General features: G+C 38.4%; 3 protein-coding genes, 1 long non-coding RNA gene, 1 other non-coding gene and 2 pseudogenes across 29 annotated transcripts; 2 read left to right on the forward strand and 5 right to left on the reverse strand.

Moving 5' to 3' along the window:
• Positions 1–428: 428 nt before the first annotated feature.
• LOC131424004 (uncharacterized) lies at positions 429–59586 on the forward strand. 2 transcript variants are annotated; one of them, XR_009226347.1, is made up of 6 exons: positions 429–1796; positions 2297–2376; positions 6159–6244; positions 16155–16244; positions 23026–23110; positions 23471–23588. It is a non-coding gene; the product is annotated as an uncharacterized LOC131424004 (long non-coding RNA). The 2 variants fall into 2 exon arrangements; XR_009226346.1 differs by lacking the exons at positions 23026–23110; positions 23471–23588 and adding an exon at positions 57389–59586 and having other exon boundaries at positions 432–1796.
• On the reverse strand, positions 3409–3481 carry Trnas-cga (transfer RNA serine (anticodon CGA)). Its single transcript has one exon. It is a non-coding gene; the product is annotated as a tRNA-Ser (tRNA).
• Positions 18135–22145, reverse strand: LOC124089951 (cAMP-regulated phosphoprotein 19-like; annotated as a pseudogene).
• LOC131424003 (zinc finger protein 790-like) lies at positions 19055–23083 on the reverse strand (annotated as a pseudogene).
• On the reverse strand, positions 45181–52847 carry LOC124089934 (zinc finger protein 420-like). Its single transcript, XM_046440191.2, has one exon. The coding sequence runs from the start codon at positions 52845–52847 to the stop codon at positions 48921–48923; it is 3927 nt and encodes a 1308-aa protein (XP_046296147.1). The 3' UTR covers positions 45181–48920.
• A 23696-nt stretch (positions 59587–83282) lies between the features above and the next one.
• Positions 83283–183958, forward strand: LOC124089937 (zinc finger protein 420). 13 transcript variants are annotated; one of them, XM_046440203.2, is made up of 5 exons: positions 123040–123120; positions 124508–124558; positions 132889–132977; positions 135001–135127; positions 148831–152020. In XM_046440203.2, exons 3-5 carry the CDS (start codon positions 132969–132971, stop codon positions 150759–150761), a joined length of 2067 nt encoding a protein of 688 aa, XP_046296159.1. In that variant the 5' UTR covers positions 123040–123120; positions 124508–124558; positions 132889–132968; the 3' UTR covers positions 150762–152020. The 13 variants fall into 13 exon arrangements, 9 of the variants coding, with proteins under 9 accessions (XP_046296162.1, XP_046296163.1, XP_046296164.1 ...); XM_046440204.2 differs by lacking the exon at positions 123040–123120 and adding an exon at positions 123143–123310; XM_046440202.2 differs by lacking the exon at positions 132889–132977 and having other exon boundaries at positions 122990–123120.
• A 3413-nt stretch (positions 183959–187371) lies between these two features.
• Znf585a (zinc finger protein 585A) lies at positions 187372–207145 on the reverse strand. 12 transcript variants are annotated; one of them, XM_046440194.2, is made up of 6 exons: positions 206991–207145; positions 204359–204573; positions 193237–193275; positions 192602–192728; positions 192045–192137; positions 187372–190239 (listed from the first exon to the last, which is right to left on the reverse strand). In XM_046440194.2, exons 2-6 carry the CDS (start codon positions 204428–204430, stop codon positions 187898–187900), a joined length of 2673 nt encoding a protein of 890 aa, XP_046296150.1. In that variant the 5' UTR covers positions 204431–204573; positions 206991–207145; the 3' UTR covers positions 187372–187897. The 12 variants fall into 12 exon arrangements, with proteins under 12 accessions (XP_046296150.1, XP_046296153.1, XP_046296149.1 ...); XM_046440197.2 differs by lacking the exon at positions 206991–207145 and adding an exon at positions 206541–206960 and having other exon boundaries at positions 192606–192745; XM_046440193.2 differs by lacking the exon at positions 206991–207145 and adding an exon at positions 206647–206958.
• Between the last annotated feature and the right edge of the window lie 59365 nt (positions 207146–266510).

A 266510-nucleotide genomic window follows, 5' to 3' on the forward strand; every position in this document is an offset into this window, starting at 1 on the left:
CCCCACAGGGGACATTGGGACAGACACACAGGCAGGCAGGCAGGCAGACAGACACACACACACACACACACACACTCACGGCTGTGAAGCAGGTATCACCCCCAGCCCCGGCCCTGGAAACGTTCAGCAACCTGGTTACCGTGGCGACCGCGTCCTAGTCGTAGATCTATCTGAAAGAAAGCCAGACCCTGCCCCGCAGCCTTTTGCAGTTTTTCCAGTTACGGACTACATTTCCTTGAAGGCATCATAATAAGATGTAACCTTTTTTGTGTGAGATTTTCTAGAAGTTCTGGGGAGCCAGCTGAGTAAGACCGCTCAGATGGGATTCCAGCCCGGTGTCCATTCTGGACCTCACCACCAGGCCTGGAATCACCCAGATCCTGCTTGTATCCCGCTGTAGACCACGTTTCCCGAAGGCCTTTGCGTCGCTGCGACATTCCATACACGAATGCCCTTTTGTCTTGACGCAAAGATCCGGTGTGTCCAGGTCGTGGGAACCGGAATCCTCCCTAAGACCCGCGCCCTGTGTTAGGGTTGGAGCACGAGACAGCTCCCGTAGAATGCGGGGGAAAAGCGGAGTGCTGTCAGCGGCTCGATGCTGACAGCAAAGAGGAGAACGCTGGCTCTGGAGGACATTTCTTCTAGATCTGATTGCTCCAGACGACTTCCAGGAAGTCGGCTTTGCCGGGGTGGCATATCGGTGTCTCCCTCCGCCAGGAAACAGACACCGTCACTTTAGTTCCGAGATCAGCGAGGTCCTGTTGGTACTAGGTGTGTTCCACCGCTCTGAAATTGATGGGTGTGGCCGCTGGAGAGACCTCGGGCGCGATCCGCACCGTTATCTTGGCAAACCGGAGCCAGTCGGAGGAGGGAAGGGTATAGCTTGTAGTGTTTTAAAGCTGGATGCATGTGTGCGCGTGCTTGTAGGACCGCTTGGGAGTCTAATGTTCGTGGCCGCTGGTTTCCTCTCCATCTCTCTAATGTCCCTTCGTGTAAAAGGGAGGAGTTCTCTCAGCTGAGAATTGCTTCATTACAGCTGCCACAGTTCTTTCACTTTACAGAGAACGAGGCTCTTTTGAAGAATGTCTTTTAATGTGGATTTAACCCCTGAAAGCATCAAAGGAAGATGCTAGTGTGGTAGTAGGAGCAAATGTGACTCCATTTTGTTTTATGACTTCATCCTGTAAAACAACCATGCCAAGTAGAAGAGTCATGACTGGGGCAAGTTGTTCTTTTTCTTTTGCTATAGAAACCTTTAAGAACACGGAACTACCTAATGGGGCATTGTTTCTGTAACTAGGGTAACGGGGTTCTGTTTCTGTAACTGGGGTGTCTGGGCTAACTGTGGTTAGGCTTCCCTCCACTTGACTGCACTGTCCCGCTTCTGTAACCTGGCTGGCTTGCATTGACTAGACCCCCTGAACATCTCTTTTGCGTTTTCAGGCTTTTAAGGAGTGCCCTTTCAATTGTTCGAGTCTGATCAGGGGAACAGCTTTATGTTCTGGTCAGCTGCCACCTGTGCGCTTCAATAAAGGCTTGATTCGATTATACGTGAGTGGTCTGGAAGTCAGTTTATGAAACCCTGGGAGGAAGCTTTAACTATAACATCTGGGGGCTCCCCCGGGATCCATTTCTTCCCTACCGTCACGCCAAATTTGCCTCCAAAGACGGGCCTTTGGACCTCGACCCCAGAGTAGAGGGGAGCTCCTGAGAGACATTCCTCAGCCTCACTCTGAGGAGGACTCCAATCCATCCTAGGACGCTCTGAAAAGCCTCCTGCTGGCCTGTCAGTTCTGGTGAGTCAACTCTTCTGTGGGGGAAAAGGTCAGATTGGATGCAGTCCACCTTCCCTGGGACAGGACGAGACGTTGTCACTGTCTCCCTGGAGGTTTCCCTGTGTGACCTCATCTGTCTGTATCTGGGGCCCACTGGAGGCCTCCCTGGGAGGCCTCATCTCTCTGGGGGCAGGACTAGACTTCTGGAAGTCAGTTTATGAAGCCCTGGGACAAAGCTTTAACTATAACATTAGTAGATGTCCCATTCCACCTTGAGAGCCCTTTGGGGTGGGGAGGACAGCTTTCTTGCCTGAGGTTGGGTAGAGATGGTTATCCTAAATAGTTTTGTGGACTCTGAGGAAGATTGAGTTTCCTTTGGTTGTTTTTTCTTTATTCTGCTTTTTCTAAGAGAGGTACACAGGGAGGACTTACACATTTGAAAGTCGTTATTTTAAAAAATATTTTTTAGTTGTAGATAAACATAATATCTTTATTTTTATTTATTTTTTATGGTGCTGAAGATCGAAACCATTTCCTCACATGTGCTTGACAAGTGCACTAACATTGAGCTGCAACCCCAGCCCTGAAAGTCTTGCATAAAGTAAGTTAACATTTTCTTTCTTCCCTCAAATTTCATTCTTTTCAAGGCATTTTCTGTGCCCTACAACATCTTCCTGAGGAGGAACCAGCCAGCCAGTGATACTATAGTTATGCTTTCTAGCCACACTAGACTTCTCCTTTCTACCCAGTTACATATCAATCCTTTCTGAGCCAAGATTTTGATAAAAATAATTATACTTCTGGAGGGAACTTTGAAGACCTTTTAATTTTAACTTTATTAAAATTTCAAGCAGAATAGAAAGTATAAATCTTAATGTTTCTAACAGTATAGCTATACAGTATAGCTATAATTAAGAACATAACTTCTATCAATCTTTACCCATTTTCTTCCTATAATAGTATGAAAATACTGTTATGTCAACTAACAGTAGTTTCATACTATCATATAACCAGTCCATATTCAAATTTCCCTAGTTTCATAGATAGGTTTTTACAGTTGCTCCAGGTAAGTTCCACACATTGCATTTTGTTGCCAAACTTTAAACCTTGTTTAATCCATGTCAGTTTCCTCCTGTTTTTTGCTTTTGTCTTCATATAATTGGTGCTACTGATTTGTACAAAACCTGTATCATTTGACCTGTAAACTATTCCACATCTTACTTTTGCATAATAGATTCCTTGTAGTGTATAAATTTGTTACCACATCCCCTGTATTTCTGCAAAAGTGTAGCTAGATCTAGATTCAGATCAGGTTTTATGTAAATCACCTTTTTAGGCAAAAATAGTTCATGGTTGGTACCTGTTGCATCACATCATGAGGTTCTGAAAAGTGTGGTCTCCCACTTCTGGTGATGTTATACCCATTAGTATTTATGTGCTATCTGCATAATGTTCCCTTTATAAAATTTCCTCTCCTCTTTCTCCTAAAACATGCATTCTCAAAGGAGGAAAAAAGTGAGTATTGCCCATGAAGGGCCTGGTTAAGTTGTCCTATGTGAGCTTCCAGGAGTAGCTGGAATTAAGAGATTTGCACCACCACACTCAGCTCTTCTATATATTTGTTTTGTTTTTTTGGTGGTGCTGGGGATTGAACCCAGGGCCTTGTACATTCGAGGCAAGCACTCTACCAACTGAGCTATATCCCCAGCCCTCTTATGTACATTTTAAATCATGATTTTCATCTTTTCCTCAACTTTTTTCTTTTGATTTGTAAAATGAAGCTCATTTGATCCTGAAAGTTACCCTTTTCAATATAAGTTTCGAATCCCCCCCCCAATTTGTCATGTGTCTGTATGTTTTTGTATCCCATGCAATTTTTAAATGTAGTAAAATTTATCCATATAATTTTAAGTCATAGAAAGGTTTTTTTCCCCTCTGGAGTTAAGAAGAACACAGCGAGTTTTTCCTTCTAGCACTTTTATGATTTTGTTTTATAGTATTTAGAGCTCTTATTTATTTGCAGCTAATCTTAGTATGTGGTATAAAACATAGATCTGATTTTACCTTTTTTACTAACATTTATTAAATAGTCCATCTTACACAGAGATAAGAGATTTTTATTATATTCCACTATCCTGTATATCTATTTATATGCCAAGATCTAGCATTTCAATGACGTGGACTTTATAATTTTTTAAAAAAAATCTCGGTTCTAATTTTTTTTCCAGGTATTTTCTGGCTATTCTTACTTTTTAACTTTCTTGCTCATTGAATTTAAATTTAATGTTTCTGGGTCCATACTTCTTGATGCTTTATTTGCATCTCTATCCTATATCAAATATCTTATCCACTTGTAGGGAATTTACATCTTTATATTAATTTTAGCACATGTATTCTCAGTGAGGATGTTATTACCTTCAATGGATGAAAATTGGTCATGGGAGTCAAAATCTTACTATAATGGCTTCTCACTCTTCAAACTACATTGTACCCAAGAAAATCTTGTTCCTTATTATTTACTTTTTCATTAGCTTTTCTTGGGTATCACTCAAGCAACATTGAGTTCAAGAAAGATGCATATGCAAGATCAATATTTCAAAAAAAAAATCAGTCCTACAAAACTATGGCAAAAAAAGTGACTATAATTTGAGGACTTTCACTTGTTCAGTATTTTTTTGTTGTTTCTTGGTAGTTGTAGATGGACAATATGTCTTTATATCATTTGTTTAGTTTTATGCAGTGCAAGGATCAAACCCTCACACATGCTGGGCAAATGCTCTGCCACTGAGCTATAGCCCCAGCCCACTTGTTCACTCTTGAAGTCATACTTCTGTTTTTTTCAATTAATTTTTTTTGTATGTGGTGCTGGGGATTGAACCTAGAGCTTTGTGCATACAAGATAAGCACTCTACCAACTGACCTATATCCTCAGCCCTTGAAGTCAAACTTCTAAAGGTGGCCTGCTGTGTGTACTTTCACTGTCTTGTGAATCTTGTTCATATTTAACCCTCAATGCTTTTGTAACCTGAGCTTGGAGAATTAAATAAAAATAGTTTTATTATTTTATAAAAAATATTTTATTATTTTATAAAAGTTATTCAACCTGTTGAATAAAAAATTCTGAAAGGAAAGACTTTATGCAAAGGATCATTGCTATAAGGGAAGGAAACTGCTATAATTGGGAGCATACTACAACCATAAGATCTGCAACCATCTCAAAGTTCAGGCAAAAGGAATTTTCTTTTATGGGAAAGAGCAAACAGGCAAAAAAGAACTGATATAGGGGAGTGGGAAGGGTGTAGACAGTGGAGTTGGAGATGTTGTCGGCAGTCATTTGGGCTTGAGTCACTGTTCAGGGGGTTGTTACCATGCTGAGGGGCTGGAGAACACATTGAGGTCCTAAGAGGGTGGCTTTTCTGGGAAGGGCATGAAAGCTGGGTAAAATACTTCCACCTCATACCTTGCTTATGCATCTTTTCCATTTGGTAGTTCCTGAGTTTCAGGTAAACATAAGTAAAGTACCTTCCTGATAATAAATAAAATTGTAGGAGGCCATAATATTGGACTAGGATCCTTCACTAGACCTTAGCATATATATCAAAATGGAATCAATCATGCTGAGGTTCCTTGCCACCAAATCAAAAACAAGTTGTCATCTAATCTTCAGAGAAATCAGGAGAGACAAACCAGTTTCTGAAACAGGCCAGGTTCAATTGGTATAATAACGAATTTTCCTCTACTTTAATCCTTAAATCATTTAATCCTTGTAAAAAAGTAACCTAAAGTGGGCTGGAGTTGTAAGTCAGTGGTAGAGTGCTTGCCTTACATGTGTGAGGCACATTGGGTTCAATTCCCAATACCACATAAAAATAAATAATGGTATTATGTCCATCTACAATTAAAAAAAAAGTGGCCTGAAGTAATCTGATGTTAATCAGTAATTTTTCTATTGTTCTCTTTCCCTGTTCCCACTTTACAAGGACTTTGAAATGACAAATCTGTTTGATGTGCTTTGTTTCCACTTTTTACAGCCCTTATCTATAAAAGTAAGCTCTGTGTTTGGGGATGTCAGTCAGTGGTAGGGTATTTGCCTATTATGCACAAGACTCTGGATGTGGGATTTCCTGGACATGCTCTTTCCTATGCTACTGTAGAGTGAAGGTACACTAGGAAAGTAGCACCTTTAGCGTCCTGTTTGACATCATGGAATTAAGGAAAATTCTATCCTGAATCTCTTCTGCTCTAGCTGGTTTTCATTGGATTTGTGGGAGGGCTGAGATTTTTCCAAATTCCCTCAAAGAGGGAAAGTTTAAGTAGTTCCGAGTCACTCATTTTGTGAGCTTTGAGGCAAGTCTGATCTCATGGCTTCTTTTATTTCTCCAGCACTGGCAACTTTGGATTCTGCACATTTCCAGGAGAGAAACTCAGAGAAAAGATGTGTACTGACAATTTAAAAAACTATGCCACATGTGAGTCATTATTCCTTCTTTCCTTCTTGAAGGACAATCATTTCATTGTGTGATGTGAATATTGGACTTTTGTATCCCAAAATTTTCTGCCTTTTTTGGTTCCCTAAGAGAACTGGTCCCAAACATTTCCTATTCCAATAAGTGATACTAGGAAAAAACCACTGACTTCTCTAAACATTTTCCCTCTGTCCATTGTTTAGATGTTCATTCATCGGATCGTTTTACATTTTCACATGCATAGTCTCTTACTAGGAGCCCTGAGGGAGCAGAAATAAGTCCTCTTTTTTTTTTTTTTTTAACAGGGTGGTGGGCAGGGATTGAACTCAGGGAACGCTCAACTACTGAGTCACATCCCCAGCCCAATTTTTATATTTTTTATTAGAGCCAGGGTCTCTCTGAGTTACTTAGTGCATCACCCCCGTTGCTGAGGCTGGCTTTGAACTCGCTATCCTCCTGTCTCAGCCTCCCAAGTTGCTGGGATTATAGGTGTGTGTCACCAAGCCCGGCTGAAATACCTCCTCTTAAGAGCAGTCTTAGTACCATGGTTTGATGAGTTAGAGATGAATTGTTAAGAGGGACATATAGTAAACCTTGATCTTCTCTACATAGTTTTTCCAGTTGGAAATGACAGCATTTCTCTTTGGATGTTCTGTCAGTGTGTGACAAGATTTTCTGTGAAACTTTAAAAATTGGGTGGGAACGGAGTCCTGTGAAGAAAGAGATCTTGACCCTTGTGTTCCTGTTGTTATTGTAACAACAATAAATTTGTCTAAAAAAAACAAAAAAAAAAAAAAGAAAGAAAGAAATTACTGGACCCAGTGGCTCACACCTATAATCCAAGCTACTCTAGAGGCAGGAGGATCACAAGTTCAAGACCATCCTCTATAACTTAGTAAGATCCTGATTCAAAAAAATAAAAAGAGCTAGGGATATAGCTCAGTGGTAAAGCACCCCTGGGTTCAATCCCCAGTACCAAAAAAAGAAAAACAAGAAGTTTATTTTTATACTTCTGGAGGTCAGAAGTCTGTAATGGGTCGGATAGGGCTTCAGTCAGGGTATCAGCCAAGCTGTGTTTTTTCTGGATGTTCTAGAGGTGAATCTGTTTCCTTATGTTTTCTAGGATCTAGAGAATGCCCACAGTCTTTGGCTTGTGGCTTCCTTGCATTCTCAAAGTCAAGAATCATATCATTTTGACTTGTATGTTTATAACAAGGTCTCCTCCTCTGACTTCCCTGTTTTTTCAGTCATTTATAAATACCCTTGTGATTACATTAGGCCCAGCCAAGTAATCTAGGATAATTTCCCATATCTCTGGATCCTTAATCACACCTGACAAGTCCCTTTTGTCATGTAAGGTAATGTAGTTACAGGTTCAAGGGAATAGGATGTGGACATGGGGGGCGGGGATTATTCTACTTATCATCATACTAATCTCACCCAGGAACCAATGAGTGAAGACGGTTTTCAGTGAGGTTTGCCTTGGAGATGGCCAGAATGTGCCAGTCCAGAGCTTTTAAATTTAAATTTTTATTTTGAATAACTTCAATTAAAAAAAGGATTTCATAAGGTTATTTACAATGCTGAATGTACAATTATGAATGTATGTCTTTTTGACAACAGGGTACCATTCTTGAGCAGCAATACAATTTTTAAAATATAAAGATGTAGTATTATTTCTCATATAAAGTTATTTTAAAAAACCAAGGTCTTAAGGAATTCACAAATCATAACAGGAAGTAACTATTTTATTAATTTCATGTGCACATAATTACCAAATTTTAATACATTAAAAATATGTGTAAATGCCCATAGACTGTACAAAAATTAACACCCCACTTTGTTGAAAGTTACCAAATACTTCCCACCATAAATATACAAAAACCTATTTTCAGATGTCAAAATTACATGCATGAAATATTAAAATGGTTTCTAAAGCCTGCATTTTGCTCTTCATGGACCAGAATTTCTTAAGTTATTTTCAAATTCTATTAGTCTAGAGACCTGGCAAAAATTGTTTGGAAAGAGTCTATCAATTTTGTTTATCTTTTTGTTTAAAAGGAGAAGAGAAGGGAAGACTTATTTTCATAAAGAATTAATTGTTGGGCTGCAGTTGTGGCTCAGTGCTAGAGCACTTGCCTAGCACGTGTAAGGCACTGGGTTCAATCTTCATTACTACATAAAAGTAAATAAATAAAAGTATTGTGTCCATCTATAATTAAAACAAAAAAGATTTTATTATTGTTTATTAGAATGAGAAAGTTTAATATTCTGTCTGATTGCATTCAATTTTTCATGTCCGCATTTCCCCTTTTTTACTTCCAGACCTTTCTGATTAATTGAATTGTCCTATTATACACAGAAGGTTTGTCTGTAGCAATACGAGTACTTGAGAATCATGTTGCTACTACAGTTTAGGCACATATATTCCTTAAGTGACCAATAATATTAATATTATCAGCCATAGCCTATTGTCTATTGTGTCTTACCACCTCCTTCCATGACCTCTTCCATCCTTTCTCATTTCACCTCAAAATTGTTACCATATTTTCACAAATAAAGAATGAATTTTTTGTTCTAGTGGCCGGTGACTTTCAGTAATATGTCTGTCAACTTCTCTCGGGAGGAATGGGAATGCCTGGACCTTGCCCACAGGGATAAGGATAGGACATTAGAGAACTATAGCAATTTAACCTCACTCAGTAAGCTCTTCTTATATAATAATCAGAATTTGTCCCCATATAATTTCTGCCTCCTTCATTGTGAATTTCTAATTTCCATTTCCAAGGAAAATTTCAGTTTGTAGAGGTAGAAATGGAGTAGTTCACTGTGTACTTTTGTGTTTATCATCCTTTGGATCATGATACCTTCCTCTGTCACTGTCTCTTCATTGTTGGCCAATGAACCTGATTTGATTCTAGAACTCCTGTAGAATCACCATGTTCCATTTCTTTTCTTTTAAGCTGTATCATCCCTAAGCCAAATGTGCCTTCCTTCTTGGAGCAAGGGAAGGAGCCTTGGATGGTGGTAAGAATCAAAACAGGAAGACAGTGCTCAGGGAAATGAAGGTTGGTCACCGCAAATCATCTGTTGCTGGTAGTATTATGGTTGGTCTGTGAAGTAGCAGCTCTTTGAGATGTTTGTGTGAAACTCTCATGAAAGGCCCGAGGAAAGAAGGCCTGACACCTGGGAAGAGCAGGTACATTATATCAGTGTGGAGATATATATATATATATCCCACTCTTCTCTCCTATTTCCTCTTTTGTTTTAAAAAGGAAAACTACCTTTGGTCTCTCTCAGGGGAAATCATTCTATTTATTTTTTGAATTGTTTTTTCTCCTAGATGTTCTTTTATATTTAAACTTGGACAAGTATCTCCAACTAGGTCTATTGAGAATTTCCTGTGTTCTTAGATTAGGATGGTCAGGATAATCTGTCAGGGGAGGTAATCTTTGAACTGGGACCAAAATAAAGTTAGCCATGAAAAAAAATCAAGGAAATAGATTCTGGTAGAGGAAGCAGAAGCACAAAGTCCCAGAGATAGATTGAACTTTGCTTATTTAAGGATTAGTAAGAAAGCCAGGGAAATTAGAGCAGAGACAGTGAGAGTGGAAAGGAGAGGTGAGGTAACCAAAATAGATAGAGATTTGATCTTATAGGACCTTTTAGGCCACTGCAAGTAATGAAATTTTATTCTGTATATGGAAACCAGCCCCTGACTTGTTTTGTGCAGATGTAAGGGATCTTTGTTTAAAGATCCTGAGGTACTGGGGTTGTAGCTTAGTGGTAGAGCACTTGCCTAGCACATGTGAGGCACTGGATTCAATCCTCAGCACCACATAAAAATAAATAAAAAATAAAGGTATTATGTCCATCTAGTACTAAAAATATTTTTTTAAATGGAAGCGGGGGGGGCGGGGCTGGTTTGTAGCTCAGTGATGGAGTGCCTGCCTTGCACTACGTAAAACAAACAAAGGTATTGTGTCCATCTACAACTAAAAATATATTTTTAAAAAATAATGAAAGCAGGACTGGGATTGTGGCTCAGTGTCAGGGTGCTTGCCTTGTATGTGTGAGGCACTGGGTTTGATCCTCAGCACCACATAAAAATAAAGAGATAAATAAAAGTATTGTATCCATCTAAAAAACTAAATAATAATAATAATAGCAGGAAGACCATTAGAGGACTAGTTCAGAATTTCACATTGGAGGTAGTGGCTTGGAATGGGGTTTAATAGATGAGAATTGGTGATATTTTAAAAATAGAATAAATACTTTTAAAGTCAAGTACTTTGAAGGTTGGAAATAGAGTCATCAGTGTTAAGAACCTGGCAGAAGAAAGTCAAGTTGTGTATTTGAGATGCTCATTAGATATCCATATGGAGAAACTAGATAAGCATTTGGAAGCCTTCAGGTGGTGGGGATAGTCAGGACCAATAAGAAATATGGGATTAATCTTGTATCATGGAACCGGATGTGATTATGGAGGACTTGATTTAGACTGAAGGCAAGGCAAAGTGCAAGGACTAAACCATAGGCATTTCACATTCAGTCAAGAAGAGGAGACTAGTCTAGCAAAGGAGACTGAATAGCTTGTTATCAAGGAATGTAGTGTACCAGGAACCAGTGACAAACAAAAGGAGGGATTTGAGTTGGGTGTGGTGGTGCATGCCTGTAATTCCAGCGATTCAGAAGGCTAACGCAGGAGGATTGCAAGTTTGAGCCCAACCTCAGCAACTTAGTGAGACCCTGTCTCAAAAAAAGAAAAAGGCTAGGGATGTGGCTTAGTGATTAAGTACCCCTGGGTTTAGTCCCTGGTACAGAAAAAAGGGGGTGGGGAATTTGGTTAATGAGAGATTCTGCCAATTGGTCAAGTAAGATGAAGGCTGAGAATTAGCTATTGGATTTGGCAAGACAAAAGGATATTGGTAACCCTGACAAGTAGGTTTGGAAATGAGAGGAACAAAAACCTGATTGTAGAGGATTAAAAAGAGAGAAGAAATGAGCCAACATTGGGACAGTGAATTAGTTCACCAGGCAGTGTTAAGGCCTTTTTGAGGAGCTCTCAAAGATATAAATAGAGTTTAAAAATGTTTTAGAATTGCCAGATATGGTGGCACACACCTATAATCCAGGTTAATCAGGAGGCTGAGGCAGGAGGATCACAAGGTTAAGGCCAGCCTTGGCAACTCAACGAGAGTGTCTCAAAAAATAAAAAGTACTTGGGGTGTAGTTCAGTGGTAGGGCACCCCTGGGTTCAATCCCCAGTAACACACCCAAAGATTAATATCTATGTCCAAATAGATATCATATTGAAACTTCCATAGTAGATCATGTAACAAAAAGTGGTACTAGTATAGATGTTATTGAGAAGCAATCTAACTTGAATTGAGCATCAATCATAAAGTATTTATTTATTTATTATTTATTTTTTAGTTGTAGACAGACACAATACCTTTATTTTATTTATTTTTATGTGGATTGAACCCAGTGCCTCACACATGCTAGGCAAATGCTCTACCACTGAGCCACAACCCCAGCCCTCAATTATAAAATCTGAAAAGACATTCAGTGTCAGTTTGAAATGAATAAACATTAGGATTGGAGTAAAGCTTGTGGTAAAAGCATGTGAAATAGAAGTCTTCACACGGTGTGGGGAAGAGGTGTTTTTATAAATGTTAGTGATTGTTAGGGTAATTGGTTAAAATAAGTTGGCAAATGAAATTATGATGGGGGAGAGAATAAATTTATTACTTGTATTTGGAGTTGCATCATGCTTTTTCACTTCTAAAGCCAACTGATTACTTCTATCCTTTGAAAGGTGAGAAAGCCGTGTTGTTCTATGTGAAGGAATGATATGGCAGTTCTTTTGCATACTTTCTTGGTAAATAGAGCTTTTTGTTGTTGTTGTTTTAAATATATTTTTAGTTGTCAAAGGGCCTTTATTTTATTTTATTTTTTTAATCTATCTATCTATTTAATTGTGGTGCTGAGGTTTGAACCCAGGGCCTCACACATGCCAGGCATGTGTGAATTACACCACTGAGTAGCCATTGAATTACACCCCCATCCCTAAATTCACATTCTAGTGTTTTATTTAAACTCTATTTACAGTATATAGGTTCTAGAATAATTTTTGGGTTAAGTGATAGATGTAATAGTGGTAGGAGATGTAGAAATACAAGAGCATTTTCTTGTGTGAATGATGTTTGTTATTATTACTGTGACTTTTTTCCTCATTGTGTTGTGGTTCATATATACAAGGAATTCAGGGCTATAATTGTATATTAAGTCCTCTTAGAATAGTGGTAAAATTAGTACATAAGTGCTGGAGGTGTAGCTCAGTGGCAGAACACTTGCCTAGCATGTGCACCGCCCTTCGTTCAATCTATATTAGACCACCCAAAAAAATAAAATTTAGATCATGAAAATAATACTATAATTCTCCACCTAGGTAAATAGTTGGTAGTAAGGATAAGTTAGTTAGGCTTTCCAATACTTGCTTTGCTATTAAAGGAAATAACGTCTAGTCTTCAAGCTAATAGTATAGTTTGGCTATAGATTTGTTCAGAGTTTGAATTTGCAAGACAAAATAATATTGAAGATGTGAAGTCAGAGATGATTTTTTTTTTGTACTGGGGATTGAACCCAGGGATGCTTTACCACTGAGCTGCCTCCCTAGACCTTTTTTTTGGGGGGTAGGGGGTACCAGGAATTTAACCCAGGGGCACTTCACCACTATGCCATATCTGCAGCCATTTTTATTTTTTTATTTTTGAGTAAGGGTCTCACTAAATTGTTTAGAGCCTTGCTTACTAAGTTGCTAAGGCTGGCCTCAAACTTTGGATCATCCTACCTCAGCCTCCCAAGTTGCTGGGATTACAGATGTGCACCACTATGCCCAGCCCTGAGAACTTTTTAAATTTTTATTTTGAGCTAGGGTCTCACTGAGTTCCTGAGGCTGGCCTGAAACTTTTGATTCTCCTGCCACACCCTCCTGAGTAACTGGGATTACAAGCATTTGCCATTGTGCCTGGCCTATAGGTGACTATTAGGGCTCTATCGCCTATAAAACTTAAAGGCATTTGGATAATAACATCTGCAATTACTAGTGTTATTACAGGTGAATAAGTCTGTTGGATGTAAACAAATAGACTTTGTTACACTTATTCCACTTAGGAATACTCTGAAATGGATAGGCTGTATACTTTGCATGCATTTAAAATAATAGTAATTCATGTTATGTCATAACTCCTAATTTTTGTAATAGCAGCTGCAAGAACTATAAACCCAGCATTTGAGGGTTTAAAGTTATAAACACGCATCTACATTTGCTTTTTTTTAAAAAAATATAGTTGTAGGTAGACAGAATGCCTTTATTTTTTATTTTTATGTGGTGCTGAAGATTGAACCCAGTGCCTCATGCATGCTAGGCAAGTGCTCTGCCACTGAGCTACAGCCCCAGCCCCTACATATGCTTTTGGTAATGAAAAGTAGAGGCCATAATGGACCATTATTATGCTTGCTAGAATATGAGTTTGGCAGTTTTTTAATTCAGTACAGTTTATTGAAAATTTAGTGAGACTTCAAGTTTTGAATGTAGATTAATGATACAAGCAGTATAAAGAGCCAGTCAAGGGCTGGGGTTATGACTCAGTGGTAGAGCGCTTGCCTAGCACATGTGAGGCACTGGGTTCCATCTTCAGCACAACATAAAAATAAATAAATAAAACCAAGGTGTTTTTTTTTTTTTTTCTTTAAAGCCAGTCAATATAGAGAACAGGAAATAAAACCCTGCATTTAATTGTTCTGTTTAGTTTCCACTTCAGGAAATTATTTACTGATAATAATAATAATAAATTGTTAAGATAATTGTTAGGAATCATTATACCCTGATAATTATTTCCTGATGGGATTAGTATTGCTTTAAAAGAATATAGAATAACTGGGCATAGTGGTGCACACCTGTAAGCCCAGTGATTTGAGAGGCAGAGGCAGGAGGATTGCAAGTTCAAGTCCAGCCTCAGCAATTTAGCAAGGCCCTAAGCAACTTAGCTAGACCCTGTCTCAAAATAAAAAGGACTAGGGATTGTCTCAGTGTTTAAGTGCCCCTGGGTTTAATCCCCAGTACAAAAAATAAAAAGAGAGAAGGAAAGAAGGCATTCATGGCAGCTGGGGTAGCATGTGGAAATTCTAACTGGCAAAGAAGAAAGAATTTGATATATTCCAGGATCTTACATCAGGCCAATAAGAGTAGAGTATCATTCTTGAATTACAGTAGTGGCTCAGAATGAAGTAAAATGTATTCAAGAACTGGATCATGCAGCAACCTTTAAGACTTTTAAAAAGTATATATTTGTAGTTATAGGTAGACATAATACCTTAATTTTGTAATACCTTTATTTTTTATACCTTTATTTTATGTATTTATCTTTATATGGTACTGAGGATTGAACCCATAGCCTCACACATGCTAGACAAGTGCTCTACTACTGAGCCACAACCCCAGCCCCAACCTTTAAGACTTGAATAGGAGTTTGGATTTTATTCTAAGTTAATGTATAAATCATTGAAACATTATGAGTAGTACTCTCAAATTTTGTTTTATATCAGAAGCATCTGAGGAGATTGATGAATACAGGTACATTTGCATTTTTAAGTTGTTCACAAGTATTAAATATCAACAACATTCAAAAAAATGGTACTAAGCACTAGAGACAAAGCAATGGATGCAACAAAGTCCTTGCTTTAATTAAGCATTGGAGAGAAAAGCAGTAGACCAACTTTAAAAATAGTCTATTAGTGGAAAATACAGTAGAGCTGCAATTACGTATTGGACATTTTCATAACGTGACTTTTGAGCAGACAACTGAAATGAGGGGATAACAAATATAGATAGGGACTGGGTTGTGGCTCAGCAGTAGAGTGATCACCTAGCATGTGTGAGGTCCTGGGTTCAACCCTCAGTACCACATAAAAATAAATAAACAAAATAAATGTATTGTGTACAAATAAAAAATAAATATTAAAAAAAAAGAAATATAGATATTTGGGGGTTGAGGTTATAGCTTTGTTGAAGAGCACTTGCCTCGCACAGGTGAGGCACTGGGTTTGATCCTCAGCACCACATAAAAATGAATAAGCATGATGGGAGAGGAGGGGAGGGGGAAGGGGGGAAAGGAAGGGCAGCAGAATAAAATAGACATTATTATTGCTGTATGTATATGGGTGACTGTATGACCAATGTGATTCTGCAACCTGTACAATCAGAAAAATAAGAAATTATACCCCATTTGATTAAAAAAATGAATAAGCAAATAAAGATTTTTTAAAAAAAGAAATACAGATATATGGAAGAAGAACATTCCAAAAAGATAAGTAAGGTAATGATTTCCCCTCGCTTAGGATGGTTTCTCCATGTGCATGTATTGGTGACTACTTACCTGAACATTAAGGAAGACCCTTCTTTTTCCAGTTGTTGGGATTGCAGACATGTACCACCACACCTGGCCAGTTCTTTCTTTTCCTATGAAATATATATTTATGCTTTTAGCCTAATTCTATATCATACTAGGGGTCTTTCATATCTCAATTTATCATTTTCCCATTTTATATTGTTTTAGACCTACAAAAATTTGACTTCTTTGTTTCTGCAGGGTTTTTGAGTCATAGTTATTTTTGTTTTTGTGATACTGGAGATTGAACTCAGTGCTTTGTCCATGCTAGGCAAATGTTATATAAATGAACTCCATCCCCAACCCTCTTTCTTTCCTATTCCCTCTTCCTTTTCATTCCTCTTCCTTTTTTTTTTTTTTGGTTTGTTGTTTTTGGTTTGTTTGTTTTTTGAAAATTTGAGACAAGGTGTCTCTAAGTTGCCCAGGATGACCTTTAACTTGCAATCTTTCTCCCTCAGCCTTTCCAGTTGCTGGGATTACAGGTGTGCACCACCCTGCCTAACTTCAAGTCAATAGTTATTGGTATCCCCATTCTACGGTTATAAAAGGTACCAGCCATGTTTTCTTGTCATACTTGTGAAGTTTCTTTTTTGTATTTTTATTGTTATATGAGGTCTCTTGATTTGTCAGAAATTTAGTCTGATTTACACTACCAGGAATAAATTTAATTTTACTTTTTTTTCCCCCCAAAGGTTACTTAGTCCTTCTTTTCCAAAATGGTTTCAGTACAGTGACTCTTGCAAAGAAAGGTGGTTAGGGCAGAATGAGGGTAGTTTGTCATCTGTGAGGTATACTAGAAAATTATCAGTGTTCAGAATACATAGAGGATAATGGAGAAGCCCAACTGATGCGTTAAAGGGTATCCAGAAATTCACTGTGAAGATTAAACACTGGTAATGCACAATTACCCCAAACTTGAGAAGGCAGTTTGGGCCTAAGGAAAAAGGAATGAATTATACTTTTCTATAAATGTATGACCCGAACCAGTGATGGGGTCAGCAATTCATCAGATAACCTCTAAATGATATTTTTCTCAGTGTACATATCACTTTGGAAAAGAAATCTAGGGGCTGGGGTTGCAGCTCAGAAATAGGGCACTTTCCTTAAATGTGTGAGGCACTGGGTTCGATCCTCAGCACCACATAAAAATAAATAAAAATGAAGATATTATGTCCATCTACAACTAAAAAAATATTAAAAAAAAATTAAAAATAAAATAAAGGTATTGTGTCTGTGTTACAATTAAAAAAATATTGGAAAAAAAAAAAGAAAAGAAATGTAGCCAGGCATGAAGACATACACCTGTAATTTCAGTTGAGATGCTGAGGCAGAAGAATCACAAGTTCAAGACCAACTTGAACTGGGCATTAAGCAAGATCCTACCTCAAAATAAAATTGAAAAAAGAAATGAAGATGTATCTCAGAGGTAAAATGCTCCTGGGTTCAATCCCCAGAATGACAAGCACACAGCATCAATGAAAATGGCCAGTTTATCATAATAAAGTTATATAACAATAAATTACTTTCCCCATAGTTATAAAATTCCACCTGTTAAAGATAGGAGTTATTAAAGTACTAAACGTGTGCACTAGAGCGATTGCCTAGCATGTGCGAGGTCCTGGGTTCAACCCTCAGCACCACATAAAAATAAATAAATTATTTTACTTTTTTTCCCCCAAAGGTTATTTAGTCCTTCTTTTTCTAGAACAGTGACTCTTGCAAAGAAAGGTGGTTAGGGTAGAATGAGGGTGGTAATTCTAAAAGGGAGAAGAACTGCACTTAGGGACTGGGGTTGTGACTCAGTGGTAGAGCTCTACAGCATGTGTAAGGCACTGAGTTCAGTCCTAAGCACCACATAAAAATAAAATGAATAAAATAAAGGTATTATGTCCATATACAACCAAAAATATTTTTAAAAAATCTGTACTTAGAAGAAACTGAGTAAGTAAAAACTAAAAGTACATTTTCATTCAGAATTCTCATCCATCCAGATAAAAGGTTTGTAAGCATATTATAAGCATAATATATTTTAATCATATATTATTCTTTCATTAACTACTGGGTTCAGCTATTGTTTTATTCATGTATCTTCCTGAATGAAATTTTTGAATTTGTTGTTCCGAAGCTATTGTCATCTAATTATAAGAATTACATCAACATAAACTGGCAAATTTGCTGTAGAATTGTTTTGTTCCTTGAGGGTGTAACTATACAATTATATAGTCTCACATGATTTTTAATTATAATTTTTTGAGGTTTTTGTTTTGAAAGGTTGTGCAAAACTACTGTATTTATAAAAATGGCACAAAAGAGAATTCAACAGTCAATGCACATGCATACTTCATTCACATCTTCAACAATGAAAGGTATTTAACACTACAAAACTAAATAAGAATACTAGCTTCAATGGCAGCTGTTAAGCACTGGAGTCACGTAAGTTACACCAGAATGGGCAAATATTGCCCAAATAAAATTCTGTTGTTAAAGCTGAAACAGGTTTAAGGCCATTCAAGTTCAAGCACAGTTATACAAATCTTTCAAAGCCCCTCGTATTTTCATTTGAATTTGTGATCTTTCTTCAAACTTGTGGTCTTAAACTTCTGTTTGACAAAATCCAGAAGGAAAATACAGAAGAAATCAATACAGAGGTTACATTAAATAAGAGTAACATACACAGCTATAATTAAGATAAGCGAGGAAGGCAAAACATTAAAATTGTAAAATTTGCTTATTACTTGTGGGAACCTTTATTAGGAGTTAAGTAATATATACAGATACTTTCAAGTAGATTACTTATGTTGCTCTAACATGTCCTTTTCATCAATGCACTGTTAAAACTAATCAAAACCTCTACACATGTATATTCCAGTACATACTATGGCTACCTGCAAAACCGCCAGTCTCATTTAAATGGCTTAGTGAATGAAAGGAATAAAAGGTGGATAAGTAACATATGAGGAGACATAATGGGAATTAGAAAATTCATGCAGGTCAGCTCTTTTAATCAGCCAGCCAGCTTACTAGCAACAAGGGATGGTTTCCGTTGAGGAAGGTCCTGGGGAGTAGGAATATGGTCACCAGTGACCTCTTTCTTATCCGGGCCTGCAGGGGAAGTTGCTTGTTCTTCGTCTTTGCTTTTGCATGTTGCAATCCCCAGAATCAAAATATTTTTGCCCTTTCTGCAATCGTTTCCTTAAAAAATCTGAACCTCCAGGCTTTTGTCCCAGGTGAGGATACCTTGCTTTTAATTTTGCTTCTTCAGCTTTATCTGGATTAGTCACTTTATCTTCTTCCATTTCCTTCTGCTCCTCTGCCGGGGCAGCCTCTGGGACTTCGGTGGACATAGTGCTCCCTCTGCCCAGCCGCACTCCTCTGGCTCTGTGACAACCGAACACTTCCTCTTTCCTTCAAAGGTCCTTGTTTTTTGCCTTTGGGGGCTGTTTAAAAAAAATCATTTAATAATATTTCCTAGAAAATAAGTCCTCTTCCTATAAAAATCACACTTTATATATTTTAAAAATACCCTTAAGAGTATAGGTACATCCCTTTCTTTATCATAATGATAAAGACAGAGGCATTACCAAATCTGGTAATAGTTTTCTTCAGAGAAACAGGTATTTTTGTGTGTTTGTTTTTTGTTTAATCTGGTACTGGCGATTCAACCCAGGACTTTGTGTATGCTAGGCAAGTATCCTACCCAGCTATATCCCAGCCCTCAGAGAAATGCTTTGGATAAATCTTTATTGTTCCTCATTCCATGATTTGGTCTTTATTTTTTTAAAAAACATATTCATCCACTCATTTGGGGCACTTGATTTGTGGTGCTGGGAATTCATTCCCAAACCTTACACATGGTAAGCCTGTGCTCTGTCACTGAGTAACATCTCCAGCACAGATGCTTTTTTCTTCTTCAAGCTTGCTGAGTAATCATTATTTAATTCAACAAATCCTTTGAGATCTTACAATATTGTAGGCATTATTGAAACTGCAAGAGTGGTGACAAGACACAGACTGCCATCTGTCTTCCTGGTTGCTTACATGGAACAATTTCTACTAAGAACTGTTTTGGTCTCATTCATAAAAATTGAAATACAGAGGTCTAATTAACATTCACATTTAAATAGTCAGCAATTTCACCTTTTGTTCTTTAATCTAAGAATTGTTTATATAAGTAATACTAAATTTCCAAGAGGTCAGAATTCATTTGGCTCTCCATTTGCTGAATTTTAACTATGATGAAAAAAATAAATGATATGACATTTGGTTTTAGAAACTATTGGGACAAATTACATCCAAATGCCTTTGTTTCTCCACCTTTGGTACTGAGGATTGAAGTCAGGGGAACTTTACCACTGAGCTACATCCCCAGCCCTTTTTTATTTTATTTTGAGACAGGTTCTCACTAAGTTGCTCAGGGGTCTCACTAATTTGCTGAGGTGCCCTTGAATTTATAATCAGCCTTTTGAGTCACTGGGATTACACGTGTGTGCCAACAAACCTGGCTACCAAATGCTTTTTTTTTGGCAGGGGCGGTACTGGGGATTGAACCCAGTGGTATTTAACCACGGGGCCACATCTCCAACCCTTTTTTTGTATTTTATTTAGAGACAGGGTCTTACTGAGTTGCAAAGCGCCTTGCCGAGTTGCTGGGGCTGGATTTCAATTCACAGTCCTGCTTTGGCCTCCCAAGTCGCTGGGATTATAGGCACACACCACCATGCCTGGCCCAAGTGCTTTTTTAAACAACTATTGAACACTCAACAATTCCACACACACTAAAACCAGTAAGTAAGAATTTTTTTTATAGTCCAGGTCCTTTGAAACAGCATATGAAATTAACAGTGGTCAAGGCTTTCTAACTTTCATTATAATCTACTGGTTTCCATTCAGAATTAATGTTATGATAAGACATACAGATAGCATATTTGTCATCATTATGCCCTTATAGTCCTGCACTCGGTAGAAATGGCAATACTAACACTAATGATGGTCATTAAGTTATCAAGTCTCAAAATCATCCAACCCTTGTAATCTAATGACTAAGCAAACAGATCAACTGAAATTACTTTCCAACAAATATAGAGGCAGGATGTATTGAAACCAAGACATGCAAAGTAAGTTAAATGACATAGTTTAAGGCTTTTCCAAACTGATTATATAAACAGCCTCTGTATGAGATTTTTGGAAATGCAATAAGATTCTGGTAGTGATGGAATATTTCCCACATGAATTAAATATAAATTCTTTATAAAAGATATAAAATTATCTCTTTAGAAAATGATCCAAAATCAGGCTGGGGTTGTGGCTCAGCCATAGAGTGCTCGTCTAGCACGTGCGAGGCCCTGGGTTTGATCCTCAGCACCACATAAAAATAAACAAAGGTATTGTGTAAAACTAAAAAATAAATATTAAAAAAAAAGAAAATGATCAAAATCAATTCTCTCCCAGTGATTCAGGAGGCTGAGGCAGAAGGCAAGTTTGAAGCCAGTCTTAGCAACTTAGTGAAATCCTATCTCAAAATTAAAAAAAAAAAAAAGGACTAAAGATAGCTCAATGGCAAAGTATCCCTATTCAATCCCCAGTACAACAAAAAAGGGAAAAAAAGGAATCCATACTCTGATGTCATTCATAGCATTTAACCATGATGTTCCATAATTGATGATGAGCAGATTTTTTTCCTAAATTATCATAGATTGCATGGTGTATTCTTTGATGGGTCCACTGTGTGACCTGTCAAAAGGTCAATATTATACTTCTAGTGTTTCTCTAAAGAAGGAACTAACAGACTGAATTAATTTTTTATGAATAAAGTCTTTTTTATGTTTTAATCTGGGAAAATCTTGTCTCTAAATCTTCATATTCATAGGATTTCTTAAAGGTGTAAATATTCTGGTGTTGAGCAAAATTTAAGACTAAAGGTGTTCCCATAGTCTGTCCATTTATAATGATTCTCACAATTGTGAATTTTCAGCTCTGTAAAGAATGAATGGTGACCAAAGGCCTGGTCAGTTTTCTTACATTCATAGGGTTCTGCATCCGTATGTATTTTCCTATGTTGAGTGAGCTGTGAGCCCCAGATAAAAGGATTTCCCACATTTTTCACTTTTATAAGGTTTCTCACCAGTATGCATTCTCTGATGTTGAATAAGTTGTGAGCCCGAGAAAGGCTTTCTCACATTCTTCACATTCATGTGGTCTCTTTCCAGTAAGGATTTTCTGATGTCAGTTCTGAATCATGAAAAAAAGGTCTTTTTACATTCCTTGCATTCATAATTTCTCTCACTGTATGTTTTCTGATGTCCATTAAACTTGAGCCATGAAGAAAGGTCTTTCACATTCCTAACATTCATGGAGTTTCCTCTCAACATGACTTTTCTCATGGTGAGCAAGATGTGAAGCCCAAATAAAAGTCTTCCCATATCACTTACATTTATAAGGTTTCCTACCAGTATGAACTGTAGGGCTTCCTCCCAACATGAACATACTGGTGTTGGGCTAGATTCGCACTATGAATAAAGGCTTTTCCCATTCTTTACATTTATGTGATTTCTCATCAGTATGAATTGTCTGATGTTGAGTTAGGTGTGAGCCACAAGTAAAAGGTTTCCTGCACTCCCTACATTCATAAGGTTTTTCACCAGTGTGAATCCTGGGATGTTTAATGAGATGTGATCTTTGACTAATTGTCTTTCTACAGTGAGTACATTCATAGGGCTTTTCACCTATATGAATTCTGTGATGTCGGGTAAGGTCTGAACCACAACTGAAGGCCTTCCCATATTCTTTACATTTAAAAGATCTCTCCCCAGTATGAATTCTGTTATGACCAGTAAAATTTGAGTTCATTCATTTTCTCACCAGTGTGTAGTATCTGCTGTTAAGTTCTGAATCAGAAAGAAGTGTCTTCCCAGGGGCTAGGGATGTAGCTCAGTTGGTAGAGTGCTTGCCTCACATGCACAAGGCCCAGGATTCAATCCCCAGCACCACACACACGCACACACACACACACACACACAAAAGGATTTTATTGTACATCTTAGTTTTATACATTTCATATATGCTTTTAAAGCTTTACTTAACAGTTCAGTGGTTTTCAGGCACAGAACTTAGGATATTGGAGCAAGTCTTTTCCTGGCATATAATGGACATTAACCATGATAGTGGATAGTTTCCTTTTGACCTAGCTGCTTTCTTGATTGAATTTTATTAGAGCAAACAGCTTTAAGACATGTGATAATGCTAAATGGAAACAATGAGATTGAAAATGTTTATAACCTATATTTTCTTAAAGTCTTTAAGATATAAATGATTACTTTTCTCCTAAACTAGGATCATTCAGTGAAAATAATATTGTCCACAAACTATTTGGAACAACTGCCTAAGAACCCACTGTCTTCAGGCCTCACAGAATGAGGTAATGGTTTGATAGATTTCTGTTTGGTATCCCTGGAAAGTGCCTTACTCATATCATAAGCATCCTCATCGGGCTCCCCATTGCTGGCTGAATAGTACTCTAACAACTGTCCTGTACACACTGTAGGCCACTGCTTGTACATGTTGACTGCAACTTGATTATACTCTTACAAAGAGATCAACCAAAAAAAAATCCACTTCTTCTTTCTGAAATATCCTCTAATAACTCTAAGTTTAGCAGCCAAACCAAGGTGTTGAAATTCAGGGGCATCAGACAGAGCTGTGACATGCCCATGCCATTCTGCCCTGGCTACTGAGCCTTCTGCTTTACCCATAATGTAACCCATTAATTCTCCACCAGGTGCCTCTGCAATGATGAAATACTCTGGCCACTGAACACTGTACTGTAAGTAAAAGGAATCCCACTGTCATATATAAATTAAAATAAAAAAAAGGAATCCCATAGGTTTCTGTAAGAGGTTCCAAGTTAATGTTGAAATGAAAATGGTTGTCACAGATGAAGGTTGAGGGCATGGTCCTTTCACCACGGCCACCATCCCAGAAAGCCAGCTTATCTCCTCTTCACAGAATTTCTTACCAGTATAAATTAACTGATGTTGAGCATGGTGAGAGGCAGAACGGAAGGTTTTTTTCACAGTCTTTAAATTCATTCTCTCCTATATTGAGTGTCTGGTGTTAAGTAAAACCTGTGTGCTGGTTCATAGTTGGCATTTTTTCATAAGTCAGTATCACCTGCTGGAAATACTCTTCCTGATTTTCCTTTTGTACTTGAAAGTGACCGTTGCCTTCCCATCACCTAGAACACAAACCTTTGATGCTGTGGTTTCTATAAATCTGCATTATCTCCCATGGGATAATGCTCTTTCAAAAAAGTTAGTTTTTGATAATAACTTCTTGGTCTGACACCTGGTCTGTGTGGCTGGAAGACAAGAAGGTAAACACACACTATTTTACTGTCCAAAAGAAAATTAGATGTCCAGTATAAATATAGAAAGTAAATCCCAAGTTTCACAAGAAGAAAATGATTTTTAAAGTTCACAGATTCTGTGCAATATGAAAAAAAGGCAAGAAATAAGTCAAACTTTTAAAGTGCTAATAAAAGTTTAAAAAAAAGTTTAGTCAGATGATGAGAGACAAAGTTTTGTTTTGGCCATATTCATCTGAGGAGTTTGATAAATGATTCTCTGGGGCTGAGGTTGTGGCTCAGGAGTAGAGCTGAGCACCATATAAACATAAATAAATAAATGTATTAACAACTAAAAAATAAATATTAAAATTTTTTTAAAAAAATGATTGTCTGCATACCTCTTCAATAACAGAATAACAAACTAAAGACTTAAGATTGTGTTTCACTTAGTATAGTATAATGAATTCTTAGCATATGTTAGTTGTTGGAAAATAATTATAGAATAAACACATTATAAGACAAAAAGAGAATGAAAGGTACATAGGATGGAGTAGGGGATGCTAGAGACAAAGTAGCACAAATGGAATAATCTAATCATATGATCTATCTTACAGTTTAATCCCTTGCATCTCTATGTAAATTATTATGCATGGTGCTTCCACAAGATAATAGCATTTCCAGGTGCTTAAGCAGTCAAAGAAATATATGAAGGAAGGAATGTGATTAGATCTTCTTATTCTCCATTTGCCATTCTACATGTAAATATTTAACCTTGATCATTTCTTCTACTCTGTATAGCCAAATCATTTTTTGTCATATAATCCCAACCAAAGTGCTTTATTTATTCTTTATACCATGGTATTGCTTATCCGTTTTATAGTAGCTTTGGTTGTTTTATGCTTTCAAACCTCTTCTGAGATCTTCTATTTCCCTTCTAGTCAAGGCCAAGGAAAGTATTTCAGAAAATAGCTACAAATCCACAAGTAATGTGTGAGACACTATGATGAACATCTTATATAATTCTAAGTTTAAAAATGGGAAGGTTGGGAAATAACATCATCAGTTTAACATATGGAAAGCATATAGTCCAGAATCACCACTCTACCAGGAACTCCATGACACACGGGGTATGTTATATTTACATTGATTGAGTTGGTTTTGGGTGATATTTCAGATAGGAAAATAACTTGAGAAATCTGCCAAAGCAGTATGAATCTGGCAGGAGCTAGAAATTAAGTAGAAGTCTTACTATTTTGAGACTTAATTTTTCTTATGTATTTAGGATTCAGTAAAAGCATCATTTGGTTGTGCTATAATTTTTTTCTTCAGAACTTGGGAATTTTTCCTGGAAACAGAATTTCTTAGGAACTGAGCAAGGATTCAAGCAAAAACCAGATGAGTTAAAAGGCAGTTCAGTCGCAAGATATGAGCAGTATAAATTAACCACAGCAGAAAGATAACAGTCCTCAGTTTGAGACTATTTTAGTTTACTGATGTCACCTTTTGGTGATGGGAAAATTAGTGACCTTGACAGAACTTTTGTTTATTTTCTTATTTTTTAAAAATATTTTTTTTAGTTGTAATACCTTTGTTTATTTTTATGTCGTGCTGGGGATTGAACCCGGTGCTTCATGCATGCTAGACAAGCACTCTACCACTGGCCCCTTTTGTTTATTCTCTATATGATTATCAGAGGTTTGTTGAGGAAATTGGGAATAATACACTATTTCTATGAAGCACCTGGAACAGAATAAGTGCTGACTCTAACCCACATCCCATGTGTGAGGTGGGAATGGAGTTCCTCTTGGTGTAATGGGCTGGCTGCAGGGGAAAAGCTAAGAAAGAGTAGCAGAAAGTAAAAAGCAGGGGTGGGACAGGCTAGCCGATCTTAGGAATCGAGCTTCCAAACTAAAAAGAGCAAAATGGAGCCCGCACTTGCTTTATTTATATCAGGGAATACCAAAGGTTTTCCATGGAATGATCTTTGCCAAATAAGGTAGGAGGTGGGCTGTCCAGTTCCCAATGGGTTATGCCCAACTCTGGAGCTACAAGAAGGGTCTTCCCAGAAGACCCGCGATATAGGTCATGTGCCTTGGGCCATCAGATAGTTACCAAGGATAAACCTAAATCTCCATGGCTCCATACCAAGAGAAGACCCTCAAGTAATTCAAGGCTGGGTCCCTGCACTGAACAGCTAATAAGCAATCATCATCATCATTAGAGAAGTAAATGGAGAATCTAGGGAACTGGACAAACCAGAGCTTGTCTCTTCTGAGGTTGCATTACCCTGGTTGTCTTCTGTTAGCTTTAACCTCTCTTCTGCCTCTTCTTCCTTACTGGCCAGAAATTGTTAACACCTATTATTCTGATTTCAACCATGCAGTCTATTGGGTCTTTTCTTACTGTAGAACCTATTATGCAGATTTGTGGCCATGCTCTTGTCATAGGAAAGAATAAAATTTTCTTAATATTATATACTCTTTGTTAACTCTTCTAAACTAAAATGAAATTTAAAAATCAGCTAGAAGAATGTCAGCTAAAAGCATGAATTAATGAATGCAGGAAATACATAGGAAGGAAAAAGTAGGTAATATAGGAAAACTTCAAGAGGTAGTAGATACAATAAAAACAAAACCACAATTTGTTTGAGAATGAAGAAATTAACAAAAATATAAATGAAAAAGTGAAACTTGACCCAAACCATTCATAAAATAATTACCACTAGAAAAAAGAGGAACATTTACCTTTTTGTAACACAAGGGGAAAATCTAGAGCAAAGAAATAGAGAGGTAACTGGAGTAAAGAGAAAATTCTCTTGCAAAAGGCTTTGTGTGTAGATTTCAGGCCTTTATCAGAGATTTTTGGCCAGTGAAGTGATATTCAAGCTGGATATTTCAGAGGTGTTGCTGCCTCATCAAGCAGCTGAGCTGTTATCTACAGTGATGGCTGTCTGATGCCTCTTCAGCCCACACTCACCTGGGCAAGGTCCTCTTACTTCATTCTTCAAAACCATCCAGGAATCTTGGCCTTTTCCTAATAAGAACACATCTGGCTGATAAATGTATAGTCCTTCCCAGAAGATAAAATATTAAAAATGACCACATGAATAAAATTTCCATCTGGAACCTTGGTTATTACAAAAGAAAGATAATGACAGGACAAGAAAAAAGGCACGAAGGATGAGGAAGATGGGTCACCAAGAATGATGAGGACTGCTAATAAAATACAAACCAGAGCTGGGCTTGTGGCTCAGTGGTAGAGTGCTTGCCTAGCATATGTGATGTGAGGCACTGGGTTTGATTCTCAGCACTACATATAAATAAATAAAATTCCTTCAATAACTAAAAATATTTTTTTTAAAAAACCCCAAAAACCATATTCCCAGAAACAGAAGTCAGAAATGTCCCTAGATATTTAAAGATAATCAAAAAATTGAGAGTAATAGAAAGCAGGAATTTCTAGGTTCAAATTCTGAATCTTACCCAGTGAGATGAGGTGGCGTAGTTCTACTCCAATGTTACGTGTCTATACAAATCCCTCTGTCCTTGACACTAGGCACTCCCACTCCTGAAAAAAATTCATTCACATTCTTGAACATCATCAACGGCTAAAAGCACAAATAGAAATATTAATGGTGAAATCTGATGAAACATTTTAGATGGAAAGTGGAAAAGGGCACTCCAGGCAACTGGACATACTAGGAACAAAAAAGTGGAGTTGGCAGCCTGTGGTTTGGGAGGAAATGATATATTAGTGTGACTGCAGCTGAGTGCTTTCAGGCTCTCAAAACTCCTATTGCTCAGTCACAAGTTCCTGTGACCTTCATGTAAAACACAAGGCACTAGGATGGCAGCCCAGAGTAGTACACATGCATCATAGGAGTCCTTTGTGATGTCACTGAGAGGTTGCAGCGTGGCTGCAATCATTAACTCCAGATTTATAACATGAAGAAAGTTGGGGCTTTTGTGGGCTGTTCATTTCCTTGTGCTGTGTAAGCTTTTAGTTGAATTTTCCATCCTTTTAAATTGGAAGAATGCTTTGTAGGTATGCTCCTTCACTGCTCTTTTCTATGGACAATGTGTAGGGACTTTGGTGGTTAAACAGCTAACAATTGGTACATATTTTCTTGATATTTATGTCTCTCTGATTTCCTGGCAACATGTCAGATTTCTTTGAATTCTCTAACTAAAAGTATCAGAAAGTGTCTTATACTGAAATGAATGCCAGCCAATGCTTTAGATAATGTGGGGTTGGGGTTGGGGTTGTGGCTCAGTGGTAGAGCACTTGCCTAGCATATGTGAGTCATAAAAATAAATAAGGTGCTGTGCCCATCTAAAACTAAAAAAAACTTTAAAAAAACACTGAAGAAAAAATCAAAGACACTAGAAGATGGAAAAGTCCCATGATCATGAACCAACAGAATTAGGTATAAACTTAAAGGAAATAAAGTCAGCCTACAAAAGAGATATCTGCATACCTATTTTTATTGTGGCAATATTTACAGTAGCCAAGTTACGGAATCAGCTTAGGTGCCTGTTAACAGATGAATGAATAAAGAAATTATGGTGTGTATGTATGTATATATATATATATATATATATATGTGTGTGTGTGTGTATATATATATACACACACACACACACACACACACACACATATATATATATACATATATTTACAGGAAAACTATAGAACTGAAGGTAATCAAGTAAGCAAAATGTCAGATGTAGAAATGAAGTGTATCATGTTTTCTTTCATATGTGGTAACTAAAAGATTAAAAAAAACATGAACTGAAAATAGAAGAGGGACTATTAGCACAGGGGAACGAATAAACACAAGAGAAGGTAGTGTGGAGGGTATATCCAATGAAAACACAATATATATGTGCATAGAAATGTCACGGAAACCCATTAATTTGAACCATTATAATGAGTTAATGTTTATGATGATGATGGTGATAATAATAATAAATATAGCTCTGTATATTTAAGGAATATAAAGTGGGAGAAAAAATAGATGGTGGATATATTAAACAGGGATCAGATAATGAAAAGTCACAAAAAATAGGCTCTCAAGTTTGGGCTTCTTCTCAGAAGTAATGAGAAATCATTCTGCATTTTTAAAGTCAGGTTAATAATGTTTCCAAAGAGATAACATTGGTGTAAGAGGAAAGACTATACTCAGTTTGAGGGGTTTGTCAAAATTTCATTTGTAAGGCATGTAGTATGAGCTGGGCCAAGGAAAATTTCAGTGTCATAATAGAACTTCATGTACTTTGCAAGAAAAGCGAGGAGCTGGACAACAAACTGGACTGAAATATACTTCTATTTCGAAAGCAGAGAGGACTTGAGAAAGAACCTGTGTGGATGCCATAGTAAGGTTACAGAGAAAACAAGAAATATTTATTGCCATAAAGAGTTGCCATTTCTGTAAAGAGGAATGGTATAAAAAGAGGTAGTAAGGGCTGGGGCTGGGGCTCAGCAGTAGCGCACTTGCCTGGCATGTGTGAGGCACTGGATTTGACTCTTAGACCTTTATTTTATTTATTTATATGTGGTGCTATCAACAACTAAAAAAATATTTAAAAAATAGGTAGTAAAAGGAGACATGGAGACATGAGGGCAAGTCAAGGTGATTAAAGAAATAGTGAACAATTCAATGGTTATCAGTGTATTTATAAAAATATGCAAACATTCAAGTTAATTTCATGCATGCTAGGCAAGCGCTCTACCACTGAGCCACAACCACAGCCCTGATTTCTCCTTTTTATTTTATTTACATGATTCATTACATTAATTGATTTGGGGATGTTGAGGCAAACTTGCGTTCCTGGGATATATCTGACACTGTATCATGTTAGATAAGTCATTTCATATGTTATAGGGTTTGGTTTGCTTGAGTATTTTGTTGAGAATTTTTGCACCCTTATTCTTACAAGATATACTTACAGGAAAATTATAGAACTGAGTCATTGAGTGCTTATCCTCAGCATCACATAAAGTTCTGGTATGTAGGTAGTCTTATTAACTGGCTCAGCCTTTGTGGAAAACTAACAGTAGCTGCTTATGAAGATTCATATACTGTATGACCCATCAGTTGCTCTCCTAGGAATATACCCAGCAGAAATGCATGAAGCCTTGTAACATCACTATTTATGAGAGCCTAGAGAAGGAAACAATGTCTATCAGAGTAAAATGACCAGGCACAGTGGTGCACACTTGTAATCCCAGCCGCTTGAGAGGTTGAGGCAGGAGGATCTTGAGTTCAAAGCCAGCCTCAGCAAAAGCAAGTTGCTAAGCAACTCAGTGAGACTCTGTCTCTAAATAAAATATAAAATAGGCCTGGAGATGTGGTTTAGTAGTCAAGTGTCCCTGGTACACCCCCCCCCCCACACCGAAAAAAGTAAAATGGACACATACAAGTGGTGTATTCATGCACTGGAACACTATTTAATACAAATGAACTTTCTGCATACAATATGGATAGCTCTTAAAAACATGATATTGAACAAAAGAACCAACACAGTTGGGTACTCACAGTGTATGATTCCTTATACAGATCAGTTCAAAAAGAGACAAAGCTGATGTATGGTGGTTACTTTGGTGGAGCTACTGGTTGAACAAAAACTCCAAAGGGACTTCTAGGTTGCAGGTATTACTGGACCTGGGTACTTATATTGCTGTTCCCTTTGTGTTCTTTCACTTAAGTCATACAGTTCTAATTCTAATGGTTGTTTGATTGCATTATCATGTACAGACTTGCCTATAAACACGGTAAACTCTAATAAAATTTACTTGGGAAGAAATATATAATAGGCAAATAAACAAAGATAAGCAGGGGTTATAATATTGAAGATGCTAAATACCATAGCCTACAGTTCACAATAACAGCAATTATAAGTATATGCCTATTAACAAAGCTACAACTTTCCCGCCGAGGCTGTAGTTCAGTGGTAGATACCTTGCCTGGCTTGCACAAGGCCCTAAGTTAGATAGAGACATCAACACCACAAAAACAAAGAACAACAAATACAAATTTAAAAAGCTGCACTTCTCCTAAAGCAAAAATTACAGGTTATGTAAGAAATAAAATTTTCAGGCTGGAGCAGAAATGGAAGAAAGTGATAGACTATAGATGGGAGTTAGAAGAATTCTAGAATGAGAGAAAAAAATAGGCAAAAAATATAGCACACTTATATCCCCAGCGATTCTGGAGGATGAGACAGGAGGATTTTAAGTTTGATGCTAGCTTGGGCAACTTAGCAAGCAAGACCCTGCCTCATAAAACAGAAAACTCCCAAAGAACTCCTAAGTACCAACAATGTAGCTCAGCAGTAGAGTGCCCTTGGGTTCAATCTCCAGTACTGGCCCCTACATAAAAAGAAACAATTTCATTAATCAGAGAATTTTAATACACAATCTAATATAAATCAGGTACAAAATAATAAATAACTACAGACTGGCTTTATATTATATCACAACGAAAAAGTCAATTCCAAAAGTAAAAAAATGTCACAGTGCGGCAGAATCATATTGCCTACGTCCTTTATCTGAAGTGGTCATTGATTTCCCCTCCTGTCACAGGGTCAAGACTCCTTTCCAGTACTGAGGCTAAGGCACTATACCAGTATATTAGTTTTCAACTGCTACTGCAACAGGTGTCTATAAATGTGGTGGTGCCTTAGGCTAAAAGCAAGGTGGTCTTGGCAGGACCATGTTCCTCGATGCTCTAGGAAGAATTTGTTTCCTTATGTTTGCCAACTTTTTGGAGGTCACCAATATTGCTTGATTTGTGGCCCAGTTCCTCTGTGAAGCCAGCAGAGTTACATCTCTGACTATTTTTCTGTGGTCACACCTTCCTCTGACTATAAAGTCATCCAGGAAAGATTCATTGACCTATACAATCATATTGGGCCCAATTAGTTAATCTAGGATATTTCCCCATTCAAGGCTCCTACTCCATCTGCAAAGTCCTTTTGCCATATGAGGTAACATATTAGGAATTAGGAAGGGGACATCTTTGGCAGGGCCATAATTCTGCCAGCTCTGAGGCTGGGCTCAGCACAGAAAGCTTGCACCAGACATGTTAAAAAGGCAAGAAGGGCAAGGTTAAGGAGTACAGCAACTGTCTATTTTAGTACAATAGTCTTTGGGGTTTGGGGGGCTGTTATAGCCAATAGGTAGAGTAAGGAGTCAGGTAACTTTATGTTTTTCATGGATGGAGAAGATTCTTGCTAAAGTGGCTTAGTAAGATTCTTATTGAAGTGAAGTTGACAGGCTAAGGAAGAAACCTAGCTAATAAAGAAGGCTCAGAGGAGCCTGATTAGAGTTTGGTTTAGGGAGTCCTTGTCAATTGAGAATCATGGAAAGCTCTGATGAGCAGTTTCATTGAAGCAGTTTTGGTTTGGTCAGTTGTCTGTACCATTGGACTGTGGTCAGGCTGTACTTACTGGACTCTACTTCTCAGAGGCCTCTAGGCCCAATTCCCCCTCCTTGAGCCTCTTCTGAGGACTGGATGGTCTTTTCCAAAGAAATTGGGGAACAACTTCAGGACTTTGTGAGACCAGGTTTGACTCGTTTGGACTTGAATGGAGTGGAGCTGATTCGGTCATAGGAGGCTTAATGAGAGGTGCCTATGGACTCTGCAGTTGTGACTGGTTGTGAGGTTGTGTGTGTGTGTCCTGTTGTGTTTAGGTTTGGGGTGCCTGCGATGTTTGTGTCTCCTTGGTGTGAGTGAGTTTCTAACTTTTTGTCCTTATTGCGACTGACTGTAGAAGTGGGGCACCTTGGTCGCTCCAGCAATAGATCTGTCAGCTCAGGGAGAGTTCTGGACAGAATCTGTCAATGTCTCTGCTTTTATCTGATGCCCAAATTAAGTAGCACACCATAGACTTCTTTGACTAAACTCCGAATGTGCGGGGCTGTCAGAACTGAGCCAGGGTGACCTCTGAAATGGTATGGTGGCCCCACAAAAGAACCTATTGTTTCCTTCTGCAGCTCTGCCCTGCTTGGATAGAAGCCTCCTTCTTGGATAGAGAGGAATCATGGCTGTTGAACATCCACAAAACATCTGCAAGGTAGCTTGTCATTTCCTCTTGTTTCCTGAAGTCACTTACATGACTTCCTTTCCTTCTCTTGAAAGTTGTTCCACATCCAGTGACCTGATTCCTCCAGTTTCCTTTTTGAGAAACTATGATGGTAACAGACCCCAATCCTTGATTCCCACCACTTGATTTTCCCTTATGAATTTCTCAACTAGTTTTATAAATTAGTTGTAGATGGGCACAATATTTTATTTATTTATCTTTATGTGGTGCTGAGGATCGAACCCAGGGCTTCTTATGTGCTAGTCAAGTTCTTTACCATTGAGCTACAACCCCAGCCCTATCAGCTAGTTTTAATTTTTCTTTGAGTTGTCTTTTTATTTAAAAAGTATTTTCTGTCTTGTTAAAAAATTAAAATTAATATGACTAAGTAATTTCAAAAGTACAAACATCCCCAGTGAAGATAACCTGAATTCCCTATTGAGACCAGTGCTAATTTTTTGACATTTCCTTCCCAGTATATTTTATGTGCATGCATAAATTATAATTTTTTAATCTTTTTCTTTTTGGGTGCTTGATATGAAGCCCATATTTTCATTCATGCTTGGAAAGTGCTTTAATGCTAAGCTAAACACCAGCTCTAATATATAATTTTTAAAACTTGAATTCATGTAGCATTTTACATGTAGCACATTCTACCTTTTCACATAGAATCATATTCAATTATTTTTCCACTTAGCCTAATTTCAGAAATACTTTTAGAGAGGCATAATATTTATTTGGATACTTTTGGTTTATTTTCTTCAAAATTAGATCTAGAAATGGCTTAAAACAACCATTGGTGTATATAGTTTAACAAATAATTATAAAACACACATGTAAGGGCTATAGTGTTCAAGAAATAGAGCTGAAAATGCCCCTAATTTACTCTCCTACAGAACCACAAACAATAAGTTTAAATTAATGATAATCATATGACCATTTCTTTGCTTTCTTTCTTTTTTTTTTTTTTTTTTTGGTTACCAGGGATTGAACCCAGGGCACTTAACCTCTGAGCCACATCTGTAGTCTTTTTTATTTAATGTATTTAAAAATTTTGAGACAGGGTCTCACTAAGTTGCTTAGGATTTTGCTAAGTTGTTAAGGCTGGCCCCAAACTTGTAATCTTCCTGCCATAGCCTTCTGAGTCTCTGGGATAACAGAACTGCATCACATCTAGTTTCTTAGCCTTTTATTAGAGCTTTGGTACTTATCAATACATGAAGTCCCAAACCATACAGATTTATTTTTCGTCTATTCTACAAGTAGACATGTCTATTGTACAAGTATATATTTTTTGTGTCTTTGTTTATAACACATTAAAATTATACTTCATTTTTTCCATTGCCTTATATGTGCTATCCTATATATTTAAAATAAACTATAGTGTAATTTACTTTTCTTTTCTCCTTTTACTGAATATGTGACTTCCCCTTTTTAGCTATTAACAAGTCATGTGATTATGAACCTTTTGGCACATATTTTGGATACACCAGTGCGTACATCTACATACTTAGGATATAACTAGGATTAAATTATTGATAGGGTTTGTGGGCCTTTGATTTTACCAGGCAATGCTAAACACTTCTCTTACAATATTGTGTAAGTTTCTACTTGTATCAACAGTTTACAGGGAGTCCTTTTGCTCCATATATATGTTAGTTCTTGGCCTTGTTATACTTTTCTATTTTTTGCCAATTTTGTGTCTAATATTTTCATATTTAACTTATATTTCCTTTATTATTAGTGCAGTTGAATACCAGTTCTTGGATATTAGAAAGTCCTCTTTTCTAAAATGCTTGTGGAAATATTTTGCCAGATTTTAGGTGGGTTGTTTTTCTGTAATATGCAGTAGTTAATATAAATATATGTAGATACATACATACGTGTATAACTTCTGTATATTAGTCATTTGATAGTTATACATATGACAAATTTTTTCCCACTCTGGCTCAGTTTTTCACTTTTTGTTCCTTCCTTCCTTCCTCCCTTCCTTCCTTTCCATTGAATCCAAGGCCTACTGCATGTTTATTACTACCATGAGCTATATCTCCAGTCCTATTTTTGTTATTTTAAATTGAGACAGGGTCTTCTTACATTGTCCACGCAGTACTTGAACTTGGGATTTTCCACGTAGCTGGGATTTTTCAGGTATGTGCCACTGCACTCAGCCCAGTTTTTATTCTTTATATCATTTTGTTGAAATTCTGGATTTGGATGTAATAAAGTCTTTTCCTATGATTAATACTTAAGAAATGTCCTTGTACCTTGAGATACTGAGATTTTCTTCTGTATTCTCTTCTAAAAGTCTTCTAGTTATTAACATTTAGGTCATTATACTATCTGAACTAATTTTTTTAGGGGAGGATTCTGTTTTATTCTTTTCCCCACATGGCAATTCAGTTGTTTCAGAATCATTTATCAGAAAGTATATCTTTTCTTCACTTGTATGCATTACCACTTTAGCAAAGAATCAAGTGATCATTGTTTCCAAGTTTGTTTTCAATTTTATATTCTGTGCCATTCATTATTTATCTCTCCTTCAGTAATAAAGCATACTATCTTTTTCACTGTCAATTTATATTTGGAGAAAGTTCTTTCACCTTTTTTTTTGTTGTTGTTGTTGTTTGTTTGTTTTTAACCAGGGATTGCACTCAACCACTGAACCACATCCCCAGCCATTTTTTGCATTTTATTTAGCAACAGGGTTCCACTGAGTTGTTTAGGGCCTTGCTAGGTTGCTGAGGCTGGCTTTGAACTTGCAGTCCTCCTGCCTCAGCCTCCCAAACTGCTGGGATTACAGGCATGTACCCCCCAAGCCCAGCTCTTTTTACCTCTTGTTCCTCAACAATGTCTTAGCTATTTTGTTTTCCTTCAGATAGTTATCAGTTAACATCATAATTTTAACCTGAGTATTTGATAATAAATAACTATGCTAATTTTCCCTTCTTTTGCTCCTTCTCTTCCTCTTTTTCCTCCTTCAAGAAAAGCAGATTTAATAAACTAAAATGACTATGCTAACTTGAACTCAGCAAAGTTGTAAGAAAAAAGTCTTGAAAATTCACCTGCTGATGATGTCCCCACAAAGTGTGAGTTTCATTTTCATGCACCATGTTCTTTCCCCAGAATGCTGAAGTTCAGTTTGGAATTGAGCAGAAACATAGCATACAGTTTTTCTCAGTTCAGTCCTAAGTGTTGGACTTTTGAGGCAACAGGTTGCTGGTGAAAATACCAGGGGAAATACAAAAATGTGGGTGAATAGTTCTTTGAATATTGCCTCCTTCTACTTCTATCTTTTCCACATCTTTATGTATGATTTTGAAAATTTTCTCATGTTCTTAGCCTCCTCAAATACACTTTGGAAAGTGGAAGATGTGAACAAATTAGTTATAGATTTAGATACAGATGTAGATATTTGTTGTCTGATATTTTGTGTTTTAATAACATTTGGTCTAAGTCCATTCTGTGTGGTATCTTTTCCCATTCTCCCTTATTACACTTTTTTTATACTCTTTTCTCCCCTTCCACCCCTTACCCCCACCATGTTCTATTACTTTCTGCCTATACAGATTTGCCATCTATTCCTAATAACATTTTAATTCAAATTTTGAATTCACTGTAAAAATAAACAAATCAGATTATTTAATCATTGTAGTTTAAATAGTTTGAAATATGGTATAAAGACCTAGGGCTCTATTATCAGAAAAAAGTTTCTTCTGATCTCACCTATACACCTGAGAACTTTTTAACCTGTGAATGAGAGAATACTTTTTTCTCAGTGTTGTTGATATTGAAATAACATGTATGTATAGAACACTTGATGCATACCAGGTATTTGATAACTACTATCTCCCTTTCTTCATTACTGCCTCTTTGTGAGACTGCTATAGAACTTAAAGTATATAGCATTTAACTAGATGCATTTTGTTTTCCCTAAAGTATCTTACAGTAAAACCAGGATGATGTCTTTCAGTTATATTATACATAGCTTTACAATCCATTTGCAAAGTTTTCCTATTTACTAGGAATCTAATTCTCATTTACCTACTATGATTCTAATATAATATACTCAAAATGACTTATTTTCTTTTCCCTTACTTGGCACTGCCTTCTACATGATATATCATTAAAATAATTTGCATTAAACATTTGAATTTTTTGCAGTTCTTTGATTTATGTCTTGTTGCTTCTACCTAATACTATGTTTAGGTGTTTTTTTAAAAACTCTTTCAATAACAGATCAAATGGAATTTCTTTTCTGAAGATTGCTGTAGTCTTTGTTTCTTTCATTACAACAAAATATCTCTATTATAAATATTTTGGAAAACATAGAGAAATATAAGGAAAAACCAATAGTCCTCTATAACCCTATATATTAGAGATAGGTCACCATATGATTCTAATATGCTGTTACATGTGAGAACTAATGACTTGAGCTTATGTGAGGTGATAAGAGAAATATTAAGGTTTGGAATGGTTTCAACATTTAGAATTTTAAAGACTATTGATTCTAATGTGCAATCAGGAATGAAAATCACTGGCCTTAGACAAATCATGATTCGTTTTCTTGAGCTGAACATAATAGCTGTGAAAGAAAATCAATAGTTTTGTAACAAGGAAGTAACAAAAAGTGTAGTTTGGGAAAGGTAATCAACAATATCTGACACACTTGTGTTCTTGCTAGCAATTAACATTATGAAAATATCATTGGTCATTTTAGTGGCTTTGGAAGAAAGAAAACTAAAGGATATGGTACATACACACCATATTTAATCAGTCTTTTTTTTTCTTTTCAGAAGCTGTCTTTGGGCTTTGTAAACCTTGCATTTTTTTTAATCTGAATTTTTATTTGATATTCTTTTATTGAGAAACTGAGTTTAAGTGGGTTTTCTTTTTCTCCTTTTTAGGCATTTAATTCTGTTAATTATTTTTTTATTTGGCAGTTTCCCTGGGTTCAGTCTTTGATATGTTGGTTTCTTTTTACTCCATTTCTGGGTGATCTGTATTTCTTTTATAATTTATATTTAATGTGAGAATCATTTAGAAATATGTTTGAAAGAAAACTGGCATAGAACTGATCACACAGGCACACCAAGGACTGAGGCAGAAAGCAGATGTATTGTCAGGCACCCGACAGGCTGGTCTGCCCAGAGAGAGCAGCCAGCTGGAAAGAGCAGCAGCAGTCCCCTTGAGCATTACTTTTTATAGGCCAGGATCATGACTGGGTTTAGTCCTTGTGACTGGCATAGCAAGCATCACCTGATTTCACAGAAGGCAAGTTTCTATTTCTTGGGAACAGAGATGGGCAAGTCTTTATCTTTCAAGGAGAATAAGAATAGTATTCATAAAGTCGGGGTGGGGAAAGGAAGATGGCTGTAGTCATGCCAACAGTGTTTTATTTGGGATACTTACATTTTTAACTTTAAACTTGCATGAGTTTTAAGTAGACTGTTAAGTATACTTAACAGTATACCTCTTACTCATATTACCCATTGTTGTATTTTCACCAAATGGCCTTATCACTGCTGCCTGCATCTCTTCTTTTTCTTTTTATGTATATATTTTGCCCCCTTTACCACCTCAGTGTGTTATTTTCTAAGAATAAGTGTACACGTGACCATGGTAGGTTATTAATATAAGAAACTTTAACAAAGAAAACATTTGGCATTTGTTTTTTTGGAGATTGGTTAACTTCACTTAGCATTATCTTCTCCAACACCATCCATTTACCTGGAAATGCCATGATTTTATTCTTTTTTATTGTTGTGTAAAATTCCATTGTGTATATATGCCACATTTTTTTTTTAATCCATTTACCTACTGAATGGCATCTAGGTTGGCTCCACAGTGTAGCTGTTGTGAATTGTGCTGCTATAAACATTGATGTGGCTGTATCCCTGTAGTATGCTGATTTTAACTGCTTTGGGTATAGACTGGGTCAAATGGTGGTTCTATTCCCAGATTTCCAAGGAATCTCCATACTGCTTTCTATAATAGCTACACCAATTTGCAGTCCTACCAGCAATGTATGAGTGTATGTTTTCCCCCACATCCTCGTCAACACTTATTGTTGTTTGTCTTCATAATAGCTGCCATTCTGACTGGAGTGAGATGATATCTTAGAGTAGTTTTGATTTGCATTTCTCTAATTGCTAGAGATGATGAACATTTTTTCATATATTTGTTGGTTGATTGTATGTCCTCTTCTGAGAAGTGTCTGTTCAGGTCCCTGGCCCATTTATTGATTGGGTTATTTGGGTTTTTTTGGTGCTTAGCTTTTTTAGTTCTTTATATCCTAGAGATTAGTGCTCTATCTGATGTGTGAGGGATAAAAATTAGCTCCCAGGATGTAGGCTCTTCAATAAAATAGAAGACACTGAAGGCATTTCTCTTATCTTTGATCACTTTTACATTTTTGAAGAGGATAAACTGACATTTTGTAAAATGTCCCTTCATTTGGATTTGTTTTTTGATTCCCATGCTTACTTTCAGGTTATGAATTCTGTGGCAGGACTACTACAAAAGTGATAGTGTGTCCTCAGTGCTTTCCATCAGAAGAGACATGACATTGACTTTGTCCCATTATTTGGAGATGTTAACTTTCATAATTGATTAAGGTGATGTCTGTCATATTTCATCACTATAAAATTAGTAATTGTATGTAATTGATAGATATTTTGTGAGGAGATGGTTTGAAAATAGAAATAATTTCTCACTAAACTTTCACCCACTAGTTTTGACATCCATTTATATTGAAAGATCTACATTAGTATGATGTTTTCAAAGTAGAAGTTTCTTTGTTTTTTAAAACCTCCATTATATTGTCAATATTAACTAGTTGGCATTATAATACAAAGAAGAGCTTTCCCTTCTTCCCTATTTATTTGTTCATTTACTAATATCAGTATGAATTCACAGATTTTTATTCACTGGGTTATAATCTATTATTTTTATTTTCATACTCTGATATCCCTAGATTTGGCCAGTGAGAGCCTATTAAGGCTCCTGTGTCCTTTAATTTCTATTATTTGAACATCCTTACCTCCTAGCATGCCAATATGTTCAGTTCAAAGTACTAATCTCTTTGCTCTAACTTGGAATAATCTGTGTCCCTAGAAAGCAGTTTCCTTATAATGAAGTATATTTAGAAACCAAGATATGGCTAATAGGACTATAGCTTTCATTTTAATCTTTACCTGTTCCATCTTTATATCTTCCTTCACCAGTAGATAAAAACCTGGCTCCAGTTATCATTATCTTTACCAATTTGTTCAATTCTATAATATACAAGAATGTAGTTTTTGAGTGCTAATCTGTACTATAGTAAAAACCAAAATACTGAGTAAATCTCACTATTTATTTATGCTTCTCTATTTTTAGACAAGGTGCCTAGCTAAGATACATTTGAATTTACTTCAATAATTTTTTCCCAAGGAAGTTATGATATTAGTTTACGTTTGACTATTTTTATTCCTTCATTATTATTCATTTGATTGCATAAGTTCGTAAATCATTAACATGGTTCTTAAAAGTTGAAACTACACAAAAAGCAATTTTACTATGCTCCCAAACCCTTATTTTGGTGTGTGTTATGGGGAGAATTGTGTCTCCCAAAATTCATATGTTGAAGGATTAAACCCCAGTACTTCAGAGTGTGACTGTATTTGGAAAACAGGGTGGTTATGTTAAAGAGATGGTGATGTTAAAATGAGGCCATTGGTATGAACCTTCATCCAGCCTGACTGGTACCGTTACAAGAGGAAATTTGGACACACAGAAATACACCAGGGATACTCACATTCAGAGGAAAGACTGTATGGGCATGCAGAAAGAAAATACCCCTCTGCAAGCCAAGGGAAGCCTCAGCGTCTAGGGTTTTCAATAGTGTCCGTTTCATCTGGGTTCCAACCAAATGTCCCAGTTTCACATTAGGAAATTTATATTTGAGGTAAGCAACATTCTTTCTTCAAATATATTTTCAACTACTTTTTTTCTCAGACCTTCTGGGACTCTGATATGGATGTTAGAGCTTGTAATTGTCCCTAAAGTGCAAAGGCTTCATTTAAATTTTTTTTCAATTTATTTTTCATATCTAGAATGGGTAATTTGTGTTGATGTGTATTTACCATTTCTGTATTTACCATGGAGCACAACTTCTCAAACTTCTGGCTGTACATAGTGCAGAGATATTTCTGAATAAAGTATCCCTCTCTGAATTTGTTTCTTTTCTTAGTTCTCTTAAGTGTCTTTAATTTTCATATTTATTATTTAATGGATGCATTGTGAGGGTAGCCCAGGACCTTTATTGTGCTAGGTAAGCACTCTATTACTGAGCCACACTCAGCCTGTGAATAAATATTCTATCTCCCCACTTGCCCCTCCTCCATCTTGATATGTTGTTCAGGGTATCCTGGAACTCCTGGGCTTAAGCAGTCCTCTGTCATACCCTCCTGTGGGTGTGGGCCTACTGAGCACACCTGTGTTTCAGCTTCCAGTTCAAAAGAATGGTAGAAATGGATGTTATTCCTAGGACTAACATGAATTTCCTTCAAACAAGCTAATGTGGATACTACTGCTGCTGAATGCCCAACCAGCAAAAGCTAAACAGAAGAGTGATGTTAGTGATGTTGCCATTACTATCCATGATTGAGGAACTTACTGGCTGTCCACCCCCCCCCCCCTTTTTTCCTTCCTTTTAACCTTTTGTAGTACTGAGGATTGAGCCAGGGTGCTTCACCACTGATCTACGTCCACAACCCTTTTCATTTTGAGACAAGTTCTAGCTAAGTTGCCAAGACTGGTCTCTTTGAGTTGTAGTCCTCTTGCCTCAGCCTCCCAAGTTCGTGGAATTATGGCATGCAGCATCCCTGTGCCTGGTCTTAGTCATTGTTTCTTCTCTCTCTTTTTTTTTTGGTACTGGGGATTAAGCCCAGGGGCCCTTTACCACTAAGTTACACCCCCCCCCCTTTTTTGAGACAGGGTCTTCCTAAATTGCTTAGGCCCTCAATTAGTTGCTGATCAATTTGAACTTTTTCAAGGAGGGAGATACCAGGGATTGAACTCAGTGGCACACGAACACTGAGCCATATCCCCAACCCCATTTTGTATTTTTAATCAGAGACAGGGTCTCACTGAGTTACTTAGCTGTTGCAATCTTACAACAAAAACACTCAGGGTAACTCCAAGGAACTGGACTGCATGAAATAATCATACATGAGACAGAGACACCTTTTTCCTTGGGGTCCTGTGATGATTCCTTTGACCTTAAGGGTCTGCAGAAAGAGAGTGAGTGTGCTGAACCCTTTTATTGAGAAGCCACCCAAATGAAGCAAGGGATCAAGTTTCAGGAGGTTGAGTCTAACTTTGTGATGTCTGCTGTCAGCAGGTTGACTGACATCTAGGAAGGCCACGCACAAAGGCAAAGCAAGAGCGGGGGATTCACAAAGGGCAATTCCATGGAACATTTTATCCCAAACAGGGCAAAGGGGTAATATCACAAAGGAACAGGTGAGCATACTCAATCCAAGGGATGACACGCCTGCATCTGAAGACATGTCCTCAAACTTCAGGGACAGAGGCAATGTCCAGGTTACTATGAGATGTAGTGACAGTCAGAGCCTCTCCGCTCAGGGAAGGAGAATGCGAAATCATTCAGACTGGCTGCCCACACTTAGCACCTTACTTTGGCTGAGGCTGGCTTTGAACTTGTAATCCTCCTGCCTCAGCCTCCAGAGCCACTGGGATTACAGGTGTGCATCACCACATTGGTGTTTCTATGGAAATTATTTTTTTAATATTTATTTTTTTAGGTGTAGATGGATACAACACAATGCCTTTATTTTTATGTGGTGTGAGGATCGAATCCGGGTCCTTCCCGTGCTAGGCAAGCACTCTACCACTGAGCCACAATGCCAGCCCCTATGGAAATTATTTTAAAGCAACATAAACACAAGAATGGATCCATTTCAATAACATGTACTTATCTCACCATGCATCCCAGTAACCAAAAATAGCTAGTTTAATTGTAGACTTATAGTGCCATCAGAAAACAGATGGTTTGGGGCTGGGGATGTGGCTCAAGCGGTAGCGTGCTCACCTGGCATGCGTGCGGCCCCGGTTTGATCCTCAGCACCACATACAAACAAAGATGTGTGTCCGCCGAAAACTAAAAAATAAATATTAAAAAATTCTCTCTCTCTTAAAAAAAAAAGAAAACAGATGGTTTAAACTACAGTATAGTATGCTGTTGTTTATTCAAAAATAGGTGGGTTTGAGAAACAAAGGAGGGAATAGGTCTTATTATTACATCTCATCAGGCAAGTCCTCTTTGTCAGCCAGTAATGTTTGCTTTTCATTCCCATACCTTTGAACTTTGCTATTTTTGACATCTTAGTTTCTTCCACTAAGGGATAGGATGATTCCAATGACCTTGTTATAGAATCTGTCCTTTAGGCAAAGGAAAGATGTCAAGTATGTGTGACACCTACAGAATGTCACCTTAATTGTCAAAAAGGAAGCAGGAATATGTTAGGAACATAGAGGCATCCTTTGGGATGCTTCTGCCATTTCCATGTCCACTAATAAACATTAATGGATGCATACAGCACCTCAGAGTGGCAAAGTGAATAATTCAGACTCTTTGGTAATTCAAGTTTATGCAAACCTAACTGGTAAATATTCCAGCTGAATGTACCATGAAATATCAATGGTAGAATAGGTAGGAGGCATATGGTTGTTCACTGTAATATTCTTTCAGTTTGTCTCGCTAAAATTTCATAATAAATCCTTTAACAAAGAGGAGGAGGAGGGAATATAATTTTGAGATGCTAGCTTAATACAGGGAATATGTGTGAATCTTTTCTTTGCTCCTACTATGGAGTATTTTAATACATTTTTGGACGTTAGCCCATTTGACTGGTATGAAGTGGTATCTCAGTGTAGTTTTGCTTTTTTTTTTTTTCAAAGTACAGCTTTATAGTTTTACACAGTAGTTAGGTTCATCCTAACAACTTTATACATGCATGGAAATCAATTTTAGTTCATGATCTTCTCCTTTTCCCTCCTGTCTTCTATCCCTCTCCCATTCCTCTACTCTATTAGATTTCTTTTTCACTAGTCTATCAATGTATATTTGGTTCTTTTTTTTAAAACAAGCTCTGCCAAGTTTTATTAAAGAAAAATTTTGCATGTTTTACCTTTCACCAGTCTTCTGGCATGCTTCTAATGATATCAGAGTCACCTGGACCAATGATAGACAGCATGCACTCTGTAGTATTTTACGCATGTTGTGCCCAATTCAATATTATAGCCACTGTAGTGATGGTCACCAATTTTGGCCAATATGGCACAGTACTCTATTTCAGATTTCCTCAAAGCTGGATAGTTATTGGCAAGGAGGGCAATTTCACTTTGCCCTGTGTGATCATCTTCGGAGTCTGCTGTACCCCAGCACATACTTTCCACTTTCCATAACAAGTTGGAGCTTTATTAACTCCAGAGACTTTTTTTGTCTTCTTTGGGGCCACCATCTTACTGCCTTAGATGTGGACTACGCCCAACCAAGAGTAGCTGTCAAGATAGCTGGAGAGCTGGAAAGCTATATTTGGTTCTTTTTAATTTTTTTTAATTTGTTCTTTTTAGTTATACATGACAGTAGAGTGTATTATGACATATTATACTTTCATGGAGTATAACTAACCATTCTTGTGATTGTACATGATGGGAAGTTACTTACACTGGTCATGTGTTCATACATGTACATACGAAAATTATGTCGGACTCATTCCAGTATTTCCTATTCCCATTCCCCCTCCCTTCCTTCATTTCCCTTTATCTAATTCAGTGAACTTCTGTATTTGGTTCTTTATGTTATCTAGCCTTCCCTTCCCCTTTTCTTTATTTCACTCTAGCTTATGAGAGAAAACAATCAACCTTTGAGTCTTTGAGTTTGGCTAATTCCACTTATCATGATATCGTCCATTTCTAACTTACTGGTAAATGACATGATTTCATTCTTTTTCATGCCTGAGTAGAACTCCATTGTATACACATATACAACAATTTCTTAATCTGTTAATTTATTGATGGCATCTGGGTTGATTACATAATTTAGCTATTGTGAACTGCACTGCTGTAAGCACTGATGTGGATGTATTATGCTGATTTTAGATCTTTTGGGAAAATTCAAGGGAGTGGGACAGCTGAGTCATATGATGGTTCCATTCCTAGTTTTTTGAGCAATCTCCATACTGCTTTCAAGAGTGGTTGTACTAGTCTGCAGCCCCACAAATAAAGTACGAATATACCTTTCCCCTATGACCTTGCCAGCATTTATTATTATTCGTATTCTTAATCATGGCCGCTCATACTAGAGGGAAATGAAATCTTAGTGTAGTTTTGATCTACATGTCTCTACTTGCTAGATATATTGACCATTTTTTCATATATTTGTTAGCTATTTGTGTTTCTTCTTTTGAGAAGTTTGTTTAGTTCTCTTGCCCACTTATTGATTTGGTTATAGGTTTTTCTTTTTTGATGTTAAGCTTTTTGAGTTATTTCTCAAATATTCTGGATATTTATCCCCTATTGGATGTAGCTGGTCAATATTTTCTCCCATTATGTAGGCTCTCTCTTCATGCTTTTAATCATTTCCTTTGCTGTGCAAAAGCATTTTGGTTTGATGGCATCCTTCTTATTGATTCTTAGTTTTATTTCTTGCATTTTGGGGGTGTCTTGCATTTTCCTTATGAGCAAGATGAAACAACTTTTTAAAAGTTTTTTAAAAAACTTAACCCTGATATTCCATAATGATGATGAATCAGTAAATCCTTTCCTAAATTAATATAGATTGCATTGTGAATTTTCTGTAGATGGGTGAATTCTATACCATTTCAGAATGCCTTCCATATTATACTTTGGTGTTTCTCAAAAGGATGAATTAATGAACTTCAATGTTATATTGTTATAAATAAAACTATTCCTAAGTTTTTATGATAATAGATAAAACTGAGCTTAAAGAAAACATTCTCTAAATCTTCATATTCATTATACTTTTCAATAGTGTAAATATTATGCTGTTGAGCAAACATTGAGTCATGATTAAAGGTGTTCGCAAAGTGTCCATTCATAGTGGTTCTCACCATGGTGAATTTTCTGCTTAGTAAAATATGAAGTGTAACTAAAGATGTGGTTACTTTTCTTCTCTTCATAGGGTTATGCATCAGTATGGATTTTTTCTGTCACAGAAATGGTGGAGTCCTAGATACAGATTTCCCATACTCTTCACATTCATGTGGGTCTCTTTCTGGTATGGGAAATGATGTTAATTAAGTTCTGAGTCATGAAAAAAAAGCTCTTTGCACATTCGTTGCATTCATAGATTTTCTTACCAGTATGAGTTTCCTAGTGATGATGAAAATTTGAGCCATAAAAAAAGGTCTTTCCACATTCCTTACATTTATGGAGTAAATTTTCTCATGTTGAGCAAAATACAAAGCCCAAATGAAAATCTTCCCAGCTGGGCATGGTGGTGCATGCCTGTAATCCCATCAACTCAGGAGGCTGAGGCAGGAGGATGAGTTCAAAGCCAGCCTCAGCAAGGGCAAGACTGTAAGCAACTCAGTGAGACCCTGTCTCTAAATAAAATACAAAATAGGGCTGGGCATGTGGCTCAGTGTTTGTGAGTGCGCTTGAGTTCAATCTCTGATACTACCTCCAAAAAATGTCTTGTGCCTAGATGGGTTACAAGTCAATGTATCCTATGTGGCAAAAGTTATTGTACTGATGATCTCTTGCAGAGGGCACTCACACCAGCATATTTCGGTATTGTTAAGGAAGAGAATATAAGAATGAGAAGGAAAAATTCATGAGAGAAAAAAACATGTAAAGTTATGCTCATGATAAGTACTATGAAATTCAATGGAAAAACATGGGATATATACTTTATCTAATTTATGATTATGTTGGGATATGTGCATGTCTGCTCAGTAATTAAAATTGTAACATTTGCTAAATCTATACAAGTTGTTTGGAAACAGTATACTCTAAGATGTCATAGAAATCTTGTTTGAATCATGTCAAAAAGTATAAAAAATATAAAATTTACATAAACAGTGTCCTTAGTTCAGAGAAATGACAGGTGGATTATAGTCATATAAAATGTAACAAACTTGCATACAAAGTCAGTAGGAAAATTCCAACTATTAACATAAACTCATTGGGGCGGGGAGCTGGGTGTTGAACCCAGGAGTACTTAACCACTGAGCCACATCCCCAGCCCTCTTTCTATATTTTATTAGAGACAGGGTCTTGCTGAGTTGTTAAGTGCCTCGCTAAGTTGCTGAGACTGGCTTTGAATTCATTATCCTGCTTTGGTCTCCTGAGCCCCTGGGATTACAGCCATGCACCATTGTGCAGGCCTAACCTAAACTAATTTTTAATGGCCTGTCTCTCAAGCTGGCATATGAAGAACACATTTCATTTCTCCCATGGATTCAACATAGTTCAAAATGAAAGGAGAAAAAACAAACAAACAAACTCCGTATGTAACTTAAAACCCTGATTCAACTTAAACAGTCCATACTAATTAAAACCATACACTATTGTTTAAACAAAACTTATAGAATTGTATCACCTCAAAATTTAGTTTCTTTTCCTGTTTTTTTGGTTGTTTGTTTTGTTTTGGTAGCAGGTATTGAATTCTTGTGTGGGTGTTGCATTCTTAACCACTAAGCCACATCTGCATCTTACGTATTTTAAGAAAGGGTCTCACTAAGTTGCTGAGGCTGTTCTCTAACTTAGGGTCCTCTTGCTTTAGCCTCCTAAGTCACTGATATTACAGGCACACACTACCACAGCCAACTTTAGTATTTATTCCCAAGAGTAAAAATTTTTATTAAGTCACTGATACACACAATATATATTTAACTTTTTTACATTCTTTTTAGGTTTTGCATTTTTTGCAGTATTCTACACCACTTCAATTGAATCAAGCTTTTAATAGTATTTACATATATTTCCCCTACATGGGGAATTTTTACAGGGCTTCGAATCTGTAAAACCTGAAAACTTTCTTGTGTTTTTCACATTTACAGGGCTTTGTGCATTGTTATATATGGGCCAAATCAGGAGATTTGCACCTTTTTCTAGTCATGGTCCCTGACTATATTTTGTTCTTTCACATATATGAACAAAACCAAGATGACTAGAGACATTCCACACATCTTTCATTGATATGAGTTTTTTCCACCATTCAATCTCAAATTTTCTAGAAACTTTGTGTGGTAATGAAGCATTTACACATTCTATATTTTGAGTTATTGTCTAGTGTGAATTTTTTCATGCTTGTGAAAAGTATTGCAATGACTAAAAGCTTTCCTACATTGTTTACTTATATAGGAATACTCTACACTGAGAGTTTGTGTTGTCTGTGTTTTGTGAAGGAACTGTGATCTCAGATGTCTTTCCCACATTGATCACATATGTAGAGGTCTTCTGTAGTAAGTAATTTCATTAAAAATGGAATATATGAGCATTTTATCACCTTGTATCCATTCTTGATGTTACTCTAAAGCGTCCTTTCATTCCTCTGAATGTTATCTGGAAACAACTGAGGGACTCCCATATTCCTGACATTCATATCATTTGTATCTGGTATGAGCTCTGAAAGGAACATTAACACGTGAATGACCAATGAGGACTTCTCCAAACAAATTACTTTGACCAGCTTTTTACTCAAGGAAGTTTTCTTGTTTACCATAGAATCTATAGTACTACTGAATATTTTTCTACGTTTTGATTACCTATTTATGTTCAGAGTCTGTGTTCCATTTGATTTCTATAGAGGCCAGGTTCCTGAAGGTTTCCCACATTACATCTCTGTAGAGCTTCTTTTGGAAAGGATCCAGCAAAGCCCACTCCTCTACAGAAAAGCTCAGAGCGACATCCTCAAAGGTAACTGATTTCATTTCTGGATTCCAGGGTCCCTCAGCCTTCTCTCTACAGTTCCTCCAGGTAGTGGAGGACATAGACTGACAGAGGTTGAGCCACATAGTTCTCTCATCAGCTGAGGGAATGTCCCTAGAATGAAGGTGCCACAAAGCACCAGTATGAATTTTCTGATGTTGAGTTAGGTGTGACCCAAGAGTAAATGCTTTCCTACAGTCCTTACATTCATATGGTTTTGCACCATTATGAATTCTCTGATGTTTAATGAGATGTGATCTTTGACTAAAGGTCTTTCTGCATTCACTACATCCATAGGGCTTTTCTCCAGTATGAATTCTATAATGTCGAGTAAGGTCTGATCCACAGCTGAAGGCCTTCCCACATTCTTTACATTCATAGGATTTTTCACCAGTATGAACTCGCTTGTGGACACTAAGTTGTGAATGAAATCTAAAGGCTTTCCCACATTCCTTACATTTTAATGGTTTCTCCCCACTATGAATTCTCCTGTGACAAGTAAGACCTGATCTCAAACTAAAAGTCTTGCCGCATTCTTTACACTCATATGTTTTCTTACCAGTGTGAAAAGTTTGACATTGAGTAAGTTCCAAGTCAAGAAGAAAGGTTTTCCCACATCCTTTTTCTTCATGTAACATTTCACCACTGTGAACGACCTGATGCTGATTATGGTCTGAGGCAGAACTGAAGACCTTTCTACATTCCTTCCATTGACACAATTTCTCATTAGTATGAATTTTCAGATGTTGAGTTAGGTGTGCACGACGAGTAAAATCTTTCCCACACTGCTTACATTCATAAGGTTTTTCACCAGTGTGAATTCTCCGATGGTTATTAAGATGTGATTGCTGACTAAAGGCCTTTTTGCATTCACTGCATTCATAGGGCTTTTCACCAGTGTGAACTCTCTGGTGACGAGAAAGTTCTGAGCCACAACTGAAGGCCTTCCCACATTCCTTACATTTTAAAGGTTTCTCTCTAACATGAATTCTTTTGTGACCACGGAGACTTGAATGCAAATTAAAAGTCTTGCCACATTCTTTACATTCATATATTTTCTTCCCACTATGAACAGTTTGATGCTGAGGAAGTTCTGAATCAGGAAGAAAGGTCTTCCCACATTCCTTTTCTTCACAGAATTTCTTGGCATTGTGAATTAACGGATGTTGAGTTTGGTCTGAGGGAGCACTAAAGGATTTTCCATATTCCTCAAATTCATGTGATTTCTTACCAGTATGAATTTTTTGATGTTGAGTTAGGTGTGACTCAAGAGTAAATGCTTTCCTACAGTCCTTACATTCATATGGTTTTGCACCATTGTGAATTCTTTGATGTTTAATGAGATGTGATCTTTGACTAAAGGCTTTTCCACAGTGAGTACATTCATAGGGCTTTTCGCCTGTATGAATTCTGTGATGACGAATAAGATCTGAGCCAGAGCTAAAGGCCTTCCCACATTCTTTACATTCATAGGATTTCTCACCAGTATGAACTCGCTTGTGGACGCTAAGTTGTGAATGAAATCTAAAGGCTTTCCCACATTCCTTACATTTTAATGGTTTCTCCCCACTATGAATTCTCCTGTGACAAGACAGACCTGATCTCAAACTAAAAGTCTTGCCACATTCTTTACATTCATATGTTTTCTTATCAGTGTGAAAAGTCTGACATTGAGTAAATTCCAAGTCAGGAAGAAAGGTTTTCCCACATTCTTTTTCTTCGTATAATTTTTCACCAGTGTGAACTACCCGATGCTGTTTGTGATCTAAGGCAGAACTACAGACCTTTCCACATTTCTTCCATTGATACAATTTCTCATTAGTATGAATTTTCTGATGTCGAGTTAGGTGTGAGCCACGAGTAAAAGCTTTCCCACACTCCTGGCATTCATAAGGTTTTTCACCAGTGTGAATTCTCTGATGGTTAATAAGATGTGAATGCTGACTAAAGGACTTTCTGCATTCTTTACATTGATAGGGCTTTTCACCAGTATGAATTCTTTGATGGCGAGTAAGGTCTGAGCCACACGTGAAGGCCTTTCTACAGTCATTACACTCATAAGGTTTTTCACCAGTATGAATCCTCTGATGTCTAGTAAGGTCTGACCCATAACCAAAGGCCTTCCCACAATCCTTACACTTTAAATCTTTCTCCACAGTATGAATTTTGTTGTGACTACTAAGACTTGCACATGACCTAAAACACTTGCCACATTCTTTACATGTATACGTTTTCCTATCATGATGTATCTGAGATTGAATAAGTTCCAAGTCAGGAACAAACATCTTCTGAGATTCCTTATCATCACAGAATTTCTCACCAGTGTGAATTAACTGATGTTGACCATGTTTTGTACCAGAACTAATGGCTTTTTTATGAAAGTCTTTACATTCATGGGATTTCTCACATTTATGAATGTTCTGATGTTGAGTTAAGTGTGAAATACGAGCAAAATTTTTCCCACACTCTTTACATTCAAAAGGTTTTCCACTCATGTGAATTCTCTGATGGCTAATAAGATGTGATCGCTGACTAAAGGCCTTTCTGCATTCATGACATTCATAGGGCTTTTCACCAGTATGAATTCTCCAGTGTCGAGTAAGGTCTGAGCCACAACTAAAGGCCTTCCCACATTCTTTACATTTATATGATTTCTCACCAGTATGAATTCGTTTATGGATACTAAGTTGTGAGTGAAACCTGAAGGCCTTCCCACATTCCTTACATTTTAAAGGCTTCTCCCCACTATGAATTCTCTTGTGACCACTGAGACTGGAACGTAAACTAAAAGTTTTGCCACATTCTTTACATTCATATTTTTTCTTATCATTGTGAATAGTCTGATATTGAGTAACAGCTGAATCAGAAAGAGAGAACTTCCCACATTCCTTGTCCTCACATAGTTTCTCACTAGTGTGAATTAACTGATGTTGACGATGATCTGAGCGAGAACTAAAGGATTTCCCACATTCCTTACACTGAAGTGATTTCTCACCAATATGAACTTTCTGATGTTGACTTAGGTGTGAGCCACAAGTAAAAGTTTTCCCACATTCCTTACATTCATAAGGTTTTTCGCCAGTGTGAATTCTATGATGTTTAATAAGATGGGATGGCTGGCTAAAGGCCTTTCTGCACTCATTACATTTGTAGGGTTTTTCACCAGTATGAATCCTCTGATGTCGAGTGAGGTCTGAGCCACAAGTAAAGGCCTTTCTACAATCATTACATTCATAGGGCTTTTCACCAGTATGAATTCTCTGATGTCGAATAAGTCCTGAGCCACAACTAAATGCCTTCCCACATTCCTTACATCCATAAGACTTTTCACCAGTATGAATTCGCTTATGAAAACTAAGATGTGAATGACATCTAAATGCCTTTTCACATTCTTTACACTTAAAAGTTTTTTCCCCAGTATGAATTCTCTTATGACCAGTAAGGCTTGATTGCAAACTAAAAGCCTGGCCACATTCTTCACATTCATATGTTTTCTTACCAGTATGAACTGTCTGAAATTCTGAATCAGGAATAAATGTCTTCCCAAGATCCTTATCTTCACAGAATTTCTCATCAGTGTGAACTGTCTCATGTTGAGTGTGGTCTGAGGCAGAAATGAAGGCTTTCTCACATCCTTTAAGTTCATTCAGTCTCTCTCCTGTATTGAGTCTCTGATGTCGAGTAAAAGCCATGTGTGGGTTCACAGTAAGCATTTTTTCCTCCTGATTTTTCTGTTTTGTTTGAAACTGACTTTTGCCTTCCATATCACAACTATAACATAATCATCCAAGGTTGCAGATCAACACATTTCCATTTTTTTTTTTATTAACTTCTTGGTTTGAGTTCTGGAATGTATGTCTGCAAGATAAGAAGGTAAATAGTTTTATTCTACAAAAGAGATTAATATTCCAAAGTAGACATAGAAATAAAAACTGAAATTAAAGCACAAAGAATTCCCAAATTTTGAACCATCTGAAAAAAGGTAAATAAAAAAATGTAAAAGAAGAAATAAAACTGGAAGCATTTGATGAGACAGGAAGTTTTGTTTATATTCATCTGAGAAGTTCAATAAAAAATGATCATACAGCTGGGTATGGTGGCACATGTCTGTAATCCCAGTGACTCAGGAGGCTGAGTCATAAGGATTACAAGTTTGAGGCTACCCTCAGCAATTTAGTGAGGCTCTCAGCAACTTAATGCGAAAATTTTAAAAAAATATATTAAAGGTCTTAGAATGTAGCTCTGTGGTAATCCAATACCTATTACCTCCTCAACCGTCCCCAAAAAAAGGAAAAAAAATGTCCAGCTACCACATCAATAACAGAAAAATAAGTTAAAGATTTAAAATTGTGGTTAATTCAGTGTGATATAATCAAACTTTAGGAACCATTAGGCATTAAAAATTGTGGAATAAATAAACTTACAAGAAAAACAGCACAGTTAGGTTAGATGAAAGGTATTAAAAAATCTAGGGGCCAGGAAACACAGACGGGATAATCAGGGTAATAAACACGTGACTTATCTCATGTCTTTTGTATCTGTAGGGAAATGATTACACATACTCCTTGACATTCTTTACAAATAGCCAACAAAAGCATACCCAGCCTAGAGTGATGAAAGACAAATATGAAGGAATGTGATCATATCTTCTCATTTTTTAAATTTGTTTTTTCACATGTAAATATTTAACCTTGCTCATTTCCTTCACTGTATATCAAGTCGTTTTTGTCATACAGTCCTAACCAAAGTGCATTTGTTTACTTAGGTATTCTTAATGTTATATATTGCTCACCCATTGTAATAGCATTAACTGTTTGGTGCTTTTAATTCCTTTACCCTGATTTCCTTTTTTTTAAAAAAATATTTCTTTAGTTTTTGATGGATTTTTTATTATTTTTTTATTTTTTATTTTTTTGTGGTGCTAAGGATCAAACCCAGGGCCTTGCACGTACTAGGCGAGTGCTCTACCACTGAGCTACAATCCCAGCCCCTCCTCTGATTTTCTTTTGCTCTTCTAACCAAGGCTAATGAAAGTATCTGAGAAAACAGCTTTAAATTGAAGGTACTTTGTAAGGCACTATGATCAATATTTTGTATAATTCCAAATTTTAAAAAAGGAAATAATACAGTATCCGTTGAGTATATCAGAAGCAATCCAGTCCAGAGTTACAAGTATACCAGGCACTTAATAACACAGGGTATGCTGTATTTGTATCAATGAAGATAATTGTAGATGACAGTTCAGATAGAAAAATAGTTCAATAAATCTGTCAAAGGAACATGAGTCTGGCAAGAGTTAGGAATACGTAGAAGTCTTAATCTTCTGTGATTCATTTTTCATCTGTACTTAGGATTCAGTAAAAATGTCATCCATTTGTGGTATAAATATTTCTTAAGAGAACAGAATTTCTTGGAAACTAAGCAAGAACTTGAGCAACAGAATGAGGCAAAAGACAGTTCAGTTATAAGGTATGAGCAGTAACTCCAGGGGAAAGATAACAAACCACAGTTTCAACTACTTTTGTTTACTGAAATTATCTTTGGTGATGAGAAAATTACTGAGCTTTACAGAATTTTTATTTTCCTGTATGTTAAATAAGAATAAAATCTCTTTTTTTATCAGAGTTCTGTTGATATAGTAGGAAATAATGCACTATTTCTATAAATCACCTGAAAACAGAATAAATGCTTAACAACTAATAAATGATGATCATTATCAATATAGAAAAAAATGAGAATATGGGGAACTAGACTAGCCAGGACTTCTCTTTTTGATGGTGAGTTCTCCTGTCTTTTAGTCTTAACCTCTATTCTGCCACTTCCTGGTTATTAAGATAAAAAAACCCTTTTAGCCTATTATCCTGATTTTCAACAACCACATTTTTTTTTTTTTTTTGGTACTGGGGATTGAACTCAGGGACACTTGGCCACTTAGCCACATCCCCAGCCCTATTTTGCATTTTATTTAGAGACATGGTCTCACTGAGTTGCTTAGTGCCTTACTAAATTGCTGAGGCTGGCTTTGAACTCGTGATCCTCCTGCCTCAGCCTTCTGAACAGATGGGATTACAGGCACTACTACGCCCGGCTAGCTCTTTCTTAATGTAGAGTCTATCATGCAGAAATACATAGCCATGTTCCAGTTAAATAAAATTTAAAAAAAAGTTCTTAACCCATTAATTCCCAAGTTTTTAATTCTATGAATGTTTCAATGAATTTGACATGTGCATTAAAATAGGTTAGAAGTCATAATCTAGTTATTACATATTATATTCACATAACTATCATTTAACTATTATAATAATGCCTTTATTGCTTTATAACTTTATTAAATATTATGTAACTGCATTAAATATTATATACTATATTTTAGGTTTGTATGCATGTGCAACATCTGGGCCAATGGGCCAATGTATTATATACTCTGTTAATTCTTCTAAACCTAAAATAAAATTAGAAAATCAGTGAATGTTAGTTCAAAGAATAAATTAACTGATGAAGAAAATGTACAAGCAAGTAAAGAACATAAAATAAGAAAAATTCAAGAGATAGTAGGTAAAATTAGAACTAAGGCCACAAAACTAAAGGGCAAAGAAATTTGTAAATAAATTTTTAAAAAGATAGGAAAGAACTTGATCCCAATAATCCACAATATGATGTCACTGGAGGAAAAGTATAGCATCCATCTAACCTTTGTAATAAGAGGGGAAAACAAAAGTATAGAAATGGAGAGGTATCTGAAGTAAAGAGAAAGTTCTCTTGGAAAAGGGTTTATGTATGGATTTCAAGTCTTTATCAGAGATATTTTGTCAGGACGTAATACTCAAGCTGGATATTCTAGGGGTGCTAGTGCCTCATTAAGCAGCTGAGCTATTATCTATGATGGCTGCCTGATGATGCTTACTCACACTCACCTGGTTAAGACCCTCTTAATTCATTCCTCGAACAATCCTGAGTTCTTGCTTTTTCCTGAATAAATAGAACATGTCTGGCTGATAAAGCACAGTCCAAACCAGCAGATTAAAAAAAAAAAAAAAAAAAGACCACATGGCTAAAAGTTCCAAATCTCCAGCTGGTACTTTGGTTAATCACAATTCTAACAAAAATGATAGAGGATTTCTGAACCTTGGCAACTGCTTGCTTTACAAAACAAACCATTTCCCCAGAAAAAAGGTCAAAAAAGCCCTGTAAATATTTAAAAACAATCCACAGTAATAGCAGGAATATCTTTTTTTCTTTTTCTTTCTTTTTTTAAATTTTTTGGTGCTGTGTATTGAACCCAGGGCCTTGTGCATGCAAGGCAACCATTCTACCAACTGAGCTATTTCCCCAGCCCTATAGCAAGAATTTCTAAGTTCAAATTCTGAATCTTCCCCAGTGAGATGAGGTGGCTCTAGTTCTCCAACATCACATGTCTGTAAATATCCCTGTTTTTCAGGCCCATTCATTACCCTTCCACTAGGAGAAATCCACAGCCACATTCCTGAACATCACAACTGCTAAAAGCACAAACAAAAATATTAATGGTGAAATCTGATGCAATATTTTTGATGGAAAGGGAAAAGGTAGAAAAGTGCACTATAGGGAACTGGACATACAAGGAACAAAAAAGTAGAGTTGGCAGCCTGTGGTATGGGAGAAAATTATATATTAGTGTGACTGAAGCCAAGAGCTTTCATGATGTCAAAACTCCTATTGCTCAGTCACAACATCCAGTGACCTTCATATAATACAAGGCACTAGGATGGTAGCCTAGAGTATTATATGTCATAGGAGTCCTTTGTGATGTCACTGAGAGACTGCATCAGGCTGCAATCACTACCTCCAGATTTTTAATATGAAGAAAGCTGGGGTTTTTGTGGGCTGTTCACTTTCCTTGTGTTTTATGTAAACTACTTTTAGTTGAATTCCATTGGTTTAAATAGGAAGAACGCTTTACAGGTATGCTTCCTAACTGAATACTATTTCCTGTGGACAACGTGTAAGGTCTCGGGCTCTCTGCTAAGTAGATAACAATCGGCACAGGTTTTGTTAATACTGCTAGTTTCTCTCAGATTTCCTGGCAAGATCCCAGATCTCTATGAATTCTCTGTCTTGTCATACTTCTGACTAAAAGCCATATGTTGAAATGAATACCAACTAATGCTGAATTCCATTTTAACTAATTGAAATATCCCATTTATGGAGTAAATTAAAAATTTCATGTGCCTTCACTGTAACCACTTGGTTCCTCCTTCTAAAGCTGCAGTTTTATGATAAAGGTGTCTTCTATTCTCTTTTTAAAAATTAATTTCTTCTCTTTCAGTGCTCTGTCAGAAAATTTGGATCCAGTAGATACTGAATGCCCTGTCAGGCAATCTGGGAATACTGGTTGGAAAAAAAAAAAGAGGGACATCTAGGGAAGGCATGGGACTGTCTGACAACCATCATTTACCACCTTGGAATGAATCAGGTAATTAGTTTAAGGACCTGTGATAAAAATGTTCATATGCTTTGAAATAAATGATTACATTTTGGAAACAATTTGAGTCAAATGGGTTATGACTTTAAATTCCAAGAGTTGACCAATCCTCCTCTGGATTATTCTCTTGGTAAAGCAGCCATGAGAACAGAGCTAGAGGAAAAGAATGGAGAAATGAGAAAGGCCATTTTCTTCCTTGCAGGAAGGTTAGAGGAAGTCTGGGAAAATCCTGGCCCTATTCCAACTAGAGAGATTTTACTTAAGCACTATGGAGTTTCAATCTAATTAAAATTGCCAAAATCATTACATCAATCTAGGTATGAGATAACATCATTTTAATTTTTTGCAAGTGTTCTCTACAATTATACAAACCCAAGATCATCTCAAGGGCAACTGAATTTTCCAATTGGGAGTGCACTGTACCTGCCCACAGCAGTCCTATATACTTCCATGACAGTAACTTTTATTTCCTCCATGTCCAACAAAGTTTATTGCACCTACCAACTGATTTTCATCCAAAACATCCAAGAGGGGCCATAAATCTAAAGGTAAGATAGGCCACAATAAACTTTACCAGGATGAATGACATTTAGAGACATGACTGATATACACAGCCCAAGTAGTCTTTACTGGGGCATAAACAGACATGTGTACAAGTCTTGGCTCAACTGGACTGTCAATTCTCATTAACCTCCAAGTCCTGACACTCTCTTCTTTCTCTGCTTTCTGCCCACATCCTTGCAACCTTTTAAGACAACATATGTCTTAGAGAAAATGAGAACATGATTCTGATATTCATTCCCACTCTAAAATGAAAACAACAAAAATACCAAATAAACAATATTATGTTTGGGCAATTTGTGTGTATATGTGTATGTATGTGTTTACTTAAAAATATGGAATAATCGAACCTATATAAAATTAAATAGAATAGCTTTACAAGTCTCCATGTCTGTTCCCTCAGACTCATCAAAGGTCACTTCATGTCTAGATCAATCTTTACTCTCAAGCAGTCTGTTAAGGGCAGTTATCCTCATTTAAAAGATTAGGCAATTGGTAACTTGCTCAAATTCACTATTAAGAAATAGTTTAGGGGGCTGGGGTTATGGCTTAGTGGTAAAGTGCTCACCTACCATGCGTGAGGCATTGGGTGCGATTATCAGCACCACATAAAAATATTGTGTCCACCTACAACTGAAAAATAAACATCAAAAAAATAGTTTAGGGTTGTTGAACCCAAAGCTTGAATTTCAGAATTTCTAATTTATAAAATGGTGAAAGATGACCCAAGTAGTGCCCTTACGGAAGTAGACTCCATTCTCTGTTAAGTCTGTGTTTTGCTGATACTGAAGAAGAGTGAGGCACTGGATAACAAACTCTGGAATGAAATATATTTGTGTCTGGAAAGCAGATGGGATTTGAGAGACGTATGATATCCTTTAAAGGAGTAACTAATTCTGTTTCTGCCAGTCCTCCTGGAAACTGTGTGGAAAAAAACAAGGAGAATGTTTTAGATGCCACAGTCATACTACAAAGAAAATCAAGAAATATTCATTGCCATGAGGAGAAGGCCAGACCCTGAATGGAAGTTTATGTGAGCAAAACTGATATAAAAAAGAGGTACTAAAAGGAGGCATATAGATATAATGGCAATTCAGCTAGTAAAACAGCTGGCTATATTTTTAATAGCTTTATTGGGGTACAATTCCATACTACATAATTAGCCCATTAAGAGTGAACAATTCAATGGTTCTTAGTGTATTTTTATATATGTGCAACCATCCTAAGTCAATTTCAGAATATTGTCATCAATGCAAAAAGAAAACCTATACCTTTTTTAGCTATTATTCCTCCTGTTACCCACCTAAACTTAAATAATGAATTATCTAGCTTTTTTTCTCTATTGATAACCACCCCATAGCTTTTAACACAAATGGAATCAATACATGGACTCATGAGTGGTTTCTTTCTTTTCTTTTCTTTTTAGAGAGAGAGAGAGAGAGAGAGAGAGAGAGAGAGAGAATTTTTTAATATTTATTTTTTAGTTTTCGGCGGACATAACATCTTTTTTTTTTGTATGTGGTGCTGAGGATCGAACCCGGGCCGCACGCATGCCAGGCGAGCGCGCTACCGCTTGAGCCACATCCCCAGCCCCATGAGTGGTTTCTTTGATTTATCATGTTTTCAAGGTTCATCCAAGTTGTAGCACATCTAAATATAACTTTCTACTAATAATATTCCTGCACAGATAGACCATATTGTTTACCCATTGCTCCAGTAATGGACATTTGAGCCATTTCTAACCTTTGACTATTATGAAAAATGTGGCTATGAGCTTTATAGACAAATCACTGTGTACCTATTTTGGAATTTTCACAATGTAAATTAAGTTTTTTTGTTAAATTTATTCTAAAGTACTTTTTTTGGAGTATATTACTGGGTCAATTTCATTTGTTGATTGTTTGCTGCACATGTACAAAGACACAATTAATCCTATATCCTCAAGCTTAGCTGAACTCAGTTCTATTTATTTTAAATAATATTTTTATACCTTTATTTTATTTATTTTCATGTGATGCTGAGGATTGAACCCAGAACCTTGCATGTGCTAGGCAAGCGCTCTACCTCTGAGCCACAACCCCAGCCCCTATTTTTTTTCTCTTGTATATGTGTCTTGATTTTTTAGGATTTTCTATGTAATGTCATCTGGAAATGGAGATGATTTTTATGTGTATTCCAACCTTGATTCCTTTCTTTCTTTTTCTTGTCTACATGCTCTGGCTGAAACCTCCATAATGTTGAATAGAAGTAGCAAAAGTGGATATCCTTGTCTTGTCTCCCTGATCTTAGGGGGAAAACACTAGGCTTGCAGCATTATGATGTTAGGCATATACCTAGATGTTTTGTGTCATGTTCAGGAAATTCCCTTTTATTCCTAGTTTATAGAATGTTTTTATTATGAAAGGGTATTGGCTTTTGTTAAATGCCTTTTTTCTGTCTATTGAGAAGATTGTGTGATTTTTTTATTATTATTATATTAATAAGATGCATTACATTAATTGATTTGAGGTTAAACCAACCTTCCATTCCTGGGATATGTCTGACAATGTCATGTTGTATAATTCATTTTGTTACTGGATTTGGTTTGCTAGTACATTTAAAGACTTCTGCACCCTTATTCTTAAGAGTTATACTTTGACTCATTTTGGTATTTAGGTAGTACTGGACCCTAAAATAAGCAGGGAGCTTGACTATATTCTTCAATAACAACAGAGAAGACACTAGATGAACTCAGAGGCAGTAGCAGAAGTCCTCCTGAATCCACTTAGGTTCTGAATGGCAAATAAGAGCTGGCAATTTTAAAGGGCCAGGCTACAATGAAACTGTCTTCTAAATTTGGGCAGAAAAACCTAAAAAAAAAAAAAAATCTATCATTGCCCAGTTCACTCTTTCAGAGAATGTATTAGTAACATTATTGCAAGATACATATTTTTTTCATACTGGGAATTGAACTCAGAGGTATTCAACCACTAAGCCACATCCCCAGCCCTATTTTGTATTTTATGTAGACAGACTCACTTTGTTGCTTAATGCCTCACTGAATTCATGATCTTCCTGTCTCAGCCTCCTGAGCTGCTGGGATTTCAGGTGTATGCCACCGTGCCTGGCTACAGGAAAATTTTTTACATTAAAAAAAAAAAACAATTACATACAATTAGAAGTACTGTTTATAAAGATATTCAAAAGTCTGAAAATGTGTTAACATTCTCACAAAAAATAGTAGATCAAAATTATCACCCACCAGTCCAACATGAATAAATAATAAATGATGATCTCACAGATCTAAAGATGGACTACATAATCAAATACATAATCCCAGAAAAGGTGACAAAGCCATGGCTAGACTATAGGTGGGAGTTAGTAGAATGTGGGAGCTACCCTGCCCATGGACTAAGCATCCTTTCTCAGCCTTGAGTAATGGGGATGTTTGATCTGGCATCGCAAGCCACGCACTGTGCGAAACAAGTGGTCTCCACTTAAATTTGGCAAAGAAGTTTGCTCTAGCCCTGGACTTGGGCATTACCCAATGGGATTGGACATCCCCCATTTGAAACCCTATCCCCTGCCTTATTTGGTGAGGAACATTCCATTGAAGCTCCTTTGTGTGTCCCCCTATAAAATAGATTCCGGGTGCACACTCTCTTGCCTTCCAGCATGGAAGAGGACCCTTGAGGTCACAGAGCAGTCCCACCCTTGATCTGAGAAACTCATGTCCATGTGTTGCATGATCTCTTTGCCATTTTCTTAGACTAATGTTCAGCCAACTCTTTTGAACCCAGATCATCTTGTCAGCATGGGCAGCTGGCAAGAGTGAATTCAAAAATAAAAGAGAAAATAGGCAACATATTCTTCCTTTGTTCCTTTCTGCAAATAATACACTACAAGGAGTACAAAGGTTGAAAAATATCATAGACATATAGGTAGTGAATGCAGCAAAATCTAACAAGAAAAGGGATTTTTTAAAAAAAGCAAAATCAGAGCACATCCAATGTACACATAAATAAGCAGACACACTAAAGATGAAATCAAAATTAAGGTACCAAGCATAAACCTATAATCCCAGCCATTCTGAAGGCTGAGGTAGGAGAATCGTAAGTTTGAGGCCAGCCTAGGCAACTTAGTGAGATCCTGACTCAAAAAATACAAAGGTCTGGGGATGTAGTTCAGTGGTAGAGGGTTCCTGGTTTCCATCCCTAACACGCGCACACACACACACACACAGATTTTTTTAAAAAAGGAACAAAGAAATTAAGAGGCAATATCTAATATTCTTTTTTAACATACTACCAATATCTACATTAACTACTACAAATAATATCATGAAAGTCAATGAAGACAAATGAATGAAGGAATTTATCACATTCATAGATGAGAGTTTCCTCTAAACATAGTAGTTGAGGATAGGTAAGATATATCATAATAAAAATAATGTTCAGGTGGCTAGGTTATACCATACAAGGCAGGGCTGGGGTATAGTTCAGTGGTAGAGTGCATGCCTAGATGGGAGTTTGATTCCCAGGCACAGCACACACACATAAAAGACACAAAAAAGACACAAAAAAACCTGACAGCAGGATTGATTTCTTTCCTTTTTCTTTTTTCTTTTTTTTTTTAAACAGGAATTGAACCCAGATATGCTTTACACTGAGCCCTATCCCTAGTCCTTTATTTTGAGACATTATCTCCTTAAGTTTCTTAGGGCCTTGCTAAGTTGCTGAGGCTGGTTTTGAACTTGGATCCTCCTGCCTCAGCCTCCCAAGTCACAGGGATGTGCCATCACACCCAGAAGGGAAAAATAATGAGATATTTAAAAGCAGTTTCCATTCATGAGAACAGGGTAAGTGAAAATGCAAACCACTGCCTCAGAGGTATCTGCATACACAGAAGTGACAAAGGACTCACATTCAGATTACATAAAAAATGCCTAAGAAACAACAATAAAAAGACAAACTCCTCAAAATTGGGCTAAGGATTTGGCCTGGCCTTGCCCAAAGGAAGATGTCCACATGGCCAACAGACATCAAAATAAAGACATTCCACTTCACTAGTCATCAGGAAAACCACAATGCCTTACCATTACCCCACCATATTTTACTGTCTGACGACACCATGTATTAAGAAGAAGGTAGGTGGAGCAGCTGGAACTTGTAAAAATTGTTAATGAGTCTCATAACTTTTTCAGCCATTGTGGAAAACTCAACAGTAACTGCTTATGTAGACTCACATTCTCTGACACACCAACTGCTCCCCTAATATATTACCAAACAACCATATGAAGACAAAGCAGCAAGTTCAAGAAGGCTCATAGCATCACTATTCATGATAGCCCAAAGAAACAATCCAAATGTCTGTCAAGAATAAAATGGACACATACAAGTGATATATTCATGTACTGAAATATTATTTAGCAATGAGGATAACCTGAAATATTTCTACAAACAGTAATCTGGATGGTTCTCACAAACATAAAGTTGAGCAAAAGAACCAACATAACAGGGTACATATATTTCATGATTCCAGTTCAAACAGAGACAGCTGATGTATGGTGGTTACGTTGAGGGAACTATAGGTTGCAGAGAAGCTCCAAAGGGGCTTAGGTTTCAGGTAATGTTTTTATTACTGGACCTGGGTACTTTCCCTTGTGGTCCTTCATTTAAGCCATACAGTTGTGATTGTATTGGTTGTTTGATTGCATTATCATGTAAGACTTGTCTATACACATGATAAACTCTAATAAAATTTGGGGGGGAGAAATATAAATATAAATATATATATATATATATATATATATATATATATAGCATAAGCAGGAGTTATGATCTTAAAGATGCTAAATCTGTAGCCTCCAATTCACAAAAAATATATAATAAACATAATGTCTATATATCAATTAACAAAGCTACACATTTCAGACTGAAGTTGTAGCTGATTGCTTTTCTCCCATGCACAGCACCCTAAGCTGGATACTCAGCGTTACAAAATCAAGCAAGCAAGCCAAAAAAAACCCAAACTTTCCTAAAGCATAAGTTACAGGTAAGTTTCGTCAGTCATACAGGATTTTAATACACATCTCAATCCATTACAAACAAGTGCAAAACTATTAAGTAATTACAGACTGAGTATATATTAGATCACGACAAGAAACATCATTAAATGCCAAATTTCAAAAATCACAACACAGCAAATTTATTGCCTAGAAGTACTTGGAAGATGGTGAATTAGAAGAAGGGCGCACTTTCCAGTCTCTCTGTGGCTTGAGGTTTAAATATTGAGAATACTGCTTCTCAGCAAGGTGGGTGATAGACAGAATTCACTGGATTTCAACAGTGGACAGTAAAATTATCATAGCAACTCAGAAATTCAGAATCACTGAACACAGAAAATGAAGTTTTAGAGATGTGCTAGCTTTGGCAACTATGTCTGTTCACTGCAGAAAAGAGGGGTAACACAGGCAGAAAAAGAAAAAAGCACTCTGAATATATCTGCCATGAGAGCTCCTGTGGAACAGACAGGGAGGCTGATCTTAATTGACCCAAGACAGTATGCAAGCTGATTGAAAAGTACTCTGAATCTCTTGGCTGGCAAGCAGAACTGAGGTGTGAGTCATTCTGAAGACACCTCATGGCAACTCTTGGCAACGGCAGGGGGGCAGTTCATAATAATGTTGCCAGCCTATCCCAGCAAACGTCTGCCATGGAGTCCAGAGTGTGCCCAGTGTGATTGATACAGGCACAGAAAGGACTGTGCCCAGGGGAATCCAGACTGGGATTACTGAGGGGAGAGAGGCTGGTGTTTCCTTTGCTGATAGCCACTCATTCAGAATGGGGTAAGGTCAGAAATTGGTCAGGCAGGCCATGTTTACCCTCTAGGTCTGTTCCTGGGAAGTTCACATCCATGACAGTGGAATAGGGTTTAGATCCCTCACTATGCACCTCAGAAGGTCCCTGAGACCCAGACATCCAGACATTGGCATCTTCCCAGTAACAGGGGGTGGGATCTAATCTCTGGAGTAAATACCACCCTACAAAGTTCCAAAGGATGTTCCAAACTAAATCCCAGCAGCTGGAATTTTTCATTTAGAAATCTGCATTAGCCCTGCTCTGGGAGCACACTGACACAGTCCAGAAAAAACTCCAATTGTCAGTACTCCTAGTATGTCCCATCTTATGCTGTGAGACAAGAAGCTGAGAGCTACTACAGCCAGCTTTGGTCCAGGCCACACCAGCTGGAAGTTTGGTGAGAAACACAACAAGTCAGATTTAATAACACCCAGTCCTTGAAATAGGGATACAGACCCCAAAAAGAAACAGCAAGAAGGGCACAACAGCATACACAGTGAACATCTGTCCTTGTCAACAGTTTTGACCACAGCAGAAACAAGTCCTTCATTTTTCATTAAGAATTATATTCTGGGGGCTGGGATTGTGGCTCAGCGGTAGAGCACTCACCTAGCATGGTGAAACCCTGGGTTAGATCCTCAGCACCACAAATAAATAAATAAATAAATAAAGATATTAAATTAAAAAAAAAAAGAATTATATTCTGGGCTGGGAGCTTAGTTGTAGAGTGCTTGCCTAGCATGTGTGAGGCACTGGGTTCAATCCTCAATAAAGGTATTGTGTCCATCTACAACTAAAAAGAAAAAAGAATTATATTCCTATTTTTTCTTTTTTAAAATTCTGTGTGTGTTCTTGCTGTATTGATTGGTTTTCATATAATTTTATTTTATCATTTTTCGTTTGTTATTTTGACTTTGGAATGATAGGGGGTTTTTTTTAGTGGGTTTGTTTTGATTTTCTTTTAAGTGTTCTTACCTTTGTTTTTGTTTCTCTTGTTACTTTTTCCTTTTCTTCCCTAATAGTCAAATTGTATTGTTTCCTCTTTTTCTGTTTTAGCTATCAGCTGTTCTCTGACTTCCCCTCTGTTCACTTTTTAAATATTTCAAACTTTCTCTTGTTTTCCTATTTCATTTTCTTTTCACTTAAGGAACCATAATTTTACTATGTTTTAGAACTATTTAGTATATATAATTCCGGCCTCCCACCCCTCATGGTGTTGTTGTATTAATACTGTGGACGGCATAGTTCACACCTGCTATTTAATGCCACATCTAGTTGTGACTGCTTACTGTTGTGGACAATCCTAAATGCTAACCTCCACCATAACCTTTTGTTTGGAAGTTAGTTTTAGAGATATTATAGTAGACACCCAACATTTATTTTAACTGGATAACGGTTACTCTGTTACTGCTATTGCTTGCTTCCCTTTGTGCTAAGAGGGCTGGAAGTAATTGGGACATTACAAGTTCATAGGGTAGAGACCCTGCTGCTGAGCTACACCCACATCTCAGCCAAGTGACAATGAATCTTACTCCATGTACGAACTAGCCTCATTTAAGCTCCAATAATACATTAACACATAGGATAAGGGAGACAAAAACCCCACTTAATGACCAAGCCCCCATGTAGGAAGAGCTAGAGGGGGACCTCAAGTCCCACTCCTAGACAACTACTCATACAACAAAACAGAATTCCCAAAATGATAGCTAAGAGGAACCCAGAGTATTGCAGCGGTTCTACAGCAGCAAACTGACCAACTTTGGAGGTTGAAATCAACACTCAGAGTATAAGGAGCTTAGGTGCTGAAGTTAAAATATACCAAAAACACAGGACTTATTACCAAAAAAGACAAATACACATCAAAGGATGCAGGAATTCTTATCTACAGCAAGTTGAAGACCTCTGAAAACATAAGACCACAGGCAAATAAGTATGCCCCCCAAACTTTAAAATCCTCTAACAAAGGAACCTGCAGAAACGAAGTAGATGAAATTCAAAAGACACTATAAAAATTGATTATTAAAATGTTCGATGAGCTAAAAGAAGATCTAAGGAATGATTTAAGAGAGCAAATGAGATGAAAAACCTTTTTTATCTTTTTTCCATATTTTTATTGGTACATTTTATGACTGTACATAATGGTGGGATTCATTGTTACATATTATATGTGTACACAATGTAAAAATATGATTTGCTGGTAGCATTCACCAGTATTTCTTCATTCCCTTCCTGCCTCTCTTCCCTTGCTTCTTACCTCTACTTACTGATCTCCCTTTGGTGTGAAGACCATGTTGGTACAGAATTAATAAAAAGAAAACAATCAGAATTCCTGGAAATAAGACACAGTGATAAAACAAAAAATTCATTTGAAAGTATCACCAACAAACTGTACTATGTAGAAAACAGAACTTCAGACATTGAAAACAGTATATGAATTTGAACACTTGATATTGAATAAAGGAAAAAAATAAAAATCACTATTAGAATATACAAAGAACTCTGGGAAAAACATCAAGAGATAATACTTACATGTAATTGGGATAGAAGAGAGGATAAAGATACTATTTAATGGCATTAAGAATCTTCTCTAGAGTAAAATTATGGCATTTTCCAGTAAATGGTTGGAGTTGGAGAATATCATGTTAAGCAAAATAGCCAATCCCACAAAACCAAAGGCTGAATGTTTTCTCTACTATGCAGATGTTAATTCACAATAAGGCAGGGGGCACTAGGGAAGAATAACATTACCTTAGATAGGCCGAGAGAAGTGATGGAATGTGGGCATAGGAAAGATAGTAGAATGAAACAAACATTATTACTGTATGTATATATGTGACTACATGATCAATATGATTCTGCAATATGTACACTCAGAAAAATGAGAAATTATATCCCATCTATGTATGATATAACAAAGTGCATAAATGCACTCTACTATTATGTATAACTAATTAAAACAATTTAAATTTTTTGAAAAAATAATCTTTGTGAAACAACACATTTTTTTCCAAACTATAAAAATGAGATGGACATCTACATAGAACCCTGGATAGACAAGATCAAAAAAGAACTTCTCCAAGACACATCACAATCAAAATGCCTAACACAGAGAATAGGAAAAGAATATTAAAAGCTGTAAGTAAAAAACATCAGTTCACATTTAGAGGTAAATTTGTGCATCTGTAGGCATGAATTCCTCTTCCTCTGTTAAGGCTTACTTTTGACTTCTCAACTCAGACTGTAAAATAAAGGATGACTTGGAATGAGATATTCAAAGTTCTGAAAGAAAACAATTGCCAGCAAAGCCATCTTTCAAAAGTGAAGAAGAAATAAAAACTTTTCATGATAAAGTAAACCAAAAGAGGGTTGGGGTGTGGCTCAGTGGTATAGCACTTGCCTCACATGCATGGGACACTGGGTTCAATCCTCAGCACCACTTAAATAAAATTAAGGTATCATGTCCATCTCTAACTAAAAAAAAAAAAAAAAAGAATTCACAACCACTAAAAGAGCACTAAAAAAAGTAGTTAAAGGTATACTACACACAGAAGAACTCAAAACATGCCCAAAGCTCCCAAATAAATGTTCTCTAGAAGAGCAATCAAATAAATGAAATTAAGACTGAATTAAACATAAAAGACAAATAATATGATACAACATAACAAACACTTATCCATAATAACACTGATTGAGATGGGCACAAGTGGCACATTCCTGTAATCCCAGTGATGTGGGAAGCTGAGATAGGAGAATCACAAGTTCAAGGCCAGCCTCAGCAACTTAGATTCTGCCTCAAAATAAAAAATAAAAAGGAATAGAGATGTGGTTCAGTGATAATGCACCTTTGGGTTCCATCCCTAGTACCAAAATAACACCAACAACACTGAATGTAAATTTCTCAACTCTCTAATTAAAAGACATAGATTAAACATTCCTTATATATAAACAGATATGAAAAATTGTGCTCTATATGTGTATTGTAATGCATTCCACTGTTGTTGAGTATTTTTTAAAAATAATAAAATCAATTAAAAAAAAGACATAGATACATGGAATGGATTAAAAAACAAGATCCAACTATATGCTGTTTAGACTCATTGGCAAAAACATCCATAGGCTTAAAGTAAAAGAATGAAAAAAGAAATGTCATGCAAATACAGTTTGAAAACAAGCAGGAATACCTATTATATCTGAAAAAAAAAAAACACAGATTTTTAAGCAAAAATTAATCAGAACAGACAAAGGAGGTCATTAATACTGAGAAAGAGAACAATCCAACAAGAAGATATAATGATAGTAAATATTTATGCCTCAAATGTTGGTGCACCTGATGATATGAAACACTCATTGACACTAAATTCCAGATAGAACCTGATACAGTAATACTGAGTGATTTCAACATACCCCTCTCACCAATAGATAGGTCCTCCAGTCATAAAATTAATAAAGATAATTCTGACATAAATAGTACTAAAATAAAATGGGCCTAGCAGACATCTATAAAATATTTCATCCAAAAACAGCTGAATTCACAATCTTCTAAGCATGGGATCTTTTCCAACATAGACCATGTTCTAGATCACAATGTAAGTCTTAGCAGATACAATAAACAAACTGATACAATGCATTTCAACAGATCATAATGGAATGAATTAGAAATCAACAACAAGAATTATAGAAACCACATAAACACACAGAGATTGAATAATGCTCTTTTAAATCAGAAATGGACCGTAGAAAAATGTACAGGAAAATTTTAAAATTCCTAGAACCAAATGAGAATAGTGATACAACATACCAAAATCTCTGGGGTACTAGAAGGCAATTCTAAGAGGAAAGCTTACAGTAGTAAATGCCTATATTAAAAAGAAAGATTCCCAAATAATCAATCTAATGTCACATCTCAAGCCCTAAGAAAAGCAGGAAAAAACTAATTCCAAAACTAGTAGTAAGACAGAAAACAATTAAGATCTGAGTTAAAATTAATGAAATTGTCAGTGGGAGGGGAAATCAATGAAACAAAAAAGTTGGTTCTTTGAAAAAATAAAGATTAACAGGGCTGGGGATGTGCCTCAAGCGGTAGCGTGCTCGCCTGGCATGCGTGTGGCCCAGGTTCAATCCTCAGCACCACATACAAACAAACATGTTGTGTCTGCCGAAAAACTAAAAAATAAATATTAAAATTCTCTCTCTCTTAAAAAAAAAAAAAGATTAACAAGCCCTTAGCCAAACTAGGCAAAAGAGAGAAAATTAACAAAATTAGAGATGAAAAAGGAGATATTACCACAGATATTGCTGAAATCCAGAAGATCATAAGAAACTATTTTGAAAACTCATATTTCAATAAATTGGAAAATCTAGATATTGACAAATTTATAAAAACTTATGATGTAACCAAAGTGAACCCAAAGGATATAGAAAACCTATACAGATCAACATCAAATCAACAGGATTATAGTAGTAATTAAAAAGTCTCCCAAAACGGTTGGGGCTGGGGCTCAGTGCTAGAGCACTTGCCTCACAGGTATGAGGCACTGAGTTCGATCCTCAACACCACATAAAAAAAATAAATAAATAAAAACAAAGGTATTGTGTACAACTAAATATTTTTTTTTATTAAAAAAAAAAAAAAACTCTTCCAACAAAATAAAGTCAAGGACCAGGAATATTCTCACCTGAATTCTACCAGATCTTTTTTTTTTTTTAATATTTTATTTACATTTTAGTTTTAGGCAGACACAACATCTTTGTTTATATATGGTGCTGAGGATCGAACCCATGCCACACCCATGCTAGGGGAGCTACTGCTTGAGCCACATCCCCAGCCCCCTACCAGATCTTTTAAGGAGAACTGATACCAATCCTCTTGAAATTGTCCCATGAAATAAAAAGTGGGTGAACAGACCCAAAGTCATTCAATGAAGCTAATAACATCCTAACAACAAAACTAGATAAAGACACAATAAAGAAAGAAAACTAAGACAGGCCTGGGTTGTGGCTCAGTGGTAGAGTGCTTGACTAGCATGTGTGAAGTACTGGGTTCAATCCTCAGCACTGAATATAAATAAAATAAAGGTTCATTGACAACTAAAAAAAAAACATTAAAAAAAAAACAAGACCAATATGCCTGATGAACATAGATGCAAAAATCCTTAATAAAACATTAGCATGTCCAAAAACACATTAAGAAGGTTATATACCATGGTCAAGTTGGTTTCGTTCTATGGATTCAAGGTTTAATATATGTAAATGAATACATGTAATTCATCACTCAAATAGAATTAAGAATAAAGTTATATGATTATTGAATCGATGAATAAAAAGCCTTTGACAAAATCCAGCACCTATTCATATTAAAAACACTGAAGAGGGGGACTGGGGATATAGCTCAGTTAGTAGAGTGCTTACCTTACCTTGCATGCACAAGGCCCTGGGTTCAATCCCCAGCACCACCAAAATAATAATTCTAATAATAATAGAAGTAAAAAATAAAGAAAAAACACTGAATTTTTTAAAAAAAATACTGAAGAAACGAGGTGTAGAAGGAATGTACATAAACAGCCCAAAGGCTATATACACAGACAAACCCATAGTCAACAAACATCATTTTGAACAGAGAAAAACTGAAAGTAGGATTGGGGTTGTGGATCAGTGGTAGAGGGCTTGCCTAGCATGCATGAGGCACTAGGTTCGATCCTCGCACCACATAAAAATAAATAAATAAAATAAAGGTATTTTGTCTATCTACAACTAAGAATAATATTTTAAAAATCCTGACAGCATTTCCTCCAAAATCAGGACCACGATGAGGATGTCTGTTCTCACCACTCCTATTCAAAATATTTCTTGAAACTTTAGCCAGAACAACCAGGCAAGAGAAGGAAATAAAAGGGACAAAAACAAGAAAAGAAGCCAAACTACTCCTCTTTGCTGATACTATTTAGAAGACCCAAAAAATCCCAGAAGACTTCTAGAGCTAATAATCAATTTAAACACAGTTGCAAGATATAAGATCAACACCCAAAAATTAGTCCTCCCATATTCTAATAATTAGAAAGAAATAAAGAAAACTATTCTATTCACAACAGAATTTTTAAAACCTTTGGAATAAATCCAACTGAGGTTGTAAAGACCTCTAGAATGAAAATTATAAAACACTGAATATAGAAATTAAAAAAGACTTAGAGTATGGAAAGACTACCATTCATAAACAGGCAGAATTAATATAATCAAAATGGTATTTTTCACAAAACTAGTAAAAAAGAAACTAGTAAAAAACTATTTTTACTAGTTTTTTTAACTAGTTTTTTTTTTTACTAGTTTTGCGAAAAATACCATTGGTATTTTGATAGAAATTGCACTGAATCCATAAATTGCTTTTGGTAATAATGCCATTTTGATTATATTAAAAATATAATATAATAAGTAAAAAAAAACTAGTAAAAAACTATTTTTACTAGTTTTACTATTTTTTTTACTAGTTTTGTGAAAAATACCATTGGTATTTTGATAGAAATTGCATTGAATCCATAAATTGCTTTTGGTAATATGGCCATTTTGATTATATTAAAAATATAATATGGAAAAATAAAAGAGCAAGACAAACCAAAGCCATGATGACCAACAAGAGTGAGGATACAGGATCTGGGGTTGTGGCTCAATGGCAGAGCACTTGCCTAGCATGTGTGAGACACTGGGTTCGATCCTCAGCACCACATATAAATAAATAAAAAATAAAGGTATATCAACAACTAAAAAATATTTTTTAAGAAAGTGAGGATACAGGTATCACAACACCTGATCTTAAAATGTACTACATGCCTATAGTCATAAAATCAGCATGGTATTGAATTAAAACCATATATGAATACCAACATAATAAACTAGAAGACATAGAGACAAATACACATAAACATAGTCATCTGATCCTTGCCAGGTGCCAAAAGCATAAGCTGCAGAAAAAGATAGCCTGTTTCACAAATGGTACTGTAAAAATTGGATAGCCATATGTAGAAGCATGAAACTAGATTCTATCATGAAAAATCAACCCAAAGAGGATCAGAAACCTGAAACAATGAAACTCCTGGAAGAAAATATATGAACAACATTCCAACATACTGGCATAGGCACTGACTTCCTCAGACCCCTAAAGCTCAAGAAGTTATCAGTGGAATAGTATTACATTAAAAAGCTTCTGCAAAATGAAGGAAATAATTAAGAATGTGAAGAGATCTTACAGAATGGAGGAAAATCATTGTCAGGTAGTCATCTGATGGGATTAATAGCCAGAATACATACAGAACTCAAAATACTTACCACTAAGAATACTAAATGGATAAATGGGTGATATATCTAAAGAGAACTCAACAGAAATACAAATGGCCAACAGGTATAGGAAAATATGTTCAACATCCTTAGCAATCAAGGAGATGTATATCAAAACTACACTGAGATTTCATTTCACCCTAGTCAGAATGGCAATCATCAAGAATACAAACAACAGTAATTGCAGACAGGAATGTAGGGAACAAGCTAAACTTATACATTGTTGGTGGGACTAAAATCAGTACAACCAATTTGGAAAACAGTATAGACTAGGAATAAACTGACTAGGAATGACTAGGAATAGAATCACCATATGACACAGCTTCCCCATTCCTTGGTATTTATCTAAAAGATCTAAAATCAGCATACTATAGAGATACCTACAAAGCAATGTGTATAGCAGCACAATCCACAATAGACAAGTTATGAAACCAGCCTAAGTGCCCATCAATAGATGAATGGATAAAGAAAATGTGGTGTATATAAACAATGGCATTCTACTTAGCCATAAAGAAGAGTGAAATGGGGAGGGGGGCTGGGGTTGTGGCTCAGCAGTAGAGCGCTCGCCTAGCACATTCGAGGCTCTGGGTTAGATCCTTAACACCACATAAAAATAAATAAAATAAAGGTATTGTGTCCAACTACAACTAAAAAAATAAAAATTAAAAAAAAAGAGTGAAATTACGTCCTTTGCTAGTAAATCAATGGAACTGGAAAATATCATGCTAAGTGACATATGTCAGACTTAGAAAGTCAAGTGTTGAATGTTTTCTGTCATGTGGAAGCTAGTGGAGAAAAAAGGAATTTTTTAAAAGTGTGGGGAATAGAAGGGAAAGCAGTGGAGAATTAGTAGGAGACCAAGTAAGGGAGAAAGGAAGGCAAAGGGGAAGAACTGGGGAATAATACTGACCAAATTATGCTATATGTATACATGAATGTATCACAGTTCATTCTAATTTTATATGTAACTATAACTCACCAATTAACAAACAGGGCTGGGGCTGGTGCTCAGTGATATAGAGCTCGTCTAACGTGTGAGGCCCTAGGTTCAATCCACAGCACCACATAAAAATAAATAAATAAAAGATATTGTGCCCAAATACAATTGAAAAAGAAAAATATTTTATATTTTATATTATTTATATATATATATATATATATATATATATATATATATATATATATGGAGAAGACCAATAGAGTATAGGAAGGGGAAAGAGAGAAGAGGATAGTACTGGAGATTGAGAAAATTATGTTACATGTATTTAGGGATATGTCAAAATGAATCCCACTATTAGATAACTCAATGTATTAAAAATAAAAATTTTATAAAGTATCCTAAAATAAAAGGATTTTGTGCATGTCCTTTTCCTGAAGTCTTCAACATTATCAACAGAGATTGAGCTTACCTTATGTCACAGGGATTAAGACTCCCCAGTACTGAGGCTAAGATACTACATCAATGTATTAGTTATTAACTATTACTCTAACAAATTACTACAAGTGTGGTGCCTTAAAATAAAACACTACATTATAATAAAAAATGCTGAGATGGGTCTTTCTAGGATGAAATCAAGGTTCAGTGGGGAGTGTTGTGTTCCTTTCTGGAGACTCTACAAGTGAACTTATTTCCTTGTAATGGACTTTCCACCTCCAGGGGCCATCATCATCATCATGGCCCCCTTCCTCCTTCTGGCAAGCAAAATTAAATCTCCAGTAGTTACATACATCTCTCTGACCATTCTTCTGTGGTAACCACCTCCTTCTGTCCCTAAACTCAACCTTGAAAGATGCATTAATTTTAAGGGCTGTAATGGCTTGGATTTGGAATGTGTCCCCAAAATGCAGCAGTGTTCAGAGCTGGTGCTTTGGAGAAGTGATTGGATCATGAGACTCTCACCTTCATCAATGGATTAACCTAGTGATGGATTCATAGCTGAATGAACTATAGGGAGATGACAGAAACTAGGAGGTGGGTTCTAGTGAAAGGACGTGGGAACTGTATATTGTCCTTGGCTCCTATTTCTGTCACATTCTTTAATGCTGCCAAAAGGTAAGCAGCTTTGCTCATCCACACCTTCTCCACTATTATGTGCTGTATCCCACACAGGCCCAGAATCAATGGATCCAGATGACAGTGGACTGAAACCTCTCAACCATGAAACAAATCTTCCCTCCTTTAAGTTTTTACTCCTCAGGTATTTTGACAGTGATGAAAAGCAAGCACAAGGACACATGCAATTATATTGCAATCAATTAGACAATATAGGATAATCTCAAGGTTCTTAACCTAATCCATTCTACAAAGTTCCTTTTGCTATATGAGGTAACATTCACAGCTTATACGGATTAGGAAGTGGATATATTCAGGGCCATAATTCTACCCCAATGACTCTTAAGGCTTCCATCCTCAGACTTCCAATGTTGGGAATACTAAAGAAACCAACCCTCACTACTCCAATATTACCTCTCCAAAACTAGAAATGGGGCAGATGGCCTAGTTGTTCTTTATGACTTTTGGACCCTTCTTCTTTCACCTTTCCCAAAATCTCTAGTTTTGAATTTCACGCCAGGAGATTATATGTTAACTAGTCACACCTGACGGTGGCTCATATGTATGAAACACAGGCTCTTTCCCTTTATTTTCTGAGATTTTGGACTTAAGGTTCACTTTGTGCTACACTTTTAGACTTTTTTATATTCTTGAAATTTTGGGGTGGTCACCCAAAGGAGCCTGGTTTACTCACGCCGGCCCGTACTTCTCCCCTCTTGTGGCTCATTCCCAACAGCATACTGACAAGTTGTTCTCCCACCTTCTGCAGTTGCTGCTCCATTTCTCTGCTCTTAAATACAGAGAAACTCCTGGAATATGTCGTCTATACTGTCTCTGATTCCTCTTGCCTCCTCCTACTTTGCCCGCCCTCTTCAATCCAGTTACCTTCCAGCACAGAAAAAGCAGTCCACGCTTTCAGGAATGCCTATGTCTTTTACTAAACCGGCCGAGGCTGCTGCCACCACGTTTACACACCTGATCACTCATAAACTCAGAACCCTGTACATACAGTCATATTTAAATTGTCCATAAATGTCCCACAGTTCCTGTCACCATCGAGGGCACGGAATCACTCCCCGATGGCTCGGGGGCGTCACTCCCACGTCTGGCTCTGGTACCAATCTGACACCCCCTGCCCAGGCTCCCTCCCGCAGTGCTCGCTCAGGCAGGCGCACACAAGCCCAATTTACTCCAGGCGCCCTTGCTGGCAAAGCCCCTCACTCCCCAAATCCCCGGACTCCGCCGGTGTCATTCCGCTTCCGGGTGTCGCACTCACCTACCCGAATGCGAGGTCCCCTGGAATCCTGGAACGTTCCGCGCGGACTCTCGTGCGATCCGTCTGCGGTCCCCAAAGGTGCGGAGCGTGCACTGGCGGTTGCGCGGCCGTGGTGCACCCTAGGAAGTGTAGTCCCGAGAGGGCCTCAGTTCGCCGGCCTTGGCTTTGAATCCCTTCCCTTCTCTCCGGAAAGATCGAGGCCCAGCACCGTCTAGGTGTTTGGGTAAGAGCTTCAAAGAGTTATGGACTTCGGTTAGAAGGCTTTAACTGAGCTCTCCGTGCCACCGCTGCTCTGCAAACCTGCGCCCAGCCCCGGGAACGAGGACGGTCACGCAAGGCCTCTTCGCCCTGGAAGTAGAATTGGATTTAACTGCTGGGAAACGTAGTCCAGAGCCGGACAAGCCACAGAAACGCCTCTGGATCCGTGGGTCACTGACAAATGTGGTGTGGCTGGAAGGTCCGGTCTCGGCCCCGCAGTGTGAATACCTTACCACACCAGCCCCGAGTCTGGCACACGATGAAGAGGAAAGAGGGCTATTGGGATGGGTGCATTGCCCCAAGGGGATCCCCTGCCTGAAAATCCTAGAGAACTCCTGAATTGTAGCTCTTACCCAAACACCTAGACGGTGCTGGGCCTCGATCTTTCCGGAGAGAAGGGAAGGGATTCAAAGCCAAGGCCGGCGAACTGAGGCCCTCTCGGGACTACACTTCCTAGGGTGCACCACGGCCGCGCAACCGCCAGTGCACTGCCATCCCCAAACAAATATTTAACTTAGCCCCGTCATCCAATTGCCTTAAATTGTTTCAAGTTAATGTTCGTGATTACTTTTATTTTATAAGCATTGTTCATGCTATTCTTTTTGCTTAAGTTAATACATGCCAGCTTTGCTCACTGCTTCCTTTCCTGCATTACATTTGGATTTATATCTAAACTGTTGGACAGAGGATAAATTTCTTTCTGTACTTGCAGATTCACCAAATAATCAAGTCTTTCTTTCTAAAAAAAAATTTTGTTGTGAAATAAAAAATATTTGGAAAAGGTTCATTAAAGGTGTAAATGCAGTATAACTCCACCCAAACAAATAAGTCGGGCACTGTTAGTATCTCAAGAAGCTCAGCTGAATACTATACTGACATGTAGGGTATTAATATCTCTACTTGGGATGGGGTTCTAGCTCAGTGGTAGAGCTCTTGCCTAGCATGTGGGAGGAACTGGGTTCAATTCTCAGCACGCATATGAGTAAAAAATACAATAAAAATCCATTGACAAATTGTGTGTGTGTGTGTGTGTGTCTCGCTGGGGATCCAACATAGGGCCTTGTGCATACAAGGCAAACACTCTACCAACTGAGCTATATCCCCAGCCCCTATATATATATATATTTTTTTTTTTTTAATTTAAACTTGTCAGTTTTTATCTGTTTGAAATTTACATAACTGCCATCAAATTGTGCAGGAGGATTACAAGGTTGAGGCCAGCCTCAGCAACTTTGCAATACCCTAACCAACTTAGAGAGATGCTGTCCTAAATAAAAAGGGCTGGAAATGCAGCTCAGTGGTAAAGTGCCCTTGGTTCAAACCCCACTACAAACGGGTAGGGCAAGCCCAGGGAAATCCACAATTGTACACTTTCAAGACTCCTTTTCCAATGGAGCCATATGTGATATTAATGAGTTATGGCAACAATTTTGAGATTCTATTAACCAGGGAAGTGCTCAAGATTTTTGCTAGAGGCCTGTCACCTAGGCAATGCCTGCCTGATGCATACCAGAATATCAGATTCCCAGAAGGAAAGCAGATGTGCAGCATGAAACATATTATTTGCACAAATAGATCAGGCATAGTGAGCCACTTTCTTCAGTTCAGATGGTGGGAACCCTTCAGAAATCTAAGTCCTAGATACAAGAGAGGGACTAACCTTGTAAGCAGTCTTTCTTTTTTTAAAATAGTTTTCAGTTGTTGTTGGACACAATACCTTCATTTATTTATTTTTATGTGGTGCTGAGGATAGAATCCAGGGCCTTGCATGTGCTAAACCCCAGCCTCAGCCCTGTAAGCAGTCTTTCTAAGGTTGAGTTGTCACAGGTTGATTGTGTTAACTTTTCTGCACGTGACTGTACTATAAAAGATGCCTGGTTTTCAAAAATAACAACCATAAATTACAAAGCATATGAAAAAAGGAGCAAAATTAAGACATAAATGCAACAGAGCTTGACTCAGATATCATCCAGAGATTGGAAATTAAAATAACGGTGATTAATATTTTACTTATTTAGTACCAGGGATTGAACCCAAGGGCGCTTAACCACTGAATCACATCTCCAACCCTTTTTATTTTTTATTTTGAGATGGGACCTCACTAGGTTGCTTACAGCCTAACTAAGTTGCTGAGGCTGGCTTCAAACTTGGGAGCCTCCTGCCTCAACCTCCTGAGCCACTGGGATTACAGGCAGGTGCCACTAATATTTTAAAAGCTCTAATGCAGTGTTTTTAACCAGGGGTGATTTTTCCCTCCAGGAGACATTGCTACTATCTGGAGAAGTTCAATTGGCATCTAGAGGGTAGAGGCCAGGGATGCTACTAAAAACACTACAAGCACAAGGATAACCTTCCACAATGAAGAATTGTGAATAGTGTTAAGCAGGAGAAACCATTAATAATGACGGCAGTGTTATTAGAAAGGGATAGTCAGATTGATTAGTAGAACAGAATAGAATCCAGAAAATAGATCTACACAAATACAACCATTTGGTTTTAAACAAAGATGCAAAACAATTTAAGGAAGAAAGGGTGTTCTTTTCAACAAATAATGTTGGAACAACTGATCACCCATATGTGCATGATAATTGGAAATGAAGATGTAAAATATAACCCTGAATCTTTTTAACAATGGAATCATAGAAAATGGAATATAATGAAACATAAGCCTCAGTGTGAATGACTAAGAACTTTAAAAGACTGCAGTTCTATGAAGGGCAGAATGCACATATAAGCTGTGAAAATTAGGAGGAGACATGGGTGAGGAGGGGAATGAGTGTAATCAGAGATACTAGGGAGGGCTGAGGTGGGAGGATCCACAAGTTCAAAGCAGCTTAGAAAACTTGGTGAGACCCTGTCTCAAAATTTAAAAAAAAAGGAGGGGGGGGGGCTATGGATGTTGCTCAGTGCTATAGCATCTTTGGGTTTAATTTGCAGTACTTAAAACAAAATGGAGATGAATATAGTCCTTTAAGAGCTGCTTAAATAAAAGATGGCATTGAGAGAGGAAGAATTATAACAAAAATATTCACATTAACTAAAAAAGTGCAGGGTGTATAATGAAATCGACTCTTTTACATTTCTTCTACCTACCACCCTCTCTTCTTGTTTGAAGAACTGAAAGATTTCATCTACTTTGATAATATGATAGCCTATCTGTGAAAAAGGCTCGAATTTTAATTCAATTACCATCTCAAAACTGACATTTAGTCTTGATATTTAAGAATAGTACCATATAAATGGGCAAAGCAAAAGTAAACAACTGTTGTGTCCGTAACAACTAAAACACTCAGGGTCACTCCAGGTGAACTGGGATGCATGAAATGATTACACAAGAGATACCTTTTTCTTTGGGTCCTGTGAGGGCTCCTCTGACCTTAAGGGTACGCAGAAAGAGAAAGAGAGAGCACATGCTGAACCCTTTTATTGAGGGGGAGCCATTCAAATGAGGCAAGGGGTCAGGTTTCAGGGGGTTGAGTCTAGCTTTGTGAAGTCGGCTGTCAGCTGGTTGACTGACATCTAGGAAGGCCACATCCAAAGGCAGAGAAAGAGCAGGGGACACACAAGGGTGGTTCCATGGAACATTCTATCCCAAACAGGGCAAAGGAATCGTATTACAAAAGAATAGATGAGTGTAGCTCAACCCCAGGGGTGACACGCCTTCTACTTCCTGGGCTAGGACTAAGCCCAAGTCACCATGAAATGTACTGATTGGTCACAGCCTCTTGCTTCGGGACTGGAAGACATGGGTCTTTCAAAGTGGCTCCCCATAAACAATCTTTCATATGCAATCGTATAGCAAAGGGCTGCAGACTATCAAAAGCTTGCATCTCAAAACTGTATCTCTTATCCCTGTAATGTTTCCAAATATTATGGAAAGGAGGGTCTGGGACTATGGCTCACTTACCTGGCATGAGGTTCTAGGTTGCATGAGGATCTAGGTTCAATTCTCAGCACTGCATATAAATAAATAAAATAAATAAAGGTCTATCAACAACTTAAAAATATATTTATTAAAAAATATTATGGGAAGGAGACACAATGTTACTTTCAAATTTTGAATTATACAGAGTCCTAATCATACCAAATGTGGCTGTGCAGCTGTTGCTCTCCATCATTACATTTCTGTACATATTTTAATTGTGGCTAATGCTGCTGGTTGAATTAAAACAATCATCTCTGAATATTTATTCTACCAATTTCTCCTAAAAAAAGAGAAGAAAAATGCCTATGGCAAGGATCCTGGACATAAACTATAACAGGAATCCTGTCCAAAAATCATACTGACTGAGGCATTGGCCTGTGCTTACAATCCCAGCTAGTCAGGAGGCTGAGGCAGGAGAATCACACACTAGTAGCCATCCTAGGCAATTTAGCCAGACCCTATCTCAAAATAATTATTTAATAAGAGTCATAATGATTTTGAAATTTATTCCAGAACAAATTTATGAAATTTTACATAAAAATACCCTGGATTGTTTATTATTATCAATCATGTAGTTTCCCCCCTTGAAGTAGATGCTCAAGGAAGTACACATTCAGAATTTGAAAAGGAAAAAGGAAATGAGACTTAGAGGCTTCGTATTTCTCCAGTCGCAATGTCATCCACCCATGCAGTGATGCACATTCAGAAGATCTCACAAACACACACACAAATACACACCCTATCTCCTACCCCCAATATTACTCTCCACCATCACAAAGCACTTTTCCTATACACATCCTTGTTACCCTCTCGCAGTTGTTGTTTTTTGTTTGTTTTGTTTTTTAATTCCACTTGTTATAGAGAGACCGCTCAGAAAACAAAGACGGAATTTGAAACAAATTAAAGAGCTTCATTACCTGGCCAGGGACACTTCTGCTATGCTCAAATGGCCTTCTAACAGAAGCGCGCCAGGCTGTCTGCGGTTCCAGTATTTAAGGAGGAAACCCACATACTGTGGAATCTGCGAATTGCAAGCAAGCAAGGTACAAGAGCTGAGAAAAGCAATTAGTGGAGCAGTCAACAACCGCACCTGGGTTCGAGCACAGCTGTGGGTGTACATCCTGGGTTCGAGTGTACTTTGTGGGGTACAAAGTACAGAAGGCAATATATATTGTTTTGAATTTAGCAGAAAACAGCTTTCATTTTGTTTTCTCAACAAAAACAAGGTGGAGTCGAGACTAGCTCCCACTACGGTCTAGCACACTGGGGCCTTCCTTTGCCCATTCTCCGGTACAGGACCAGGCTAGAGGCTTCCTCTTGGTCAGCCTCCCCAGCAGAAGCTCACGTCCCACATTGGAGGTCACTCTCCCAGCTCGTGGGCGCCCTCCACTACTGCCTGCTTTAAGAACCTCTGCGCGCTGCCGGGTTGAAGCGTATTCCAAACTGCGGCCCCGCAATGCCAGTGTGGTCACAAAGGCCAAGCTCGCAACTCCGGATCTGGAAGGCACAGACCACTCCGGTTACGCCCATCCCACCCCCCACCCCCCAGCTGCGAAACGTTTGTCCTCATTTCCTGGGAGGCTCTGCGGCACAGTATGTCTACAGGTGAGTGAGTGGTCGAAGCCCGGGGCACGGAGGTACTTAGACTGGGCTGTGTCAAACAAAAATTTCACTAGACTTATTAAACAGACATGGAAGACGTGGTTAAAGGAGTATTGCAGGGCTGGGGGTGTGGTTCGGCGGTAGAGCGCTCGCCTGGGTTCAATCCTCAACACCACACGAAACTAAATAAAGGGGATCTGGGTGGTGGCTCAGTGGCGGAGCGCTTGCCTAGCACAGCTGAGGCACTGAGTTTGATTCTCCAGCACCACGTAAAAAAAATAAATGAATAAAATACAGTTATAAAAATATTTTTTTTTAAAAAAAAAAAGGTATTGTGTCCATATACAACTAAAAAAAAAAAAAAAGTATCGTAGGGCCAGGGTTGTGACAAAGCGTAGAGCACTTGCCTAGTATGAGCAGGGCACTGAATTCGATTCTCAGCACCGCATAAAAATAAAGGTCCACCAATAACTAAAAAGTATATATAATAATTTTAAAATATTACTATAGTCAATGTGGAATACAATAGTCGCTGGGAATTTATAGCGCGCGGGTAGGGTGAGAGGTTAGTGGATGGTAAAGCACTAGGGGAAACTTTAAAGGGTTGTGAGGATTCTGGTATAAAGTGGCTTGGGGAGACTCTTTCTGGAATGAGGTTCACACGGAGGAGGCCTAGGCAAAAACATTGCTCCGAGGAGTCTGATCAAACTTTGCTCTAGGGGAGTCCTTGTCAGCTCAAGGATTTTAGAAGGCTATGAGCAGCTTGGTTGGAGGCAGTTTGGGCCTCTTTGGTTAGCCATACCATTGGAGGCATCTGAGCATGCCTTCTATCGCTTTGTGGACTACACTTCCCAGAGGCCTCTAGGTCCAGTCCTCCCTCTCGCGAGAACTAGTTCTGAGAACTGGGCGGGATTTTCTGACCGGTTTGGGAGACAGCTTCAGGGCTTTGTGAGGGCTGGGTTCGACCCGTTCCGGCCAGAGTGAAGCGGAATTGAGTGGAACGTAGGGGGCGTAGGTGAGGCGGCTGCGAGCCGGGCGTCTCTGAACCCCTGGCCTGTGAAGCTTAGTGGATGGGGAGCCGTGAAGGGGAGACTGTGAGGAGCGTGCGAATGATTCTTATTGAGTTTTCCCAGTGGGCGTGTGTCTGTGGGGTCGTGTACGGACCTGTGAGGAAAGGGAGGAAGACTTGATTAGCGATTATGATCGCGCGTGTATGAGTGGAGTTTAATTGTGTGATCACTTGTTTTATTATGGTTAGCGAGTGTGAGGTTCCTTGAGCGTGTGTCCGCTTGGGAGACGTGTGTTTATGACGTTTCCCAAACTGTGAGTGGGGTGTGTGTAGGATGCTCTGAGATTTATTTTTCGCTTTCCTCCATGTGTGTTTGTGATATTGTTGTTGTAGGGTGCGTGTGAATTCGTTGCTGTCACTGTGTCCCCTAGGTGTATGGTACTGAAAGTGTGAGGTTCCTGTGGACCCCGCGGTTGTGACTGTGTCCGTCTCCGTGGTGTGTGATTGTTCGCGGCCGATAGCATTAGTTTTGGGTACCTCTGACGTGTGTTCCCTTGGTGTGTGTTTTTATAACTATGTGTCCTTATCGCCAGTGTGTAAGTGGGGCGTCTTTATGCCTTTGTGACTCCAGCCAGATTTGTCCGTTCAGAGACAGATTCTGCCCGGAATTGCAGTGACCCTGATTTTCTCTGATGCTCCAAATTTCTCTGTCCAAACTGTATGTCGGGACAGTCGGGGCTGACCTAGACTGACCTCTGAAATGGCCCGTCTGACCCCCAGAAGAGCCTGGTGTTTCCTGACTCCTTTTTTTCCTTCCCCAGCTCTGCGGTGCTTAGATAGAGGACTCCAGAGAGGAATTGAGAATGGCTGTGGAACATCCACAAGGCATCTGAAAGGTAGCTTGTCGTTTCCTGTTTCTCTTGAAAATTCTTGCCTATCAGGTAACATGGTTCCTATAGTTTTCTCTTTGAAAAACTGGTGGCTCCATACTCCAACCTGTGCTCCCCACCACTTAATTTTCCGATTTTCAGGTTGTTTTAATTCTACTTTATAATGTATTTTTAAAAATAATGTTTTTCTATAATTATAAAAGCAAAATATGATTATTTGAAATATTTTCAAAAGTACAGGCATCACCAATGAAGAAAACTTAAATTCCTACTAAAATCAATGATTTTTAAATATGTCCTTGCAGTACATTTTATGGGTGTGTATAAAATACAATGTTTTAATTTTTTTTTGTGGTTTTGTTTTGTGTGTGTGTATTTGAAGTCTTTTAGGATCAAACTCATGGCCTCATTCAGTGTGAGACAGGCCTAAAATAAAGTTTTGGAAAACTTGAATTTACACATTTACCATGCGGCACATCCTATCTTTTCACATGGAATCATATTCAACTACTTTTCCACTTAGCTTAATTTCAAAAAACACTTTGAGATGCATAATACTTATGTGAATGCTTGCATTTTATTTTCTTCTAAATTATACACAGAAATGGCATAAAACACCTGTGGGTATAGTTTAATAAATAATTATAAAGATACATTTAAGTAGTGCTGAGATTAAGAAATAGAATACAGTCATCACTGAAAAAAACCCTCATTTGTCCCATGTATAATCATAAACAACATTATGTTCCAATACTGATAATCACTGTGATCATTTCTTTGCCTTTCATTAGAACTTTAGTACTTATATATGATTTCCCATACCATATTGGTTTGGCTTTCTAGATGTGTATAAACAGAAAATTTTAGTATTTTTTCATAAAAAGTTAAAAAGAAACCACAACTCATTTTAATGTTGCTGAATATATACTGTACCAATTATAAGCATATTATAATTGATTTATCTGTACGAATTCTGATTTTTGACTCTTACAAGTAATGGAACTGAATCTTTTCTGCATTTATGCTTCTCTTCTTTTTTTAATTTTTTTTTACAATTAAGAAGTACAGCATGCCTTTATTTTTTTATGTGGTGCTGAAGATCAAACCCAGTGCCTCACACATGCTAGGCAAGTGCTCTGCCACTGAGCTACAGCCCCAGCCCTGTGCTTCCCTTCTTATAGCCTATATACCTAGGATTAAATTGCTGATGGATAGGATTGGTGTATCTTCATTTTTGCTAAGCAGTACCAAAGTGTTTTTTCATAATACTGTGCAGCAGTTTAAAGGGATTCCTTTTGTTCCATATCTATTCCAGCTCTTGGTATTGTCTTACTTTTCAATTTTTCTCAAATTGCAATGTGTCTAATGTTATCACATTTAATTTATATTTCTTTCATTATTAGTGAAATTCAGTACCAGTTCTTGGGCATTAGAACATTCTCTTTATCTAAAAATTTTGACAAATTGTTGGCTCCATTCGCCAACCTCTGCTCCCCACCACTTAATTTTCCAATTGTTTTAATTCTACTTTATACAGTATTTTAAAAATATTTTTTAGTTACAATTTATTTATTTTTTAAAATTTATTTTTATGAGGTGCTGAGGATTAAACCCAGGGCTTTACACGTGCTAAGGCAAGCACTCTACTGCTGAGCCACAACTCCAGCCCCTATATTATTTTTTTAAAATAATGTTTTTCTATAATTATAAAAGCAAAAATGTGATTATTTGAAATATTTTTAAAAGTACAGACATCTCCAATAGAGAAAACTTAAATTCCCATGGTTTTTTAATATGTCCTTGCCAATACATTTTATGTGCAGGTAAAAATATACTTCTAAAGTGCTCCTTCAAATATTTTGTCAGTTTTTTAACTTTTTATTTTTTAATTTTCATCCATTTTTTTTTATTATTATTATTAAATTGTTATTATTATCAATAATAGTAGTAGTACTAGTAATAGGAATTGAACCCCGGGCTGCTTTATGACCAAGCTACATCTCTGACCCTTTTTACTTTATTTTGAGATAGGGTCTAGCTAAGTTACTCTAAAGGTAGCCTTGGACTTGGGATCCTTCTACCTCAGCCTTCTGAGTAGCTGGGAATTACAGGTGTAAACCACCACTATGCCCCACTTTGCCAGTTATTAATCTCTGATATAACAGTATGTGTGTGGGGGAAGACTCATATATATATTCTGCTAGCCTTTTGTCAGTTATATATGTAATAAATATTTTATCCTGTTTGGGTCTTTTTCACTCTTTGTTCTCTTTGGTTGAAGTTCTGAGTTTTGATAGAAAGAAGTCTCTTCCTATGATTAGTGCTTTAGAAATTTTCTTCTACCTTGAAATAATGAAGATTTTCTGCGTTCTCTTCTAAAAGCTTTCTATTTTTTTGTTTTAACATTTAGGACTTTACAATACCTGTAATTAATTTCTATAGGGAAGGACTCATTTCATCTTTCCCACAGTAGGGGAATTCAGTTGCTCCAGTATCATATATTTAAAAGTGTATCTTTTCTGCAGTGATATGAATGCCAGTTTAGTAATAAATTAGGTAACTGTATAGATCTATGTCTATCTTTCAATTCTATATTCTGTCCCATTGATTTGTTTGTCTCTCCTTGCAGTAATACCATACTACCCTATTCATTGTAATTTTATATTTGGAATAAGTCCTCTCACCTTTTTTCCTCAGCAATATCTTGGCCACTTGAATTTCCATATAAATTTTTGAATTGTCCTGGTTCCACCAACATCTCTTGGGATTTTGATTGTATTGTATTTGTGTGTGTGTGTGTGTGTGTGTGTGTATGGGCAGAATTTGATGGGTAGAAATTTGAGAATTCATCCAGTAATATAAACCTCTAAGTTAATCAGGGTCTTAATGTTTTTTAACAAGGTCTGGCTTATCTTCTATAAATAGTTCTAGATAATGAAGCATCATTTTGTATAGCTTTTGTATAGTTGGTCAGGATTTTGAACACTTCAGGTAATGATCAATCATAGAAAATTTACCTGTGGTTTTTTTTCTTTGTTTTTTATTTATTTCTTACATACATGACAATAGTGGAGTGCATTACATTCATAATTATCCATTCACAGCATAATTTTTCGTAACTCTCCATATAGAACCTGTGCTTTTTTATAATAAGGAACTATGACAAGTTTCCCTTCTTTTAATACTCTTCCTCTCTCTTTCCTTCCATCTTCTTCAAGAAAAGCAAAAATAATAGAAAAATTGAAATGACCATTTACTAACTTGAACAGTTAGTTTATAAGAGAAAAGTCTTGGAAATTCACTTGCTGATGTGCCATAGAACATGAATTCCATTCACACGCACATGTTCTTTCCCAAGACCAATAACTTTAGTTTGCAGTTAAGCAGAACCATGACATTCAGTTTTCCTCAATTCATTCATGAGCTTCAAAGTATTGGACTTGGAGGCAACAAACAGGTTACTGGTAGTAGTACCTGGGATAAGATAAAACTCTGGGTAAAAGTTCTTTTTGTAAAAAAAAAAAATAGTTTTAGTAATACATAGGCACAGTACCTTTATTTTATTTGTTTACTTTAATGTGGAGCTGATGATCGAACCATGTGCTTCACATGTGCAAGGCAAGCACTCTGCCACTGAGCTACAACTCCAGCCTGATAAAAGTTCTTTTACATGTTATCCTGACATTCCTGCTTTTATTTTCCTTTTTAAAAGGCATTTAATTCTGTTATGCTTTTATTTCAATTTCCCTGTGTTTGATTTTTGATATATATTCGTCTCCTTTTTAGTTTGTTTCAAGGAAGTTTGTATTTCCATTTAGGTGTAGATGTAACATGAGAATTATAATTATATAGGAGTGCATTTTGTCTTGGTCACTTTTAAATTTTGATTAAATTTCAAACTTGCATAAGTTGTAAGACCTGGTATTAAGTATTCCTTTGTTACTCATATTCACCCATAGTTACATTTTGGCCTGCGGGCATTATCACTCCTGGCATATGCACTCTCTTATTCTTTCTCTCTCTCTTCTACACACGCACACACACATACACACACACACACACGCAGGCACACACAGGCACACGCACATGCACATACATGCACACATGGAAAACACAAGTTTTATCTGAACCATTTGGCATTATCACTCCTGCATATGCACTCTCTTATTCTTTCTCTGTCTCTTCACACACACACACACACGTAGGCACACGCATACGCACACACATGCACACATGGAAAACACAAGTTTTATCTGAACCATTTGGCATTATCACTCCTGCATATGCACTCTCTTATTCTTTCTCTCTTCTACACACATACACACACACACGCACACACACACACATGCAAAACACAAGTTTTATCTGAACCATTTGAGAGTAAATGTAAACCATTTGTCCCTTTTACCCTTTACCACCTCAGTTTATAATTATTTAAGAACAAGAATATTCACTTAAATAACCACAGGGAAGTTACCAAGCTAATTTTAATATTCATATGATACTGTTATCTAATCCACAATTTATATTTAAATGTTTTTACTCATCCACATAGTATCCTTTACAGGACATTACTCTCTCTACTACACACTCCAGGATCCAGTCTGTGATCACATATTCAATTTACTTATCATGTCTCTCTAATCTTCTTTAATTTGGAAGAGTTGTTCTCTCTTTCCTAGTCATTTATGACCTTGACATTTTTGAAAGGGATAATCTAGTTGTTCTGTAGAATACCCCTTCATTTGGGTTTGTCCTATGATTATTCATGCTTACATTCAGGTCATGGATTATTTGGCAGGACTGTCTGTCACAAATGTGATACTTTATTCTCAGCACATCACATTAAAAGATACAAGATGTCGACTTCTCCCATTTTTGAAGATGTTAACTTTGATAACTGATTAAGGTGGTATCTACCATATTTCTTCACTGTAATACTATTATTTGTTTTTAATTCATAGGTAATATGTGGGAAGATGCTTTGAAAATATAGAAATAACTTTTCACTAAATTTTCACCCACCCACATCCATTTGTAATTATTGTCATCCATTTAACATCCATTTGTAATTATTGTCTAAATCTATTTTACTAATGATGTTTTCAAAATGGAAGGTTATTTTTTTTTAAATCTCTAATATTTTGTCCATATTAACTATTTGGCATTTTACTATAAAGATGAGCTTTCCCTTCTCCCCTACTTATTTGTTAATTTGTTTATGTCAGTGTGAATTCATAGATTTTTATTCACTTAGTTATATCTGTTACTATTTATTTTCATGCTCAAATTTTCCTAGATTTGGTCATGGGAACCCACTGAGGCTCCTGTGCCCTTTTAACTTGTCTCCATGAATTCTTTGAGCATTTCTTTAACTCCTGGCATGCCAAGATGTTCCAAGATCATTTTTAAAATTTTTTTTTGTAATTGTAGATGGACAGAATGCCTTTATTATTATTTTTTTTTATGTGGTGCTGAGGATCAAACCCAGTGCCTCATGCATGCTAGGCAAGCACTCTGCCATTGAGCTACAGCCTGAGCCCCCCCTCCAAGATCATTTCTAAATACTACTCTCTATTTCCAGCTTGGAATGAACTTTTTATTTAAAGAGCTATTTCCTTGCAATGAAGAATATTCAGAAACCAAGATCTGGGTAATAATAGGACTATAGCATCCATTCTAGTCTTTACCTTTTCTACTTTTGTATCTCTCTTCTCCTGGAGTTGAAATCATGGCTGTGATTATCCTCATTATCTTTACCAATTTGTTCAATTCTAGAATATACAAAAGTATAGTTTTAGAATACTGACCCATAGTACAGTAAAAATAAAAACCAAGATATTAAGTAGAGCTCACTATTTGTTTATACTTCTGTGTCTTCCAACAAGGTATATAGCTAAGAGACAGTGTTCAAATTTATTTGGATGCATTTTTTCCCCCAGGGTAGTTGTGATATTTATTAGAAATACATTTAGGTTCCTTTGTTACCATTTGTATTGTTTGACTTTATATGGCTGGTTTCTTGTATGAATATGTAAGACATTAACAGTGTTGTGAATGTTAAAACTACACAAAAAAGTACAGTTAGGGCTGGTGTTGTGGCCCAGTGGCAGAGTGCTTGCCTAGCATGTGTGAGGCACTGAGTTTGATTCTCAGCACTACATTTTTAAAAATAAATAAATAAATAAAGGTGCTATATCCATCTATAACTAAAAATATTTTTTAAAAAAGTAAAGCAGTATCACTCTGCTCCCACAACCCTTGTTTTTGTGAAATATATTGGATGAACTGTTTCTAGAAATTCATATATTGAAGAATTAAATCCCAGTACTTCAGAATGTGACTATATTTGAAAACAGGACTTTTAAAGAAATGATTACATTAAAATGAGGCCACTGGATGAACCTTCATCCAATCTGATTGGTATCATTATAAGAAAGGAAATTTGGATTCACAGACATCAGGGATGCTCACATACAGAGGAAAGACCATGTGAGCACACAGCACAAAAGTGCCCATCTAGAAGCCAAGGAGAGAGACCTCAGAAGAACCTAAATCTGTCAACACTTTGATCTTAGAATTCTATTTCCAGAATTCTGAGTAAATTTCTCTTATTTGGGCCATCCAGTTTGCATTATTTTGTTATGGCAGCCCTAACAGAAAAAACTAATACAGTAAGTTATTTTCTGTTTGATCATCATGTGTACTTGTCTCCCTGTATTATGCTGAGATTGGACCCTTAGTATAGAAACAGAATGATTCCGGTGGATCTTGCAGAGAATGAGCATGTATTTTGAAAATTCTAAGTAATGTTATCATTGGGTTTCCAATCAGAGGGAAACTATTCTGTATTAGACGTTGGGTTGCAAAGTAATTTAGGAGTTTTAAGTATCAGTTTCATCTGGATCCCAGTCATATCCACAATTCAAAGTATCATTCACTCCCCTGCAACCTTCATGCTAAAAGTATGGCAAAATTGTGAATTTGACTATCATCACAATTCAGCTACGAAGACAAATTTTCATTGATTTTTCAGCAGTATCAGCTCGCTTGACTACAGAAAATAAGAGTTTCATTAGGATTTTCATAGGAATACTCTGTTCATCAAACTTTGACTTCTGAGCTTCTCAGTTTCTCTTTATAAGTGCTCAAGTTAGATAAAAATGAAACTGTCTTACACATGGTCCTTTTAAAGTCATTGTCACTGCCATAACTCTCAAGTATAGTAACTATTTGGTTCTCATGCTACTTCATTACAATCAACCATAGCTTGATTCATTGTAATGTCACTTCATACTATGGGTAACTAGTATCCCAAATCCTACTGGCATTGTACCCAAGCCAGAAGTTAGTAAAAAGGATGGAATAGCGGAGTGCAGCAAAGATTCAATTCATGTCTAAAGGGCATGAACAATCTAATTCCAGAATCCCATCTTTACAGGCCTGTCTCCTGAGATCACTTCAAGTACTAATTTTTTTGTAGTTAACATCTAATCAAACACAGAAATTTGAACCTAGGGTGCTAAACTTAAAGCACTCTCAACTCTACACTTGCATGACCCAGAAAGTGAGTGCCTCAAACTTGGCACTCTGAGTCCCTCCTTTTAAGAAAACCCACATTTTCAGGGTCATAAGCGTAGGGATGGCATTTTCGAGTAAGTGCCTTCTTAAAATGAAGCACTGTACATTCCTCCCTTATATGATATAAGTCCTGTCTCTGCTGTGGTTCTGCTCCAATGGAACTTGCTGGAAATATGCTTTCTAAAATTTTGCCAGAAATTTACCCTCTAGGATAAAGAGATTTCTTACCAGAAACATTTGCTAGCAAAACCATCAGAAGAAGCTTCTGGGGTGCTGCTGTCATCATGAAGTTTAAAGTAATGAAACATTGCTGATACCTGAAAGCTCTCTGCCTGCTCAAACCAATTAATCTCTTTCATTTCCCACTGAGGTGTAACTGTGAAGCTGAATTTTGCAAAAACCATTCCTCTGTAATTTTAAAAATTTTCATCAACTTTATATGACTTCTGAAAGAATATTTTAGTTTTGCCTGTTTTTAAACTATATATAAAGTGAATCACACTATCCATTTGTTACCTTTAGTTATTAATTAATTCATGTTGAATAATTTAGATATATCTTGCTAATTTTCTCTGCCATGTTACTTCATTTCATAAACTTTATAACTATATATTAGTGTATTTTTTTCAATATTTTTGTTATAGATGGACACAATACCTTTATTTTATTTATTTGTTTTTATGTGGTGCTGAGGATGGAACCCAGTGTCTCACACATACTAGGTGAGCACTCTACCACTGAGCCACAACCCCAGCCCTATATTAGTGTATTTTATACAATATATTTTTAATGGACAATTATGTTTCTAGCTTTTTGCTTTTATGATCTGAACATTCTAGGACATGTTTTCTCCTAGCAGAGGAATTACTGGGACCATAGGGAAATGCATGTTCACCTAGAAAATAGTAAACTCTTTCAAAGTGGTTGTATGAGTTTCTACTTCCAATAGTATATGTTTGCCCATTGATTGCTCTACACCTTTGCAAACATTTGGAATCACTGAACTTTTTATCTAGTACACTTAGTAATATCTCATTTTGGTTGTAACTTGCATTATCAATGAAAATGAACATCTTTTCCTATGCATTATCTTTTGGCTTCTTTTCTCTCGTCTTTTTTTTTTAAAACTTATTTACATTCAAGTCACATATGATTATAAGTAAACATTTATAAGTGTACAATCCAGTGGCATTATTTAGTGTATTTATAATATGCAACAATCTGTTCTCTGGTTTTAAAAGTTTTTCATAAGTCCATGAAAATACCCTGTAACCATATGAAGCACAAAACTTTTTTTTTTTTTTTTGGTACCAGAGATTGAACCCAGGGGCACTTAACCATTGAGCCATATCCCTAGCACTTTTTAAAAAATATTTAGCTATAGGTGGACACAATATCTTTATTTATGTGGTACTGAGAATCGAACCCAGTAAGAACCGAACCCAGTCCCTCATGCATGCTAGACGAGCGCTCTACCTCTGAGCCCCAACCCCAGCACTTTTTTGTATTTAATTTAGAGAGAGGGTTTTACTGAGTTGCTTAGGGCCTCATTAAGTTGCTGAAGCTGGCTTTGAACTTATGATTCTCCCTGCCTCAACCTCCTGAGCCTTTGGGATTACAAGCATGGGCTCAAAACTTTTAACCTTAATGAATTTAAAGTATGTAATTTTTTTCTTTGCTTTTGCTTTTGGTGTCAAATCTCAGTCTATTGCCAAATCCTGGGTCATGAAGATTGATAAATCCTTTTATTTTCTTGAGAAGAGTTTTATGATTTAATTCTTTCTAGGTTATTAATCCATTTTGAATTCATATAGGAGTCTGACTTCATTCTCTTGCATGTGTTTATCCCAGGTGTCCCAGCTCCATTTGGTGAAGATTTTCTTCCCTGTTGAATAAATCTGTTATCCTTATTGGAAAACATAGAAGTTTGGGTTTATTTTTGGATTCTTAGATTTATTATTTTTTGGTCTATATGTCTATCTTTTTAAAAATATTTTTTAGTTGTTGATGGACCTTTATTTTATTTATTTATATGTGTTGCTGAGAATCGAACCCAGTGCCTCACACATGCTAGGCAAGCACTCTACAACTAAGCCACAACCCCAGCCCCGATATGTCTATCTTTTTTTTTTTTTCGAAATTTTTAATACTTATTTTTTAGTTTTCAGTGGACCCAACATCTTTATTTTATGTGGTGCTGAGGATTGAACTCAGTGACCCCCACATGCCAGGCGAGCACGCCACCACTTGAGCCACATCCCCAGCCCCCTATATTGTTTATCTTTATTTTAGTACCATACTGTTTTGATTACTATAGCTTTATGGAAGTGAGTTTTAAAATTTTAAGATTTTTTTTTAAATATTGTGTTACTACTTAGAACTCTTTACAGTTCTTCGTGAATTCAAATGTTGCCTTTTGCGTTTCTCCAAAGGCCATTGAAAATACGTCCTATTTTTAGAGAAATTTCCTTTTTTTGTGTGGTGCTGAGTATTGAACCCCGGGCCTTGTGCATGCAAGGCAAGCACCCTACCAGCTGAGCTATATCCCCAACCCAGGAAATTTCCTTACCTTTCAATGATTTGTTTTGATTCCCACTTTATATGTTCATTTTCTAAGAATGCATTTTTGTGCTTAATATTCCTTTCATGTTGTCCTAGTCTTGTATCATATGAAATAATTCTCACATCCCTGTGTGGATATTAATGGTAGATCCTTTTCTTTCCTTATGTAGTCTCCCTTCTGGGAGTTCCCCAATTGTTTCGTTTAATTTCTTTAATGTTATAGGCTTTCCTCAAATATCTGATGATATTTGCCTCTTTTTGTTTTGTATTTCTTGGGGCTTGGGAAGTATATATCTAATGTATACAGTCTGTTTCACTGTGACAATACCTAAAATCTACTCAGCAAAATCCAAAATACAATACAATATTATAACTGTTGTCCTCATGTTGTACATTACATCTCTGGAGTTATTCATCTTATCCACAACTTTGTGTTCTTTGACTTACATCTTCCTATTCCTCTCTCCACAATTCCTGGTAAACCATGGTGGGCTTCTACATTTTCATTCATTTGTAGAATGGTTCTGTAATTCTGTGTATTCTACTTTTAAAATTTTAGAATACACATATAAGTGATATTATGCGGTGTTTTTCTTTGGTCACGTAGCATGTTCTTTAGGTTTGTCCATGTTGTAGCAACAAATGATAGGATCTCTTCCATTTTCAAGGTTTATATATTCTATGTATTCATAATATATGGAGTATCAATGTATTTTTTAATATACATGTATATATATGAAATATTTTTTATTCATCAATTTTTTGGCCCCTTAGATTTCTGTATCTTGGCTGATGTGAATAATGCTGCAGTAATTTGGGGGTGCAAATAGAGTGGATACTAAGAAGCTGATAGCGCTTTTTATATGTTGATTAGTAAATTTTCATAGGTACTTACTTAATGTCCCCATTTCTTAAGCCTTTCTGGGCTTCTGTGACATAAAATATCCCCTTCTTGTTTTTTCTTTGTTTTACCTTCCTTAGGTTTGTTAAGTTAGTCATTATTTATCTTTATGCTTTCTAGCTTCAAATCGTTTGTGCATAGTTTCCACTTTAATTCCCTTTGACTTGGTGGATTTGTACCTTCATAAAAATATCTTTCAGTGAAGTTTTATAAAGTAAAGGAATAAGTACATGTGGTCTGCCTACCCTTTCTCAGAGAAAACATGTCTTCTTTTTACAGAAATCTTATTTTTAGAAATTTACTTTTAAGGATAAATTTTAAAAATCATTTAATTAGACACTTAATAAATTTTGCATGTGCCAAGGTTAAAACAGACATTTTTGCCTTCATGAATCTCAGCTTTATTATAACAGACAGACATTAAGGAAACATTCAAATAGGAAAATCTCAATTGTAGGGTACAAATGTGTAATTATCCATTACAAAAACAGAACACAAAGGTAGGGGAGGAAGATCCAAAGAAGTAATGGCAGGGTGTCATATTTAAGACATTTCAGGAAATATCTTGATTAGGTTATGCCATTCAACAGAGACCTGTATGACCACCAGAACTTGCAAGGCCAAGAGAGGATGGGGGAAACATTTTAGGCAGATGAAATCATGGTGGGTGGGCTTCTACATTTTCATTCATTTGTAGATCTGAGACCAGTGTAGCTATAGCTTATTGTTAGGAGGAGGACAATATCCCATTGAAGAGGCAGGCAGGAGGACTCAGAATTTCTAAGACCAAGTTAAGGAATGTAGGTGTTATTCTAAGGACAGTGGGAAACCACTGAAACATTTTGAACAGAATAGTTCCAAGCTAAAATTCATTCTGGCTGCTAAGAGTGGAAAACTGAAAATGTAGCCAGCTAGATAAAATGATGTTTTAGAGTACAAGTAAAAGATGATTGTGGCTTGGATTAGCTGCAGACAGTCGATTTAAAGAACAATTTCAAACAATATTTAATCCTGGTCTTAATAAGACCAATGTATGAGCATTGCAGGAAGAGACCAGTTTTGGAATGTTTTCACCTTTTGGGGCTTGAGTAGAACCTAATGTCTTCAAATCTGTTTCCTTTTCTAGTATCTAATATTATGGCAAGTAAATCTTACAAAATAATAGTTACCAAACACTATGTAGTGACTTCAAAACATTCAATAATTGTCAGAGTCACCTGTTTCTTCTTTGTAATCTTCTAATCATTCCGCACTCTTACATTCTTTTCTCTTCTCTTTAACTTTAAAATGAGATTCTCAGTTACTCTGCTATACCTTTGCTGTGTCTCTCTTTTTTTCTCCAAAAGTTAACTTCTTGGGGCTGGGGATGTGGCTCAAGCGGTAACACGCTTGCCTGGCATGCGCGGGGCGCTGGGTTTGATCCTCAGCACCACATAAAAATAAAGTAAAGATGTTGTGTCCACCAAAAACTGAAAAATAAATATTAAAACATTTTCTCTCTCTCTCTCTCTAAAAAAAAAAAAAAAAGTTTAACTTCTTAAATTTCCAAGACAAACATTGCTTTCATCAAATTACACAAACAAACCACAGAGGAATCATCCTCCTCTATTGCTCATTCCATATTCATTTGGCACATTACTCAGCAGTTTTCATCTGGCATCTGCCTCATCTAGAGTACCTTTCTACTTCCCTCAGTTTATTTGAAAATTATGTTTGTTACTTAACCATCTATCCCTGATTTTCATTTTCTTTATTTCTTTTTTTTCTTTTTGGTACCAGGAATTGAACCCAGGGGTACTTAACCACAACTCCAGTCCTTTTTTTAAATATTTTATTTAGAGACAGGGTCTCACTAAGTTGCTTAGGGCCTCTCTTAGTTGTTGAGGCTGACCTTGAACTCATGATCCTCCTGCCCCAGGCTCCTCCCAAGTTGCTGGGATTAAAGGCATGTGCCCAACTTATCCCTGATTTCCCCCCATGTGTGTTATTATGTTTTTTTATGGACACATAAAATGCCTTTATTTTTATGTGGTGCTGAGGGGTCCCTCCCATGCTAGGCGAGCGCTCTACCGCTGAGCCACAATCCCAGACTCATGTGTATTATTTAACGATGCAAACAACCCTAAAATATATATCATAATTACGCTAATTTTTAAGTATATATTACACTAGATCATCCTCCAAAAATAGTAGGATGGGGTAGTACATCTGTTTATTTATCAGTCTTCCCAAATGTGCAGGGAATTTTTATCCTTATTTTTTATACTGAAATAGTGGAACAACTCACTTAATTTGTTTTCCTAAATACCTCCTTTACTTTTCAATGTGATTTTTTCTCATTCTGCTTTCCTGATGTATCTCACATTGCCCAATAATATTTAAGAACTGCATAAGCTGCCTAGTTAAGTCTTTCATATTTACTATAAAATTTTCATTTCTCCCAAAACATCAAAAAGTGAATGTTTGCTTTTATATTTTCTTTCAGACTGTCAATCAAGGTTGAGAACAAGAAATTATTTCTGAAAGAGGATATGTATGGAATAGAATCATCCTGATGGGAGATAATGGAAAAACTTACAAAATACAGCATTGAGTATTCAAGTTTCAGAGGTGATTGGGATTATAAAAGCCAGTTTGAGAGAAAACAGGGATCTCAGGAAGGACATTTCAGTCATATGATTTTTACTCCTGAAGACATGCCCACTTTCAGTAACCAGCATCAGACCATTCACACTGATGAGAAACTCCTTGAATGTAAGGAATGTGGGAAAGATTTTAGTTTCGTATCAGTCCTTATACGACATCAGCGAATTCACACTGGTGAAAAACCTTATGAATGTAAAGAGTGTGGCAAGGCCTTTGGTAGTGGTGCAAATCTTGCATATCATCAAAGAATTCACACTGGTGAGAAGCCTTATGAGTGTAAGGAATGTGGAAAGGCCTTTGGTAGCGGCTCAAACCTTACTCACCACCAAAGAATTCATACCGGTGAGAAACCGTATGAATGTAAGGAGTGTGGGAAAGCCTTTAGTTTTGGATCGGGCCTTATTCGACATCAAATCATTCACAGTGGTGAAAAGCCTTATGAGTGTAAAGAATGTGGGAAGTCCTTTAGTTTCGAATCAGCCCTCACTCGACATCACAGAATTCACACAGGTGAGAAACCTTATGAATGTAAGGATTGTGGGAAAGCCTTTGGCAGTGGTTCAAACCTTACTCAGCATCAGAGAATCCATACTGGGGAGAAACCTTATGAATGTAAAGCATGTGGAATGGCATTTAGTAGTGGTTCTGCACTCACACGGCATCAGAGGATTCATACAGGTGAGAAACCATACATATGTAATGAGTGTGGGAAGGCCTTTAGTTTTGGATCAGCCCTTACTCGACATCAAAGAATTCACACTGGTGAGAAACCTTATGTATGTAAGGAATGTGGAAAGGCTTTTAATAGTGGCTCAGATCTCACTCAACACCAGAGAATCCACACTGGTGAGAAACCCTATGAGTGTAAAGAATGTGAGAAAGCTTTTAGAAGTGGTTCAAAACTTATTCAGCATCAAAGAATGCATACGGGGGAGAAGCCCTATGAATGTAAGGAATGTGGCAAAGCCTTCAGTAGTGGTTCAGATCTTACTCAACATCAGCGAATTCATACTGGTGAGAAACCATATGAATGTAAAGCATGTGGGAAGGCTTTTGGTAGTGGCTCAAAACTTATTCAACACCAGCTAATTCATACTGGGGAAAAACCTTATGAATGTAAAGAATGTGGAAAGTCCTTTGGTAGTGGCTCAGCTCTTAATAGACACCAAAGAATACATACTGGTGAGAAACCTTATGCATGTAAGGAATGTGGGAAGGCTTTCCGTAGTGGCTCCAGCCTTTGTCAACACCAGAGAATTCACACTGGTGAGAAACCTTATAAATATAAGAATTATGGGAACGCTTTTGGGAAGGGTTCAGAGTTCCAACAACATGAGAAAAGTCATAATGGTGAGAAGTTCTGTGAATTAGGAATTCTATGAATTGAGGGCTAGGGATGTGTGAACACTTACTAAGCATGTGTGAAGTCCTGGGTTTAATCCCCAGCACAAAGGAAATTCTATGAACTGAAACTAAGTGGTAAAGTAAGGAATTTCAGCATATGACAAAAGAAAATTCATACTGGTGAAAATCTCTACAAATGTAATTAAGGCATAAATGCCTCCCACATGCTTAATAGGTCAGTAAGCCTAAGATAAATCATAGTGGGGAAAATCACTGGATAAAATAAATATTTGAAGATCTTTATCTATATTCATTCTTTATAACTGTCAAAAAATTCATACTTGTGAATATTAAAATTTTTTTTAATATTGTATTTTTACATTATTTTAAATATTGAAAAATTTTACTTTTGGTTTAACTCTATTACTTTTAAAACTAAATGTAATTATGCTATGCTGTATCCAACCTTTAATATTCTTTGTATGTAAGTATATTGTTAATAAATTATTGTATTTTTAAGTATTCACTTGTCTTTATCAAACCACTGTTTTGTCAAATATTGACATTTTTACCATTATAAACATTTACCTTGATGTTCCCTTTTGAATGTGTTTGCATTATTTGTTTATCATTCATTTCAGAGATAATGTATGGATCTCTTCTGCTTGTAAAAGATTTATACATCTCTTTATATAAAGATTTTTACTTCTCTTTGACCATCATTTCTGATCTCAGTTCTTCCCTGATGTTAGTCAACTTATAGATTCTTTTTTATATCCATACATGATATAATTTTTGTCTAGGTGAGCATGATTAGAGTCCTTCAGAGGCTTTTTGTATGGATTTTATAATTGTGCCTAACACATAATAAATATTTGGTTAATATTAGCAATAATAATTGTTATACTCTCAAGCTATATTATTGTTTGTGGAAAAGCTTTTGACCATGTACCATATGTTAAGCAACAACAAATACATCATAATGGAGAAAAATGTTCATGTAAATTAATATAGGAGAGTTTGATCACCATGTATTCCTTTTTGAATAAAAATAATTCACCCTAAAGAAAAATATGAGATTATAAAGTATTAGAGGACAAAAGCAACATAAAATTAATACTAGGATGGAAATAAAAATTTAACTATGGTAGTCCTTCCATAAAAAAATCTGAATACTATTTCAGTGCCAATCTGCATCAATCTTTAGTTAAAAATAATACCAAGATAAAATTGCATTTTTGTTTGAAATAAATGTTAGCAAAATCAGTGAGGACCTGCCAGATCTTACACTGAGGAAATTTTATAGCTCTAAGCCCATCACTGTTTGAATATGAAACAGATTATGAGTAAAGAAACTAACCATAAAAATTCAAGAAGTTGGAAAAAGAATAGCAATGAAAACACCAAGGATAATGAAAAGTAAAAGTGAAGAAAAAATATAGTAAAGAAAAAAATAAATGAGATTAATTATCACAATGTGTTGCTTTTGGGGGGGGAAACAAGAATATAATTGCAGATAATATAAAAGTATGCTGGTTGCAGTGGCACTTGCCTATAATCCCAACAACTTGGGAGGCAGAGGCAGGAGGATAACAAGTTCACAAATATCTTTCTCAAAGTCAGCCTCAGCAATTCAGCCAGGCCCTAAACAACTTAGAGGAAAACAAAGGGGGCAGAGGGCTGGAGATGTGACTCAGTGGTTAAGCACCCCTGGGTTTAATCTCTGCTACAAAAAAAAAAAAGAAATATAAAAATGTGTGTATTATATGTATATATGTATATATATATAAGTATACAACAGTATATATGATATGTACTATTAGTATGTTGTATAATATTAGTATCTTATATACATACTAATAGTATTTATATTATATATATATACATACTAATAGTGTGTATATATGTATATGTATGTATATATATATATGGTAAATGAAGTTAGATGAAGAACATTATGAAAGAGGAAAGGGTATGGTTCCAGGTTTAGAGATTTTATGGGTTATATATTATTATTACATGTAACTTTCAATGCCATATATTGTAAGACATGTCATTTTTATTATATTCTCAATATTTTAAAGCTGCAGATTGGTGCTGAAGTTGTGGCTCAGTTATAGGGTGCTTGCTTAGCATGTGTAAGGCACTGGGTTCAATTCTCAGCACTGCACATAAATAAATAATATAAAGGTCCATTGATAACTGAAAAATATTTTTTTAAACTGTGCTGATTAATCTGTAATACATAATACATTTAATCCCAATTTCAGAGATCTTAAAAAATTGGATAAAAGTAAATTTTAGAACTGATAAACCATGTTTCATTTTCTTTATATTTCAAATTTTGTTGCTATAAGAGCATGTAATTGACTTTTAATTTTCAATCTCTGAATATGTATTATTATCTCTACTCATATTCTTAACCATTATTCTTCTATATTTATTTGAAGGAGAGACATTCATTTCATTTGCTGTTTCACAAATATCTTTCTCTTGGGCTGGAGTTGTAGCTCAGTGGCAGAGCGCTTGCCTAGCATGTGTGAGGCACTGAGTTCAATCCTCAGCACCACATAAAAATAAAAACAAAGGCATGCTATCCATCTACAACTACTAAAAAGTCTAAAAAAATTTTATCTTGATTTTCTTCACACTTTCAATTGTTTTTATTTACTTTATTCTAAGTTCACAAGTACATTTCATTATTAATTCGTTTTTTGTTTTTATTGTGTTTTCTTGAATGCTTAGGTATAGTCCTTTGCAGTCTCAAATTGCAAGCACTTTAGGTGAAAGATTTTCTTTGAATATTGCTAGAGCCCCTAAATTTTATTAACATCTAGATAATTCTTGTTTTAATTTTGAATTCTTTTTTATTCACTGGTTACCTGTGTGTGTGTGTGTGTGTGTTTTCAATTTTTCAAAAATTTGCTCTGAATAAGATTTAGCCAATGGAGTTATGTGTGAACTATAAAAAGACTATTAACAAGTTAAATCATTAACACCCTTTGCAACCAAAGTTTGGCTATATATATATATATATATATATATATATATATATATATATGCATATTATGTAAAGTAATATATATTCTCTGTAATACAGAGTTCTAGGAAATTGTTTCATATGTAGCTTGTCAACATTACATAGTCTCTGGTTATTTCATTCTGAAAAATGTGAAGTATACTTTTTCAAGGACTCCTGTGAAAGAGAGGTTTTTACTTTTGATATATTTTTCACTACTTAAGCTTAAAATTCATTTGTAATGATGTTGAATTCCAATTTTTCTAATGTTAAGTTGAAAAAAAATCCTGCTTTGATTTAATCATGATCTGAATAATGATGATTGCATGCAGACACCTACTTCAGATCTATTGCTTAGGACTGGAACAGATCATCTGCTTCCTACATGCCGGAATAACACTCAAATCTTTGCCTTTAAATTATTCTGCTCTTCATTTTATTCTACCTGATTGCACAACTATTCTTGTTGGGTGTCCTGGATTCTAGCTCCTATTATACAGAAGCACCCTAAAATGATCATCATGATTTTGTCTGAGGTAGTGTTTAAGTTCTCTGATGACTCTAAATCTGCAGAAGAACTAACCGAACAAAAAAATTACATATATGATTACATACACAAATTACATATACTTATACAACTATATATATAGGAAAAGTGGTAAATTTTACTACAGGAAAGATTTCTGCCAATTAAAAATAGCATAGAGCTTTTCAGCCAGAACCACAGTCTTACAGTAGTTCACCAAAATGAACACACAGGGAAAGAGGAGAAGAACCAGATATATGTTCTCTAGACCTTTTAGAAAACATGGAGTTATTCCTTTGGCCACATATATGGGCACCTACAAGCAAGGTGACATCATAGACATTAAGGGAATGAATACTGTTCAAAAAGGAACGCCCCACAAACGCTACCATGGCAAAACTAGGAGTTTACAGTATTAACCAGCATACGTTGGCACTGTTGTAAACAGCAAGTTAAGGACAATATTCTTGCCAAGAGAATTATTGTGTATATTGAGCATATAAAGTACTCTTAAAGAGCCAAGACAGCTTCCTGAAACGCATGAAGGAAAATGATCAGAAAAAGAAGGAAGCTAAAAAGAAAGGTGCCTGGGTTCAGCTGAATCACCAGTCTGTTCCACACAAGAGAAGCCCAGTTTGTGAGAAAATGGAAAGGAGCCTAAACTGCTGGAACTTTCCCTATGACTCCAAGGCCCCTGAACTGTTAAAAAAAAAAAGGTAAAAAACCAAAAATATGAAACATTGATATTAATTTATAATCCATTAAAATGATATTAATTTATAATCAGTTAAAATGACCAATAACTTGATGGGGAAGGAGAAAAATTCTTAGTAACAGATATACCTTTTAAATATTTTTAATAATTGATTTGTTTCCCTTATAACATAGGACAAATGAAATGACAATGAAAATTGTTTTCCTGTCTTGTTTCATCAAAAGGGTTTTGTTTTTGTTTTTTGTTTCCAGGGATTGAACCCAGAGGTACTTAAGCACTGAGCCATATCCCCAGACCTTTGTATTTTTTGTTTTGAGACAGGGTCTTGCTAAATTGCTTAGGGCTTCACAAAATTGCTGAAGCTGGTTTTGAACTTGGAATCCTCCTGCCTCAGCATGCCAAGTTGTTGGGATTACAGGCATGCACCATCACACCCACCAAGGCTATCTTTTTTAAAACAAATTTTCCTCTTAAAAAAAAAAAATTAGTGCTGGGCACAGTGGTACATACCTGTAATCCCAGTGGCTTGGGAAGCTGAGGCAGGAGGATCGTGAGTTCAAAGCCAGCCTCAGCAATGGTGAGGTGCTTAGCTACTCAATGAGACCCTGTCTCTAAATAAAAAAGAGGGCTTGTGGCTCAGTGGTTGAGTACCCCTGAGTTCAATCCTTGGTACCAAAAACCAAAGGATATCATTTTCTTCTCTACCCATTCTTGACTTTGGAACACCTTTTAGACATATTTTAAATATTTGGGATGCCTTTTGTTTATTGTTTTCCTTATAGTTTTCATATATTTGATGTCTCTGAGTTCTGTGACAACATTGTGAACCCTACTTCCGATGGACTATTTTGGCATGCGCCAGCAGCCATTATCCTACTTTTTTCTTTCTTGAAGAATATTGTTCTTTTTCAAAATCTCTGTAGTGTTCTCTGGTTTCTTCTTAAATGTGGCCTGTTCTACTGTAAACATTACATACAGTATTGTTTCATTTTTGCTGAGAAAATGTTTTAGGGACTTTAACAAAGTATTGTTTCAGGAGGCATTATTATTCTGTTTTATTAGAAATCTGTGTCACAGACTAATCTCCCTCCTTTGAATTGCAGAGTTTTATGTGTTGTTTTTCTGTGTCTACTAGTACCTATACAAGAAGTTATGAATAAGTTTTGACAGATGACATGGCCTACTAAAATTCCTAGTATTTTTCACATAATTGAGATAGATTCTATAATATTATATGAAGGTCTTTCTTAAAATTTTTCTTTTCCCCTAAAATAAAATATAATTCAAAATGTGAAAAAAAAATTCCCAGAATAAAAAAAGGAAGTCTAGAATTTTATAACTTTCTTTGTCTGCAAATACAGGCAATCTTATATCTCATTTTACATTAAATATATTGGAAATTATTATACTTTTCTATTGTTGACTTAGTACCTCCAGAAAATGTTATAATTTAATAATTTATTAATTTATACCCACTAAGCATTAGATGGAAATTTGAGAACCCAAATCTTGATGTCTAGTATTCTTTCCATTATAGTATACTGTTTATACAGTTAGTCTCAGAAAACATTGGAACAGGAAATTATACCTTTGTGTAAGGATGGAACTGAGGACAAGAAGACTATAATTTGTATCTAAATTTAGAGAGATAACAGAATTTCTCTGTCTGGATTTTAGCCCAAAAAGATGCATTAGGGGGACATAGTTCTTTTCTTAGAAATTAACATAGAACAACTTTAAGGGGAGTAATGTGGAGGCTAGGAGTCAACCTTGAGATGACTCTGATCACAATTTAATTCCTTTTGAATTTATTGTTCCACGGAAAAACTTTGGGTTACTCAGAAGAAAGAAGGAGTAATAGAGGAAGGAGCTTCTGGGTAGCCACTTACAAACAGGTTCAGGTCCCTGGAGTCCAACCTTCTATCACTACAGGAATCTGAGGGGCCAGGCTTAGTCAAAGAATGGGATTTGTGCGTTCTCCAATCCACATTGGGTGTTGAGGGGGGATTTGTAGATGGGGAAAATGAACAGGGTTGGAGCAGGGGAAAGGATGGTCATTTGAATCAGTAATTAGTTCTGTTCACTGTGGTGCCAGCAACCTTGCCTTGACTCTGCCCTTTTGAATTCCAGGGAGGAATGTGTATCTCTTGTCATGGAAAGCCACAACTCAGGCAAGGTGATTCATCCCCTCTCCTTCCTGAAATATGTTGTTTTCCCGGGACATATGAACATTTGTTTTCATGATCCTGACCTTTCTTGGGCAGGAAAGTCCTACCCAGAACCTCCTAAACATTTTTGCCCATTCCAGTCACACAGCCCAGGGCTCTCCCTTTTAATCTTCCATCTAATTGTTAAAAAAAAAAAAAAGTTATTCTTTCTATTAAACTCCTTGGTTTATGTGGGGCCAGGAATCTTGATAGGACCCCAAATCCTACATGGTGGTTCTGACCTAATTGAAAATTGATGAGACAGAGCTCAGTACTTAGGCGAGAGCTCATTAGGGAAAGCCATGAATACTAATTAGTCTGTTTTCTGTTGCTAAAATAAGTCTCAAGTCTGGATAATATATGAAGAAAGGAGGCTTATTTAACTTACTTTTGGAGGCTGAAAAGTTCAACATTAGGGATCCTCATTGTTCTGCCTCTAGTGAGGGTCTCCCTGGCTGCATCACAACATGGAGATGGCATCATGATGGGAGCATGTCTGAGAGGGAGTTAGCAGTCACACCGTAAGTTAGGAAGCAAGAGTGATTCAAGGTCCAGGCCTGCTCTTTATATAACAGCTAATTCTCATGGTATCTAGACCCATGAAAGCTAGAATTCTTGTAATCCCAAGCCCTTTTTACTTTTTATTTTGAGACAAAGTCTTGGTAAGTTGTTCAGGGTCTTGCTTATTTGATGAGGCTGGCCCCAAACTTAAATCCCTCTGCCTCAGCCTCCCCAGTTGATGGAATTACAGATGTGCACTACCACGCCCAGCAAGAACTGGAATTCTTGACAGAAAGTATGAATCCATCGATGAAGTTGATGCCCATGGCTTATTTAACTCCCCAAATCCTTACCTCATAAAGGTTCTACCACCTCACCACCACCATAATGGGGACCAGGCTTCCAGTACACAAATCTCAAGGGGTTATATTCATCTACATAACAACCAAAGCACCATGCTATTCTCCATTGAGTAAGATTTCCCAGGAAGAGAAGATAGAAGATGGTGTTGATAGGGTCCTTTTTGCGAAACTGTCACCATCTTTCATTAGTTTTTCTTTAAGCAAAGATGAAATTTACATTTGATGGTGAATGGTTACAAGAAGGATCTGCTTAAGGCTTATGTTGTGGGGAATCATATGAGAATTCAGGCCACTCATTTTTATGATGTGCATGCTTCACCTGGAAATGCTGTTTAAAGACTTGTCACAAGAAGAGATAAATACATTAAAGTATGCCGTAAAAATGAACCAAGATTGGGGCTAGGACTGGGGCTCAGTGGTAGAGCGCTTGCCTAGCATATGTGAGGCACTGGGTTTGATCCTCAGCACCATATATGAATAAAATAAAGGTCCATCAACATCTAAAAAAATGTGTAAAATGAACCAAGATCTTCTAAAACCTCAGTTCTATGCAGATTTGCTATGATGAAGATAAATTCATTTTCATCAGACATTATATGTTGGAATATCAATGAAATATCATAAAAAGCAATGTTTTCCCCTCACTCATTCAGCCCGTCTCTCCAAGGCAGTTTCTCCCAGATTTCCAATTATTCTGTTATCGATGAAACAAATATAGCTGTTACCCGTTGATCTCCCCAGTTTAGTGATGGCTTGTCCATACCCTACCCCAGCCACATTCCCAACAAACTCAAAGCTCTGAAATTTATTTTAAATTAGTATTTTACACTCAATATTACTGTCTGAAAATGGAAAACTAACTCAGAGTAGCCAGTGAACTTAACAATAGTAACAACTGGGGAATCAGAACTATTAGGTATTAAGATAAACCTATAATAATTAAAAGTGTAGCCTGCAGTAGAAACATAATACATTACTAGAATTACTTAAAACTCCAGCTATAGACCCAAATAAATAAGGAAAGGTTATAAATGATGATAAAAGTATTTTCACACACGCACACACCTTGTCATGTTACCAGACAGACCTAGAACTTCTGGGCTCAAGGGATCCTCCTTCCTCAACCTCCACAGTAGCTGGGACTACAGACCCACAGCACTACACCCAATTAAATAAGGCATTTTGGATTATTTAATGTGATTTTAAAATGTTACAAATCTTGAGGTTTAGATTTATTATTTCATATTTATTTATGTGTTACATAAAGATTTTCCAGGAAATATTTTTAGCAGCCGTAATAAGGTAAAAATAAAACAAACTTTCATCTATATTTATTCTAAAAGTGTGAAAGCATCATCCACAGTTATCTCAATAATTCAAAGTGAACTGGCTAGGGGCATAGCTTGGTGGTACAGTGCTTGCCTCACATGTGTAAGGCCTTGTGTTTCAGCCCCAGTAACACCACCAAAAAATAAAAGGAAAACTTACAGATTTATAGTGTATAGGACTTCAGGCTACAACCTTAATAATGACATTAAAATCAGAAATGGAGAGATTGACATCATGTGGCTCCTTATGTGATATTGTAAGATAGACAAAATATGTCCCAAAAATATTTAGCCTGAATTCAAATATAGGGAAATAATTTAAAATATATGTAGAAGGACATTCTGGGGACTAAAAATATGGAATTGTGAAATATAAAGCTATAAAGTATAAAAAGAGACTAATGAGATAGATAACTAAATGTAGCATATGATTTTTGTATCTTGGATTTTAAAAGCTTTGAGAAAAATTTAAATATGTACATATATTAGATCATAATATTGTGCAATTGTTATATCTCCTAACTACATTTATTCTGTCATGGTCATCTTAGAGAACATCCAGTTCATAGGACATGTGTGCTATAACAGTACTCTCTGCAACTTTCTCAAATGGTCATTACACACACACATACACACACACACAGAAATAGCAAGAAAAAAGAGAAAATTTGTAATAGGAAATGTATTAAAAATGATAAGTCTAGGTGAAGGGTATATATGTTTATTGTATTATTCCTGTAATTTCCCTATGCTTGACATTTCTAAAAACTTTTAGGAAAATAAATGTATAGCATAAATCAATAGTTGAAACTTTGTAATTCAGGTAGTTACAGACAGATAATGAATCAAAGGAATTAAATGAAAAACTTAAATGTAGACCTAGCAGTTCAGAAATTAATTCATACAGTAAACATGATATTTAATATTAATCTGCAAAATATAGATTATCCATTAAATGCCCTTGTGTAATTGGGCACTCAAGGAAGAGATTTAAAAACTTAATTCCTAATACACAGTCTAAAGAAAAATTAAATGCAAATGAAACAGAAGTTTAGAGAATTAAGAAATGAAACAAAAGTTTAGAGAATACATTGAGGAAAAATAGTGTAAATTGTAGGAATATATCTATTTTTGCTTGGCAAAATTATAAAGGAAACACTATTGAAAGTCAAAATATAAATCCCAGAATGGGAAAAATTTTTTTCCCCACAATTTTTATCACAAAACAGTCTTATTACCTACAAAAAGAGTAATATAAATCATTAAAAACAAAGACAAATAATGACCTACTAGAATATGGGAAAATATATCACAGAAGGAAAACTGCAAGAACTATGAATATATCTTTTATCCTCTTTTGCAATAATATGTGTAATTTAAAAATGTGGTCTCCACACATAAGATTGGCAAGATGAGGACATCTGGTGTCTAATCTTTTAGACATGTTGTAGGCAAATGCGTTCCTAAACATGTTGCTTATGGGTGGCTGAACTGGTATAAGCTAAAGTAAGGAAATAGAGAAATACCTATCAAAATTGAAAATTTCTCCAGGTTTTATGGAGGAATTTATGCAATAGACATTACTAGACATATCCCCAAATATGTAATTTGTGGTACTACTGTTATAGCAATGGACTAGGTAAAGTGATTCAATTATAATAATGAATTGGTTCAATAAATTTTGATACATTTATGTAAGGAAAAATATGCACCAAATTAAAAGAATGATTTATCTTCAAATATGAAACATTTCTTTCATGAAAATAAGAAATATTTTAAGTAATAGGTAGAATAAACTAACGTTTTTGTTTAAAATATATTCATCTGGGGAAATGAACTCAGGCACAGAGATGAACAAATATCCTTTGTGGTAGAAGGTTTTTCCACATTCATTGCATTCACAGAGTTTCTCTCCAGAATGAATTTTCTCTATCTGGCCCAAAGCTTTCCAACATTCCTTATGTTCATAGGGGTTTTCTCTTGAATATTTTTGTGGTGTGCAATGAGTTTTGACATGTGACTGAAAACTTTCCCACATTCTTTACATTCAAAAGGTTTTTCTCCTGCATGAATTTTATTGTAAATTGAGGTTTCTTTTCAGGCTAACTTACAACACTTATAAAGTTTCTCTGTGGTATAAATACTCAAGATGTCTACTGAGGTCCAGCTCCTCTGTGGAGCCTTTCCTACACTGAGCACAACTAAAGGGGACTACTATAATAGAGGATGACCTGCGGCAGGATTTGCCAGCTTTATTATATTTGTGATGTTTCTCTGTTACATTATTTTCCCCAGGATAAAGTAAGTCTAAAGTGTATTTCACACTTGTTCCAAAAGAGTCACATGTATAGAAGCATTTCCTTATAAAATTAATGTCTGAAGTCACAAAAGACATTTTTCCAACATTTAAAAACTCACTGCCTTTTTCCTCTAACATAGTTTTCTCCCTCCCCCAGTATCCCCTCCCTTTTTTCTTTTGTTACTAGGGATTGAACTCACTTTATTTTTTATTTTTTAATTTTTTTTTGATGCTGGGGATTGAACCCAGAGCCTTGGGCTTGCGGGACACTTTAATACTGAGCTATATTCCCAGCTTCATAATTCCAAGTACACATCATGAAGTATATTCAAGTATTCATCTCAAATAGATCCCAAGCATATCACTAGGCTATATAATCCTCACCTTTATAATCCCAAATAGCTGGGATTAAGGTGTATACCACTATGCCCAGCTATCATTGTTTTCTTCAGTATTGCAACTCCTTTTACAAATCTTGCTGTTGTGTTTGCATTTGCTTACCAAATCCCACGTCTTCTTCTAAGACAATATAATGATATCAAATAAAAATTTCCAGCATTGCATTGTTTCTTATTTTTAGAAATAAACTAATGTGGAGTCAATTCTTTGGTTTCAGGGCTTGTCTCCCAAAATGAATGGAATCCCAACTGTAAGTAGTCCATATTGCCTTGGTTTCAGAAAGAAATCTCCTTAGAATTTGTTTTTTTTTTTTTTAAGATTTTTTTTTTTAAAAGAGGGAGTGAGAGAGAGAATTTTTTTTTTAATATTTATTTTTTTAGTTATCGGCGGACACAACATCTTTGTTTTGTATGTGGTGCTGAGGATCGAACCCGGGCCGCACGCATGCCAGGCGAGCGCGCTGCGGCTTGAGCCACATCTCCAGCCCTGTTTTTTTTTTTTTTAAAGCTATATAAGTACCTGATACTTATCTAGTTTTATTTTGTATTCTAGGAGAGAATAAGTTGTATAGAATATGATCTCTATAGCTTTATTTATTGCTACAGGTAACTTAAATGTTCATTATCATCTACTGTGTGCAAAAGAGACCTTATACTTGGAAAATTGGAGAGATGGAATGGCAGAAGAAATGGTTATGTGATTCATTGGAGGCAGGAGGAGGCACAACACAACAGAGATAAGCATGAAAGTTTGGGCATGTAAAATTCAAGCCATCAGTACAGCAACCAGGTAATGACAACATTAAGACTGTTAAGTCTGTTAATGAAGTTGGGACTGGAACGCTATGAGTAATTTGATAGTCATCAATCTATAATGGTAACTAAACCATTAGAGTGGGGGTGTGATGATTCACTGAGAAAAGGACAAGGGACAAGAAGGTAAGTCATCAACAGAATTGAAAGGACAAGCACCATTTGAGAAACAAGCAAAAAAAGAATTCAATAATGGAAGATTGTTTTTAAGTTGTCATACGATTTTAATTTATCTTGGCAAAACAATATGATGATGACAAGGAAATTATTTCAGATATCTTTTAAAAAGTCACAAATTCCAGATTTTAACTCCCCTAGTCTCAAAACAAATCAACAGAAAACTCAAAACTTAATTTGCAAATTAATATATAAGAGAAACATCTTCATTTGAAATATAAATATGAAATTGAGGTATCCACATAACCCATACTTACAGGACTTGTTTACTTGTTTTTCCTATGAAAGACAGATTGAAATTTGAAGCTCAATTCTACACATTTAAATTTTTGTATATTCTAATTTCCCTTTTCTCTTGGTCTTAATCATTTATATATTTTTCTGAATTATCTGTTAAGAGGCATATGATCTACTTTATTTGCATTGCAGAATATGATAGTAAAATAAATACATTATTTAAACCTCACAGTGGATGTTGTCATTTTCTTTTTTTAGTATTTTTTAATTGTCAATGGATATTTTATTTATTTATTTATATGTAGTGCTGAGGATTGGACTCAGGGCCTCACACATGCCAGGCAAGCACTCTACCCTGAGCCACAATTCCAGCCCTTGTCATATCCTGAGATGACCACACTGAGGATGGATAAAAAAATAAGGTATGAAAAATCAGGCTTGTTTAGTAGCTCTAGACAAATCAGGCTGGAAACTCCAAGAAGATAAGTACAAGCACCAATCTTAAGATCCATGAAAAAGCCAACAATAACCACATTGTTTGGAGACACCAATTGTACAAGTATGACCAACAAAATCCTATGGAGCTTCAGTATAGATTTTTAATTTTTTAAAAAATTTAAACTGATGTTTAAAAAATGACAGTGGAATGCAATACAATTCTTATTACACATACACAGCACAATTTTTCATACCTCTGGTTTGTATATAAAGTATGTTCACACCAATTTGTGTCTTCATACATGTACTTTGGATAATGATGTCTATCACATTCCACCATCCTTGCTAACCCCGTGCCCCTTCCCTTCCCACCCCTCTGCCCTATCTAGAGTTCGTCTATTCCTCCCATGCTCCCCCTCCCTACCCGACTATGAATCAGCCTCCTTGTATCAGAGAAAACATTCGGCATTTGGTTTTTGGGGATTGGCTAACTTCACTTAGCATTATCTTCTCTAACTTCATCCATTTACCTGCAAATGCCATGATTTTATTCTCTTTTATTGCTGAGTAATATTCCATTGTGTATATATGCCACATTTTTTTTTATCCATTCATCTACTGAAGGACATCTAGGTTGGTTCCACAGTTTAGCTATTGTGAATTGTGCTGCTATAAACATTGATGTGGCTGTGTCCCTGTAGTATGATGTTTTTTTATCCATCCATTCACCAGTCTCAAAGAAAAGATGGAAGTATAGTACAAGGAACATTTTTGTTTCTTGAACCATTAGAGAGTAAATTACCGACCTAATACCATATCATGCCTGAATACACTCAATGGTCAAGTAAGACATGCTCCTACATAACCATAATACAATTACTACATTCAAGATATTCAGATTCCATTCAAATTTTTACCAATTCTGCCAATAATATCCTTTACAAGAAAGGATCCAGTTCAGAATAAAATTGCCTTTGGATGTCAGGTATCTACCTGCTTTAGTCTGAAACAATTTCTCAATATTGCCTTGATTTTTGTAACCTGGACACTTTTGAGGATTATAAGCCAGTGTGTAGAGAATAGTATGGTTTTCTCTCATGCTTCCTCATGATCAGGTTATGTGTTTTGGAAGGAATTCCACATAAGTGATGTTGCATTCTTCTCAGGATCTACCAGGGGGCACTTGATAACAACATGTCCCATTATTAGGAATATTCTTTTGGATATACCTGCCAGAGTTATACACTGTAAAATTATTTTTTCCTTTGTATTAATAAGGATTCTATGGTGAAATAATATGAGACTATGTAAACATCCCATTCACCCATTCTTTATCAAACTTTCAACTTATATTTGGGTGTGGACTTGAGAGTCCCCATTTCATTCAAAGGTTTATAATCCATTATTATTATTTATTTCAGTGGTCAATTTTGTCCCAGATTTGACAAAGTGGAACTCCTTCTATCTGGCTTCTGTGGATTTTAACAGGTCCTTATAGTTCTTTGAGCCTTCCTTACTTTCTCATACCTGCCATTCCAGGATCTTGTATTTGCCCTGCCCAACATGAGACTTTTCTTCAAAAACCCCTGGTTCCTATTAGAGGGGGGATGATATTTAGAGAACATGATCTGAGTGCTAGTGTACTCACTTGTGTATCACTTCTCCTAGGTCCTTTCAACGGATAAAGCTAATGAATATACTTATATGTGTTTATATATTGCATATACACATTTATATCTATGCTTACTTTTATATCATAAATATGAGGAAAATAATGAATTCACACCAATACTTCCAATTCTAATTTAACACCACCGATTCATTATTCTAGTGTTGTCTCTTCTCTGACAGAAATGCTAGTTCCATTATCCTTAAATATTTATACTTCTGTATATAAACAAATGTGATTGATTCCCCTGGGAGTAACCAATATCACAGTGGCACTGCCATACATGCTCTGGATAGATAACTCTCCTCACTGTGCTTGTGCTTCAGTACACGGCGTTAGGCCATCACGGCTTCCCTGGCATGTGTGCCTACCTTGTTAATCCTCACCGAACAACTTTAGGTTACAGTGGTTAGGAAGAGGAGGGAAAGAAAATCATCTTTCCCAGCTAGGCAGGCAAGATATGCTATGATAAGGACTCAATTCTCTGTTGCTGGCTTTAAAGATGGATTAAAAGGGGATGATCTGGGCTGGGAATGTGGCTCAAGCGGTAGCACGCTCGCCTGGCATGCGTGCAGCCCCGGTTCGATCCTCAGCACCACATACAAAGATGTTGCGTCCTCCGAAAACTAAAAAATATTAAAAAAAAAAAATTCTCTCTCTCTCAAAAAAAAAGGATGATCCAAGCAGCTCTAGAAACAGGAAATAGATTCTTCCTGGACCTTTCCAGAAAATAATGCAGCACTGCTCACACTTTGATTTTAGTCCGGTGAAGCCTGTATTGGGCTTTTGACTTACAGAACTGTAAGATAACAGATCTGCATGACTTTAAGTCACTAATGTTATAGTAAAATTTGTTACAGTAGCAAGAGAAGGCTACTATATTGGCTATTAATATTCAGTAAAAGTTCCAAAGGTACCCACAATTGAAAATATCACTTGTATTTTGGATAAGTAGTACTGGAATAAGTTGAGATCCATATAGAAAAAGTAGGGGTGGGGTTGTGTCTTAGAGGTAGATAGTAGTAGAAGAGACAAAATCTAGAATAGAAGAACAGTAATTACTTCTGGATACAAGGGAAAGAAGTGACTGGGAAGAAGTATAAATGTACTTTCTGGAGCAATGGTATTTTTCTTCGCTTTATTTGTTTTTGGTACTGGAGATTAAACCCAGGGACAATTAACCACTGAGCTACATCTCTAGGCCTTTTTATTTTTAGACAGGGTCTCCTTAAATTGCTTAGGGCCTAAGTTTGCTGAGGCTGGCCTCAAACTTGTAATCCTCCTGCCTCAGCCTCCCAAGCACTGGGATTACAGGCATGCACCATCATACCTGGCCCTTTGATAGTATTTTGATTTGCAAAAGTGAATCTGTCAAAATTCTTCAAGTGGTAAATTTAATATTAATGCATTTTATTGTATGTAAATTTTACCTAAAAAGCTATAACTACATACTAGAACTTTTAGTTAGTGATATGCATGCTAAAGTGTTTAGTGATAAATATACTAATGTCTGTAATTTACTTTGAAATGAATCAAAAAGAATACAGGGCTATAGAATACAGGGCTATAGACATGGCTAGTTATTTGATATAGCAAATACAGAATGCAATTTTAGTCATACTATTTAGATGGTAAACACATTTGGCATTCATTGTACAACTCCTTTAATTTCTGTATGTTTGGAAATATTCATATTGGTGAAAACATGAAACTATCAACCTATAATTCTACTCAGCAAAAACTTTTGTGAGCTTTTATTTTTCCTTTATTTACTTATTCATTTTGGGGTGCTGGGAATCAAAGCCAGGGTTTTATACATGTTAATAAGCACTACCTGTGAGGTATAGCCCTAGCCCCTACCAAATGAGAAGTTTTTAGACAAAGACAGTTTTTCAGCTGTTGATCCTCACTAAAAAAAAAAAAAAAAAAAAAAATGTAATGGATGTTACTTCAGGTAGAAGAAAAGTGAACACAGGAAAGGGAAATGATCAAAGGAAGCAACAAACCATCAAACAGTTATGTCTCCATATGTGTGTGTGCATTATTTTGATGCTTATGTTTAAAATTTGACAGGATATACTGTTATCAAAGCTTAAACTTAATCTTTATTTTCTACCCAGCAGTACAATGATATTAGACTACTTCAATTCCAATCACTTCTGCCAATTTATAAACCATTGCTATATTTTCTGAATTATATATAAATACATCACAAAGATAGCATAGAAGTGGTAAAAACAATGATTTTCATTATTCTAATAGCATTTTGCTGGACAGGAAACAAAGTTGAGTTTAGACTTTGGTAACTTAAATATATCCAATTAAATAAAATTTTTATCAAAAGCACTAAATATAAATAGAATGTGTTTCTTCCCAAAGACTAGAACAAAAGGGTGATGGGGGCAGAAAGGAACCAATCTAAAGGAATAAAGGAAAGAAACAGAAATATTTAAAAAGTTACAATCACAAAACAAAATGGTAGAAATATATATATATATAACTATGTCAGTAAATTTCTGGACAAAATCTAATTAAAATCTGTTGTTTTCGAGGGATATATTAAAGGAAATACACAAAAAGGGTGAAAATGAGAGGGCAGAAAAGACATCTGGAAAATACTAATTAAAAGATAGCAGGCGTAACTATCTATAAGGTGAAACAAACTTTAAGTAAAAGCACTATTATAAAGTGATCACTTGGGGCTGGGGATGTGGCTCAAGCGGTAGCCTGCTTGCCTGGCATGCACGGGGCGCTGGGTTCAATCCTCAGCACCACATAAAATAAAATAAAGATGTTGTGTCCACTGAAAACTAAAAAAAATAAATATTAAAAAAAAATTTTAAAAATAAAATGATCATTGGGATAGTAGAGGATAGGAAAGGTAGCAGAATACAACAGTTACTAATATGGCATTATGTAAAAATGTGGATGTGTAACCGATGTGATTCTGCAATCTGTATTTGGGGTAAAAATGGGAGTTCATAACCCACTTGAATCTAATGTATGAAATATGATATGTCAAGAGCTTTGTAATGTTTTGAATAACCAATAAAAAAATAAATAAAAATAAAATAAAGTGATCACTAACTACATAATAATGAAACATTCAATTCTCCATGCAGATTTAAAGATTCTAACTTTACATTACTAAAAATATACACATATTATCCAAAGTTAATGAATCTACAAGAAAAAGTAAACTCACAAATACAGTGGGTTATTTTATATATTTATTCTAGAAATGATAGATAAAAGAGACAAAATCAGCAAGATTATAGACTAGAAACAAAAACAAACTTTATTTAGTATATTTTTCACAACAACTGCAGAAGACAAATTCTTGTAAAGACACTGATTATTCAGAAAAAAATTAGACACATATTGGGCTACACATCAAATCTTAAAATTTCAAAGGTCTAGCTTTATAAAGACTACCTTCTTTGCCTCAAAAGCAGTTATATTAAATACACTTCATTAATGGATAATCAGGAAAAACACTACAGGCCTGAGAAATATAATTCTAAAGATGTATGGGTAAAATAAATCATAGTTTAAAAACAAATAAAAGTAAAGGAATCGTGTCCAACTACAACTAAAACAAAAAATAAAACCTTATGCTTATATTAGAAGTATAAAATTAATTTTCCTAAGTTTTCAGTTTAAAATATGAGAAAACAATGGCAGAATAAATCTAAAGAGAGTAAAAGGAAATAATAAAGACCAACAAATAAATACAAAAAGAGCTATGGATAGGACTGACAAAGTCAAAAATAGGTCTTTGTGTTATTGTATAAAAAATTACTATAAAACTGTTAGAGTACATAAGTAGTACAGGGAATAATAAATTGAAAAAAGAACACTCCAAAAATCTCATATATGAAAATCTAATATGGCTGCTGGTAAGTGTAGAAAAGACAGCCTTTTCATGTTCTGGGGTAACTGGTAGAACACACACAAAACATACAGAAATCAAATCTCTAATTCACCTCAGAGAAAGATCATTCTCAAGGATCTTCTAACAACAAACTATGAAAGACAAAACTATAAACCTTAAAACAAAAGAACAAGCTATAAATTTAATAAACCTGACATTAAAATAGAACTACTATTTGTCAAAGGATCCAGAGAATCCAGAGACATGCTCTCAACTGAGATATTTTCAACACATATGCTTAATATAGGTTAAACATCCCAAATACTTTATTAAAGTTCTATAATTAATAATTAAACAAAAAGAAAAATGAAACAAAAGGCTTTAGTAGGCATGTCAAATAGGAGGACTGACCAATAAGCATGTTTTTAAAATAATCTCAACATTATTAACTAGAAAAATGCAAATAAAAACCAAAATGAGGGCTGAGGTCGTAGCTCCGTGACAGAGTGCTTGCCTAGCACGTATGAGACACTTGGTTCAATCCTCAGCACCACATAAAAATAAACTTTAAAAAGGTATCACATCCACTTACAAAACACACACACACACAAATGATATTCTATTGCATACACATCTACCAAAATGACCTAAACTTAAACTCTGACAATGTCAAATATTAAATATTAGTATGGAGTGTAAATTGAAAAATTATCTTTGGAAAATATTGTACTTTGTTTAGTAAAATTGAGAATATTCAGGGGCTGGGAATAGAGCTCAGTAGTAGAGTGCTTGCCTAGTATGTACAAGGCCCTTGATTCAATGCCCAGTACCATAAAAAAATAAAGTTTGGCCAGGGTTGTGGCTCAGTGGTACAATGCTTGCCTAGCATGTGTGAGGCACTGGGTTCGATCCTCAGTATCACATAAAAAAATTTAAATAAAAAATAAAATATGGGCTGGGGATGTGGCTCAAGCGGTGGCACGCTCGCCTGGCATGCGTGCGGCCTGGGTTCAATCCTCAGCACCACATACAGACAAAGATGTTGTGTCTGCCGATAACTAAAAAATAAATATTAAAAAAATTTAAAAAAATAAAATAAAGGCATTCTGTCCATCTACAATTATAAAACATTTTTTAAAATATATTTTTAATTATCAGTGGACCTTTATTTTATTTATTTATATGCGGTGCTGAGAATTGATTCCAATGCCTCACACATTCAAGCATTCTATCAATGAGCTGCAACCCCAGCCCCAGATTACTTCTTGACTATGAAGAAAAACAGTATCTTTTACCATGGAGAAATCAGGTGTACTAAGTTCTTGGACCAAAGTGATCAAATTTAGAATCACCAATAATGGATCAAACTGTAATTATGTGTTTCTTTATGTGGTACAATTTGAAGAATACATCACCACCCATAGTATTTGTGCCAAATATAATTTAAACAACATAATTGTGACAGAACAATCAAATAAATCCACAATGTTGGCATTCTATGAGATAAATATTCTAGACTCTTTCACTCTTCAAAAATGTTGCCATGAGGGATATAGCTCAGTGGTAGAGTGCTTGCCTAGCACGTACAGAGGCCCTGGGTTCCAACCACAGTACCACATACACACACAAAAAAAAAAAAAAAAAAAAAAAAAAAAAAAGTTATCATGAAATTAAAAAAAAAAAGTAGGTAAGGGGAATGCTGCTCTAGATTAAAGAAACTAAAAAGAGAGGTCCATCCAATGCAATGTATGACTTTGCTTGGGGTCACGGGTCAATCTTTCAAAATATAGATACAGAATATAACATACAGGGGAACAACTGAAGTAGTTTAAAAAATAGATTGTATATTTTATATTAAGAATCATTTTGGAGGGCTGAGGTTGTGGCTTAGAGGAAGCACTGGGTTCGATCTCAGAACCACATAAAAATAAAATAAAGGTATTGTGTCCACCTACAACTAAAATAATAATAATAATAAATGTTTAAAAAAGTCATTTAAAAAATTTTTGTCTTCAAGTTACAAGGTTATGCAGAAGAAAACAACCTTGTTTTTAAAGAGATGCATGTTGAAATACTCAGCCATGAACTATGAGATCTCTGCAGTTTACTCATAAATACTAAGCAAAAAATAAAAATATGTAAATACATTGAGATTAAGCAAATGGTACAAAATGTTAAAAACTGGTGAATCTAGGTAAATATACATCAGTGTATACCATCATGTTTTCTTTTAATTTTCTTTTAGTTTTAGCATTTGTCAAAATAAACTCTCAGGGAAAATAATTATAAAAATACCAGAGTTCCTCAAACACTTTCCCAGGACTACTGATTAATGTATAACATCTATGCATTGGAATAAGTCCAATCTACTAGAAAAAGGACAATATCATCTGCCAACACCTAAAAAGAGTTTCAAAGAAAATTATTCAGTGCCAGGAAAGAGACCATACTTATCAATGCCATTTAGGGGCAGCCACACCACTAGGATGAATCTAGTTGCTGGCTGAAGAAATGAATAATCCTTAAAGGTCTGCAAGGTTAAGGATATAAATCTGGAACTGACGGTTTAGAAAAGAACTGGTACACCTGAACTATGAAAAGTTGTCATTGGGGCTGGGGATATGGCTCAAGTGGTATCGCACTCGCCTGGCATGCGTGCGGCCTGGGTTCAATCCTCAGCACCACATACAAACAAAGATGTTGTGTCCGCCAAAAACTAAAAAATAAATATTAAAATTCTCTCTCTTTAAAAAAAGAAAAGTTGTCATTGAAGTATTCCTTTGTCTCTGAAGTCCTAAGTTTTGTTTCTTTTCCCCTTTTGTCTGCTTCTACCATTTAGGTTCCTTGTCACTGCCATACTGCAAAATCTTCAATGTCTCTACTATTTTTTTAATTTTAAAATTTCAATTTAAATATATAATAAGATAAGCTTTCTTCATTGACAGAAAAATGATCAATATGCTCACTGTCCCTTCAACATTTACTCATTTGTCCTTAAGCTAAATCCTCTCCTTTTACACCAAAAGTTACCACTGAAAGGAATTTGGTTTATAAACCTCTATTAAATACAATACTACGGGCTGGGTTGTGGCTCAGTGGTAGAGTGCTTGCCTCACATGCATGAGGCACTGGGTTTGATCACCAGCACCACATAAAAAAAATTAAATAAAATAAAACTTTAAAAAAAACTACACTTATACTAATTCTATCATATGGTATGTCCTCAGTTTCTTCAGTCTGTTTTCCAATGGTCTTAACATTTTGGGGTTAAAGCGCCTCTTTGTGAATCTAAGAAACTCTCATACTTTCTATTGAAGAAATCACATTACATCAACTTGTATAAAATATTTCAAGTTTAATATACAAGAAGTCCATTCAGAAGGAATCTGTGCATCTCAGGTTATCAATTTGTCTTTCACTTTTAAGTGATAATTTCCTTTTTCTTGCAAGTATTCTTCACAACTATTCAAAAGCCAAAAGATAATCCAGAATCACCGAGATGTGGTTTGAGATTAATGCATACTATCCAAAGTAAAACCAGACTATAATTATCTCTTTTAAAAAAATCTGTATCTCCCATATATACTGACATAACTCTTTTTTCCTCTTTGACTCACACTAAGTCAGTGCAATTAGACTTTTTTTTTTTTTTTCCACACAGCTGTTTCTGGGCACACAAGTTCCAGTCAGTAATCCAGATCATCAAACCTGCTACTCCAGTCGCAGTACTGGCAAGAAAACAAAAGTATGTGGTGTATGGTCCTGAAAGTTAGATTGTTTTATCAACACTCCCACTCTTGTGAAGGAGTGATATTACCTCTATCTCCTGTGTGTTGGAAGTTCACAAGTTTGTGATTTTTTTTTTTTTTTTTTAATGGCTACAAGGTCTTGAAGTAAGTGGAAAGAAATTCAGGCTTACCAGACAGCCTTAAGTTCCTTTCTTTACCTTTCTCTCTGTAAACCAAGGTTTGCTCATCAGACAATGGGGACAAATGTTTAACCTAGAATTCAGGTTAAAGTACTCTAAAAGTACCTTGAAGGTACTCTACTAAAATCCACTCTTCCTATGTGTATAAAGGTTTATTTTTATTATTATTTTATTACTCAACAGCCTCTCAACCTTACCTAGTTGTGTCCTTCTATAACAGAAAACAATTGGGGTAGAGGAAGAATTTACCCTAGGACTGGCTTTGAGCTAATAAAAATTGTCTAAATTACTTATCAGATAAATTGATTACCTTTTCCAGATCATCAAATCCCTATTCAAGGAGAAATAACTTGACCATCATTTCCCCCCCCGTCACTCGCAGTCTCATTTGTAGTTGAACTCCTATAGACATTCTGAAATATAAGTACACACATACACATAAAAGTACATCTGTGTAACACAAATCATCATCATCAGCCTACTCAATCACGGACACAAAACCAGAAAACCAGAGATTCTTCATAAACCACTATGGCAGAATTCTCTCTTTTCACTTTTAAATGATAATCTAAAACTTTTGGTGCAAAAGGAGAGGATTTAGCTTAAGGACAATTCCACACAGTCCTAAAGTTCCATTGCCACGCGGCTTCAAGTACAAATCACCTCAGACTTCAAAACATGAAGAATTACACAGGCAGAAACACAATCATACAAAAGGCCACTGAGACTCCCAATCGGCCAGACAGTCGCGATCACACACACAACGGCATGGCAAAGCACCCTCAGAGGGCCCCGTGCAAATCCAGGTTCCTACCAGGACTCCTGCTACGGCTCCGGCTCCTTCACCTCACTTTCCGGGCTGGCAGTTCCCACACTCTTTCGCACAGCGGCGGAACTCGGGATCGCTAGACACTCTCTCAGCCCTCACTGTTCGAACTGAGCGCGCGGCGCCTGCGCATTGACGCGGAACTCCCAGAAGTCTCCGGGGCGCGGCGAACGGGAAAAGAGGGTTCCAGCGGCCGGGTCATCGAACGCAGCCGAGGGTGAGTGCACTGCGCCTCCTAGCGTCCTGGCGGGCAGCCACTGCCTTCCGGGCCCTAGACTACTTTTCCCAGAGCCACCGCGTACCGATCTCAGCTTCATTTCCGTTTCTTCGCGAGAGTTGGGGGGGGGGGTAGTGGGGAGCGGCTCCCAGCCTCGGGAGGGCCTTGTCTGTGCGGGAGCTTGCTCTGCACCCCTGGGCGGGCGACCCAGAAATCGGGCTTAGAACCCGGGCGCCGCATCCTGGACGTCTGAGGTGCACTCCTATGAAGGTAAGTGTCCGGGAGGCCAGGGCGGAAACGCGCGCGGGGAGCGTCGCAGGAATTGCGTGTGTGGCCGTGTCTCCTGCGGTTTCGTGCGCGCACCGCAGCCCGCCTGGTATTGGTGATCGTGTAGACAAATGGGCGTGCGCGACGGTGTTTTGTGTCTGAGCGTTCGTGTGAGTTGTTTGTGACTCTGAGGGTATGTGACAGGAGATAGGCGTCTGTGACTCTGTGATTGAGTACCTCGTACATAACGGTAGTGCAGAGTGTTTGGATGTGCTTGTGTCCCGTGTCTGACGGGTTTGCCCGAGAGGTTGATGTGTGTGACAGCGTTGCTGAGACTGCGTTTATGACTCCGTGTTTCCTTGACCTGAACTTCGTTGGGTTTGAGTGGATGATCATGTGTGTGACTGGGATTCTGTGTGCCCATTTATTGACTGTTGGAAGAGCTCCAAAGTGTCGCTCTGAAAGGGTGTGTTGGGCAGTGTGCGTACCTGGGAAGGTGTTTGGATGTGTTTGTGTTTATTCCCTGTGTTTGATTGGGTTTTGTTTAAGGGTAGAGTTGTAACACAGCAACCTAACTAATGATTGTGACTGGCTGTTGTAGCTATGGAAATGTCATTATGTGCGACTTTGTGTGGTCATTCATATATTTTATATTCTGTGACCTTACAAGAGTTTAGTGGGGTACAGTGATAAAATTTCGTTTTGATATTTCTGGGGTTCATTCTGGGGTAGAGTCTGTGGATCATGTTTCCTGTGTGGCTTTTTGCTGCTCTGAGAACTTAAGTACTTGACCGTTTTGAACACAGGGGCTACCCATTCCACACATGGCCTGAAGTTTTTTTCTATATCAATCCTCAGTTCACTTGGAATCTGAATTGTAGGATGCCTCTGCTTCCGGGTCATCTCTCTTTAACTTTATAACCCTAAGGGAATTGGATGCAGAGAAGAGGTAGGAAGAAGGAATTCAGAAATTTGAGCCTTTGTGCAAAGAAAAGGTTATTTCCCAGCCACAGACCTGACTTAAAATTTTTAGAACTAATAGCACCTTCAGGACTAACCAGTTGGAAAAATGGCAGGGTTCCAAAAGTGGGAGAGGGAGTGCTGTAAGAGACAAGGACAGTCTTTAGAACCTCTAATACTCCACTCAGTGCTCAATCTCCAGTGGACACCTTTGAATCCAGAAATAAATTCTGGCCCAAGACAGCTTGGGCCCTTTTTGATATAGAAGGTGCAAAACAGTTGTAATTACCTTGCCTATCTGATAAAGAGGACTTGCCTGTCTGATAAAGAGGAGTAGACTGTGGGAATAGAGAAAGAGGGTGTGTTCTAATTTAGAGTATAATTGAAGAAAAGTCTAGTGTCTCATTCCATTTTCTTTTTCTGAGAATAGAGTCAAAAGAAGGAAAGAATGACTATCACACATTCAAAAGCAAAGTTCAAGGTGAGTATATATTTCCTCTTTGTTTCTTGAACTGTCTTTGTGTTTTCAGAACACAGGAATCTTTGTTTTCTTTTTGCACTTTCCTACCTAAATCGTAGATGGTGGAAGGACAAAGCAATTTTTTGTACATTGAGAACAAGGAAAATATACAGTTAACTGTGAGGATGCTTCCCAGTAGTAGTTAAATTTAGGAAGAATGGATTTGATATCCATGGATTTGAAAAATGACGCCTCTATTTTTATCTGTGACACTACAACATTCATTTTTTAAAACTTTTGGGGGTTTGATTTTGGGTTTGTTTGAAATTTTCAAACAGAAACAAAAATATAATGAACCATTTTATGCCTAGTTCAAAAGCTATCACTTGCCATTCTTGTTTCATTATCTGCCTTTTGTTCAGAATACTTTTTAAGTTGTCTTTTGGTTTATTAACTCTTGGGCTATTTTACTGTGTGTTATTTCATTTTCAAATAGTTTGAGGATCTTCTAGAGATCTTTTTGCATTTATTTCTAATATTATTTCATTTTGTTTGGTGAATACACTTTGTATGATTTGAATCCTTTTAAATGTATTGATTTGTTTTATGACCTAGAATTTGAGGCATCTTAGTAAATGTTCTATATGCACTTAAAAAGACTGTTTGCCTCTGTTTCTGGGTAGAATGTTTTATAATATTGTCAGCTAGTTTGTTTAAATCTTTAATATCTTAACTGATATTTATTTCTTGACTGATTTTTATTTCTTGGATTTATGTCTCTCTCCTTGTAGTTTCTATCAGGTCTTGCTTCACGTGTTTTGAAACTCTGTTATTAGGTACAATGAATCTCTTTTTCTTATGAAATGTTCTTCTTTATCCACAGTAGTATTCTTTTCTCTGAGCATCTCCATCACTGATACTTAAGTAAGCCCTCCAGCTTTATTAGTGTTAGCATGGTATGTCTGTCTGTCTGACTATATTTCTTTTTCTTTTTTTTTTTTTTTCCTGTACTGAGGATTGAACTCAGGGAAATTCTTCTACTAAGCTTAATTCACAGCTATTTTATTTTTCACTTTGAGACAGGATCTTGCTAAGTTGCCCAGGCTGGCCATGAATTTGCTATCCTGTCTCAGTTGCTGAGTTGCTGGAATTACACATGTGTACCACCACAGCCAGATTATCCTTTTACTTTTAACCTATTTGTTTTTTGATTATTTTAAATGCATTTCTTATAGACAGCATATTGTTGGGTTTTGTGTTTTTATCCAATTTGGCAATCTTTTCTTTCTTTCTTTCCTTTTTCTTTTTCTTTTTTTGGAACCAGGGATTGAACCCAGGGGCACTTAACCATTGAACCAACTCCCAGCCCTTTTTAATATTTTATTTAGAAACAGGGTCTTGCTGATTTACTTAGGGCCTCACTGAGTTTGCTGAGGCTGGCTTTGAGGTCACAATCCTGACTTGGCCTCCCAAGCCAATGGGATTACAGGTGTGCACCACCACACCCAGCTGGCAATATTTTTTAATTGAAATATTCAGATCGTTTATATTTAGTGTGATGACTGATGTGGTTTGGTTCAAACTCATTATCTTACTATTTGTTTTATATTTATCCCATTTGCTTTTTATTCCCTTTTCCATCTTTCCTGTCTTATTTTGGATTAATTGAGAGAAAGAACTTTAAAATAACCATACTAGTATTTTTACTAACCATATAAATACAGAAAAACAATCAAGACCTCTTGGAGCTGAACAGGATAACCCACTCAGAATGTTTAATCAAATTACCATGTTTTTAAAGTCACATAAAATAACACCTCTTGAATGGTTTGGCTATCAACTTGAGACACAGGTAGGCTCATTTGTTCCATTTTGCTTTCCAATTTTAGGGATTGCTTTCCTCGAACTCTAATTTTGCTTTAAGATTAAGTAACACATTTACATATTTCCAAGGGCAAAGCTGTAGAACATGGTGAATTTGGACACGTCTTTGTCAATTTCTGTCTCCTCCACCCTGCTTCTTTCTTCCCTCTACAATGAACTACCTCTACTTCTCATTGTTTTTTTTTTTTTAAAAATTATATGTACATATATATTTATGTTAATGTGAATGTGTTTGTGTGTGAATTATGCAGTTTTTATCTCTATTCTTTTTTTTAATAACTTTATTTCTATTTTTTTAATGTGATGCCTGGGGTCAAATCCAGGGCCTTATACATACTAGATGAGCGCCCCACCACTGAGCCAAACCCCAGCCCTTTATCTCTTATTCTTAATTAAAAGGAAGTGATAAATGCCATTCTGCACCTTTTTTCACCCATCTAATATTTCCTAGAGATTCTACTATAGTAGCTTGTAGAGATCTTCATTCTTTTTTATAGCTGCATATTCTATTGTTTGGGTGTAATAATTTGTTCAATGAGTCTCCTATGAATATAGGCATTTTGGGGAGGTTACCTGGCATTGGGGTGCCAGGGGCACTCAACCATTGAGCCACATCCCCAGCCCTGTTTTTATGTTTTATTTAGAGACATGCTTTCACTGAGTTGCTTATTGCCTCTCTGTTGCTGAGGCTGGCTTCAGATTCACGCTCTTTTTGCCTCAGCCTCCCCACATGCTGGGAATACAGCCCTGTGCCACAGTGCCTAACTTAGGCATTTTTTTTTAAACAGTGTTTTGCCATTACATAATGCAGCAATCAGTAACTATATATTGTTTATCTTTGGGGCAGATTTCTAGAAGTGGCCTACTTTTAGTTTAATTCATTTGGCTCAAGTTCTACCTGAATCATAATTCTGAATAATAATAAAATTGGTAGCTTCATGTGGTGTCACACACCTGTAAAATCTAAGCAATTTGGGAGGCTAAGGGAGGAGGATCACAAGTTTAAAGCCAGCCTGGACAACTTAGTGAGATCCTGATCAAAATTAAAAAATAAAAAGGTCTGGGAATGTAACTTGAGTTCAGTCGTATGTACATAATAAATTGTTCTATTTCTTCATTTTTCTCTTTCCCCATCTTTTCTTCAAATACCTAATTTTAAAGAAATTTTCTTAGAATTTATTCTGTTAAATCTTTTTTCTACAAATTTAGTGAGAATCTCTTTCTTCTCCTTCTCTCTCTGTCTCTGTCTCTCTTTTAGTTCTGAGGATCAAATCCAGAGCCTTGTACCTGCAAGGCATGTGCTATACCACTGAGCTACATCCCCAAGCTAAGAATCTCAATTTAAAAACTATTGTATATTCTTGTTTAGAAAATCAGGGAGCTGTGTTTTCAGAAATCAAAGTGGAACATGTTCATGGGCATAATTTTTAAATACATAAAGAAAAAAGAAAATAGCAATTACTGAAAAATTGCTGTCCTCTGAAATGAATCCTTGTTCACATGTGTGCTCTGTCTTTCAGGTTTTTTTAAACTTCTTTTTTTAAAAAAACATTTATTTTTTAGTTCTAGGTGGGCAAAATACCTTTATTTTATTTTTATGTGGTGCTAAGTATCAAATCCAGTGCCTCACGCATGCTAGGCGAGCAGTCTACCTCTGAGCCACAACCCTAGCCTTTTAAACTTCTTTTTATAAAAAAAAATCAAAACATGTATAAAAGTAAAAAGTATAGTGTAATGCATCCTCATGTATTTTTACCATTACTCGGCCTCACCAAATATGAATTTATGGGTAAACATTTCATTTGTAGGGGCTGGGGTAAGCTCAGTGGTAGAGTGCTTGCCTAGCATGTGTGAGGCACTGGGTTTGATCCTCAGCACCACATAAAAAATAAATAAATGTATTAAAAAATATTTCATCTATAGCTCTACTACTCTCCCTTTTTTTTCTTCTTTTTTTTTTCAGTGTAGACAATGAACCCAAGGCCTTATACATACAAGGCAAAAGCTCTATCACTGAGCCACATTCTCAGCCACCGACATAGGTTTTCTTGAAGAAAATTCCAGATATATCATTTCATTCATTAATATTTAAATACATATATCTCGAAGACAAAACTTTTTTTTGGTACCAGGGATTGAACTCAGGGGCACTTAACCACTGAGCCACATCCCCAGCCCTTTTTTATATTTTACTTAGGGACAAGGTCTCACTGAGTTGCTTAGGGCCTCACTAAATTGCTGAGGCTAGCTTTGAACTCACAGTCATGCTTCAGCCTCCCAAGCTGCTGGGATTACAGGCATGTGCCACCACATCTGGCCAAAACTTTTTAATTAAAATGTATAACTTTAATATCATCACTACTCTAAAGAAAAATACTCTATATCTATGTCATGAAAAAGCCAATCCAGGGTGACTGAGGTTGTGGCTCAGCGGTAGAGAGTTTGATCCTTAGCACCACATAAAAATAAACAAATAAAATAAAGGTAAAAAATAAAAAGCCGATCAGTGTTTAAATTTCCCTATTGTACATAATTTTTTATATATTTTATTAGAATCAAGATTCAAACAATGTCTGTTTGCTTTTGACAGTACTGGGAATTGAACTCGGGGCTTTGTGCATGCTAGGCAATTGCTCTACTACTGAACTACATCCCTGGCCCTCTTTTTATTTATAATAGTGATAAGTTTCTTAAAATTTTGAATATGTAGGTAAATCCACTCTCTCTCTCCTTTCTTGCAGTTCCATAAACACAGTTCCTTATAGATTTTGCTGATTGCCTATCTGTGATTTAATTTAACATGTTCCTCAGGCCCTGAACTTCTTGAATATGTTTTTTTGTTTGTTTGTTTTACACAAATCCTTCATATGTAGTGATGTACATTGTAGTTGGTTGTTTTCCTTTATGTGATTTCCTTTAGTAGCTGTTGATATCTTTAATTAACTGTCATTTTCTCAGGGGTTATTCTACTTCTGTCGTTTCGTCTGCACTCAGGGACTGTGATAACTTTCATGAAGGGAGCCATCCTCTCTTTAAATAAAATTAAGCTGCATGCTAGCTTCTTTCTTTCTTTCTTCTAGGCCCTAAATTGTTGTTCTTTCACTTTGCTTTTTATTCTAATGCACCATGAGAATTTAAAAACTATAAATCTTCCTGTAAATACTGCTTTATCTTCAGGCTACAAAATTTGATAAGTGCATTTCTGTAGTCATTCAGTTCAACATATTTTGTGATTTCTTCTCTGAACCATGGCTTGAATAGAAGTATGTTAAATTTCTAAATATTGGGGATTGTTCTATACCTCTTATTTTTATTAGTTTTTTATTAATAATGTGTGGACAAAGAACAGAATATACTGTACATCATTCCATTTTGTAACTCAGTATCTGGTTTATTTGGTGACTTTTCTGGGTGTTCTTGAAAAGAATGTACTTTCTATATTTGGTGAAGAGTCTGGCTCCTGCCAAAATTGTATGTTGAGCTCACAGGCTCCACCAAAAGCTATCCTTACAAGAGAAAGCTGTACTCCCCATACTAGACTGAGTACACTTCGACTACATTGCAGTCTCCAAAGAGAGTTGAAGTCAAGGACTCAGGCACTCCTGGCCATTCATGTTTTTATGCCATTTCTATCCCAGGCACCTGTATGAGGAGGCACTTTTGCCAAGACATCCTTAAGGAGAGGAAGAGGTAAAACCTTGAAGACATTTTTTTCCACTGTGAATCAATACTTAGTACTTATCTACTCCTACCCTACCCCCATATCATTCCCCTGTTCTTAGTCCATAATAATACCAGAAGCCTTTTATTCCCTGATCCCTTGACAATATGATTCCCTGTATTAGTACTGTTCTGTGGGGGAAACTTGAACATTTGAGATGTTGCTGATTTTTCTGGATTAGCCTCTTACTTATACTAAATGATCAGTAAGTGATTAAAGATTAGACTGTTACTTTCATTTTGATTTGTTGCCTTACTCAACCATTCTGACACCTGGCAATTCCACTCTCTCCAACTCAGCCTAGCACAGCTTTTTGTTTGTTTGTTCTTTATTATGATAATTTCTAAAATAGTTAAAACAGACTTGAAAGAAGCTTTCTTCCCTGCTTCCCCTCAAACTTACTTTCTTTCTGCTCCCTCTCCCTCCCGTGAACTTCAACTTAAAGACAAACTGCAAAGCTTACACAAACAGCTCTCAAAGGAGATTCTTCTGAACTTGCATCAATATTACCAAGGGAACAAAATTGGAACAATCTGAATGCTAGCACAGCTTTTGACAATCACACATGGTATTCTATATGTGTATCAACTATGTCAAGGAACTTGATATAATCTTATATAAATATCGTTACTGATATTTTTTGTTGTTGACTTGTTCTGTTTCCTTCTCTAGCTTTTTTGGGGGGTATTTGGGTTGTTGTTGGTTTTTTGGGTATTTGGTTGGTTTGTTTGCTTGTTTGTTTTGGAAATGGAGTCTTGTTATGTTGCTTAGGCTGGTCTTGTGCTGTTGGGCTCAAGCGATCCTCCTGACTTGGCCTCTGAAGTAATTGGGACTGTAGGCACTACTGAGCCCAGTTCCAAGATTTTTTTGGCAGTACTGGGTATTGAACCCAGATCCATTATACCACTGGCTGCATCCCCAGCCCTTTATTTTGACATAGGGTCTTACTAAAGTTGTTCAGGCTCACTTCAAACTTGTTATCTGCCTGCCTCAGCCTCCTGAGTAGTTGGAATTATAGAATTGTATCACCACACCTAGCTTCTAAAATATATTTCTACTTCTAATTGTGGATTTGTCTCTCCCTATATTTCAGTTAATTTTTGTTTCACGTATTTTGAAGCATTTTATTACATCTCTATTCGTTTAGTATTGTATTCTCTTTTGTCTTATATCAATACAAGCACACAAGCATGCTTAGTATTTATGTAGAATTTTTCTCACCATTTTACTTTCAATCCTTATGTGTCTATATTTAAAGTGTGTTCCTTATTAAAAGCATATAGGTAGAACTTGGTTTTTTTTAATCTCTTCTTATTGAAAGTTTAGAATGTTCCTAAAACAATTTAGTTTAAGTCCAACTAGGAATGGAGTGTCTACATATAGCCCCATAAGTAGAACTTGGCACTTTTGGAGTTCATCTTATCTAAATTTCTCTGGTGAAATTAAAAGACATTATGATTTTTCATCTTACCTGAGTTACTTTTGTGGTTGTTAGAATGAGCACAGTTATCTTTTGTAAATTTCTAGGTATGGAAGGAATAGAACTTCCAATTAAATATTTATTGGGCACCTATATCAATGATTCTCTGCAGTGGCAGTGATTCTCTATGTGGGATGTTTTAGAAATATTTCAGCTTTTGATTTTGAATGTTAAAAATAACTGATTGAAGGGGAAGGCTTCTAGCTTTGAGATCATAGATGTAGATTGGAGGTTAACCCAACTTTTTCTGTGAAGGGCTAAACAGTAAATATTTTATGCTTAGCGGGCCAGATAATCTCTTTTGCACCTATTCAGCTCTACCTCTGTAGTGTGAATGTAACTAAAGATAATACATTTAAAAATGAGTATACATGTATTTCATTAAAAATTTATTTACAAGACTAGTTGGTGGGCAATCATTTGCCAACTTCTGCTCTAGATGTCCTCCAGTGCACAATAAAGAATTGTCTGTAACATAGAATGAGGACCATTATAATTATCTGGGTCTGAAAGCTCTCACCTAAAGCATTTTTGTGAGTTTATTTTTGTAAATGCTAAATTGATATATTGTCTGTTGTTGGATGATTTTATTATTAGGTGAATTTTCCATGAATGCATCTATGGCTTAAGAAAAAATTGTATTCCATTTTGTTCAGAAGTTTACTGAGATATTTTTAACCATTTCAAAAAGTCACAGCACTGGTGACAACACTGCTTGAAACATGTAACTTGCCAGTAACAAATATTTGTAGAAGGCTGTGTTTGTAGATAATGCATTTTTATGTATTCCACACACCCAAACATACATACACATTTTTAGCTTTCATTTCAAAATGCCAAAAATAAGTAAAAGGGGTCAAAAATATTTAGTTGAATATTGTCATCTTAAACTAGAAGTTTATTCAATATAAGTAGTTGTAAACATAGTTGTTTAATTATTTGTACCTTCTAATGAAATTATATATGATCATTAATATATTAAAATATAACAGTTGGTCATTATCTCTATTTTTATATTATATAATGTCTGCAGATATATGATCATTTCAAAAATCCTAGATAAGTTATGTTTCCCTTTGAATATAGAAAGCATTCAGTTTGATTGGGGTAAGAACCAGCACAGCACCTATGTCTACCCCCGGTAATATTATATTTTGGGAGTGGGAGTAAGAGACAGGAAGAAAAGAGCAACACAAATAATTCTGATTTAATCATTTGGAGCCTTGCAGAAAACCTAGTCTCATGGTTCTGTTTTCTCCTCCTCAGCTCTGCCTTTTCCACATTCTGTGCTGCTCTAAGATAGGAACCCAGAAGAAGAATGGTCATTTCTTGCAGCTCTAAAAATCATGTCTCAGGTGACTTGGCACTTATTTGTACCTTTAGTAACTTTTTTGTAACTTTAGTTACTTTTTTATAGGGCATATGTGTTTCAGCATTCCTTATTCCTGAAGCTATAATCTAACCTATATTTATATACCTATTCAACAATCCTTTGACTAGGAACCACTAGGAAAACCGATGTAACAGAAGCTGATTTCTCTAATTTTATAAGATAGAAAAATATGTTAAATGATACCACCCATGATAAATCCTTGAATTTCTCTTTAGACCTAAGTCTCCCAGTTAGACAAGATAGGAGTTGGTCTTGACTATCTCTGAATGTGACAAGAGCTCATGCTTTATAAGCTTTTTAAATTAGCCATGTGATTAGGGACTGAATGGGAAGAATGCATAATTGATGAGCTCTGAAAATTGGATCATTTTGAAATCCAACATTATGGTCTGATCTCAGATGTGTATGTTTGGATTATCTTTTTCACCTTTCTCTGGGTTATAATGAGGAAAAGGTAGCCACACACAGTGGCACATGCCTATAATCCAGCCACTAGGGAGGCTGAAGAAGGAGGATCATAAGTTTAAGGCCAGCATTGGCAAGTTAATGAGACCATCTTCAAAATAAAAAAATTAAAAGGACTGAGGATATGGCTAAGTGGTGGAGTGTCCATAGTTCAATCCCCAGTACCTGGGGTGGGGCAGGGGAAGAAAATGAGAAAAATATACATTTAGGAGTGATGAATAGTAAACAAGAAAGACCACCATCCGCTTGCATAACTTATTGAGAATTATAAACACAACTGAGAAATACTGGCAACTAAGAAATACTTGTGAGTTTATATAACATAAAATTTTTGAATGTGAGCACCTACTAAATAAGTTGGATATATTCATTACATGGAGCTATTCTTTAGCCTTTAAGAAAGATGAACTAGGGGCTGGGATTGTGGCTCAGTGATAGAGCGTTCGCCTAGCATGGGCAGGACCCGGGTTTGATTCTCAGCACCACATAAAAATAAAGGCATTGTGTTGTATCCATCTACACCTAAAAAATAAATATTAAAAAAAAGAAAGATGAACTAAATTACTGGTGACATGGGAAATGTTTTATGAAGTAATACTCTGATATAATGATGAGCAGGAGACTTCAATAAATTCTTTTTTTTAAATTTTTTTTTGTAGTTGTAGATGGACAGAATGCCTTTATTTGTTATTTTTTTTTAGAGAGAATTTTTTTAGTATTTATTTTTTTAGTTCTCGGCAGACACAACATCTTTATTTGTATGTGGTGCTGAGGATCGAACCCGGGCCACACGCATGCCAGGCGAGCGCGCTACCGCTTGAGCCACATCCCCAGCCCCTATTTGTTTATTTTTATGTGGTGCCGAGGATCAAACCCAGTGCCTCACACATGCTAGGCAAGCACTCTGCTGCTGATCTACAGCCCCAGCCCTCAGTAAATTCTTTAATACTGTAAGAATCCTGTTTCATAAGATTTTACAGGACATGGGGCTGGGATTGTGGCTCAGCGTAGAGCGCTTGCCTATCACGGGCGGGGACCCGGGTTCAATCCTCAGCACCACATAAAAATAAAGGCATTGTGTTGTGTCCATCTACACTTAAAAAATAAATATTTTTTAAAAAAGATTTTACAGGACATTTTCCCAATTATTTTTCTTATTCCTTAAATACAGAAAGAGAAACTTGCATTTATGATAGAGTGCATGATAGACAGCTTACATTTTTGCAGGGTACTTGTATATGCCACTTCTTTTAATTGGAACATTGAATTTTCTTTATTAATTCTCAGACCTATCTGTACAATGAGATGTTCTTTATGTAGAAAAAATACAGCAACAGGAAAAAGAAGGAATATGCTTCCACTTCAGAATCACCAATTTCTTTACTGTCTTCCCCCACGTCAGAAGCTTCCTACTCTGTTTTCTCTGTTGTCTCCTTTGTAGAGTGCTCCTCTTCATTTCCACCTTCACTGATAAACTATTTTATTTATTTCTACAACTAATACTGTGTTTGTTGTTTCAGAGATCAGTGATGTTCAAGGATGTTGCAATTGACTTCTCTCAGGAAGAGTGGGAATGCCTGGACTCTGCCCAAAGGGATTTGTATAGAGATGTAATGTTGGAGAACTATAGCAACTTGGTATCACTAGGTAAGGGTATCTGTCCCTTGTATCTCAGGATCTAAATTTTGAATGGCTGCTTTCTCTGCTATTATTTCAAGGCTGCTTTTAAATAATTGACCTTTTTTTTTTTTTTTTGTACTGAGGATTGAACCTAGGGGCTCTTAACCCCTGAGCCATATCCCCAGCCCTTCATATATATATTTTTTGACTTGGTCTTGATAAGTTGCTTAGGACCTAGTTGCTGAGACCTGCTGGAATTATAGGTGCGCACCACCATGACTTACTTAACTAAATTTTTTACTATTCAGAAAGGAATGATTTGAAATTGCTGAAAGTAGAATAGGTTTATAGCTACCTTTATCTTCTCCACCCTTCAGAAAGTCTTTAATGCTGCCTTCTGCTTTAATGCTTTAAAGTCTTTAAGGCTTCCTTGATGATCAAGGGGCTGGATTTGAATTCTGGGGTACTTGCAAATGTTGTCAGAAAAAAAAAAAGGCTATACATTTTATGCTTCAGATCCACCAAAAGAACTCAGAAAAATTCACAGGCCTCAGTCACAAAGATCAAAAAATAAATGTAGAAATATGTAGTTTTTCTGAACAGAAGAGCTTCTATTATTTGTGTAGTGATAGAGTGGATCAATGCATTTTAGTAACAACTCAAGTAAACATAATATATTACTCAAACACATTCTCTTACACATGCTTAGTAGTTGAGATGTTTGTGAAAATTTTGATTTTTGTGAAAATTTTATATTTCACATTGAATGAATATGCTAGAATCATCTTCTGTTGGAAAATAGCTTAGGACAAATCTATAATTGTCTAAGAATTTTTTTTCCTGAAGCATTATGATAAGGAAGAGACCCTAAATCAGAACTTTTAATAAGTGATCTGACCTAGATTATCACTTTATTTATAGTACTCCTTGTATCACTGGAATATAACTATCTCTTGCCCTTTCATTATTTGTTTATCTGAAGGCTTTATAGTTATTGATTGTTATACTACTCGGCAGTGCTCAGGTTGAATGAGAAAAAACGACCTATGATTTGAGAAGAAAAACCAGGGCTTTTCAGTGTGTTCTCCCTAAGGAATTTCACCTATTCCCTACTTCTTTTACCTGTTGTTCTCTTATCATAATTTTCCCAATTTCAAAGGAAAGGATGGCTCCAGTTCTTCCCCAGTGATATAACCCTTTTTTTTTTCCCTTTTCTATTCTTTCTATTTTTCTGGTACTGGAGATCAACAGGGCCTCATGTGATAACCCGTTTATATAAACTTGAGAGTTGATTTCCTTTACAGAATTTTTTCAAAAATTTAGACTTAGTATCATTGTCTCTACTATTTCAAATGTGTGTTCGTTTATTCCAAAGTATTTATTGAAGGCCTATTCGGTGCCAAGGACAATAGCAGGCATTGGGGGAATAATGACCTAAACATGGTTCCTACTCTTCTGGACTCTACATTCTTGTGGGAGAGATACAAAATAAATAAGGAAACAAAAACATGTTTATGTGCATGCATATTTAATAAAACAATAGCAGGTAGTGGTAAGCACGTGAATAAAGTGAAGTAGGGTAAGCAAATAATAATGGGGAATGTGGTGGCCCTATTTAGATACATAGATTTTGGAAAAGCCTATCTGAAGAGTTAATATTTGAACAAGACTTAACTAAATAAGGACATGAGTAAAACTAGTATCTAGATAAACAGGATCCCAAGTAGGTACAGTAGCAACTGTAAGACCTTGAGGTGGGTAGTAACTTGGTTGTAGGAGGGACAGAAAAACATTTCTAGATAAACGTGATTGTTAAGTAAAGATAATTAAGCAATTTTTAAAAAAAGAGCTGAAATTTTATTCTCTAAGGTGGTGCCCTCTGATTCCTGACCGAAGTAAATGCAAATCTTCTCTGGAGAAAAGTAAGATGCCTTTAGAATTCTCACAAATTAAGACCAACAAAAGGTGAGCTCACAAATATTATTATACTGGAAAGAAGACAGGCCACACATGAGTGATAGATATCTAAAGAAACAACAGATTAAGTGGCAAAACTTTTCATATTGGAATTAGATATAAGCTATTGGTTTAATATTTAAGGAAACAAATCATGAAAAGGACTAGTAATAAGAGATAAGGAAGAGGAGGGGGCTGGGGTTGTGGCTCAGCAGTAGAACACTCGCCTACCACGTGCGAGGCACTGGGTTTGATCCTCAGCACCACATAAAAATAATATAAAGGTATTATGTCCAAGTATAACTAAGACAACAAAATATTAAAAAAGAGATAAGAAAAAGATTTGAAAGAGAACCAAATGAATAATTTCTAAAGGTTTTGTTCTTCTTTTAAATAATCATTAAATGATTGATAAATTTACATGAAATTATCCTCTTATCAAAAGATGTCATAAATAAAGTAGAAGACAGTCTGGGATTATGGCTCAGTGGCAGAGCACTTGCCTAGCACGTATAAGGGCATTGTGTTTGATCCTTAGTACCACATAAAAAAATAAATCAAACAAAAGTATTGTGTCCATTTACAACTAAAAAAGAAAGAAAGAAAGAAGACAGACCAGCTATGAGTTAGATGAAGATGCTTAAGATGCTTACAGACAAGAGTGAAATTGGTACCCAGAATATGAAAGGATTTTATAAGAAAAAGTCCACAAAAGATATTTATGGGCAGCTTAAGGAAATGAGAAATAGCCAGTAAGCATATAAAAAAGTGGAAATGCAAATTAAAATCACAGTGAGTCAATGTTTCACATGCTGTACATTGGCAAAAATGAAGAAGTCTGGCACTGCTAATCATCTGCAATATTTTGTCGCATTCCAAGACTAAACATTCAGGGTCACTCCAGGTGAACAGAGCTGCACAAAATAATCACACAGAGACAGAGAAATACCTTTTTCTTTGGGTCCTGTGCCGGCTCCTCTGACCTTAGGGGTCCATGGAAAGAGAAAGAAAGCACGCAGCTGAACCCTTCTCCCAATAGGGGAGAAGCCATTCAAATGAGGCAAGAGGTCAGGTTTCAGGGGGTTGAGTCTAGCTTGGTGATGTCTGCTGTCAGCTGATTGACTGACATCTAGAGAGGCCATGCCCATCTCATGAGCTGTGTGGGGATCCTGGCAGAGCAAGTGAAAAGACCAGAGCAAGGCCCCCCAAACAGAGGGGCAATGTCGGTTCAGTTCACTTTTGTGCGCTCAGTGCTCATAATTCACACACACAGCCTATGACTGGCTTGCCACATTTCCACATTCTCATCACTTAAGACCAGGGTGCACTCATTTCCTATGTGGCAGCTCCTGACAACATTTGAAGGCAAAAGTACTTCATTATTCATAGTAGCCAAGGAGGAGGAATAACTCAAGTGTCCATGAACTAATGAATGATGAATAAAATTTGGTATATCCTTAGAATGGAGTATTATTTAGCAGTAAAAACATAAAGTTCTCATATATGCATCAACTTGGATGAATCTTGAAAACATGCTAAATGGAAGAAGCCAGACAGAAATCTACTTATTATATAGTTGCATTTACATAAAATATCCATACTAGGTAAACCATTAGAGATATAGTGTAGATTACTGGTTGCCCACCCTGGGGGGCAGTGAGATATGATGAAAAATGAGGAGTGGGAGAATGGTAAGTGACTGCTAATGGGCATAGACAATACTTCTCTTAAGAGTGATAAAATGTTTTCAAAATTACATCATTGCGGGGGTGGGGGTGCTGGGGTTATGGCTCAGCAGTAGAATGCTTGCCTTGCACATGCAAGGCTCTGGGTTTGATCCTCAGGACCACATAAAAATAAATAAATAAGAAAGAAAGAAATTTTTTAAAAATTACATAATTGCACAGCTCTGTGAGTATAATTTTTAAAAACAGAATTTTGTATTTAAAAAAAATGAACCATAGGTGTGTAAATTATATCTCGGTAGAACTGTTTGGTACTTAAGTGCTTTAAACTGTACTGATATAATATCACTTGACGTAACCACTTTGGAAAACAATTTAAACTTGAATGCATTTTAAAAATAGTTGAAGCCCTCTTAAAAACTCCAGAGCCCAAGCCACACTCTGCCATGTCATGTGACTAAATCATTCAGGGTCACTCCAGTTGAATTTGAGTTGGCATGAAATAATCCCACAAAAGCAGAGAAAATACCTTTTTCTCAGGGTCCAGTGATGGCTCTCGACCTTAGGGAGTCTATTGGAAAGAGAGCTTGCACCTGAATTCTTTATTTTTATAGGGGGCACTCAAAGGAAGGTTCCATAGAATATTCTTTCCAAATAAGTCAAGGGGTCAGGTTTCAGGAGGTTGAGTCTAGCTTTGTGATGTCTCGTGGTCAGCTGATTGACATCTTGGAAGGCCACACCCATCTCAGGTGCTGTGTGGGATCAAAGACAGAGGGAGAGGAAAGTGCTCATGTGTGTTGCAGGGTCCAAAGAGCACGCAACACCAGGTCAGTCTTCCCATACAGTCAAATGCTCATAGTTCACATACACAGCCCATGGCTGGCCCGTGCAACAACACTCCAGACCAATTAAATCATAGTCTTTGGTCATAAGACACAAGTATCATTATATTTTGAAACTTCCTAGATTATTCAACTATTTAGACATATTTGATAATTACTGCAGTGTAGCATTATCTGAGAATTTTTTTTTTTAATTTTAAGGTTCACTCCATTTAATTGTTATTACCAATAAACTTAGATGTATTTTCTCCATTTTTTGTTTTTTTTTGTCTTTAATTTTCTATGCTTCCTCTTTCATTCTCTTAATCAGTATAGGTACAGTATTTGTTATTTGATTTTTGCAACTCCTTTTTCTCTATAGTTTGGAAGATATGCACTATTTATACACTTTTAAAGATAATCTTTAAATTTTTGTCATGTGCACTTAATTCCTTCTAGTTAAAGTGAAATTTTGTAGTTTTATTAATTGTAATAATATTTGAAATTTTACACATTTAGTGGATATTCAATATCTTAGTGGATATTAGAATCACTTAAAAATATTTTGTTTGCATGCTGCTTTCACAAGTCTTGTAACAACCACCTGCCCTTCTTCCACTGCTAGGATTTTAAGAAGAAAAAGTTGAAAACAGATAAAAAGGATAGATATGCCATGAAATAAATGGGTACCCATGGAGGCAGTAAGTTGAGGTTTTATATAGAGATGAAAAATTGACCTTTCTATGTCAATTATATATTTCATTGTTGCAGAATTTTAATCAGGAGTCTAAATGCAGTGTAAAACTGCTTTTTCAATACATTTATGAACACTGCATACCATCACTTAAAGATATCTTTGTCAGCTGGTAGGCAAGAAAATGAAATAGCCAGATATAGTGCAACATGCTTGTAATCTCAGCCACTCAGAGGACTGAGGCAGGAGGATCTCCAGTTCAAAGCCAGTCTCAGCAACTTAGCAAGGCCCTGAACAAGACTTTGTCTCCAGATAAATATTGAAAAGGGCTGGAGGTGTATAAGTGGTTAACTGCCCCTGGGTTAAATCCATTGGTACCAAAAAAAAAGAAAGAAAGAAAATGAAATAGCATTTCTGCTAAATTTAAGTATTTTATGGATATTTCTGTGTGTTTTGGTATTAAATCATTGTCATTATTGTTGGTTTGACTTAATAAATACTGTCTATATACTTAAATACTTAATGAATATATAAATAATATATAACAATATATAAATATTGTTTCTTTGACTTAAGTCTTTGTTACTTTTAGACTTTGTAAATTGATAATTTTCTTCTCACAGGACATTATAAAGGATCATAAAGTACTTTGACTTTGATTGATTTCTCTCATCCAATGGGTTATTATCATCTGGTAATTTATTTCCATTCTCTTTTAAACTTCCCTAGTTGGCATTACTTTGTTTTATAATATTTGCTGGTGGAATTATTCATGATTATGATTTTATTTGCACATTATTCCTCTTTTATCATCCCTGCCTTCGGGTCATTTTATATATTATAAAATGCATTAGTGAAGGCTTATTCTTAGTAAATACTCTTTATTTGAAAAATAACCTTCTATACTGTCATTCTTGCCTAATGATTTAACTGAGTGTAAAATTCTGCACTGACAATTAATTTTTTCTCAGCATTCTGTAGGTATCATCCTACTGTCTTTTGGCTTCTGTTGTTGCTCTTGAGAAGTCTGTCATCTATTTCATTACTATTCCTTTTGTAAGTAACCTCTGTTTTCTCTGGCTGATTTTTAGATCTCTTTTTCTTTAAGATTTTAATATAATTGATTATGTTGTTTGATTTCTAGAAGTTGATATTCTCTCCTGGTCTGGTCTCTTTCTTGTGATTTTTATTTCATATTTTCTTGTATTTCAAACATTTACATTATATGTCATTTAACCATTCCAATTTCTGGAGAACAGCTCTAATTTTTCCATTTCTTGCGTGTGTGGCTCTTGTATAATAATAAATTATCCATAGCATTTTTTCCTTCTATTTCATTGAGAGTCTAGGACAAGACTAAGGTGTTCCTTGTCATTTTCCTTTAAGGCTAAATGGATTTCCCCCACTTCTCTGCACTGTGGGTCTTGCACAGTTTCACTTTTATAAAGCGGATTATTTATAATCCCTGCTTTTTTGTGACTCCAAACCTATTTCTTCAGATAAGTAAGATTTAAGCAATTAATTTCAGAGAATTAAGATATAAACTTTTAGCAATTAAAATCAGCAAATGCCCTGAGTATAGCTGTAACTCCCAGAGCATGTTTCCCTCTCTAGTTTCTAATGCAGAATTCACTTTGGTACCTCTGGATCTTTTTTCTTTTATACTTGATATACTTTTAAAAGAATGGTTGTCATATTTTATTTAGCATTAATTGTTTTACAAGAAATTTGATGGGCTATTCACATATTATCTGTTGAATCTTACTATTTTTGAGCATACTAAATCTGCTTTTTTATGTTCTTCTATAAGTTTCATTTTTTCAAAAAGATTTTACACATTTCTTATTAAGCAATTTTCTTATACTTCATAAATTTTGTTGGTATTATAAATAGGAATATATTCTTCTATGACATTTCTAAGTGAATACCATGTATCTGATGTATTTCTCAAAGTGTTGATTTCTGGCAATTGGTAACAGCTGTATAGAATTTTGTTCTGTACATATAATGTTAACTTTTCCTTTTCTGTTTTCTTTTATAAATATATGTTGTCAGTGGACCTTTATTTTACTTATTTATATGCAGTGCTGAGAATTGAACCCAGTCTCTCACAACGGCTAGGCCCCAGCCCCCAAAAGATCTTTTTTGATGTAGGCATTTAATTCTACAAACTCTGCCTAAGATTGGTTTAGCTAATCACTATTCCTTAAATTTTGGTATGTTACATTTCCATTTCATTTGTCTAAAGTAATTTTATAAAATTTCCCTTTTAATTTGTTCACCAGCTCATTGGTTGTACAGGAGCATATTGTTTAATTTTCCATATATTTATGGATTTTCTAAAATTCTACATGTTACTGAATTTTTGTTTCAAAGTGTTGATTGAAAAGATAATTAATATTATTTCAATCTTCTTAAATTTACTAAGACTGTGTGTGTGTGTGTGTGTGTGTGTGTGTGTGTGTGTTGAGGGCCAGAAATAGTGGTTTAGAGGTGACGCCAGCGAGCCATTAAGATGATGACTTTTGAGTTCTCGCGGAGTTCCCGTTGAGCTCTGGGGCGGGGGGATTCCTGAAGAGTTCGCTTTGGCTGGTGAAGTTCCGGTGGTGGGAGTTCCGGAGGAGCCGCATGGGTGGCGTTCATGGAAAGTTCCCCGGGAGTGTGCTGGTGGAGTTTGGAAATAAAGTTTGTTTCTGTTTGAGTGGCTCGTGATTTGTGCCCACCAGACTGCAGCATGTGTGTGTGTGTGTGTGTGTGTGTGTGTGTGTGTGTATCTGTCTGTCTTATATGATCTTTCCTGGAGAATGTTCCATGTGTGATTGGGAAAACATGTATTCTATTGCTATTAGATTAAGTGTTTTTTTGTATGTATTGTTAGAATCATTTGATATAAAGTGTTATTCAAGTCCAATGTTTCCTTATTAATTTTTTGTCTGGATTATCTGTCCACTGTTGAAATGAGGTATTGAAGTCCCCTACTGTTATTGTGCTGCAGGCTTTTTGGCTGAATGGAGCCACTGCTTGACTTCCTTGGTCAAGTAGGGTCATCCCTTATACTTTTCTAAAATGGGTCAGGGAAAGCATCTCCCTGACTGTGAAGGGTCATGGGTGTGGGATCTGAGGCTAGCTGTGGAGACTAGCTACTTAGAAACTCAACCTAGGGTTAAATGATCCACTCTCTTTCTGAAGGCAACGAGCTCAGCTGTTTAGATGGGTATGAAGTTAGCTGGCCACAGCCAGCATGAACATGGAAGTACACTAAGATCCACATTCTGGTCAGTTTGATGTCTGCTTCCTTTCTTTGTATCTATCTTACCCCAGACTGTCTAGCCATGCCCTCGTCCCCAGTGTTCTCCATGAACTGAGACTGGAGTGGGCTTCCTAGGAAATGTCTCAGAATGCTAGGGAAGCTGGACGACTGCCTCTGGTTCTCTATTTCCCTTGTAGAAACTATGAGCTAAGAAAAATCATCTCCATCTGGCTTTGTGCTAACTTGGGTGTAAGAGGAAAGAATGACTGATAAAACCCTTCTTCTTCTTCCACCACTACCATCACCTCATCACCCCATCCTAAGTTCTCTTAAATGACATTCTTCTCATCTCTTTAAGGATACTATTGAAGGAATTGCTTTGTCTCCTACAACATCCATTTTCCATATATCTATTACATTACATGCTGTAATTTCTTCTATCTTAAAATAAGAAAAAAAAATCCCTTGACACACATAATTTCTGCTTGATAGTGCCCCATTTTCAGCTGCTTTTTACAACAGAGCACAAAAGAGTTTTTCATACTCCTATCTCCAGTTTTTCTCCCATTCTCTTGAATATACTTCAATCAGAACTTGTCCCATTACTCCATCAAAACTATTCTTGTGGGGGCTAGGGATGTGGCTCAAGCAGTAGCGCACTCGCCTGGCATATGCGAGGCACGGGGTTCAATCTTCAGCACCACATAAAATAAAATAAAGATGTTGTGTCTACCAAAACTAAAAAATAAATATTAAAAAATTCTCCCTCCCCCCCAAAAAAAACTATTCTTGTGAATTGCTAGTAACCTCCTCTGTTAGTCAGATTTGCATCACCATGACCAAAAGACCTGACAGGAACAACTTTGAGAAGGAAAAGTTTATTTTGGCTTATGGTTTCAGATGTTCAGTCTATGGTCAATTTAATCTATTCTCTGGGCCCAAAGTGAAGTAGAACATCATGGCTAAAGGGCATGGTGGAGGAATGCTGCCTCACTCCTGGAGGGCAGAGAGAGGGAGAAGCCAGGGTTAGGATTATATCACCCTGGTGACCCACCTCAAGCAGGAAGCCACACTTGCCTACAGTTACCACTCAACACATTAGTCCTTTCAAGTTACTAATCTATCTAAAGAATTAATCCACTGATTAGGTTAAAGCTCTCACCGTCTAATCATTTCAACTCTAAACATTCCTGCATTTTCTCATAAGTTTTCAAGGGACACTTCATATCCATACCATAACACCTTCATATTGTTAAAGGCTTTGTTAAATTAGATGTCAAAACTGGGCACAGTGGCTCACACCTGTAATCCCAGTGACTTGGGAGATTATAGCAGGAAGATTGCAAATTCAAGGTCAGCCTAGGAAACTTAGTAAAGCCCTGTCTCAAAATAAAAAATAAGATAAAATAAAGCTTTGGGATGTAGCCCAGGGATAGATTGCCCCTGGGTTCAATCTTCATATAAAAAAAAAAAGTGTTTGTGTGTGTGTGTGTGTGTGTGTGTGTGTGTGTGTCTGTATATTTATATGAGTGTGTATGGTCAGCATTTTTCCTTATCAACATCTGACAAAATTGATCATTCCTCCTTAAAAATATTTTGTTCATTTGGCTTTTGGGATTCCACATACTCTTAATTTTTCTCCCTCCTTATTTGACTACTCCTTCTTTGTCTCTATTGCTGGTTTCTTCTTGTTTCCCTCACCTCTAAATATTTATGTGTCCCAGGGCTCAATCCTCACAATTGTCCTTTTTTTCCTTCCCTTCTCTATATCCAAAGACATTCCTGGGTGATCTCGTCAAACCTAATAACTCTTAAATATCAGCTATTTGGTGATGGCTTCTAGGTTTATACTTCTAAATCAAATATGTCCCTAGAACCCCCACATGTGTGTATACATATATATATATATATATACATATATATGTATAATTTTTACATGTATATAAAAATTATGAAATATATACATTATGTATATATATATAATTTTTTTAGCTGTAGATGGACATAATACTATCGCCATCTTTTCTAGCTGGCAACCTAATGTTGGTTCTGAGTATTCCAGACTTAAGAAAACAACAAAGAAAGCACACAAATCCATAGAAGTACCTTTTCAAAATCCATGACAGCTCTCCGACATTAAGTGTCCGTGGAAAGAGAGCAAGCCACTGATATTCTTTATTCTTATATAGGAGACACACAAAGGGATTCTGTGGAACATTCTATCCCAAAAAGTGCAAAGGGGTAGGTTTACAAAGGAACAGGTGATTGTAACTCAACCCCACCAGGTGACACCTACTCCTGGAGTCAGGCCCCATTATCCGAGCTGGGGTAATACCCAAGTTACTGTGACCTGGCACTACCTTGCCAGACTGAACGCAATAATTGTTCATAACCCAGTGCATCAGGACTTAAAGGTGTCTGCATCCAGGGCAGCTCCCGACACAATACCTTTATTTTATTTATTTATAGATGGTGTTAAGGATCAAACCAATGCCTCACACATGGTAGGCGTGCACTCTACCACTGAGCCACAACCCCAGCCCTATATGTTTTTTTTTTTTAATATCTTCCTTGTGATACTTAAGGGCTTAACACCACTTTTTTTTTTTTTTTGGTAACCAGACAGAGATTGAAGCCAGGGGCACTCTACCACTGAGAAACATCCCCAGCCCTTTTGAGATAGGGTCTCAATAAGATGCTGAGGCTGGCCTTGAACTTGTAATCCTCCTGCATCAGCCTCCCAAGTTGCTGGGATTAGAGGCATGCACCACTAAACTGGCCCCAAAACCAAACTTTTGATATTCTCATCTAAACCTGTTCTTACTACAGTGCATGGTTTTCAGTAATACTTCCACTATTCTAGATGTTCAAGAGAAACACCAGGAATCCTCCCTATTTTCTCTACCTCATATTACAAGTACACTGCATCATTAAATCTTCTTCAGTATACCTTCAAAATATATCCAGAATCCAATGATATGTCACTTCTTCTACCCCTATCTCCACCATCATCTAGTCCAAGCTATTTGGTTGCTGTAGCCTCCTAAATTCTGTCTGCCTAGTTTCTGTACTATCAGGCTGTCCTTTGATTTGATGAAACAATCAGAATGATTCATTTAAAAAAATGTTTTGGTTTTGGCCGGGCACAGTGGTGCACGCCTGTAATCCCAGTGGTTAGGGAGGCTGAGGCAAGAGGATTGCCGGTTCAAAGCCAGCTCAGCAACTGTGAGGTGCCAAGCAGCTCAGTGAGACCTTGTCTCTAAATAAGACACAAAATAGGGCTGGTGATGTGGCTCATGTTTGAGTACCCCTGAGTTCAATCCTCAGTACAAAAAAAAAAATGTAGTTGTAGATGGACATAATGCCTTTATTTTATTTTTTATCTTTATTTTATTTATTCATTTTTATGGGGTGCTGATAAGCTGTACCATTGAGCTACAACCCCAGCCCAAGAATGCCTTTATTTTGTTTATTTTTATGTGGTGCTGAGGATTGGCCCCAGAATGATTCATTTTAATACAAAGGAAAGGTATTTTTTCCATGTTGTTTCTCACAACTATCCAGTGGCTTCCCATCTCAGAGTAAAAGTCAAATTTTTAAAAATAGTGAAATGTTTCTTTTTGTTTTCCTTTGAGGTCAGAAAAATTTTACCCCTTCTGCTGAAGTGTATCCTTGGATATTTATAATTTTATAAAGAAGTTTATTTCTGCTGGGCACCATGGCACACACCTGTAATCCCAGAAGCTCAGGAGGCTGAGGCAGGAGGATCTTGAGTTCAAAGCCAGCCCCAGCAATTTAGCAAGGCCGTAAGCAACTCTGCGAGAACCTGTCTCTAATAAGGGGCTGGGGGTGTAGCTTAGTGGTTGAGTGCCCCTGGGTTCACTTCCCAGTACCAAAAGAAAAAAAAAGTTGTCCCTTTCTAATCCCTGCTCTCTTGTAGGCCATGGACTCTGACTTTTTTTCAGGTAATTAATATAGAGACTTATGCAACCAAAGTCAGCAGATGTCCTGAGGATAACTGTAATCACAGCACGTGTACCTCTCTAGTTTCTATTTCTCTGGACTACAATGCTGGGTGGTAACTGTTGCGGTGCCTCTGGAATACTTTATTTTCTTTTAAGCCTGACCAGTTTTCAAAGTATATTTGTAATATTTCACCCAAAACTTAGGGACATTTTTCAGAAAGTCTGGTGCACCATCCACACATCAAGTAAATCCACTATCACGTTTTTATATAAAACAGTTCTTATTATTGACCCCCACCCTCAAACTCATGGTTTCCTTTTGTTGTCATCTCCTTCCTCTCTCCCTAGCATATGAAAACTACTCACCTATTTTCCATCCCTATAGTTTGCCTTTTCAAGAATGTACATAAATAGAATCAAAATATGTAGCCTTTGGGCTCTGGCTTTCTTACCAAAATACATTAAAGATTTGTTAATATTGTTTCATCAATCAATAGTTTGTTTCTATGTATTGCTGAATAGTGTTCTATTGTATATAATTGTCAAACTGTTGATCGTTCACCTTTTAAAGAACTTATGGGTTGTTTCCAGTTTGGGGCAATTATGAATAAAGAAGCTGTAATACTTGGTGTTGAGCATAATTGTAAATATCTTTAAATATGACTGCTATATCATTTGCTGAGTATGTTTCATTTTTATAAGAAACTACAAAGTGTTTTCATTGTACCAGTTTGCATTCCTAGGGGTAATGTATAAGACTTTTCATGTTCTATTTCTTGATCTGTATTTCCATCTATAATGGTGGGGTTTTTTTAAATAAAATTCATGGAATCTATATCACTCCAGATGCCTTCCATCATTTTAGAAAATTGCCTTTTTCTTTTCTAGCATCTTCAATATTTCATGAGAACTTTCATTATGTTTTAACCCTGTAGCAGTGCCTGGGCAATGATAAAAGGTATTCTTTTGGGTTAAACACATGTGGGCTTGGGTAGATGAGTAAACAAGAGAAGACATGACACAAAGTATGAAAGATGAAATAGAGAGTGTCTCCCTATTCAAAATAAAAAGAGCTTGAGGTGTAATTTGGTGTGCAGGATCTTGGGTTCAATCTCCAGTACAAAGGGAGGGAAGAAGATAGACAGGATTTTGTTTTATGAAATTTGTGTGTGTGTGTGTGTGTATTATATTTTTACAGTAGGTTTTGATATGAAAGGAAGGTATTATTATGGGTCATAGTAAACAATATTTGAAAAATACTGCTATAGGCCTGTTATTTCTGTATTATTTGTTTTATCTGCCACGGAAATTCTTTGGAATTATTTCTCTTGAATTACTTGATGTTGTCTTATCTTTCAGACTTGCCTTCAAGGTGTTCAAATAAGGACTTATCTCCAGAAAAGGACACTAATAAAACAGAATTATCTCAATGGGAAATGAATAACAGGCTTGAAAATTGTGAGCTTTCAGAGACCAATTTCAGAGATTATTTGAAAGTCAGAGGCAAGTTGAAGAAGCAACAAGAAAATCAGAAGGACTATTTCAGGCAGGGGATGATCATATATGACAATATGTCCATTTTCAACCATCATACCTACTTATCTCAACATCCAAGATGTCACTCTACAGAAAAACCCTATAAATGTAAGGAATGTGGGAAAGCTTTCAGACGAGCTTCACACCTAACTCAACATCAGAGTATTCATACTGGTGAAAAACCCTACGAATGTAAGCAATGTGGAAAGGCCTTTAGTCGTGATTCTCAGCTCAGTCTTCATCAGAGACTTCATACTGGTGAGAAACCTTATGCATGCAAGGAATGTGGGAAGGCCTTTACTCAAAGCTCACAACTTATTTTACATCATAGAATTCATACTGGTGAAAAACCATATAAATGTGAAGAATGTGGGAAAGCCTTTATTCGTAGCTCACAACTCACCAGACACCAGAAAGTCCATACTGGTGAGAAACCTTACGAATGTAAAGAATGTGGGAAGGCCTTTACTCAGAATTCACAACTTACTCTGCACCAGAGACTTCATACTGGTGAGAAGCTCTATGAATGTAAAGAGTGTAGAAAGGTCTTTACTCAGCTCTCACAACTTATTCTACATAGAAGAATTCATACAGGTGAGAAACCCTATGAATGTAAGGAATGTGGGAAAGCTTTTATTTGTGGTTCACAGCTTTCCCAGCATCAGAAAATTCATAATGGGGAAAAGCCATATGAATGTAAGGAATGTGGAAAGGCCTTTATTCGGGGCTCGCTACTTATGCAACATCAAAGGATTCATACTGGGGAAAAACCTTATAAATGTGAAGAATGTGGGAAGGCCTTTATCCGAGGTTCACAGCTTACTCAACACCAGAGAATTCATACTAATGAAAAGCCCTATGAATGTAAGGAATGTGGAAAGACCTTTAGTCATGGCTCACAACTTACTCAACATCAGCGAATTCATACTGGTGAGAAACCCTATCAATGCAAGGAATGTGGAAAGGCTTTTAATCGTGGCTCACTCCTTACTCGACATCAAAGGATTCATACTGGTGAAAAACCTTATGAATGTAAAGAGTGTGGAAAAAACTTTAGTCGTGGCTCAGAACTTACTCAACATGAGAGAATTCACACTGGTGAGAAACCCTATGAATGTAAGGAATGTGGAAAATCTTTTATTCGTGGCTCACAACTTACTCAGCATCAAAGAATCCATACTGGTGAAAAACCTTATGAATGTAAAGAATGCAGAATGGCCTTTACTCAGAGTTCACATCTTTCGCAACATCAGAGACTTCATACTGGTGAGAAACCCTATGTATGTAATGAATGTGGGAAAGCCTTTGCTCGTGGCTTATTGCTTATACAACATCAGAGAATTCACACTGGTGAGAAACCCTATCAGTGTAAGGAATGTGGGAAGGCCTTTATTCGTGGTTCACAGCTTACTCAACATCAGCGGATTCACACTGGAGAAAAACCCTATGAGTGCAAGGAATGTGGGAAAGCCTTTAGTCATGGCTCTCAACTTACTCTACATCAAAGAATCCATACTGGTGAGAAGCCCTATGAATGCAAAGAATGTAGGAAAGCCTTTACTCAGAGCTCACATCTTTCTCGACATCAGAGAATTCATACTGGTGAGAAACCCTATCAATGTAAAGAATGTGGAAAGTCCTTTACTCGTGGTTCACAACTAACTCAACATCAGAAAATTCATGTCAATGAAAAATCATTTGATTATAAGGAGTGTGGAATAGACTTTAGTCATGATTCACAAGTTTTTATATGAATTATCTTATTCTTTGTGGTCTCACACATAGCATTATCTGGTTATCCATTATTAGTACAGAGTCTTAAAAATGTGAATTGGGGACAGATTTGTCTCATAAAGTTCAGCATTGAAAAATTTAGATGGGGCAATGAAAATGTTAATGTGGTCTATGTAGAAAATAAACTTTTATTATTAGAACCCTATTAAACATTAGCAAATTAAAATAGAAAATAATTCTTTTAATGTAGTAAGTGTAGGAAAGTCTTTAACCATAGAAAATATCTTTTTCAATATACTCTTGGCTCTGCCCATTTATTTCCTTTATGACATTTGTCATAAGATACCATTACTTTGATTTAATTGTTTGTAAGGTAGACCTAGGAATAATACATTTTTGTAAGATTCTTGAAAGTATTATGTGTTATTACATGTAAAAGCTCTTAGAACAGTGCCTTGAACATAGCATATCATGAATTTTAGGTACTATTTTCATTTTTCTTATTTTAGAAGATTTGCATGAGAGGAGGGCACTTATGAGTGTTGTTAGTATCAAGAAATATTTCATTAACATTTATCCCAGGTTATTTGGGGGGTGGCACTACATGCTGTCATGAGACAACTTTTGTTCAATATTGTAAGAGAAAATTCATACTGTAAAGAAGCCGTGTAGTATCAATGGGTTATTAAGAAAAACTGTTACAGAATTTAGGACAAGCGTGAAGTGATTTGTTATAGAGTCTACATATTTGCATCTTTCACCATCTCTGACAATTCAAGAATATTATTTAGAAATGAAAAAAAATAGCCAGAATAAATCTACTAGGAAAATTTTTTTAAAAACTTGAATGTACTTTTCAGTTAAACTGAAAATAAAGATTAACATGCACAGACTATGTTGAAACAGAAAAAAAGACGAGTTTGCATTAGAGACTATTTCCCTACCCAATATCCATTTTTCTCTTTAATAATAAATCCTGGGCTAAAACACTATCTTAGTCTCCCTTTCAAGTCAGCAATATGGAAGTGGTCTTTGTGTCTAGGATATTTATGAAATTCTTTTTTCCTCTCTGTTTCTTCTTTTTCCTCCCTACAAAATAGACATCTAAGCTGAACTTCTGTCAGTCTCATGGGGACTTTGAGGATATCTGGGTGTTATGAATGTTGGATCAAAAATACTGAAGGAGACCAAAACCCTGATGATTTTGTGGAACAGTCACACCTTCTCTGGTCTGCCTGTCTCCCATGATTCTTTATATAAAATTAATGCAAACCTCTTATTTATTGATGCTGTTTTAGTTCACTTATTAATAATAAACTTCTCTTGAGGATATGGAAAATGTACCAGGAAGTGGGGTGCTATGAGTAAAAGAAATCTTAACATATTTAGTATTAACTTAATGACCTTGTAGCATGTGGATCTTCCCAGTTCAGACTAGAAAGCAGAGTTCTTATTTTTATAGACAAAACATTTGTTCAAACTGCCTCCTCCTGTCTTATAAAGCAGGTCTTATGCCAGTCTAGACTGTTTAATGGAGATTTTGAAATGGAAGGAGTTATTCAGTGTTTCTTGCTGAATAATGTCTTATGACATTATTAATGTATTTGACATTAGTAGTGTCTTATGACATTACTAAAAGCAGCTTAAAATTATATGCTTAAGACATGCTATCTCTGTCTCCAAATGCTTAATCGTCTTTCCTTAATAGAAATAATTTACACTGACTTAAAGGGACAATTTGAACAAGATTTGAGACTATTGCCTATTCCTACAAAGACATGCTAGCAACATATGCTTTCCCCACCCAAGCCTATTCTAAAATTAGTCACAGTTATTGGAGACATACTGTATTCCAGCCACTACCCTTGGTATTTGGGGTATATCAGTGAACAATTCTAGCAAAAGGAGACAAAGTATGTATAGCACATATTAAAAGCTAATTGTTACTGGTTGGAAAAGCCATTTAAAAAGAAATGGGAGGGATATGACAGTTTAAGTTACTATATGAAATACAATAATTCAAGGTAGACCATGAATAAATACAGAAGCATCAGAGCCAAGATTTGAAGAAGTAAAGAAGGAAACCAATTAGTGTCTAACAAAGAGCATTCCAGTGAAGGAGATAAGTGAGAGCAAAGAATCTATAATGTAGCTGTTGTACAAAACAAAAATAAGTAGAGTAGAATACTGTGGGCCAAGCATGGTGGCTCATGCCTGTAATCCCAAAAGCTTGGGTGACCAAGGAGGAGGATCACCATTTAGCAACTTAGCAAGACACTGTCTCTAAATAACAGGTTTTTAAAAAAGGCTGGGGAAGGCTGGGGTTGTAACTTAAAGGTTGAGTGTTTGCCTTACATGCATGAAGCACTGAGTTTGATCCTCAGCGTCACATAAAAATAAATAAAGATATTGTGTTCATCTACAACTATAAAGAAATGTAAAAAAAAAAAAAGTATATTGCTGTGGTTAAGGACCTCTGGATTCAATCCCTGGTACCAAAAAAAAAAAAAAAAAGGAGAAGGCAATAGCAATAATTCAAATGAAAGATGAAGATGGCTTAGACCAGGATGGTAACAATGGTTCTGGTAAGAATGGGATGTAGTCTACCTACATGGTAAATGCAATGAAGCAAGTTTTATTTAGTGGTTAAATGTTAGGTATGAGAAAGAAAATGCCTAGGTGAATTCAACTCAAAGGTTTTGGTTCTGAGCACTTGCAAAGGTGGTGAATTCCATCAAATAAGAAGAGGAAAGCTACAGTTCCAACAAATGTGTGGAGGAAAATTGGGAGAACAGTTTTAGATGTTAAACCTGAAGTGTGTATTAAACACAGAACTGAAATATTGGCCTAGGCACTTCAATATAATAGCTTGTACTACCCTAGAGGCTATATTTATTTAGTAGTTATTACTATACATATTTAAATTCCCAAGGCAGGATAAGACAATTAGGAACTTGAGTGTAAAAAACAACAAAGACTAAGCCATGTTGCATCCCAATGTTCAAGAAAGGGACAGACCAGTGAGGAAGCTACGATGGAGGACCAAAGTGGTGGGAGGGGAACCAAGGGCAGGGAATATAGAAACCAAATGAAAGGACAGACAATCAATGGTAACAGATACCCCTGGAAAATTAAATAATACAAGGTTTGACAATGGCCATTGGGTCCAGCAATATCAATATTACAAGTGACCTTGAGAAGGATAGAGATGTATTGTCTGTTTCAGAGTGGAGAATATAAAAGCCTGATAAGACAGTAGGATACCATGATGACCCATTCATTGTTTATGCAACAAAGTCACAAGCACAAAAGCAGCCCCAGGGGTCCCTCTAGAAAGCATTTTAGAGGTGGTATTTGGCTATTCTCAGACTTTATGGTGCCACTAAAGTAGACTTGCAGGAGCCTTGAAGACCCAAACATGGCTAAGGAAACCAAAAACCATACCTGGGACCACAGGAGGAGTTGTGCTGGAGGCAGAGCCAAATTAAGAGGCCTCTGACAGTATTCAAGTAGCAGTGGAGGACACAGTAAATGCTTCAGGTCATGCATAAGACATGACTTCCAACTGCCAGGTTGGTCCTGTACCAATGTGAAACTGTCGGTTAGGCCACAGAAGCCACCACTTTAGTTCATCATATTATTACCAAATAATTACTCTCAGTCAGTCAGCTACAGTTAGGTTTGTTATTGCTTTTATTTTTTTTTAATAGGTGAGAGAGAGACAGAGAGAAATTTTAATATTTATTTTTTAGTTTTTGGCGGACACAACATCTTTGTTTGTATGTGGTGCTAAGGATCCAACCCGGGCTGCACGCATGCCAGGCAAGCGCACTACCACTTGAGCCACATCCCCAGACCTGTTATTTATTGCCTTTAAAGGAAGAGGAGAATGTTGTTATAATCACCTTCCTTATCCTGTTTATACTTCTTCTGTAAGTCTAAACTGAGTTCCAAGTCAGGTTTTTGTAACTGGAAGTTGGTGCCGAATTTTAGAAAGCTACCTCTCTAGAGTCTGAAACAGCAACCCAATTCATAACCTCCAACCCACACAGGGGCCCCAGCGTTAAAAAAATCACTCCTTGCCAGCAGGTGAGAACAAACAGGGACGGGCTCAAGGAGGAAAGCAGAGTAGACAGGCCCCTATCCACTGCACAAGCCATACTCCCACACACATTCAGGTAGATTCTCAGGGCACATAACAGCATCCTAAGGTGCAAAGGCCGTCCCATTCTGTGGTCCACAGGGTGGATTCAGTGAGAGAAGAGACACAGGCATACCCACAAAGCAGGCCTAATGCAGGGATCCCATGTTGCAGATCGTGCTGCTGATTTAAACTCTTCCACCTACTTGGCGTTCCTCTACTTCTCAGATCCTGGGACCATCCTCGCAAACAGCCACAGCACATCCACGGCATGTAAGGGAGAGTGCCTGTTTGGCTAAGCCTCCTGGACGTATCCCTAGGCAACTGTACAGGTCACTGTGACGTAAGCGCCGGACTGGAAAGACATGCATGCTCAGTTGCAAATCCGGGAGACTGGGCTGTATGAACAGGAGCAGTGCAACTGGCAACCTCCTGCAGCCTTCCCCTTAGGATCTGATCTTTCAGACATCTGGGTCACTTTTGCCACCACTGTGGTCGCCATGCTTCATGGTATGAGGTGGGCCCAGTATATTCCTTTGTGGAGCTGATTGTAGAGTGGATCTTGGGGGAAGTGGGTTAGATTGCATCCAGGATGAAATCGGGTAACAGAAATGAGGACAGTGAGGTACATGAAGCCAGTTGATGAAAGTGTCGAATAAAATCTTATATAAGATAGGTCCTCAGCAGGCCTCTATCCTGGAAGCAAACCCCATACTGATAAGCACCTTCGGGGAAATGTAGACATGGACATTTTAAGAATACAAAGTATAGCAATTCCCTCAAGGAATTGGTGTTCCAGGCGGGAGGATGGAGCTAGCGTGTTTCAGAAATATATAGGCTATTCCAAGAGTGATAATTCACAACAAGGCATGATTCTAGAAGCCCTGGGGACTCCAGCAAGGATTGGGACATCCAAAATTCTACCTGTGGGGACAAGAGGAACTGTACTGGAGGCTGAATTACTTTTTGCAGAGAAGACAAAAGGGACCTCTCAAAGGCACCCCACAACTTTGACCACTACCCTCCTTCCACTTACCCCCAGTTCCATTGTCTTGGTGAAAGAAGATTCAATGCTGCAAAGCAGTCACAAAAAATAGCAAAACAGAATCTGATATCACTTAAGAATGGAAAGGAAAATGCTGATGAAATACAATGTTTACTTCAATATGAAGGCCATTCACGGGTATGTCTCACCCTTTGTGAACCGTACAACCTTCTGATTGGTCACTGAGAATAAGAGCTACCTCATGTGCAGAAGCCATGGAAGCCCAAGGCTGCATTGTAATTACACCTCAAGTCATTAACATATATGTGTGATACCAACGTGGTGGTGCACACCTGTAATCCCAGCGACTCAGGAGGCTGAGGCAGGAGGATTGCAAGTTCAAAGACAGCCTCAGCAACATAGGGCCTAAGGAACTCAGTCTCTAAATAAAATACAAAATAGGGCTGGGGATGTGGCTCAGTGGTTGAGTGTCCCTGAGTTCAATCCCTGGTACAAAAAAAAGAAAGAAAGAAAGGAATGAAGGTAGGAAAAGGAAAGGAAAGAAAGGAAGAAATAAATATGTGTGGAAAAGGAAACACTCATGGAAGGGATTCCCAGAAATATGTCCTTTAACTAAGAAATGCTTTTTATTCGTAAGATGACATAGAAAACAAGTCAAGGATACGAAAGACAAGGTCGAGGAATAGTAAAGGCTGGAGGCTGCTCAGGAGAAATTACTCCCAATTTCCAGGTAGATCCTGGATATTGGTGCAAAATGGGAGAATTGACATTAATAGCCATTGATTTAGTTCATGAGGCTGTGCTCAAGGTGAGCTCCTCTACTCCCTCACTGTGCTCTACTTAGATATTATACGGGGAACAGGAAAATGATGTTATAAGGACCTTATTTGTGTACTATTTGCACCTCTTCTTTAAGTCTAAATGGGTTCCCCATGAGGTTTCTGTTGTTGTGTGTAGGGGGTAGGGGTCTCACCTTTTTTTCTGGTATTTTTATTCATGCATTATAATTAAACATAATGGTGGGGTTGTTACATATTCATATATGCACACGATACAACAATGTAACTTGCCGATATCATTTCCCAGTATTTCCCCTTTTCTCTTCCCTTGCATTGGTCCCATTCCTCTTCTCTACTGATTTCTTTATGATTTTCATGAGATTTCCCCCCGCCAGCTTTATTTTCCGTTTTCCTCTCTAGCTTCCACATATAAGGGAAAACATTTGACCTCTACTTTGAGTTTGCCTCATTTCACATAATGTTCTCAAGTTCCACCAATTCTCCTGCAAATGACAATTTCATTCTTCATTGTGGTGAATAAAACTTTGTGGTGTGTGTGTGTGTATAATTCTCTTTATCCGCTTGTCTACTGATGGGTTCCATAATTAAGATATTGTAGATTGTGCTGGTATAAACATTGGTATGTATCACTATAGCATGCTGATTTTAGTTCTTGGAGATAAATACTGAGGAGTGGGATAGCTGGATCACATGGTGGGTCTATTCCTAGGCTTTTGAGGAATCTTCTTACTGCTTTCCAATGTGATTGTACTAATTTGCAGTATCAACAACAATGTATATTTCATTGAATAATTTCAAAAGCATTGGCATTCTTTTTTGAAAATTTGTTCTAATTATACGTGACAGTAGAATGCATTTTGACACAGCACACATAAATGGAGTATAACTTCTCATTCTTCTGGTTGTACATGATGTAGAATTACAGTGTCATGTAATCATATATGTACATAGGGTAATAATGTTTGATTCATTTAACTGTTCTTCATGCTTCTACCTCTATATCCATTCCCCTCCCTTCACTCCCCTCTGCCTAATCCAGAGTACCTCTATTCTTCCCTAGTGCCCCACCCTTATTGTGAATTAGCATCTGAATATCATAGAAAACATTCAATCTTTGGTTTTGGGGAATTGGCTTATTTCACTTAGCATGATATTCTCCAACCCCATACATTTACCTGCAAATGCCATAATTTCATTTCTCTTTAAGACTGTGTAATATTGTGTATGTATACCACAGTTTCTTTATCCATTCATCTATTGAAGGGCATCTAGGTTGGTTCCACAATTTAGCTATTGTGAATTGTGCTGCTATAAACATTGATATGACTGCGTTACTATAGTATGCTGTTTTTAAGTCCTTTGTGTATAAACCAAGGAGTGGGATAGCTGGGTCAAATTGTGGTTCCATTCCAAGTTTTCTGGGGAATCTCAATACTGCTTTCCGTAATCTTTGCAACTATTTTCAGTCCCACCAGCAACGTATGAGTGTGCGTTTCCCCCACATCCTCTGTTTATTTTAGCTTGTATCTTTTTTTTTAGTTTTTGGTGGACATTACATCTTTATTTTATTTTTATGTGGTGCTGAAGATTGAACCCAGTGCCCCACACATGCCAGGCAAGCACATTATCGCATGAGCCACATCCCCAGCCCTAGCTTGTATTCTTGATAATGGCCATTCTGATTGGAGAGAGATGAAATCTTAGAGTAGTTTTAATTTTCATTTCTCTAATCACTAGAGATGTTGAACATTTTTAAATATATTTGTTGATCAATTGTATTTCTTCTTCTCTGAAGTGTCTGTTCAGTTACTTAGCCCATTTGTTGATTGGATTATTTGTTGTTCTGGTGTTCAATTTTTTTTTAGTTCTTTATATATCCTGGAGATTAAAGCTCTATCTGAGATACATGTGGTAAGTATTTTCTCCCATTTTGTAGGCTGTCTCTTTGTGTTATGGTTTCCTTTGCTGAGAAGAAGCTTTTCAGTTTGAATACATTCCATTTCTTGATTCTTGATTTTACTTCTTGTGCTTTAGGAGGCTTATTAAGGAAGTCAGTTCTTAAGCCAACATGGTAAAGATTTGGGCCTACTTTTTCTTCTATTGGGCACAAGGTCTCTGCTCTAGTGCCTAAGTCATATATATATATATATATATATATATATATATATATATATATATACAGACAGACATAGGTATATCATAGATATATCATAGATATACATATATATTATATATATAATATATATATATTTAATTGTAGTTAGACACAATATTTTATTTTTATGTAATGCTGAGGATTGAACCCAGTGCCTCACACATGCTAGGCGAGTGCTCTACCACTGAGCCACAACCCCTGCCCTGCCTAAGTCTTTTTATCCACTTTGAGTTGATTATTGTGCAGGGTGACTGGGGGTTAATTTCATTTTGCTACATATGGATTTCCAGTTTCCACAACATCATTTGTTGAAGAGGCTTTTTTCAACAATGAATGTTTTTGGTACCTTTGTCTAGCATGAGATAACTGTATTTATGTGGATTTGTCTATGTGTCTACTATTCTGTAACATTAGTCTTCATGTCTTGTGCCAAAACCAGATATTCTTGTTACTATAGCTCTGTGGTATAGTTTAAGGTCTAGTATTGTGATACCTCCTGCTTCACTTTTCTTGTAAGGATTATTTTGGCTATTATGGGTCTCTTATCTTTCCAAATGAATTTCATGATTGCTTTTTCTATTTCTATGAAGAATGACATTGGGATTTTAATAGGAATTGCATTAAGTCTGTATAACTCTTTTGGTAGCAGGCCCATTTTGACAATAATAATTCTGCCTATCCAAGAGCATTGGAGATCTTCAATTTCTTTCTTTAGTCTTCTGTAGTTTTCATTGTAGAGGTCTTTCATCTCTTTTGATTCCTAAGTATTTTTTTGAGGCTATTGCAAATGGGATAGATTTCCTAATTTCTCTTTCAGTGAATTCATCACTGATAAATAGGAATAGGTTAGATTTATGCATGCTGATTTTATATTCTGCTATTTTGATGAATTCATTGATGATTTCTAGAAGTTTTCTGGTGGACATTTTTGGATCTTCTAAATATAGAATTTCTGTTCTCAGCAAATAGTGATAGTTTGAGTTCTTCTTTTCCTATTTGTATCCCTTTGATTTCTTATGACAATCTAAGTGCTCTGGCTAGAGTTTCCAGGATTATGTTGAATAGAAGTGGTGAAAGAGGGATCCTTGTCTTATTCTAGTTCTTAGAGAAAATGCTTTTAATTTTTCTCCTGTTAGAAGACATTGGCCTTGGGTTGGGGTTGTATCTCAGTGGTAGAGCACTTGCCTCACATGTGTGAGGCACTACTTCAATCCTCAGCACCACATAAAAATAAATAAGTAAAATAAAGATTTTTTTAAAAAGATGATGTTGGCCTTCGGTTTAGCATAGATAGCTTTTACAAAGTTGAGGTATGTTCCTACTATTCCTATTTTTTCTAATGTTTTGAACATGAAGTGGTGCTGTATTTTGTGAAATGCTTTTTCTGCATCTATTGAGATGATGATATGGTTTTTGTCTTTAAGTCTATTGATGTGATGAATTACATTTATTGATTTATGTATGTTGAACCAAACTTGCATCCCTGGGATGAACCCCACTTGATTGTGGTGAACTACCTTTTTAATATTTTTGTATGCAATTTTCCAGAATTTTATTGAGAATTTTTTTAAGAGAGAGAGACTTTTTAATAGTTATTTTTTAGTTTTCATCGGACACAACATCTTTGTATGTGGTGCTGAGGATCGAACCCGGGCCGCACGCATGCCAGGCGAGTGCGCTACCACTTGAGCCACATCCCCAGCCCTTATTGAGAATTTTTGTATCCATGTTCATCAGGGAAATTTGTCTGAAGTTTTGGGGTCAGAGTCATACTATTCTCATAGAATGAGTTTGAAAGGGTTCCCTTGTTTTCCATTTCATGAAATTATTTGAGAAGTATTGGTGATAATTCTTCTTTTAAGGGCTTGTAGAACTCAGCTAAGACTCTATTTGGTACTGAGATTTTCTTGGTTGGTAGGCTTTTGTTTATCAGGGAAGGTTTTTATTTTGTCAATTCTGAAACTTAATTTCACTGAGTATAGCATTCTTGGCTGGCATCTATTTTCTTTCAGAGCTTGATATATATTATTCCACCTCCTTGCTTTGAGGGTCTAGACTGAGAAATCAGCTTAGATCCAGATTCGTTTCCCACTAAATCTGACTCATCACATTTCTCTGGCATCCTTGAAAATTCTGTCCTTATTCTGTATGTTAGGCATTTTCACAATACTGTGCCTTGGTGTGGGTCTGTTGTAATTTCGTATATTTGGAGTCCTGTAAGCCATCTGTATCTGATTTTCCATTTCAATCTTTTTTTTAAAAAAAAGAGAGAAAAGAGAGAGAGAATTTTTCAATATTTACTTTTTATTTTTCGGTGGACACAACATCTTTATTTTATTTTTATGTGGTGCTGAGGATCGAACCCAGCACCCTGTGCATGCCAGGTGAGCGCGCTACCGCTTGAGCCACATCCCCAGCCCTATTTCAATCTTTATATAATATATATTTGTGGTTGGACACAATACCTTTATTTTATTTATTTATTTTTATCTGATGCTGAGGATTAAGCCCAGGGCCTCGCACATGCTAGGCGAGCGCTCTACCACTGAGCCACAACCCCAGCCCTCCATTTCATTCTTTAAGTTTGGGAAATTTTCTGATATTATTTTGGTTTATATTTCTGAGCCTTTATCTATCCTGATAAATGTTAAATTTGTTCTTTTCATATTATCCCATATTTCTTCGAAGTTCTGGTTATGGGATCTTAACATCTGCTTGTTTATATTTTTCAGAATTTCTCTCTTTATTGAAGTGATATTTTACTTCCTGTATTTTTTTCTCTGATCTCACTCAATACATTATCCTTTTCCTTGCAGATATAACCATGTACATTCTTCCACTGGGGTGGCAATATATTTGGTTATTCAAGTATCTCAGTTTGTTTGGGGCAATTTGTTCCCTTACTTTTCATGTTGTTTGTGTGTCTACCCATCTAACAGTATGGACTTGAGAGAGTAGAGTTTTTGCTGTGCACTTGCAGTGTCCCTGAAAGTTTCCAGTACTGCACCTATTTAGGGGAGATAAACAGTAACAACAACGAATGAAAACAATATGCAGCATTGAACTGAATAGTTCTTGCTATAACATCTACAAGATTGTCACAATAAACAGAAATTATATCATCAGTTATTGCTTTCAATAAAAACAATAAGTTTGCAAAATGGTTTACATTTTGAATGGTGGACAGGGAGAGAACAGAAGTGATGTAGGATGTGATGATGAAGAATGATAAGGAGAGAAGATAGAAGTAAAAAATTAAAGGAAGTGGTTGGGGTTGTGGCTCAGCAGTAGAGCACTCATCTAGCACACATGGGGCTCTGGGTTGGACCCTCAATAAATAAATAAAATAAAGGTTTTGTGTCCACCTACAACTAAAAAAACAAATTTAAAAAAAATAAAAGAAAGAGTAAAAAAATAATAGATATTGGCCATTAGCAAAAGAAAAGAGAGAAAGAATCAAGGAAACAGATAAATGACAGAAAAATGTGTGAAGAGAAGATTTTAAAAATTTAAAAATAAAAATAAAAAATGCAAAACAAAACTGAAATATACTAATCAAACATCCTAGTCCTCACAAAACTTATCAATAAAAAAACTGGCTTCAAAATGCTAGAAATGAGAAAAACAAACATGAATTTATGAATATGGATAAATTTCCATGAACCATTAAAGTTATTATTATTATCATTAGGTACTGGGGATTGAACCAGGGGTGCTTAACTACCCAGGCAGTGTGCTTACATCCCTGGCAGTTTTTTAATATTTTACATAGAAACAGGGTCTTGCTGAGTTTTTCAGGTCTTTACTAAGTTACTGAGACTGGTTTTGAACTCAAGGCACTGGGAGTACAGACATGAGCTACCATATCTGGTAAGGTCACAATTAAATAGAGAAAAGGAAAAAATGATCTCAATGAAAAGTTAAAGAATTTTTTTCTGTTGGAGTTCAAAAGATTCTCACCTTTCCTTCTCAGCAAGGTTAGGTGGGGTGGTCTGGAGTGTGATGCTTGCTCCAACCTCAGGGTGAGGTGGCAGGAATCTAGGAGGTGGGGTTTAGGCTCAAGTAGTCTCCAGGTCCTTCCCTGATGCCAACTGGTTTGGTGAATTTATTTTATTTTTTTTTAATTGGTTGTTCAAAACATTACAAAGCTCATGACATATCATCTTTCATACATTTGATTCAAGTGAGTTATGAACTCCCATTTTTACCCCAAATACAAATTGCAGAATCACATCAGTTACACATTCACATTTTTACATAATGCCATATTTGTGACTGTTGTATTCTGCTGCCTTTCCTATCCCCTACTATCCCCCCTCCCCTCCCCTTCCATCTTCCCTCTCTACCTCATCTGTTGTTGTTCAGTTCTCTCCCTTGTTTTTTTTATTTTTCCCCCCCTTTCCCCTCACAACCTCTTATATGTGATTTCGTATAACACTGAGGGTTTCCTTCCATTTCCATGCAATTTCCCTTCTCTCTCCCTTTCCCTCCCACCACTCGTCTATGTTTAATGTTAATCTTTTCCTCATGCTCTTCCTCCCTGCTCAGTTCTTAGTTGCTCTCCTTAAATCAAAGAAGACATTTGGCATTTGTTTTTTAGGGATTGGCTAGCTTCACTTAGCATAATCTGCTCTAATGCCATCCATTTCCCTGCAAATTCCATGATTTTGTCATTTTTTAGTGCTGCGTAATACTCCATTGTGTATAAATGCCACATTTTTTTTTATCCATTCATCTATTGAAGGGCATCTACGTTGGTTCCACAGTCTAGCTATTGTGAATTGTGCTGCTATGATCATTGATGTGGCAGTATCCCTATAGTACGCTCTTTTAATCTCCTCAGGGAATAGTCCGAGAAAGGCGATAGCTGGGTCAAATGGTGGTTCCATTCCCAGCTTTCCCAGGAATCTCCATACTGCTTTCCATATTGGCCACACCAATTTGCAGTCCCACCAGCAATGTACAAGTGTGCCCTTTTCCTCACATCCTCGCCAGCACTTATTGTTGTTTGACTTCATAATGGCTGCCAATCTTACTGGAGTGAGATGGTACTTAGGGTGGTTTTGATTTACATTTCTCTGACTGCTAGAGATGGTGAGCATTTTTCATGTACTTGTTGATTGATTGTATGTCCTCCTCTGAGAAGTGTCTGTTCAGGTCCTTGGCCCATTTGTTGATTGGGTTATTTGTTATCTTATTAATTTTTTGAGTTCTTTGTATACTCTGGATATTAGGGCTCTATCTGAAGTGTGAGGAGTAAAAATTTGTTCCCATGATGTAGGCTCCCTATTTACCTCTCTTATTGTTTCTCTTGCTGAGAAAAAACATTTTAGTTTAAGTAAGTCCCATTTGTTGATTCTTGTTATTAACTCTTGTGCTATGGGTGTCCTATTAAGGAATTTGGAGCCCGACCCCACAATATGTAGATCGTAGCCAACTTTTTCTTCTATCAGATACAGAGTCTCTGATTTGATATTAAGCTCCTTGATCCATTTTGAGTTAACTTTTGTGCATGGTGAGAGAAGGGGATTCAGTTTCATTTTGTTGCATATGGATTTCCAGTTTTCCCAGCACCATTTGTTGAAGATGCTATCCTTCCTCCATTGCATGCTTTTAGTCCCTTTATCAAATATGAGATAGTTGTAACTTTGTGAATTAGTCTCTGTGTCCTCTATTCTGTACCATTGGTCCACCCGCCTGTTTTGGTACCAGTACCATGCTGTTTTTGTTACTATTGCTCTGTAGTATTGTTTGAAATCTGGTATCGCTATGCCGCCTGATTCACACTTCCTGCTTAGAGTTGCTTTTGCTATTCTGGGTCTTTTATTTTTCCATATGAATTTCATGATTGCTTTATCTATTTCTACAAGAAATGCCATTGGGATTTTGATTGGCATTGCATTAAACCTATAGAGAACTTTTGGTAATATTGCCATTTTGATGATGTTAGTTCTGCCTATCCATGAACAGGGTATATTTTTCCATCTTCTAAGATCTTCTTCTATTTCTCTCTTTAGGGTTCTGTAGTTTTCATTTTATAAATCTTTCACCTCTTTTGTTAGGTTGATTCCCAAGTATTTTATTTTTTTTGAGGATATTGTGAATGGGGTGTTTTTCCTCATTTCCATTTCAGAAGTTTTGTCGCTGATATATAGAAATGCCTTTGATTTATGCGTGTTGATTTTATATCCTGCCACTTTGCTGAATTCATTTATTAGTTCTAGTAGTTTTTTTTTTTTTTGTAGATATTGGTCTGTAGTTTTCTTTCTTTGAAGTGTCTTTGTCTGGTTTCGGGATCAGGGTGACGTTGGCCTCATAGAATGAATTTGGAAGAGCTCCTTCTTTTTCTATTTCTTGAAATAGCTTGAAAAGTATTGGTATTAATTCTTCTTTGAAGGTTTTGTAAAACTCCGCTGTATACCCATCCGGTCCAGGGCTTTTCTTGGTTGGTAGTCTTTTGATGGCTTCTTCTATTTCTTCCTTTGTTATTGGTCTGTTAAAATTATGTGTGTCTTCCTGACTCAATCTGGGCAGATCATATGACTTAAGAAATTTATCGATATCTTCATTATCTTCTATTTTATTGGAATATAGGGTTTCAAAATACTTTCTAATTATCTTCTGTATTTCTGTAAGTGTCTGTTGTGATATTGCCTTTTTCATCCAGTATGTTAGTAATTTGAGTTCTCTCTCTTCTTCTCTTTGTTAGCATGGCTAAGGGTCTGCGATCTTATTTATTTTTTCAAAGAACCAACTTTTAGTTTTATCAATTTTTTCAATGGTTTTTTTTGTTTCAATTTCATTGATTTCCACTCTGATCTTAATTATTTCTTGTCTTCTACTACATTTGCTGTTGTTTTGCTCTTCCTTTTCTAGGGTTTTAAGATGTAGTGTGAGTTCATTTATTTGTTGGTTTTTTCTTTTTTTGAGGTATGAACTCCAGGAAATGAATTTCCCTCTTAAAACTGCTTTCATTGTGTCCCATAGATTCTGGTATGTTGTGTCTGTATTGTCATTTATCTCTAAGAATTTTTTTATTTCCTCCTTTATGTCTTCTGTAACCCATTGATCATTCAGTAACATATTGTTCATTTTCCAGCTGATGCAGGATTTTTCCTTCCTTCTTTTATCATTGATTTCCAGTTTCATTCCATTATGATCAGATATGGTGCATGGTATTATCTCCACACCTTTATATTTACTGATAGTTGCCCTATGGCATGATATATGGTCTATCTTTGAGTAGGATCCTCCAAGGTCAGGGTCAGTGATTGGGCCCCCGGGGTCAGTGTTCAGTCACACCCCCACACGGACGGGTTCTCTCATCAGGAAAGGGCCGGGAAAATTCCGACACAGCCAGAAGCCTCAGACCTTTAACGGGAGCCGCCCAGTCACGTGTCAGGATGGCTTCCCACATATTCCCTTTTCTATTCTTAAAAATGAGACAGCGGTTCACTCTTTGGAGTTTCTGTATTCTTGTTCCGAAGACTCGCCATCTTATAATTACAACACAAAAGAGAATTAACAGCAAAGAGAATAATCCAATAATGTACCAGGCCGAGTGTTTAAGAATATTTCCAGGGTTGAATCCATTCAACTCCTTTAATATTTGGTTTGCCAGAGAAGAAGGATCTGAAAATTCAGCTCTATTATTTTGAATGTCTTGGATATGGTGATGAAGTTCCAGAATATCCAAGCTATTATTACTATTTTGCCAAATACCTAATAAATGGTTTTTAACCTTCTCCCAATCCCAGAGAGAAGCATTGTACTTGGCAGCTGTAACACAAACATACTTATAATTGGCATGGCATTTAAGCCTTTCCTTAAATTTTAAGGCTGAAAGTTCATTACCTATGTCTATAACAGTCGCCTCTAAGGCATTTAATTTAGTCTCAATCCTTTCATCAATATTTACTTGATTACGCAGAGCCTTGGAAGTATTTTGAGCTAAATTATTAAGAAATTTTGCATGCTGAATATTCTGAGACAATGTCAGAGACACAGAGACAGTTGAGGCAATAAAGGAGACTAGCGCCAAAACACCAACAATTATAACTCCAATAGCACGTTTAGGTCTTGCTAACTGGGCATGAATTTGCTGCAAGACTTGTAAACCAGTATCAGCATACCATGGCTCTGAAATATTAGCAGGTAATAAAACGAAAGAGGGCTGATGAAGTATCAGCACTCCTTTTCCTCCATTATACCTAGTAATACAATTGGTTAGGTTGCATTTATTACAAGTAACAATATATCTGTCATCTATCCATTTAACTTTTACATTTCCAATAATTAAAACATAAGGAGATTGGACACAGGCTCGTAAGCCATAGCAAAATCCCTCTTTACAGTTCTTGCCAACAAATTTTGGTAAAGGTTTGTCTGTAAAATGTAAGAATTCTGAGGCAGCAACTAAACGCCAAATATCTTTTTGAACACCTCCTTTACTATAAGTCAAAATATTACTAACAAATCCTGCAGGTGTCATAGCAGAATTTCTTCGTAATTGTCTTTTATCAATTTTTGGAGACCAGTCTAAAATATACCCACTATCTTTAGACACCTTATGTTGTACAGGAAAGGTATTTACACAATCCATCCATCTAGGAAAGGTGCCAATCTCAATTGTAGAACTATTTGGACAGTGGGGCATCCGTGGAGGTTTTGTAGAAATGACTGGCTTGTTATGGGAAAGTCCCATCTTAATTACTGATCTAGTATAAGGTCTTAAGTCCCCATAAATAGAATTATTTGTCAGTCTAGGTCTACCAATCGCTGTCTTTTCTTTGAATGATACTTTCAGACAGCCAGCATGTTTATCGTGTGACCAACACAAAGGTAATTGGGCACTGTAGCCAGAATAATTAAATCTAGTCACATGATTGGGAGTAATATGAGTATCTGTAAATCCTCCCATCATGAATGAGTCATTAGTAAATACTGGAATAGATTCTTCAGTCCACACAGCTGGGTGTACCAGGGGTGGATCTGGGAAATATGTCCAGTAAGTGTCTACTTGATCCCCCTTTACCTGACAGCCCAACAGGGCAATTACTGTTGCTACCATCATCACTGGGGTCCTGTTCTCTCCTAGGTGTCGAAGTATTCGGGAAGCCTGGGTTGTTAGCTTCTTCATGTCTTCCCATGAAATCAGCTTTTCGGCTGGGTCAATCTGGTCTTTCTTCATCCTTTTCCGATATCTCCTCCTTCTGGATAGGGGCTCCTCCGGGTCGATCCTCAGTCGCTTGAATCTGGGTTCTACCTCTTCCATGTCTGATAGCACGTTCAGGCACCCAAATAGGATGAAATGCGCCTTCTGGGAAAATACAAGCATGACCTCTACCCCACATAATCACTGGGTCCGGACCCTTCCACTGACCAGTCTGTAAATCTTTCCACAAAACTCTACCTAAAGGGCCTGTTACTGAGGGAGACATTTGTCTCTCAGCAGCAGTGTGACCTTCTGCGTCACAGTTTAAAAAATTTAAAACAAACAAGGCATGATTAAGGCTATTTTGGGGAGTCATAAACCTATTCCCCCCCTTTAATTTTTGTAATTGAAGCTTAATAGATAAATGAGCTCGTTCCACAATGGCTTGGCCTTGAGGGTTATAAGGAATTCCTGTTTTATGATTAATTTTAAACTCTTGGCAAAATTGTTGAAAAAAAGAGCTTACATAAGCTGGAGCATTATCTGTTTTAATCTGCATAGGGCACCCTAAAACAGAAAAAGCTGCTAAGCAATGAGAAATTACATGTTGAGTATTTTCCTTAGTACGTGCTGTGGCAAAAATAAATCTAGAATAAGTGTCCACTATGACATGCACATGACATTGTTTACCAAATTGAGGAATATGAGTTACATCCATTTGCCATATTTGATTTGGTTTTAATCCACGGGGATTTACCCCTGATGGCAGAGATGGAGTGTGAATAACACACTTAGGGCATTGGCTTACAATCTGACGAGCTTGTTCTCTAGTAATATTAAATTTTTTACGTAAGCTAGAAGCATTTTGATGATGCAAGGAATGGGAAGCTAGTGCACAGTCATATGAAGACATCTGTTGATAAAAAGCTACTAATTTATCAATCTTGTCATTACCTGAAACTAAGGGTCCTGGAAGATTAGTATGAGCCCGTATGTGCCCTATGAAACATGGGTACTTTCGCATTAGCACTGTCTTTTGTAAATTATGAAATAACTCAAATAACTCTTGTGATGAAGTATACCCAATAACTGAAGTTTCAATATTTTTAGTAACTCCGACTGCATATAAGCTGTCTGAATAAATATTAATAGGCTCATTAGAAAAGTAATTTAAGGCACAAATCAGAGCTTGAAGCTCTGTTCTTTGGGCAGAAGTATAAGAAGTTTGTATTACCTCTGTGTGAACACAACTATAAAAACCTGCTTTACCTGAGTTAGAACCATCCGTGAACACTGATAAAGCTTCATCTATAGGATGTGCACGCACAATCTTTGGAAAAATAAGTGATGTTAATGATGCAAATTGTATAATCTTATCACGAGGATAATGGCTATCTATCTGGCCAGGAAAATCAGCAAAAGCTATCTGCCATGAGCTAGAAGCTTGAAAAAGCCAATTAGTCTGTTGAATAGAAAATGGAATAATTATGATATCAGGCTCAGATCCAATTAATTGTAAAATCCTAGTTCTACCTTTAATTACTAATTGAGCTATAGAATCATGAAAAGGAATTAATGTCTTTTGAGGAGAGTGGGATAAATAAATCCACTCAATAACTCCTAATCTTTGCCATATGGCTCCTGTTGGGGTATGCTCAGTTGGAAATATTAATAAATACACTATTTCTTTAGGATCAACTCTAGTAAGCTGTGCATTTCTAATTGCATGTTCAACTCTCCTTAAAGCCATTCTAGCCTCTAAGGTTAGCTGACGTGGAGAGGTTGGAGAGGGATTTCCTTGTAATATCTGAAATAGAGGACTTAACTCAGAAGTAGTTAGTTTTAGGGATGGCCTTAGTCAATTAATATCTCCTAATAGCTTTTGAAAATCATTAAGGGTTTGTACGGAAACTGCTTGTTTCGCTCCGGTAAAATTTAAGATGGCGGCCCCCATGGTCGGCGCGATGACGTCACATTGCGCGACCACCTACTTCCTCATTTTCGGCCCGGGGGGCGGGCCGACCGGAAGTTTGTGTTCCGGCCAGGCGGAAATGATGACAAGAAGGCGGGCTCATCGGCGCCATCTTGATCTACCGCATGGGGCTGAGCCCTGCAATATCTATTATCGCCAGTAGATGGAGCCCTGAACTTAGAATTGCGCATGCGACACTCCAACACAAAATGATTATTTCTCCCGCAAATGTAACATTTTCCGCGGGGTTTTCGTACTAAATCCTGTGGTTTCAAAGTTTCTTTTATTGTTGCAGCTAGGGCTACTGTTTGTAAATGAGTAGAGTCTATGTCAGAACATAAGCTAATAAACTCAGAGATTGTTCCCTTTTTACGGTGCGGTCTGAGAATATCCTGACAGTATTTATTTGCGTTTTCGAATGCCAATTGCCTAACAATGAACTCACTCGCTCCCGAGTCCCCGATTGACCTGTTTGCAGCCTGGTACAACTGGGCTACGAAATCTGAGTAAGGTTCACTCGCACCTTGCCTGATTTTGGTAAGAACTAAATTGGATTTGTCCTTGGAGACAATCTGCCTCCAGGCACGTTTTGCACAATCAGTTATTTGATTGTACACTACAAAATCATAATTTAACTGTCTTTCTAGGTTAGTAAATTCACCTGTCCCTAGAAACATTTCTACTGGCGTTTCTATATCCTGTCTTTTGTTCTTTTCTGCCTGTTCAGTACAGAAATCAGTCCAATAAGTCCTCCAAAGTAAGAAATCTCCCCCGCTCAGACAAGATCTGGCTAAAGAAATCCAATCACTAGGAGGAAGGGGTTGTGAGCAAATATTGTCTATCAGGCTCTGTACAAAAGGGGAATTTGGACCATACGTCTCACATGCACTTTTTAGTTCCTTAATGGTTTTAAATGGGATTACAGCATGAACTCTAACTCTCTGATCTTGTTCATTAACTTGCTCAAAAACTGGAAAAAGTTGAAAACCGCTAGTATCCTCCCCATCTTCCTGTGCTTTCTTAATACCTCGCTGGAACGGGGTAAGAAAAGTCATTGTTAACCCAGCGTACCTGTTAAATTTTGTCCTTTTAGCAGGTACCGGCCAAATTCGAATAGCCTGGACAGGCGGTGTTAAACGCAGCCTGTTAAGATTCCTCTGTAAGTCCTGAATTTCCATGTCTGATTCTTCTCCCTCAGATTGCAAGTCATGGTCAGACTCTGCACTATTGCCATTTTGAATTTGGGTTTCTAAACCACGTGGCGGAGAAGAACTCTGAGCCCCTCTAGGAATCTCTTCCGGATTTTCCTCTGTAGGAAGATCCTCTACCTCTTCCGGAGGGCTTTCTAAGATCTCAGAGGTTTGTCCTCTATGATATTCGCCCCTAGAATCTCCCTTCGGGCTAGTATAGTCCTGTGAGTTTAAAGTCACATTCCTAACCTTAGGTTTGGCCCCTAGCATTGTCTTTGTTTTTAAATGGCCTAAGGGAAAAGGAATTAACTTAGCCTCAGGTGAATTTTCCATTTGAATAGACTTAATAGCCCTTTGCAAGCCTTTTAACAGGTCTTCAGGGGGCCACGAACTTTGACCCATATATTCAAAAAGACAAACTTCTAGAGCTGTCCAAGTTTTCTGAATACTTTCTATGCCTCCAGGTAGTTCATTAGAAAAATAAACCTTTTGTAACTTTCTTCCTAATTTCTCCCAAGTAGATAAATTTGGAGACTCTTGTTCACAAAACCAAGGACAATATTTACCTACAATCTTTAAGAATTGTAATAACTGAGCTTTCTTTATCTGTTTTTCTTTCTGATTAATTATACTGTCTAAAATAGTCAGATACATTTCCTTATCCGTAGAAGTTGAATTTCCCATTTTAATTAATTTAACGTCTCTTTCCTTCAATAGCTCCAGGTACTTTTGTGACCCAAATTGTCACCACTTCCTTTATCTTTATCTTTATCCTTATCTTTATAGCGCGCTCCCACTCAATCTAACTAATCTAGAATGCCCCCCTCGTGGGCGCCAATTCCACCATGCGGCCTGCACAATGGTTTCATTAATGAGGTTCTTGGCATAAAGTTAGTTAGAAGAGATCGAAATAAAACACACAGACTCAGTTACCTTATTTCTATTGCCAGGTCCGAGACGGCTCCCCTCTCTGGTTCCAACCTCTAACCGCCCAGCAGGGCAGCAAGGATTACTCAGGGCTAGCAGGAGAGAGAGTGAACACGCCAGGGAGTAGCCTTTTATTGGGGAACAAGAAATTCAGGGGATAATTCCATCCAATGAGGGTTGAGTGGGGACTGCACTCCAAGGTCAGGGTCAGTGATTGGGCCCCCGGGGTCAGTGGTCAGTCACACCCCCCACACGGACGGGTTCTCTCATCAGGAAAGGGCTGGGAAAATTCCGACACAGCCAGAAGCCTCAGACCCTTAACAGGAGCCGCCCAGTCACGTGTCAGGATGGCTTCCCACAGTATTATCTCCACACCTTTATATTTACTGATAGTTGCCCTATGGCATAATATATGGTCTATCTTTGAGTAGGATCCATGTACTGCTGAGAAGAACGTGTATCCACTTGATGATGGTTGATATATTCTATATATGTCGGTTAAGTCTAGGTTATTGATTTCTTTATTGAGTTCTATAGTTTCTTTATTCAGCTTTTGTCTAGAGGATCTGTCTAATGGCGAGAGCGGTGTGTTGAAGTCACCCATAATTATTGTGTTGTGGTCTATTTGACTCTTGAACTTGAGGAGAGTTTGTTTTATGAACGTTGCAGTACCATTGTTTGGTGCATACAAATTGATAATTGTTATGCCTTGTTGGTGGATAATTCCTTTTAACAGTGTATAGTGTCCTTCTTTATCCCTTTTGATTAACTTAGGTTTGAAGTTGATTTTATTCTATATGAGTATGGCCACTCCTGCTTGCTTCCGAGGGCCGTGTGAGTGGTATGATTTTTCCCTACCTTTCACCTTCAGCCTGTGTATGTCTTTTCCTATCATATGAGTCTCCTGAAGGCAGCATGTTGTTGGATTTGTTTTTTTAATCCAGGTTACTAGCCTATGTCTCTTGATTGGTAATTTAAGCCATTAACACTTAAGGTTACAATTGAAATATGGTTTGTACTTCCAGTCATGTTTATTTATTTATTTATTTTAGTTTGGCTAGTTTTTCCTCTTTGGTTATTTTTCTCCCCCTTTACTGAGATACTTCCCACTGTTAGTTTTGGGTGCTATTTTTCAATTCCTCTTCTTGTAGTATTTTGCTCAAAATGCTTTGCAGTGCTGGTTTTCTGGCTGTGAATTCTTTTAGCTTTTGTTTATTGTGAAATATTTTAATTTCATTGTAAAATCTGAAGCTTAATTTTGCTGGATACAGTATGATACAGTATTCTTGTTTGGAATCCATTATTTTTCAGCGTTTGAAATACGTTGTTCTAGGATCTTCTCGCTTTCAAAGTCTGTGATGAAAAATCAGTCGTTAACCTAATTGGTTTACCCCTGAATGTAATCTGCCTCCTTTCTCTCATAGCTTTTAATATTCTCTCCTTGTTCTGTATGTTGGCTATCTACATAATTATATGTCTTGGAGTTGGTCTATTATGGTTTTGAATGTTTGGGGTCCTGTAGGATTCCAGGATTTGGCAATCCATTCCATCTTTCATCTCTGGGAAGTTTTCTAGGATTATTTCATTTAATAAGTTGTCCATTCCTTTGGTTTGAACCTCTATACCTTCTTCTATCCCAATGACTCTCAAGTTTGGTTTTTTTATGGTATCCCATAACTCTTGGATAGATTGCTTGTGAGATTTAAGCATCCTTTCTGTGTTGACTATATTCTTTTCAAGTTGATAAATTTTGTCTTCATTATCTGATGTTCTGATTTCTACTTGATCTAGTCTATTTGTAATATTCTCGTTAGAGTTTTTAATTTGGTTTATGGTTTCCTGCATTTCTAGGATTACTGTTTGTTTTTTTTTAAATCTCTATCTCCTGGTAAAGCTCGTTGTTTGCAGTTTGAATTTGTTTGTTTAATTCGTTTTCAAAATATACTTTCATTGCTTGGACTTGCTGTCTCATGTCTTCTCTAATATTCCATTCCATCTGAGTTAGGTATGCCTTGAGTTCTTTCCCTGTCCATGTTTCTGATGCTTCTAGGTCCTCCTGTAGATTTAAGTTGTCCTGCATTGTTTGTAATCCTTTTTTCCCTTGTTTTTTCATGTTGTTCACGTTACTTTCCAGCTCTGTTTGACTGCTGTGTAACTGCTTTCTCCTATAAATTTGTTTTGGTTTTGTATATCTCTGTTGTCTCTCCTTTGTGGTGGGAGATTATGCCTAGAAATGCTGGGCTTTATTGTACTTTAAAGCTGATTCATTCAATTCCTAAAAGGCTTCTGGGTTTTGTATGCCTATAGTGATTTGTTGTTTGTTCTTAGGACTTTATGTTTAGGTTAGGTGCTATGATGGTATGAGGGTTAGTATGTCTTGGCTACTTTAGAAGATTGCTCTACTGAAGGGGGATGCTAACAGGCGATTGGATCAGGGTGTTGGTAGTAGCTAGGTATTTAGGAGCCCTATAGACAGCCTCGAAACATTCACCTATTTGCATCTAGACAATTACACGTAATGGAAGACGTAATGCTTGGGATGAAAGTTGGGGGGTAGGGGAAGGAAGGTGCTTTTAAAAAGAAAGAAAGAGAGAGAGATAGATAGATTAGAGGAGAATGAAAAGAACAATAAAACTTGAAACGGGAAAGAAAGAAAGAAGGAAAAGGAGAGAAAGGAACAGAGAGAGAAGAGGAAAAAAAATTGAAGTCTTAGAGATCCATTTTCTTCACTTCCAGTAGGCGGATCTGTGCCCTCCGTGCGGAGCTTCTGCCCTCTGCGTGCCGATAGCAATCCCTTTAAGGCGGCTGCTGTAAGACTCTTAGTCTTGTCAGTCCAGAGCCGTTTCACTTCTCTGGCCCTTCCCCCCCCCTTCTTCCTGTCAGCCAGCCAGCCAGGTCCTGTTCACCAGAAGCAGTTCCCCAGAGATTTAGTTATACTTGCAGCCCCACCGCGCATCCCATTTAAGCCCCAGTGCTGTGGTAAACTGGCGGCTAAGACCTTGGGAGTCGCCGCTGGTGATATGGGGGGTTGGGGGTCGGGAATCCCCTGTGCTTCCCTACAGACACACCCCCGGAGAGATCCCTGAGGTTTCCTGGCTGCTTGTATCTGGCTGGGGTGGGAGTCACACACCTGCTAAAATGGATTCCGCTGGGAATGAATTCCGTCGGCCGAGCTCCGATGACGTCACCTCTCTGCTGTGGCGGGCCCCAGGCTCCTTGCCGGAGTGTCCGAAGGGAGGGGTGGGACTGGTCCGTCCCCAGTTGGCCTCAGCTCCCGGCTCGCTATTTCATGAAGGTTTGGCTAAAGACCTCTTCCTGCCAAGCTGTGTCTTGGAGTCTAGCCACCCAGTTACGGTGGCTGCAGGCGGGCGGGCGGCCGCGCCGCGGCATGTGGACAGCGGCTGGCGGATCTGGACCTCTGCATCTCGTGGCGGGGATTCACTCATCTGGGGCAAACTGTTACTTCCAAAAATCCTAGTAACTCCCAGCCGGTCTCTCTTCAGTGGAATTTTTCTAGGAGATTCTCTGCAAGTAGAATCTAAGCGTCATCTATGAGTCTTTCTGACCCCATCACTGAGGGGGTATTGAAAGTGCTGCCTCTCCGCCCACCGCCATGTTGGATCCTCGGTTTGGTGATTTTAAATCAGCATAACTCCAGGACTCAGCAATTGCTGGTCCATGTTAGCAACTGCACCCCTGGGTTCCACTCACGCAGTGGAGGACCCAATTCTTAGTCTACTCCATCATCTGTGGATCCTGTGTTTCTTGGTCTTGGGTTCAGTCTCCAAACTCAATCTGTTCTGCCCCCACAATTTCACATTCCTGGTCAGGTGCATCTCTCCCAGCCAGTCCTGCAAGCAGCCAGATTGGAGGGGGAGGAGGAGAGCTAGGTGGGTTTTCACAACCAGTAAACCCCTTTCCACATTTTATTTTTTCCTGGTCACTTGGGCACTCTATGTCATGGAAGTGTGAGTTTGCCAGGCCTGTATTTGGGGCCAAACTCAAGTTGGCCAGGAATCAGCTCCCCCAGCTGCTGGCCCCCACACTGCAGTGGCAAATGGTTTCTTCCTCTGTTCCCCACATACAGCCAGGAGAGATGCTTCTTTCCCACACAAGGATATCATGTAGAATGCCTTGCAGTTTACTTGGGCAATGTCTTTGATCTCTAAATTCTCCATACCCAGACATGCCTCAGGCCTCCTAAAAATGTGGGTTCCTTTAATTCCATTATCCCTCCACTTTTCTTGTGGAAGGACCACTCTGGCTGGTGCCTCCAGGTGTGGCAGCAGTGGTGGCACTGAGAATTTCTTCCTTATTTAATTATATCCAGCCTCCTGAGTCCCCAATGTACTTTGAAATGTCCAGTATTAAATCCCAGTAAAGTCACCCCCTCTTTTTTCCACACATCTTTCTGAGAAGCTGCCTATCTGCTTCTTTGGTTTCACACAACAAAGCAGCCAGGAAGGTGACTTTCTCTATTCTGCCATCTTGAAACCAACCAATATGTGTGTTGAACAAGGTGCTTTGTCTCTTGGCTGGGTTTAGCTCAGCAATAGTCTCTACCCTGTGAACTTGTAGTGATCCAGTAGATTTCCAGCAGTGAGATGCAGCTGGAGTGACCTAAAAACTAAAGCTGGTTGAAATACTATTCAGCTTCCCTTCTCACAAGTATAAGATAGGATGGAATTGGAGGTACTGTTGTCTGGAGTTTGGTCTAGACCGACCAGATTGATGCACTCCCAGGGTGGAGCTGCTGCAGAGTTCTAAATGAGGAGTTCCATTAGCTGGCGCTTGGCTCTAATCAAGCCCTTGGGACTTTGTTATGTGGTATCTGAAGAGATTATATAAACACCCACCGTGGTACTGGGCAGATGCCTATCTCAGCTGGAAGTGTGAATCTCAGGAGCATCTTGAGAATTTTACTTCATGGGGCAGAGTAGCCAACCCCCCCAGAGGTTCTCACACTCCACTCCCCCAGCTCAGAATCTCCATAAATATTGCCTTGCCAGGCCTAGTCCCCAAGTGTATTCATGCCTATCTGTTCAGTTTCACAACCCTCTTCAGCTGGTCATGTAAGCCACCAGGCTCAAGGGAAAATGAGTTGCATTTCACTCTATACCTCTGACATAATCCTTCTGGGTACAGTCTTCTCTGTGCCTATTTCAATTGCATTCTGCTAGGTGCACTGTAGGCCACATGGTACGTATTTGCTGGGACAGTATGGCAGTGTTTGCTATGATTCCCCAGGTTCCTGTAGCAGCATGCTGCAATATGATCTCCTCAATGGCTTCTTGCCTCATCTCTCCACATGCCAGTTGAGAAACACAGAGCACTTTTCAGATACCAGGTCACTGTGCAGCCTCTGGATCAGATAACTACAGACTGCTTTTTCTGTTCTATGGGTTTTTGTGTGCCAAATTTGCCCATTGTGTTTTTTTCTGTGTTTGTTAGTCCTCCTCCCTGTGGTGAACTGGCACTGCTGCTGCTACTGCAAACAGCTTGGTTCCAATGTATTCGTTCTTGTCCTTTGTTCAATATGCCTGAATTTCTGAGTCTAAGAAACTCTGACTGTTCAATATTAAATTTCAGTGAATTCCTTCCTTCTCTCACCCACCTTGCTGAGAAGCAGTACTCCTGCTGTTTGAATCCTGAGCCATGGAACAACTGGAAATGCAGCCTTCCTTTAATCTGACATCTGAATCAGTTCAGCTTCTTTTGAGAATGATTACCTCTTCAATTAGGAGGGGCTTCCAAAGAAGCCACCCAACTCACATGACCCTCCACAAACCTAAATAGGAATCACAATAGAAAAAGTAATCACATCTTCCCCTGAAGGCAAAACAGATACACAGTGTCAGGGTTGCCATCAGGAATAAAACTTGAGGAAGGCCCTTCCCAATGCACAAGGTCCTATTGGGTGCATGTACACACGTGAGCAGTTCTTCAGGCTACCAGATTCTGCTCCCGGCTTAAAAGCTTCCCTCGAGCAAAACATCCTGCTGCCACACAGACATTACACCCACTAGGTTCCAGAGAAAACTCCCAACAGGAGAGTCCTCCCCACATTCTCAGCACTGGGAGAGAGGCCCTGATGTGCCAGGTTAACAATGACACTACTTCAGCCTGTCGGCCCTTGTCATTTGCATATGGAGTATCCCCACTAAGGCCCATACATTAAAGGCTGTGGTGCCTTTACCACCCATGGAGGTGGTAAAACCTTACGAGGTGGGGCCTAGTGGGAGAAAGGTAGGTCATCAGGAGTGTTTCCTTTGAGGGGATATTGGGATCCCAGCCCTTTCTCCTCTTTTTCCCTCCTGGATGAGGTGGGCTGTTTCCTCCATGATACATTCCCACCATCTTGTTCTGCCTCATTATAGGTACAAAAGCAAAAGAACCAGACTGAATCTTTCAAACCATGAGTCAAATAAACCTTTTGTCCTTAGAAATTTCTTATTTCAGGTTTTTTTTGTCACTGTGATTGACACAGTGTTCCCTAACCCCTCATATCTCTGGACCATTCCACTGAGCTTTGGAGGAGACAGGCCAGAGCCCAACCCCTTTGCACAGTCAGGGTGGTTTTTTGCCCCTCAAACTCTAAGCAGCCACAACAGTTGCTGTGACATGAGCTCCAAGCTTGTGGTATGTATGTGTGCCTTTTCAGGTCTTGTTAAATTCCTAGAAGCCAAGCTGAGGCAAGAGAAGAGGGAGGGCAGTGATCATCAAGGGCCAGAGGACCAGCCTCCACTCCTCTTTCTCTCAGGATCAGAACCACCAAACCATTCTGTCACTTCCACTGCTCTTGTGGTGACCATTTTTTGGTGTGAAGATACACTTGATTCCTTTTGTAGATCACATTTCAGACTAACTGGAGTGAGGGTTTGTGGGAATGGGGTCAGATCATAAGAATCAAGGAGGAGCCAGTGAGGAAGAAGACATCTGAGTACCCTAGTGAAGGTGTCAATGGAAAACTCACTGAACCTCAGTCAACTGCTTCCCTTTGAACTGGCCCTAGAATGACCCCAGCATGGACTCAAACACCATGGCCTCCTGATTCTGAGAAGTGCCTTCAAGGAAATGTCTACTTGAGTACAATCACAGTAGCAGCTGTAGTAAATGTGACTGGACCACATGTGGAATTGGGACCCCACCACCAGATGGGCAGAAGCAGTATTTGGCTGAATAAAAACAATGATAAGGGCTGGGGTTGTGGCTCAGCGGTAGAGTGCTTGCCCAGCATGCACGGGGCACTGGGTTCGATCCTCAGCAACAGAGATGTAAAATGAGGATATTGTGTCCACCTAAAAATAAAAAATTTTAAAAAAAGACAAAGAATGATAACATGAAATGCTCCCAAGGAGCATCAGTGACTTCCCAACAAGGATATGGGAGCTAAATCCTGAGGCCACAGGAGGAGCTGTGCTGGGGGCCAGACCAAGTTCTCTGAAGGTAGCATAAAAGACAAAGGGGCCTCTCAAAGGAACACACCCTACACCTGGGACTACTGCCCCACCTTTACTAACCCACCCAAGACCTAGTGGAAACCAGAAGAGTCAATGCTGGTAGCCACTCAAGTGTGGTAAAACCAGAACTAGATGTCACTTAAGAATTAAAAGAAAGTACAAATGTAATGACAATATTTATTATAAGGGAAATGATGGCTGGGGTGGACACATCTCCTCCCATGTGAATCATACAGTCCTTTGATTGAGGCCAACATATACATTGTAGGCATAGGGGATGGAATCCCAAAAAAGCTATGTTAATTATACTTTTTCAGCCATTAAGAAATGGGGAGGGGGCAGCTGGGTTGTAACTCAGTGGTAGAGCACTTGCCTAGCATGTGTGAGGCACTGGGTTCAATCCTTAGCACCACATAAAAAAATAAATAAAATAAAGGTATTGTGTCTATCTATAACTAAAAATAAAAATAAGTTAAAAAGTTCATTCTTTCATAAATTTATTTTGAAAAAAAAATTTAAAATCTGTGGGGACTGGGAATATAGCTCAGTGGTAGAGCACCTATCATATTTCAGACCCTAGATTTGATCTAGAGTACCACACATACACACAAAAAAATGTGTATGAAAGAGAAAATACTCATGGAATTGATCCATCTTTAATTAGGAGGCCATTTTACTCATAAAAGTCACACAAACACAACTCAAGTTCCTTAAGGATATGGGAAAATGTAGCTAATAGAAAAGGCCAGACAGTGCACAGTAAAAATGAGCCCAAAATGTATCCTGGATATTGGTATAAAAGTGGTGAAACTGCCATAAAGGCTGCAAGTTTAGTTAATAATATTGTCCCCAAGTCACTTTCCTATTCTCATCCATGTACTACAGTTAGTTTTAGCTTTAGGTGAAAAAAAAAGTCAAAAGCCACCTTCTTTTACCTCTTTTTGCATCTTCCCTCCTCAGTAGGACCACAATGAGCTCCCATGGGGTTTTTGTTCTTGGGGGTGGGGGGGGTCCTCTTGATTTGACTAAGGTGCTCCCTCTAAGAGGGGAGGAGCTTCCTACCCCTGCAGCCCAAGATAGTTCCTAACCCTGGCCCCACATAAGAAGAGTAAACAAGAGATCCCCATGAAAAAACATCACGCTCAGTCACACAACCGGAGCAGAAGCACAGGGACAGGGTCAACGACAGGTACGCCAATTTGAGAGAGTTCCCGCTTATCCCTACACACAGCTCCTCAGGCTGTGGGGGTCTTTGCTGGCATGAGTCCCTGTGGGAACAAAGCTACCTGCAAATACACACAGGCAGTTCCACCTCAGGCTCACAGGGCTATGTCCCTGTGCAAAGAGTCAGTCCCAGTCGCTCATACCAGTCCTGGGGCTGGGATTCGAGGGTCCATCCCTGTCCCCCAACATCACTCCTTCAGCCTGTCCAGGCCTTCTTTGGTCCTTAGAGCACCAACAAATGGCCAACCCGCTGGAGTAGACAGGTCAGAGCCCAACCCAAGGCAGTGTCACAATAGGCACCTGCTCCCCAACGCCTCAGGGACACATCACTAGGCAACTGCTAGTTGATTATTACGACTGCATCTAACGGCTCACAGCAAGCGCATGCGCAGTTGCCAGACAGTCAAGACTAAGGATGCGGTCCCACCAGGAGGTAAATGAAACAGACGATTTGGGGAGGGGGGTCACAAAGGTCTCCACATGGACATTCATTGACCCTGAATTCAGTCACACTCTCAGAGCTGGGCTTAGGAAAGCCCATTCTCTGTGACAACCCTCAGGGTCTTCTACGTCTTTGAACTGGCTGGTGGGGAACGTTAGGTCTGCGCCACCCATTCCCACCTTCCAGGGGGACCAGACTCTGTTCAGGGAGGACCCAAGCATTGAGAGATCCACCTGTCTTTAGTATCCCAGTGTCCACTTTTCCCAACATAATTTTTTTCAAATGGCTATCTTTTTTTTCCACTGAATGTTTTGACACTCTTATTGAAAATCATTTGTGAATGTACAGGTGGGTTTATTTCTAGAATCTCAAGGCCATTGGTCTATGTGTCTATGTGTACCCAGTACCACATTGTTTTGTAGCTTTATAGTAAAATTTTAACAACTTTATTTTACTTATTTTTTATGTTGAGGATCGAACCCAGTACCTCACAAGTGCTAGGCAAGCGCTCTACCATTGAGCCACAACCCCAGACCTAAAGTAAATTTCAAAATCAGAAAGTATTAGTTCTTCAACTTTATTCTTTCTCAAGGTTGTTTTGACTATTCCAAGTTTCTTGAAATTTCATATGCCTTATAGGATGAATTTTTCTATTAAAAAATTTTTCAGGGTTTGTGGAGATTATTTTAAACCTGCAGACTGGGGTACTGACTCCCATGATGCATGTTGACCCACTAATAGTATCCCACAAGTTTCTTAGGCTTTATTCACTTTTTTCCTTTCTATTCATTAGACTCAGTGATTTCAATTGTCATATTTTGAAGTTTGCCAATTTATTCTACTTTCAAAAATCTTCTTTTGAATCTCCCTAATGAGGTTTTCATTTTGGTTATTGTACTTTTTGCTCAAAAATTTCATTTTTGTACCTTTCTGTTTTCTATTTCTTTATTGTTTCCATTTTGTTTCTTCATGTGTTCTTGAACTTGTTTGTGGACATCTACCATTGGCTCTTTGTGCATTTTTAATATAAGTGTTTTAAAATCTTTGTCTAATATATCCACCATCTGGTCTTACTCATTGACTATATTTTCCTTTGAATGAGTAATAATTTTCTGTTTCTTGGTATACCTTGAGATTATTTTTGTTCTCAGCTGGACATTTGAATCTTATACTACAGTAACTGGAAATTATATTTCGCTTTCCCCAGCATTTACTGAGTTTTGTTGATGCTGTTTTTTGTTTATTGTACAAGGGTATCTCCTGCTGGGGATGAACCTGAGTTGTCAACTTAAGATCTCAGGTTTTTCCTGTGCCCACATCTGTCCCTGGGCATTTATAGTGACTTTTAAAATTTCCTATATAATAATGGTTTTCAATTGTCCTAGTCCTTAAATTTCTATTTCCCAAAAGGTAAAATATGAGGAAGTGAATGGGAAATAAACATGGACTGCCTTTTTAAATCCTTTGAAGGCCACATCACTCAGTGGGGTCTGCAATAATAGTGATTTGCCTCTGTGTCTCTACCTCCATGATCAGAAGCTGCAATCACTGATCAGAATATAGATCCCCAATATTTGAAAAAGATTCTTATTGTCAAACATGACTCCTGCTGCTCAGGAAAGAGAGCATGGCTGAAATCTAGAGGTGTTGTCTGGTAGCTGCTATTGTGCTGAGTGTTGAAACATACCAAAACTAATAGCAATTTACTTTCCAGCAACTGTAAGCCTTTTAATAGGCCCCAGAGTCCCAAAAATAATTACATAAGATAAATTCTGTCAGTAGTTTATGTCTAAGTGGAGAAATTGATTCTTGGCACTTTGGACTTTCCACCTTCCCTAACATCAATATTTCATTCTGTTTACAGCAAAACCTGCACACAGAGATATTTATAGCAGCTTTATTCATAATATCCTAAAACTGTAAGCAACAAAAATACCCTTCAGTGGTTGGATAAATAAACTGTGGCACATCCAGACAATGGAATATTGTTCAGCACTAAAAAGAAATGAGCTATCAAGCCATGAAAAGACATAGAGGAAACCTAGATACATATTACTAATTGAAAGAAGGCTATCTAATACTGTATGATTTCAACTGTATAACATTCTGGAAAATACAAAACTATGGAGAGAGTAAAAAGATGCCAGGAGCTGGGGGAGAAATATACAGAGGATTTTTAGGGCGGTAAAGCTACTCTGTATCCTAATGATGAATACATGTCATTATTAGTTTGTCTCAACCTATAGAATGTACAGTGACATAAGATTACATAAGGAAACAATTGAATACAAATTAATAGACAAGAAAAAGGAAGTCTAGTAGAGAAAGGGGGGAGATGGGAGGAAAAAGGGGGATCATGAACTGATATCAATTTCCATGCATGTATGAGTTTGTTAGGAGAAACCAACTATTATGTATAACCATAAAGCTCTATTAAAAAATAAAAGTGCTAATAAAAATGAATTCTAATGTAAACCGTGAACTTTGGGTGATAATGAGTGTCAATGTAGGTTCTTCAATTGTAAACAGATTGGGTATGTCAAAATGCAGTCTACTGTCATGTGTAACTAATTAAAACAAATAAAAATTGTAGCCTTAATTAGAAGAAAAAACCCCAAATGTACCACTCTGGTGGGGGGATGTGATAATGGAAGAGACTATGTATGCAGTGGTAGAAATGTACGGGAAATCTCTGTAACTTCTAATTTTGTGTGACCCTAAGACTGCAATAAAATGTAAAAAGTCATATCCCCCTAGTCATGTATTAGAACTGTTATGCAATGACAACTATAAAAGTAAAATAATGGAAAGTAATTTACAACAAAATGTTTTCCCTCCATGAGGCTTGGGCCTGTAGAGGATGGTCAGGTGCTTCTGTCAGCTTATAATTTAATTAATAGGGCACCCTCATTGGGCTCTGCCAGTCCTGCTCCCATCATGTAACCCATATTGGCACTTCATTCTTGCATAACCCCATTTTTATTGACTCTTTTTACTTATACATAACATCAGGGTTCATTTTGGCATAATTATAAAAACATGGACTATCATTTCCTCTCAGTCCCCATTACTTCCCCATTCCTTCCCCTGCCCCTGTTCCCTCTACTGGTATTTCTGCTATTTATAGTTTTTCTTTTTTCTTAATGCCTTGTGGATATACATGATGGTAAGATTCATATATGTACATAAAAGTTAAGTCAGATCAATGCTACTGTCCTTCCCTTACCCCACTCCACCTCTCTGCCATCAATTCCCTTCATTAGTTCAACAATTTTTTTCTTCTGTTTTGATGGAATTCCTCCCTTCCTTTCCCCCCATTCTCTCTTTCTTATTATCCCTTATTTTGAACTAGTTTCTGCATATCAGAGAAAACATTCAACCTTTGACTTTGGGGGCTTATTTCACTTGTAGCATGATTGTTTACATGTTATGCTAGTTCCATCCACTTACCAGCAAATTCCATAACCCCATTTTAAAGGTGAGGCAATCAAGGCAACTCCTAGACAGTAATTCCTAAATAGATCACTGTTGTGCCAGAATTTGAACCTAGGTTCACAGCTTTCTCTCACCATTCTTCTTGTGTCACTTCTCAAAAATTTGAAGCTCAACTTGTGATCTCCTGATATCCCCAGATCCTCCTCAGCCATCCTGGGTTGATAATTGCCCTGTGCTTTATGAGGCACTCAGAAGGTGGGTGTCTATGAGGCTGGGACCTCATCCTTGTCCCTCAGGCCTTCTATCTACAAACACGGGGAAACAGTGCTGAGAAACTTGGGAGTAGTCAAGGACGACTGGGGGCCTCAAAAAGTAATGGGGGCAGTGAGGAATCTACAGACATTATGCTAGAGGGGTTAGTGAGGAACCAGCATATAGTGCCAGGATTTGATGGGGAGGGGTCACAGATACTGTGTCACTGGTCAAGATATAACAGACATGGGAATGTAGGGCCCCCATCATAATTGTCCTATTGTTAATAGGGTGCTATGGAGAGTGCAATGGAGGCTCCAAAATGTAGATGGGAAATGTGGTTATGGTTTGTTATCAGCCATTTACCTTTACTACAGAGGAGAAAGGCAGGTTAACAGTATGAACCATATTGGAAGAATCACCAAGTGCTGTATTGGGGATAGTTACAGAGACTGCTAAGTGAGTAATAGAAGATCACTGGTTACCACTGTGATGGACAAATAAGTGGAGGGGGATCACACATCCCCCTAGAGATGTAATAAAATTATCAGCTAACATTTGGATTTGCCAATATTTCTTAATTCTGACATTGTATTAAGTGGTCATCAGACACTGGAGCATGGAAGTTAGCAGACATTGTCACAAATAGGATGAAGTAACAAATATGCTGAAGTGAAATTGGGGGAGGGAGGAAGTAATAAAATCTACAGGTACTATTTCCAGGGATTAAGTAGGGGTGACACACATAAAAAGGGGATAACAGAGAGTGGACAGACATTATTCTGGGGCAGATTAAGAAGGGGGAAAAGGTGACCATAATTACTCTAAAAGGTCAGTAGCCACTGCCCTAAGTTGGGGGGAAATGGAGGGTCACGAGATATTCTAAGTTGGTGAAACAGTAGTGAAATCTTAGCTACAGTGCTGGATGGGGAAAAAGGAGGTAATGGTCAACAACAATCTTCTAAGATAGGGAAGGTCATCCTGTGCATCATCAGATACAGTGAAGGAAGAGTGTGGAGACATAAATGTGGATGAGCAGATATTAAGCTAGGCAAGGATAGTGGGATAGATCATGGAGCACTGCCCCATCAGGAGCCAGGGCAATAAATCCCCAGCCCTCCCCCCCTTGATCAGGTCATCTCTTGGTCTCTATCCTTACCTCTTCATATTGCCCTTCACAAGGACAAGACCATCTCTGCACAGCCTATTTCCCACTCCTAGCATTGCCAATGCATTGGCCCTAGACAAATCATTCTGCTGGCTCCAGTAAGGCCATCCAGAAGCTGAATTTCAAAACATGCCCAAGTATCTGTGAGCTAATGCTACCCATTTGGGGTTGGTCACCTAATTTGCAAGATCCAACCTTGCCTACTCTTGGCCCTTCCATACTTGGCACACCTGTCAAAACAGGATAAGCAGGTCTACAGATGGAATTATTTGGTGTTAGAACTCTGGACTTTGTGCAGCGTAGAACTGTGAATGCAGGGGCTTCAAAATGAGTGGGATTTTAAAAAACACTCTGGAACTGACATTTTGGAATTTTAGAATCATGGCAGGGAATCCTGGGATTTCCTATACCTAAATTTTTCTTCTTTAAATGGGTTAGTATCGAGAAATTTTATAGACTTTATTTAGCTTTAGGGCTAGGAAGGGACACAGCTTAAGTAAACATTAAAAATGGAAATGCTTACCATGTTTTAAGCAAGCTGGTTCTCCCTTTTGGAGCCTCATATGCTGCAAAACAGAAAGGAACTGAGGGAATCTGGGGTAAGGATGGGTCAATACTCCACAATGTGCATATGCCTGCTACATGGCAGACATGGGTCTAGGCCCCTAGTGGTGAAGAAAACAAAAAAAAAATTCTAGAGTGGGAGCCACAGGCAAAAAAGCATCATAGATAAGGCTCCATGGCATAAGTGCTATGGAGAAAGATAAAAGGGGAAGGTAGAGGGGGCTTGGATTTTAATCAGGTAGGGAAGGGCTATGAGGTGACCTTGGAGGAAAGGCATAAAGGGAAAAGCTACAAAGATATAATGAAAAACAGTGCTCTGTGCAGAGGCACAGCAAATTCAAAGGTCCAAGACAGGAACTAAATGAATGTGTTGAAGGCATGCGGGGAGGAGGTCTTTGTGGAGTACATGACATGAAGATGAACACAAAACATAATATATGTTGGGGTTTGTTATAAGTTAGTAATTTGTTCTTATGTAAGCTGAGTCATTAAGGAAGGCAAATAAGTGTGAAGAACTGTGACTAAGGGAGACTTAATTTGACCCAGATGACCTGAAAATTCTTACCTCAAATGGCTCTCCCAAAGACAGTGAACTGAGTTCAAAAGATACTATGCTGGGGGTCAGAAGACAATGTGATGATAGCTTCTGAGGCACGAAGACACTACAAGTAGCTGTAAGTGGGGTGACAAATCCTGTGTTAGATGATAATGGTAAATCCACATACACTCTTTTGTGTCAGTATAGATAAGGAATATTTTTTATTACATCACTTCCTTGATAGAAGCAGCAATGGTAGACTGAATATACACAAATGTGTTAGATTCAACCAAAGAATGAAAACCCTCATGCCTGTTAGATATGTTCTTCAGGAAACAACTTACAGAACTAAGGACATATCACCACCCTCTATATTGTGTTGTTTTACTGTTCAATTTGTTGGCATTGTCCCTATTCCACCAAGAGGATTATCATGATTATAATTTATCCTTCCTATGAAGAATTTGGTACCTATGTTCCACTGTATTTTTCATGAGAAGGCTTCCTCTAAAGCACCAGTTCCTTCTCAGTATGCCCCAGGATTTAACAATGGTGATGACAATGTAGAATCCCCCCACCCCGCCATTCAGCTCCTTCTCAGAGGTCCTCTTGTAAACAGTACAGTGTCACATTCTGCTGTGGGCATTTCTACTTACAGTAATATACATATTATTCTGTTGCATGGATTCAATAGTGTCATGTCCTCAGTAAGGTTTTTCTCACACTGTTTAAGTGTGAATACTCTGGTGCACATTGAGTACAGATTTCTGAACAAAGCCTTTCCCACAGACTACACACTTGTAGGGCTTGTCTCCAGTATGTGTTGTTTGGTGTTTATTCAAATTTGACCTGTCAGTAAAGGCTTTGCCACATTCAGCACACACATAAGGCTTTTCGCCTGTGTGAATTCGCTGATGCACTTGGAGCTGAGATTTCTTAGTGAAAGATTTCCCACAGTCACTGCATTCATAAGGTTTCTCTCCAGTATGAATTCTGTGATGTGTAATCAACTCTGACTTCTGTCTGAAGGTCTTCCCACATTCAGAACAGATGTAAGGCTTCTCTCCTGTGTGGGTTTTTTGGTGTTTACTGAGATTTGACCTGCCACTAAAGGCCTTGCCACATTCACCACACACATAGGGTTTCTCGCCTGTGTGAATTGGCTGATGTACCAGCAGCTGAGACTTGGACGTGAAGGACTTCCCACAATCACTGCATTCATAAGGTTTCTCTCCTGTATGAATTCTTTGATGAGTAATGAAGTTTGACTTTCGGATAAAGGCTCTTCCACATTCAGTGCATACATAGGGTTTCTCCCCCGTATGAATTTTCTGATGCACAATGAGTATTGATTTCTGATTGAAGGCTTTCCCACATTCATGGCATTCATACTGCCTCTCTCCAGTATGAATTTTCTGGTGTATATTGAGGTGTGACTTTTGGGTGAAGGCTTTTCCACAGGTACTGCATTCATAAGGTTTCTCTCCGGTATGAATTCTCTGATGTGTTATCAAGTCTGATCTCTGAGTAAAGGCCTTTCCACATTTAGAACATACATAAGACTTTTCTCCTGTATGAGTTTTCTGATGTGTGATGAGATTTGACCTGTTGGTGAATGCCTTCCCACATTTATTGCACATGTAAGGTTTTTCTCCTGTGTGAATTCGTTTATGCACATGCAGTTGTGACTTAGAAGTAAAGAATTTCCCACAGTGACCACATTTATAAGGTTTCTCTCCAGTATGAATAATTTGATGTGCAATCAAGTGTGCCTTCTGGATGAAGGCCAGCCCACACTTCGTGCACACATAGGATTTTTCTCCTGTATGAATTCTCTGATGCACTGTGAGTGCTGACTTCTGAGTAAAGGCTTTTCCACAGTCACCACATTCATAGGGTTTCTCTCCAGTGTGAATTCTCTGATGAATAATTAACTCTGACCTGTAAGTAAAGGCCTTCCCACATTCAGCACATATGGACGATTTCTCTCTAATTTGAACTTTCTTATTTGCAACAAGGTTAGAACTATTGTTGAAGACCTTCCCATATTCGGTACATGAATAGGGCTTTACTCTTGTGTGAATTCGTTGATGTACCTGGAGTTGAGACTTGGAAATGAAGGCTTTCCCACAGTAACTGCATTCATATGGCTTTTCTCCAGTATGAATTCTTCGGTGTGCAACCAAGTGTGTCTTCTGGATGAAGGCCTGTCCACATTCAATACATACGTAGGATCTCTCTCCTGTATGAATTTTCTGATGCATCTTGAGTGTGGACTTTTGTGTAAATGCTTTGCCACAGTCACCGCACTCATGGTGTCTCTCTCCAGTATGAATTTTCTGATGTATACTGAGATCTGAGTTATAAGAGAAGCCTTTCCCACATTCACTGCATTCATAGAGTTTCTCTCCAGTGTGAATTCTATGATGCCTGAAGAGAGAAGACACTTGGAAAAAGGACTTTCCGCATTCATTGCATTTATAGGGCTTTTCTCTAGTATGGGTTTTTTGATGTGTGATGAATTCTGGCTTATGCACAAAAGCCTTGCCACATTCAATACATACATAGAGTTTTTCTCCTGTATGAACTCTCATATGTACCTTGAGCTGTGATTTATGGGTGAAGATCTTTCCAAATTCTGCACAATCATAGGATTTCTCTCCCGTATGAATTTTCTGATATCGAGAGGGTACTTGTTGATAACTGAGATTTGTTCTACTTTGATTATGGTTCCATAATTTCTCTCCTGTTAGAGTATACTCATGGTCATCAGTATAGGAAGAAATTTTACTACATTCAGTCATCTTTTTAATGCTATTTGATGTATTACTTCTATAATGACTGTATAAATCTAAATTATGTTTCAAGACATTCCCAAATGAGCCACATTGGTGGGGTCTTTTGGAGGGGGGAATAATGTTTGGGCTCATGTGGATTATTTTTGTAATGCCTTCATACTCATGATGACTCTTTGTAGTCCATATTTTCTTGATGAAAGCAGTATCATTTATTGATTTACTTCCTGTTTGATGATAGTTGACTATCTGATCACCAATCTGCCGCAATTCTTCTAGAATAAAATACAAGAAAACATCACTTGTAATACCACCCCACTGCTCAATGTGGAAAGAAGTTTTTCAGAAATCTGTTATAAGGTTTGAAACCCAAATACATCTTCTCAAAAAAGAAAGAGGTGATTTTAGCTCAAAGAACAGCTAAAAGAGGCTAAAGGGAAGGGTACAAATACCTCATCCAGGTTGAACAAAGAGAAAAGGGTGAGTGTCATTTGATGAGGAGGTTGACGATGGTATTGATAGGAAACATTCTGGCATACAATTCAAGAAAGGAAATAAACTACGCAGATAGCACTATGGACATGTGGGAAAAAATAAGGCAAAGAACAAGATATATTGCAAAGTTATATTTATGTAATCTAATGATACATAGCCCTTATTTACTATAAATTTTATAACAAGCATGAATTAAAAATGTTTCTATCAGCCAGGTAGCACATGCCTGTAATCTCAGTGGCTTGGGAGACTGGAATAAGAGGATTATGAGTTTGAGAGAAGTCTCAGCAAATCAGCAAGGCCCTCAGCAACTTAGCAAGACCCTGTCTCAAAATAAAAAATAAAAAGGACTGGGGAGGTTGCTCAGTGGTTAAGCACCCCTGGATTCAATCCTCAGTCCCCCCCAAAAAAAGTTTGTGTTATACAAAAGAGTGACCTATAGTGGGAGTGTTAACTGAAGACTATGATTAAACTCAAGCAGATAAGGTACACAAAATAGTAACAATAAATCCAACCAATCAGGCAGAGAAACCCTAGTTAATGTGAATTCACTCAAGCAGCATGAGAAGGAAAGTTTGGGAAAGGTGACTGATAATGTCAAGTATCACATATAAGTATACCCAAAGGTTAAGTGACAGTGACCCCCACATCATCAGTTGGGAAACTGAAGAAATGAAAAATCTCATGGAAATAACTATGGAGAAAACAGGAGGAGTCCCAGGTTGGAGACTGTAGGGAGCCACTCTGAATGACTCAAGCCTTCCATCCTGAAGCAAGGCTTTGACCATCACTACATTTCGTTGTCCCAGTTCAGGAAGTTAAGGGCATATCTTCAGATGTGGGCGATGCCCCTTGAATTACACTCACCTGACCCTTGTAATCCTGCCCCTTCTGGTCTTTTTTTGGATGGAACTTTCTCAGAACAAGGGTCCCCCCAATAAAGGCCCACTTCTGAATGTGCTCGCTCTCTCTTGCCAAACTTTCGTGACTTTCTCTTGCTCTCCTATTTGGGGAGCCTGAGGCCGAGAGTGGAGAAGCTGTCCTGAAGCTTGTTTAAAGGTAAAGTGTGTGTCTGTGTTTTATTTGGTGTCCCTGGAAATTCACACGAGCCACCTTAAGTTCAGCTGCCCACATCGGTTGGGGGCAGCAGGAGACAAAAGTTCTGAGGCATCTCAGAAAGAAAAAGGGACTAACAGGAATGTGAATATGTGTCACATAGTAAATCTGAAGTAAAGTAGATCCATAAATGCCTGGATGTGTAAACAAAGACTCTAGAACTACATGAAAGGTAGGGATTTAAAAAAAAAGTTAAGAGAAAAAGGGCATAACAAAAAAGAATAATCCTTAATGAGACCAATTGTTACGGGCAGAATTCAAAAAGCCAAGGAAGACAGAAATGGCAAAGGTCAATCAGGTAGAAGGCATTTAGTTATCTGAAAAGTCAATATCGAGGACACTCAAAAAATTGAGTACCTTCCAGAAAAGCATTTCAAAGCACCTCAGATTCTTAAAGACAGCTGAGATTTGCTCTCTTGCGTTGCTGAAACTCCCTTATCTCCCATTTACAAGGGTGACACTCACTCACCTGGACAGCTCTGGTGTGGGTTCTCACCCTGCAGTGCCCACGGCTCCTGTCCTTGTTCCACCATGAAAACCTCTGACTCAGGAACTTGATACCCTGTTCATGGGAAATGACAGAGGACTGGTTCCAGCTAATTCAGTTTCAGAGCCCAATCTATCAATTTGTTTTTCTTTTTTTGGTAGTGGGGATTGAACTCAGGCACTCAACCACTAAGCCTCATCCCCAGCCCTATTTTATATTTATTTAGAGACACAGTCTCACTGAGATACTTAGCACCTCGCCATTGCTGAGGCTGGCTTTGAACTCACGATCCTCCTATCTCAGCCTTCCTAGCTGCTGGAATTACAGGCATGTGCCACCGCGCCCAGCAGCCCAATTAATCTTATGAGTCAATAAAGTTTTTTTTTAAGAAGAGTAGTCATGTATCTCTATGAATAGAGTAATATGAAGATTCTCAAAGGAGATAAAGAATTCTGGACATTGTTCCACAGAATTCATCCAACTGAGAATGGAAACACTCTCAGAAACCTCCTTTCAGATACCACGGTGACAAAGCTTACCTACTGAGAGCAGGTGGCTGTAGGTCTCCTGCATCACATCCCGGTACAGGATTCTCTGAGCAGGATCCAGATGCTGCCATTCCTCTCTGCTGAAATCTATAGTCACATCCCTGAAGGACACTGGTCCCTGTAAAGGGAAAATTCCTGTTCAATGTGAACAGTTAGTTTTTGGGATGCAAAAACAGTATTTAGGAATTTGGAACATGACTTTTGCAATTGTTTTTAATTTAACTCCTTTTTAAAAAAACTCACACCAGGGAATAATGCCAACAGCATGGCTGACTAGAAACCCTAGCACTCATCCACCAACACAGAGACAGGCAAAGCAACAAACAACTACATTTTGATTAAAATAACTAAAGAAAAGTGCCAAAGTACATTAAAGGAGTAGTAGAAACCTTATAAAGTATAGAGACCCAGGCTAGTCACATAAAGAACAAAAGGCAATACCTCACCTCTGCCACCCCTAAGTAGCAGTTAGCACAGAATTAAGAGAAAGGTAAGCAAGAGGACTCCAGCAACCACCACCTATTGCCATCTATCCTAGCTGGCGACCTAAGGCTGGGTTCACAAAATCTGAGTCTTCTGATAACTTAAGAAAACAGCCAAGAAAGCACGCAAACACACAGAAGTACCTTTTCAAAATCTGGGGATGGCTCTGTGACCTTAGGGACCTGTGGAAAGAGAGAGAGCCACTAGAATTCTTTATTCTTATATAGGGGACACACAAGGGGAGGTTCCATGGAACATTCTACACCAGAAGGGGCAAGGGGTGGGATTACAGAGGAACAGATGAGTGTAGCTCAACCCCACCGGGTGACGCCTACTCCTGGAGCCATGCCCCATTATCTGAGTGGAGGTAAAGCCCAAGTTATTGTGGGGCACAATAATTGCTCAGCATCTTTTGCTCAGGACTTATGGGCATGTATTTCCAGAACAGCTCCTGAGAATCACCACCTTGGATCTCTACAATCCTCACTACCTGGGACTCATGTTGTCCTCACAGGTGCTAAGCCCGACTGAAGGAGGTGCCCAGTCTTCACACGAAGCCAACACTGTGTTCTACCCTTTATGATTCATGTGTATACTGTATATAGCATCTTGCTGGGAGTATTCTACTCCAGGGTGAGTATCACAGCACCCTTTCATTCCTGAGGCCTTATTGCTACTGAACGACCACTGCCTAGTGGCCCACTATCTCTGAGACAAGCTATTGCTACACCCTACCCTGTGAGAGCAAAATACCACAAAGCCATTCCATCTACCTTCTCAGCTGCTGCTGCACCCTGCCCCTCAAGGCCTGAACTAAAGTGGTATCCTGCCTACTGGGTAAACAGTGTCTTGGCCACCCAGAGCAGTCCCACACTCCTGTACCTGAACTGAAGCCGCACATTACCCTCCAAGGAATTGGTGCCTTGACCCAAATCAAGCAACAACACATCCCAGACTGAGCTGACATGGCACTCCATCTCCTAGGGAAACAGCATTGGCTGAGTTGTACCCAACCCTACAGGTTGAACAATAGTAGTGTCCTGCTTCCCTGGAACTGAACTAGCCACCTGGAGCCTAAGCTGGTGAGATACCCCTGACCAAGGCATGCAGCTGTCCCTGTGCTACCCCCTACATTCCAGGGCTCAAGCAACAGCTGAGCTCTGCCATCCCAGAGTCATTACTATAACTGCAGTTAGCCTCACAGAATTTGGGACCCACCATCATCACTATTCAAAACATGATCCCTTGAGGCCTGAGTCATTACTGTGTCCTGAATTGCAGCTGCACCCTGCTTCCCACGCCCAATCCTCCATTGCATCCCTTCTACCCAGTAGCTGAGCCAGTGCTGTGGCATGCCCTCGGAGTCCAAGTCACATCTATAATCCAGACCATGGGCCCAAGCTGCTGGAGGTGCCTCAGAATGACAGACTAGTTTTATCAGGAATCTGAATCCACCTCTGCCTCAGAGCAAACCTGCACCCCAAAGTCTAAATACTACCACAGGTTTGTGAGTCCCTGAGTCAAGGACTAGGTCAGACTCAATATAAAGAAGGATCCCTAAGCTAAGAGTCATCACTGTGAGAGAAATGAGAAAAGGAGGACCACAAAAGTCCTTGCTGCTGAGGATCCTAATAACCTATGATGATGTCATTCCTGCTATAAACCCTTATAGGTTAAGTCACCAAGGCACATGCACTATCGCTGATGTTGATCAAAGCTTAAGAAACCATACAGAGGCTATACCACTGCACTTCAGGGAATCAGCCATACTCTTCCCATCCAGCACACTAAGACCCATATGCAGGTGAAAAATCTCTCCCTACAAAAGCTACTCTGTGTAATATAGAAAAGGTAATTTTTCCACCAGATTTGTAGACATAAGAACATGAAAAGGCAAGAAAACATGACACTACCAAAGAAACAATAATTCTCCAATAATGACCAAAGAAATGGAGATTCACCAACTACCTTAAAAGGAATAAAAATAATTTTCTTAAGGACACTCTGTGAGATATAAGAAAACACAGATAATTCAACAAAATCAGGAAAACAATCATGATCTGAATGAGAAATTCAACAGCAATAGATATCATAAAGAAGAATCAAACAAATATCTTGGAACTGAATAATTCAATTAACAAATATAGAACATAGTAGAGAGCTTCAACAGCACCCTAGATCAAGCAGAAAAAATTTTGAACTTGCTATGATTTGGATGTGGGTTGTCCTCCAAGGATTAATGTGACAAAAGATGTGATAGCATGAGAGGTGGTGGAAATTTTAAGAGGCAGAGCCTAGTAGGGGTCACTGGGGCATGCCGTTGGAAGGGATTAACAAAGTTCCCTTAAGAAACATTAGTCCCCTCAAGAGAAAAAAAATTGGTCCTCTCCTCAATCTCTACCTTCCTGCCTTGCCATGGGATCTCACTCTCATGCACTCCTACCATGGTGCCATTCACCAAGATGTGACACATATAAAGGCAGCCCTCACGAGAACCAGTGCCATGCAATTTGGACTTTCAGCCTCCAAATTTTTATACATACCTAGCCTTAGATACTGTGTTATGGTATAAAAACACATTTATACAGGACTAAAAGCAAGACCTGAAACCATAAAACTAGAAGAAAACAGGGGAAGCTCCTTGACATTGGCCTTGGCAATGATTTCTTGGATATCACATAATTCAGGCTACAAAAGCAAAAATAAATACACAGGACTATATCAAACAAAACAGCTCCTTCATAGCAGAAGAAAAAGTCAACAAAATATAAATACAACCTACAGATTAGGAAAAAATATACAATACATTACAGCAACTGTTTATTTTTCATATATATATATATATATATGTATATATATATACACAATGATGTCATGTTAATTATACCTTAAATATAAAATAAAATTTAGTTAGAAACAAAACTTAACTCATCCCCATTTCCCTAATGATTTTTTTTCAATTTTTTTTAGTTGTAGATGGACAGAATGCCTTTATTTTATTTGTTTATTTTTAGGAGGTGCTGAGGATCGAACCCAGTGTTTCATGCATGCTGTGCAAGCACTCTGCCGCTGAGCTACAGCCTCAGTCCATCCTTAATATTTTACTATGGAAATTTTTAATCACACATAAAATTTAAAAGAATTTCATAGTTCACTTACTTTACTTACTTTATCACACATTTACCCAAGTTTTTATTTATCCATTGATTTACCTTACATTTTGGTGCATTTCAAAGTAAATTGCAAACATTAGCACACTTCCTCCTAAATATTTTTTTAATATTTTTTAGTTGTAGTTGAACACAATACCTTTATTTGTTTTTATGTGGTGCTGAGGATTGAACCTAGGGCCTTGCACTTGCTAGGCGAGCACAATACCACTGAGCCACAAGGCCAGCCCCCTCCTAAATATTTTATAATGAAAATCATTAATACTTTCAGGTAAAATTATTTTAATACATTTTCCAGTAAAATTTATATATAATTAAATGTACCAATCTTTACACCACACAATGCCAGGGGACTGGTCTGGCATTGTGTGCTGATTGGGCTGTGCAACACAAAAGTGCCTTTCCTCTCACTCGCCTGTGATCCCACACAGCACCTGAGATGGGTGTGACTTGACAAGATGTCAATCAATCTGCTGATCACAAGACATAACCAAGCAAGACTCCACTCTTCGAAACCCTACCCCTTCCCTTATTTGGGTGGAATATTCTACTGAATGTCTTTTCCCCAATAAACAGGGGGGTTCCAGGTATACTCTCTCTCTCTCTCTTTCTAATGTTGCCCAGCGTGGAGTTGACCCTTGGGGTCACTGAGCAGTCCCAACCTCGACCTTCGAAACTCATGTTCATATGTTGCATGATTTCTTTGCCATTTTCTTAGTTATTGCTGCAGTCAGCTCCTTATGTCACATAAGGTGATCATATTTATATCTAAAAATTATTGAAGAGGACCAAATAACTGCTGAAAAAGAAGTTCCTGACAGCATGATTCAAGTATAAATAAAGAAGATGAAATTAAAATGGCATCATTTGTAACTCCTAATGAAATAATGAATTTGAACAATAATCATTATTAATAGCTGCTCAAATCTTTCAGGTGATAGGTTGAAGAAAAGTTTACAAGAATGAATTAGCTAATAATATTTGCATTCACCAATCAGTTTTAACATTACAAAATGAAAACTAGCCAGATATTATGTGCATCCTCACATATTATAATTAATTTCACTGCAATAGGTATTAAGTATTCTTGCAAAAGAAAAACTGACATCTGAATCTCATCAAGGCTCTATTTCTAATAATTCATTCATAGGCAGTGTAAAAGAGACAGGAACATAATGAACACTATAAAGACCAATATCTCAGCTAGATTCAGAAGGCAACAAATGACCTGTTTCTTCAACATATAAAGTAGAAGAGAAAGAATATGGATGAGTCTTCTCTTTATTCAAAGATACTTAAGAGTCCTACTAACCAAATGCAACTTGTGGACCTTGTTTGGGTCTTAATTGAAATGAATGAACATTAAAAAGACATGACATATTTAGAGAAATTCAAACAATGGGCATTAGATAATATCAAGGAATTTCTGTTATTTTTTTTAGGTGTGATAATGGCTGACTGGTCATGTTAAATAAAAAGAAATAAAAAGTTCTCAGGTCTTAGTGGAACATATCAAAGTACTTATAGATAAAACACAGTGTTTGGACTGACTTTAAAATAATCCAACAGCTAAGGGAAGGGTGGTTTTGATAAAATAATAACAAAATGCTGATGACTACTGAAACTGTGTGATAAATACAATACACGTAAGAGTTTCTTATATTGTTCTCTTTATCTTTGTATTTATTTTTTTCATAATAAAATGTTTAACAAACATTATCCTCCATATAAAAAAATCTAATTTAGAAATGCACAGTTGGAACTCCACCTGGAGTTGTACACATTTTCTTAAAACAATGTATTATGGAATAAAAAAGTATTATAGGGACTTTAATCTGAACAGCAATTTATAGAAATACTATACAGGAAATCATCTAGGATACATAAGAACAAATAACAGTGTCCAACTGGTATTTATAAATACTGCAACAAACAACAATGGAATACACATTCTTTTCAGGCACCAATAGAAAAGTGACCAAGTTAGACCATATCCTTAGCTGGAACTACAGACTGGCATCATCATTCCTAACTCATACAAATATATTTTAAAATCTAGATTAAAAGGATTCATTTCTGGGGATGGGGATGTGGCTCAGTGGTAGAGTGCTTGCCTAGCACATGTGAGGTACTGGGTTCAAAGTATGTTCCACAATGGAATCAGCCCCCCAGACAACTGAAAAATCTCCAAAATAATAACAACAGCTATCTAGAAAATCTTAAAATATTTGGGTAATAGCAATTTACTTGAAATGACCCATGAATCAAAGAGGAAAATTAAAAAGAAATTTAAAAAATACACAGAACTGAAAGAAGATGAAAATATAATCTATCAAAATCTGTGGGAGGCAGATAAAGCAATGCAGAGAGGGAATTTTATAGCATTAAGCTTAAATTAGAAGAGTAAAGGTCGCGAGTTAATAATGTAAGCTCCTGGGGCTGGGGTTGTGGCTCGGCGGTAGAGTGCTCGCCTAGCACGTGCAGGGTCCTGGGTTCTATCCTCAGCACCACATATAAATAACTTTCAATATTCCTTAAAAAGGCATTTGAATCTGGGCTGGGGATGTGGCTCAAGTGGTAGCGCGCTCGCCTGGCATGTGTGGGGCCCGGGTTCGATCCTCAGCACCACATACAAACAAAGATGTTGTGTCCGCCGAAAACTAAAAAAAAAAAATATTAAAATTCTCTCTCTCTCTCTTTAAAAAAAAAAGGCATTTGAATCTATATTCCCCTCCCATCTACAGCTTAGCTTCACCATACTCCCTTTAAAATGTAATACTGTGATAGGGCTGAGGTTGTGGCTCAGTGGCAGAGTGCTTGCCTAGCGTGTGTCAGGCACTGGGTTTGATCCTCAGCACCAAATAAAAATAAATAAAAATAAAGGTATGTGTCTGTCTACAACTAAAAATAAAAATTAAAAAAATAATAATACTGTTGCCATTTTGGGTGATACATGCTTGTAAATCTAATTGCTCTGAAGATAGAGGCAGGAGGTACTGGGTTCAAACCTCAGCACCACATAAAAATGAAGTAAAGATATTGTGTCCACCTATAACAACAACAAAAAAGATGCATTTCTAGAAACATCAAATTTCCCACCAGCCCTTTATTATTGTTTATGACAAGTTTGAATTTAGGTGTTTAAAATTTCACCTAAGAAAGTCTACTTTTGGGGGGCTGGGATTGTGGCTCAGCGGTAGAACGCTTGCCTAGCATGTGTGAGGCCCTGGGTTTGATCCTCAGCACCACAAAAAATAAATAAAATAAAGATATTGTGTCCAATTACAACTATTGAAAAAAAATATATAAGTCTACTTTTGGGGGCTGGAGCTACAACTCGGTTGTAGAACGTTTGCCTTGCAAGTATGAGGCACTGGGTTTGAGCCTCAGCACCACATAAAAAAATAAATAAAGACATTGTTGTCCATCTACAACGAAAAAAATATTAAAAAAAAAAAAAGAAAGTCTACTTTTGGTGGGCGCAGTGGCACATCCTGTGTGATCCCAGCTACTCAGGAAGCTGAGACAGGAGGATGAGAAGTTTGAGGCCATTCTGGTCAATTTAGCAAGACCCAAGCTCAGTGCTTGCCTACCATGTGTGTAAGTTCAATCTCCAGAACCAAAATAATTATAGTAGTAATAATAATAAGTTTAATAAAATTAGGATTCATCAATGGAGAGATTTATTTGCTTTTGGAATATCATTATGGGTTTTTGTTTTGCAAAATTTATGTGTTGTATTTCTGAATGTTGCATAGGCATATGAAAGGAAATCTGTTTTCAGGATATAGAATTTGATATCTGTAAGATATATAATTAGGAAGGTTTTATAGTATTATTAATTTTTTCTTTATCTCATCAGAGCTGAGAGAGTTTGAAGTTTCTCATTAGAAATGTCTATTTTCCTAGAGTAGTTCCTGTTTACAATTTTTTTTTTTTTTTTTGACAGAGTTTCATTGTGTTGCTCAGGCTGGTCTGGAACTCCTGGGTTTCAGTGAATCCTGTCTCAGCCTCCCTAGTAGCTGGGAGTACAGGGGAGCCCAGCTATCTATAATTTTTGGAGATATAATTTGGTGCAGTGATAATAATACCATCTGAAATTTATTTTGGATTGTGTCCTTGTCATGTTTAATGTTTTTTTAAGGGGGGGGGAGAAAGAGAGAGAGAGAGAAGAGAAGAGAGAGAGAGAGAGAGAGAGAGAGAGAGAGAGAATTTTTTTAATATTTATTTTTTAGTTTTTGGCAGACACAACATCTTTGTTTGTATGTGGTGCTGAGGATCGAACCCGGGCCCCACACATGCCAGGCGAGCGCGCTACCGCTTGAGCCACATCCCCAGCCCCATGTTTAATATTTTTAAAATATTAAAAAATAATATTTTTCTAAACTTAATATTTAGTGTTTAGAAATCATCTCTTTCTAACAATAAGGTGGCACCATGTACTTCCTTTCTGAGGTCATATTCCTATAGAAATTATTTTTAAAACTCTTTTATTTGAAATTATTGTAGATGCCATGTGTAGTGGTGTGTGCCCCAAATCCTAGTGAGTAGGAAGGCCAAGTCAGGAAGATCACAACTTCAAGGCTAGCCTGCTAGCCTTGAACTCGGTTGAATACTCAATACTAAAAAAAAAAAAAAAAAGTATTACAGATTAACAGGGAGTACAAAGTGTAACATAGAATTTCCCCACAAATTCCAGTTTATTTTTATTGTGGTGCATGATTCTATTTATTAATTGCTGGGTTCAGCATGCTAATATTTGCAGATGGGTTTGTGAGAGACACTGGTCTGGAGTTTGTTTATATATATATATATTTTTTTTTTTTTTTTGGGGGGGTGGGGAATGTAGCTTAATGGGAAAGTGCTCTGGGTTTAATCCCCAGTATTGAAATTTTAAAAAAGTAATAATGTGTTTATTGAAATATTTACTTAAGGTTGTTGGGACTGGGGTTGTGGCTCAGCTTGTCTAGCGACTGTGAGACCCTGAGTTGGATCCTCATCGCCACATAAAAATAAATAAATAAAATAAAGGTATTGACAACTACAACTAAAAAATAAATATAAAAAAATTAAGATTATAGTAAATACACATTACAAAATTTACCATTTTAATCAGTTTTAAGTGTACAGTTCAGTAGCATTAAGTACATTCACACTGTTAAGCAAAGGCCTTTCACTTTTTATTTCTAATTTAATGCTCTTGGTCACAAAACAAACTTAATATTACAAAAAAAGATTATGTTTTTTTCTCTTTGATCAATAAGAGGGAAGGAAGAGAGTAGGTGATAAAATGGCTAATGATGACACACTTAGTATGATTTCTATTCATTTTTAATTACTATAGTTCAAAATTAAATTGTTAAATGTTGGTAACTTTTTTTTTAGTTGTTGATGGACCTTTATTTATTTATTAATTTATATGTGGTGCTGAGAATTGAACCCAATGCCTCACACATGCTAGGCAAGCGCTCTACCACTGAGTCACAATCTCAGCCCTAAATGCTGGTAACTTTTATAACTGTTGTATATTGTTCCTTTTATAAGTAGAAACCATCCTTCTTCAGCCGTTTAGTTGTTTTTTGTCTTAATTTTTTTTTTTTGTCAATACTTTTGATCTGTTCCTAAAATTGCAGACCTACTTTCTTTTGGTTCTTACTTCTGAGTCAAACTTTCCCTATTCCTTTTTTTAAAATATTTTTTTTAGTTGTGGATGGACACAATACTTTTATTTTTATGTGGTGCTGAGGATAGAACCCAGTGCCTCATGCTCTACCACTGAGCTATAACCCCAGCCCCTATTCCTTTATTTTTAAATAAGAAAACCAGCTCCTGATAGCTGAGATTTAGCCTGGTACTATCAAGTGGGCTTTACTGATGCTAGGAGCTAACCTAGCACCTTATTACACAAAAATAATCTCACAGAACATCAACATCAAAGAAAACCTACTCTCTGATAAGTAGTGCAAGACAAAACCAAGACCACTCTGTATTCACATCTGAACACAGACAAAAATCAGAACATTGTTCAAACCACAAAGGTCAACAAACATACCCTTATTTTGGCTAATAAAGTGATTGCCTCTTCTTTATTATAGCTTTAAGCCTCACACCATTCATCTCATCTTCTAAATAAAATATTAAGATGCCCATTCATGGGGCTGGGGTTATGGCGCAGCAGTAGAGCGCTTGTCTCGCACATGTAAGGCCCTGGGTTTGATCCTAAGCACCACATAAAAATAAATAAATAGAAGATATTGTGTCTATCTAAAAACTAAAAAAAAAAGATACCCAGTCATAAACTTGCTGAACAACAACAAAAATGGAGGTTACCTGAAATTCAGTTGACTAAACCCTAAAATGAAATTCTAGTATTTCTTATATATTCAATAAAAAAGGAAGACATGACAAGAATGTCCACTGCTCATAATATGCTTTCTTTGTATTATAGCAAACATTAAAAAAAATTATGTGAAGTGTCTAGCATATCATCTTTGGTGAAATCACAAGAAAAAATTGTAGTTGTATTTTTACCTATATACAGAACTTGGCAATCAAAAAAAACTAATAAGACTGATTATCTATATCGGAAGATGTGGGCACATAACAGAGTGGCAGGTGAACAGCAATCCCATCTTTCCCCTGAATTTCTTTTTTCTTTTTTTTTTATAGTTGTAGATGGACAGCATGCTTTTATTTTACTTGTTTATTTTTATGTGGTGCTAAGGATAGAACCCAGTGCTTTACATGTGCTAGGCAAATGCTCTGCCACTGAGCTATAGCCCCAGTACCTCCCCTGAATTTTTTTTACCACAATACTTTTTGTTGGTGTTACTAGGGACTGAACCTAGGGGCACTTTATCACTGAGCAACATTTCCAGCCATCTTTATTTTTATTTTGAGACAGGATCTCACTAAGTTGTTCAGGGCCTCACTAAGTTACTGAGTCTGGCTTTGAACTTGTGATCCTCCTGTCTCAGCCTCCTGAGTCACTGGGATTATAGGCATGCACCACCTCGTCCAGATCACCACAATGCTTTTCAGTGTTGCTTTAATATTTTGTAAATATTTCATCTAAGTGTATGTATTGTCTATTCAAAAAAATTAAATTATTCCTAGTAAACTATCAGAATATCATCAGAGGAATAATAAATATTATATACCTGAAATAAGAACAGTATGCTAATGAAAATGAATATTTAGACTACAAACTAAAGTTTTTGAAAATTAAAACTTTGAATTAAATGTTGATATCACTGAATAAAAGCTCAACAGAAGGGCTAAAGGACAAAGTTGGTAAAGTTTCCCAGAAAGGAAAACAGCCAAGAAATAGAAAAACAGTGCGGGGTGGGTGTAAGGGGTGGGGGATGGCGGGGTGCGGGTATGGAGAACCAAAATTTGAAAAACAGAAATCTCAACATCAGAATTCAAAAAATATTTGTGTTGGGAGAAGCAGTTTGGGAAGAGATGGAGAAATGTCTTCAAAATGCCATACAAAAGTGATTTCTAACTAAGAATTTTATCCACAGATGAAGGATCAATCAATATAGTGTGATGGCAAAATAAACAACAACCTCCCTTGATAGGCCACTTTCCACTGTCATACAGTTGGCCCCTAGAGATGGAGATATCACCTCTTTGCTAATTCTTTTTTTTTTTTAACAATTCTTTTTAAATTTTTCTTAATTTTTTAGTTGTAGATGGACACACCAACTTTATTTTATTTAGTTATGTTTTTATGTGGTGCTGAGGATCGAACCCAGTGCCTCACACATGCTAGGCAAGCACTCTACCATTGGTTACAACCCTAGCCCCCTGTTTGCTCATTCTTGACAGATGAAGATTTGTTTCAAGTACAGCAAATTTTGTGTGGGTGGGGGTGGGGTGAGGGGCAGAGTGCTGGGGATTGAATCCAGGGCCTTCTGCAGGTGAGGCAAGCACTCTACGAACTGGGCTATATCCCCAGCCCAAGAACAGCAAATTTAAAGAGTATGGCTGATTCTTACAGCCTATCTGCCTCTGCTCTGAGGCTCTGGTTACAGATAAGAGATATTCACTCCTGGGATGAATTCCCACCCCAAGGATGCCTCCTCCATACCTCATATGAGCTGTCATGATCCTCTAGAGCCAGAGTTGTAGGTTTCTGAGGTGAAATCCAATTAGTTGGCATGGCCACACTGGGTTGCAACTCTTGTTCTCTCAGGAGCCAAAGACTTAATGGTCCTTTGTGAATTCAAGTAGAGCTGTTGGGAAGAGGTGACCTGGAGTCTGAGGAAGATCTGGTCCAGGGGTTCCCCAGAGATACCACAAAACCTAGAAACATCAAGTCCACATAGTCAGTCATTCAACATTCACTACCTAAACAACTTCTGCAGCTAGAAACCACAGAGCAGTGGTTCTCAAACTTGAGTATCCATTCAAATCATCTGAAGGGCTTGTTAAAACACATTTTAAAATTTTCAGTCTCATCCTTGCAATTTCTAATTTAGTAGGTTTAAGGTAAGGCCCAATAATTTGCATTTCTAGCTAGTGCCCTGATTACCCTAAAACTGTTTTTTCAGGGACCATATCGAAGAAGCAGTCCTGTGAAGGATATAAAATCAAAATGTGACAGGCATTACTGATGGTAAAATATGGGGAAAAGCATGAGATCTGGAGTCACATTCCCACAGATTTGAATTGCAGCTCTGCCACCTTTCAGCTAAGAGAATATGCAGTTACTTCAGTATTAATTTCAAAAATTAGGATGAGAATACCTATCTAGTACTTATGAAAATGAAAGTATATAATGCTTATATAAAGTACTCAACACTTCCCTGGCATACAAAGATCATGCAATAAATACTAGCAAACTATATTATACATTAAAACAATATAAAAAACAATGTTAATCAGGACAAGTAAAACAATAAATACACCATACAATATTGACTTATATATGTGACTAAAGTGGAATTCAATTGAATGTGCACAAAACATTGTATCAATGTTCCTAATATAACAGTCCATCCACCTAGAACAAAACAAACTAGAAGACTACCACACACTATTCAGTAGACAAATTCCAACTGAACTTAAATATATGTATTTTTTAAAACCCAAAGAACATTTAAATATATTTTAGGAGTATGTATTGCATAACATTGTCATGTGCTGAGTGTAACTTAGACACAGAGGAAACCCAAAAGCTATTTTTTAAAAACCCAGATTTTTCTGATTAGATGACATTTACTAATTATATTAAATATGCCATAAAAATTGAAATAAAGATATTTAAAGATATCAATTTTTTTCACTATGTGGTAATAGGTTTCTTGTAATGTTAAAAAAAATCTAGCGGGGCTGGGGATGTGGCTCAAGTGGTAGCGCGCTCGCCTGGCATGCATGCGGCCCGGTTCGATCCTCAGCACCACATACAAACAAAGATGTTGTATCTGCCGAGAACTAAAAAAATAAAAAATATTTAAAAAATTTAAAAAAAAATCTAGCAATCACTAAATAAAACCTGGACAAAGGATATGAAAATTCAAAGAAAAGGAAACAAATAGAAATTATGCATTAAAACAATTAAATATAGTTTCCTTTAAGAATTGTAAAAATTTTTCAAAAGCAATAATATCCAGTGTTGGAAAGTATTTGGAAAAATAATTTCTTTTACAATTCATTGGTGGAAGCTTAAATTGCTAAAATACCTTTTGAGACATTTACTCAGAATCTATTATTAAAATACACATAAGTGTTCATAATAATATAGTTTCAAATATATTACAAAGCAGAAACTAACAAAAGGAAGAATAAGAAGACAAAACTACCTTTCTGGTGTAAGTAGTTTACCTTCTTCTGTAATTAAGCAGACAACATTTGTAAGGAGAGATAAGATATATTCGTAAAATATATGCTGAATTTGTATATAACAATACAATTTGAGAATATATATTGTTTTATGTAACATTTTTTAAAACTGACCATTACATAGACCATAAGATTTTTTTTCAACTGAGCAGTGCCCAGAGACATAATTTGAAACAGAAAATACTCTTCTGAATAACTAATGGGTCAAAGGAAAAAAAAGTTAAAAAAAAAAAAAGATTTAAACAAAAAAGAAAATGTTACACACCAAAGGTTGTGAATCTCTATATTAAAGAAGACCGAAAATTGATGAGCTGAACTTTCAACTCAGGTTAGAAAGCAAGCTGATCAAAGAACTCAGTGACCCCACTACAGACTTCAATCACCAACCACAGACTCTATCACTTGACTCCTAACTCCCAATAACTCACCTCAAAGAACCCCATCACTGACAGGAGAGACCTTCGTCACTGACAACCATAACGGACGCCCCGCCCCCACCACTGAACCCCCAAACCATCACTAGCTCCACCTCACCGCTCACACTGCTGACTAGACAGAATCCTCAATCGCGACCAACCAAAAATCATCTCAGAGACTTCTAGCCATCTCCTAATAGTAGCCCCGAAATAGCCTTCGAGGACCACTTCCACTTCCGGTTTGACTTCTAAAACCTCCCCTTGGGGGAATGTTGGTACTGCGCATGCTCTGAACTCTAGGCTGCCACTTTAAGCCAACAGTAAACACGGCGCAGACATTCCTTTAGAGACTTTAAGCGGTTTCCATAGGAGGTGCGGTCCGGTGGAGAACATGGCCGCGCCCAGGGATACTTCTTTGTGTGGGCCGCCATCTGTTCGTAGAGCGTAGGAGTTGGCCCTCACCCAAGTGTCACGGTGTGAGCCTGGGACTGTCACAGAAAACGCGGGACTGTCGCCTTTGTCTGAATAGGCCTCCGGGAGGAGGAAGTTACCGGATATGGGTTCTGGAACTTTACATTATACTTAGAAAAGCTAGTTGCCACAGGGCTACAGCGAACAGGGAATCCAGCGAGGACAAACCACTTGGAGGGATTCCTGGGAGAAACCACAGGGAAATAAGGGAGAAAACAGACGGAACAATCCGCTTTATGAAGAAACTATTCAGGGAGAAAATGGAGAGGCGAGAATGGGAATCTGCCCCTGGGTAAAACCCCCAGCAACACGGAGACAGAAAATTGGGAATATGCCAAACCCCTACTGTGAGTGGTACAGCCTTTAATAGGAGAAACCACCCCTGGGAACTAGGGTAGCAGTCCAGCCCGGGAGATACCACTGGAGCAGGGGGGAGAAGGCGGGGCGTCGGGTCCGGAAGTTATGATGAAGGGAGGGGAGGCTTGAATTCCCGTTAGTTTCTGTCAGCCTCCACCCAACTAAAGTAGAACTACAATAGGTAGTTGTCGTCGTCGTGGTAATAATGGCAGTTAACATAGGCAACGTTATTAAAAACACCTAAGGAAAACATTGCTATTTTTATTTTCTTGTAAATTAAAATATAATGTGTCTTCACTAGGAAAATGAAACCTTAAGCCGTCTCTGACTCTTCGCTAGTTTTTGTATGGAAATTTTGAAGTAACACTCTCTTTATGAGGTTAGGGGTGGGGAACGGCTAAATGGTCTTCAAAACCCAGTTTAGTTATCCCTTCCCCCAGGAACGTCTATCTGGCCATGGTGGGAAGTTCTATGCTCTATTGAAAATGTTCACTTTCAGCAGACGAGGAAAGGGTTTTGAAGGAATTGGAACTACGCCCTCATGTGGGAATGCTGGGTATTGTCAGGCCAGTTTTGTACCTCTCTGGGATTCAGTTTAAAAATAGAGCCAAAGGCTGGGTATTTAGCTCTGTGATTAAATAGTTTGCTTAGTATGAGCAAGACTTGGGTACATCCCCATGTCACAAAAAATGAGTGGGGCAGTTAGTGAGTTGAACTCTTTCTCTCTCCAAAAGATGGTCTAAGAAAAAAAATCTGTGGAAGTCCCTTAGTGAACACATGTTTCTACCAAAGACTTAAGAATAACTGCTATTTTTTTTTTTTTTGGTAATATGGTCATGTTAAAAAGAAGACTTTTGAGATTCACATAAAAATATTATGGGTGGAATGGTATTCACTTTAAAAACTCAACACTGAGCTGGGGTTGTGACTCAGTGTCTAGTAGAGCGCTTGCCTAGCATGTGCAAAGCCCTGGGTTCAATCCTCAACACCACATAAAAATAAATAAATAAAATAAAAGTATTGTGTCCAACTACAACTAAAAATAAATAAATATTTTAAATAGCCTATCTCCACTATAAATTAACCAATGTAGAATAAAAATATGAACTTAAGCTAAGACCATTATATTTATATATTATAAATATATAAATTATAAATATAACCTATATTTATTACATAAATGTAGGTTTATGACAGTATAAATTATTGACATAACATAATCCATAGAAATAAAAATTTATTAGATAATACATTTATGTAACTTTTTTCCTGAAGGAATTCTCCAACACAAAGTGTAAAGTAAAACAAAAGACATTCTTATAGGGCTGGGGTTGGAGCTCAGTGGTAGAGTGCTTGTTTCACATTCATGAGGCCCTAAGTTTGATCCTCAGCACCACATAAATATAAATAAAAATATATTGTGTCGATCTACAACTGAAAAAAAATTTAAAGTCATTCTTATATTTTCTATATTCACAGAGTTCTTATCAATGGCCCATAAAGGATGACTTGGAAGCCAAGGATTAACTACATTCATTACAATATTGGGGCTTTTCTTTCTCTAGTATGCATTTTCTCATGTCAAATAAGACATGAACCACGAGTAAAAGTCTTCCCACATCCCTCACATTCAAAGAGTTTTGCTCTGGAATGAATTTTCTTATGTCAATAAGATTTGAGTGTTAATGGAAGGTTTTCCTACAATTGTTACATTCATGTGGTCTTTCTCCAGTGTGAATTCTCTGATGTTGAGTAAGAACTGAGTGGCGATGAAAGGCTTTCCCACATTTACTACATTCATAGGGTCTTTCTCCACTATGAACTCTCTGATGTCCCTTAAAAATTGAGCTGTTTCTAAAAGCTTTTCCACACTTATTACACTCATAGTGTTTTTCTTTAGTATGGGTTTTCTTATGTCAAATGACTGAAAGTTTTTCTACATTCCTTGCATTCATAGAGTTTCTCTCCAGTATGAACTATCTGAACGACTGAAGGCCTTTCCACATTGCTTACATTCATAAGGTTTTTCTCCAGTGTAGATTCTCTGATGATGAATAAGATTTGAGGAGTGCTGGAAAGCTTTACTACACTCATTACATTCATAGAGTTTTTCTCTACTATGAATTCTCTGATATCCAGTTAGCTTTGAGCAACAGCTAAAATCCTTTCCACAATCCTTACATTCATAGTGTTTTTCTTCTGTGTGACTTCTCCCATGGTCAGTAAGCAATGAGTAGTAACTGAAGACTTTCCCACATTCTATGCATTCATGGGGTTTTTGCTTAGTATGTTTATTTGATGTGGAGTATATGGCATCTGTTGACTAAGATTCTTCATATTTTCATGGATGATTGTTACAGGGTTGAAATATTCTTTCTGATTTCCCTGTTCTGTCTGAAAATGGAATGTTCAAAGCTATGACTTACCGGGTTTCTGTTCTTGCGACTAAAAGGCTCAGGGGTCCCTCCAGGGAAACTGGGCTAACTGGGCTGAGAAAAATAACCCCACAAGAGACACAAATACCTTTTTCTTTGGGGTCGCTGTGACGGCTCCTCTGACCTTAAGGGTCTGCAGGAAGAGAGAGAGCATGCATTGACTCCTTTTATTGAGGAGAAGCTATTCAAATGAGGCAAGGGGTCAGGTTTCAGGGGGCTGAGTCTATCTTCATGATGTCCACTGTCAGCAGGTTGACTGACATCTAGGTAGGCCACACCCAAGGGCACAGTAAGAGAAGGGGACACACACAAGGCACTTCCATGGAACATTCTATCCTAAACAGGGAAAGGGGTTATATTACAAAGGAATAGCTTTAGCTTCACCCATGGGGCTGTAGGAAGCCACTCCCAGGCACGAAGACACAGTCACTTGAACCCTAGAAGAGCCGGGCAATCTAGCAGCATGGGTGCCTGATGCCACATCACCCAGCAGGGGAGTTAACTCAGTCATGTGCCAGTTGGTCTCCCACAATAACTTGCAAGTCTTTTCATTACATTCCACTGAGATGACTTTTATTTTATGAGCATCATCCTTTGATGAAAACTCCTTCTGTTGGGGCTGGAACTTTACATTATATGGGTTCTGGAACTTTACAGAAAAATAAGGAGAATGCAAACACATTTTTTTCCAGTTCCTGGAAAATGAAATTTCTAAAATAGGAATATGAACACAATGCTTATGATAAACGAATGGTTTGGAAAGCTCTACTATAACCATGAAAGGTGAGAGTGTACAGAGAAGGTGACGTAGTGAACTTAGTGCTTCTAAAATGTTGCTATAGATCAGAATTAATGAAAAACTTGTTAAAAATACAGATGGCACTTCAGATAAAAGTATCACTTCAGATCAAATGAATAAAAATACACAGGAGTGGACCTTGACTTTAAGAAAAATCTCTAGGGTCTCTGATGCTGTCTAAAGTTAGGTTGGCTTCCTTATGGAAAGGCATTTTAGTGTGGTTTATGTATGATATTAAATAAAGAATATTTAACATTAAAAAAATTAAAAAACAAAGTTAGGTTGGCCTTTGCACTGAGAATAACTTTTGAGTAAATTATCATTGACTGAAGGGTTGGGTCACCTAGCAACGTGGTCCTACATTTTACTGAACCCATGCTTTACACGTTCACTTAATTCCATTCCAAGAGTAGACAACATGCTTCTCTACATCAGAGAGATTACCATTGCCATTCTATCACATATTGTCTATCTGTGTATGGCAGGCTCAGTAGCATAATTTGTAATATAATACAAAAGGCACTTTAAAAATTCCTGCTTTCAAACCATGTCAGATGACACCCACTCTTATTCTAGTGCCCATATGGCTAATCATTACCTTTGATTTTTTTCCTCCTTGCGTATTTATTTTCTCATACTCTGTACTAGGCTGAAAGTTTTCTATTGGAAGATACTATGTCTGCTTAAATCACTATTGTTTTAATCAGCTTCTAACAAAATAGTATCATAAAAAAGTGTTCAAGGGCTGGGGTTGTGGCTCAGAAGTAGAGTGCTTGCCTAGCATGTGCAAGGTCATGGGTTTGATCCTCAGTACCACATAAAAATAAATAAATAAAATAAAGGTATTGTGTCCAATTACAACTAAAAAATAAATATTAAAGAAAAGATGTTCAGTATTTTACTACTGAGTAGTAAATGGTTCAGAAAAGGAATTAAAATAGGAATAGAGGAAACTTTCATGGAGTTTAAACATTGGAGAACTAAGCCAGGTACGGTGGTACATGCCTGTAATTCCAATGACTCTGGAGGCTGAGGCCAGAAAATCAAAAGTTCAAACCCGGTCTCAGCAATTTACCAAGGCCCTAAGCAACTCAACAAGACCCTGTCTCTAATAAAATATAAAAATAGGCTGGGAATGTGGCTCAGTGGTTAAGCACCCCTGGGTTCAATCCCTGATACAAAAAAAATAGTGGAACTAATTAAGAATTATAATCATCAATATTTTTAAAGATGTCATGTATTATGGCAAGATTACATAACTAAAGGTTTGCGTAATCCTGAATGTATAAATTTATGGGTGTGGGGAGATTAAGGAATGCCCTCCAATGGGGAAAAGGGTGTCTCAGGTGGCTAGTGAGCCAGAAATACTCTAACAAGATGAATGATGCATGTTCTCTGATAGCAACAGACAATCCAAAGTGGGGAATAACCTAGGGAAAATTTAGAAGGCTGTAGGAGGAGCCTCATATGAGCAGATGATGTCGAAGTAGTTTTAATGTCTGGAGTAGAAACTATAAAATACATTGCTTGAAAAGTGATGATACAGATCAAGAATGAGAAATAAGTAGATTCACCAAATACTATAGTCATTGGCAGCCTGAGGCAAAAGAAACTAACAGGTGGCATGAGAGAATAAAATGCAGAGTGGTATAGTGGGAACATCAAAAGAACTAAAACACACTGAGGATATAGCTCATTGGTAGAGTGCTTGCCTCCAATGTGAAGCCCTGGGTTTGATCACCAGCACCACCAAAAAAAAAAAAAAAAAAAACAGAAATCTAATTTCAAATCTCAACTCTGCGAGTTGCAAAGGTTGTATCCTTGGAAGAATATATCATAGAACATATGCTAGTTAAAATTTCCAAGGATTAGAATTCCTCTTGATTCTTTTTACTACCAAAACTTTACAGAACATATTATTTCCCAGTACATTTTCCAGCCAATAATTACGTGGTGGCAGGGGAAATTAACAAAATGACATGGAGAATGTCTCTAGATACACTTCAAATACAAATAGTCATCAGATTAATGTGTAGATACTATTTTAAGTGTGCCAAGTGTCAACAAGGCAGAAAGACAGCACAGTAGTTTTTTTATTTTTATTTTTTTAGTTGTAGATGGACACCATGTGGTGCTGAGGATCGAACCCAGTGCTTCATAAATGTGAGGCGCACGCTCTACCACTAAGTCATGGCCTCAGTCCACCTAGTTAACTTTTTGGTGATAAGAAAGGAGGTAGGAGGCTGGGGTTGTGGCTCAGTGGTACAGCACTTGCCTAGCATGTGTGAGGGTTAGGGTTAGATCCTCAGCACCACATCGTTAAAAAGAAAGAAAGGAGACAGGATATTACACACTTTTCATGCTAATATGACAGCTTGTCTCTTAAATAAGCAATGTACTGTGTTTTAGTTGCATTAAGAAATTGATTAGGAGGAGCTGTGGTTATAGTTCAGTGGTAGAATACTTGCCTAGCATGTGTGAGACACTGGGTTTGATCCTCAGCACCACATATAAATATAAATAAAGGTCCATTGACAACTAAGGTGAATAACATATATATCCGTATATGTGTATATATATATATATATATATATATATATATATATATATATATATAGTATATATATATATATAAATAGATGTATTAAAAAATAGTTCATTATAAAAAATAAGAAAGAAATTGCTTAGGGTTTGGGAGCCATTGTACACATCTTAATTTGATCCAGTTCAAGGGAAATGAGTTCTTGTTGGCTTTTATTTTCACACAAAAGAATTTAATATGTAAAGACTATTTATTATATAAATCAAGATTGTGTTTAAATTTTTCAAAATAAAAAGTTGAAAAGTATAAAAATACTAGAAAATTTTATAAGGTAATGCTTATACTTGTAAAGATGAAAATACTATTTTAAATGATATAAGTCACAATAGATCAAAATTTAAAATATGGGTAGAACAAGAAAAATCATAAATCTAAGCACCTAAAAAGTACAAAAAGCTATTTTTGATATATTTATAGGACAAGAGTACTCATATCCAGACTATAAAAGGAATTTCAATTCAATAAGAAAAAGCAAAAAGCCCAGTAAAGACATGAACACAAAATACATAAAAGAGAGAACAAAAATAGCTTCAACATTAAAAGAACTTGAAAGTTGTCACTCCTGTGCTTACAAGAAGAAAAAGGTGAATAACTGACAAGAAGTTTTCCTGGATCCATTAAAGAACTGATTGCAGGGCAAACCCCCACCCCAAAATCTGGAGAGCAGGCAAATTTGAGAGTCACAGTTGAGACCTATTTACCAGGAACAGAAGCTTATAGAAACATAAACTGTTAGGAACATTTACATGGAAAAAAAAATTTTTTTTTTTTGGTACCGGGGATTGAACTCAGGGGCATTCAACCACTGAGCCACATCCCCAGCCCTATTTTATATTTTATTTAGAGACTGAGTTGCTTAGCATCTCACTTTTTCTGAGACTGGCTTTGAATTCATGATCATCCTATCTCAGCCTCCTGAGCCACCGAGATTACAGGTGTGCGCCAGCACATCCAGCTTACATAGAAAAATTTAAGAAATTGCTAGATGTTGAGTGGAGGCTAGTTTGAGAGTGAGAAATACATGAGGGCTGTAGTCTTAGCAGACCCCCCACACCTCTATAGGTTTTACGTGCAAGAACCCCATCAGGTTCTTACTATGAAGATATGAGAAAGGTCCCTTCATTACTAGCAAGGACATTCTGAACTATACCCAGAGTGCTCTCAGTAACAAAGAGCCTTCTTTAAGGAAACAAGACTTTACCTGTTTCTACAACTTATTCTTGAATTATTAAAAATTATACATATATGTATATTAAATATATGTCATATATACCTATGTCCACCTATCTATATATTACACATACACAGACACTGAGAGATCAAGAGACAAAATGATAGCAAATGTAGCAACTAGAAAACCCAGGTAAACAGTTTGTAGGAGAGTTCTTTGTACTATTAGAACCCTTATGTTATAAAATAAACTACTGTAAGAAAATAAAGGAGGAAGAAGTAATGTAAAGAGCCTATACTGTAGAGTAGGAATACAGGAATGAAAAGCAGGAGGAGACCCAGCAGTCTGCGTTCTTACAAATGGACAGTGTTCATGGAGACACAGAGAGTCACAACAGTTGGAGATGGAGTTAAAGCAAAAGAATCCCAAAATGGTGGTCCTGACTTATGATGCAGTGTGTGCTATTCATTTAAGTTTCTTAAATCATTATCTGCATGGGTAGAAGCTCTTATAACCCCCCAAAAGAATAAAAACAAGAGAAAATATTAGAGCTGTATTTTTACCATATTTAATTCATTCTAATACTCATGTTTTTTCATTTTAACCTCCCTGAAATTGTATGCATTCTACAATCAATGGAATATTATAGTTTAATTGGTTGTGTTTTTTAGCAGTACATAAATAACAGTGTATCTTATAATTAGTGCTGTCTTAGATGAGTGAAATATATATATTTTTTATTTTATAATATATAATTTTATGTGTTTATATTTTACTTATACCAATGTTGCTGTGGTAACAAAATCACTACAGTCTTAGTGGCTTAAACAATGAAATTTACTATCTTATATATAGTTCTGTAGGTCGGGTCAGAAGTCCAACAAAGGTGTCAATGAGCAAAAATCAACATGTTTTGTGTTTCTTTATTGAGGCTCTAAGGGAGAATTGGTTCCTTGACCTTTCCATTTTCTAGAGAGTGTGCTTGGGTCATGGTTCCCTTATTTCCTCTTCAAAGTCAGCAAGGATGCATCTTTACTCTTCCTTCCAGAATCATATCTCCCTCTGACCAGTCAGAAAAGTTCTCTGTTTTTAATGACTCATGTGATAGGACTGGATTCATTCACTTGGACAATCCAGTGTTATCTCTCCATCTCAAGGTCACTTGATTAGCAACCTCAAGTCCCTTTTGGCATGTTATATATCATATTCACAGGGTCTAGGACATGGACAACTTTGGAGAAGGCATTATTCTAGTCACCATAATAGTGATATGAAAGTAATAAAGGAAGCATTACTAATGTTCTCATTTGGCTATTATGTAATAAGATCATTCTGGGGACTGGGGTTGTGGCTTAGTGGTACAGTGCTTGCTTAGCACATGTGAGGCACTCAGTTCAATTCTTAGCACCACATAAAAAAAAACAACCAAAGGGCTGGGGCTGAGGCTCAGTGGTAGCGCACTTGCATGGCATGTGTGAGGCACTGGGTTCGATTCTCAGCACCACGTAAAATAAATAAAGGACTATCAACAACTGAAAAAAATTTTTTTAATGAAAAAAAAGACAACCAAAACAACTTATTGAAAAAAATGACTTTATGACTTTAAAAAAATCATTCTGTAAAGAAAAATCTGAAAAACAAGTGATATCCAAAAAAACAAGTTCATATCCAAAATATAAGGTTCCTGATATGAGTACCAGAAAATGTTATAGAATTATGGACTGTGGAGTATATTAATTAATGTGTGTGTTACATAAAGACTGTAAGCATTATGTCCGTGATGTCATGTAAGCTGCAAAACTTTAGATACCTAACTGCAGAACTTAGATATCTGACTTAAGATAGTGATGTAAGAGTCTACACCCAGGCATAGACCCCAGAACTCAACCAATTATCAGCTGCAAGCACAACCAAACTAGGACTTAAAAACCCAGCCTTTTGGACCCAGCAGGACTAACAGGACAGAAAGACCTCCATCTCTATGTCCCCTCAGCACCAGACTTCTCTGGCCTGGATCAAGTTCCAGCAATCTGGACTTAAGACACATCACAGGTGAGCATCTGGAACCCTTGGGTATAGACTCAGTTAGGACTTAGAATTAGGATGTGTGTCTGAAGTGTGATGAGCATTAATAACATGAATTTGTTTGAATCTAACTGTGTCTCAGACTGAGTCTGTAGAAACTGGTCATGACAGTAAGCAATTACAAAAAGACAAATACTGCATGATTCTACATATGTAACTAAAAGAGTCAAACTCTTAGAAACTGAAGATAAAATGGTGGTTTCTAGTAGAAGGGGAGGGAGAAAAGAGTTTTCAGTGGGTGTAGAATTCAGTTTTATAAGATAAGAAAGTTCTAGAGATCTTTTGAACAGCAATGTGCATACAGTTAATATTAATACCCTTAAAATGGCTAAGGTGGGCTGGGTGCGGTGGCGCACACCTGTAATCCCAGTGGCTTGGGAGTTCAAAGCTAGCCTCAGCAACTTAGCAAGGCCCTAAGCAACTTAGTGAGACCCTGTCTCAAAATAAAAAATAAAAAAGTGTTGGGGATGTGACTCAGTGGTAAAGAGCCCTAGGTTTAATATCCCTGGTGAAAAAAAAAAAAAGACTAAGGAGGTAAATTGTGTTTTATTGTCATGAGCCTTCCATGGGCTGTGTGTGTGAACTACTGCACATTAGTAGCCTCTTGAGGGGCTAGGCTGGCACCAGGAGCTCCTTGTCAGACTGATCACATGATGCAGGTGCACCTCCCACTCTAGCTCTGCCTAAGATCCCACACAGCGCCTGAGTGTGACTCCCCAAGATGTCAGTCAATCTGCTGACCACAAGACATCAGGAAGCAAGGCTCCACCCCTGAAACCTTATCCCCCTCTGAGGCCCCCCTTTAAAATAAAGGAAAGTGGGGGGGATCTCATACTCTCTCTGCAGCGCTCTTTCCAGCATGGAAGCTGACCCTTAAAGTTGCAAAGCTGTCCTGCCCTCGATTTAAAAACTACTCTCTGTACTGTGTGATATTTCACTGCTTTCTTAGCTTAATATTGCTGCCAGCTCTTTTAAACCCAGTTCGTCTCCTCTACCCAGGTCATGGGCCAGATTATTTTTCCATAATAAAAAATTAACATATTCATGATTTGACAGATTTTTAAAAGAACAGTGAATTTCATGTTAAAGAGAAACTAGTAAAGAAATGTAAACAGCCAGGCATGGTGGCACACACCTGCAATCCCAACAACTCAGAAGGCTGAGGCAGGAGGATTGCCAACTTTATAACCTATGAGGCCCTAGGACTTAGTGAGACCCTGCCTCAAAATAAAAAAATAAGATAGGGCTAGGGATGTGGCTCAGTGGTTGAGCGCCCCTGGGTTCAATCCCTGGTACAAAAAAAAAAAATCAAAATCAAAATTAAAGAAAAGGAAGAAGAGGAGGAGGATGAGAAGGAGGAGGGAAGAGGAGAGGGGAGGGAGAGAAGGAGAGAAAATGAGAATAGAAGATCAGAAAATTAACTAAAATAAGAATAATGCTCAGGAGAAAAGGATACATACATTAAGACATGGAGAAACTATTAAAGTCTAAAAGCAAAAAAGGGGGCTGTGGTTGTAGCTCAGTGGTACAGCGCTTGCCTTGCCAAGTGTAAGACCCTGGCTTTGGTCCCCAGCACCACATAAAAATAAACAAATAAAAATAAATATATTGTATCCATCTGCAACAAAAAAAATTAAAGAAGAAATAAAGAAAAGCAAAAGAGGAACAGGGAAAAATTATATATTAATTACAGATAGAACACTTTATCATAGAGGAAAAAATAAAGACACCTCCTTATTTGAAGAACATTCTGAACAGTTTCTCCTACTATCTCACTGAGCAGGTGTTCTGCTCATGCAAGAGCTTAATCCCCTCTGAATTTCTTTCACCCACCTGAGTACAGGTCTTTTAGTGCTTCTCTCTCAACAATTCAGGTTTCATTATCTTGTTCCCAAAAGAAAAAAAAAAGATCACAGTTGGTTTAGGAAGACTCAGTCCTGTTAACAAAACAAAAAAGAAATAGGACTTAATTATGCCACAGATGTCCAAAATTGAGACCCAAATCCTTAGTAAAAAAAAGAAGAAAAAAACTCAAAGAAATGGGCCAAGATTATTTAAAAGATGGGGAAGATGAAACTTCAGCAAATGCAAAGGAGCTGCTCATTTCCAACTCTTCAAAATTCAAGCTTCTCTGCTCAGAACCAGAAATGGAAAATCAGTCAGAAAATCAGAATATCTATAGCCAAGGACAGAAACATTCGAGGTAGCAGATTCTTAGTTACTGGGGGCAAATATTCTTACCCAAAAAGATCAAATTGCTGTTATTCTCCAACGTCTCATCTCTGTACAAGTTCCTCTGTTTCAAGTTCAGATATTCCTACTCCTCTTGAGAGAAGTCTACAGCCATATTCCTGAACGTCACCACTCCCTGAAAGAACAAAGCCATATACTACTTATGAAGAGCATCATATATATTTCACTAAACCCCAAATCTGATGAGGGGTGACACAACAGTTCCTTAAAGAAAGTACTCCCGGGGCTGGGGTTGTGGTTCAAGTGGTAGAGCGATTGCCTAGCACGCGGGAGGCACTGGGTTCAATCCTCAGCACCACATAAAAATAAAATAAAAATATTGTATCCACCTAAAACTAAAAATAAATATTTTTTTAAAAAGTACTTCCATTATAAGACTGAGAACACAGGAGATGCTGATTGATTTACTAAATGGACATGTGAATATTGGTGTAACAGGACAGCAGTATACATGGAGGCTCTGAACCACAACACTCCCGTGGGACTCATACTGGAAGGGAGTAGCTTGGTCCAGGCTCCTGGATGGGACTTAGAAAAGAACATTTCAGGACAAGAAAACCTAATATTTATGGCCTGGGATAAAAATGACTATAATCTTCAAGGAGAGAGAAAAACTACAATAACCTCTGCCATGACTTATAATTACAACCATTATTCAGTTCCACAATTCTTTCTTCTATCATTAGCTGTACTCTCCCTTTTCTTGGAGACAGGCTGAATTCAGAGAAGACAAAGCTAAGGAAGGAAAAAGGTGTAATGAGAAATTAGATTGGCTAATAGCACTCAGACTCATGTTAAATATGATTATTATCACTGCGAGGGAAGTGTCTTGAAAATCATTAAGCTATGTCTACACTGTGTAGTTTTCTGAATCTACATTATACTTTGCAATAATAAAGTTTTTAAAAAGAACTAATTTTTTCTTCTCTTCCTAGTCCCACCTTCCTTCCACACCCATGCTTGCCACCAACATAAACACTGGGGATTGTAAGGGAATGTAGAACATAGTGGATGTCTCCCATATCACACACCATAGGTTACAACTGGCACAGGCTTCAGTGCCCCTTTTTCCTCCTGCTTGTTCTAGAAATCCTGAGGTTCCTACATGCACCAGAGAAATTCAAGTTAGGATCTAAACAAATTGCACATGCAGTCTTTGGCTGACATATACTTTGTTTCTTTTTACCTAACATAGTTACCTCTCCTTCATCTGCCATGCATTTGTCTATACTGTGCAGTTTTATTTATTGAATCTGATATTGAATATAAACCTTGTATCTATTGTTCAAAAATTCCCCATATTCTAGATTTTTCTCACTGCCTCCCACACCGGTGATGTTTAATGTATTTCTGTATGGCCCTGTACAGACTGTTGAGGTGGGATTAGATCTAGCTTTAAAAATAAATAAATAAATAAATATATATATATATATATATATATATATATATATATATATATACACACACACACGGACACAATATTTTATTTTTATATGGTACTGAGGATTGAACCCAGTGCCTCATGCATGGTAGGCAAGCGCTCTGCCACTGAGCCACAGCTACAGCCCTAGAAACTAGCTTTTCATAGCTGTAAAACCAAACCTATTTCTGCTATAACTTGTTGCCCTCAGATCCTGATTTATACCTTCTTAGAAAAAAATGCATGTTTACTTGCTGGTTTTTTTCCACATTTTACTAGGAATTTAGAAATGAGAGAAAGGGGGAGGAAAGAGAAATCAATTTTGTAAATCAAATTATGTGGTGCAGAGGTTTCAACATATTTAAAGGAGGAAAGAGGATGCTGGTAAAAAGCCAGGGATTTATTATAACCAAATAAAAGGAAGAAGGATGAGTCAGGAATGAGTAATGAGACTGGAGCAGAGGTGACCATCAGAGCTTGATACTGAAGAATAATCTCCTGAGGAGTGTGAATGTTATCTCACAATGAAAAAAACTAATAATGGAATATTAAGAATATTACAGAAAAATACATTAGAGAAAGGCTGGGGATGCAGCTCAGTGGTAGAGTGCATGTGTGGGGCCCTGGGTTCCATTTTCAGAACTCCAAAAAATAAGAGAGGAAATGAGAAACATTTTTTGGGAGGCCAGAGAATGTAATGCTTACGATTACATTGATTATATTATGATTACATTAGTTGATGGAGGTTTTAAAAACTTTGTACAAGGGGCTGGGGATGTGGCTCAAGTGGTAGTGAGCTTGCCTGGCATGCGTGCGGCCCGGGTTCGATCCTCAGCACCACATACAAACAAAGTCGTTGTGTCCACCGAAAACTATATATATATATATATATATATATATATATATATATATATATATATATATATATATATATTTAAAAAAAAAAAAACTTTGTGCGATAAGGGAATGTGATCTAGGGTTTGGGTAGACAGAATTTTTTTTGCGGGGGGCGCGTTATTGGGCACTGAACCCAGAGACACTTTACCACTAAACAACATACCCTGTCCTTTGTCCTTTCTTTCTTTTTCTTTCTTTCTTTCTTTTTTTTTTTTTAGACAGGGTCTAAGTTGCCTGGGCAGGCTTTGAACTTGCAACCTGCTGCTTTAGCCTCTCAAGTCACTGGGATTAGAGGAATATACACCCTACTTTGCACAGAATAGAATTTTGATGGGAAGAAGTACTAGGGCAGGGTTTTATATTTCTATGCAATCATTCTGATAAAATATAATCAGCCATCCTCAGGATGGTTGCACAGAAATACAAAGAACACAAAACTGTTTACAAGAATGCTGCATAGGGAAAATTTATAAAACTCAACGAGAAATAATACAACCTTCAACTAGTTAATTAGTCAGATAAATTATGATATATTAAAGTGACAGAATTCACTACAATGATTAATAATAAAGATGATGCCCACTCATAAAGAGGAAAAGATCTGTACTCTGAATTATTGAGAGGAGCAAAAAGTAACAATAGTTGTCGCGACCCCTTGCCCGCAAGGAAGACGCAACTCGAGAATCTTCTTTCAACAGTTTATTCAGGCCCTGGATATTTCTTCTTCTCTCTCTCGGATGCCCCTCCCAGCCTTAATAAAGCATCCCAAGCCCCAATGCAAAGCTGCCGCGTGGAGCTTTCTCACAGGGTGATGTAAAATCATGTGCCAACTTTCCCAGATAAGAAGTTGTTTGTCACAGACCACAGCGGAGCCAGCGTCATCTTGTAATGGCGACCATAATCTGCAGAAACGGCAGAAGCGGCTCACCACAGTTCCCCCTTTCTGTTTTCTTAAAACAATACAGGCGAGAGTAGAGGTCCTATCCCACTGTGCAGAAGTGGCTGCATAGTATGGCTCAGTCCTAAGGAGGGCCCTTCCCCAGATCTGAGGCCATATCAGCCGACGCCTTTTTTCGTGGGGCGGGGCGTGGACGCGTCTAACCCGCATGCAATAGGACATGCTCTCCTTGAGGTCCTCGTCAAGGATCACTCAAGTGCAGTGCCTTGCCTCGCATCCTGTATCGTGACGATGGTGAACGAAGGGGGATAGCTGAGGCTGAACTGTGGCTGTTTATAAGGACAAACAAGTTGACAGCACCCTGAAAGAAAGGCACGGACTTTAAGGCGATAGAAAAGCACTAGTGTGGAAACCCATCTGCGTGCAATGGCAGTAAGACCGGCAGAGTGCAAGGGCTTTCCAACACTAAGAGAATAACAAGGAAAGTCATGTCGATCCCAGTGCAATGTTATAATAACTTGGGGTGTAACGACCATGACAAAGGTTTACTGCTTAAGATGCGCAAGCCAGACTTGAGGCGAGTTGCCATTTTCTAAAGCTGCAAGAGCTTGTATGATCATAGCCTTTTCTTGTGCATGGCGAGTTTTAAGGCGACAGAGAAGCCACAAACAAAGTACAACACTGAAGCAACACATTGCACCAAAAATGCCTACTCCCACCCATTCTTTGAAGAAGGAAAAAGCAGAAGATATCCAATCGGTGAATTGACCCAAAGTCACTGGTTCAACACGGGTACTGTTCAAAACAGCAATCTGAGTTAGTTGAGACTGGATCAAGTTTTCTGCTGCCATGGACCAATTTCCAGCCAAATATTCACCAATGATGCGGGAGGCATTCCTGGAATCATTAAATCTGACAGAGGTTATGCATAAATGTGCACGTTGGTCAACACAACCCAAAAGCACCAAGTCGGCCAATTCTTCTACCTGAGCTTGGAGTAAATCTATTCTTTGGTTGGCAGCTAAAATCCCTGACAAAATATGTTGATTAATTGAATTTTGGGACTCAAGTATGGTGGAAGTTTGTTGAACAACTTGATTAATGGTGGCAGCAGTTTGTACTTGACTGGCCATGGCCACTCCGGCCGTAACCGCTGCAGCAGCAGACACTGCCACAGCTGTCACTATAGCTGCCGTAATTCCAAAATCCCTGCGGACTCTAAGTAGTTCAACAATGGGGAATTTATGTGGGTCCGCAGTGACTGGGATTGGGACAAAGGTTGGAATTTTCATAACCACTGCTACAGTCCAAGAACCATTCCAACACTCAGATAAGAGACAGGTAACACTAGAACAATCCAGCATCCCTGATGAGGTGTCATTAGCCAAAAGGAGCAAGAATGGGGATTGGACGCAGACCATTGCAGGGGGCAATGTGGCATTATATAGCAAAGAGTTGAACGAAACAGATGTAAGTCTATTACCTTGTTCACTCCCCCTAACAGTACCAGAAACATTAGCCAGCCAACTTCTGACTCCCAGCAATTGAGCCAATGCAGAAATATCAGCTGAAGCCCCCTTCTCATTGGAAATCAGCCATTGAAACCAGGACCAACCTACTGCTGTAGAGGAGTTGGCACTATGGTTAAAGTTATAAACATACCTCTTAAGAGAGGGGGAAAAGGAGAAACCCTTAGCAACCTGAAGTCTCTCCCAAGAATGATCCTGACAAGGCGTAAATGTTGGGGGGAAACCAAGATTAGGGGTACAGTAAGGAGAGGCCTTGAAATGAGTGGCATTGTAAGTACTATTAGAAGAAGGAGGCACTGGGATTAGTACCTTGGAGATCATAGCCAAGGTAGTTATGTTTAAAGCAGAGCTATTTACAGGGGTCCCTGAACCTGATTGCTTCCCTGAAACTACTTGGCTCAGTACGGCATTAATAATACTCCCTGAGACCTGATTGGACCGCAATGGGTCCTCCCAATTAGTCAAATTTTTGGTCTTAAAGCTGATGCAATTAGCGTTTCCAAGGCTGAAACAAAAAACTCCTGTGAGATTAACCTGAGATTGATTAAAAATGCTCTCCACGTCCCCTCTAGGAGAGGCATAGGGAGCAGACATCTCACATGAGGTAGAGAAAAGAGTGGGGAGGACACTAGAACTACCATGAACCGGCATCGGCATTGGCCAAACCCGTGCCACTGCCCACCACTGCATTGGTGTCGTCTGTGCCATCGGCACCAGCACCAGAACCAGAGCACGTAGCAGAGTGAAGATCCTCATCACAGGGTTGCTGTGGTATCTCTTGTTGCTGGTCGGTTGATGTCAAGACTCTTCTTGTCAGGCGTTCAGGGACCCACAACGGCTCCGTGCGATCCTGGGGAAAAACACATACAGATCCTCGTGCCCATGTCAGCACGGGGTCGGGGCCGTTCCATTGGCCTGTAAGAACATCCTTCCACTTAACATAGCCAATCACAGAGGGCTGAGGGGACACATGTCTATCGGCCACAGAGTGACCATGAATATCCAAATTCAAAAAATTAATGGTAAAGAGAGCTAAGGACAGGCGTTCTTTAGGAGTGTGTTCAGCTCCTATTCCCCCTTTTTGTTTTTGTAAAGTTTCCTTTAAGGTGCGATGAGCACGCTCAACAATGCCTTGTCCTTGAGGATTGTAAGGCAGACCATGAGTAAGTTGCACTCCCATGGTAGAACAAAAGGATGTAAATTGTCTGCCAGTATAAGCAGGTCTATTATCAGTCTTAAGGGATGCAGGAGCACCCCATGCTGCCCATGCTTCTAGGCAATGAGTAATAACATTACGTGCCTTCTCTCCCGACAAAGCAGAGGCATGAATAACTCCAGAGCACGTATCAACAGAAACATGTACATACTTGAGGTTACCAAAGTCAGGTATGTGCGTCACATCCATTTGCCAGACAACCAATGGCTTCAATCCCCGTGGGTTCACTCCATAAGTAGTGGGATGAAGAAATGTGACACAATGGGGACATTGTAATACTATCTGACGAGCATCCGCTCTTGAAATGGAAAAACGCCTGCGCAGCGTTAAAGCATTAACATGGAAATTCTGGTGAAATAATTTAGCCCCCTCTAAGGAGGAAGCCAAGCATATCAACTGGCCTCTAGTGGCTGAGTCTGCACAGGCATTACCCTGTGATAACGGACCAGGAAGAGAGGTGTGAGCCCGTATGTGCATTGGATAAAAAGGAGCAGTGCGGCTACAGATAAGTTGTTGAAGCTGATTAAAGTAAGCAGATACATTATGGGCATTACTAATAGCTCCCACGGCCTCCAGGACTTTGAGTGCTTGTACCACATAAATGGAGTCTGAGGTAAGATTAAAAGGAAAAGAACACTGTTTAAAAACCTCAATAACAATTTGCAGTTCAACCCATTGTGGATTACCAGGAGCAAATTGATGCTGAACAGGGGGAGAATCATTAATTACATAAGCTCCCATTCCAGACTTGGAACCATCAGTGAAAATATTAACAGCCCCCGGAATTGGATTGGGTGAAGTTACCTTAGGGAAAATGATGGGATGTTCTTTAACAAAATGGAGTAATGGATGGGAAGGGTAATGATTATCAATATCCCCTTGAAACGAGCAACATAGAATAGCCCAGCTGTCTAGAGTAGCGCACAAAACATTAAGTTGAGCCTTAGTATAGGGTATAATAAGAGAAGAAGGTGATTGTCCGAAAAATTGAATGCTTTGGCGGATCCCTTTAAGTGCTAACGCTGCAACAGCATCAGGATAGTATTCTAAAGATTTTCCTGGGGATATATGTGGGTGGATCCATAGTAAAGGCCCATCTTGCCACAGTACTCCAGTAGGCTGCCGCATAGTGGCAAGCACACATAACTGGAAAGGTTTATCACTTTGGAGCCTGCATAGAGTAGCATGTTGTATAGCTTCTTCTACTGTTATAAGGGCCGCTCTAGCCTCTTTGGTGAGGCTACGAGGAGAAGCAAGATCTGGATCACCCTTAAGGGTAGCATACAAAGGCTGGAGCACACCATTAGGAATATGTAAATATCCCCTTATCCAATTAATATCTCCCAGCAGTTTTTGAAAATCATTCAGAGTTTGGAGATCCTGAGTTCTTATGGTGATTTTTTGTGGTTTCAATTTGTCATGCCCAATGATTGCTCCCAAATACTCAATAGAATTCCCCGTTTGAACCTTTTCAGGTGCGATATGTAGCCCATATTGAGCTAACAGCTTTACTAAGTCTTTATAGGCCTCATTAACTGTCTGCTCTAACTTAGCGGCCAATAACACATCATCCATATAATGAATGATCTTGATGGAGGAATACTTATGTCTGAGAGGTGCGAGTGCCTTCCCCACATACATCTGGCACATCGTGGGACTATTAGCCATTCCCTGCGGCAACACTACCCACTCAAACCTAAGATCTGGCTCCTCGTGGTTACACGAGGGAAGGGTGAAAGCAAAACGTTGTGAGTCTTTAGGATGCAAAGGAATAGAAAAGAAACAGTCTTTAATGTCAATAGCAATAATATGCCAGCCCTGAGGAATAGAGGAGAGCAGAGGCAGCCCTCTTTGAATGGGCCCCATAAGTTGCATTTGAGCATTAACTGCTCGTAAATCATGCAGTAGGCGCCACTTTCCTGATTTTTTCCTAATAACAAATATGGGAGTATTCCATGGAGAAGTAGAAGGTTGGATGTGACCCAAGTCCAGTTGTTCTTTGATTAAATTATGGGCTGCTGCCAATTTAACCGAGGGAAGAGGCCACTGAGGCACCCAAACAGGCTCCTCGGTGAGCCATGTTATGGGTATTTGAGCCCCAGTGGCCCCTAGGAAAAACCCAGACCAAATCTGTTAAGCTTTTGATGACCTTGCACAGGATGCCTATGCCCCTGTAGATGTTTTCCTAGTCCTAGACCTGGCCTATACCCCATATTTTGCATAATCTGTTGAGACACCGGGGAATAGTCATTACTAAGAGTGAACCCCATGTCTTTCATCAGATCACGACCCCATAAAGAGATAGGTAAATCAAGTACATAAGGCTGAAAAGTGCCATTGTGTCCTTCTGGGTCCTTCCAAGATAGATGTCTACAGCTGATTTGAGGGGCTTGGGCATATCCCAAACCTCTCAGTGATTGATCTGAGAGCTGCACCGGCCACCCCTTTGACCAGTCCTTTTGTGCAATTATACTACGATCTGCTCCAGTATCGAGCAATCCCAAAATTGATTTGCCTTCTATGGTTTAGTTTAAAGTAGGACGGTCATTCATATCTAAGGACAAATAAACAGAATTCCCTCCAGTAACTCCAATCTCATCACTTGTCCTTGAAAAGGAATCAGCAGGAAAGCGGGTATGCAGACTGGGTAGAAGTAGCAATTGGGCAATCCGGTCTCCTGGGGAAATAGATACAATGCCCCTTGGAGCTTCCACCATAACTTTTATTGTCCCTACAGTATCAGGGCTAATGACTCCAGGAAAGACACGAAGACCTTGTAAAGTAGAGGATGTACGTCCAATTAGCAAACCTACAGTGCCAGGCGGTAAAGGCCCTTTGAACTCAGTTTCCACCAATTGGACTCCCATCTTAGGTGTTAATACGAGTCTGGAGGTGGAACAGAGGTCCAATCCCGCGGCACCTGTAGTGGCTCTCCGCGTCTCATGGGATGGCGTAGAGATGGCCATGTCTCGGGTTTGGGTGTGACATTCTCCATTGCCCCATATATTTGTGGGCCCTGGGGTCGGGGGCCCCTTCGGCCGTTTTTTGGCCCAGCTGAAATAGGCTGTCCATGGATGTCCCTCACTGATCTACACTCTTTTGCCCAATGCTTCCCTTTTTTACATTTTGGACACAGCCCTGGTTGACGAAAGCCATTGGAAGGGCCACCGTGAGGGGGTCCAGTAAAATTATCTTTTTTAGGACATTCACGTCTGAAATGACCGGACTGACCACAATGGAAGCATGTTCCGGCACCAGGATTGCCCCCTTTTGCCACCCGAAGGACAGCAGCTGCAAGACCTGCATTAGTTAAAGGTCCTCCAATCTCTCTACACACTTTCATCCATGCTTCTATGCCCTTATTTTTATAAGGAGTGATTGCCGCTTTACATTCCTTGGTGCATTGCTCAAAGACCAATTGCTTGATAAGGGGCATGGCTCTATCAGGATCCCCAAAAATCTTTCCAGTGGCATCCACCATCCTTGCTACAAAATCTGAAAAAGGTTCTGTAGGGCCTTGTAGAATCTTGGTCAAATTGCCAGACACCTCTCCTCTATTTGGAAGCGACTTCCATGCCCGAATGCAAATGTTGTTAATTTGATCATATGCCTCAAGAGGAAATCCTGTCTGTTGATTTGCAAATCTACCCTGTCCCAAGAGCATATCCTTGTCCCAATGGGGGTGTCCCGCTGCATGGTTTTGGGCGGCCTGCTCTATTGCGCCCTCTAGCACGAATGCTCTCCAGTCCAAATATTTACCCGGGGAAACGCAAGCCCGAACAAGGCTAGCCCAATCAGAGGGAGTCATACAGTATCTAGACAGATTTTCCACCTGAGTCAGTGTGAAGGCGGCATCCACCCCATAAGTGCGTACAGACTCCGCCAGGGTCTTCACAATTTTAAAATCTAAGGGTTCATGGACTCTTCCCCTGTTGTCATCCTGAAAAACTGGATAAGCAAGACCCATCTCAGCGTGAACAGCCCTCCATGTTTGGGCATGGAAAGCTCTTCCCGAAACGCCCCCGCCATCCGGCGGTGGATCCGGGGGATCGCTTTTCTTGAGCCCTTGTTTATCTGTGTTCCCTTCTCCTATAGCTAAACTCCCTAGCTGACGAGACAGCCTCCCGAGCTCTTCCTCCTCCTCCTCCTCCTCCTCTGACCCACTTTCGCATGGGGGTGTACGCAGCGTACTGAGATCTGGATACAACCGTTTCCTCCCCCGTCTCATGCTCCGCACACTCCCATCCTCCCGAGTCACTTCACTTTCTGCCGTCTCCGATTTTTCCTCATGCAATCGCTCTAAAACCTCCTGTCCTTTAGTAAGTGCTTCCTGACATCTGTCATCTGTAAGGCAACTACGGACCATTTTCCAAAGGGGTATCACCCCACCCTCTAATATGCCCTGCTCAGAAGCAAAGTCAAGATCTTTGCCTAATTTATCCCAACTAGGCACAGTAAGGCTGCCCGAAAATGCAAACCACGGTGCAGCGATATCTATCTTCTGTAAAAATCTCTGTAAAGTACTATGTTTCACTTCCAGTCCCTTGGAACGTAACAGGCCATCTAGGGCCAGGAGAAGAGGACTTGAAGATGCGGCACCCATGACACAACAACAAAGAAAGCACAAAAGAAAGAAAGTGAAAGTAGGAGCGAAAGTACACAGTGCAGCTGCAATAAAATGTAAGGCTCTCTCTTTCATTACAGAGGAGCTGTCCCGCTTTGGTCGCGGATCCCACTTACTAGGGAATAACCCCGCTTTGATCACGGATCCCACTTACCTGGGACTAACCCCGCTTTGATCGCGGATCCCACTTACCTGGGACTAACCGGTGCACCACCCCTGACTGTTGAAAGTTCTGGTTCCCGGGTTTCGGCACCACTTGTCGCGACCCCTTGCCCGCAAGGAAGACGCAACTCGAGAATCTTCTTTCAACAGTTTATTCAGGCCCTGGATATTTCTTCTTCTCTCTCTCAGATGCCCCTCCCAGCCTTAATAAAGCATCCCAAGCCCCAATGCAAAGCTGCCGCGTGGAGCTTTCTCACAGGGTGATGTAAAATCATGTGCCAACTTTCCCAGATAAGAAGTTGTTTGTCACAGACCATAGCGGAGCCAGCGTCATCTTGTAATGGCGACCCTAATCTGCAGAAACGGCAGAAGCGGCTCACCACAAATAGTAGATGTTATCTTACTTAATTAAAGTATATATTAATGTAAGAAAAAATGGAAATACGTCTTTCAAACCAATGATTACTATAGATAATCTTATTTATTTATTATTCTAATTTGTTATACATGACAGCAGTGTTGAGAGCCACAGCTGAAGGGGTCCCAGCAAACTTCCAGCTGCCGCCTGATGATTGGCTCACAGCGGCCCCAGCAACATCTAGCTGATTGGCTCCTCTGCGGTGATGCTCATTGGGCTGTTTCCCTGCCCTTTCAGACCATGGAGCTGCTCATCGGGGGACTTTTTTGGCTCTGCCCACGTGACCAGCCAATTGGCCTCAAGAGCAGGAGGATTGTGGGAGGTGGAGAGAAGCTTGTGTTGGAGAGAGAGGCTTGTGGGAAGCCGGTGGTGGCAGTTGAGGCTCTGAGGGTTTTTCCTGAGAGGCTGTTTTGTTTGGCGTGTGAGGTTCTAAAAATAAAGTTAGTTTCTTTTGACAAGTGGCTCCTGATTGTGCCCAGCCAGACTGCGGCGTTTGGTGGCTCGCATGGGGAGCAACTGAGGGTAAGTGAAACTGCTCGCCCCTGAGGGCAGGGCGAGAGGATGGGTAGCCATTTTAAGATTCCTCTTTTATTTTGCTTCACTTTTGTTTTAAGTTGCCTGTCCCTGGAGATGAGTGAGATGGAAGAAAAACCGCTCACATCTGAGGAAAAACTATTTACGTCTGAGGAACGGATAGGGAGAGAGGACGGATGCACATGTCAGGAGGATAGAAAGGCTATAATGACTTTTTGTTGTTCCCTTTTTATTTCATTCTGTCTCAGTTTTGTTTGGCATCATCTTGTTGGGTTGTATTATAGTAGAAATACAGGATCAGAAATTAGTAAAAAACAAACTGAAAGAGTGTTAAGTAAACCGTTAGAGGAAGGAGGCATCTCAGTAAAATCAAGAACAGTCAGGGCATACAATACAAAAATGTAGCCCATGGCTTTTTAAGGAGGAGTTGTTAAATATATCACAATGGAACCATCATGGTGAAGATTTAAAAAGAATAGAAAAGAAAAGCCCAGGGACTCTGCCAGTTGGCACATTGCCATTGTGAACGTTCGTTTCTTGTTTGCTTAGTCCAAAGCCTTCAGTTCAGACAATGGTAGAGGAAGGAGAAGACATATTGATTCAAGTAAAAGAGAAGGTCTCTCAAGTTAGTCAGACAGAGGAAATGATTCAAGTAAAAGAGAAGGTCTCTCAAGTTAGTCAGACAGAGGAAAAGATTCAAGTAAAAGAGAAGGCCTCTCAAGCTAGTCAGACAGAGAAAGAAAGTGTAAAACAGAAAAAGCCATCAGGGGGAAAGTTACAACAGGAGACTGCTACTAACACCTTTCTATCACCAGAGGACGTGAGCGTCCAACTAACAAGGCCACCTCCATATGCTGGGAAGTCCCCAACCCCCGCAGTTGGGATCCTGAGACAAGATCTCAAATATTAACATGCCCTGTATTTGAGGCAGGAGGGCAGCGAGTTTACCATGTTTTAAATTTCAAAACAGTGAAGCAGCTAAAAGAGGCTGTAACAACCTATGGTCCTCAAGCACCCTTCACTGTAAGCATGGTCGAATCCATTAACAACTTGAACATGACGCCAGCAGATTGGGCTAATATGTGTAAAGCTGTGCTAAATGGAGGACAATACCTGTTATGGAAGGTTGCCAATGAGGAATTTTGCAAGGAGATGGCTAGGCGAAATGCAGCAGCTGGTTATCCTCAGAGAAATCTAGATATGTTGTTAGGAAAGGGACTTATGAGGATCAGCAGCAGCAAAATTGCGTATGATCCTGGTGTATATGCACAAATTGCTGTAGATGCAATTAAGGCATGGAAGACTTTACAAGGACATGGAGGTTTACAAGGTCAATTATCTAAGGTAATACAAGGAGCTAATGAACCTTATGCTGAATTTGTAGATAGGCTTATTCAAACAGCTACCAGAGTTTTTGGGAATACAGAACAAGCAATGCCATTACTAAAACACCTGGCTTATGAGCAAGCAAATCGTTGGTGCAGAGATATCATTAGACCATGGAAACATGAAGATTTAAACACATATATTAAATTATGTAGAGATATTAATGAACAAGAGCAAGTCGTGGCAGCTGCAGTAAAACAGGCTTTAGATGCCAGAGACATTAATGAACAAGGGCAAATTGTGGCAGCTGCAGTAAAACAGGCTTTAGATGCCAGGCCAAGAACATGCTACAATTGTGAACAAACAGGACATTTTAAAAGGAATTGCCCCATAGGAGGAGGGTTTAACAAAACTAGGTATCAAAGGAGTAGAATACCAGGTATTTGCCCACGATGCCGTGGAGGGAGACATTGGGCTAATGAATGCAGTTCTCAAACCACCATACAGGGTACTCCATTATCAAAAAACGAACAAGGACCAGGTGTTTATCCACGATATCATGGAGAAAGGCATCAGGCTCCATTGCCAAAAAATGGACAGGGGGGCCCAATGCTCCGGGGCCCCAAACCACAAATATACGGAGCACTGGAGGAACCCAGCAACCCCGTCAGGTCAGTGCCCAGGACACATTGTCCATCAGATCCCTCATCAGACAAACCAGAGGGAGCGGAGGGTTGGACATCTGCGCCTCCGCCAGAGCAGTACTAACTCCAGAAATGGGAGTTCAAATCATTCCCACAGGGGTAAAAGGACCTCTTCCCAAGGGAACAGTAGGCTTATTATTGGGACGCAGCTCTTCTACTCTAAAAGGACTTATGATAAGTCCTGGGGTAATTGATCCCAATTATGAAGGTGAAATAAAAATTATAGCCAGTTCTCCAAAGGGTATATCAGTAATTTCACCAGGAGATAGAATAGCACAATTACTAATAATACCCAGCCTACATGATAAATTTTCCAGTTATGCCACAGTCTGGCTGGGCACAAATGCCGCAGTCTGGCTGGGCACACAATCATGAGCCACCACACAGCTTGTAGATTCAAACAGCAACTCTTTATTTCCGAACTCACACCAGCCGTCTACAATCACGTTCTGGGGAAATCCACGTTCTCTGCCCAAATCCACATCCACTGGGCTTCTATCTCCCCAAATATACTGTCTGAATCCCGTGAGAATTCAAGGGGAACTCAGGCAGCAGGATACGCCCTATTCCTAGCAGGAATAATCTTAAACCTGGAACGCCCTAAACCCGATTACCCTAAACCAGGAACACCCTAATCCGCCCTGGTCCTTGAGCAAGGTCACCTACATTCAATGTCACTGCAACATGGGGTATGCTGGCAAGGAAGTTGTCATACCTACTTGGCTAATGGCTCCCAGCACAGTTGTGCTGTAGAAAGAGGTTCCAAGGGATTAGGCTCCACAGGTGTAGATTGGGCTATGCTTTCTTTAAATTTAGATTCTCGCCCCATGCTAAAACTAAATATTCAAGGACATGAATTTAATGGACTACTGGATACAGGCGCAGACCTTAGCATCATCTCTCGTCAAGAGTGGCCAAAACATTGGCCATTACAACAAGCCACTAAAACACTTCAAGGCCTAGGAGTGGTGACTAATCCCCATAGAAGTGCAATGGTATTAGATTGGAAGGACCCTGAAGGATGTGAAGGAACTATACAGCCATATGTATTGGATCATCTTCCCGTAAATTTATGGGGACGAGATGTCCTAGATCAATTAGGTTTGACATTAACAAATAACATCAATCAAAATGCACCCACTATTATGGCTAGACAAGATTTTAGGAAAGGAAAAAGATTAGAAAAACAAGAACAAGGTATAGCAGCACCAATACAAATAGATCAAGGAACAGACAGACATGGGTTGGATTTTCAGAAAGGGCCACTGAGACAATAAAAATTACTTGGAAATCAGAAAGACCAGTATGGGTTCCTCAGTGGCCCCTGACTAAAGAAAAGATACAAGCAGCCCATGACCTGTCAAACAACAATTAGCGGAAGGACATATACAACCTTCTGTATCTCCCCATAATACTCCCATTTTTGTCATCAAAAAGAAATCTGGTAAATGGAGATTATTGCAAGATTTAAGAGCCATTAATAATGAGATGGTTATTATGGGACCTGCTCAATCAGGGATTCCTCAATTGCCTGCTTTGCCAAAAACCTGGTATGTTTTAGTTATAGATATTAAAGATTGTTTTTTTTCAATTCCAATTCATCCTGAGGATAGTCCACGTTTTGCATTTACTATCCCTGCACTGAATCATGAAGGTCCTGATCAGAGATATGAATGGAAAGTACTCCCTCAAGGGATGGCTAACAGCCCAACTATGTGTCAAATTTATGTTAACAAAGTAATCCAGCCACTTAGAAATCAAAATCCTGAACTACAAATATTTCACTATATGGATGATGTATTATTAGCACACAAAGATAAAAACACATTGCTAGAATGTTATGCCACACTTACAAACTTATTAAAAAATTATAATCTAGAGATAGCAATAGATAAAGTACAATTAAATTTTCCAATTAATTATTTAGGAGTTCTATTATCCTCAACCATGGTCCGTCCACCAAAAATTCAAATACGAGTAGATCAACTCAAATCACTTATTGACTTTCAAAAGTTATTAGGAGACATAAATTGTATAAGGCCTTATCTAGGTATACCAACAGGAGAGTTGGGACCTTTATTTGATATCCTAAAAGGTCCATCAGATCCAAATTCACCCCGAATGTTAACGCCTGAAGCAAGAAAGGCATTAAAAATCATTGAAACATATATGGAAAATATGCATTTGGATAGAATTGATATAAGTTTGCCTTTATTATTTATTGTACTACCAACAAAAAATATTCCTACAGGAGTATTTTGGCAAGAAGGTCCATTATTATGGATACATTTATCTTATTCTCCTAACACTATTCTTACTAGGTATCCTGAGGCTGTAGGACAATTAATACTCAAAGGAATAAAAGCAGCAAAGGGAGTGTTTGGAATTTCTCCCAATAAAATTATTACTCCATATACCATGAATCAAATTGATGAGTTAGCTAATGAGTTAAATACTTGGGCAATAATCATGTGCAAATCTAATGTTTCATTTGATAACCACTTACCATCTAATCCTTTATTGTCTTTTTGGTCATCGCATCCTGTAATTTTTCCAAAAATGACAAGAAAAACACCTATCATGAATGCTCCAAATATATTCACTGATGGATCAAATAATGGTACAGCAGCAATAGTTACACCTAATCAAACTTTTACATTTTTAGTACCCAAACAATCAGCTCAAAAGGTAGAGCTTAATGCAGTATTACAAGCTTTTGTGATGTTTAAAGATTCTGTATTTAACTTATTTTCCGATAGTCAGTATATAGTTAACGCTATAGTATCCCTTGAAGATGCTGGTAGGATTTCCCCTTCCTCTACTGTTTTCTCTTTGCTTTCCACTATACAAAGTCTAATCTGGGACAGAAAAGATCCATTCTTTATAGGACATACCAGGGCACATACAGGATTGCCTGGAGCCCTTAGTTTGGGCAATGATTTAGCAGATAAAACTACACATGACATACATATTTTCTCTACACTAGAAGAAGCTATAAATTTTCATAAAAGGTTCCATGTCAATGCTAATACTTTACAAAAGCGTTTTAAAATAACTAAGGAACAAGCTAGACAAATAATAAAACAATGTCAAAATTGTGTGACCTTTTTACCACAAGTTAATCTTAGAGTCAATCCTAGAGGATTGATACATAACCATATTTGGCAGATGGACGTCACACACTTGCCAGAATTTGGAAAATTAAAATATTTGCATGTTACAGTTGATACTTCTTCTGGATTTTTGATGGGCTCCCTTCATGCTGGAGAAAAAAACTAAAGATGTTACAGCTCATTGCTTACAAAATTTTGCCACTGTGGGTGTTCCAAAACAGTTAAAAACAGATAATGCCCCTGGTTGTACTTCTACCTCTTTTAAACAATTTTGCTCAACATTTGGCATTACTCATATAACAGGAATCCCATACAATCCACAGGGACAAGGCATAGTTGAAAGAGCTCATCAAACTATTAAAATGTACTTATTAAAGCAAAAAAGAAGGAATTGGGAAGGGGTATATATTCCCCAAAGATAAACTTAAAATAACCCTTTTTACTCTAAACTTTTTAAATTTGGATTCATCAGGACTTAGTGCTGTGGAAAGGCATATGTGTCCAAAAAATGTGCTTAAGCCCAAGGTTCTTTGGAAGGATAGTCTAACAGGACAATGGAAAGGTCCTGACCCAGTAATTGTCTGGAGTCGGGGGTCTGTTTGTGTGTTTCCACAGGGAGAACAGCAGCCGATTTGGATTCCAGAAAGATTAACTAAGCGATTTCTTTTTTTTTATTTTTTTTTATTTTTTTATTTTTATTTTTATTTTTTTTTTTTAACTAAAGCGATTTCTACAGACCAAAAAGAAGATGATTTGGCTCAAATCCATAACAACTGATATCCAAAACTCCAGTTTGGCTATTCTTACATCTGCAACAGAACCAGGATGCTTTTTTCAATATCTATTTTATTATTGCCCTTTGCCATATCATGAAGTTCTATTTTATTTCTTGAGCTCTTACAGACCTAGGTTAATGTTTTGCTGATCAGTTCTATTTTTTTTGACTATAGAGTTTTTAAACATTGCAATGGAGATTTCACCTGTAAAAAGTTATAAGGCCTTTACTATAATGTTATGTGTTGTATGTATTATATTATGTGTGCACACTTGTGTTTTGTGTTATATGTTTGAATGTACATATGTCCATATATCATATATGATGAGCGCTCATGATAAAATGGATCCAAATATTTTTTTCACATGATTTATATGGTTTAATTTAAATTGGGTAAACAACTGTTGAGGATTGTTTTAACATGTAAACAAAAAAGAAGGTTAACAGATCTGTTTGTTTACTTTCACCTTTCTTTTTCATTATATTTAATAATTCTCTTAAAGACAATGTAAATTGTTAAGAAAATTGTTTTCTTTTAGTGCCTTCTGGAATGTTACATAATTTTTTCTTTAGCCATTATTGCCAGAATTCCTATCTTCATCCCAGTGCTGGTGAAGACAATGTAAATTGTTAAGAAAATTGTTTTCTTTTAGTGCCTTCTGGAATGTTACATAATTTTTTCTTTAGCCATTATTGCCAGAATTCCTATCTTCATCCCAGTGCTGGTGAAGTCAAAGATAAAACCAATCTACAGCTTCTGCAATAGCCATCAATGAACTGCTTGCAGAACTTGCCTGGACACATTGTGAACTCACCTGTATGCATTGTGAACTATCTGTTGGTGCAGCGACTTGTGGTAGTGTTGGGGTATTTTTGCTGATGATGTCATCGGTGGTACAATTTTTCCAAAAGGAGCCATCAATTGGCTTGGTGTATCTTCCTCCCTTCTGCTTGTCATGATCGTCCAGCTAAAATTTGGGGGCCAACAGAGGTGAGGCAAAGAACCTTACCCCCCGCTGGTACAAAGACCTCTCCACAGGTGTGGCTGTATACTGGACTGGTAGTCAGTGATGGGTAAGATCCAATTGCAATGGTACCAACCTAACGGGTAAGGACCATATGTACTATTGGACAACCTAAGGCAGGCACGGTCCCTAAGCCACATGCTTGTTGTTTAAACAGAGAGGGGGAGATGTTGAGAGCCACAGCCGAAGGGGTCCCAGCAAACTTCCAGCTGCCGGCTGATGATTGGCTCACAGCGGCCCCAATGCATTACAATTCATATTACATATATAGAGCACATTTTTCATATCTCTGTACACAAAGTATATTCACACCATTCGTGTCTTCTTCATACATGTAGTTAGGTAGTGATGTTCATCTCATCCCACCATCATTTTCTTTAACCCCCTTACCCCCTCCCTCCCTCTCCCTCCCCTTTTCCCTATTTAGAGTTTTGTCTATTCCTCCCATGCTCCCCCTCCCAACCCCACTATGAATCAGCCTCTTTATATCAAAGAAAACATTCGGCATTTGGTTTTTTGAGATTGGCTAACTTCACGTAGCATTATATTCTCCAGCTCCATTCATTTACCTGCAAATGCCATGATTTTATTCTCTTTTATTGCTGAGTAATATTCCATTGTGTATATATACCACATTCTCTTTATCCATTTCTACTGAAGGGCATCTAGGTTGGTTCCACAGTTCAACTATTGTGAATTGTTCTGCACTAAACATTGATGTGGCTGTGTCCCTGTAGTATGCTGTTTTTAAGTCCTTTTGGTGTAGACTGAAGAGTGGGATAGCTGGGTCAAAAGGTGGTTCCATTCCATTTGTTGATTGATTATATATCACCTTCTGAGAAGTGTCTGTTCAGAGGAACTATAGATAATTTAAATCCAATTCTTTATAATCTTAACTTAAAGAAAATTTAAATTTTCTTTCATTAAGTCTACAATAATTTCCTTAGGAAAAAAAACATAAAACCATTTTCATTTCGTGAAAAATAAATGGACAGTGATGGGGTAGGGGCATCCTAAATGTTAAGAAAATTATTAATGAATACATTGAAACCACATGGCTGTGACATGAATGGGAATCATCAAGAAAATTAACATAGGGGCTGGGGTTGTGGCTCAGCAGTAGCGCACTCGCCTAGCATGTGTGTACCCTGGGTTCGATCCTCAGCACCACATAAAAATAAATAAAGGTATTAAAAAAAAGAAAAGAAAATTAATGTAGCTGAAGCTGTAAGGGTCCCGCGAAACATCGGCGAAAGAGACCACCAAGTGACCACTCATGCAATTGGCAGAGGGGATTTATTGAACCAGCATGCTGGGCTCCGTGCCCACTCAAGAAGGGAAAGCAGCCCAGAGCCCCAAGCAGGGGCTGAGCACTGCTTAAGTACACTTTTTGGGGAGGGCGGAGGGCTTTGTATACATCAGAACAAATCATCATGAGGTGCGGGAAAATTGAACAACAACTCCTAAACATGATTAGTTCATTCATTGGCGGTAACAGGTCAGGCTGGAGTGATAGGTCATTTCTAAACGGGGTACACATTCAAACTGATTTGTTCAGGCCCTGCAAGGCCTACGTGCAACCACACAGAGCCCTTCAGTTATTAAACAACCAAACAGTCAGGGGAAATGTTTACTGGGCGGTTCTAAGCATTGTCTTAACAGCTACAGAAATTTCAGGTTTTGCAGGTAGCATAGAAACCTAACAATACCTAATCCTTTACATTTTAACTCAGACCTTGCAGCTTAGAAACTTTACAACACCCGGTCTTTTACCCTTTAACTTTTACGCTTTAACTTCAATTTCTTTTACCCTTACAAAGCAAATAACTAAGGTTTTAATTAAAATACTTATTTTAGGTCTGGGGTTGTTACTCAGCGGTAGAGCGCTCACCTCACACATGCGAAAAATATTTTTATTTTTATTTTTTTTAAAGAGAGAGAGAGAGAGAGAGAGAGAATTTTTTTTAATATTTTTTTTTTTTTGCTGGGAGCCATTAGCCAAGTAGGTATGACAATTTCCTTGCCAGCGTACCCCATGTTGCAGTGACATTGAATGTAGGTGACCTTGCTCAGGGACCAAGGCGGATTAGGGCGTTCCTGGTTTAGGTTCCAGGTTTAAGGTTTAAGATTATTCCTGCTGGGAATAGGGCGTATCCTGCTGCCTGAGTTCCCCTTGAGTTCTCACGGGATTTAGACAGTATATTTTGGGAGACAGAAGCCCAGTGGAGGTGGATTTGGGCAGAGAACATGGATTTTGGGCAGAGAACGTGGATTTCCCCAGAACGTGATTGTAGACGGCTGGTGTGAGTTCGGGAATAAAGAGTTGCTGTTTGAATCTACAAGCTGTGTGGTGGCTCATGATTTTGTGCCCAGCCAGACTGCGGCATTTTTTTTTTTAGTTTTCGGCAGACACAACATCTTTGTTTGTATGTGGTGCTGAGGATCGAACCCGGGCTGCACGCATGCCAGGTGAGAGCGATACCACTTGAGCCACATCCCCAGCCCCGAAAAATATTTTTAAAAAATAAAAATAAAATACTTATTTTACTTAAAAAACCTCCCTGATATCTGAAATAACTTTACAATGACAATATGTCTGGTAAATTCAGGCAAGTAGAACTTCCAAATGAACTATAACATTTCTACTTCCAAATGAAGTATAGCAGAATAACAAAAGCAAAAAAACATAGTAGTGGCTTAATAAAATGCAGGTTTCTCTCTCCCCTTCTTCTCTTAATTACCAATGTAAATAATTTTTCAACCAACTCTTAACAAAATCTTATAATTTTATATCTCTTTTAGTAAAATGGTTTTAATTGTGACCTATTTCTTTAATACTTTTTATCACAGCTTAGCATTAGACCATAAGCATTTTTGTTGTTCAATACACTAACTGAAAATAATATGTATTATTGTAAAATTGTAAAAATATCCTATTACATGGATACAGCATGATTTGCTCAAACATTTCCTACTGTTGTTTTGGGGTATCATCTTAAAGTCATTTCCAGTCTGTGATTTTAGACTTCTGCTTTAAATTCTTTAAATATTACTGGACTGGGAATGTAGCACTGCAGTAGAGTGTTTGCCTAAGATGATGATGATTTTAGTGTGAGTCATTGTGATTCTAATGAAAGAGGGAGGGAGAGGAAGTGCTGCAAAATTTGTGTTTACTATTTGAAGAGATTATTGCCTCATGCAAACTTCTGTTAGCTTAAGGGTTACTATTCTGGACTACTTGAGTACAAAGATCATATCTTGCAAGCACAATAATAATCTACTTCAAGTTTTCACTACTCCTGTTCTGGAGGAATAATTAGGGCTAGGGTTATAGCTCGGTAGTACAGAACTTGCTTAGGTAGAAGGCCTTGGGTTCAATCCCCAGCACAAAGAAAAATATGTAGTTGTGACTGAGACAGAGGAAGTGGCGCAACCTCAGACTAGAAATGACTGTTGATACAAGCGTCCGCTACAATTCCCTGGCAATCCTTGCCTAAACACTGTCACATTCCCACCCCTAATCATCAAAGGGGATGGAGCTCAGAAGACTGTGACAGGGAGGGACTATCCACTGCCAGCATCTGTCTTGACATACAGGAGTCTCCGGGGGCACAGCGTTTAGAGTCTCAATGGCAATCAAAGACATTTCATAACAGTACACACAATGCCACAGTGACATGGTCACAATCACACCTGCACAGGAATGAACATTAGAGACACACGGTCACAGAGTACGATCACAGGGACACACATAGTCACAGTAGGACAGTCACGGGCTAAGGAAAATATCTAGGCTCACAGAACCACGCAACGTCACAATCACCTACCCACCACAGGAACACCGCGGCCGTCAAAGTCCTTAGTGTCCCATACTCACGCACACAGCGCCGCACGCCCGCTACACAGTCGTTCATTGACACCCACCGACACACACGATCACAATCACAACCTCTACTCAGACCGTCCCTACCACATAGGCCTGACGCTGCACACCCACCCGGCTCCCGCCCGGGTTCCAACCTCCTCATCTCAAAACCCTCCTTGGACGGCTCCCAACCATTCTAGAAGAAAGGATTCCATCAAAGTCTTCGACAACTCTCTAGCTGAAATTGAAGTTCGGCCACCGCGGGAATAGAAGGCCGAGTTCTCGCGTAAAATGGAGTCGAGCCACAGGGGCCTCTGGGAAATGTAGTCTAGAGTTAGGTGGCGCGAACAAGAGGGCACCGAGACTTCAGATTTTCTGGCGGGCACTTCAAGGCTGAATTTTTCTACACCACGAATCAAAAACAGGACTTGAAGTTCATGCGAAAACCGCATACGTGAAATCTCAGGGTCTTCTAAGGCCCAGAATTTGAAGGAAGGGAGGTTGGATCGTGCTGAAGCTGAGCCACGGAATTTAGTCCTTTTCAGAGATGCTGAATTTGACCTGGGCAGGAGGGGGTCGCCAATTTCACTGTGGCCTGAGATCTGCGCTTGAATAAGTAGGTTCTGTAAATTAGATTTCTCAGACCTGGATCGCGCCAGGCGTACGGAATCAGAAGTTGAGCAGCCTCAGATGGATGTGGAATGGCCAATGGTGGTTAATCTGTGGGGATAGGAAAAACGATAAGGCAGAGGAGCACCTGGTGGTGTGAGGCCCTAAGATGTGAATGACAGGTTCTTCAAGGTTGCCGAATGAAACAGAAGCAGATCGCTCTGTATATGTCAGTGATTATCTGAATGTTCTTCAACTCGGTGCCTAGGTTTGGCGTGAGACGAAAACCTGCATCTTTAAGATGATGGTTTCGATTTTACTTCATTTGTAGTGAAAGCAACTCACTCACCAATGATGACATCTAATACATATTTTTAAGCCATGGTTTTTATATAAAAACAGACATTCATGATGTGATTAAATAAATACCCAATCCATAAATTTTTCTTTTAAGAAGGATTACTAAAAGGATTTTTTTTTTTTTTGGTACCAGGATTGAACCCAAACGTGTTTTACCACTGAACCACATCCCCAGCATATTTTTTATTTGAGACATGGCCTACCTAAGTTGCTTGGGGACCCCTCCAAATTGCTGAGGCTGGTTTTGAAATTTAGCAATCCTCCTGCCTTAGCCTGCTAAGGCCCTGGGATTATAAACACGCACCACCACGAGCAGCACAAAGGAATTTTTTATAACCCTGTGCTTGCCTTTATCCAGATGCACCCCTCCCCACTCCTATCTATTCATTGGTTGGGAGTGCCACAGGGAGGGTACTGGTGATTGGGAGAATCACTGAACTAATAACCTCACAGTTGAGTTCAAATGTCATCTGATTTAGGAAGCCACCAGAATTAGAGAGTTAATCTGCTTGGGTTCCCCTGGTTTTAAAAATCTGGATCAGAGAGATCAATTTTTAAAAAGAGACCAAACAATCAATCTTGGGAACAGTAGTTTACTGACTGAGACATTAGAGAAATGGTTTCAATGATGAATTCTAGCAACATTTAAATAAGAAATTATTCCAACTTGGGTGGTGGCACATGCTTTTAATCCCAGTAACTCTGGAGGCTGGGGCAAGATGATCACAAATTCAAGGCCAGCCTCAGCAGTTAGTAACACCCTGTCTCAAAAAAACAAAACAAAAAAAAAGATAGAGGGGCAGGGTTGGGCATATGGTAGAGTGGTTAAGCTCTCTTGCGTTCAATCCCCAGTAGCCCCCACCCCTCCCAAAAGAAAAAAGAAAATAAAAAGAAGGAATTCCAGCTATTAGCTATTGCAAACTCACACTACAATAGTAGGGAACATTTCCTAACTCATTTAATGAGACCAGCTTTATTCTGATACTAAAATTAATGAATTATAAAACAGAACTGAACATATGAAGCTCTGGGTTCTATTCCCAGAACTGAACAAAAATAAATAAATAGAAGACAACTTACAAAAAAAAAGTCTACAGATTGATTGTTAGATTGGGAAGATGCTTAACAATAAAATAGAAAAGCCATTACAAACCAAATACAGAAAAAGAGACAATACACAAACTAAGAAGTAATAGAAAATCATTAAAAGAGAACATTTTTAAATCCTAAGAGACTATGTTGAACAGTTTTGTATAAATAATGTAAAAATTTAGTTGAATGGATAATTTTGTGGAAAAATGTAATTTACCAAAGTTGATTCCATTCAAGATAGAAAGTCTAAATAGACCATTGTACAAAGAAGAAATAGAGAAAACTATCAGATTTTCCCCCTCAAAAGGTTTCACAGAGATTCTATAAATGATTTTGTTGTTGTTGTTGTTTTAGTGTTTTTGTTTTAACAAGGGATTGAATCCAAGGGCATTTAAATTCTCAGCCACATCCCCAGTCCCTTTTATTTATTTATTTATTTAATTTTGAGACAGGGTGTCACTAGGTTGCTAACAGCCTCTCCAAGTAAGAGCCAAGTTGCTGAGGCTGACTTTGAACTCACAATCCTCCTACCTCAGCTTCCTGAGCCACAAGGATTACAGATGTGTGCCATCTATCTGTAGAGATAGAGAGAGAGATTTTACAATGAATCCACCAGGAAAACAAGTTATATATGCATCTAGTAACAGGACATGCATGCATGTGTACACACATATGGAGATGGTGCTAGAAATTGGATCCTGGGGCCTTGGACATGCTAAATATGTGCTCTACCACTGAGCTAATCACCTTGTCCCAGAACACCAATATGCATAAAACAAAAAAGAAAAAGAAATAGACAATTAACAGTAATAGTTGGAGGCTTTATTGCCCCACTTTCAATACTCAGTAGAGCTATGCAGAAAATCAACAAGGAAATGAACTTGGACAGTACAATTAGCTAGCTACCAGACAGGGAACAATATACAGAGCAACAGAAAATATATTTACCAAGTACATATGGAAAATTCTATACTACAGCATAAAACAAACCTCAGTGAATATAAAAGGATAAAAAATAAGAAAAGGATGTCTAAATATAATGAAATAAAATTAGAAATCAATAACTGAAGAAAAATGGAAAATTCACAAATATGTGGAAATTGAACTGTGCATTCTTAACCAATGGGATAAAGAAGAAATTACAAATGGATTTAAAACATACTTTGAAGTAAGTGCTTAGAGGAAAATTTATAGCTCTAAGATGCCTTTAAGAAAGAAGAAATCTCCGGCTCAGGAGACTGAGGCAGGAGGATCTAAGTTCAAATCCAACCTCAGCAACTTTGTGAGGCCCTAAGCAACCTACTGAGACCTTGTCATAATCAAAAGAGAGCTGGGGATGTGGTGTTGTGATTGTAAGACTGGAAAACGCCGCACCACATGACACAGATTACCAAAGAGTTTTCCACTTTATTACAAAAGGCTGTGTGTTTATATAGGTCTAAGGAGAGGTCGCAGGGCTGAGGTAGATAACAGGTCGCCCGTTTATTGGCAAGCTCTCCCATATGTCAGTTCTGGAGCCCAAGAAGTTAATTCTAATTGGGGCTAAGGCTTCCCACCAGCAGGGTTTGAACATTGGCGCCGGCGGGAACGTTTCGCACCAGTGAAAGAAACAAAGAGGAGAAAGAGGGTCATTAGACGCCATACTGGGGTTTTTCTCTGGCGTGCTGCTGCCGTTATATGTTTACCCAACATTCCTCCCTTTTTGTTTTCTTAGGAATTGGGGCGTCGTTAGTCAGATCCAGCTGCTTCCTGCTGTGTGGGGGCGGTGTGGGGCCTAGAAAGGGAAGTGGAGGAATGTTGGGGGGGGCAGGTCTGGGGATATCATGGTAACCAGAAATAAAACCCAGTGGCTATAGACAGCTATTCCGTAGGGGTGAAGTCTGTGAAAGTTCCCTGAAACCACAAGTCATCGATGGCATCGAACCAGTCCTGGATGGAGGAGATTGTTGGTATCAGCCACTGGTCCTGTAACAGAGACTCTAGGAAATATTGGAAGCATTGCCTTGACATGGCGTCACCAGCACCTGAAGAAGATCAGAGCAAACAAAAGCAGGATGTCAGTTTGGGGCAGAAGTTCCATGTCAGGGGACTGACAGAGAAAAGGCCAAGGGCCATGAGGAGGCTTAAAAGGACATAAAGGCTTAAAAATCCAGGATGGCAGATTAAGAGGTTCTCTGGGCTCATTGTCTCCCACTGTCCATTGCATTCCATCGTGCCTGGTAGTGAGCTTCAGCAATGAGTGAGCTGTTCTCTTGAAGATGTTGGGGGCTCATTGGTCATCAGAGGCTGGTAGTACCTAAGCAGAGGCTGGTTGAAAGTTTGGTTAGAGATCTTCCATAATTGGCCCTGTAGGAAGCGAAGCAGACAGAGCAGGAACAGACACATCAGGAAAAGAAGACATATGGGCCCTAAAAGAGGCAACAGCCACTGATTGGAAGTGGGCTAAAAAGAAGGTGGCAAATGGGTTTTGGTTTGGTGGATTTTTCAGAGGTAGCCAAGTCGGTGAGCTTGACTACATTAGTTTCCACAAGGCCTGATTCGTTGATGTAGTAACAGCATTCTTCCCTCAAGAAAAGACAGGTTCCACCTTTTTCGGCTGTGAGTAAGTCTATAGCTCATCTATTTTGAAGAGTAACTTGAGCCAAGGATGTGACCTGCCTTTGTAAATATGCTAGAGATTCTGCCGTAGAAGTGAGCGCTTAAGTCCTGTACAGCCCATAAGGAGTGTCCTAGAGCTCCACCAGAAATTCTGGCTCCTGCTACAGATACAGCCAGTGAGAGACCCACCAGTATTGGAAGGGAAGCAGCCCGCTTATTCTGCACTGGGGGAGACAAGAGGGCCTGCACTTCAGCTGGGGTATAGAGAGTCAATAGTGGGACAAGCGTCACCAGTATAAATCGGGTAGAGGTGTTGGTGAATAAGATAGTGATGAGAGAACCATTACACCAGAAGAATGAGCCAGGTGGTGCATACAGGGTGAAGTTAAAGGTGATGTTAGAGTGGCAAAACTTTGACTGGGAGTCACCCAAGCCCAGGAGGCAGCCGGGGAATCACAGTATGATTAGACTCCTCGGGCTCCCATAATGGAGCATCAGGTGAAAGGGTTCGGAGAGAACGGTGGGCAGATGGAGTGGAGAAATTTGAGAGGTCAGAAGCCTAGAAGTTCAAGGGACCCGCTGCAAGCAAAGGTTGAGTCAGAGAGGCACATAAGTAGCAATCAGTTGGTGTGATGGCGGGGAGGGTTAGATTTAAGAAGGTTACAGTTTCAGTAAGTAGTCGTAGCCATGAATACTGTGGTGGACTCCCGACATTAGGCTCATATGGATCCTGTATGGAGTCTAACAACTGCTATTTGGAATGCTTTATGTCAGTAGAGATTATAGCTACTGAGGGCTGGGAGGGTTGAAGCTCTCGGGAGATGGAGATGGAGCCACAGGGGGTGGGAGATGATATGTCACAGTAGAAGGAAGCATTTACCCTAGAGGTCCAGCGTGGATGGTTAGGGTCAGTGATAGCCAATTGATAGCCTCCCGAGATCAATCTGAAATTTCCAACGCAGGAACCCCCAATGCATGAATGTGGGTTATGAACGTTACATGACCAGTAGGGGCATCCCCCATAGGTTTCGGGCCACCATTTGCAGTAATCCTCTGTCTGATCATATAAGAAGCAAAGGTAAGGCCTAGTGGCTATTTTTAAAAGTTCAGAATTGTGGTAGGAGAGGGGAAGAAAGATAGATGCATTACATCTGGTAGGGGCGCAATCGACTGAAGAAACTAGGTGAGTGTAATGAGGACATATATCTTGTTACATATGCCTTGGACATATATCTCTCTGACTTTGAATCTCCAAGTATCATGGTGGAGTATGGGCGGTTACATGAGACAGGTGAAGCTTTAGAGGATAGTTAGGATGTGGAGAGCAGGAGTAAAGGGGAGGTCTAGGAGGTGACTCTTAAGGCTCCTCTGGGGTAGTCTTGTCATCAGCAGGTGGGGTGGCCTCCTGGTGATATGGCTTCAACAGGATTACTCAGTTTGATCTGCTATGAAGCATAGCATTGCTGAACATAAGTGGGATGAGGTGGCCCAGTTGAATCCAGTAACATTAAGGGCCTGATTACAGTCAGTGAAAGGCCAATCGCCTTGGCCCATAGACTGAGAGCGGATGGTGCCATCCTGTTGCCATGTCACTTGGATGTAGAGGCGCCATCTGTGGGTTGGAATAGAAGCTTGAGAAAGATTAATGATTAGTAATAGGAGAGGTTTAGTGAGAAACTTTGAGTTTGGTGGGCCCCAGCATTGTGGAAATATGACTGTATGGGTTCCTGTCTGGCAAGGTTTCAAAGACTGAGAATGTAGCTCTCGAAGTAAACTGCATCACCCGGTTGAAGAGGGTCCAATTTAATTCCCAATTGTGCTGGAACAGAAGTAACAGATGGTGCAGGAAGACACCAGTGTGCGTGTTCTCTTAGGAGTTTGTATAGAAGCATAAGACAGGGCAGGTGGGACACAAGTGGGGGGAGGAGTGACAGGAAAGTTTTAGTTGATTAAGAAAGGCATCCATAGAACAGCTCAAAGGGGCTAAGGCCTGAGGGGGCTCTAGGAGTTGCCCAAATTTGGGTGAGGGCCAATGGCAAAATATTGGGCCAGGACAGTCTGCGTTCAATAGCAAGTTTAGTGAGATGATCCTTGAGAATGCCATTAGGCCTCTCAACCTTATCCGAGGATTGGAGTCAGTGGGGGATGTGGAGCTTCCAAGTGCTCTTAAGGCCTTTGGAAACTAGTTAAACAATCCAGTGAAGGCTGGACCGTTGTCTGACTGGATGGAGGCAGGAAGTTCAAACCTAGGAATGATCTGCTTAATGAGGATGAAGGCGACAGTGCCAGCAGTTTCAGATGGTGTCAGCAGTTTTCCTGGAGGTAGGGAAGGCTTCTATCCAACTGTAAGAGAGTGCTATCCCCAAATTACAAACAGTTAAACCCTGTGTCAAGGCCTGATCAAAGTGATAGGGACTGTCCCTGAAGCTTTGGGGTAGGCCTGTCCATGTCAGCTGTTGAAACCTAAAGAATGTAAGGTCTTCCCATGTGAAGGCAAAGAGGTAATAAAAGTCAGGATGCAAAGGCACTGTAAAGAAGTCAGCTTTAAGGTTCAGGACAGTAAAGTGAATGGTCAAAGAGGGATATGAGAAAGAAAAGTATGAGGGTTGGAAACCGAGTGGATGGGAATAACTGCCTCATTAATTAGGCGGAGTTCCTGGACTAAGCGATAGGCTCCGGAGGGTTTGCGCACCGGCAGTATGGGGGTGTTGCAGGGGGAGTCAGTAGGAATAAAGAATCCCTGGGCCAGCAACCAGTCTATAATGGGTTTAAGTCCCTCCCTATGGGTTTTGGAGATAGGAAATTGGGAACACAAGGAAGTTTAGTTTGGTGTTTCAGCTGGGTATGGACTAGCTTGTGGTGGGAGGCAATAACCAGCATGGAGATGTCTCAGACCTAGGGATCAGGGGGCAATGGCACAGTAGGTATTGTCAGGTCGAGGGTAAGAGTTAAAGGCCAAAGGAGATGGGTGGTAGTATTCTTGGGGTGTAATTGGAGGGTGGGTGCCATGTCCGGCTAACGGAGCCGAGTCCGGCGAGGGACGGCGGGGTTAAAAATACACAGGACACCAAGGTTCTTCATCCAGGAGGGAGCGTGTGTGCGCTTTATTGCCAGATTTGTTCCCCTTATATATCTTTTTAACAGCTGCGGGAAATTACTCAAAAGTGAGGAGGGAAGAGTAATAACTGCGTCCTTGGGTTACCGTCACGTCACCGTCCCCTATCAGGAGGCTCGAACAGGTCAAGATGTTCCCGAGAGACACATATGTGCGAGGCAGATAAACAGGGAACCGCAAGCCTGTGTCATGGCCTTGTGAGCTGGCCACATTGACATGCATAACAAAGAACTGGGGGTTGAGCCCCCAGGGGCCAGGGCGGGCCTGCTACCAGCAGGTGGGGTTTGTTATCAATCCCCATAACTGAGACCTGAGAAGGAAACAGAGGCCTAGAATGGGCAGGCAAGACAGAATAGGTAGCCCCTGTGTCCACAAGGAAGGTTATGGACTTACCCGCTGCCTGGAGCATTACCCTGGGCTCGGAGAGGGCTGAGGGGGTCTTTGAATCTGTGCTTCTTCAGTCTTCTGCAAACCCCAAAAGTTCAGGAGAGGGGACTGCCTGACTGGTCATACCCCCTGCGTAGAGGTGCCAAGGAAGGACCAGGCAGAGGCAGTCAATCTTCCAATGTCCTGTCTGCTTACAGGTGAGGCATGGCCTGGAAGGAGGCCATGGGTTTGGGCATTGGTGAGCCCAATGACCTTCGTATCCATATTTGAGGCAAGCCTCTGGTAGAGAGGAATGCTGGTTCCCCTCTGAAACTTGCTGGAGATGTAGGCCTCAGGGCTGCTGTTAAGGCCTGAGTTTGGGGTGTTACCTGCTTTTCTGCAATGGAGCCTGCTTTAAAAGCCATTTTCACCAGATCTCAGATAGGGGTCTGATAGTCCTCCTCAGCTCATTTGAGCTTTTTCTAATATCATGAGCCAATTGAGTAATGAAATGGGTTGCTAACACTGTAGCCCTGATGGGAGATTCAAGATCCAGCTTAATGTATTTGGTTAGGGCCTCTGTAAGGCGGTTGAGAAATAAGGATGGATTTTCATCAGGGTTCTGGGTAATGTCCTTCAGTTTATCAAAGTTAACTACCTTATTAGAAACTGCTTGCATGCAGTCCCAGTTAGATTCATTTATGGGACATGCACTCGACTATCCCTTCAGCACCAGCTACTTCCCTGGCAGAACAAAGGAACTGTGAGTTATCTGATAAAAGGGATCAGTGGGATACTGACAGGAGGAGAGAGGGGTGAGTAGGGGGAGGGGAAGGGCTTATCAGTAGAAGAGGTGAGCAGAGTTGGGGGAGGGGGAGAGGCTCAGAGAGATCTGGAGATCCCACCCATTGCAGTCAGGTGGGGGGGGAGGGGGGGTGTCAGCGGTGGCGGCAGCAGCAGGGAGGGGACTCAGACAGGAGGAAAAGGAGGGGAAATGCACAGGCAGGGCTGCAGCATTGGCTGCAACAGGGAGAGGGAGGGGACGCTGTACCACTGAGAGGGAGAGCAGACATGTAGAGCAGAGGGAAGGGTGCAGAGGGGAAGGTTGGGAACAGAGAGCAGAAGGCAGGACTGGGGAAGGGCCTGAGAACTCTTTCTACCCTTTCAGGCGCCGGAAATAGTTAAAAGGTCCCGGAGGAAATTTGGATCTAACGAGCCTTCTGGAGGCCAATGATTGTCATTATCTAGTGGATATGTGGGCCAATCTTGGGTACAGAATCTGATAAGGATTTTGGGCTTGAGATCTGGGGAGAGAGTGTGTAGCCAAATTTCTAAGGAGACACTTGAGTGGTGAGGCTTCTGGTATAGGCGAGGAGGCACCCATAGTTAGAGAGTGGAGGAAGGGACAGCAGAGGGAGAAAAAGCTCCCGGGCCGTAGGAGCTTCCTCCAAGCGTAGAGCAGATGGAGGATCATGTGGGTGTCCCCGAAGTGACCAGTCCACTGCAAGTAGGCACAGAGGGCACAGCTCGGTCGTCACCTACTGCCGCGTCCGGCCAAGGGAGCCGAGTCCGGCGAGGGACGGCGAGGTTAAAAGACACACAGGATACCAAGGTTCTTCATCCAGGAGTCAATAATCTTTATTGCTAACACACCCTTTTTTATACCCCAAGCAGCAGAAGTGGAAAACTACCCAAAAGCAGGAGGGAGGGGGGAGAAATTTAGTTTCAACATCTATTATTGTCAGGTACCGAAACCTCCCTTAACAATAAGTCCATCAGACCAGAAAAGGTCAAGGCATTCCCGTGGGATACATATGTCTCAGACGGACAAGCAGGAACAGAAAAACCGCAAGTTCGCCATGGCCTTGTGAGCTGGCCACACTGGCATGCAGAACAAACTAGTGGAGGTAGGGCTCCAGGGGCCAAGGTGGACCTGTTGCCAACAAGTCCCCCTCTTTTGTTTTTTGCATGCCAGTGGGAATCAAGTAGCCCCTGTCTTAGGTCGTTCACAGCCCTTGCGATGCTTACCCGTCTCTGGGAAGGCCCCGATTCCCTGGCTTAGGTCGCACAGCAAGCGTGAAAGTTGCCCGTCACTGGGTACTACAAGATCAGCTCAAGGTGTTATGACCTATCAAGACATTATTGCGGTAAACGCTTAACCATCTCCACCCACGGGACCCATGACCATCACCGCCGAATGGCAGATGTGATTGGACCGAGAGATTAGACAGCAAAGATCCTAGTACAGGAAGGCAAGAGGGAGAGGTATGCATAGAGAAAAGATATGGCAGGAGTTCTTCTTTTAAGGAGGACACTCATCTTCGGATCGGTCTGAAGTATATCTCAGAGGGGCGATCATCCATCTTCAAGCGTTGATAGTGAACCTGTATCGGCTTAGAGGCTAAGATATTAATTTGATCCTTAATGAATTGTACTATCTTATTTACAATGCAGGGTCCTATTGCCACTACTAGAAGGAGGCCTAACAATGGTCCCAATAAGGGAAGAAGATAAGGCAAAAATCCATTAAGTCCAGTCCAGAGAGGGTTCTCAAATAATTCCCTCCTCCTTTTTTCTAGGTCTTCTTGGAGTTGTTTAATTTTTGTGCGAACTATGCCAGATTTGTTAGCATAAAAACAGCACCTCTCCCCAAGGGCTAAACAAATTCCCCCTTGATTGGCAGTAAGCAAGTCTAAACCCCGCCTGTTCTGAAGAACTACTTCTGCTAGGGAGTCTATCTGGTCTTGTAAGTCTTTAATGGTTCCCGACAGGGTTTGCACATCATCTATAAGCTGTTGAGATAGGCGGCGGTAAGAATGTATAGCCGTACCCAATCTTGCCGTGCCTGTACCCACAGCAGCGGTTATTCCAAGGCCAACAAGGAGTGGTAAGGCCTGAACAGCTCTCTTGTGTCTTCTAACTAAGATGTCTAGGCTAGGAATGGGTAGGGGTTCATCTCCTGAGATAATTGTGATATCAGGAAGCAGTAATGCCAGAACCCAACCACCAGTCCAATTTGCTGGGAGCCTGGGAAAAGCTAAATTTTCACCACACATAAAGACTGTACCATTAGGGGGACAAATGGGCGGAGTAGGTGAGGAGTAATTCTTTACTAATGAGCAGTTTCCAAAGGAAGAGACTCCAACATCAACATCATAGGTATTATTTTGCATCATGCCTAGAAGGCATGACATAAAACCACCTAGAGGCTGCACCTTAAAGGGTAGCCCAGATTGACATGTGTTGTCATCATCAATGGTATAATTGATGGGAACCGCCAATGGCATGACTGCACCTGCCGTCATGCAGAGCCAGCAATCACCAGCAAGGGTAGGGTTGGAACTGTTAAGTAAAGAAAAGGTAGTTTCTAGGATATCTAATGTATTGGCATCTAAATCAGGAAACTGGGATTTGGGCAATATCAAGGGGTGGTATGTAGGCTTAGGGATCTCCGGCTTTAAAAGCTTAATCACCTGAAGGTGTTTGATAGCATCAGTGGGTCCCCCTCCGTCAGAGATTCCGATAGGGGCCTGCATGGGCCAGCAGGAGGGTTTACCCACGACGCCCTCACATCCCGCCTCCGTTAACCGAGTCGTGATGCCTTCCCCTCCCCGGTCACCAAGAAAAGGAATATAATTATAAGTGGTCCCCCATTCTCCACGGGTGTTAGTTAGGATGGCCTCAAAATACTGTTTTCCTTGATTATTAACACAAATTGAGGCCGATGTATAACAGGAGATGTGCATTGCCGGGGTGCAATGACAAGTGGCGGGACAGCTTCCAAGAGTCTCAGTCGGATTAGGGACAACAAGTCCGGGCTTATTAACACATACCCATTTTGGTTGCTTAAATCCTCCGATGTTTTCATTGAGTTCAGCCGCCATGTAGGCTACTTTAGTCCCACAATCAATGCTCTGGATATAACCAGAGGGGGCCGAGTGCCGGGGCCCTCCCTTACACTCACAAGGGGCTCCAAAAAGATATTCATGAATATTCCCAGGTGGGGGGTCAAGCCCTCCTTCAGCAAACCTATCCAGAAGGAATGCCACAAGCGGGGTCCAGCTCATGAGGTGTGTCTCGGCACTCACTTGAAGGGGTGAGAACAACAGCGGCAGGATCAGCCATCTTGGGAACTTCATTTTGTCTTGAATTTTCATTCACCGGTCTGGTGCAGCGCTCCGGGATCCAAATGGGCTTCTCAGTTCCTGGGGGAAAAACACATACAGCTCCCCTCACTCTAGCTAAGAGTGGAGCCGGGGGTTGCCACTTTCCAGTGGATAAATCTTTCCACCTTATTTGAGCATCTTGTACAGTGGGAGGGGAAAAGTGGCATTGTGCAGCCGTGCGCCCTCCAGTGTCAGTGAGTAAAAAATTTAAAGTAAATAGGGTTATGCTTAGAAGTGCTTGTGGTCCCTGACAATTCCAGTATATCTCCCCCTCTTTTGTTTTTTGTAAATAAGTTTTTAAATGTTGATGGGCTCGTTCCACAATAGCTTGTCCCTGTGGATTATAAGGGATTCCAGTCTTATGATTAATTTCCCATTGGGTGCAAAACCGTTGAACCGCCTGGCTTACATATGCAGGACCATTATCGGTTTTGAGGCATCGTGGGGTGCCCATGGAGGAAAAGGCTTTTAGAAGATGACTGATTACATCCTTAGCCTTCTCTCCAGTATGTAAGGTGGCAAAAATGAAGCCAGAATATGTGTCAGTGGAAACATGTATAAAGGAGAGCTTACCAAAGCTAGGGAAGTGTGTAACATCAGTTTGCCAGACATCATTAGGTTGTAGTCCTCTTGGATTAACTCCAAGGGAAGGAGAATGAATAAATGGTGCACAGGTTGGACATAATGAGACAATCTGTAAAGCTTGGTCTCGTGAACATCCTGTGTGGAAGCGTAAAGACTGTGCATTTAAATGAAATTTGTTATGGAATTGTAAGGCCTTATCATATTCGGTCGTCACACAGGAAAGGCCGACAGCATGAGTAGCAGCGTCTGCTTTTGCGTTGCCCTCTGACAAAGGTCCAGGGAGCCCTGAATGGCTTCGGATGTGGCCAATGTATAGAGGATCTCGTCTAGCCCAAATGAGAAGCTGAACTACCTGTAGTTGTTCTGTGATGGTGGATTGCTTTCCAATATATGATGTTGTTTCTATGACTAGAGCCAGATTGGCTACATACAAGCTGTCAGTATATACATTAAGAGGAATAGAACTATAGACTTTGAGAGCTATGATTAAAGCTTCAACTTCCGCCTTTTGGGCAGACTGACCTGACACAGGTTGTCGGAGAATTTGAGATCCATCAAAAACGACGGCAAATCCATTTTTGGCCCCATCTGTATATACAGTTTGGGCCTTTGGAATAGGTTCCCTTTTCATAATCTTTGGGAAGATAATGGGACACCTTTTAAAGCCCTCCAAAAGTCTATGTTTAGGGAAGTGATTATCAATCTGACCCTTGAAGCTGCACAGGAAAAGACACCAAAGGTCATGTTCTTGTTGTAACTTGTGTATCATATCTTGAGTGTAAGGTTGAATAAGTATGTCAAAGGTTTTTCCAAACAATGCATCACCCAAATATTTAGCCTTCCAAATTAAGTTAATAACTAGCTCATAAAAGGGAGTCAATACCCGGGGGTTAGAAGCCGGCAAGTGGACCCAATAAATGGGACCCGTTTGCCAGAACACTCCTGTGGGAGTAATTTTAGAAGGTAGAACTATAAATGACAAGGGCAGAGAATAATCTATCTGCATAATCTGCATGTCCTGCAGAGCCTCTTCTATTAGCCTCAGTGCTCGTAAGGCTTCTGGTGTAGGTACTCTACACGACGTAGGAGAAGGATCTCCTCGCAAGAGGTCATACAGGGGTTTGAGCTCTCCAGTTGGAATATGAAAGGACGGGCGCAGCCACTGTATTTCTCCGAGGAATGTCTGCCACTGATGTAAAGTTTTGAGCTGATTTATCTGGAACTGGGGTCTCTGGGGAAAGATTCCTATGTTATTAATGATGTATCCCAAATAATTGTAAGGGTGTTGAAACTGCACCTTTTCGGGTGCTATGACCAGCCCTGCCCCTTTTAGAAGGGATTGGAGGACTTCATAAGATTGAAGAAGCCTTTCTTTCTTGGGCCCTGCCAGTAAGATGTCATCCATATAATGAATGAGGTAGAGCTGTGGGAACTGCTGTCGAAAGGGTCGTAAAACCTCAGCTACAAAATATTGGCACATTGTAGGACTATTAGTCATCCCTTGAGGTAGGACGGTCCATTCATACCATTGGTAAGGTTCCCTAAAGTTTGTGGAAGGCAAGGAAAAAGCGAAACGCTTTCGGTCTCGTGGGTCTAAGGGGATAGAGAAGAAACAATCTTTTAAATCTATAACAATAAGATGCCAATCCTTTGGGATCGCAGTAGGAAAGGGTAGCCCTGGTTGTAAGGGTCCCATGGGTTGCATAGTTTTATTAATAGCCTGTAGGTCCTGAAGAAGTCTCCACTTCCCAGACCCCTTTTGTATAACAAAAATAGGGGTATTCCAAGGGGAGGTAGAGGGCACCACATGTCCTAACTCAAGCTGGTCTTGAACTAATAGGGAAGTGGCCTGTAATTTGTCCTTAGTTAGGGGCCACTGTTCTACCCACACAGGGTCATCTGATAACCAAGTAATGGACAGTGGAGGTGGCCGCACTTCAGTGGCCCCTAGGATAAATTTCCCAGTCCTCTCCGGTCTCTTCCCCGCCGGGTAACCTGTTCTGCTGGATCCACGGGTGATATTCTGCCCTCATGTCTCTTTCCTAGTCCCCTTCCAGGGATCCATCCCATGTCTAGCATTGCATCATTAACAAAGTCATTATTTCCTTTCAAAGTCTGGGTAGTGAGAATAGCCCCCATTTGATGAAGCAAGTCCCTCCCCCAAAGATTCGTGGGGAGTCCAGTCACCACATAAGGCTGGAAATGGCCACTATGTCCTTCGCCATCTCTCCATTTTAAAAAGGAGGCACTTCTTTTTGGTCAGGTCTGTCCTATCCCCTGTAATATGGCCGAGGGACTCTGGAGGGGCCAGGCAGGTGGCCATTGTTTTTTAGAAATGACAGAGACATCCGCCCCCGTATCTAGTATTCCCTTGAAAGCCTTGTCCTGTATCTCAATGGTCAGGTTGGGACGCGAATCCAAATGAGCTACCCAAAAGGCCTGGGGAGTTCCAGTGAAGCCAAAGCTGCCGTCGCCCCGGGACCCACGGAGGGTGTGCCCAGGAATGGAAACTAAGGGTAGCAGTAGCAATTGAGCTATACGCTCCCGCGGGGAAGAATAACAATTCCTTGGGTAGCTTCTACTACTATCTTTATTTCTCCCTGATAATCAGCATCAACAACCCCCGTAAGAATCTTCAAGCCCCATTGAGTTGCGCTACCTCGTCCCAACACTAGTCCCACCGTCCCCTCTGGCAGGGGTCCAAAAACCCCAGTAGGCAGCGTCTGAGGTCCCATTTGGGGAGTTAATACCGCTCGGGAGGTGGAACTGAGGTCCAGTCCTGTGCTTCCTGGTGTTCCCCTGGGGAGTTCCCAGATAGAAAGGGGTTGGTCAGTGGGAGGCGGCGGAGACGCCCACTCCCTGGGGCACTGTTTTGTCCCTGCACTGCCCCGTACACTTTGGCTTCCGGGGCCCAGGGCGGGCCCCTGCTCCCGTTTCCCGACGGTATTGGGTTACCCTGGATGTCAAATTTTGACCTGCACTCACTGCTCCAATGATTTCCTTTATGACATCTAGGACAAATTCCAGGCATCCCTCTGCCAGCACCCTCGCTCCTTTCCGGGCAGTTTCTCCTTATATGTCCCTCTTTTCCACATTTAAAACACCCCTTAGAGCGGGTTCCCCTGTTATCAGCTTTTTGCATTCCAGTCTTAAGGGCAGCAGCCAAAACCTGACCAGTAATATGAGGCCCATCTATATCTTTGCATGCTCGAATCATGTCATCTATACTTTTGGCCCGGGAGGACTTAATAGCATTTTGGCAGTAAGTGTTAGCGTTTTCATATGCCAGTTGTCTAATAAGTGGCATAGCCTGTTCCAGATTAGGGAATATTTTTCCAGCCGCCTGCATTAGGTGGGCTATAAAGTCCGAATAAGGTTCAGAGGGTCCTTGAGAGATCTTGGAAATTTTTGCTTCAGTCTTAGAAACGGGCAGGGCTTTCCAGGCATGGACTGCAGCTGAGGCTATTTGAGCATAAACACCTGGGTCGTAATTAATTTGTTGGCCTATGGTGGCATACTGCCCAGTTCCTGTCAACATTTCAGCATTTCGCCTTTGATGGCCCGCATTCAGGTTAATCTGAGCCAGCTCGCGGCACCTTTCATGATATTCACTTTTCCACAATAAGAAATCCCCTCCAGATAACACAGCCCTGCAAAGTTGCTGCCAATCATTGGGTATCAGTTGACTGGCTGAGAAGGACTCGAAGAGGGTCAATGTGAAAGGGGCATGAGGTCCATAATTAATGACCGCCTCCTTTAGCTGTTTTATGTCCTTGAAGGCTAGGGGGACATGGGCTCTGGCCGGCTGTCCATCAGCATCGGCGTTTTCGATCATTGGAAAAACCTGAGCCGCTCTAGAACCCCAGTGGACCCCCGCCCATCTAGTAAGGGTGTCCTCATTCCAATCAGGATTATAGGGAGGAGGTGCGGCAACTGAGGGGGCCCTAGGCACCCTCACATTTGCCCTTTTAAGGCGATGTTCTAGTTCCTCTATCTCCCTTTCTAATCCCTCCTCTTCCTCAGAGAGAGAACTGAGGTCCTCAGGATCCTTTTTGGGCTTAGAAATCTGGAGGCGTTTCTTACCCCCTGAGCCCGAGTCCTCAAGAGGACCCTCATCCTTTAAGGATTCTGCCATTTGCTCTTCCTGCACCTGATTAAGGGCCTGTTCACATTCAGCAAGCTGATCCTTGATCTTTACTTTATCTGTTAATAAAGCATCCTTTACCAACCTCCATAAGGAAAAGGTGGCAACTGGGACACTGTCCGAGCCCCGGTCCCTCAATAATTTCTGAAGGTCATGCCTCACCAGGTCCCAGTCACTATTATTAAGAAATCCTCCTGTCAGAAACCAAGGACAAGCCTGGGCAATAATTTCAATGAATTCGGTTGCAGTCTTAGTTTTTATTCCTGTTCCTTGTGTATTTAACAGCTCTTTCAGTTCATTGGCCAGACGAACCTTCGCTGTTGAGTTACCCATGGTATGTACCCTGTCTCTTTAAAATATCTTTAAACCAATCCTCCCCCTTCCTTCTTAGAAGGTGAGCCCCGTCCGCTTACCCCTGCTTTCCGGATCTCGGTGGGAACCTCCAATTGCCGCGTCCGGCCAAGGGAGCCGAGTCCGGCGAGGGACGGCGAGGTTAAAAGACACACAGGACACCAAGGTTCTTCATCCAGGAGTCAATAATCTTTATTGCTAACACACCCTTTTTTATACCCCAAGCAGCAGAAGTGGAAAACTACCCAAAAGCAGGAGGGAGGGGGGAGAAATTTAGTTTCAACATCTATTATTGTCAGGTACCGAAACCTCCCTTAACAATAAGTCCATCAGACCAGAAAAGGTCAAAGCATTCCCGTGGGATACATATGTCTCAGACGGACAAGCAGGAACAGAAAAACCGCAAGTTCGCCATGGCCTTGTGAGCTGGCCACACTGGCATGCAGAACAAACTAGTGGAGGTAGGGCTCCAGGGGCCAAGGTGGACCTGTTGCCAACAACCGACGAAGTGTAGTCTGTGCAACCCTGTAAGGGTCGAGGCCGCGGGTCACCTGGTGCCAGGAAAATTTCCCACCGGAACAAGAGAAAGTCAAGGAAGGGAAGACAGAGCCCCAGCAGAAGTTCAGCTCCGGGCTGAACACAGCTCTGGCTGGGGGAGGAAGAGACCAGGGAGCCTCTCTCATGTAAACCTAGAAGCCTCACGCCCCAAAGGGAAGCGGGTCGCCAGAGGGTCCACTTCGACCAGTGAAGGTCTTAGTGGGGTGTATTCCCTCCTCCCTACTGGGCGTCAGGAGAGTGCTAACCTGAAGGGAGTTGGCGAGCCGGGGAGGGGGGAAACGTACCTAGGCCGGATCAGTGGTGAGTGCAGGCAGCCTGCATCCAAAAAGACAGATGAGGGCAAAATGTGTCGTTGGTGACGGCAGTGGCAGAGACGGGGCTCGGTTTGTCCAGCACACTGTCATCCGAGTCATGGCACCACTGTAAGACTGGAAAACGCCACACCACAGGACACAGATTACCAAAGAGTTTTCCACTTTATTACAAAAGGCTGTGTGTTTATATAGGTCTAAGGAGAGGTCACAGGGCTGAGGTAGATAACAGTGATGAGCAAAGATGTGACTTGTAGAGACGAGGGGAGAAATAATGTCCACACACTTCTGCCTTTTTAACTCAAAATCACTCAATACAATTTTCACTCAATAGGTTATTTTTTTAATATTTATTTTTTAGTTGTAGTTGGACACAATACCTTTATTTTATTTATTTATATGTGGTGCTGAGGGCCTCGCATGTGCTAGGCGAGTACTCTACCACTGAACCATAACTCTAGCCCCTCAATAGGTTCTTTTTTAAATTTATTTATTGATTTGTGTTTGCCTGAGGGCTAGAGATATTGAGCTAATTTTTTAAAAATTTTTTATTAGTTGCTCAAAACATTACAATGATCTTGACATATCATACATTTGATTCAAATGAGGTACATAATCTTATTTTTTCCACGTGTACAGATTGCAGGATCACATTGGTTATACAGCTACGTTTATACATAGGGCCATACTACCTCAATAGGTTCTTAATCAAGAAATGACAATTCTTAATGCTGGGCACTGCAATAGACATAATCAATTCAAAGCAAACAATTCTAACTTAACTATAAGCACTGCAAACATATCATGTCAGACTTATTACAGACGTTCCCTCTGCTTGCTAAGCTCAAGTGCCAGGTCTGAAGCCTTGAGCCTTAGGATCATAACTCCAGCAGATGCACACTCACTCAGACCACAGTGGTCAGGTCAGCAACCGGTGAAGGCTTCTTCCAGAGTGGAGTGAATGGTTGGCTGAGGAGATGATCCTAGGGAGAAGTAGCTGTCACCTGAGTCAAGAGGCTGCTGTAGAGTTTGGGAGTGGTGAGGACAGTGCAAGGGATCGGGTAGATGATGAGAAGGGTTGGGATGTCAGTCCTGTCCTTTTGCTCTATTATTTATATCAGTTTGGATTTCTGCTCGCCCTTAGGGTCCGTATCAGGTATTACCAGATTTCTTAGTGACATCTTATATGTTAGAGCCCAGACATATGGTTTGGTAGCTTCCACCCTGATTTTACACTTCTGACTCTCATCAGGGTTAAGGCAAATGACATGTTTACACCAAGTGACTTCACTCAGGCTCCTATCAAAGTTGTGGAAAGTGACTTGTTTATACCAAGTGGCTTGTTTATGACTTGTTTACCAGGCTATGCCTGATGGCATATTGGAGGGCTCTGTAGGCTTGTGCCTGGGGAGGCTGCAGGTTTTTAAAATGGAGTTGCTTAGGCTAAAGCCTAAGGCCATCTTTACAGTGGCTCAGTGGTTAAGCACCCCTGGGTTTATACCCCAGTACCAAAAGAAAGAAACAAAAAGGATAGAAGAAATCTGAATAACCTAGCTTTCCACCTAAGACACTGGAAAAGAGAGCAATTTAAACAAACCAGAAGGAGAAAAAAATGGAGATCTGAATAGAAATAGATGAAATAAAGAATAGAAAAACAAGAGAAAATAAATAAAATCAAAAAGCTGTTTGATTGAAAAGATCAACATAATTGACAAATCTTTAGCAAGATTGATCAAGGAGAAAAGAAGACTCAAATTAGTAGAATCTTAAACAAAATGGAGACATTTCTGTAAGATCAGGCAAGGTGGGCAGCGACCAAAAGAGGCAGATTTAAACAGGCCGCTGAAGGAGGCTTTATTGAGATATCACTCCTGGGTGAAGGAGGCTTTATTGAGATATCACTCCCACAGAGTGGACAGGAGAAGGGTCTGAGGAGAAACCAAGTGGGAGCTCCACTGGACTGGGATTTTATGGGGCTCACGGCAGGAAGGGAAGGGCTTAGGATAGGAAAGGGGATTTTTAGAGTCCCTTGTCCCATTGGAGTTGGTCAGGGGAACTGGCTGAACTCCAGGATTGGCCAGGGGGTTCTGCTGATTGACAGGCATTTCCGCTGGCACCTGTTTGATGTTCCTTTCCTGTGAGGGCTGCTTTGTTCTAAGTCTCTGCCACTGACCTAACAATTTCTACACATGTTACATAATTTTAAAGAATTATTATATACATTATATATAATATAATATATATATGCCAATTAATTGGACAACTGAGATGAAATAAACAAATTTCTACAAAACACAAACTTCCAAAAGTGACTCAGACATCTGAATAGGCCCTAATAAGAGAAATGATTAAATTAGTATTCATAAAACTACCAGCAAAGAAAAGTTCATACACAGATGACTTCACTGCTGATTCTACCAAATGTTTATAGAATTAATACCAATTCTTGACAAAACCTTCCAAAAACAGGATAGAAGAGAAGGGAACACTTCCCAACACATTTTATGAATTCAGAATGACACTGACACCATGGCCAAATAAAGACATCACGAGAAAACTATAGATCAATGTCTTATGAATTTGAGTGCAAAAATTCTCAGGAAATACTAGCATACTGAATTCAACAGATAAAAAAGGTTGACACACCATGATCAAGTTGGGTCTATCTTATAAATGTTAAGGTTGGTGTAACATCTGAAAATGAATTAATGTAGTACATCATATCATTAAAATAAAAAAGCAATTGATTACTTATAAAGGTGCTGTATTAGATTTTTTGTGGTTGTGTTTTTGTGGGTTTGTGTGTGTGTGTGTGTGTGTGTGGTTGCTGTTAACAATTTACCACAAACTCAATGGCTCAAAACAAGAAGTACCTTACAGTTCTGTAGGTCAAAAGTCTGAAATTAGTATTCTTATTCTAAAATCAAGGGATATTGGAAGGCTGCATTCATTTCTCAAGGCCCTAGAGAATGTGTTCCTTCCCTTTAACAAGGTCAAAAATTTGATGAATTTCACCTTCAAATAAAAAATGGCTGGTCACATCTTTTCCACTTCATGCCTCTATCATACCCATTAGAGTCTTTCTTTTCTCCATGTGATTGCATCAGACCCAATGGGATAATACAGAATTGTTACTGTTGTTTACCTGTGAGGAGTCCTTGATTCCCCGAATGCTGAAATATAACACTAGAGAAGCAAGCTGAGGCAAGTGTAGAATGGCAAGTGGAAGGCTTTCTTAAAGGACAGCAGACAAGACTTCTCCCCAGGGAAGAAAGGGACCTGAAAGGCGGAATCTGTGGAAGGGGGAGGTCTTCTTATAGCTAAAGTCTTCTTTTAGTTTTCCCACATTCATGTCCTTTGTTTCCCTTTATCTTGCAGTGATAGGATGCAGGTGGGAAGGCCCAAAAGGTTGGAGATAGGTGTGCTGGAGGAGTAATCTGGTCAGGAAGGGCCTGGGGCTGTTTTGGATTAGCACCTCTCTATTTGCTGGGAGCTGTTTCATTAACAGTTCCTTAGGATGGGTTCTGGGCCTTACGGACATTAACATTTCAATTTCCCCAAGTGCTGCTCTGGTTTCCTGGACTCCATTCTTGATAATGGTCTCCATTTTATTTATCTTACTCAATATTAGACCCAATTCACCTAATGACACTAATTACCTATTGTTAGGTCGGTGGTGATGGCGACTTGGTGGCTACTTAGAACAAAGCAGCCCGCGGGGGAAATGAACATCAATCAGATGCCTGCGGAAATGCCTGTCAATCAGTCAGATCTCCTGACTAACGCCTGTCAATCAGCAGGACCCCCTGGCCAATCCTGGAGTCCAGCCAACTCCCCTGACCAACTCCAAGGGGGCAAGGGACCCTAGAAACACCTTTTCCTGTCCCAAGCCCTTCCTGCTGTAAGCCCCATAAAAGTCCAGTCCAGTCGAGCTTCCACGCGGTTTCTCCTCAGACCCTTCCCCTGTCCCCTCCGTGGGTCTGATCGAGTTCTGCCCATGAGTGATATCTCAATAAAGCCTGTTCAGCGGCCCTTTTAAATTTGCCTCCTTTGGTCACTGCCTGCCTCGCCTGATCTGACAACATGCTGGGGCATACCTGTAATCTCAGCAACTCAGGAGGCTGAGGCAGGAGGATGGAAGAGTTCTGATAAACACAGTCTGATTCCCTCTTAAAATTGGGAGCCATCTCACCACAAAGACATAAAAGCTAATTTTGGCTTTACTGTAAATTACTGCAAATTCTAAACTTGCTTAGAATGCTTACCCGTGTCTTGAACTCACCCATCCCTGGCTTTCCCTGACCAGATAACAATCCTCTCTGAGGCTCTAATGACCTTCATAAATTCTGATGTCTGGCCAGCAAAAATATAAACTAGCCTTTGTGTTATGCTCCTCAGAGTTTTGCTATCTGTAACCCTCCTTTGTGTAATTTTCTGGGCTATAAAGCTGGGCTGCAAGAAAGCTGTAGGGCTGTCTTGTTCCCGTGTTTTTTGTCAGGAGAGGCAGCCCTGCCAGTTGAAATAATAAGTTTGCTTTAATTTGATTTTAATTGGTCTTTTCTTTGTGTCCTGGTCTAACAGTTCAAATCCAGCCTCAGCAGACTCTTGATGTTACTTCATACCATACACAAAGACTGAAATTGGATCACAGATCTAAATATTAAACCTTTAAGAGCTTTAGAATTAAACAATAGGCTAATCCTTCACAACACTGAGGTGGGCATGAATTTCTTAGAAACAATGCAAAATAGCAATCACAAATGAAGGTGATATTGGATTTCATCAAAAGTTAAAACTGCTTTTTGAAAACAACATCAAAAAACTGAGAGTGGGCTGGGATTATGGTTTAGCGGTAGAGCGCTCACCTAGCACATTCAAGGCCCTGAGTTCAATCCTTAGCATCACATAAAAATAAATAAGTAAAATAAAGGTATTGTATCCAAGTACAACTGAAAAATAAATATTTAAAAAACACACTGAGAGAAGGTCTGGGGTTGTGGTTCAATGGTAGAGTGCTTACCTAACACATGTGTGTGGGAAGCCATCCTGACACGTGACTGGGTGGCTCCCGTTAAGGGTCTGAGGCTTCTGGCTGTGTCGGAATTTTCGCGGCCCTTTCCGGATGGGAGAACCCGTCCGTGTGGGGGTGTGACTGACCACTGACCCCGGGGGCCCAATCACTGACCCTGACCTTGGAGTGCAGTCCCCCCTCAACCTTCATTGGATGGAATTATCCCCTGAATTTCTTGTTCCCCAATAAAAGGCTACTCCCTGGCGTGTTCACTCTCTCTCTCCTGCTAGCCCTGAGTAATCCTTGCTGCCCTGCTGGGCGGTTAGAGGTTGGAACCAGAGAGAGGAGCCGTCTCGGACCTGGCAATAGAAATAAGGTAACTGAGTCTGTGTGTTTTATTTCGATCTCTTCTAACTAACTTTATGCCAAGAACCTCATTAATGAAACCATTGCGCAGGCCGCATGGTGGACATGTGGGGCACTGGGTTCAATTCTCAGCTCTACACATAAATAAATAAATAAAGATCCATCAACAACTAATAAAAATACTTTTTACAAAAACTGAGAGGAGCCAGGTGCATTTGTGCATCCCCTTGTTTCAGAAGAATCACAAGTTGGAAGCCAGCTTCCCTACCTTAGGAAGGTCCTGTCTCAAAATGAAATATTAAGAAGGGCTGGGAATGTGACTCTGTGATAAAGCCTAGCATGTGCAAGCCCTGGGTTTAATCCCCAGTACAGCCAAAAATAAATACATAAATGTGCTCCAGGCAGGGAGAAATTATTTTCAACATGTATATATTTTTTTTAATTTTTAAATTCATTCTAATTTGTTATACATGACAGCAGAATGCATTTCACTTCCTATTAAACATATAGAGCACAATTTTTCATGTCTCTGGTTGTACGCAGAGTAGAGTCACACCATTTGCGTCTTCCTACATGAATTTAGGGTAATGATGTTCATCTCATTCCACCATCTTTCTTACCCCCACACCCCTTCCTTTTCTCCCTCCCTTTTGCCATAAAGTTCTCCATTCCTTTCATGCTTCCCCCATCCCTATTATGGATCAGCATCCATATATCAGAGGAAACATTTGTCATTTTTTTGGGGGGATTGGCTTACTTGACTTAGCATAATATTCTCCAACTCCATCCATTTACCTGCAAATGCCATGATTTTATTCTCTTTTAATGCAGAGTAGTATTGAATTGTGTATATATATACCACATTTTCTTTATTCATTCATCTACTGAAGGGCATCTAGGTTAGTTCCACAATTTAGCTATTGTAAATTGTGTTGCTGTAAACACTGATATTGCTGCATCACTGTAGTATGCTGTTTTTAAGTCCTCTGGGTATAAACCGAGGAGTGGGATATCTGGGTTAGATGGTGGTTCCATTCCAAGTTTGCCAAGTAATCTCCATACTATTTTCCATATTGGTTGCAACAATTTACTGTCCCACCAGCAATGTATGAGTGTGCCTTTTCCCCCACATCCTTGCCAACACTTATTGTTGTTTGTTTTTTATGCATATTATGTATTTATTCAAAATAAATAAGTTTTGAATAACCAATAATAATAAATAAATAAATAAATAAATAAATAAAAACCGCTACCCAATAGTAAGACAAGCAACCAATTTTAAAACTGAAAATAAAATTGACACGTCTTTAAGAATGATAAATAAGGGCATGAGAATATGCTGAAATTAATAGTCATCAGGAAATGCAGATCAAAATCACAATTTGATACCACTTTTCATCCTCTAGATAATGAAAACTCTAAAGATTGACAGTAGAAAGTGTTGAAGGGGATGGTCCATGCCTATAATCCCAGCTGCTTGGGAGGCTAAGACAAGAGGATTGAGAGTTCAGAGCCAGCCTCAGCAACTTAGCAAAGGCCTAAGCAACTCATCAAGCTCAGTCTCTAAATAAAATATTAAAAAGGGCTGAGGATGTGCTCAGTGGTAGAGTGCCACTGGGTTCAATCCTTGGTACCAGAAAAATAAAAGAAAGACATATTGAAAGGAAATGA

This window comes from Marmota monax, unplaced genomic scaffold, assembly GCF_021218885.2.
Source record: "Marmota monax isolate L192 unplaced genomic scaffold, Marmota_monax_Labrador192_F-V1.1 WCK01_AAM20220418_F8-fsc00228, whole genome shotgun sequence".
Classification (NCBI taxonomy): Eukaryota; Metazoa; Chordata; class Mammalia; order Rodentia; family Sciuridae; genus Marmota; species Marmota monax.

What these genes read in the sequence shown, in the direction of transcription:
- LOC124089934 (XM_046440191.2), bottom strand. Translation starts at nt 52,847, where the DNA reads ATGGAAGGCAAAAGTCAGTTTCAAACAAAACAGAAAAATCAGGAGGAA.
- LOC124089937 (XM_046440208.2), top strand. Translation starts at nt 98,002, where the DNA reads ATGATTTTTACTCCTGAAGACATGCCCACTTTCAGTAACCAGCATCAG.
- Znf585a (XM_046440194.2), bottom strand. Translation starts at nt 204,430, where the DNA reads ATGCCAACTAATTGGATTTCACCTCAGAAACCTACAACTCTGGCTCTA. An exon ending in ATCATGACAGCTCATATGAG is followed by an intron (nt 193,276 to 204,358) that starts GTATGGAGGAGG and finishes CTCTTTCCACAG; the next exon opens with GTCCCTAAGGTCACAGAGCC. An exon ending in CATCCCCAGATTTTGAAAAG is followed by an intron (nt 192,729 to 193,236) that starts GTACTTCTGTGT and finishes TTCCCTTTACAG; the next exon opens with GGACCAGTGTCCTTCAGGGA.